This window comes from Harpia harpyja, chromosome 13 (genome assembly GCF_026419915.1).
Source record: "Harpia harpyja isolate bHarHar1 chromosome 13, bHarHar1 primary haplotype, whole genome shotgun sequence".
NCBI classification, from domain to species: Eukaryota; Metazoa; Chordata; class Aves; order Accipitriformes; family Accipitridae; genus Harpia; species Harpia harpyja.
The window spans coordinates 34,647,371-34,935,728 of record NC_068952.1 but is presented as its reverse complement, the minus strand read 5'-3'; the positions used below and the strand labels follow the sequence as shown (position 1 = coordinate 34,935,728).

Below are 288,358 nucleotides of genomic sequence, written 5' to 3'. Positions count from 1 at the left end.
CCTTTTCTCAGCATTTCTTGCCAGCATCTACTTTACTGCTTGCTCAGCTTTCATGGTCTAGAAAGAAGTCAAATCATTGAATCTTACATTCACATCCTTAAAAGGTTTTGTCGACTTCTACATGCAGGATGTTCACCAGCTCCTGTGAAATGTAACACCACTCGTTCCGAGCTGCTGAATGACCATCCAGGACTGTGAGCATTTGCCCGTGGTTATCAGACATCAGGTTTCCCTAGCTCTCCCATACCGTGTCTTTAATCCTTCTCTAAAGTTTTGATTTCCAAACTAACCTTTCTTTTAAGATGACTGAGATCATCTCTGTGAGAACAGATCCTGGCTTTAATTTAACATGCATGTAGAGCTAATGGCAATCACATCTGCTACAGCTAATGTTTGCTACCAGCTAGCTGCTTGCGTTTTCCATCCGCCCTTTTAGTCAATATACTGTTTGATTTCCATGTCAGTTTTGTTCGCATTCAGAGTCTTCCCTCATTTTAAATTCCTTGTATGTATGCAGTTCTATTATATTGAAGTCACCCAGATGAGCTGCAGCTTCACTGCCTTTTTCTTGTTTGGCATTGACATTCACCTGTATTAAACTGGTTTTGTTTTGCTTTGTTTTGGCTTTTATGATTTCATTTGTCTGAATTTTATATGACAATTGTAATGTAAACCTCCTCTGACTTTACGGAATTGCTTGCATTTTCCCAGAAGGGTAGTCAGTGTTCTCTATTGGTTTCTAGAGGATGAATTTGAATGTCTCATGCTGGAGAAAACAGTATTAATCTTCAGTTCTGCAGAGACCTCTGCAAGTGATTCACTTACCAATTGTTTAAAATAACATGGCTTGGTAGATGAAATGTTTAAATAACATCTGAGATACACATTACTCCTAACTAAATTAACGTTTAAAGATTGATTCACGTACAGTTAAAAAAAACCCAAACAAACCAAAACCTAAAATGTTAAGTAAAAAGCTTCAGATGTCTATTATATATATTTATTCTAATCATAGACATTTTTCAAACATTTTGGGTGATAGCCTAGTAAATTTCCTTCATACATTGCAGTATCATCTGAGCTAAACCAGCTAAGAATTTGGTTCTCTATGTATCCATTAACAGAAGGTAGCAGGTTTTCAAAAGGAAGTAAAGATATTTACATGGTCAAATCCCCTGAAATTCCACGGGAATTAGTCACCTCAAAAAAAGGTTGCAGAATGGAAGCCCATGCAGAGGACTCTAAAAGTATTATCTCTTGGAATGCAAAAATGTTTTTGAAAGAAGGTAAGTCATGCTTCAACAAATATTTTCAGAGCCATTTGGAAAGTTTAGTGGTATCATGATTGAAAGAAACTCCCTTGGTGTCAAGAAAATTCCAGCTCTTTTTCTCTTGTGTTTAACTGTTGGCAGATTCAGTATTTTTCCTGTCCCTTATTGCTTATGTACTAACAGTACATAACCTTTGACTGTCCCCTAAATTTCAATGCCACCACGCAGTCATGCCTGTTAGTCCTCACAGTATCTCCAGAACCTTATTTCAGGGACATCTCCCCCATTCCAAAATCCCTGTTGTGCCTTTCACCTTGATGCCTTGCCTGTTCCAGCTTCTCCTCGTCACATAGTTCATGCCATCTCTAGAACTCAGCTTGCCCTACTTATCATTCAAAAAAATCTCCAAACACTTCTCAGACACCTTCACTGGCTTGTTCTCATCTTTGATATAAAACTGAAGCTCTGCCCAGTGTCTGCTGGGCTCTGTATGGTTTATCCCCTTCCTGCTTCCATGCACCTTAGCTTCCTACTCTGCGCCCATTTCTATGTAACTCTAACATCTATTCTCAAAAAAAAAAAAAAATCTGGAAATTGCTGTACATCTGTGTTTCCTTCCTTCATCTCAGTCTTACTCTTTCTGCCTGTGGGTAGCTGCATTGCTTAGAGTTCTTGTCCACAGGAACATGCCCGACATAGAATTTAAGACAGAAACCACCAGATCATGGTCTGACCTTCTCTACATTGTAGTCCTTACCATTTCATCTGCTTACTCCTGACTGCTGGTGTCAACACTATACTAATGATAATGCTGATCAAAATTTAATGGCATATGTAGTGAAGGAAACTCTTCAGGAAACATGGTCAAACCTTGCTAACCTAGAACACAACATAAGGGAAGCTCTGATATACCACGGGATGTGGTTTTCATTTTCTTATCCATAACTCTAACAAGACTCAGCAATAGAGTTATTGTATGTAAGAAAATCTGGTTTCTGATTCATAGCCATAATTCATAGCCATTGCTGTAGTCTTCTGAAACACCATTAACAGCCTTTTGATTGTTGCAGGTCTCTCATCTCTTACTGCTCCCGTAATGCTACTTTACAGCCCTCCAAACATTGTGCAGTTTTATTTGTAAAGTGGAATAGATGCATAGGGTTTCTTCAAAACAAGCTTCTAAGCAGTAGTTCAGGGTCCTTTAACAGAAAGCCAAGAACCCAAAAGCAAGGTACTTCACTACATTTCCTATATACCCATTTTTAATAATAAAATATTGGAGCAGATTCACTGTTCTCAAAACCTTTTATCAACAGGAAATTTGGTTCATTTTCAATGAGCAGCAGATTCGCTAACTCACTGCTTCCATGGTATTCATCACTGTTACACCACCACTTTTTAACTGCATCCTTTTTCCAAATTTTTAGCTGTTGATTAAATTCTGTCAAATTACACACATGCTGTGTGAATTTAGTTTGGGTTGATACAGTCAAGGGCTGCATCGAGGAAAGCACTAATTGCAATAGAGTCCTAACTGAAATTTGCTTTCCATTTTTCTGAAACCTTGTAGCAGTACAGGAGTCAGCCAAAGAAACATTCTTTGTCTGCTGCTGGCATCACATTTGTATGTCCAGAACAATGAGTCATGGGCAAACTTTGGTGTCAAGTTGGGGGCTAAGTTCCAGATGTTCCTCTGAAACTTTATTTGCTTCTTTTGAAGTCTTAAAATGGAACTGAAATTTTGTTTCCCTGCCTCTATGAGTTTTCTAACAAACCGAAGGGAAGACAAAAAATAATTTTCTAGAAAGCGCCTCTGGCTTCTTAAACACACACCAAACCTAGGCACAGGCAAGCTATTTGAGGAATGTTTACAGAAACCATTTGAGAAATATTTCTAAGCACTTTCCCATTCCACTTAACATCCCAAATAATTTCAGAACAGCATCCTTCACTGTATTTATTACTTCTACTTCTGATCTCAATAGGAAGAACTGTGAAGATAGGCATTTTGTTTTGGTTTGAGTTTAGCAACAGTGTAGATCCCAGCAGTCCTGCTTTTACTGGAGCCATCTCACACAGGCCTGCCAACAGCTCCACAACTGGAGTAAATACCAAAGTTATGGATCAGATATACAGCATAAAGCGGAGTCAAGCTGTACTGATGCAATACTAACAACAGGATTTTGCTCCTTGCACTCCAGGTCAAAGAAATTATGTCTTTCTGGAGCAGCCCCACTGGCCTTGCATTTTGACCTGCAGGACATTAAAATGCAAACAGACAAGAACGGGAAGGAGGGAGTAAGTTTTAGGGACGAGTCCCTCTTGGAGGGACCCTAGTTTCATTTGCTTCTCCCCTGGCTAACCTAAGCATCCCAGCTGGTCTCTCAATTACCTTCCTCATTGCACAAGGAAGAGTTTGTCTTTTAAGACAATCTGGATAAAAATTACTTACATATCAGAAATGACATCTTGGTTTGGATTCTTAAAATGAGTAGTAGCCCATTCCTGCATAAAACACTACAACTTGATGATCTTTTCTCTTTCTTTTCAGTTTGGCTGTTGTTCTGGTCAAAGAGTTAAAAACAAGCAGTACACACAGAAACACACACACCACCAAACACCCTTTGCCACCCCAATTAAAGACAACAGAGTAAAGCAAAAACAATGGAAAAAGCGGAGGAAAGCCCTGCCACTTGAAGTTTAGAAATTGCTATAAAGCCACCAATGGTGACAGGGATTACATGTTCTCTCTTTTTTCATCATCTTCCTGACAGCTGTTGGGGAACATCAATGAGACTTTCAGGCACATCTGCAGGGTAAGTGCAAAAATGTCAGTTGATGCAAATGAGTTGCTCAAATGCATCAGCTAGGAAACCTCCCGTCCCCAGTCCTGCAAGTGGTCAGGAAATCCTTCGGGTGCCATATCATCTATTATTACACTCCATTTTCCAAAAGCTGTCTTTGTGATTGTCCTTAGTTCCTATGTCTTAAGTAGGCAGCTGGTTCTGTCATTCAGTATCACACTTGTTACTCCCGAAAAGACCTAAACAGTTATGTCCATTTCTGCATGAAAGCTCCCCCTTGCCATTTACTGAGAGCAGGCCAGTTTCCTGCTCTTAGAAGAATCCTCTGCAACAGCTTTACCTCCTAGTGCTTCATTATCCCACATGCAATCACAGAACCAGCTATGAGGAAAAGGCCAAGCTACCACTTCTTCATGTACATGACCAAAAGGGAATAGACCTCCAAGGACACAGGCAGGCAGGGAAGCAGGGTACAACCCACGCCTGCAACTTTAATGGGCTTCAGTGATCATCCTCCCTTTCTGCCATGGATAGGCCTGCCCCGCTGCACTGAGCGAGCTCATGACACACACGTTTTCTAAGCCCAGCACAGTGAGCGTATTTCCCAGCTCAGAAGGTCCTGAGCAAGAGTTTGAGACGTATGAAGTGTGTTGATGCACATCCTCCCAGGATGTATCCTTTCTTGCCTTTCATAAACCTGTGATGGTCAGCAGATTTTCTCCATTTGTTTGTCCTCTTAACATCTCCTACTCTAACTTCCCAATTTGGGTACTCCATCCCACATCCTAGAAAGCAATTGCTTCAGGATAAGTGTTCCTTACGTTGCACATACTGATATGATGAGATAGTGTGAGATATGATGAGATAGTATGACTTGAATTACCTCCTTGATTGGATCACAGCTTTTACAATCTCGGAAATTCTGATTTTTTAATAAGGACCCACTAGTTTATTGTGATTAAAAAGCTGTTAGGGTCTTACTGATGATTTAGAAAACAAAATAATAACAAAAATTCCCAACTTTAAGAGTTCCCATGGAAGTTTATTACTTTACACTGTTTAATAAATACTGAAGCAATTCTTTTTACATTATTTAAACAATAAGGTATGTATATTAAAAATTTGCAAAGTACATGTAGCAATTGTCCCAGTAACATTAACACAAACAATGTCTGCTGCAATCCAGCACAGAATATGTGGCCATAACAATTAGAAACCATCTGGTGACCTGGCACTTGCTGGTACAGGAATGAAATTTCAATTAAGTTTTATTATCAGAAAATGTAAGTGACAGCTCCCACTTGAAACCCCAGAGCCAGTAAACTGTCCAAATAAAGAGAAGGATGTCACCCAGTTAATGGGTTGGATCACACTGCTTGATTACATACTTTGTAAGTAATGTGCTCCCTTCCCATGTTCTTGGGCACAAGTTGCTTATGCAGTTGGATTTTTAAAAAGAACTGGCCGTATGGCAGGTAAATTGGGAATCACACTGCAGCTTACCAAGAATGGGGCAATACAATAGATGAGTCAATCATTTCCCAGGTTTGACAAGCCAGGATTGCATCTTGTGCAAGATAAAAAGAAAAGCCCAACTGAAAAACTGTATTCTAACGATAAGGTTATGCTAGCTAGCACGGCAACTGTGTTCTGGTTCATCTGGAGCTGTGAAACAAAACTCAGAAGTGCAAGAAAACTTCTTTCCTACCCCAGTGCCCACCTTACTATCAGACCGTGATTCAGGTGGTGGTCTTCAGGGTGCCAGAAGAAAACCAGCCCATCAGCACTAGATGAACAAGCCCTAGATTTCTTGTCCTCTCTCGGCCATTGATAACTATTATTGCTATGATTGTTTTCTTTAATATTCAGTATATAACACTAAGGGTCTATCAAAAAAATATCAGTCACCTCATCAAAAAATGATTAATCTTTTCTACATTACAGTTGAGTTATAGTTCTAGTTCCATTAAAGAAATTGACTCTGCAGCTACTGACCCATGAAAGTTATTACAGATCTCAATTTTGTAGTCAAGAAACCAATTTGTGATACAATCACAGCACCTGGAGAAGGTCTGTTCTGCTTCAACCAATCTCCAGTTGTCTAAACCAGAATCAGAATTTACAAATAAGAAGATGAAATCCAGATTGTGACCCACTGCACTTTGAGTTCATTCAAGAACAATTCCACAGACCCACAATGCTGAAGAGAGTTACAGACTCAATCTCTGGAGAATTTCTCCAGTGTGCATTCACAAATATGTGGATACATTTGACTTTGCAACATTAACCATTAACCTTAAAGTATCCATCAGGTTAAGAAGGAAAGTAGAGGATTTCTATACATTCATTTTAAAGTTTCAGCAATTTTCCTCTTTTAGCAAAGGTGACTGTGCAGACAGAAATTGCTGCCATCCTCCACACAACCAAACCATCACAGCCTTTAGATTAGGCTTCATTGCACAAGTATAATATTGGTTATTGTTTATATTTATGCTTTTGGGGCACTTTGTATTAAGTAATGTATTTTTCACTCACAGAATTATTTCTCACAGGCCCTATGTTTAGTAAGGCAGCAAGCTTTGTACAAACAAAAACTATTCTCAATGTTGAAACACCCTAACATAAATTGACTCTACTCCTAAATTCAAGCAAACATCGGTAGCGTAATCCTGTTCTCAGAGTAAGCTCTGCTTGGAAACTAAATGGCCAAAGTGCTCCCAAGGGCAGCAATTAGTATTTTAGCCAGTGGAATCATCTGGGGAGACTCTTGTAAATTTAATGAATTCCCTAGTAGTCAATCCATCATAGTCACTAATATGCTGGCAATACTGCTGCTGATAATGTTGCCAATACATTATAAGGCCTCATTTATTGCCTTAAATTTTAATTCAATGAATTCTGCATGTGAACTCTTCTCAAATGGTGATACTTTGTGCTAATGCAATCATAGATGGGCCATTAGGGAGTATAACAAGACTGAACTCAGTACACTTGGCAGGACGTCACTGGGAAGGCAAGACATTTCTCACCCAAGCTTCTGTTCTTTATCTCTTACCTCCCTAATACTTGTGCCTCTAAACTAGAATGTAATTAGAACTACCCCTTCTGGGCTTCATTTTATGGATTAGAGAAAAGCACAGGGGAGAGGTCTGAGTGAAAACTCAGGCTCCCTATGTATTCATCCAGCTTTTAGACATGAATATGGAAGTGCTGAATTCAGCAGTGACATACAGAACTACAGATGATAGTGCTTGAAGGACTCAAGACTTCATCTAACCCATCCCCTTGCCCTTAGGCAAAAATCAACTTGTAACTACATCAGTCCTGACAGATTTTTGTCTAGCTCATTTTTTAAAAAACCCCGTAAGAGAGATTATGCACCTTCCCCAGGCAACATGTTCCAGTGCTTAATTATCCCGAATGTTAAAAGTTTTTCCCAGTGTTAAACCTCGGTGTCCCCTGATAAAATTTAAGTCCATTATTTCCCATCTTACACATGACAAAGAGAACAAATGATTCCCTTCCTCTTTAAGGGAGCTTTCTGTGTACTTAAGAGTTGCCTTTCCTCTTGGTTTTTCTCTGGACTAAGCAACAACAGCTCTTTCAGCCTTCCCTCACAGGCCACTGGTCATTGTTGTTGCTTTCCAATTACAGCTGTGCACTTGAAATACAGTACCCTGAGCTATACACAGTCACTCCAGTGGAAGTTTCCCTAGGACCTAGTAGATAGGAAGAACTACCTCACACACCTTTCAGTCTCTCCCTGTTTACTATTACCTGTGAGTATAATACACATCCTTCCTCTTCTATCACTTAGCTGTTAATGAAAATACTGAGTATGCCCAGAGTCATAACAGCCCTTTACAATGCCTCACTACTACTTATTCCTATTTGAACAGTGTCCCATGGAGAACTATGCACTGAGAACACAAAAGCAGCTACATGAGAAATTTGACATCCAGAGCATGTTCCCCAGCTTACCTGCAGGAATGTCAGAGCATCCTAATGTCAGGACTTGTGACATGTATTGATTCTCCCCTATCCAAACAGCCTGTTACATGGTCATAGAAAAAAATAGATTAGTGTGATACAATTTATTCTTGACAAATCCATGCTGGCTATTACTCATTTCCTTGTTAACCTCCAAGCACTTACAGGATGTTTATGCAGTTATTCGTTACAGCATTTTTCCTCTTGGATTTCAAAAGCAAAACAGTCAGGCAATGTGCAGGTAATCAGTTGTAAGGACAGTCTGTCCAGAAAAACAAATGATGAGTAAGGGAACACAACATAACTCGGTGGCTTATGTCTATAAGCGAGGAAAACTCTTAATAGATCAAAGTGCAGTTGAATAGCAAAAAAAAAAAAAGGCTTTAAATTGGGACTAAAGAAATCCTTTATGTTCCTTACTCATCTTTACTTAAGGTAGACCCACCAGAACACACAGAAACTTAATAATGATAGCATTAAGCCATAGCAGTATGATCAGACTCATTCAAATCCCTGAACAACTTTGCCTTAACAGGATAACTTAACTGTTACAAAACTACACTAATAAGACAAGCGGTTCAAGATGCTCCAAAGAGAAGGAAGTATTTACAAGAGTCAGAATAGAAATTGCTTTTCCACTAAGTAGAAAGTGCATGTCTATGTAGGCTGGAAATGACTTATGGTACAGATTTCTCACCATCAGTGCTTAGGAAGAAGTTTCCTTCTAGGTGTAATCAGGAAGAGGATTATAATCTGTGAAGCATTAGGCACCGGCTCTTGCTGGCAACAGAAGAACCCAAATCAGAAAGAAATTCAAATGCTTATGGGGACATAGTACTTGCGCTACATCAAAAATAATAAACTAAGGGGCAGAGCACAGACCTATGCCCTGGTAAATAAACAACCATGCTGTTTAACAGCCTGCACCTCACCAGCTGGGCTTTAGCTGTACCCAGCAGCCCTGTCCCACATGTGCAGGCTTGGTTTGGAGGACAGCATGGGCTGGGGGCAGCTCCCAGGAAACAGACCAGGTAAGACCATCCCTGTCTAGAAGAAAAAGAACGTGGTGATATTGAAACAATCACGACTCTGCCACTTGATGATGGGCTGGAATATAGACCTTGGCCTGCTGTCTTTACTATTATACATGCAGCCTTGAAGACCAGCCTGGAAGCAGAAAAGGTTTTCCAGAGTGGGGTAAAGAACCTTACTATGAATCTGCGACAAGCTCAGAGGATGTCTCTACCCAGTCCCCCAGTGCTATCTCGATATTGTATTTTTGGCTTAAGCTGGAAGCAGCTTGCTCTCTGCTCACCACATTGAGAGGCCAAGGCTAGGCATCCAATGGGTCATATGGAGAGGGCAGGGAAAAGGACCCAAATCCCTACAAGCCTTGCCCATGGATCCTAGTGCATGCGTCAGCAGAGGAGCACAGCGCCCTTTTTTCCCTATCCAAGATCTGCGTACCCCTTTTCAGCTTATGGCAGATCCCAGTCTGCAATCCAGGAGAGATAGGTATAAGCCCCTTTTCCCTAAGGAAGGGCATAATGTCAAAGTGATCTTTTTCTTCAAATGACAGGGCCCCTCCAAATCCCAGCTTTCATGGTAGAGAGTCTTGAATGTAGTTGGAAGGGTGGCGATATTGCAGGTCTTCACATAAACTTCAAAAATAAAGCAGAAGGTGAAGCCAAAATGTGCTTTCATGCCTCCACATCCCACTATCTCCAGTCTTTACCTCCTTTTTGGACCTGAGACCTCCAGACCTTCTCTTCACTCAACCCACTAGAACCAATTTACTTAATCATTGCTTTAAACCTCCCCTCCACTATTTCTTTCCACTCATGTACCCCTTCATGACATTTTACCTTCCTACCAACATTTAAGCATTTTCTTTTCAAATTTGTACAAGCTCTTTCTGAATTTTCACAGCTGGACTCAGTTTATATTTTCCCCCAGATAAAAAGCTGCAGCATCCTTTCCTCCTTTAATTTTTAATACTGTTTGGATTCAAGGCTGCACTGAGTCACACACTTCATGCAAAAGACAGAAGCTTTGCAAAACTTCTGAGTTTTCCATTCATTCACTTTGACCATTCAGTCAGCACTTTCATACCTAGAAAATCTTTTTTAAAGAAAACATATTTTCAGTTTATTGTTATCTGACAAACTGCTGTGTATTGAGCACCAGAATGAATAAAGCTGAGTGACAGACAACTTCATCAAAGGCAAAAGTTAAGCTTCATGGCTCAGCAAACGCTGGTGGAATCTATAAAATCTAAAAGAATAATCTTTGGAGTGCAAGGAGAGAGTATTTCAAGAAATGTTTTTTCAAATAATCCCAAATTTAAACAATAATATTGTTAAGAAAAGCATATGGCATATCACAGATGGACCACCATTTGCATTTCAGTAAAGAAAGAGAGAAACATAACTGGAGAATAGCTTCAAAAGTTATGAACATTCAAACCAGCAGCAGAATTTGCAAAGCCAGAACAGAGCTACAGCATGCCTACCTTCATTGCTTATGCATGACACCAGCTTTAGTGTGCTTAATAAATCATTCTGAACCTTGTATTCATACTGGATTTTTTAAAAGATCCATCAAACAGATAGTTCTTTAACTTCTGTATTTAGAATTAATTTTGCTTTAACCAACCAAAATGTATCCTTTAAATACACACTTAAACATGTAACTATCAGAGTAGGAACTGCTATTTTTAATTTTGAATTTGCCCCACAACTATATTAATCCATTCACAAGGGAAAAAGACAGTACCACCCATAAATGTACTTTGCATTTTCTGATTCAGTTTGATTTCACTCTTCATAGATAATCATTAGATGTGATGCAAGAGCTTAATATGGTTTTTCTTAACACTATCCCTATAGAAAGCTACTGCACAGCTACTGGGGTAGCACAGAATACGTTTGTGTGTTATGCTCTTTTTTGCATGGTCTGTGATAAGAAATTACGTTTTGACTCTAAACTTGTTTTCTATTCTCAAAAGGATAAAGTACAGTGAGCCAAATCTGAAGTGGATTTGCTCGGGTTGTTTGGGATTTCAGGAACAACTGCTTTAAGCATGGATACAGGGCTTTTAATACAGTTCCTGTTACATTATTTAAGCTTGAATCTATTATCGAAAATGTGAATTTGTAACTTGTAAACAAAAGAGAAAATATTTCTTTACTAAGTCAGATTTCCCAAGAGCTTGGACTGGAGGCTTCTTGGCAACAGCAAGAGCTTTGCCTTCTGTGTTACTCTCCCTTAGGCAAAAGAGATGAGTTGCATGCTTTTACAGGGTGGAGATATATTAATTTGATGTCAAATTTTAGCTGGAACCTATCAGATTTAATAACAGAGGCAACTTTGAATTCCAGGAGTAAATCCTTACATAGTGCAAGCAAGGAAGGAGAGGGGTGCAGATCTCAGTGTTACAGATTGGCAACAACATGGAGAATCTGTCATCTTACTAAACACATTTAATAAGCATATTTTTTGAGTCAGCTATTCTTAGATTAATTTTCTTTGGGTGCACCACATTTAAAGGTGTTAGCCCTCAGAGCATAAAAATTCAAGAGTAAGAAGTTGTAAATTATGGAACAGATCTCCTTTCAACAGAGGGCAAACTGGAGAGTTTATCACAGAGCCAAAGCACAATAAAGCCCTGTCTTTCAAAGATAAGCTGAAAAGACCTTTCCGTTGGGAACTAACCACTTAGTTGAATAATGATATGCCAAATTTTAAAAGCTGTTTTATCTAGGACTTTACAGAGTGGCTGTACCGGGTATAACTAAAAGTCCAGTAAAAAGTATAAGAAAAGGGCACATGTAGAGTAGCCCTTCCTCACTCTACTCCCAGCCTTTGCTGGATGCATTGTCCCAGTGATGCATCTTTGACAACATGGTGATGATCCCTGCAGTGCTAAAGTAATCATTTCAGTCAGCTGCATCCCAGGCACCCTTGCTCCATCCTTCTATCCTGTGGGAAGGCACACATGGGGTTCTCTCAGATCCTTCTGACTCTATTATTTTCCAAGGGCCTGTGGTGGAAACACAGCCTTTCTTCCAGAGGAGAGATGGAGAAAGCAAAGGATGATTCACAACACACACCTTAGTTACAATTTTAGAGAAGAAATCAGATCAGGCTAACTAGATTTGTAACACTGGAGATACTTTTAGGCTGACCCGATGGTCAAGATACCCCTGATCAACTAAGATGGATTATAAATTTAAATTAGGTTCTTTTAAGTGATAGTTACTGTTCTCAACAATCTACACATACTGTTAGTCAGTCTTTATTTCCAGTGCCACTGCAGTGAACTTTGGAGCTTGAGACCACAATATGGATGAATGTTGGATGAACACAAAGATAGGTTGGGAGCCCAAAATTAGCATCTTTTCTGCACCTCTTGGCTAATCAAGAACAGCACTCTGTCCAACTCTGGGGTGCCAAAAGCACTGGGCATAGAGTTAGAGTTATTTTTCTAAAAGATTGATTCTTTTCTTAGGTCCCTACACAGGCATTGGCAATGACATACAAGGCAAAAAGGACAATTGCTTCTCCACAAGCTCCACTGAACATACTCTCTTGAAAGCAAGAGGAGCTCATTTATATGGATAAGCCAAGCAAATGAAGAGCTGGAGTTACTGACAGCATGCTGTAAGAGTTCTGGTTTTAGAATGGCTGCTGGTAACAGGAAGGCTCAGTGATCAGGCATCTCCATCCCTATGTTCCCACAATGCCCCAACCTACCGTGAAGTTGTGAAAGGCTGTGAAACATTGCAGCATGAAGGGGAAAACAGATCACTAGCCCTTTAAAATGTCTTCACTTTTCTCTCTTGTTTAGCAGTGGTTCTACAAATAGGCGGAATATATAGTTTTATCAGGGTCTTTTAGCCCCCTGAGACCCCCTCAGGCATAAAAAGGAGGACATTTATTTTTCCCTTAGATACCTCAGAGTTCAGAAACAATACAGGTTATTCATCAGTGTCAAGTTTTGAGCTTCCTCCTCTTCACAATAGATTTTCAAATAATAAATATTCATATATTGACCTAGAAAATCTGACTTTTTGCAGTCTTTCTCACTCATGACAACAAAATTAAATACTGCATTTTCATCTGGATATTCTCCACCCTCAAATACCCATCCTCCTTTAAAAATGCTATGGGTAACAATAGTAATAACACAAAAGTAGTCCCCCAAATAATCCAAACCCTTGTGTAACCTGCAACAAATCAAGGCAGAAGGGTTATTGTGGGAAAGGAATTAGACCATGGGGGACCAAGAACAGGGCAATAGGATAAACTTCCCTTGGGCAAATGCCCCACACGGTTACTGAATCACGAGGGTTTCATACTTATTCTTAAATTATATTTGGAAAAACACAAAGCTTCATAGAGAATGTAGTTATCCAGGTAAGCAGAGTAGACAAAACCCAGACACTTTAATAACTTCTTTTCAAACCCAACCCAGCCAAGTAGCAGTGAGAGATCAACTCCAGCCTAACTCCCTTAAGCCTGCTCCAGTTCCCTCAATACATGGAAATACATAGCTTAAGACCTACAGAAGCATCCACTAACCCTCCACTCCAGAGGCCCATCGCTCTGCCTTCGCTCAAAGCCGTGACTTCTTCCTTGGGCTTCGGCTGTCACCACAGGGACAAGCCAGGACACAGGCCTGGCTCAAGAGGGCCATATAGAGCTGGAGACCAGCACTGCTGCAACATCACTAGAGCAGGGACGGACGGCCCCAAGGGCTGAAATGGGGCTCTGGGCCATGGGCACGGTGGTCCCAGGTAAGGCTTGTCAGGGCCATTAAGGCCTGTGGGTGCCCCTGGGGCCATGACACTCTTCCAAATACCTTTATCCAGTACAACACAGATCTTACCATTGCAGACACAGCTGGTGTCAAATTCAGAGCCAGCCTTTGGTGTAGGTCTTCCAAAGACCCACTGCCTTTCAAGATGAGATTGCCTAAGGGGTCTCAGGGCGGTATCCCCATCCACACAGCTCTCCTCAGCATGAGATGGCCTCAGCCATGGGATGGGGAGCAGCTGCAGATCCTTCTTCCCCATCCAAACCCACCTGTGGCTGCATTCACTTCTGGTCTTTCCTTGCCCGCTCTGGGGAACGGAGCCAACACACAAATCCCCCTTCACTCCTCCCCTGCAGCCCAGGCTGGGGTTTGATGTGGCACACCAACCCCAGGCACTGCTCAGAGATGCATTTGCAACGTAAATGTTGTTGGCTGCCACCTAGCATGAGCTCGGCTACAAAATCGGTACCAGAATACTGCAGCGCAACAGTGCTGACCCTTGTAATACCTGTATGCAGATTAACCCTCTCTGCTTCACCACCACAGCATTTGGCATACTATATTAAGCACTCATTTTTTCCATAGCTTCCCACAAACCCAAGCAGAGGAATGGCAGTGACAGTAGCCATTTGCCATCTAACGGCACAGGGGGGTTTCCTGCAAATACAGTTTACCTAAATGCCATCTGCTCTCCCACACAGTCAAGAATGTTTTTCTTGTGTAAGGAGTTATCCTGGATCTAGTTTATGTAACCCTCTGAGGCACATTAAGCCCAAAGCCTAATTGTTTTTGAGATGAAGACATATTGTTTAGACAATCAAGGTCTGAAATTATGTGTTTTGAAATCTAGTTGTGGTTAATTACCAAAAAAGAAAAAGGAGTAAAAAAAAAAAATAAATATTCCCTTCTTTTCTCCTGCCTTCACCTCTGTCTGAACTCCCCCAGTTTGTTTGTGCTAGCTCTCTTGTTTATAGCCAATGTGGGTCTCCCACTGGGTTGTCCCAAGATGCATTAATAATTTCAAAGCACTCTGTTCTTTTGTGTATTCCTCACCCTTGCTAGAAGAGCATCAGTAATCACCTAACAATCCTGTATGTCTCCAAACTGAAGAGCCTATCACTTCTTCCAGAAGCATCTTCCCAAAGCCTCGTGGGTGAGCCTGCCCATTCTCCCTGCGCCTTCCTCCGCTGACCCCAGAGTATGTACAAATTGTGCTGACTTTTTAAAAGAAATTACTGCAGGTGCCTAGCTCTTTGTTTATTCTGGCAAGGCTGAAAATAGCAACTGCTAACAAATATTTTGCCCTTCACTAGGCTTCTCACAGAGATGCAGCTGTTATCTCATCTAGTAAAAGTGCCAGCCCTAAGGGGAAAACAGACACTTAATTAGGTTAGGATAAGCTTCAAAAAGGTGACTATCTAAAATTAATACCCATAATGCTGTGTGAGCTCATATCCTTAAACTGAGTCCTTACTTGTGTGGTAGGGAACAATTACTTCAAGCTTTTTCTTTCCCATACTTGTCTCTTACAGACTGATGGCTCTGTTTAATCATCAAAAGCAAGCAGCATGTAAGAGGGAAAAGTATGGCTTTGTCGAGGTGGACAGATCTCTGGGACATAACGTTAAGCTTCTGGGGAATATATCACTCTCTGGATTCCTGAATTTACAAACCTGCCAAGGCAAAGTGCATCCACGGGGAGTCCACTGCAGGTTTTATAGTGAGACCAACGTGTTATGCAGAACTTTGGGATTTTCGTCTGCACCCTGTGAAAATCCACACAACAAATGGTGGAACCTGTGACACCTTTTCCCCAGTAAACTTCAGCACCCTAACACGAGAAGCTTCCTGTAATTAGGGACATAGCAGTTAGTGCCAAATTTGCAAGGAACAAATCTAGGTCAAATTCAATTATTAATACACAGTCCAAAACATATTGGGCTTTGGACAAATAGCCTCCAAAGTGAGGTAAGAAATTTTCTACTCTGAGTCTCTGCCATCCGTACCAAAAGGAAAAGTTGTTCAAGCACATTGCCATTTTCATGAAATAGCAACTAAAATAATACTAATACAGAACACAATTTGTTTTGGAAATTGAGCCACATATAAGAGCCTCACCAAGGAATTTCTATCTCACAGTTCATGACAACAGTGTCTACAGGAAAAGCTCCAACAGAGAGACTAAGCAAAAGGTCATACCAGAACATTTATAATGGCTTAGTCTGAAAGATCACAAAGCTCCAGGTACAATCCATTAATCCATTTTCGTAACACCCCATCATCCCTTTTTATAGATATTCAAGAGGAGAGACATAAATCATGAGCCTTCTGACTTCTTTTTTACATTACGTCTGTTCTGAAGCCTTGAAAGCTTGCCTCAAAAGTTTATGAGGACAACCAGGGCGGTCTGTCAAGACTATGTTTCCCTGCTCACGTATATGAAACTATATTTAAAATTATGGGGTACTACAGTCTGGTTAAGAGGCAAAAGGGATTAAGCCTGATTTAAAACACTTGAGGCTAAACAATGTTTGATATTTAAACAGAAATACCTTCCTGGGATTTCATATGGGGCATGTCAGTTATATCTGTAGTTTCACATAAGCACATAGACACACACTCAATAACTTACTGCAATTAAAAATAAATACGCCGAGTCCTTGCATCAATCCTTGAAAAAGCAGATGTAAAGGAGACTACAACCAAGAAGTTTTGGGTTGGTAAGATATTATTTTTAACAGTTTTGACTATTAATGCATAGGAAGAGAGAAGATTAGAAAGCCAAGAACCTGCATCAAATAAGAAAAGACACCTCAACGTTCAGCTCCCAGTTTTGACTGCCATCCTGTTTTTCTTCAAACTTGCAGACTTCTGTGCCCCACTGTTCCTCACGCAAATGCTTATTGTAATAAAGATGGAAATATTCCTTTGCCACTGCCCCACGCAGTGTAAGGAAATAAAAGAAATTGCCTTCTTTTCTCTGGATAGATTCCAGCCTCTGTACATTTTGATAGTTAAAACAACAATAAACATTTGGATCCATCAATAAAATGAATCATTAAAATCCCACAGTTTCTCCTCTCTCACCAGGGGAAGAAAATCAGTCTGAAAATAGGCATTGTTATGGAAGATCCCAGGGTAAGTATAGCAGCTTCTTATCCAGAGAATTTTTTGTATATGCCCTGGGCCATGCCTCTGCTTTTTCCGTGAAAAGCATGCAATAGAAAATGCGTGGATAAGCAGTCAGGATCTAGGGCCACATACTACAGAAGGTTAATGTGCATCACGGCTATCCCTTTTGTAACACTACAGCTCAGTCATCAGCAAGGAGAGCTGGAAAAGGCTGTGGCTCAGAGCTCCCTCGGGCCAAAAGCAACACCTGTGGGTTGCTCTGCAAACTTAGCTTGTGCTGGATGATAGCTCATGGATAGGAGTTGTCTAGCCCAGTTTCTCTTGCTGTTGCAGGTAGCAACCCACAAGTGTTTCAGTTGCTCCAGCTTATTCTCCACTTCACAATGTTGTGATTCATGACTGGATGGTATCCAGACTTCCCACTTGTAAGGCAGTACAAAATAATGAGCAAGGGCTGTTTCAGGGGTCCTGACTGGACTGTCTGCCAGGCACATCGAGCCTACCCTAACAGTTCTGTTTAAGAGCAACAACAAAGCTCCAAGCATGGTCCATGCTGAGCACGCATGGGGAAATAACCCCACTGCTTCATGAAACTCATACAGCTGCAAAGGCTTCTGTGCCCAAGGCCAGACGGGTCCTGATGTTATAACTCCTCAGAGAGGTAGGCAGGACACATCTGTTTCAGTTTTCAAGGATATACCTTGAAGAATTCACCACGTCACAGAATTTGAGAAATTCAATAGCAAATAGTAAGTCAAAAGCACTTATATTTACTTCTGCCAAGGGGTGGAAAATAAGTAAAGGGAGAGCCTTAAAACGTTATGCAAAAAAGTAATCACTGCTAGATCTTGTCTGTAAAATATACATTGCTGAGGCCAGCTGACGACCTCAGTCAGAAACTTTACTGAGCCTTTTCCCAAAACCATATCAAATTTCAGACTTTACAGTGAGACCAGCTGAACTTTGCCTGATTTCTAGTTTTTGGCACAACTATTAGAGAGCTTTAGTTATCAGATGCCAAATAATTATTCTTTCAAGATAAAGGTAACATGGCTCACAATCATTCATGTTGCAAAAGTACAGAAGTGGCTGGAGTTACACTGGGGAGCAGTCTGACCCACCATCTTCCAGCCTTAAATTAATTACGTGAGGAAATTCACCATTTTTATATTTTACTTTTACAGGTCATTAAATACCAATGTAATTGCTGCGCTGTTTCATTTCTAGAACATGAATTCTAATTAATAGCATTGCAGTAAGTTAATTTAATATGGTAATAGCTTCAGAATAGCTTAATTGTTGTCATTATAGAGCACCTGCAGATGTTCAGCCAATCAGCTCATTCATTATCTGACCACTCTCATATATCCATACATAGAGAAAACTTTGCCTGTAGGAAGGGTAATGAAATGTTTCTAGTGTTACTACTGGAAAAAGCTTTGCCTTTTCTAAGGGTGAAAGGTCTAAGGGGAAGGAGGTGGTTGTAGCTACACAGGAGAATTTTTTTTGACATCACTGACATTTTAGGAAATGGAACTATTGCTCAATGGCTGTAACCAGAATGTGCTGTCCTTCCACCTGCACAGCTATTATAATTGTTTAAATTCGGCCTCATGTTGCAAATGCCCACAAGCTCTGTATAAGTCAACACTGGGCCATTTCTACATCATTTCAAGCAAATTCTCATGTGGACATGATTGGGAATGATCAGATGGCACTATTCTTGCTCCACTTAATGGTGCTTATCTAGATGAAAAAACCATGTTGTTTCTGGAGACCTAGAAGGGGGGAAATTGACAAACATACTTTATAATTTCAATCCTTCTCATCAAGAAACCTTTTTTTTTAAGGTGTAACAGCAGTGTCAGAATATTTGAACTACTGGCCTGCATTTTTTTCAGTCTGCCTTCCTAACAACTGGCATTTTTTTTATTACTTGCATACCTCCAAGTGCACCCTTGGAACTGAAAGACACGATAAAAATGAAGGACAAAAGTTTCATGGAAGTAAAATGCTATTTCCAATATGAAGGTAAGGAAACAGAGGCAAACAGGGTGAAGTGACTTTCCACAGTCACTTTAGTTAAGAAATAACATATGTAACAACCTGGAATCAAAGAAAAATGGAGGTGGGTCTGGAGTTTGTCTCCTCCAACACCCCACTCCCTGCAGGGACACCTTCAGAGTGACAGCAGGTTGCTTAGGGCCTTGTCCAGTCAAACTCTGTATACTTCTAAGGATGGAGACCCTACACCTTCCCTGGGCAATGCGTCCCCGTGCTGCAACCCTCTGGTTGTGACATTTTTGTCCCTGTACTGAGCTGGTGTTTGTCTCGTTGCAGTGTGTGACTGATGACACTGTTTGCCTGTCACTGTGCACCTCTGGGAAGAGCCTGGCTCCATGTCCTCAGCCCTCCTAGCTGGAGGCAGCAATCAGACCTCCCTGAGTTTCCTCCAGGCTGAACAGACCAAGTCCCTCCATCTCACCATGCATGGAAATTGTTTCCATTCAGAAACAAGTGTGCTTTTATTCTTGGCTAGAGCTATACAGATTTGCCTGTCCTTGCTTCCACGTCAGGGTTGGTAGCTTTTCAGGACTGGCAAGCAAGACTGTACTTTGTGTTCCTAAATTAGAGACTCTGTGTGCTGGTAGGAAGCCAGCAGGAGATACTTTCTCTTCAGCGGGTAAGACAGTGCCAATCAGCCCACAAGTAGTACCAGGCCTCTGTGTGAACGAGTGGCTCCTGGCAAGTGTAGGTCCTGGGGCTCCTCTTGTTCCCAAATGCTGTCTTTCCCAAAATGCTGCAGGCCCCAACTCTTTCCTCTGCTTGGAAATCTGCCTGTAGTTAGTGCTGCCTGAGCTGTCTGGGTCATCATGACTCAAATAGATGTAACCTTGTTTCCAAAGCATGCTGCAGTTATGTAAAGCATGAGAGGACTGTTCATCTCTTTGTGAAAGGCAATGGGAGTTCTTTTGCAATTTATTCAGGTTCTTACTCTGCAAGTTAAAACTTACAACATTAATAGACGCTCTACCCTCACAGCTTTTAAAAAAGGAGGGAGGACAGATGACCTGTGTGGCATGCGTTGTAAGCTTCTGTAGCACAATAAAGATTATAGCAGCATTTTTAGGAAAGGAGACAAATTTCTGGCAAAGGAGCAAGACTGAGTAAAACGAGCTGAATTTGCCTTACAACCTTCTCTCCTCAGTAGCAGAGATCTGATTTTGCTCTTAGATTTGTTCAAATACAGTAAAGTAACACCAGAATTCAGTGAAGGATAGACTATTAATTCACAGCTAGGTAAATATGTCCTTTATTCTGCTTCAGTATAGATCATCCTATATATTTGACATTCAGGTTCACTAAGTCCAGGGACCATTGCCCCTGCAGCAGAACTATAAAAGAACATTCATTCTGATTTAGTTTTGTAATTAATCTGAGGTCCTTGGATCTAATTCAAGGCCATCTCAGTTTCTGAGCTTTTAGAAGAGTTGTTCCTATTTTATACCAGCATGTGTTAAAAAAAATATTGGCCTCTTTTCCTGGAGCTGGATTTGTGCAATGCTTACATGTAAAAATAATCCCACTGAGACCCCCATAGCTGCTTTGATTGCAAAAAGCCAAATGTTCCTATCTATTCCACAGTGAGGAAAGGAGCAAAGGGCTTTGCAAACTGGAAGAAAGGACAAGACAAAAGCACAGATGAGATGGGAGAGAGCTTTGCTCCATATTCCTGGTGAGTTTGCAGAATCTCTTCCGTATTAACATTGCAAAGTTTGATATCTGCAAAGTTCAGAGGAGCCAGCAAGCAGTCCCTGGAAAGGGCATAATCCTTAATGACCAGCACGTTTTTCAGTCAACGTTAATGCTGCTTGCAGCACACAGCAGCAGCAAAGCAGCTCTGGCAGGAGGGATTTTTAAGGGCAAGGCTACCACTTCGTGGGACAGTGAGCAAGAGCGAACCAGTGCCACTGCCACGATGGAAATACTGCCCTACTGAGTCTAGCTGGAACAGGGCCCTCAAGCCAAGGAGAGCCTGTGCCAGGCTACATGGCTGTGGGGAGGTGAAGGTAAAGTCTCCTGAGCAGTCACTGTGCACGCTGCGTACCTCAGCCTTTCATTTCTTGCTGCAGGGAAGTCTCAGATTTGCAGCATGCACAGGCTATTTGTGGAAGGCTTTCCGTATCTCTCATGCTATCACAAACCTCTTCCCTCTCCAGGAAGGTGCTTTGGGTTTATGCCAGTTTGCAGAGCTTTTCAGATAGTTTCTCCTTTCTACCAAAGGTAGAAAGGTAGGAGGCATTTTACCAAGATGAGCAGGAACTAGCACAGAAGCAGAGAAATGACTCCTCACAGTTTCACAGGTGCTGAAGTCTGACCAGCTTTTGGCTGACAACTAGGAAAAAAATGAGAGATGTGCTTTCTTTGCGTCCTTTTGCTCTCAGGAAAGATCTTGAAAGATCTAACTTCAAGGAGACTGGGAAATTGAAGAAAAGAGACAAGGTAGGTAGAAAAAGACGACCCCAAACTGACTGTTCACTCTCTCCTCTCTGATTCATTCCAACTCACCCACCTGACCTGCAGACAACCCCTTCCAGGAAGGGGGGGGGGAATCCCTTTAAGGGACATTCTTCTCTGAAAAGAGAATGCTCAGTCATCTACAGTTTCCTCCCTCACTGTGTGAGAGATTGCAGTCCCGAATGGAAACAGGAGGCCTGCCATGGCTGGGATGGTGAACAGGGTAAGTTATCTGCTACTGAAACAAACGGTGTCTCAAAGTGAAGAAGAAAAAGAGACACGCCAAAAAAAGGAGAGAATCTGCCAGATCAGACATGAGCACAAGAGTCATTACTCCTCTGAGAAGTGTCCTGTCTGCTATCTCAGTAATGTCTGAACTATCTCAAAGGGAAAGGAGTGTTAGCATACAAACAAGAAAAGGAGTAAGAACAAAATGGTGAAGCTTTGTGTAAGAGAAATCAGAAACTCAGAGACTTTTGTGCCAACACACAGTAGTGACAGTCCTTTGGATTGGCCCTGTTTGACATCAGTCCCTAGGTGTGGTCTGTCCTGTGTATGTTCACCACTAGCTAGGTGGCCATGAAAGGTGTCAGGCTGACAGCCAGACAGACGTACCTCCACTGTAGTGGCCTTTGGGGAGGTGTCTGGAGCTGGAAAGAAATGCATGGAAGTGGAAGTGCTTCTCCTTTTATTTCATAAAAAAACCAAAACAGGATGTGTTTCCCTTCCTCTCCTTTTCCTGGATCTGGGAGGAGAGAAAGGTAAATAAAATCTGGTTCAAAAGGATAACAAATTTTCAGCTCTAGTGAATTATCACTATCATAAATGTCATAGTTTTTACTTAATGATGCATCTCAAAGAAACTACTACATTTGCACATTAGTTTCTGTTAGTGCACATTAGTGCATGTTAGAAAGTAGAGAATAATCTAACCAGTCCTCCTTAAATGTAGAAGTTTTATATTTAGAAAACCTTGCAATAGTCTGAGCTTATACATGCAAGCTATAACATTTATTGTACTATACTGTATTTTGCTCCATCTTAACACAGTTCTGCAACAGTCAGCAGAGAGTCTATTCAGAGATCTTCCCAGTTACAAATTTTCCAAAGGAAATTCGTTTTCCAGGGTCATTTTAAAAATATATTATATTCCAAGCTGTTAGAGGACTTTTTTTTTTTTTAAACCAATTTCACTCTTTGTTCTCCAGCAGGCAGCCTTCTTGCAAAGAGTATTTCCAAGACTTGTTATTCACACATGAGATCCCAGCAAGACTGCAAAACCCACCATTGAAGATGCGTGATATTGAATCAGTTCCCCAGCAGACTGACCTAACTTCCATAAACATGTCATTAAAAGCTAAGTACTTCCATTCCCCATTTAGCAGTCTGCACATAGAGGGAACATTAACCTTGAAGCCTCTCCATTTTATTCTCTGGGAATATTTGAGCAATTCCAATTTGCAGCAACACTTAAGTGACTATGGAAAGATGTGAACATAGCTTAAGAAATCGCTGAAGTGCTAAGACTATTTTTTCCTCATTCTGCAGCCAATTCTCAGACCCCTTTAGCTGATGAAAATACAGTTGTCCCTTGGGATTTAGAATTATACCACATGCTGCAAATTCAGCTAAAAATGCCTTAGCTGTTGGACTACAATGTCATACAAAGCACATGCCAATTCCCTGAACCACTGCTCAACCCTTAGACAGGCCATTTCTTTTTCTAACCATGATAACTGACTGTGGGTAGTGAGTGATTCAAGTGGAGAGTAGCAAACACTGTGCCGTGGCAGCAAAGAAAGCTAAATCTGTTCCTCCCATGGCTGATTTTGCCCCTTTCTGCTATCACCCAAGGGCAACAGATGAAACATTGTGTTAACCTGATGTAATTAAAAGATAGACCTGGGGGGAGACAGTACAAGCGACAGCTGTCAAAACATAGTTCAGGCACGACATTTAAGCGTCTCTTATCAGTGTTTATTCATTCAAAGGTTGTACTAATAGAGAAGAGCTTGTGTACAGCTGCACACGCATGTCTGTACTTGGGAAGACAAGCAGCCCTCGCAGGCTTCTCACGGAGCTGTGCAACATTTTGATGCTGGTTGTTAGGATACCAGCTCAGTACTTTGTATGTAAGCCTACTTCTAGACAGTGTTTTACGTTTGCCGTGTTACGCATAACAGAAGTGGATCCTAGAGATTCCTTGCCCGGTAGCCCTGTTTCTCCATCCCAGTGATACCCAATGGGCTTGACTCCACAGAAATTGTCCCGTTGGATATCTTTTGCTTAGACAATTTCTGGCTTGACAGCACTGCCTTTACAGTTAAATACAAGTACTACAAATGAAGAGTGTTTGGCTATATTTTACTCTCTGTAGCAGGGATGGTCAGGGAAACCACGGCCCTGTCTTACAATGGTAGCTTGGCTGATTCCTTGGCAGCCTTCAATTGGCAGGATTCATCCCAGTTTCTTTGAGCACAGCTTCTTAAGGAGTACTGCAGGATTCAATCAAAATTGAAAATGAGTCTTCCACACTCAGTCTGAAGAAATAAATTATAGTGTCTGAGCCATTTATCTGGCTGTAGTCACAGGGAACACTTCCAGGTACCCTTTACAGCCTGATACAGGGAAGCTGTACATGATCCACTTGCAAACTGCACGTGGCTCAGCAACCACAGGTTTGCCATTCCTGTTACAGTACTACGCTGTCACAAAAAAGCCAAAGGTCATCCTTAGATGGATGAAGCTAAATGTCATACTAAGCTATATAAATAGATTAAAAGAAATTTATAAAAATTCTGCTCCATGAAGTGCTGGTAAGGCATGGTCTGGATTATTGCATCCAATTTTGGTAGTCCACTTCAAGGAAGGGATCTAGAGAAACTGTGCAGCAGTGTATGATCAAAGGGATAGGAGAGATTTAATCTGGAAAAGAGAAGGCAGAGGGGAAACTATAAGCTTCATGTACACAAAATGCTACTGCAAAGCAGGGAACTGACTCTTCCCAATGCCTGTTGCAATAGGATAGGATTAATGGCTTTGATTGCACAAGGGAGATGCAAATTTGACATTAGGAAAGCTTTCTAGTGGGAAGGTTAGTTGAGCACTCAAAGACTGCCTGGGGAGGATGTGGAGTCTCCATCAGTGAAAGTTTTTAGGAAGAGATTAGACAATCATCTGGTCAGAACAGTTAGGGGGAGTGGATTCAAGGAGCTCTTATAGTCTCTTTTGATCTTATTTTTACAGTCCTAGAAAAGATTTTTTTGGTTTGGTTTAGCTGCAACTGTCTGTTTCAGACTCCTGCTGGCAGGGATGACATTCAAGAAAAGTGATGGGTAAAACACCTCAAAACGGATGTTTCTACATTTGCTTTGCATACTACTGTGATCACTGAAACTCCCCAAACTTTAATGTGTTAATCCATCAAAACAGTGTTTTTTTGTTTCAAAACCTGTGAGTCTGTAGTGGAAGAAGGGATGGATGTTAGGCATAATGAAACCTTAATCCTAGAAGCTCCTGAGTAGTTTCCCTTTGATTTTGTGATCACAATAAGATTTAGACACACACACACACACACACACAAGTATGATGCAGAAGGATTTAATGATATGCTTTTATAGCATGAAAAGTTCATTTGAGCACACAGTATTCATGGTTTTCCTCACAAAGATCTCAGTTCCATAAGCCTCGCTCATGCAGGTAATCCCCTTAAAACTGAAGGTAGAGAACCCATGAAGGAAACAGCACAGCTCATCAGAACAGGAGTCAGGACTATGAGATCTGCAAGACCAAGGCACCAGTTCATACCAGTAAGCTACTACTCTTGCATGACATCCTTGTAACTACTGGCAGTTGGAAAAAGGAAGATGTTATCTGGAATGAAAATCAGAGATTAGGCAAAATTTATTTTCTTGCTGCCAATGAAAACACCAACGCAGGAGGCCAGATTTTAAAAAAGAACATGTGTCAATATGCGGATATGCATGTGTTATCTTTTAACACTGGGTGTTCCCCGCTGCTGTATGTAATTTAAAGATCTGTTGCCATCAATAACTTATGTATCCAGTCTTGCTTGCACTCCATTGTTACATGTTACTGTTCCTATTTTCAAGGACAATTTAACATTGATACATATTTTTTTAAGGGAAGCTCCTGCTGTACTTTTCCTCTAGTGTTTTATTTTCTTCTGAACTTTTGACCTAACTATAAACAGATTTTAGGTTATCATATTTAATACATGTATCAAGACAAAGTCTCATTTGAACCCTCCTCATCATCCCTTTCCCACACCTCTTCCCCAAGGCTTCACATTAGATTTCAGGATTTAATTTTTTGTACGTGACAATACAAAGTGAGTCACTCTTTGGAAACTCTTCCTGCAGTGGTATAGGAGTTTTAGTGGTAGTGTGATGTGCCTTCACAAAGCATGGACCAGGGGAATCTCTGTTTTATGATTCCCATTTGCCCATGCAGCACACATTTCAGTACACATTGCATGCTGAGCAAGGGATCCTGTGGTCTTAAAGTTTAATTCCCACTTATAGCTGTGGGCATTAAATGAAATTAGCAGGTGGCAAGAATTTCAAAGCAAACAAGAGATTCTTGATGATACAATAAGCGGTTAAGCTGCAAAATATCTTAGCACAGGAATACCTGTAAAAATGTATTTATGTTCAAAAAAGGGCAAATTCACAGTGAAAAATCTATTAATGACTCTTGAATCCAAAGATAGCGCCACTGTCTTAGGGAGTCCCTGGGCCAAAACCCCCTGGATCTTGGGAGAGTATTCTGGGGAGGGATCACTACAGGCTTGCTCTGCTCTTACACTCCTCTCCAGGCTTCCCCATTTGGCTATCACTGGTGACAGGATAGTGATTAGGTGAACCTTTCTTCTGACCTGGGGTGGCTCTTTGCATTTTCTTACATAGAATTGCCTGTAGGTGATATGGGATGGACTCTGCCCCATACTTTCTAGTTCCACACTGGCAGCTGACTCTCAGCTACAAAGTTGACAATATAATGCAGACCCCAGCAAATCTCAGGTACTGAGCACAGGACCTACTCTTTGCTGCGAGCCCAGCCTCTCACCTGCTTGCAGCACAGAGCCACATCTTGCTTGGAGACCCCCAGTTGCCAGCTGGGGTTAAACCATGACACTCACACAGTGTAACTGCAGACAGACAGGCAGACAGGTCTCTCCAGACCTGTTTAAAACACAGTGCAGAGAAAAATCTAGTCCTCTCAATTAGACAGCTGCCTACCCTGCTGGTGCTTGGTTTTTGCTCTCCTGCCTTCTCCTGTCTCTTAGGAGATGCTGTGGAACAGCACAATGAATGCTGTGGAACAAAAAGTGGAGCCAAAGCAAACATCAACTTAAACCAAGAGAACCAAGAGTTTGACATAGGAGAGTTGAAAGTGAGGCTCCCAAATTAACAAGCAAACACCTACCAGATTTTCAAAAGCACTGTTGGGATGACTGACAGAGTTACAAGCCCAGCCTTGAGATGAGAAACCTAGTCCCCATCACCGGGGGTACGCTGCATCACCTCCTCAGGAGATCAGCAGTGGAGAGTAGGCACCCACCTCATGAGCATCTGATTCTTATTAGAGAATATGTATGAGCCCCAACTTGTTAACTCCAGAGATGAAAGTCAGTGAGAACATTTAACGCAAGCCTCTATTCCGAAGTCCATGACATAAGTTGCCTTTATCACATTAGGGGAATTCATTAATCATATTATTCTGGGGATACAGTGTCAGGTTGTGTTCAGCCTCAGAGCCCTGAGCCTGAGTCAAAGTATGCTATTTGGAAAAGCCAATTTCAAACCATTTCCTAAAGAGCAAATGCTTATTTGTGCATATTTGCCCAAACCGACTTAAAATGAATTCCCAAGTCTTTGCAGCCTTCACACAATTCATCAATTTCTCATGATCAGTCTGGGGAGGCGCAGAGGAAGGCTCATGGTACTTTCATGTTTTCTCATTAAAAAACACCCATTGGTACATTAATAAGACAAGAGCATCTCAGCAGGACATACAGCTATGTGACATTTCTTTTGAAGAAAATGCACAGAAAGGAAGTGAACCTCAGCAGCTACAGCCAGAAAGAAAACAAGTAAATGAGCTTTTGTTGCAGAGAACAAAGGGGTAGGGAGCCAGAAAAGTGAAGATATGACAGAAAAGGGGAGATCGTTCTGCTTGGGAGCCTCATTAGTATCAACAGACTTGAAAGAATGAAAGTCTTCAGAGGTCAAACTGTTCTGATGTGTCCACCTCACTTAGGCTAGGATAAAAGACACCAAAAAACTACTGTCCCATTCTTTTCAGTGTATCACACCCTGTACTGAGCTCCATTCTGAAAGGGCTAAACAAACTGGTTACATTTATTGAGTGTACGTATTACACCCTATTTATTAAGTTTTTCCTTCAGAGTAGCCCTGCAGAGTAGGACAAAGATGGAGCAAACCATCTCTCATGATAAGACTCTAGAAACCAGTCCTCCTAAATTTAGTCACAGTAAACCCAACATATCTCAATTTTTTTGCAGACATGCCTCTCTATTTGGGCCTATCCGTCTTCATGTGATTATCCTTCCCTTCTTTCAAACAAACTTCATCTGAGACCACGCAAACTATGCCTTCATGGCTATCAGCAGTAAATCTCCCTCTTTGATGCTACTGCCATGTTGATCAGCACTTTTCCACTGGGAGCAGCCATTAAGCCCCACCAGACTGAGGGAGTGAAAAGCATCTGCAAATACTGGCTACAAGTCTAAACACTGACTCCCCTGCTCTGGAGCATGAGCAGCTGCTGGCAGCAAAAGCAAATAAATGCATGCTTTCCAGAAATATTTACTAGTAGTGCAAAATTGTTTTTAAAAAGTAGATTCAACTGTTCAAGATTGCCTTTCCACGAACCCCATAGTTTCAGAAATACAAGTTTAGTGTGTACCTGGCCTAATGCATTCCCCACCACACTGAACCTGCTTCACCTTTATTAGAAGGGTATCTCCCTTTAGCAAGAGGAAAGCATAAGCCTCTTATGTACTCACTTCAATAGTTTTCACTTATTCCTGTGTGCTTGACAGCCATCCAAGCAGCCTCCATGCTTTGTTAACATACTGAGTATATTAATCCATTTTACAGTTTGCTGAACTCTCCCTCTATCCCTTCACTTTGACCAAGAAATTCAACTTTCACAGTCAAAGGTAGAGAAACATCTTAACATCTTACATATTCCATCATATGTCCCCAGGCCTTTTAGATATATTTGCATATTTTTTGGCATATAACTATTTGGGGGAGTTCCCATAAAACACATCATATTCTTGCTTTTTTTTTTAAATCTTGGGGTTTTTTTCACAGTGTAGGAATAAAATACTCTCACAGAGATGCCACATAGCATAACTAAATCTTCCAATTTATTGTACTGGTTTGGAAATTTTCAGTCAGCAACCCCCCAGTATCTGTTTTAGCTGTCTTAGAAATGTTGAAGTCTATACATTTCCAAAACATTTTCCTCCTGATCTAAAAATATCCACATTTAGTCTCTAGCAAAAGGACAGGGTATTTTACTTGCATGACTTCATCAAATTGCCTTCAGTTTTTTAAAAAATGTTAAAAAAAATGCTTCAGTTAATGTTAAAGCATTGAAAAAATGCTTCAGTGCTATAATCTTATAAAACATACCTTAAGAAACAAACTTCAAGATATGTGGATACATTTTTTTCATACAAAGGAAATCAGAACTGAAGTTGCTTGAACCCACCATAAAAAAAAAAAAATTAAAGAAACTGCATTGGTAAAAGGTAAAAATACAGAACTTTTAATTAAAAGATCTGTTTTTCCCCTTAAAGAAAATCCCTACATAGTTTTGGGACTTGTGACCTTTTAGGGTTGTTTGTTTTTCATAAAAATCAAGCATTTTCATTTATCAAAATCTTTTCATGAGGAAAATAAGCAATTCCCTGACCAGTTCTTTGAAGCATCTTAGATTATCTATCCATATTTTCACATACAAGAAAAGAATAAAAAATATCCCACAGGTGGCTTCTTCCAAACTGACTCTAATATTAGTAGGCAGATGCAAATAATTAATTTATGAGCTGATATTTATTGTCATTTCAAGGTGATTAGGAATGTGTGTGTGAAGTAATGGAACTTACCTTAAGGTAAGCCTTAAGGAACCGTTTGGCACACCCAGCCCAAAGCACAGCACTCACGTGCAGAAACCCCAAAGACAACTAGCAGAAAAAGTACCATGAACAGGAGGCATTCTGAAATAGTATTCCTATATCAAAATTAAATTGGAGGAAAATAAATACTGGCTTTTAGTCCTGTATGACATTAAGAAACAAAGGGGATTTTTAATACTAAATGCTTCAAGTTGACCCTTTGGTATTAAACTGCAAATAAACTTTCAGTAAGAACTCCCACAAATCCAGTATTGTATTTCTAACACAACTGCTGACAGCCATCAGAGCAACAGTTTACAGTACATTAGGCTGGTAGACCAGAACTACAGATAATAAAGTAAGCATATTTCCAGCACAACTATAATCTGTAAGAAGAATTGTTTAGGTAATATCTAAGCTTGTTTTCCTCAGATGCACAATCAGAAAATACTATTTCCTGAGCTAATTCTTAGAGAAAAAGTATTCACATTTTTCTTCCTCAAAGTTACGCTAATAAGGGCATGTTATTATTAATAATGTTCCTCTAACAAGATTCTGATTTGCTGGATTGTCACCAGAAATTGTCCATAGATACCAAACATACCACTGGTTTTGATGAGTAATCAAACTAAAAAATTCACTGAATTATTTTCTTTCCATTAAAAAAGAAGTGACTTTTCATGGTAGCTCAAGGAAGCTAACAGTCCATCCTTACTCAACAGGTACAATATGAACAGCCTCCATACCTCTGGTTAATGGCAATAACCCTGGGAAGTGCTTCTGTTCCTATGCAGAGAGACCAAATGAAGAAACTTTTGGTAGTTTGGACATTTGAGCTAACACTTCCAAATTTTTTCCCATCTAGCACTAAATTCCCTGCATTATTTGGATAATAAATTGGAATCCAATCCACACCTATTGTCGATTAAGCTTTTTTTATGTTGCCCTTCAGATACTGAAAGCAGCCATCACTTCCTGCGAGAAGCCACACCAAATATCCATTATTCAAATACCCTTGATTTACCCTTGTGGCAATTTGAAACAGCTGCAGAGAAAGTCCACAGCAGAGATATAATGAAGTTGGTTAAAAACAAGGCAGGCAAACACTGCACAATACCACACAACCTGCTCTAGTGAGCAGCACCTCTGGGAGGAGCTCCATTATGTCGATGCTACAAGCTGAAATAGGAGTATGGTGCTGTTCCAGAGAGATAACACATCAAAGAGCAAGAAGAAAAATTGGGCACAAAAATATAATGGTCTCAACTGCTGTGTGCTGAGAGTACTGCCTCCCACTAAACTGCACTCTTCTGAAGAAATGTTTTAGGGTTATTTCCCTAACTTAATTCTTTGTTTTATTTTTTAACTTTTGACACACAGGAAGTCTGCACTATCCACTGCCAGTTTCGAGAGCCATCTAGTTTACATTTTGAGTCAGGCTTTCTATGTATATCTGTCTGTTCTCCACAGATCTTTTCAATGCCTTGGACAATTCAAACAAAATTTGACAGAGATGCTGATAAACAAAACAAAACAGGCCACTGGATAAGGGAAGAAGACCACCAAGAGTGTGATGACTGAGGGAAAGGAGGTAGGACGATCTCACATGTTAATGGACACCAAGGAAGGCACATGGGAAAGTGAGACATTCCTAGTGCTCCAACCATGGGAAAGTCTTAACTGCTGCAACTGCACTTCAATCACAAGAAACAAATCCAAAGGGCTCCTTTTGGAATAAGACCTCAGTTTATGGTCACTGGATCGTCACTGTGCCACTGAGGACACATAGCAGGGGCTTCCGCGTAAACACTCTCGCTGGGTCTCTTGGTATCTGCTTGAAGCCTGGAGACAACCTGCCAGTAGGACCAGCAGAAAGGGAGGGCTCAAGGTTATGCTTTTATCCCGGCCTCCCCCCTTCTATGCTCTCCCCCTCATGCCATTCCTGGGGAGTCTTTGGGAGGGTCTGTGCTGCCCAAGTTTTAAACCATACAGAGTTCCTTCTTCTCCCAGGTGTGACATTCCACAGTTGTACTACTGCTTTACTTAAATGGATGTACAATATTTTTAAAGTAAATATTCATATTAATATTAAATATTAAATATCTGGTCAGTCAGACTCCTTGCAGATAAAGATTTTAGTACATAGTGTTGGGTGTTGCTTCACAGTTCTCTGCTGTCCTGTTGCACTCACCAGTCTGTCAAGGTGGCAAATCCCTGTTAATGAGGGGACCCAGAATGGAAAATTGGATGGTCCCATCAGAGCAGAGGAACAGAGGAGCACCTTCACATCCTCTGAGGATGTGAGATGAAAAATCAAAACATCAGATGTGTCCTGTAGTCCCAAGATGAACAGAAATGCTTTTCTTCATTCTCAGAACCTCCATTAAAGGAAATTACTGCAATTGTCTCAATATAAACAAGCAGTTCCATGGGCAGCAAAGCTAGTCAAAGCTATTTTACTATGAGCTGGGTTTTGTGGTTGGATTTGCTGATATTTAATAGGATGGCAGAGCTGCTTATATCTTTTGCCATTAGGGCATTATACTGTTTTTCTCCTATGTGTACTCCCTGGTGTCTAAAATGGCACAAATCTGTACCGCAGTTGTTTTTTCTTGTGGTGACACTAATAAGTGCTCTCTCTCCGCTCCTCCTTGGCTTCCTCCTGAAGCTTGTGGGATTATAACACCTCTGAGATCAATGCCCTCCTGCCAATCTGCCTGAACCTGTTGGTCCACCTCAACAGTTGTTCATGGGGCAAGTGGGCATGATCCCCAAAACCTTCTTGACTTAAAAAAATGCTCTAAGAAGACAGGACAGCTGTGTTCATTTTTGCAGCTTCATTGAGAGGTAGAAAATGCTCTTGTGCCCCTTCGCACTGCAATGAGAGAGATGTAAAATAATCCTACAGAGTTCCCTTCACTAAACTTTCTCCTGAATGAAGAGGAAGGGAGAAAGTATAGGATAAAGGTACGCAGCACCAGAAACATTTTCAAAATTCATTCTGAGAAAACAGCATGACACAGGATTCATGTTCCCAGATGAGAAAATTCACTGTAGTTTTTTCTACAGCCACACCGTCAGTGGGATTTGTGGTTGTGTTTTGTGGCTGCTGAGATAGCAAAGAGCCAGAACTGGCAAACCAGCTCACGGAATCAAAAAAAAAACACCCCCCTGAAACCACTAGACTTTTACAGCAGGATTGAATTGTTACTTCTCAATTAATTGAGCAGGACTTGCAATTTCTGTCATTTGTCTGATTTCTTCCTTGCTATCTACAGGCACCCATCTTTGCTTTTACTTAAACAGTTCCTTCCCTGACTGAAGGGGCAGGAAGAACTTCTTTGTAGTCTACATCACCCTGTTCTTCAAAAGCTTGCTAGTGTAATAAAAATTGAACCCTAAATAGCCAGTATTGAATGGATTGGCCGAAGGTCTCTATAGTACAATACAGAAAATCAGTATTTACTGTGTGACAGATGCCCCAGAATTTTGGAAAACTCAAAAAGTATTGTATGAACTTTCTGACAGCTGTATGTGTAGCCAAGGACTTTTTGTCTACAGAGCTAGAAAAGCAAGATAAAAATCCACTTCCTTTACAGACTTAAGACTGTGAGAACCAGTTAATGTAAATCCTCTATACCAAAATAGGGAAGATAACAAGTCTTTTGAATTTTCACATCCTCACCTCGTAAGAAAAAGTGTGGAATATTTTGACTAGATTCATAGGTGTCTGTCAATAACATCTACTGGTTTGAGGACGGTCAGTCTCTACTAACAGGAATGAACTCACAACCAAGCAGAGCCGGCTGTGTGCAGTGCTCTGTGGTGTTGGCCTTTGAAGAGCCCTGATGAAAGGCAAGGGACTAACTGTTAAGCTATGGATGCCTCAAAGAGCGGGGGGTTACTCCTAAATGTTTTTGTTCTGAAGAGCTAATGATCTGATTTCTGAGTCCTGACAGGTCATGAGCAGGTTGCTTTAACTTGTGGTTTCTACCACAATATCACACCTCTCAAGGTAATCAGAGCACATGTCGACAACGCATGCTCGGAGCATGCTTAGATGCTTGTTGCAATACAAAGATTGTGCTGTTTCTCCCTTCCAGAGCTATAATCTGCACATGGACAAGCACAGAGCAGATAATACCAACTCATCCTCATGCCATACTCCACTGCAATTGTAGACATGCATCCTCTGAGAACTGCAGACAGGCTCAGCCTGGGATTGCACAGTGGAGAGAGAACAGCAGGACTATCCAGCAAGGTAGACATCCTCCTTAGGTTGCAGCTGGGACCACTGGGAAGTCAGAGATGCAGGTAACTTAGAAACTACATGTATCACTACACCCATGAAGGTGAATGGATGATTTCCTCCTCTACTGCATGATTGCTTCAGTCTTGAAATGTGATTAAAATGTGAACTGAACATAACACTGAACAGGACTGAATTAAAAAGAAAGTCAAGAGTCTCTTTGAGACCCCTTCTCTGAACCCACTCATTCAAAATGTTTAAATGGAAAAGATGACCTCTCTCTTGGTTTTTTTGTTTTGGGTTTTTTTTACTGTACCACTCTCGTGTCATTCTGGGCAGTCTGGGGAAGCTACTTACACAGCTTTCAGAAGTAATGCATTTCCCTGTGTTGGGGACTTTTTACCACAAACAATTTCCCCCAAACCAAACTGACCGAAAAAACACTGGTTTTATAACACCCAAACAAACAAAAACCTTGCTGTGATGAACCACCAGCAAGTTAGTCCAGAAACCACAGTATTAGAAGATTTATGCTACCAAAGTCACTCATAAAAGTAGGAGAGATCACTCTGTCAGGGAGTAAAGTGGTTAGCTAAAATTACAGCTAATAAAATCACTCCCTTCACAGATATTTTTCTGAGATGGAACAGACGCAACTAAACCTGCTACAATAATGGATGGATGCTTTGGTATCTTTAGATGACCAGTTCAGCCAAGGTCAGGCTCAGATCACTTCTGGATCCTACCAGAAGTTCTTCTCTGCCCAGTGAATTGATGGGGAGTTTTCTTGTGGATGGCATCTCTTCAGCACAGCAGGCAGGACTGAAGCAGATGTGCAGAGACTACAAGTAAAATAAAGGTGGGGGAAATGGCGGGGGGAGAAAACTGTAGGCACTATGAGACACATTCTCTCTTGCATAATTAAACAGGATTTTGATTGTCCTGGAGTTCCCTCTTGCACTGTTGAGATGTGAGACAAGTCACTCCTATCAAACACAAGCCTATCTATAGGAAGGACACCACAGGACGTATTGTACTCTCACATCACTACAATCCCATGCAAGTAACAAAGGTACCATAGTGTGGAAACGTGTCCCACAGACATCCATCTCTTTTGGGATGAAAGGCAATTTCATTACTTCCCCTCACAACTGCAAATTATACATGCTGAAGTAACTGCAGCACTTGCCTTCAGTTTGTTATAGCCAGCTTCAAAAGGAATATACTTTTACACTGAACAGAAGTGGATTGAAAGCTACAGTTACAGAAGATGGAGTTGAACAACCTCTCCTCAATTAGCAGCATCTAATCCTTCCACAGTTGTACATACAGTTTTAAGAGGTTTGGATTCAATTTCCCATTGTGTCACACCAAAAGTACCATGGCAGCATTCAGTGGAATTTACAGGACTCTCCACTAGGGCTAAGTGGTGTAACAGTGCCCGGAATCACTCTCACATGGCCAAGTGCTGATGAAAAATAGTAGCAAGAACGTAGTGATCTGCCAGGTCTCACTGGAGATCCAGTGAAGACATAGGTGATCAGGATGAGCAGAGACCACACTAAAAAAACTAGTGCTGCCTGAGAGAACAACTGCAATGAGGGACAGCATTTCCACTCCTGCCAACACAGGTTCCAGTGATCTGCAATTTTAAAGGCAGTTTGTACGTTCAGTGAAGTTGAACCTTGGAACTTTCTGCAGACCAGGACTGTATGTCAATTACAAGTTTAAAACAGAAAACACTCATCTAGCCAGAGCAGACAACCTCACCCAACAATTCCCAAGTCACTTTAATAAGCTGCAGTCAAAACTAATTGTATGGAGAAGTGCACAATCAGATTTAAGCTCTTGGAAGTGATGGAAAATCCATCACGACTGCTACGTCCCTAATTACCATCCCATTAGAAAATTTGGCACTCTATTTCCAATAAGAGTTGGTCCAATTCCCCTATTAGAGCTCATTAAAACTGCCCTCCTACAAATCTTCCTGTGTGTATTAAGAGTGATTAAGTCACCTCAAGTCACCTGAATGGGTGAATTTGAGAGCTTACCTTTTATTCTCGGAGACTTAATAAGTTTTCTACACGACTGTTCTCTCGTCTCTCCCTTCCTAAGTGTATTAACACCAGCACAGGTCAAGGAAGCCCAGTAACAGGCACAGTAATGCTGCATAATGGCAGAATGTGCTTCTCCATCCCTGCTCTGGATTCCCTCTGCTACACTGCCAAAGACTGTGCTAGCTACTCAGCCTCAGCGTAAAACCAGGAGTACACGTTCAACCAATTACCCCTCAACCCCTGGCCCTTCCCTGTCCTTTCTGAAGCTTTCTTTCTCAAGACACAGCCCCCACTGCATAAGTGGGATCCACATCTTTTTGCTTCTGAAACATGCAGCCTTTCATTTGTCATGCATAAATGCACCTAGTTCATAATGCAATATCAGCTGCTCTTCTTAAATGACCTACCTTGCTCATTTTTTTCATTCCACCAGTTTTTATCATCTGCAAACTTTCATGCAACAGCCTTGTATTTTCTTCATGCTACAGGCAAAAAATAATCCTCTAGATGAGGCATTAGTACTTTCTTAGCCTCAAAAAAATGCAAGCAAGACTTGTACCTTTCCTGTACAAAAGATGGCCAGCATCATAAAGGAAATCAGTGTTTCTATTAACACAGACCCGCCACAGTTCCACTAAGATATCAAACACACTCCAAAAGGCTGTTCCTCCGTTCACCCCTCATAGCCCATTTGAATTTTTTTTTTTTTAAAGAAACAACTCTAGCCTCACAGTTTTTTCTTTGACTGAGGACACTACCAAAGGTGATGTTTGGTGGCTACAACCTGCAATAAGCATACAAAATTCATAGCTGATTGTAATTCTAAAGAGTTTAAGTTTTGGAGCTATGCATTCTCTGGTATTTACTAGGACCATAAGATATCTACGAAAGAGGTAAGGGGAGAAAAATTACTATCATCTTTATTATGGACTATGTCCTGAAACAGCTTTTCTGTAAGTACAGACTTTTCAAAATCACATGAGCTTATAAAAAAGAGGCTTGTTACTATTTCTGTTGTGGTTTTGTTGTTGTTGGGTTTTGTTTGTTTGTTTGTTTTAATGCACACTTAGCAAATCCTTTTGGCAGAAAGTTCCACAGGAAAGTCAAAGTTGGTCTTCTACAATCTGTCTATTTTTATGATGGGAAAATGCAAACAAGTGTATAGAATTCATTGTCTGTCTGCCGTTATTTTAAGTGTATCTTGCCACCAGTTCTGTTTTTCAAACTATGTTCTGTGACACATGAAGAAGACTGGAGGAGTAGACTGAAATAGACTGATTATCCTTAACAAAAATTTCACAGATTTGCATTCCTCTCAATTTGAATGTTCCAAGCACATTATTTTTCTAAAGTCTGTTTTTCTCCAGATAATTATTTCCCTTACCTGCCTCTTAAATAATTCTTCTCCAATGTCAGGGACAACAGTGTCTTTTCTAGACAGTTCTAGATGTTTTGTTAGCAACTCAGCCACTCTGTTCTCAGGTTCCTTCAGAATTGGATCGATACTGTAGCTCCTGGTGACTCGTTGCTTTCCAGTTTTCCTGTGCACTCCAGTACATGTTCTTGTTCAACATATTCAAACACTGGTGCAGCTTCAATGCAGAGCAGGAGGCAGCACAACAGTTCAGTTGTCCCCTACTGCATGACCCTAAGTGCCCATTGTGTCAGACTGGTAATGGCAAGGAGAGACAGAAGATGGGATACAATCTTGTAGCTCCTCTGTCTGCCTAAATCTGTCCCTCCACCTCAAAGGACAAAATATACAGAAGAGAGGTTCTTCCAATTCTACATGAATAAAAGGCAGGGAATAGAAGAGGATGTTCTGCCATCCTGTCAGAACACAGTGAGCCAAACTTTCTGCTCGATTTCACTCTGGAGGCCACATTCTGCTTCTTTGGCTTTAGTGAGGCTGTAAAGTGTATAGGCTACTACCAGGCATAAGAGGAGGAAGCAATTTTTAATCTGACTCTGTGTGAAGGGAAGAAAAATTACACGAACACAAGCGTTTAAGTGTTTTTATAGACCAGAACCCCTGAAGACCTATCCCAGCAGAAGATTAAGGAGCAGAAACAAAGCTGAAAAGGAAATATGACACCAAAAATAGTTTGTGTGGTTGTTTTCATTTCAGAGTGCATCACTGCAAAGACAGAAAGAAGTCAAAGAAACCAACTTTTCACACACCACAATTCTTCTGGGATTCCACATACATCCAGTGCACCATAAACTGTAATTGTGGAATAAATGATAATTCATGGCTTTGTTCATTTCTAAGTACAGGAAGTTCGACTTGTACCCCCTCTCTTGTCCTGCTCCTGCTGTTGGCTGGGAGATCTAGTGGAGAAGCAATTGAACACAAGAAGCATCAAAGGAATAAGAAGTCAGAGTTCAGTGGCTCCTACAAGATAATCAGTGCATCACACTTGCTAGAGACTAAGATTAGAGGATAAAAAAACCCCAAAACCATAGTTTTGAAGTGGTAAGTAGTTCAGGGAAAGCCACTTTGCAGAGACTGAAAACTTTGGAAAAACTTCCCCCCATGGGTTTTATTGCATGTGTTTGGGTTCCGCATCTTACTGAGAATCCTTTATCATAAGAAGTCAATACCTACAACAAACGGTAAGATACATTTAAAACTTCAGCTACAAAATTAAAGATTGCACTTTCGAGTAAGGAAAATACAGCAATTCAGTAAGTTTTTACAGTGCAAGGGGTGAAAGACTGTTTACATTGTGGCATTGAGCTTGTGCACTATTTTTAACCTCTTTAATTGTTTAAGTATGTGCAATACTTAGGGATTATTCTGACAAAACAGCAAAAGCCTCACTAACACCTACAGATTTCTTTTTAATTCTTCTTGATGTCCATAAATCTAAATTCAATAATGAATGTTGTTCAGCACTCTGTGATCTGTGCTGGATTCAGTCCAATTTGTATGTCATTGAGAAATACTGACACACTGTAACACTAATTTTCTGTGTATGATAAAGATAAAACACAACTTGTAATTTGCTGACTCATTCTCAAAAAACAATCTTCTTAAATGCTGTCTGCTTTGGAGAAAAAGTGATGGAGGAAAGAGAATGTACATCGTGATGAGGTTATTCAAGTATTAATGCCCCCATTATGAAAAAATGTGGTCAAAATATATTGTCTAATGCACATATGTACATGAAAGCTGACATGCAGCTATGAAACTTGACAGGCTAGAGACACTGTCACAATGTTAAAAAAATCTATAAATTCAGGGAAATCAGAGCATTGCTGGCTCAGTCCTGTCCTGCAGACCACAGACTCTGTACACTGAATGTCTCAGCTGAAAAAATAAAACTCTGCATTAGAAAATGAACTTTCCTAATACTGACCTGGATAACCAAGAAAGGTTTAAAGCAACTTCTTATCCGAAGAGGAAGAAGGGACTGAATTCAATGCCTCTTCAGAGAGACAAATAGAAGAGTGGCCTATGGACAGGCCTATGGGCCTTATGTGCAGTTTGTTCATTGTTTTAAGGATTGGCACCGACATTGTTAACACTAGGAAGTGGGGTAGATGTAGGAGGATGCAAGATCTACAGGCTGAGGATTGCTGAGAATATGATGTATGGAGTGGAGAGCACTGAAGTTATTTCCATTTTATTTCACTTGATTTTATGATATGACTGTGTTCTTTCCCTTAAATATTAATTTTCCACTTCAGCAAAACCCTCTTGCATTCTCAACTGTAATACTCCTAAGTAGATTGTTATATTCAGCAAATTATGAAAGTTTTCTCCTACTGACAAGATAATCCTCATCAAAGCAAATTGCCCTTATGGATTCCACAAGCCAACTTAGATGTCACATTTAAGTCAGACTTCGTAAGGGGAAGAGAAACCTTTCAACCCACCAACATTTCCATCATGTATCATCATAGGAAAGCAATTTGAGACACACACCGCAAACAAGAGTTAAATTAATTTAGGAATTTACTTAAACTGGTAAAGAATTTTTTTTTAACTGTAAACAGTCATCTGTTTTGATACTGACAACCATTCATTAGCCCTGGTGTTTGCCAACTCAGTGCAGCAGATGTTATTTTCTTGTATATTTTCATAAGATGCGGTCATTGTTTAAGCTACATTCTAACAAGGACTCAGAATTAAATGGAACTAGTTAAATTAAAAACAGAATGTTATTCTCCAGTGTGAATTAATTACAATGACACACTGAAGTGAGAAGAAATAATTCGTGTTCTACAAATAGCTGCAAAATGGTTGCAATGTTAACCCTTGGCTGATCTTCATGCACAAATGGAAATAAGAGTATACTGGAAATGCTTGATATTGTGCCTCTAAGCATTCTTTTATAACATAGATGTGTGTATAAATAATATATATTTGACGGAAGCACATATATACATGTACATATAAACACAGACAGGTATTTAAATTCTGGATTTTTGTCCAAGCCAATGTATTTAGTGGGAAAGGACAAAATAACTTGAATAAACAGGAAATCTCTTATATTTCCTCAGTCTCTAAACTGAAATGCAGCCCAGTGTGTTCAAGAAAGCTCCCAAAGTTCAGATAGTTTACTTCCCATTTCCCTTCTGACACAAAAAATGGTGAGATGTAATGAAGAAAGTTGTCCTCACACTATTTCAGTTTAACAGCAAAGGATGGTAAACCTATATAAGATATCTCCCTAGATTTGACTGGTTCATATATGTATCTGCTAACAATCTGAAGTGTTGGATGCTCATTTGGACTGAATTTTAAATCCCTGAAGATTCACCCATCGCCAGCTTACTGTCTGCAGGAACAAGAACACTATTTACTTTGTATTTTGTTTTTCTTATCTTTCTTATTTTTCCAACTTTATTACTTGTGAAAGGTCCAAAATTACTGTAACTGGAGACTAGACTGTATAAAAAGATGTTCTCTTTATCACCAGAAAAACTGCCCTACCTTGTCCTCTCAACAAAACTTAAGTCTGAAACTTAAAACCAGCTGCCAGATTCTGACTACTAACGTGTCTTTCATCTTTGTGCATTTAACAGAAACTTTATGGCCCAGTTTGAAACTCCCTGTTCAGCATTCAAGGAACACAGAATATGTGAAGAATTCTACTAAGAACAAGACAAAGCTTGTAGGTCAATGTAACTTCTTTTATTAGCCCAACAGGTATAGCTTTTTGAAAAACTTGAAAAAGCTTTTGGACATGCAATCACTTCATCACTTCTTGGGGTATGAAATACATAATAGAAGCAGCCTACTTAAGGACTATGTAACAACAGAGAAAACTGAGAACTATGACAATTACAACAAAACACCACAAGACCATTGAAGACACTAAATTTTGCTATTCGAAATTGAGACTACACAAGATAAAGGCAGCAGCCAAGTTAAACATGACATCTCTTTCAAAAAAGATCATAGAGACACTGCTATTAGCCCGACAGTTAAAAGCACATGACTAAAAGCCAGTTCATGTCCCAGGCTGTGCAACTGTGCTATTCTGTTACTCTCTGTAAAACTGTAGTATCAACTTTCCACCTGTTCCACCAAAGCAGGTTCACACCAATTACACTAATCTGTGTAAATCGCATATAGAACTTCAAAGGAAAGAACTGTAAAGTACAAAGGATTGTATAATGAATAACAGTTGAAAGAAAAGCAGAAAGAACATGCAGTGTTAAGCCCAAAATATCCACAATTACCCGACCATCAGGTTTTGCCTCCAGCTAGAGTTCTGAACAAAACTTTGGAAGAAAACAGTGGAAGCAGAAATCATGGATGACATAACAGGAATGGACCTGAAGACCATTTCATTTATTGAGATCAGTGGCTCTTGCTGAAACTACAAGATCTGAGTCAGTGCAGGTGAGAAGGGGAGAGAGCACACTTCTGGTCTAAAGATCCCCTTCCCTCCCAAGGTCAGCAAGCATATCAGACTATTTGGAGGATGCAGGGGCTCAGACTTGCAAGGACAGGGGCAGCAGCAAGCCTGCTGTCTCTCACACTGATGGGGTGTAACTGCAATCACCCAGAGTTTCCAGCCCTTGAGGCAGGCAGCTTGAGTATGAGGTGAAGCCCATCTTTTGTTTTGATTCCAGTTGCCGGGAAGGAATGAGTTTCCAGCAGCTTTCGTTATGAGGCAGGAAGCAACAAAAAAACAGCAATAAAAATTAAAAAAAAAAAAAAGAAAAGCAGAAGAGGGCAATAGGAGTCAAGAAACAGCAAAACAAGTTAGTAGAAGGACAACATGCAGGATATATATGTATGTGTGTGTCTGTGCCTGTGCAGTACTAGCACTTCCCGTAAGACTTAGCTATATGCCAGAACTTGGCTTACTGTTGATCATAATTTGAGACATCAGTGACTGGTATTCTCCGAGGACATTTAGTACCATTGTTTGCTAGGCATGATGCCTAAATATCATTCCACCCTTGAGGAATTGTATGCCATACTTAAGAAGTAAAGTACTTTAAATAGTGGTCTATTCTTTGCATGTGTCTTTGATTGATACAGGTTTTATAACAGCTAATAGCACCTACTGGAAAGGCTCTGGGACCAGCTTGTGCTGAATAATGGTTAGCTGTGGGAGCCAGGATTCTCAGCTTATTCTCTTTAAATAAACCCCCCAAACATTAGGATTAAAGAAAAGCAGGAAAAGCACCAAAAAACTAGCACTACCAGCAAGGAAAGAGTGTCAGTAGTATATTTAAGACTCTCCAAGCAGCATTCAGGTTTTTATAACAGTCTTGATAATGATCTTACACTTACAGAGTATCTTTCATCCAGAAGGATTCATTTATGGGCTGTATGCATACCATGGGAATAACTGTCCTCCCTTCTGCCAACTTACACAGTGAAATGCTGTTTACACCTCTGGAAGAAAATGTTGTGCTACGCGAATTGCTACATCACAACCAAAATGGATTAGGACAGGCAGTGCCAAGTGCTACAACAGTCAAATACAAAACATAGTAGGGAATTCGAAAGAAACAGAACATAAATAATCAAAACCACATTCTGGTCAGGACACTGAGATTAACAGAGAAACTTCCAAAATGTATCATAGTATTAGTCATAGAACTTTTGCTTTTAAATCTCCTTTGGACTTTTTAGCTCTTACTTAGATTCTCTCAATGTATACTCATACAGGCTGCTTTCTAAAACATTAGCAACCAGCCAGCTGAGCCTGACAGAGCTGTTTCCAAAACTTTAAATAGTTATGTTACATATAATATATGGTAATTACTGGCTTTTTAATTGTACCCAATGTAAAACAAGATTTTAAATCAAATAACATGAACAAAAAGCAGTTATAGAATAACATTTATATTTTAAATGCATTAGGATAATTCTCACTAGGTCAAACTACCCTCTTTCATTCAATTTGTTTCTGACTTAGTCCCATCATCCTTACTTACTTAAGTTGTTTTTTCCCATAAAGGTGGAAAAGAACAGGACTGCCCATCAAGACAACAGAAGCAAACTCAGAACTCCTGCAACAGAAGAAAGATAACATGAAAATGGTACTGACTGCCACATTGTAATTAAGGCTGGTGTAAATTTGCACTTGTCAGGGTGCAGTGAGGCTTTGTGGGAACGGATATGGGCGGAGGCCAGGGCCCTGAGAGTGCATAAAGCACAGAATGAATTCCACGCTTTATCACAGGGCAACCAACTTCATGGCCTCCTTCAAGGAGGAGGCAAAGGCCCAAACCCAGTCTGAGCTCCTTTAACTCAGTTTCCAAGAGGGGAAAGTGTTCCACTTTCACTGAACAAGGGGGAAGCAAAGCCACAACAAAGTTTTTCTGGCCTTGGGTCCAAGCAACCCAAGGCTATATCCTTCCAACCAACCAACCAACCTAGCTACCTATAAAGGCCCTGCCCTCAGGTTATGAACTCAGGACAAAAGCACAGAAAGAACCATTCTTGCTGTTCTTTCAGCACAACACTAGTCTACAGCACAATCCAGGTAAATAATATAACCATTGATGTTTTCATTTAAAAGCGTGGGTCAGGAGACTTGTGACTGAGGGAAAAGACAGCATCTTCCTGAGCCTTAGCTGTTCCCCCCACCACTGTGTTTTCTTCCTTTCACTATTTCCCCAATCAAAAAAGGACTTTTGTCACATCATCTCCCATTAGCTTAACAAGTCAGAGCAGCCAGCTCTCCTTTTGAGACCACATTGCTCAGGTGATTTTTAGATGTCACTTTCCAAACCTTCCAACAATTAAACTTAATTCCAGGTTAACACAGCTTTAGATTTTTTCCCCCTATGGAATAGGAATAATACTAAATGGGGAAAAGTTTCCTAGTGCAAAAGTAGGTATTTCAGATGAAATCGGAAGGAAGGAGCCTTCCACTACCCCTAGGAACAGGCCATGATATTGCTGGACCTGTTATGACAACTAACAGTGGCAAGACTGAATACAAACCTAAGTGCTTGCAGGACGATGGCCAATGTCTGACACAAGGTCATAAGGCAGGGATCCATCCTTTATTAAATTTTAAATGTTAAACGTATTGCCTTGCTATGATATTTCTACCCACTTCGTGTTGATCCACTTGCTTCACTCATGAAGGATTTTTACTTGAAAAACACCTAAACTACAAATGGATCAAAATATCAGTCATGCAGACAAAGCACGTATTACAAACGAGTAAATAACAAGCTTTTCTTCTGGGAAGAAAACAAATCCTCAATTCCTGGCAAGGAGGCAAACCACTGTTCCTAGCAACCAAGACTTCAAAACAACGATCTAAACTGATGAATCAGAATTTGTAATGACAGAAACAGAATTATACACAGCCCTCTACAAGGGTTTATAGAAGAAATTAAACATAACTACATTACCAGTAACATGACAAATGCAGCTAAGCTAGAAAACACATGATAAAAAATGGTAACTAAAGCAAATAGTAACCATGAAGATGGTTTTATCATTTAAAAAATGAATTTCATCCATCTGAATGCTCAAATTACTTTTTTTTTTCCCCCAGTAATATTGAGCTGAATTGGCTATTCAGTAATTTCAATACCATTAACTGCTAATGCTGAAATAGGGTTTTGTTTTTCACATCAGGCAAGAAATAATTGACAGCCATGCCAGAGTTTGTATAGATTTTAGCACAGGAGAGACTGTTTGTTTACTCTCTGTGACTTTACTCATTGTGGCTGGGCAAAACCACAGGTGGCACTAAGAGGAATTTAGTTAGCAGGCAGAATTTCTTTCCTTTGTTCTTTTCTTGGTGGAAAAAGAAGGAATGGAAAAGTAACTACCAGTGACTAAATTTTCTTGGGAAAATGTGTTTGTTCTTATAACAAGAGCAGGGGTACAGGATCTCCCTTAAACTAACAACTAGGGTGAGAGGGAAGATGTAACAGGAGAAACATACAGGCATTTCTTTGATACTGACACAAATGTAAGCACACCTAGTATCAGATTAGTAGAACAGCATCCAGTTTCTTTAATTAAACAGACAAAGACATAACAAGATTCACTGGTTGAAAACCAAAACTAGAAAAATCTGAACAGGAAGAAAAATGCAAATTTTAAATGAAGGTAATTACCTACTGGAATATTTTATTGAAATGTGTTGGTAGATTCCTCAGCATCCCACTTGGATAGCTTTTTACAAGATAAACCCCCAAACAAACATAATGTATTAGGCTTCACACAGAATAAGCGGGTAATACTTCATGGCATCTGTTATAACACAGATAGAAGTAGATGTGCATAATGGTCTCTGCTGACCCTGAATGATCAAAAGCTTTAACCCAAACTGAATACACAAAAGAACAAGAAAACAATTTATGGATTCTTCTGCCAACTTCAATTATGCTGATGAATGTCTTACTGGATAATAAAATCTAACTGAAATCATTTCAAAGTGTCACTAATGTGAGTAAGGCTGGAAAAATCAGAAACTTCCTGTTTTATGGAAATTAGATTTGTAGTTATGCTGTCTCTCCGTTTCTTCAGACTTAATATCTTTTGAAACTAATAACTAATCTAAAAAACAAATGGGACACTAAGTGTCTGAGAAATTAAATTCTTGAAGCTGAGGGGCCAGGTATATAATTTTCTTTTCCTCATTGCCAGCAAGAATCAACCTATTGACATACCCATGTCTGAAGACTTACTACAAGAATATGGTGTCTGGTCCTGGCAAGAAACGAGTCATGTTTCGCACATCTCCCGGATTTTGTTGGAGCACATGGAAACAGATAATCCGAATGACAAAGTCCATTTGGGTTTCCAAAAGGCCTTTGAAAAGGCCATTCACCTAAGGTTTTTGAAGAGCCGAACTGCCATGGAATAACCTTATTACAGATAAATAATTGCGTAAAATACAAGAAAGAAAATGTAGGGCTAAATGGACATTTTTCACAGTGATGAAGTTCATCACCAGATGTCCATCTGGATCTACACTACAGTCTATTTTATTCAACTTCATCACAAAATATATAGAGAAGAGTGGACAGTAAAGTGACAAGGCTTGCTGCTGATGCTAAATTATTCAGGATAGAAGAAAACAAAAGCTGAATGGCAAGAGTTACAGAAGTACTTCATGATACAGACTGGCAAACAATAAAATGACAGATGTGGGGGAAAACAATGCAATTAATTTTAAATATGCAGTCACAGCAAACCAGGCTTGGTATAGTTTTGCAACCAAACCTGAATGACAGGCAGTGAAGAATTGTACTACCTGCAGATCCAGCCAGTAGGGGAGCACATTGGATCCTTTTGCCTATTTATGAAAGATTGAAGTCACTTTACCCAGCAAGAGGTGGGATGGACTGTATCGCCTCCTGAAATGCTTTGTGAAGGGTGAAAAAAAGCTTGTCTGCTCACCTCATCTGTTCAGTTGCGATTAAAGGCTTGTTTCCAGGCACACAAAGGAGCAGAGAGGAGCGGTGGCAGGCAGGGGAACCCAAATAACCTCATCAGAAGTACCTGCCTCAGCTTTTCCAGAGCCATCACAGGAAGGGGATCAGCCCCCAGCCAGGGTGTGGAGTCCCTCAAGATGAGTCAATGGAAAACCTCTCCAGAACACCCTACAGACTGAGGGAGGTTACTGCTAACAGAGGTATGGGACTCACTATCGGATGTAAGAGAAGAGCATTTTGGGATTGTACCAGACTTATCGGATGTCCAGGGGATGAACCAAAGGTAGGGAAAAGGATGGATCAAGGTGGTTTGGGGAGGAACAAGCATGGAAAAATAGAGGGATAAAAGGGGCCAGTTGCATGTGAATGGGTTGCTGGTCATCACTCTTATCTGTCTGTGCCCTGCACCTGATCAGCACAGTCTGTCCCATCTTCTTCCTAAGCTCCATTTTAAAGTATTTTCTTGGGTGAGGGGACCCTCTATTCTGTGTGCCATTGTGTGCCTAAGGTCTAAGTGCCAGCAACTGGAGTCAGACCACAGGTCATAGGAGCAACTGTAGAGACTGGAGGGAGTGAGGTGTCTAAGTGTCAGCAACTGCAGAGGGTACCAGGAGTCATAAGGGCCACTGTGTCTGGGTTGCCAGCAACAAGAGAGATCAGAGCATATGGAGGTCTAATTGCCAGCAACTGATGTGAGGACCACAGGTCATAGTGACCTGTGTGTCTGGGGTGCCAGCAACCACAGAGACCAGAGCGTGTGCATATTTTGTGGGTCCATGTGTCAGTGCATGATCATTAACTGAAGCTAGATTGCCATGCAAGTAGGATAAAGAGGCTTGGGAATCAGGTATCAAAGCAGCCACAAGTCTGGGCCAGATACTGCAAAGACCAGAGGGTCTGAAAATTGGCTGATGGAACAATCTGGCAGTCCAAGCCAGCTCCCAGAGAGACTGTGAAATCTGTGGGTCGACTGAGAGACTCATTTGCATTTGAGTGTCTGTGCACAAGGCAACTGGAGACAAGAGGACCTGGGGCCAGCTACTGTATAGACTGAATGTCTATGGCCAGCTCCTGGAGGATCCGTAGTGTACCTGTCTGTGTGTGCATGCGTGCATGCGTGTGTGTACATAAGAGGGTCTGAGTAACAGCAACTGAAGTGGGGCTGCAAGCCTCAGCGGCTTGTACATCCAGCTCCCAGCAACTGGGGAGAATAGGAAACCCAAGAGCCAGCTACTGGATAGACTGAGTGCCTAAGGCCAGCTTCTGGATGGATCCATATTGTATGCGTGTGTGTATATATACATATATAAGTATGTACATTTTCTATTAAAGGGCTTTCACCCTGATCAGCCAGAGAAGGGAACAGGATGAATCCATTGCTACTGTTTAGGCTGTGTTTTCTGTTGGTGTTGATCTGCATGGCCAATCATTTGTGTATGTATATACGTACACCGCATGTGGATGTGTGTCTATCGGGAATATGTGCTCAGTCTCTGGTTGAATGGGGGAATATGGAGCAGGAGCAGCCCTTCTTCTCTCAAGCTACCAGATTCAGCAACTCCTAACAGCCTACATGATGAATCCATATTTGCCCTCTTCTGTGTGGATGCCAAAGAGACATGAAGGCCTTCCTGAAACACCTTTACACTTGTCCACCAGTATACTGCAGGGCTTACCACTGCATCCTTTATGCATAAAAGTTGTTAATCAAAAAAGGAGCATCTCTGAGGAAAATAAATCTGAAAACTACATTTTCTAAATACATATATATCTACAGCTTGTCGGACTGGCTTAGCTTTTCTTTGTATTCTCTTAACTATTCACACCTGTTAACTTTGGATATTTTTTTCTATTGCATTTAAGAAGATTAGGCCCCAGTGGGAGATAATTTGCTTCACTTTCCTTGGATTTTTGTATTCACTTCATCCTATGGTTTCTCTGATTGAACTGTCTTACAGGAATTACTGCCTGATGCACTTGTTCCAGTATAGCAGCTTGTACCAAGCACTCTGCCAACTGTCACTCAAAGTAGTATAGAAATTCACTTATGTTCCTGCCTATGTAAACGAACAAGCACAAGAATGACATTTTCTTGACAAAATTGTTACACCTTAAAAATCGGCAATTGAAAAATTTAGCAATACCATCAAATTTATTCTCCATTGCAATGAAGTTCTTCCTCAGTTACATATTATTCCATTGACATCTAACACACAACAGAATTCAGTTGAAATTTGAAATTTGCAGGTGAGTATCTATGTCAAAATAACAGATTAATGTAGTAAATTTATATCATCCCATAACAACCCAAGCTGGATTTTTTTTTTTCCGGAGTGAATGCTTCTTGCTATTTCTACTAGAAATATAAGAATACCATACAAAATGTCATGCAGTTTCAAGGAGACTACTTTGTTTTTGAAGAAGTAGGAGGTGGGAGATTACTGAAAAGAGCAAACAAGCAAGCTGTTTTATCAAGAATGGAAACAATGAAACCTGGTTTCCTATGGATTTATGCTATGGGTTGAGCTCTATGTGGCTTCTCTCCTGCCTAATAAGGATTCTGTTTATGCTGCATAATTCCTCTCAGACCATTAAAAGGGTCTTCCTCTTATATACAGACATGTGTGTTTAAAAAAATGTGTAGCAACTTATTAGATTTTTTACTTTTTCCTCTCTGCCAAGCTGGCTGCAGTTGCCCAGGAGGTTCAACATGCTATGCTGGTAGAGACAGAGGACTACATTCTTTGAAGGGTGGTTGGTCTCTGTTTACAACAGTAAATTCAATTTCACAAATATTCTCCAACTTCCATATAGAGGGTATTTATAACATTTGATATAATTTATTTCTTATGTCTCTATTTTTAGGAAATACTTTCAGGAATTTCTTCTGTTCTGGGGAACACAACCATGGATGGAACATAAAGGATTTCTACTGCATGAACAACACACAAGAGATCCATAAATAAATCACTGATAGAGGGAGTACCAGTGCGGTGGGTTGACCCTGGCTGGATGCCAGGTGCCCACCAAAGCCACTCTATCACTCCCCTCCTCAGCTGGACAGGGGAGAGAAAATATAATGAAAAGCTCATGGGTCAAGATAAGGACGGGGAGAGATCACTCAGCTATACCGTCACGGGCAAAAGACACTTGACTTGGGGAAATTAGTTTAATTTATTACCAATCAAATCAGAGTAGGATAATGAGAAATAAAACCAATTCTTAAAACACCTTCCCTCTACCCTTCCCTTCTTCCTGGGCTTAACTTTACTCCTGATTTTCTCTACCTCCTCCCTGCCAGTGGCGCAGGGGGACAGGGAATGGGGTTGTGATCAGTTTGTCACATGTTGTCTCTGCTGCTCCTTCCTCCTCAGGGACAGGACTCCTCACTCTTCCCCTGCTCCAGTGTGGGATCTGTCCCATGGGAGACAGTCCTCAATGAACTTCTCCAACGTGGGTCCTTTCCACGGACTGCAGTTCCTCACAAACTGCTCCAGCATGGGTCCCTTCCACGGGGTGCAGTCCTTCAGGCACAGACTGCTCCAGCATGGGTCCCCTGCGGGGTCACAAGTCCTGCCGGAAAACCTGCTCCGTGGGCTCCTCTCTCCACAGATCCACAGGTCCTGCCAGGAGCCTGCTCCAGTGTGGGCTTCCCACGGGGTCACAGCCTCCTTGGGGCACCCACCTGCTCTGGTGTGGGGTCCTCCCCGGGCTGCAGGTGGATATCTGCTCCACCATGGACCTCCCTGGGCTGCAGGGGGACAGCCTGCCTCACCATGGTCTTCCCCACGGGCTGCAGGGGAATCTCTGCTCCAGCGCCTGGAGCACCTCCTTCCCCTCCTTCTTCACTGACCTTGGGGTCTGCAGGTTTGTTCCTCTCACATATTCTCACTCCTCTCTTTGGCTGCAGTTTTCATTGCACAGTTTTGGGGTTTTTTCCCCTTCTTAAATCTGTTATCCCAGAGGCACTACCACCATCGCTGATGGGCTTGGCCTTGGCCAGCGGTGGGTCTGTCTTGGAGCCGGCTGGCATTGGCTCTGTCAGACACAGGGGAAGCTTCTCACAGAAGCCACCCCTGTAACCTCCTCGCTACCAAAACCTTGCCACACAAACCCAATACACATAGTCTTCATCTAAAGGAGGCCCTGCATGTAGCTAATGGCTTATCTCTCTGGGAAGTTTAAGATTAAAGACTGGCAGGCTGTAGATGCTCAATGCTTATTCTCAGACACCTGTGGATGCCATGATTACTCCACAGGCAAAACAAAGTCAAGTCAGAAATACCATCAGTAATATCATTAGATGGCCAGTGGTATACAGCCAGGTCCACTATCTGTGAGCAGGAGCCTTCTCTGCAAGTGAGAACAAGGACAAAATAAGGAACTCTAAAATTAAATCTCCTAAAACCCAGAGTGTACTTCCCTATCCTGAAGTAAGCAAAACACTGTACAAACTTGAAGTACCATGAATCAAAAAGACAAGTTCTGTTGGAAAGCAAGGAAAAGGTTTCAACCTAACCATTCTCTCTCCCGTGAGGGGAAAAAAACCCCAAGCCTAAGACCAGATAAACCAAGGGCTAAAACTGTAACAATGTACTGAGCCTTCCTTGAGGCAGAGTGCTGAAATGTAAACTACTGCTCAGTTGAGGGTGCAGGTCAGAGATGGTAGATTACGCTCTCATTCCTTCCAGCTTCTACTCTAGGGAATACCATAAATATCATAAATGACCTCTTTTCTTAGCCACTGGTCTGGAAACTTGCAGTTAATTAACTTTACCCCATTCAACATAAAGGTCTAGGACTCCATCCAAGTTTTTTTAGTGAACATCCAGCAATAAATGCAGGCTTCCCCAGGCTTAGCTAACAGTTTCTAACAATGATTGGCAGCTCCTTCCAAGGTCTCCACAGATCACTCAGAATCACAACTTGCCCCTGGTACTCCAGAGGGGGTCTTTTCCAGGCACCAGACTTTTGTAAATACTTCTTTCATGGCCTTGCCCAACCATACAGTTCAATTCAGCATGAGTTGAATTTAACTGAACCTCACCTAGCAAAATCAGAGTCTAGATAGTTGGACAGGAAAATATTTTGAGCTGGCAACCTTTTAGGAATAAATGACTACTAATTAAGCTACCCTTCTTGGAAGAGGAAAAGCTGGGTTTTTCTCTCCTTATCCTAAAAGGAATAAAACCCAAGTTGCCTATTTTCTTTTAGAGTTATCTACACTGCTAAGGTATGTGCTGTTTCTACTTATTTCAGCTAACCACCTCCAGCCAAGAATGCAAAAATCCCATGATCAGGAGAGCACACAGGCTGACCCCAAAGACTACTGGTTAAAGCATACAGCTACAGAGAAGACAACTTGCACACTGCAGCTCGTCCTTCTTGAACAACCTGCATGTTCTATGTAGTCACTAGACTATAGAATAAATATATCAAAGAGAACAAACTTAAATAGCAAATCTTTGACAAAATATACAAAAAAATTCCAATTCGTTTCGCAAACATAGGGTCCTTTTTACAGCAAAACTACAGAAGCACAACTGGCAAAACTACTTCCTGTTTTTGGTGCACTTAAATGGCTTCAGCCTAGACGGAGCTTCCAGAAGGATAGAACATTTTATGGTACAAATTACAATGGAAATCAAAGTGGAATGCTAACTAATTTAAGCCCTGATGCTGCAACTACTTTACTCACACATTTGTTTGCAAGACCAAGGTCTTAGCCACACAGTAAACTAACTGTCAGAGTCCTCTATCTGAAAGCAGGATGAAAAGATTCTTAGAATATGGTACCAGAAATCAAGGGTTCTGTCAAACAGTAGTGATAGCCCTAAAATTCTCCACACGCACTTCTGAAAATGGAAGGTTGATTTATAAAACCTAGTAAAACTCTGTGTCGAACAAAACAACATTGTCTGGGTCTCTTTATGTGGCCTGCCTGGGCGACCAGCCAATAGACTGATATAATTTAATATTATATAGAAAACCTACCTGTAAAATCAATCACAGTAAGCTCTGGACAGGAAGTTCAGGGCAAGGGTGAAGTAGCCAGTTATAAAGCGTTGCTCTTGTGTTAATAGTCTAGTAAATACGCAGTTCTTCTCTGTGGTTCTTTCTTTAGATTAAAGATGCCTGACAAACACCTGCAGGAAGCCGTAAGTTAACATCACAATTTCATTGCTCCCGAAAGAAACACAAAACAAAGTACTGGAATGTAAACTACAAAAATGCAGTTTTCATTTTAGATGACCTGGGAAGCTATCTTTGTTACCTCTGTACCCTCCTACCCCCCAAGAGGTAGGCCAGAGTTGTCAAGTTTTTTAATTAAGTATTTAAGCATGAAACATGTTCCACAGTACTCATGTGAAATGAGGAATAGAAGTCTTTGTGTTTAAGAGAAAGATAAATTGACTAAATCTGGTCATTGGTGAAAACAGAGAACAGGCAAACAAGAATTCAGAGTTATGATCTCCTGCCTGAAATGACCTCTGGCCAGATCCAGTGAAGTAGTTAGGCCAAAGAAAGGTACAGATATCTAAAGTATGATACAAACAATCCCTGGTCTGCTCAGAAGCAACACTTAAATTTTGCTTCTGATGACTCCCCAAATTTTAGGTAAAACAGAAGTGTACTGATCACATGTAATATATCCAGTGAATTGACCATATGTAATACATCCAGTGACTGTACGATGCTGTTGAGGGCAGAAACTAGGTTTTCCCTCCTCTGCATTAACATCTTAACTGTGCTCTGTCTGGCCCAATCAGCTTGAATTTGTGGCTGTACTGTGTCTCAGCCTTAATAGGAAAAGCCTATGAATTTGGTCATAAGGATACTCTCATGGCAAATGGACAATATGGATTTCAACTCCCTTGAGGTTGCAGTTGAAGAGGATACATGTTTCCTACTACCTGACTAAATGGTAGCCTATTACATAAAGCAGAAGTGCTTCACCTGCAATTACAGAGCAGCTGTAAAAAGTTCTGGTTTATAAATCCCAGCTAAAGAGAAATACTCCTCTACCATCCCAAAATATTGCACCAGATTTAGGGGTAGGGAGTGTTTCTAAGCATCTTCCCCATGTTTCCTACTGGCAAGCTTCCTTTCCCTCCATCATGTCTGGGGATCCTAGGCATCAGCTCTGGTTCTGCATGCCACCCAAGGTACCAAATGTGTAATTTATTAACCCCACCTCTTAACACCTCTGTTGCAACTTCTCCTTCTGAAAGTGGTGATGGTAATTTCTACCTCACAAGATTGCTGACCCTTTACTGGCATGTAACTGGAGACTGAAAGAGACTTTTGCTTTCCTCAGAAGCCAGAAGCGTAGTGGTACAAGGTACTCTTATTATGCAGTGAAATCGCTGATTGCATCCCTCACACTTTCAGATGACCCACCGTTCTACACAGACCCCGATCCTAGCTGACCTGAAAGTATGTTATATTTAAAGATGCAGAATCACTAAATAGAGGGTTACTCTTCATTCTGCTAAGAATATAGAACAATACAAGGATGAGTGGCCATATGTGATGTACACATCAAAAATATTTTGTTTAATTTATGGAAATACCTGTCTATTGTGATGTACACTGTACCTGCTGATCTACACATTTCATCTGGCTGAAAAGGATACTCATTATCTTTGTGAAAATGATGAATAACCTTTAAATCCTTGGGAAATTACTGAAAATGAAAGCCAAAGATGTACTGAACCTGAAGAGATCCATTCTAGCTGAAGCAAGCAACAACCAGGATGTATCCCTTTCATAGCTCAGTATTTTGGGGTAACTATTTTAGTGCTTACAGCCAGGCAGGGATCAGTCTGTGGCAGGGCATCGCCTCACCCAGACTTCTGCCTGTGCACCGCAGCCCTCCACACAAAAATCCTTTTCCCTGCTCTCTTACAGCTCCCCATCACCCGAGCCTAAACAAATAAGGAGGCCACACGCATACGGCGTTTGGGGACGCAGATGTCTGTCAGTGTCTTTGTTAAACCTGCCAAACCTTTTCATTTGTGACCCAATTCGCTCAGCTTTGTAACAACTCCCTGGTTGTATATTAACCCCCTAGTAACATTTGCTGTCTGCATCGAGGTACCAGACAAGCCGTTTGTCTTTTAATTGACTGCTTGGCTGCATCCCGGAGCACGTTGTTTACCGAAATGGGTAAAAAGCTCTAAGGAGACCTTTCTTAACATATTCAGAAATTATATAGGTCAAGCTGACGGGATGAAGAAAAAGCTGACCCACATTTAGGAAATTAATTGTTTTTTCCCCTCTGCCCTAACCTTAAATAACGTCCATGTTCTGGGAAACACCACAGCAGCGGCCCACCTCGGGGCGGGAAGCCTGCCCGGGGCGGCTTTGGAGTAACCTCCGCCGGGGGGTCCCCACAGGAGAGGCCGGGCTCCCCTCAGCAGCTGCCAGGGCTCAGCGCGCCAACCCCTGCCTGGGCGCTGGAACCGCCCGACGCCCTTTCGGGACGCGCCTCGGCCGCTGCCATTCAAGGCCACACGAGCCGCCATGTCAGGCAGGGCCGGGGGGGCGGGCGCCTTCCTGGCGGGCGGTGGCGGCTGAGCTCCGTTCCGCGTTACCGCGGCCGCCCGCGAAGCACGGCCCCCGCTCAGCGCTTCCCCGCAGGCAGAAGGCGAAAGCCAGGGGCGGAGCGAAGGGGCGGTGCAGCGCGGCGATCCCGCCAGCCGGGCCGCGTCGAGTGGGGGAGAGGGAGAGGGAGAGGGAGAGGGAGAGGGAGAGGGAGGAGCGCGGGCTGCCGCTCCCCTCCGCCATGTCCAAGCACGTTTTCCTCACAGGACCCCCAGGTAACGGCAGCAGGAGGAGCCCGGGGAGCGGGGCGAGGGGAGGCGGCGCGGCCGCTGGGGCCCGGCCCAGCCAGCCGCCCTGCGCGGGGCTGTGAAGCGCTTAGAGCCGGGGGAAGGCAGCTGCTGGCGGGTCCCAGCACCGGCCCAGGCGTGTGGTGGAGCCCCGGGAGCGCCTCCTGCTCCAACCGGGCCCGGCAGCGGCCTGCGAGGTAACCCCGGCTGCCGGCCTGTGGGCCTGTAGCTGCTCCCCTCCCCGGGTGTCCCCTGTGGAGGTCAGGGCTGCTGCATTCATTAATTTGTTCCTAATGAAACTCCATTTTAGCTCTCTCCAGTCCCATGTCGTGTACATTTCCAGATGCTACTGCTTTGTCCCTGGCTCCTGCTCTGCAGTTCAGTGCTGAGAGGGAAAAAAACCCAAAACCAACACCCTGGACAGCTAATCCTGCTTTGGTTAAACTGCAGCCGTTAATAATCTCTGAGCATTCATCTCTTCTGTAATTTAAACATGATTTAGCGCTTCCAACCTCAGTAATGCTCAGTTACAAGGTAATAATTGGTATCCCAGACGGGCAGGCCTTGATTGAAGCGGTGGAGTATTTTATCATGGTAGGAGAGTCTGATTATTGTGGAGGTAGAATGGGATATACTATGAGGGTCGAACTATAAGGTTGATAAAGAAAGCAAGCAGTTACTGTGATTGCAAAGCTTTCTTTTGTGGTCTGGAAGTAAAGCAGTGGGCCTAGTTCTCCTTTTTGTGCACCTTTTGCAGATGCCCATCTTGTCTGGATTTAATTTAAAATGCTACTGCTAGTCTGAGCTTCTGTCTTTCCATCCACTCAAATAAAGGCAGCCTTCCAGGAGACACGGAGGTTAGGCCTGCTTAGGCCTTGTCTCTGTTCATTTAACTGAAATTGAATGTACTTTCTTGATTAGCTAAATGTATAACTTTAAGCTTTTTTAAACTTAGTTTGGATTGTTTTAGCTTTCTTTGGCAATTTACTGAATGAAGATAACCAAATTAGAGATAGCAAATCTGCTTAGCCAAATTAGTATAAATTCGTTTATAGAGACAAGGCCTCAGAAAGATGGTAGATACTGATGGTGCCACGTTTGTCATTTTATTGTTGTTCAAATGCCAGGAATCCCTTTGGCTTCAATTTTGGAAAGTTTGCTTAATAGTTTGACTAGGTGCCCTTGAAGCCACAGAATATTTTGCTGTTGATATTGACTGTTAAGAAAGTAGTTCCTAAATCTGCTTAAAATCTAAGGGAGGAATTTGGTATGTGCATGTTGAAATGATTTCTGCCAGCATCTTTAGGCACCTCACATTTGGTCTATATTCCTTGTCTTCGGGAATTTGAAGATTTATTCTGCAGGATGTTTTCCATCTCCTGATTTTTTTTTTTTACAGCACTGATTAAAAATGAAGTGATAACACTAAATTTTGTGAGAGATGATAAAGTTGAGTTTAGAGGGAGATTATCAAGGGATGTACTTGTACAATGGCAAAGGAGAAGAAATAGCTCCATTGTGGGAACTGAGAGGATGTCTGGAACATGGCCAGCGTTCACATTGTAGAAGGTACATCACACTGTGCTAGGAGACATCAGGTGGTGAGGGTTTTAAGGGTCTGTCTTAGGGTAAGAAAATGGATTATAGGACCACAGGATAATTCATGTGAGAAGGGACTTCAGGAGGTGTAAAGGAGGGTTAGCTATGAGGCCAGACCAGGTTGCTGAAGGCTTTATCCAGTCAGGTCTTGAAAACATCAAAGGGTGTGAAGACTGCCTAGCCTCTCTCTGGGCAACCCATTCAGGGTTTGATTGTCCTCACAATAAAAAAGCTTTTCCCTGCATCTAGTCAAAACCTCTATTGCTTCAATTACCATAATAAGCGTGTTTCTGTTGTTGGAAATACTTTTTGCCATGTAGGACCTGATATCTCAGGGGCACTGAGTGCTTCTGATTTCTAGGACATCAATAGAAGTAGTGCGTCCTTTGTGCCAGTTAGGCTCCTGGTAATAACAGTCAGCTTTGGCCTTATGATCTAAAAGGGGGATGAACTCAGCTTTGTTCTTAAAAAGTAGTGAATAGCAGTGGTAGAAAGGGAGATTCATCAGTCAGTATTCCAGCTAGCTTGGATATCAGTTGTGTAACAGTATGGCTTTCGTGTATTTACCTGCCTTGGGGCAAGCTTTGTGGCCTGCCTGCGCACTATCTAAACTAACAAGTTCAGTGGTAGCCTGGGATAGTTGTACCATTCTGTTGTGCCTTCACTGTAGACATACTTCTTAAAGGCTAGTAAGACATTACAGTGTCAGTACAGGATGAACTTCAAAAGGTGCTTCTATTCTTTCCTTTCCTACTGTTTAAGAAAACCAATTTGCAAACTTAAGAAGTAATCAATGTTCCTGCTGAACCGAATCATTACTGTGGTGTTTAAAAATGAAGTTTCAGTGCAGCAGACTAATCCTGTGTGCTTTTTATTTCTTCTTTATTTTTAGGTGTTGGAAAGACTACTTTGATCCAGAAAGTCACTCAAGCTCTAAAATCCTCAGGCATCTCCATTGATGGATTTTACACAGAGGAAGTTAGAGAAGGTGGCAGGAGAACAGGATTTGATGTTGTCACTTTGTCTGGAAAACGAGGACCTTTATCTAGAGTCAGGTACTGAGGTTTTAATAACTGTAAGTGGCTTACTGTTTTATGCCTCTGCTCCGGTTTGTCGGCATGTTAAACGGTCCACCAGAAGGTGATTTCCAGCACACGTACAACTCTCACGGTCAGGTTTTTTGTTCAGTTCTCGTGTTCTGGCTGATACCTGTATTGTGTATATAGGCAGTGTCTCTGTTGCATAGTGAAATATTGAAAATGTGCTAGGGAAGGGTGTTTTCTCTTACTGCCTATTTTACATCAGACAGAGAGGAAGCACTGCTGAGCCTTTTATTGTGAGGCCAAGTGTATTTGGGATACTGTAAGTAGCTTATTGTAGGTAGGAAGGAAGATTTTTTGTTTCTACCAGCTAATTTATGGAGACAGGAGTGGAAAATAAAAGGGAAATTGCATATAACATTGTTTTCAAGAGCCACTGACTGGCCCACAAAACCCACATGTGAATTTTAAGAAAAAGAGTGTTTCAGAGCCCCACTGAGAGGGGGGCCACTGAAGTGCAAAGGGGCTTGCAGTCTCTGACTTAGCTTTTCATGCTTTGTGCAAAATTTAGTCTAGGTCCAGGTGTGACAGTAGCACGTCATTTGGACATAGTTGATCTGACTAAATAATTTGCATACTGCTAAAAAAGGAGGTTCACCTGGGATAGTATGATGCAAGTGTGATTTTTCCAAGATCATTCAAGGGTTTTGCAGCCTATACTGAGGTTTGGGCTACTGCTGTGATGATGTCTGTAGTGTCACATTACCAAATTCAAAGATCTGAACTGCAGGCATGTATTTTAATTTTGGTGTAAATACACCTGCTGGCTTTTAGATCCCATTGTCCTTCCATACACTGTTCAAATTTGACCTTACATAGTTGTGAAGGTAGCTTATGCTATATTTATTATCTGAAAGTATGCTATCTGCAATGTGACTTAATGGATGATTTACGGAGTTTCTTTCCTTTTCTTAGAAGTACTAAAGGGATTTGATGTACTAGCATAACTTCTCATAAATCCACTTGAAATGACTGCAGTGTGTTCTCACTAAACTCATTACTTAGAAGGAATTGTGTATCTCTTTTTCAAATTCAGTTCTGATTCTTCTACTTCAAGACGTGAATATCGGGTTGGACAGTATGTTGTAGACCTTGTTTCATTCGAGCAGTTGGTTCTACCTATGCTGAGAAATGTGAGTATTCTATGAAAGCTGCTGAAAAATGGATACTTTACGATAATCATTGTTATTGGAAGGCCATTCTAGAGCACTAGTTTTTGATATTAATAAATGGCCTGTTTCTTGGGTATTGCTGATTCTGATTGACTTCCTGATCAGGAAGCTGGAGGGGCAAGTCTGGCTTGTTCTCTTGTGCTTATTGTGGCATTGGAGAGATTGCAATCCCCTCTCATTCTTGATCTGACATTGTCTTGTGAGCAGGACCTCCTTGGACTGAGATAGCCAAAAGGAAGTTTCTTCCTATGCCACTGTCTTGCATATTGGAAAGCAAACAAAAATGTACGAGTGGCTTACCATGCAGAACTGGGTGGAGTCAGTGGGTCCAAGAAAAAGGCTTTTGCTGCTGCTCATCTTCTTTACAGCCTTTTTTTCCCTCTTGCTCTGATTTCCATCTTCTTCCAGTAGAAGCATTTGTTTCTTGAATCCAGTGGTTATTTTTGATTACCACTGTGTAAATACCTGCAGACTGGTAGGTTTTAACTGATAATAGCAGCCTAATAATTCGGGATTTAGCCTGCTGCACAAGGAGTGCTTTGACTGTGACAAGACTTTCCCCACAGTCTTTTTCCTATCCTTCTCCTAACATTCTGTTACTGCCTTTTTCCTTCTCCTTGCTATCTCTCACCCCAACCTTTCCCCTCTCCAAAATTGAACAAGAACAGATCTGATTTTGGCAATAACATATCACAAACAGTGTGCAGCTGCTGCTGAACTGTACTACTGAAAAAATCCTATTGTGATTTTTCTACACTGCCAAAGCTCAAGGGGCCAAGGAAGAAGGGACTTCTTAATGAACTTCAAAAGAACAAAAAAACAAAGAGGTGCAAGGAGCAAAAATGAGATTGAGGATCTGATTCTTGCTTTTGTCAAGGAATATTAAAGTCTGAGAGTAGGGAAGCAAAGATGTTGGGGGCAAGGGAGAAAGGAAATATGAATAAAGTGGGGAAATTTTTATATGCTTAATTCACTGTAACTTGATTACTATGTTAGTAAGTAGAAGGATAGTTTAATAAAAAAGACTTCATTAAGCCAGTGCTATACTTGGAATCCTTTTACTGCTGCATTAATGTGAAGTCCAGGAGAGATCTTGCTAGAAGGGTGTTAGCAGTGTTGAATTTTTCTGGTTGTTATATAGCTTTCTGCAAGTACAAGAGAGTGAAGAGAAGAAGAAAAGGGGCCAGGAGGGTCGGACAGTGCATGACCCTGTTCTCATTGAAAGCGCTGTTAATCAGTTTTGTGGGAATCTGGTCATGCATGTAGGTGGCACAAAATGGGAGAGGAGGTGAGTGAGGAAGATCACAGAACTGAAACAAGAAGAGACAAATGGAGAATGAGGGCAGGAGAGTCATAGGTATGGTCTGGTTTGATCAGAGAGCAGCATGGAGTGGGCATGTGCCCATGTAGTCTTGAGGACAGCTTCAGTTCTTAAGGCTTGGATCTCATTCACTCCAGTGAGAACAGGGGTAGATCCTACAATGGATCATCTCTCTGGTTCTGGAAACTTCACCAGGCAGGACTGAGGATTTTTCTTTCACATTAAAATGCTCTGTTTCTCAATGTGTGACCTAGTGACTAGTATTGGCTTTTTAGCTCACTGATCTATGAAAGGAATTTAGATAAAACAGCTACTCAGCAGGGACTTAGCTTGAAAAGATATTAGGATGCATGTTATACAGTTCTTCCACTTTCCCAGAAGCAAATACTCTGCCTTCACAAGGGAAAACTTTTCTATTTTTTTTTTTTTTCCATTTTTTTTAGGTTCTGTATAATATGGCTGGTATTGGTATATATCCATGGATCTACAGTGATGTTTTGACTTGAGTTTATTATTTCCTCCTCACTTCTATAAATAATGGAGTACAGTTCTCGGTTACTTTTACCAAGAGAGGGTAGGCAGTGCACTTCCTTTTGTATTGAATAGTTCCTCCACTTTCCAAGTTGCCTTTCCCAGAGTGGCAATCACCCATGTTCTCTCCTAGACTTCCCTGCTGCTCACAGAAGTCTGCAGCACGTTACTGTTTGGCACAGTATTCATTTCATGAAAAAAGCAAACAAGCCCCAAATGTGGTTAATCTTTAGTATGGTGCCTATCCCGTGATCCAGGGGGATGCCTAGGACTATAGAATAAGCTATATCTCAACAAAGAAATGGAGGATGACTGTTCTGATGTGAGAGGGGCTTGGAAATGGCTTGGTTGTTATTCACATAGCTTTGAAGAAAACTAGTTGTTCTGAGAGAAATGCTAGTTTTGACCGTCCTGTGACCCAGCCACAAGAGGATAAACTTCCAAATCTAGATTTAATGCGAGTCTTTTTTTTTAATACTTGTGATGTGTGGATATTAATGTATTCTAAATGCATAATTTGTTGGGAAGAGTGATGTTTTGAAAAATTGGTGTCCCTCAGATCGATTGAGTGCTGCTAGTAGGCAAAGTGCAGTTCTTAATTGTCAAATAGGTCATATGGGACCATTATGAGAATTCTGCTTTTAAGAAAAACTAATATTATGGATATTTCCTATTGCAGTTGGTATTTATGCTGTACATACATTTTCATCTTTCAAAAAATCTGTGCTGAAATAGAAATGATGGATTTATAAGTCTGTCAGTTACCAGCAGCAGCTCTGATTTCCACTTTCCCCAGTATTACAATTGAATTGATTTCTTTTGGAGGTATTTATTTTATTAGCATAGGAATTATTTCTGTTGCTTGTCCTGTGTTGTTTACAGTCTCTTGATGCACTTTTCCACAGGTAAACCATGGCAGTGATGCAGAGAAAAAAATCTGTGTCATAGATGAGATCGGTAAAATGGAACTCTTCAGCCAGCCTTTTATTCAAGCTGTTCGTCAAACACTGACTGGCTCAGGGACCGTGGTGCTTGGAACTATTCCAATACCTAAGGGGAAGCCACTGGATCTTGTTGAAGAAATAAGAAGTAGGAAAGATGTTAAAGTGTTCAACGTGAGTAATATTTAATATCCTTAAAGAGCCTTCTGTTCTGGGTTGCTGGTTTGTATTTGGCTCTGTTTAAAATCTAATTGTTACTACCAATTGATAGCTGTGGGTAGCTTGTATAAAATAAGTTTTTTAGTTTCCATTTTATTCTTAATGGGCAGGTGTTCACCTTATTAGAAAAAAAAAATCACATTTGGCGCTTACTGTAGCAGTCTCACACAGCTGGCTTTGCTTGTGAGGGGCTGTAGAAGTAATGATATAGTTGTTTTAAAAGGTTTTCTTGCTGTAGTATTATTGCCATATAAGTATTCATTACTCCTAAGAGTTAAATCTTTTAAAGTACAGTCAGATTTTTTTTTTTTTCCAGATTGGCTTCCAGAAGTATTACCACTAATCATACTCAATAAAAAAAAAAATTAAAAAAAAGGCAGCAGTGGAGTTTGCAGAAATGATTTCTAGAAGAAAGACACTTGTAAACGGAGTGTACTTTCTCTGGAGTCAGTGAACCAATTTTGGAAATCATTATGTTATTTTTACAGACATAATTTTCAGAATATTAGGGCCTCAAAGTGCATTTCTGAGCAGTTACAGGGAGGTTCTCAAAAACTTACTACAACAAAACATAGCCCGTTCACAGGAATACATGTGTGAGGTTTTCTTAACGTCTGTAAGTGTCCTGGATGCTTCACAAAAACAAGCTAAACGCAACCCCACCTCCTTTGATTTATTTTTCTGCTCAGTCTGTACTGTTTGTAGTAGAGAATAAAGCTGTGTATCTCTATAAATTCAGTAAGTGGGATTTACACATCCTGGCTTACTAACAGGGGTAATATGCTGTAGAGCAGTATACTGTTGCAGCCTATTCTTTATCAGATGCACGTCACAGTGAGAATGATTACTTTGTTTTCATCTAAGTGAATGAGGAAGGAAAAAACACTATCTCAACAACTTCATACTGAATGATCTTAATTACTGCAGAGAAAGCAAAGCCTCCATCTTCTTTTTTCCTCTTCAAAGTGAGATTAATAAAACTGCAGTGCTCAGAAGAGTTCCTCAGCTTTCTTTTAGTTGGTGGTCCCATCATCATCTTCAATTTCTGGTTTTTAAATTAAATGCCTGTTTAATTAAGTGCTAAAGCAATCCTAGGAGCAAAGATGAGAGAAGATCGTTTCCTCACATAAGAATTCAACTCCTACCATTCCTTTCAGAGATAAAACCCCAGGTTTCCCACTGACAAGCTGATGTGTGTGTTGTCAGGCTACTGAACAGGGATGCATGTGAATGTGAATTTTATATGACTTGCTTTACAGTGGTATGACTGGGAAAGAGGGGATGGAGAATGCCTCACTGAAAGTAACAGTCATTCGGTGCTTAGGCTGCAGTCATGGCAAGGCAATAGTGTGTGTTTGGTCCTCTCAAGGGAGGAAACAGAGTGCTAGAAAACAGCATTTGGCTTTTCAAGGAAGCATTTGAGGCTTCTGCTGCCTCTTTTTATCAGGTAATGTTCTGAGGGTATGTGCCACTCAGCCCCTGCTTGTTAGCTGTATCAGTCTGTTGATACATCTTTCCCTCAAGTACTGACTACAGCCAGCAAAAGTCTTCCTGTAAATTTCATTGGAGCAATGTTTTCTCTAGCTAAAAAAAACTTTACTAAAAAAATGAGCCATCCTGTTTATGCTGCTGAGATTAGGATGTGCAGGTTTCTTTTGTTTAAATAGTTCTCTGGTGAATCCGTTAGCCAAAAGCATGAGTGTGAAATGTGTGACAAACTGCAATAGTTCCCAGGTGGCAGAGACCTACTATGCTAATCTTATGCAGGGGAGCATCTGTCTCGCTTGCTCCAGTGACACACTACATGCTCTTTCCCAGCTAGTTAAAACATGTCCATGAGCAGGAGCAGAACCTGTCCGTGGGGAGTCAGAGGTGTTACTAGCTGAAGTAAATACTGGATCACCAGCTATGTGATCTCACCAGCTTCTTCAAGGGCTGTGGCATGGGGAGAACCTGGAGTGCCCAAATAGCTCACGGTCAGCAATTTCTTACTAACTTTTATGGTGCCTGGAAGTGTGCAGAAGTAGGAGGCTACCCTTCAAAAAAGTTCTGCCTGCGTTGTCACTTAATGTGGAGTTAGGCTGCATTCAGGTAACTCAGTAGAGTTTTCTCATCCTTCTCTCGGTGTCACAAGGATAGTCCTGATGTTTGATTCTAAGAGCATAGAGACAGATGTTTGGGGTTTTACAGTCCCTTCTGTCTTGAAAGCGTATTCAGTTGGTGTAAATGGGCCCAGATGCCCTAAAGGCAGTTGAGGATTTGGTCCCAAATGTTTAATTTAGTATGTTTAGAGCACTTAATGATAGGAACTCTGATATTTAACACATTTCTTTCCATTGTTGCTCAATTCCATTTTGCTGAGAACTAAACTTTCCAGTGAAACTACAGAGGCTCTTTTTGCACCACCTGGGTCTGTGTAGTTTTGCAGACACGGTGTCATAAATAGGATCACATTATCCTTAGTAGCTGGCACATACTCATTTTCTCCCATTTTCCCATCTATTAAATTTGCTTCCATGAAACCCATGAAAGTGAAGTTTGGTTGCATATGCCTTTTAAGAAAGAAAATAAATAGTTAAATGCATCAGAAGAAGAAAAGGTTCCATTTGAACAGACTGTACAAGAGGGGTTTCCTTGACAGTACTTCAACAGTTAGGGGAAGAAAGCTTTTGTCCTCTACTATCGCCTGCTTAGAGTCTAGGTGGTAGTTTCCTCCAAATTACCTAAGTGCTTAGTATAAGCAGCATCTACTCTTAGTTATTTTAAACTCCCTGTCTAAAAATCTGTGCATCTGTTTGAACATTCAGTACAGATACTGGGAGATTTGTTCTTTCTGGGAAAGCTGCCTGCACAGAAAGTCTCGAGATCTTAAGAAGAGACTTATATCTATCGAGCAGCCTTTGTAAAACAGTTGTGAAAGTTTCCCAGCACTTGGCATTTTCTCGCTGCTGCTCTCAGCGGACTTCTGGCATGTAGGTATGGAAAAGGGATAGATAAAATGTAGTACTGTTTTTGTTGGCTGTGAGGCAGTGAGAAGGGCTATTAAATGTTCAGAAGGTCCTTTGAAAGTCAGGATATCAGGACACTTGCTGTGAGATTTAGAGTTTGGCTGATCTATGCTCTGATGCTCTGTGCCTTGTTTACCTTAGGGTCTCTCAATAGCCTTACTGAAGAGCAATTCCATTCTTTGTTGTCTCGCTCTCTTTGTTATTGTGGGGTTTTCTGTTTATTTTATAATGTGCTTGGAATGATACTCAATAAAACCAGCAGCATTTTCAGGCAGATCTTCCCTTTCATTCCCTTCTTTATTTTTTTTTTTCCTTTTTTTTAATGTCACTTTTTCTTCTTCCCATGTTGATCTGCTCTCTTGAATTCAAGCGGTGTAGGTAAGACCACCATCTCTAGGCTTTACACTCTTGGTCTCCAGCATTTGGATAGGTTGTCTGTGACTAAATAGCAGTAGGCTCCTAGGGCCAAATTCTTCAGGTAGTACTGTCATCTATTTAAAAATTATAATAATAATACTACTACTTTCTCCTGTTTGGTATTGACTGTAGTACTGGAAGGGACACAAGCCCTTGTGCTCAGATCTTAAATGCAGCTACAGGGAATGCCGTGAAGCCTTGCTGGTAGAGAGTTTTATGCCATGCATAGTGTGGTGTCTCTCCTTCCTTGTCAAACAGCATTTCCCAAACTTTGTTAAAAATATGAAAGCCCTTAATTTTTTTTGGCTCATCTGTCTTTGATTTCTTCCTTCCCTCTCTGCAGGGATCTGAACAGTGGGGAAAATTTCTTAGGCTTTTTAAAATGAGGCTTTTGGTGACAGTTCACAATTGCTTTTTAACTCTTTCACCACCCCAGCTATCTCCACAGATTTGGTGGAGTTAGTAATGCATGACACTGTGGGTCGGTGGGCTCTGTCTCAGGACCAGGTCTATCAAGAAGGAGTAATTTACACACACACACAGATGCACCTCGCCCCCCTCCAGCTCTGTGTTCTGTCATTGCTGCACCTGGGACCTGAGCTTACTAGCAAGTGCTAGCATTTGCTTGGCAGTTTACAGTAATCTGCATGTGCTGCAATGCAGATGGGGCCAGCAAAAGACAGGACACTGAACTATATGGATTTTCACATGTACTGGTCTTAAAGCCCAACATTTCCACGGATTGGTCAACCAAAGGCGTACCTCAGTGTGCTACAAAAGCCCCCCAGCTTTCTCAAGTAGTCGTCTGTCTTTTTCAAGGTGTTTCTGTCCTGTAATGCCAAGGTTTCACAGAACACAGAGTTGCGCCGCTAAGCCTGTTTTAATTTTTTTTGTTGCAGATGTTTTTTACTAGATCTGTCATCCTAATAAATACAACTCTTTCAAGTACTGAAGGCATAAGAACTCTGCTTTATAGTAGGAAAATTATATTTGGTAATTGAAAAGGATTTCTAGTAATGACAAAAGTAGATGCTGGTTCTTCGAGTGATTCTTGGTAGTTATTCAAGCCCTGAATAATACTGCAAAATACCATGGGTAATTAAATCAAAAAGATGACTGAATATTCAATTACATATGCAGGTTTGTGGGTTTAGCTTATTGTGTTCTCAGTAGCAGAAGAAAGCAGGTGTTTGACACTCCACATTCCTCCACTGAGAAATGCATTTGAATTTCTGCTTTGTATGTTTTTGAAGTAAACACTGGTACAGAGGTTATTCATCAAATTACATCAGTTTTAATTTCTCTTTCTCTAGGTTAGTAAGGAAAACAGAAACAGCATTTTGCAAGACATCTTGGCAGCTGTAGAATCCTGCAGAAAATGAAGACCTTTTCTTGCCTGTAAATGCTAAAGCTTTTATTTTAACAAAACATTACAACATTTTGTGAGTGTTTTAGAGTCTGTCCTTCCTGCTTTAGCCGCTGGAGGCTTTACTGGAGCCTTCAGGGTAAGCAAGGTAAAGCTGGTAATACTCTAAAATGTGACAATGAGATAGCAGTTTTCTTGTTTATTCAGTTCACAAGCTGATCCATTCAAAATAATTGAACAGATGTGTAGTTAACATCCAGTTCTAATCTGGGTGTTAGAAGTTAGGTGGTCTGACTCTGATCCTAGTTACACCATATAAAAGAAATTAACTGTCAAATCTGTTTGAGATCTTAGTCTTTCAGAGTGTAGTGTGGACTGTTCTGCCTAGAGAGCAATTCAGTATCTGAAACTGGTGTAAGAGAACAGAACCCTGCCCAAAATATATGTGTGCTCTGCCTGATTTATGTAGAAATATCTTTGCTGTTGGTGACCCAGCTTAGGTGTGTCCAAGTGTGTTTCAGCATGGGTGCTGACAATTCATGAGGTAGAAGGAGCAAGCAGATGCTTTCCCCTTAAGCCCAGACACCCCTCTCTCCAGTTGCAGTGTAAGAAGGGTTATCTAGAATTTCAAGGAAATTTCCTGTAGTCCCAAGTGACTTTTACAGAATGCCACTTCAGGAGGAAAAATAACCAACTCTGCCCGCTCCTAAGTGGCCCAGACAGTAGTTGATAAGAGGGCTGCATTTTGGGTTTATTTTAATGTTTCTGATGGCAATCCTGCCTCGCAGCCCCTTAAAAAAAAATTATATATATAAATCTTCAAGTCCATGAAATTCAGTCAAATCTTGACTTGTGTTTTGCATGCAGAATTTATTAAGTCAGGATTGACTTAATACTGCATTTGTCTGTATGGGTTTTACAATCTCTTATGTTTATTGATGCTTTTTGTTTGGTTGGCTTTTTTTTCCTTATTCAATTCTGTACATGCTTAATGGTTAATGGTGAAATAAGAAGTGTTGAGAGTATTACACAATGTGTTTCCCTACGAGGTGTGCAAATGTGTTCAGGAAAAGTGCTACCACTTAATCAGTTTTGCATGTTGTGAAAACAGAATTCCCTCTCAGGTGCACACTTGTTCATTGTATGATTTATAGTCATCTCTGGCTGTAAAAAGTTGTTAAGAATTCACTTGTTTCTTAACTTTTTTCTGTTCTGTTCAGCAACTGTTAAAATGAGCAAACTGTTTCAAGGCACTTTCAAATATCATTTTAGTTATTTATTTCTGTAAAAGTGACACCCAAAGTTGTCAGGGTCTGGATGGGGACAGGCATTTTTACAGGTGCCCTCAAAACAGCTGGGAGCATGGAGGGAATGTCCTTTCTCTTTCCTGTATTCAGAACGAGGGTCTGGTACAAACATTGCTCCTCCACAGATGGTAGGAGGTACATGCCATGGCCTTGTTCCCCGACTGCCCTGTTACACTATCATTCTGCCTAAATCCGTATGGATGGTAGTATCGTCATCCGTTTGGATGGTAGTATCGTCTCCATCATATTTAGGAAAAAGAGAATTCCTCTTAGGGTCCCACTCCTTTGAGAATGTACAGCTCCTGGCTGCTTTTTGCAAAATGAGGCTGTGCCCTGAAGGTATCACTAGTCCCTTAATTACTTCAGGCATCTTACTCAGACAAGATGCCTTGTTAGAGGTGAAGGACTTGGGACCAAAGTAATCTTTTTCAGGGCTATGTGCCATAGACTTTCAAACAGAAACTTCTCTGCACTTTAGTGTTGGATGTCCTACTGTTCCAATGTTAAGTCTCTTAACCTGTAAAATACGCTGCAAAATAATAGTTCTTTCAAAGATTAAATAATTATCTAAAGTCTGGAAAGGTTTTAGAGGGACTGCAGTTGAGTCTTAAATGAGGACCGACCTTTAAAGCTAAATAAAATGGAGATATTTGACACTTCTCTGTAGATGCTGGGTGGGGGAGTTCCTTCAGGAGTGATGGCAGAGTTCAGTTTTCCAAATTCCAGTTCAGCCAGTATTGCTGTGAGTTCATCACTTAAAGTGGTATTTGTTCCTCATAAAAGTAGATACATTGCTCTGCATATAGTGCCATGATGCCTACTGTAGTCTCATGATTTAATAGACTGGAAAAAAAGGAAAAAGAATCATAACAACAAGTTTGGGGAACTTTTGACCGGTGTGCTTATAGTAGTTTTAGGCCATTGTCTCATGGTGCAAGGAAGACCTTTTGTAGTGAGGGTAGTTAGTCACTGGAAAAACCTCCAAAATGGAGGTGGATTTTTCCTTCACTGGAACTGTGAGTGAAGTATCGGCCCTTTTAAATCAAAGGGTGTTTTTGCTACTGACAGCAGTGGCTCTTGCTTTCTGCTACCTATCTCAAGATTGCTGAGAGTCTTTAATTTGTTGTTGTTCTTTTTTTAAGCACATCTTCTCTCTGAGCTAGAGTGCTTTTCAAGAGAAATAAAGAGAAATTTTGTGGCCTGTGTTCAGCAGGAGATCCTAGATGACCTTAACAGTCATGTCTGGCCTTTAAATCTGAGACAATCCTGAAAAAATGATTCGCCTGTTTCAAATATACATTGAGTGAGTGAGAAAGTAATATTTCCAACTGAACTTAGTTTTTATGACACCCTGTGTTTACTTTAGAGGTAAAAATTTATTGTCTGGTCTTGCACTAGTAAAATACTTGGAAGGCCTTGAGAGCACTGTAACAACAAACAGAGCATTCACAATTCCCCTGATGGGCTGATTTTACTAATAGCACACATTTGGTGAAAATAACCTCTGATGTACCAGCAAGATTCCAGATGACAATATTAGTGCACCTGCAGGTTTTAATTGGTGCAAGAAAGGGGAGAATATGAGGTACCAATTACTCTCGAAGCCTGAGAATCAAGGATGTTTTTGGCAAGGAGGCTTGTAATTCCAACATAAAATTGCGCACAGCATGGAATAAACAGGGCCTGCATTATTTATCATGCATTAGACAATTTTTGACTTGTAAAACTCTTGAGAAGGCTGAATGAGAGAGGTGAATCTTTAACACTGGACCTACTGCAAAGTTAATTGTAAGTAGTATGTCTGCGTTGCAGATTTAAGGATGTACAAGCACTAGTGAAACATTGTAATTAAATACCAGCTCCCAATCCAAGGAGTAATCTAAATATGGCAATAATTGGGTGGTTAAAAAATATGCATTGATGAGAAGATGATTATTACATGGTGGAGAATTTCACTGGTAATTCTAATCTTCTAAAGTGAGCTGCACAAAATTCAGCTAATCGTTAACTTAAATTCCCCAGCAAGAGAAGAGCAGTCAGTTGGTGGGTTGGAGCCAAATGCAGATGACATTTCTCGCTTTATTCTAATAAACAGCTTTTTTTAAAAGCTGTGAATGACAGCGCAGAGACTCCTAAGAACTTAATAGCTTCAGAATGTCATTCATAGATACTGAGATGAGAGTATCTGGCCATCTTGTTGAGGGAAGAAGACTCACACTGGTAAGTCCTTTTTGTTAACATTTGTCTCAAATGCAATGAATGCCAAGATTTTCTGTCTTCTGGGAATGAGGTGAGACTTTTCAATGAGAACTCCCATTCCTCACATATAAAAAGTTTGTATGACACTTCAAAATGGAGGGAACAGCAGGACCTCCAGCATTTGTATTTTTTGATGAACGGAAATTAACTTTGCATCTTGCGCCCATCGCTGTTTCCTCCTTGCTTGCTGTGGTAGGAAACAGCTGGGCTGAAGGCCAGGCTTGCCAGCGTACCTGGTGGATGTGAGCAGTTCAGCAGCCTGTGGTTGGCTTTGGTAAAATGTTACTAAAAGTCCTTTTACCAGATCTTCGTGCCATGTGTCACCCTTAGGAGTGTAGCACCTGGCTTTTACTGTATGATGTAAACAGGAGCCTATTAGTGAAAGGAAAGTTTAGGAAAAAAACAAAATGGGAGGGGGGGTAGGTATCCCACATTTAATGCAAGGGCTGAAGTACTCTGTGTGTGCTTGTTTTACCATATACTCATTATCCTCCTTCCTGTAGCCTGCTATACTGTATGTGTTCCTCTCTGGCTGTGAGGGCCCTGCTGAGCCAGGGTGGATAAAATCACTCCCTGTTTCTTTTCAGCAATGGTCATGTTATCTGGGGTTAAGCTGGGGGGAAGCAGGTAGGGCCTCCATCTCTTTGTCCCTTCTGACATTCCTGTGAAAGAACCGCATGCACCAAATGCTCTTGTGGATTGAGTGCCCGATTTCCACAAAGGATGCTGTCGTGGTTTAACCCCAGCCAGCAACTAAACACCACGCAGCCGCTCACTCACTCCCCCCCCCCCAGTGGGATGGGGGAGAAAATCGGGAAAAGAAGCAAAACCCGTGGGTTGAGATAAGAACGGTTTAATAGAACAGAAAAGCAGCAGCTAATAATGATAATGATAACACTAATAAAATGACAACAGCAATAATGAAAGGATTGGAATGTACAAATGATACGCAGTGCAATTGCTCACCACCCGCCGACCGACACCCAGCCAGTCCCCTGAGCGGCGAATCCCTGCCCCCCACTTCCCCGTTTCTGTACTGGATGGGACGTCACATGGTATGGAATACACCGTTGGCCAGTTTGGGTCAGGTGCCCTGGCTGTGTCGTGTGCCAACTTCTTGTGCCCCTCCAGCTTTCTCACTGGCTGGGCATGAGAAGCTGAAAAATCCTTGACATTAGTCTAAACACTACTGAGCAACAACTGAAAACATCAGTGTTATCAACATTCTTCGCTCTGAACTCAAAACATAGCACTGTACCAGCTACTAGGAAGACAGTTAACTCTATCCCAGCTGAAACCAGGACAGATGCATTCAGCTTGCTAGTGAGACGGGAGTGTCACTGCTTTCAGGTTGTAGAAACAAGAAGGTTCTGGGCTGGCTGAACGAGCATCCGGCAGGCTTCTGCCTTCAGCCCCTGCTGAGTAAGTGGCCTCTGCAGCTCTGGAAAAATTCAAGCATAGCACCTGAATCTTCAAAACTGACACAAAATGGAACTGCATATGAAAGGTACTTATGTGTTGGTGGTGGCCATCCTTCCTGCATCACAGTTCTGGTAAGAGATCAGACAGGTAAGGCAGGCAAACTGTTCAGCCTGAGCAACTTCAGGGCCAAGCTTCAACAATAGCATTAAGCATTGTGAAACCTATTATCAGTGCTGCAGCTGACTTAAAAGCAGTGAAAGTTGCCTTTGCTTTTCATTCAGAGCCCAAAACTGCCCAACAAGTGGGGTTCCTGAGGTGTCACAGGTACCTCCATCTTGCAACTCTGAAGTACTCCCTTGTGTGTGAGCTTTAGTATCAAGCTGCTTAGGTCTTTCAGGAATGGAAAGTACGGCTTAAAGCCTTTGTGTATCTATAGACACTGGTGCTGAGAATAGCATTCCTACAGACGCAGGTGACTTTTTGTACGACGCAGAGCTGTTCTGAGCAGCTTACTGTTGAAATTAGGCCTGTTAGATTAGGTACCTATTTGTTAGCTTTGTGTGCATCAGAGCCTTAAATGCATCTTCTGTCATGTACAGAATAATCAGGTCTATCTCTACCTCATGCAAACATGGGGGGGAGGTCCAAGATGCATTTAATGAATACAGCCTCATACCTAGTTGCAGGTTTTATTTCTCACCACCATGTCTGACTATTCTGTAGGATTGGCCCATATTTAAAAACACTGCATATAGCAAGTGTCTTATTAATAATAGCAGACTCTCTCCAAAATTATGGAGAAATGTAATGTGGGAGAGTTTGTGCTGTCATCTTGGATTTATTTTTTTGTCTTTGTTACTGTTGTTAATGGTCACTCTTGGTTTTTTTCAACCCACTATGCTACAGTAACAACTTCAAGGCAAAATAAAAATTCTGTCATACATGGCTACCAAAAGAAAGTAATTTTTGGATCTTGCACGCTGTGCCTCAACAAAGGAGTTAGGATGTGCCTTTTCTGGCAACCGCCCTGTGCAGGAGGAGGCTGGACTTCATGGCACACTACTGTCCCCAAGGAGTTATGCTCCAGGGGTTGGTGGCTTGAACTAAGTCAGGAACTGTGAGGCAGCTGCATTATCTTAGGGTGAAGTACCAGCAGCCGTGGAGATGTGTCTCTTACAGAAGATGTGGTGCTGGGCCTTGGTCTGTGCCAAGCAGATAAAACAGCTTGCCACTGGAAGGATTTTTCCACCTGTTTCCTGATCTGGTTTAGTATGCTTGAGTTGGATACATAGAATAATTTAGGTTGACTGGGACTACTGGAGTGACTTATTTTTGATGGAAATGAATTCAAACCTAAGTTAAAGATGTGAAAACTGGAGGCCTAAGTGAGGCTAACTGAACATGGGAAAGTTTTTAGTGCTTTCTACAGCTGCCTGTTTGCCCTGCTTCCATGCAAGGCAGGGTTTAGGAAGACAAAGCAGTGATGGTTTATCTTAGTAGACTTCCATGCAAAGGCTCCCACCCAAGGCAGAAATGGGGCTGGTGGCTCTTAAGAGCCCTCCAACTGACCTGTATAACCTCCATCCTTCATTTGTAATGAAGCATTTCATGAGCAGGGTGGTAGGAGGAGAGGCATGATCTTCCAGAAATGGTCAGAAGGGAGCAGCTGAATTCAATTTCCTGTTCTGCATCACACCTGGATGCTGGAGGGGACACAGTAGGGCCTAAACTGCACTGATGACCATGTGTCTCAGGGCTGTACATGAATACTCTGCTTTTGCCCTTGCAAACACAAGCAGAATTTTGCCTAGGTTGTGCTGATCTTTATAAATAATCAATTCATCAAGATCTGAAGTGAAAGAAAAACAATAGATTTCTCAATTCCATAAGACAGAAAGCAAGCGAAAACAATTCAAAATAAAAAAGAAAAACCCAAAAACTGCTGCCACACAAAACATACTTGGATCATTTTATTTTCACTAGGTGTTACTTAGTTCAACTACTTATAATATTGTGTGGCACAGTAGGAAGCTCAGAATGCAACTGTGTATCTCCTAACAGTAATGAGACTTAGCTACAGCATCTCTTGTTAAATCTTTCTTGTTAATTGGGACAAGAAAGCCTGGCTGCACATCATTGTGTTGAGAATTAGAAACAATCTATGGTAGTTACAGTAAAGAGGAACAGCAAGACACTGATAGCTGCAATTTTTTTAATTAAAAAAAAAAAAAAGAATGAGGGGAACAGGCGCATGTGTGTTTAGATGCTATAGTAGAGGAAGGATTTGTTGTAGCCTTTTGGCTTCCAAAGTAGTCATGCATTCCTGTAAATCAGTGTTTCTCAAACTTTGTGAAAGCGTGGCCTCCCTTTTTGCATCATCTGTCTTTATGCAACTATTAAATTGGCAGCAGCTCAGTTTCTTTGGGGGAGGGAAATCAGAATGCTCTGTAATTACTGGCTACAAGTGTTTATGGACACTGAGCTGTGTCCAGCAATTAAAGGCATTTAGCTGTTCCCTTCCTAATACAAAGACTTCCAGACTATAATTCCAGCCTGCTTTGCACTTTCCTGTCCTTGAGGAGGATTCCTCTGGGCCCTTTTGCAACTCCTAAGGGGGCTGTTGCCTGGTATTTGAGAAACACTGCTGTAAACCAAACAGGAGCATGAGATAATACCTAGGAGCAGCTGGTTTTGCAAAGCTGCTTTCTTTGCAAATAAGGTGCATCATATGCTTCGAAGGCTTTCCATGCGCTGGATACTTTCTTTTCTCACATTTGACTTTTGTTAATCTGTGTAGCATGGCTCGTTCACACAATATTTCAATATGGCTGCATGCAGTATATCAATCTGTGATGCTATGTTGCTATTCAGAATTACCACCTGCATAACATGTTAAACAAAAAATAAGGAGATTTGCTGTTGGAAAAAAAAAATCAGATTTAGCTCTAATGTTGCAGTACGTGTTGTACTGTCCTTTTACGTATTCATTGCTTCTGTTCAAAGTTGCCTTTTGCTATATGTTATATATCAAATGCCAATTAGTTTGCATGCAATCAGCAGTTTAGTTATGGCAGGAAAGAGATGTCTTGTGTGCTTTTCACTGAGTTGTATTAATATTTCCCACTGTATTCATTCGTGATTCCAACCATTCTGGGGAAGGAACGTTAAATAGGTTGTATTCATTGTTCTACGATTTACAAGAACCTGAGATGAAGTGGCACGGTGTGTTTTTTAGGACATCTTCCAACCCTACCTATGCCAACGCCTTTAGCTGAAGAACATCCGTCCCATAGTATTCTTGTGTAGAAGTTAAAAAAATAAACATTTGGAGGTTGCTTGTTACATTTGAAAGAACCTAAACCCACGTGCAGCTCCCTGACCTAACTCTTGTCGTTATTTAATTCTAAGAAGTGCGTGGCCCTTGTGCTAGGAGTACTCCTTACTGCTCCTCAGACAGGCTTTGCTGAGAAGCGGTGTCTTCCAGGGCCATATCTTCTTGGCTGGCCCTCCGGCACTCCAGGAATATGGCGTGGGCCGGATCTGCCGCCCGCTGTGGTCTGGGTTCTGTGGCATCGGTTGCTTCACAGGTCTCGGTGAGTTGCTGGAAAGAAGGAAAGAAAGAAAAAGTCAACTAGTTCAGGAAATTTCTAAGTAACACTTCAGCTATTTTTTGAAGTGGCAGGTGAAAAAAGTTAAAAATCGATTTAGGAATGTCATTCTGTGAAACTGCATGGGATTCTTAACATGCATTATTCACAAGGGACTTCTGAAGAGGTACTTGTCACTCTTTCTGTAATGCATAAATTTGGAAAGAAAAGCAGACCAGGAGCTAGAGGTTTAGTACCACAGATGTACATGTATAGAGAGCTGTAAAATCATTTGGATTGAAAAGGACTTCTGGAGGTCATCCAGTCCAAACCTCTGCTCCAAGCAGGGCTGACTGCTAAGAAGTTAAATCGGGTTGCTCTGGGGCTTGCTTTATACACCAAATTTTAACTCCAACTTACAAAGAAACCTTTTCATCAAAACTGGAATGCAATTATCAGTCTGAAAATGTTATGCGCAGCGTCACCCCATTGTAAGGAGTCCATTAGTATAAAAGCTTTCCAGAACTGCTGTGTTAACGTTTAAATAAAACACTTCCTCCTTATCACTTTCAATCAGATAGGCACCTGGACTCTGAGCAGTTACTTTGGCCAGGACTCGCCTCATCTAAATTTAACCATGTAGTCTTAGTGTATCATCTAGGCTGTCAATGGTTGGCAGAGAGATACGAGTGTCCCAGGGGAAGATTTCTTCCTGACAGCTGTAAGGATGAAGTGGATCGTCCTCTCCACTGAACGCAGAGGCCACACCAACAATCTACTGAGACTTCATGCCCAAATTTTAGATGGCTTAAAGTTAGACGAGGTGAATCCTACCATTAGTACTCAGTATTGCAGACTGGCCGAGTTCCTGTGAATTAGGCTATAAACTCTTGAGAGTTGGAATTCTTCCTTGTCATTTGATATGTTCAGCTGTACATGTAGAAATATTATTAATGCTCATTAGAGAAATGAAGCAGGATTGGACCCAGATGAGTAATGTTCCGTCAACTCCTGTTGAAGTTCATGGCAAAACTCCAGGGAACTATACCAGACAAGGTATTTTTGGGTTGAGAGCAAAATACACACAGGCTAAGAAGCTTTTTTCACTTGAGGTTTGGAGAATTCTTTGAAAATTAGGGAAGTTATACACAGTTCGGAATGATAGTAGCAGAAAAGTGTTTTGGACTTTCCCTACCCACAGTCTTCCCCTGTTGCCAATTTGGTTTCCATTTTGATAGGCCAAATGTGAAAGTCTGTCTTAATTATGTTGTCACTCAACCTCTACTTGCAGTTGCCCTTTATCTCTAGTCCATCTTCTCATGTTACTGCTCTGTAGTGCTGAGGTAAAAGTTTCAAACTTCAGGAAAGCAACTGATGGCAACCCAAGTTAAATAAATATACTTAAGTAGACAATAAAACAACAACACTAGTATGTGCATTGAATTTTCCAGGAAAGATGGGAATAGAACTGGGAGGGGGGCTGGAAGTTCTTTGTGTGTACTGTTTTGCTGTTAGGAAATGCTGAATCACAGGGCATGCAGGTTTCCTTTGGGAAATACTTCCTTTGACTAACCCTTTCAGCAACAAGGTTTTCAGGTCCTGGATTGAATTTCTGGTCAGAGCGCGGGACAGAGCAAGTGCACTGTTCAGTGGGGACCATTCCTCTGTACAAATAATTAAGTCCAGCCTAAGCAAGCAAGGAAGGAGCTATTTAGTCTGCTTTTGATGGTACTCATCACCTGGGCTGCAGAAAGTGGAGACTTAAGTCCCTGGTCTGAGTGAAAGGAAGAGGGTGTTTGCCCCAGTTTGTAATTTCACATACATGCTTAACAGCCAGTCTGTCAATTACTTACAAATACATCACTCTCATATAGACACTAACATTAGTCTCATTTTCATTGTGATGCAGCAAAATCCAAAACAAATACCAAAATCCTGACCTTGTTTTGGAAAAGACTATTTTCTGACCAGTGAGAAGGAAGAAACCAAACAGTGGTGAGGACAGTTCAAGAACCTGATAGGACAGCAGTACAGTAGCTCATGCTTCATACTGCTATTTTGGCTTCAGCCTTACCCGAGTTGCTTGGCTTGCTGCTCTAGCAGATGGACCCATGGCAATATTCATACTGCTGGATGACTGGGTGTCACTGGTGTTACCTCCATCTGCAGCTGAGAGCCCAGAAATCACCAAAGCACTTGAAAAACTTCTCTTGCCGAACAGAAGGCTGAGAGTTGAGCTGGTGGAAGAGGCCAGACTGGACCTGAGCATTGCCGCAGCTCGGTCCTGCACAGTCAGCTGGCCAGCAACAGGAACAGCAGGGGACTGGGAAAACACAGATGTTGCCGAGTTGTGGAACGACAGCTGACTACTAGAAAGCCTTTGGGCAATTTCGTGGGCAGATGTAGATGTTTGGATGAAAGGCTGGCGGCTTTCTACAATTGGTCCGGAGTGACTTGAAGCAGGGGGCCTTTGGTTTAAAGCAGTGTGTGCCTGGACGGACTGACTCCTGGGTTTTCTCCTGCCTTTAAAGGAAAGATTAATATATTTAAGTAAGTGGCATCCTGATGAACTCCATGCTATTGACAGTGTCCCATGTGTACATATTACTATTGGCATATTACTACTGGTTTTATCAGCATAAGAATCCCAAGAATAACAGAAATAACAAATGGCTAAACCTATGAACCTTGCTGTGTTTTCCATTACAGGGATTCTGGCTTTTGGTCAGAATAGCTCCCGTGGTTCTACACTGAGTCAAAAAAGAGGAAAATGAGAAGACACCCCAAGGAAGGTACTCTAATCACAGGCTCACACCTATTCTGCCACATACATTTTAACCTGCCCAGTGAATGACTGAGCATAGTGTTGCTGTAACTCCACTCCCCTTTGACAACCACACTAAAGTAGGGGATGTTGAATATCTACCTTAAATGGCTTGGTACAACTAAATGCAAAAATAAAACAAAAAACCTGAGAGTTAAAACAATGACACATTAAAATGAATTATTCTTGCGTACAGGGAAAGAGAATTTGAGAATTCAAACCACACTACAGCATTCACCACAAGACAGTTTTTAAGACTAATATTAAACTATATGTGAATTCCAAGAGTGATATTTGCAGTATATCACAGACTGAAAAGATGTGAACACCTCTAGTTAGGATAAGCTATTGGAGGTCTGAATGACACACACAAAAGGCTCTTGCCCCGTTCTGTGAAGCATCTCGATGTGGCCACTGCTGGATAGAGAGAGTAGATGAGCTAAGCTATTCTGACATGCCTAGACAACTTCTATCTTCCTTTACATATACACCTCCATTTTTAACATTCATATCAACACCTTATGTCATTCAAACAAGTAACTTCTGTATTTCTTATGCTTGCATATTTAAATAGACATAGAATGAAAAATAAATCAACTTACTGGCCAGTGAACCTACCAGATACTGCTTGCACCCAGGCACTCTGCAAATGGATGCAGCAGCAGGCTGGCACGCGCCACAGGCCCTGAAAGAGTTTACTGTTTCTGCAGACAGGCTGTAACCCAGGCTTACACAGCAAATACCCAGTCACACGAGTGCCTGCTTGACTTTTTTGCTTTCCAGGAAACTCCAAACATTAGCACAAGCTGGCATTTTAGTTTCCTAGCTGTAGCTGTGGGGTAGAGAGGGGATGCCAGAAAATCTGTTGAGAGCCATCAACACAGAAACAAGTTTTGCTGGCAGGCTTTTCCAGGTTGTTGGTAATTCTTTTTTGCTTTGTTTTTTCCCCAATACCCAAACTATGGAAGGGAGGGAGCACTGAAACTCCTCCAGATACTGAAATTTTTCAGGCATGAAGGAATATAAATCTCACACTATCTTCTAGAAACGTGACTGTTTGCTGAATTCATGAGTGTTCCAGTAATGCAGAATTTCATATCCGAACTATTTATATTACATAGCTGAAACAGTGTTTTACATCCACAGACCTGCTTTCCAGAGGCTGGTATCATTAGCCCCATTTTTCAGATGCTGAAGCAAAGAGAATTTAGGTAACTTGGCACAGAGTCAGATGGCAGAGCTGGGCCAAAACCTAACTGGAGCTCTTTAGCTGGACTAAAACCTAGTTGGTTTGGCAAGCACTGGACACTTTCGCACCCCACTTACAATGTATCTTTAGTTCTACTTTTATACTCCAAACAATAAAAAAATAATTTTCCTAAGATGGCATGCAAAACAGCATTCTCTGTAATAAGAGCCCCAAGATCTCTGCTTGAGAGCAAAGGGACGGATGCATGTGGCTCCTGCGTGCCATGTTCCCAGCGTCCTTCAGGCATGATCGATGGGGAGGGTGCACGCTGTGATGGGGGTCAGGCCTGGCTGCCACACTGGCAGCCGTGCGCACGTCTGGCCTCCACAGAGACTCAGGTTCTTCAAACTCTGGGGTTTTGTTTAAGTGCTTTGGTTTCTACATCTGATGGTTATTTTAATATGTTACTCTTTTTAAATAAAAAGAACGGACTGGAATTAAGAACAGAGGGGCTGTGGTGTGTTAGTTTGTGCAGGGGCTAACGTGGCCAAACATCTGTTTGTAATTTAAACTGCCAAGCTGACCCCTGTCCAAAAGTATTCTATATTCATCCCAAATGCAGTGGTTAAGAGCATTGGACAGGAGACCACCCGCGTCTACACATAAATAACTCTGTCCTTGAAAACACTTAAGAAACAAAGGCTGTTCTATAAACTGCGTCGTGAAATAAGGACACTTTGGGGGAGAACCCCACACATTTCCAATGCTCCCGATTTTGGTCACACTTTTGTATAGAGCTTTCATTGCATTTTGCAGACTCAGTGGCACCATGCTGCAAAATGAAGTATGAAATATGAAAACATTCAATGCATTTGATTCATAGATTATGAGTCTAGAAGGGATTGCTGTGATCATCTAGTCAGCTGTGCTATACAGCATGGGCCATAGAACTTCCTGGAATTAATTCCTGTATGGTATTACTAATTACTATGATTACTTTTAAGAAATGCATCCAATATCTCCAGTCATGGAGAATCTATCTTAACCCTTAGTCACTTGTTACACTGTTTATTTACTCTCACTGTTAAAAATGTGCACTTGATTTCAAATCTGAATTTGTTTAGCTTTGTTATATCCAAGTCTGCTCGAATCAACTGTCTTTGGTCACCTTTTGTTGCCCAGGTAAGTACTTACAGACTATGATCAAAGCATCTTGTACATTATAAATTGTTTGAAAGCTCTTAATCTTTCACTACAGGATGTATTTCCCAGATCGTTGATCATCTTTTGGCTCCTCTTTGAACTCCTTCCAAATTAAAAACGTTCTTCTTTAATTAGTGCACTACGACTGTGAGTGGTAGGCCAACAGTGTCCTGAACCAACGTCAGAGTGACAGACGTGCATTACCCAGGTCACCCTATTCATTCTGCTTTTTTAACAACAGGCATAGCATAAGTTCTTTCCCAGTCCTCTGGTATTGCCCTCAGTGTCCCGATACTTACTGAAGATCAAACAGAGCTTGCTTTTCAACCAGCTCTCTTAAAAACCTTGAATAAGAGTCATTTGGATTCACTCAATTAAAGATATAGCTTTGATAGCCACTCTTTCATGTTCTTTGTAGCTGTTAGGATGGAAGGAACTACTTCATGATCAGATCATAGAAATAGATCATTTCAGTTTTTCCCAATACAAACCAGACAATTCTTTTCTCATTTCTACATTATTGGCAACTCTGCCTTTCTATATAGTGATGGATCAAGACCACTGTTAGGATTTCTTTTGCTTCTAATACTCTTTAAAATTAAATAGCCACAAACCCACTTTCATCTTTTTGTCCCTAATGGTGCTAGCCAGAAACTTCTCCTTGTTTCATTCTCTTTCTCTTATCAGCAGTCTCTCAGGACTGAATACTGATTTGCATTTGCTATTTTCCACTTCCTTGCATTTGTTGTGCATTTCTTCATTTTACCTCAAAGCCAGGTTGCTTTTCTTAACTAAGTGTGACCTTCTCTCTTGATTGTGGTTTTCTGGGCACCCAATACGTTCTTTTAAACAACTCACAATTAACTTTCATTGTTGTATAGCATGCTCAGGATCATTATTTTACAATTAAGTTTGCCATTCTGATTACTGCAGTGTCAAGTTATGAGTATGCACATGGGGATTCCTCTAATGCTAGACTCAATTAAAATCAGCTGTTATTTTATTCTTACAACATGATTTATATTCAGGGCAAGATTTTCTCCAGTCCAGTCCATTATATTTAATGATAGGTCAAAATGATCTAACAGGAAACAAACAACTATCATACCCCTCTAGTTCTCTGCTGTAATTTATACAGTAATACCACAACTTGTTGAAAGGTTGAGTTAATTGGCTTTACATTACAAGTCCTGATCCCACAGTGATAGGTCTCACAGTGACCCACTGCCAAACTTAATGTATATTTCCAATGTGAAGGCCAGTAGTTCTACCTTGTGAATATGTCTGAAGTACTTTTGAATCCATAATTTAATCTGAGAAGGGCTCAGCTGTTAGTTGACAGCTGCCAAATGATTGGCAGCATTTAATTTTCTCCTGGTAACTGCTGTATAGACGTAAGAAGTTATTTCCTATTTGTTTGTTCTCCACATGCGCTGATGAACAGCCAAACCAGTTCCTCAAATAAATTGTCATGGTCCTTCCAAGATAATTAAGATATTTGCATACTTTCATTTCTGCTGTTTCCAGCCAACAGTAAGCGCAGGTTCACTGTGGTACGGGCTCCCTGCATCGCACAGGTAGCCTCCCTCCTATTTGCATTTCTCATTCTGGCATTGTTAGTGGCACCTCCTAGTCCAAAAGTTACACAGAAAGGAGTTCGACAGTGGAACCTTTGGTGAATCACATTTGTCTTATCCCTCCCAGTAAATACCTGGAACAATATCAGGAAGCCATCTCCTACATGTGCTTGGTTATTAGGAAGGACAAAGCCCTCTCTTTCTAAAATTAGTTTTCCACTGGATATGAGCATGCCCCGAAAGCATCTGCCTATGCAGCCCCTCAGGAGAAGACTACAGAAAAAGCCAAGTAAATTGTGCAAATACCTGCACGCTGGTGGACCTCTTGAGATGAAGCTTGCAACTGAGGGGTTCCATCTCTGGTGGGCTGCGAGCTACTGCTCTGACTTGAATTGCCTGTGGAATTGCTGCTAGATGAAGAGCCCCCCCCACTATCCACCTCTTCAACGTTACCTCTCTCATGGTGAGCTGCATGGCAGTCCTTCCGCATTCTGTGTAGGGGAACACATGCATGGTCAGCCATTTATTATGCACGAAAATTTGTGCCACCAATGTTAGGTGCCCTCAAAACGTGTAATTGTACTCTCTCATACCGCTGCAGGTCTTTTGACATCTTTTGAGATGACAAAGATGATGATGTGATAAGCTTACTTGGAACAAAATCATATACGACACAAACCAAATCTTTCCTTGTCTGTGTTAAGTGGCTTTGGAGCCCTGCAAGACCTTAGGACTCTTTATTGAATGCTACAGTGGTCTCTGAAGATCAACTTTTGCATGAGGTAATCAAGTAGCAAAGAAGAGGAATAGGCTGGAGGAAGCTCAGTGGGAATGAGCTGCATGGTAGGAAACGAGCATATTAAGCCACGAGATTTAATCATTTTAGCATAGGTCTTGGCGTGCAAGCTGGCTCCCATAGTCTCTCCATAGTCTCCTGTGTCTCCTCAGCCACAGTGGCGATAGGGCAGGTGGAGGGAACGAGGCAAGAGTGAGCTACTGCTGTATGAAAAGTGCATGTAGGAATGAGAGATGGAATGTGTCAGATACTGATTGTGCATACCTAGGGGAAGTCGGGCAGTTTTTGTGGATAGCGAGTACATTTTTAGATGTGTTTTGGTCAAGAACAATGACTTGGGGATGATCAACTATACTGCCAGAGCTTTGGAGCATAACCCACCATAACCCACCAACACATTTACTCATGTTATGACATGTCACTGAGTTACAGAAAAGACACCCTTATTTACAGGGCATAAACAGTAAAATTCCCTGGAATAAGGAACATGTCTGTAGTGCTAAGTGATTTGATAAAGAATCTTGTTGAACATGTAGAAAGCTTTGCTTAAAAGCCATGAATGAGTTAATGAATTTGGTTTCTGCTATGTCTGTAGGGCTATTTTGTTATATTCTGAGTCAGTTGCAATTTATTTTTTACTCATAGGTAACAGTATGGGATTACTCTATTTTAACAGGAAATACAGTAGAACCAAGACTGCACGGTCTCTATCTGCATAGCCAAAATTTAACACCTACCTTAACCATTTGGATCTGAACCACTTTTTAATGTTGTCCAAACTGACAGGTCCCCCCCAAATGTTCCTCAGTTGGCTGTGTGTCCCAAGGTACGAGGTGGTTAAAGGGGAAACATACATTGGATATCCCAGTGGCTGATCACATGAAGAATTAATTAAGTTCCGCAAGACCTGTTTATTGTTCTGGATGCTGCCTCTCTCTGGGTTACGATTGCGTAAGAAAATCAGTTCCTGCTGCTGCCCAGCCCAAAGTCCTCTGACGCACTCCTTGTTGACCTACAGGTAGGTTAAAAACATGTGGATCGTGAAAATGTTTGCTACTGAAGATGCAGAACTACACGATCCAGGTAGAACAGCAGTAGCTGTGTGTGCGAACACCTCATGTCTTTGCACCAACAGGTTTTATGAACTTTTGCAGCTACTCCCTGGCAAAGCCTGGAATGTTATTTCAGATACACAAACATACAGTTGCAAAATGGGAGTCAACTGAAGAGAGCTCTTTTAGACTCCAATCCCTACTCGATAACTACAATCAACCTCTCCTTTTGGCCGGATTACTCAGAAATAATATTAGTTACCACAGCCCTAAATTACTGCAATATTAGGAAGATGGTTTATGTACCTTGATAACCTTGAAGCTCAAGTAGCTTTTGTGGAGCATGATAACTTTATATTCATCTGCTCCTTCATCTACCACGTGTCTCAGGGTTAGCAGCTCCTCTCTGTTGGAGAGTACAGCGCTGCGCCAGGCTGGGTCCCCTTCATGACAAATCACAACCTTTTCTTCAAAGGATTGGATTGCTTCATACAAAACTGCTGGGTCCTCATACTCATCTGGGCAGGTGAACTGGTCCTGGTAGTACACGAAAAAGTATTGAAAAGATCAGGTATATTTGTGAAAACACAAACACTATGAACAATAAACAAAATCCTGTTTTTTGAACAGTTGCCCACTGACCCCGCCAAGTGACTTGCTGTTTGATACAGCGTGTCTTTGGGGAAGTAGAGAAATTAATTTAACAGTAATATAGAAAAGTACGATTTTTGTTTTCTGGTAACCTGTTCTGATCTCATGTCTCCACTGAACAGACACTCGGAGAATGCCAGCTTATCCACTTTCTTTTTATAAAGTGGGAAACCATGGGAGGCAGAGCTTTTGGGTAAGCTAGAGGGAGATCAGAATCACCTGGGGCATTCCACAGTTCTTGTGGAAATCCTTATTTTTATTCACGAAAAACCACCAACAAAAGCACAGACTGGGAATCCATCAGCAGATATCGCAATATTGCGTTACTACTTTAGCTGTCACGCAGCAACATGGCCAGTGATAACATTCATAAAATTACTGTGTCAAATTCTCAGATATTAATTCACAGCAGTTCCACTTCAGTTACATTCAGAGCAATTATAAATATCATGCATGATAAAAGCATATAATACTAAATCATAACGTGCCAGAGCAAGAACAAAATCAACTCCAAGCTATACAGGGGTTGACCTGAAGAAATTGGAGCAAGTTCAATGGAGGTGTGCCAGATTTTTACAACTGAAAACAGAACGGGGTCAGAAACAGCCTGACATAATCAAACAAACAGCCATGACACTAACCCTTCAAACCACTCTCCTCTCAGCTGTGTCTTTTAACATATGGAAGCGTTACATGTGTATTGCTGTTCACAAAAGGATTGATAAATTAGCAATGAAATTAGTCTAATCAAGGTATTTCTTTTCAATCTAGGAACCATCTTTATAGTATCCACGCATATAAAACACGACATGACCGTCAGTTTTGTTTTGGTGAAAAAAGCAGGGTCAAGCTCTGCAATATGAATGGTTTCAAATGGGCAGCTAGGGGGTACAGAAAAGGAGATCAAGTGAATGCAAAATAAATAAAGGCCAAGCTTTTCCATTTTGGTTAAGGAAGTTTCTCAGAATAAGGCAAGAAGTACTCCATTTCCCTCTTGTTTTTTTCCTTTGAACAGTTTCTAAGGTTTCCTGTGTTTCCCTAAGAAAACAGATGCAGTAGTAAAAGTTAAAAATTAAAAAAAGACTGTACCTGGTGTAGCTTCAGAGACATTCGGATTGCTGGGGCAACAACCTTGTGCAATAGATCCATGTCTGCAAAGACCCACTCATCTTTTGCTGCTATCCGAAAGTCTCCTTTGAACAGTGCATGGAGCCCATAAAGAAAAGAGTCCAAGCTGTAAGAGAAAGGCTGCAGTCACTCCCAGAAGTCATTCCTGTCTCACCGAGCCGTATGGACCCCCACCAGCTGCCGGCCACGTGCTGAGCTGCGCAGTGACCGGTGTCCCTCCGGCGCGGGGCGAGCTCCACGGTGGGTATAAAGCAGGGGTCACATCGCCTATTTCTAATGAGAAACCATTCCTCAGGGTAAGTGGTTTTCCTTCTGCTTGAATTGTAAACGACTGGCCACGAAACAAGTGTGGCACCTGGAACAAAGGATATCCTAAGGATGGGTGGCTGGGTCACGGGGTGCCTCAGGGTGCTGCTACTCTGTGGCTGTGCCAAAGAGACCGGGTCAAAGAGTGCCAGCTGCTCTGCAATCCCTGTGCAGGCAGCAGAAGCTGCCCCCTCATTTGAAAGTTTATTGATTGGCCCTGTTACTCTTAGCAGTTCTCCTTGCAAGGTAAAAATTAAAAAACCCAACCAAACAAAAAAACAGCTGTAAAAAATATTTTCAGCAAATCCGAGACTTTTGTCATGAAACTCAAACCCAGACGTGAACATTAAACCAGATGTACTAAGAAGAATACCAAGTTTCAGGAACTGTTCAGTAAACTGGGTGAGAGCATGAATCAAATGACAGGCATTTCACAGGGAAACAATGAGCCTTAAAGCAAATATGCACTGGGCTTCTTTTTTCTAATATAAGAAACTAGATGTAACCAGTTCTGCCTGACCTTGGATGATGGTTTGCCTGGACCTGAGATTTAAGCAAAAGGTAAAAGGTACAAAATTGAGTAGTTGTTAGAAAATGGTTGCACGAGGGCTTTGTGAAGGGAAACAACCAGCCTTCAGCTCCAATCTTCACCCCAAATCACGAGCTTCCCGCGACGACACCACAGCCACTTGTATAATACTTATATAGCAGGACTGCCATGCCAATGCTGCTCTGAAGAAGTAATCTCAAAATTGAGGAAAACAGAACCATCTGTTAAAAACAGGCATCTCTTGCAAACCCACAGGACATGGTTTCATCTACCTGCCAAGATTTTACTCACTCTTCCAACAGTTGATTTGTTCAGATTGTAAAGGCTCTGAGGAGAAGCTGCATTAAGATGTTGGTGGTTTTCATTACTGCTCAGGCTTTCTCCAGAGAACACACAATCTTTCCACGTAATTGAGCTTTCTTAATTATTTTAGGAAAGGAAAAAAAACTTTTAAATTTTTTCTCTTCTCTGAGAGAGGGAGAAGAGCGACTGGGAGACTGCTTGGCCTATCTTCAGCTCAGACACATTCTAATTTTGCCCTTGGTGGGTAGCATGATTTAGAAATTAAAATGGAAAGATACATATGTTGTTACCAGGAAAACAGCTGGATACCGATTTTCTCCACGAAAGCACCGTGTAATACAAATCAACTAATCGGTGGGACCCAGGCCAGTCAGGAAGGCAGGGCTGCTGTCGCTGCTGGGAACATGAAGAGTACGGGGAAGCTCTTGTGAATTCTTAACTGATTTGCATTTATTACTACTAAGTTACGTATTAAAACATGCCTATGTGAGACAGGCACACTCAGATCTTCAAAACTTTCAAGCACTGATTTCAATGGGAGTTATGTGTCTTCAAGGAATGGGTCCTGCTCTCCACTGACTTTCAATCAATCATCTCCACAGTTTAGAAAATGATAATATACCCAAATCCTGCTTAATAGCTTGGAAAGCCCTAGAATAAACCAGTTAGGGGAAAAAAAAATAGTGGGTGCAGCCAGTGTGGTGAAATATGTGACTATCGTCTCCTTTGAAAAGGCTAGAAATCAGGAAGGGTCCTTTCACTCACCCACCCACTAGACAATATCCAGCATACACAGCTGAATCCTTGCCTGGAAAAAATACCTCTATATCTAAATATTCTTCCCAGGATGAAACTGAAGAATCTACCCTGAACTACGCACTGAATGATCTGTAGTGTAGTTTTTCCCCACGTAACACCCCCTGAATTTGCTCTGAAAAGTTGGCTGGGATGAAGGGAGGAGTAGGCAGGAGACTGACCTGCTTTTTACATCATTAGAGGCTCTCGGAGCCAAATCTGAACACCAGAGCAGACAGAGTTTGCATTCGCATCAAAGTGTCTTACAGGCATCAGCACATGCTAAACAGGCTGCTGTTAACAGCAGTATCTGCCGAAAGCAAGGCCAGGACCAGGACAGCTATGCACACTGCAGCTGAGCATCAGCAGAGGGAGCGGAGGGAAGCACGTACAGCTCTCACTGTGCTTAGTTAGGGAAGACTCATCCATTTCTCATCCCTCTGCATAATAAGTTCTCTAACCAGCATTTTTAAGAACAAATATGACTGCTACAAGGAACAAAGCAGTGGTGGCAGTAGTTGTGAGAGGCTGAGAGTCAATTATTTTATATATCGTATTTTCCACCAGAGAGGTCTGGAGGAGATTGCTGTATTCACAAAACCATGGACATCTTTTATTCTCCTGCCAATCGTAATGAGGCTTTTGGGTACATTCTGCCTATAATGTGACACTATCTCGAGCCATTACGTCTGTAACACGAAGCCCTTAATCCACATAAGATACAGCTGTTGTTATTCTTCCCATTGTTATGCTCTCTGCTGAAGACTCTAATGAGATTATAAGGAAGCTGTAAAGCCAACAGCTTTGATCTCAGGCCTGACTCAAGGTTGTTGCTGCTTTCTTGGCCCAGTTTTACCATACCTCAGTTGGTAATCTGCTGTAGTTACAGGCTTGTTCAAAATATTTTAAAAACTAGTTAAGGTAAATTCACATGCCAAAGAAACGATGTTAATCAGGAAGAGACATAACTACTATTTCTGGCAACATTTCTAACCGTCTGAGCTAAGAACCCGAAAAGCTGCTGTCACAACTGTGAACTATTTTAGAACAAGACTAGTAAGTGTGTGGGAACCGTCGGCCCCTCGAATGTGCAGAAAGGAGGGGATTAAGTAGCACCACAAATACCAGAGGGAGGGCAACGGAGCCAAAGCAAATACTCCCTCCTACTGCACTCCTTGCGTTGCTCCAACAGCTGAAACTAAAACCATTTGATGCAAGCCTGAAAACAGTATGGATGAAGACCTATGAGCTGGTGAATGTCTCTGTATTTTGCACACCAAAACCCATCCTCTGTCTGCAGTTTATAGACCTTTCCCAATGTTAACTGTAAATTTATTTAAGCAATAAAGAAACATGCATGCCTGTGAGCTGGTAATGACCTGAATGTCGTAGCTCACCTGAATAAAGTATTTTCAATGGCAACCCTTCTAAATTTGATATTTTAGATGACAGTGGTGGTGAGCTAAGAGTCAAACTTTTCTCCCCTGCTTCTGCTCTGCTCAGCTCTGGCAGGCAAAGTTGCACTGTCTGCTTGAACTCCCACTAGCAATGCAGCATCACCTGCAGCATTGTGGTGCCATGTCCAGGCAGAGCCATTCCTTGGAGTGACCCTCTGTCCACGCTGAGGGATACCACCCAGAGGGAGCTGAGGGGACCCGAGCATCCAGGCTTGGTAGTGTTGGAAGTATCTGATGAGAGATGCTTTATTAAGGGATTTTTATATTTCTCCAAATTTGAAACGTATACTAAACATTTACTTATTAGTAGGTCTAGTGGCTGAATAGGATTGTTAAGTAATTTTTTACAAATGCACACCTAAACATATCACTCATTTGAATAAATGAATGGTAATGTCATGTCGTTCCTTAAATTGCATTTTGTGCAGGATGCCTCCTAATGACAGTTTAAAAGAGCATTTGATTTGCATAGCAATGTTCTGCCTTCTTAATGAATGCATTTATTGTGTAATCTAGTGTTAATGTTGGGTTTCTACTGACATTTACATGAACAGGTACACTGAATAATTATTTACATACATTATATAAGAGCATTTAAAATCTTGGTTTACACAGTGACATTCACTGATTAATAGATTAGACAAAATCATGTGTACATGAGTGCAAATTGATAGTTTACATACACAATGTAAACTTGAATCTCAGTTCTGTAGTGCACAGCTCAGTGTAACATCACCTTTGTATTACTGTTTCTGTGCAGCAGCTGGATGACTGTCACTCCTCACGACGCAGCAGGGGCTAGACTTAGTCCGGAAGAAGTTTCCTACTACCTGCACAGTGGCCCCAGAGAACAAAACATGGACCACAGAGCACAGGTTCTGGGCTAGTTTGCTCACACTGGACATATATGAAACTATTCATAGAAATAAGCGTGAGGAGAAGACTACAATGCCTATCTGGCCATTACATCGCAAACTGATCACGAAACTTCTAGGAATGTTGTACGCAAGATGCTTCACAGCCAGAATTAATAGCAAGTCCTGATATGAAGTTCAAGGTCATTTCTAAGTGCCTCTAAGTAGGCTCCAAAATGTCCCCAAAATATCATGACACCTTTTCAAGGGAAAGGACTGTGAAGCATCACCTAAGGAACCATTCCTCCAGCTTCTGAGGACCTTAAGTACTTCTCCCCCATCTGACTGAATGCAGAACTGGGGGCGAGGACCAGCAATAACGCTCTAAATCAAGCTCCATACGAGCTGCTGTATCTCCATCAAACACAGAGACAGGGGAGGGAGACCTGCCTTCGGCACCTAAAGTTAACCCTCAGGAACATCTCCTTCTAGCCTCAGCAGCATTGCATGCGTTGGATGAAGTCTCCTTCCCCCTGGCATGCTGTGTAATTGTATTCCTAGTGGAGACTCACTGACTTACTGCTTCTTTGTGTATACATAAGTTGTGAAAATCTGCATGAAGCAGTAAACACTGTAAGTACAGTAAGAACTGCCCTTTGTGCTGAAGTGAATGTATTTGGGGGATTTTTGTTGATAAAGATCTTGATGTCAGGGGATAGTTACCTTGCTTGTTAGTTAATAATTTCTACTAAATTGTTTTTGTCAATTAAAATAAATATATAAATTCCTTAAGACAAGAATAAACGTATTTCACAAGTTAAAGTCATGTTTTGTAGCTGTAGCAATGTATAACTTGAATTGTGCTACTCAGATTCCTTTTTTTCCCTCCAAATCTTTCTGACAGTTGAAATGTATTAAAGGTAATTTAACCAGGTGGGTAAGTGACACAGTTTTTCCACAGTGAAACTTTTCTAGGGAAAACTTTTGTGAAGTAGCACTGAAAAAGATACTGACAGAAGCTTCCACTTAATCCCTTTTATGTCACAAAATACATTTTAAAAATACAATGACTCAATACTGCCCTGGAGCACTTGCTCAATAAAAAGAAAACCAGGACTTTAATTAAAGATATAGAATTATATAGAATAGATTCAGAAAAACAGGGACAGAGCTGTGCACTGCATATGACTATCGCATTTTTTGCCTTTCTACAGACTTTTTCTCCTCAGGAAAAGTATTTTTAAGTATGGAGTGTCCACTCACCGAAAGAGAGGAACTAATTTGGTTCATTGGTAATTTTCCAGATTTCAAAAAGACATGGTATAGCTGACTCCTGCAATTATTATTAAAATCTTTACAGAAGACTTTGCAAATAATTATCCTCAACATTCATACTTTCCATGTTAAGCTTTAGGAAGTCTCTGATAATATTCTCTCTTTGCATTAGCTACTAACCATGTAAGCCAATATGAATAGGTGACATTATTATTGTATCTGTCCTAGTGCCAAAACTTTGTAATGAAGGTATTAAGATCCGGTGGAAAGTACACGCAACGTGATGACAGTTTTAAGAAGCTTTTGTGATATTTTTAGATGCATTTCTAATATTGCTGCGACATATCTATTGCAGGCCCAGATCAAAATCACTTTAATCTTTTCTCAAAAAAATTCATAAATGCACATCAACTTTTCTACCACATCCCCAAACTCTAAAATTTGGATCATCAAAAAAATAGGGCAATTTTAGAAATACCAGTGACTTACTAAACATCACACTAATTTGAGTGCATGAAAATGAAGGGAGAGGGAACTCAACCCAGAAGAAAACTACTACAGGAAGGGAATGTGCAAAGACTAGAAGAAAAGAGATGACGAAAGCCACTTTAGAAAGCAGAAAGAAGCAGCACATCAAGAAATAAGCCATGTGGGCCACAAACATTCTGCATGTCTGACTGAAAAGGAAAGACATAAAACCAAATGTTACAAACATCTCAACAGATAACAAAGCTAGAATGAATATTTAAAAGGACTGTTTTATCTTATAATACAAAATGCATTCAAAAATCACACATGCTGTCTTTGTTTGCTTGTTAGTAAGACAAATCCTCTCTAAGGAGCATGTTGATAGAGGGCTAGCTAGCTTTGCTCACAGTTTTGTGCCAATACAGCAAGGTCACTTAGATACTCTATTTACTCAACTTGTCTACTGGTACTAAACTCCTGTGAACATGGGGAGTTCAAATACGTCTAATAAAAATCTAAAATTAGGTAAGAAGTTAGACTTTATTAAAATAAAGATTATTTCATTAATAAAATGCCTGATCTATAGAACAGTGTACATGGTACTTTATAAAACCCAAACAACTCAGAACTCCTAGTGAAAATGGAAGAATCCCTAATGAAAATGTAAGGAGAAGAGCGTATTCAGAAACAATCTTAACCAAGCATATTTTAATTAACCAGACTTTCTAGGAAGAAGTGTTTTGAATGAATGAATGAATGAATGAGTAAGGTAGACAGAGAACAGACAAAGCTGTGGTTTCAAGAGATGCAAGGTTCTCTCTTCCTCAGTCACCAGAATGAAGTGGCACAATGAACGGGAATACAGCCCTGAGGAATACAGGACCCTTATGGATTTATTATGATCTAGCTAACTAGATGTCAGATGACTTGGCAGTTTCTTCCTCTTCTGGAGGAAGCCATCATTCCAGTAGCCAGGCCAGGCATGAGTGAACACAAGCAACAACGATCGGTACCCATTCTTTCAATGCAAAATACTGCTTTGCCCTATGAAATAAAGACTGGTATTAGTTATTTAGCTAACTACCAAAGAAAAAGATGTCCAGAAATGGCAGAAAACAAATTATTTTATGGAGGAAAGAGACTTTACCTTGATCTAATCCTCTGTTGAGATTCCACATTAAGCGAAAAAAGACAAACAGGTCTTTGCTTTAAGATGAGGAAAAAGGATTCCTAAAAACTACCTGATGGCCATATTGTGAGCTGCAGTTCCCAAAGCTCTTCGGCCCAGTATACACAAGGCAAAGGAAAGCGTCACTAGAGGAGAATCCTCATCGCTGTCCAGGTGCTACAAAGTTTTAAGAATAGCGTGTTATTCGAAATGCAAATACCATCTTTAAAAGCAATGCTATACTATAAATGGTAACATTCATAAAATTTGCATATACCTGGACCTACACACAAAAACATTCTTTGCAACTAAACAGAACAAGAAGGAAGACCATTACCATCAGAGGCTTTCTGCAAAATGCAAGCTTATTTTGCCTATTGGCTAGAAACAGAACATTTCAACCTTGGGTGGTGAGATCCCAAGGGAGGGGAGCTTTGTTGTGGGGGGATTGTAGGGGGTTTTTTTTGTGGGTTGGTTGGTCCCTCCCCCCCCCGATCTGACATTCTAAGACAGAGCAGATTCCTTATCGCTGAGAGACACTGCAACTGGAGGCAGCCAAACCCCTTTTGTTGGGACACAGTGCCTGTAAAACCCCACCACAGATTCCAGAAGAACAACCTATTTGGAAAAGTTTGGAGGAACATACCTTTAGTAAATAACAATATATATCTAAATTGTATACCATTGATGACACTGACCTCACATTTTAACAAGCAGTCAAAACATTTCATTTACACTTACCAGCTCAGGAGAGTTTCTTTACTGAAATTTTTGCAAAGAAAACTTTGCTATCAAGCAGGAGGAAAAAACTGAAACAACCCCTCACGAATGTGAATATTTAAGAGGATAGAGACTATTACTCGTGTCCATGCAATAAGTGATTTCTTATAGCTTGCTTTGACTCTAAAACTGAAGCCAATTACAATAGAGAATGTAGCTTCTTCTATAAAATACATTGATTCTCAGGGCTATGTGTACAGTGAAGCTTTTTTTAACATCTCATCTCCTTCATGAACTTTATATAGTCAGTGAATTACAAAAACAGGGGTAAAAGAAAAAGATGGAAAAAATATATACGTGTGTGTGTGCACTCTAGTGCAGGCATTCGTTTGCCCTTTTAAGTTCAACTGCTAAGTTTCAAGTCTGTTGGGCATCCCTAAATGTGTTCTACTTGAAAGTCTCAGCCACGTAACAAGTGAAAAAGCATCATTTAACAGCGGGTTTCCCTCCACCATACAATTCTTTGTGTGTCAGAACTTAGGAGCTGAGACATGGAGATGGGTAAGAAAAGAGATGAAATATTCCTAGTCAGAGGAGATGGTGGGGAAGGCTCAGACAATTCAATGAAAACAGTATCAATGTGATGATATGCAGAGGGACTGGTGGAATGGTATTCAGGGTTAGAGACATGAGAAGGAACTGAATCAGAGAAGAAACATTAAAATTCAGCAATGTTACGCCAGCTAAGGTCAGTGGTAGCAAATGGGATGTGCATTCAGTGATCCTGAGTGAAAAATGCACAAATAATAGCGCATGGTGGCCAGGAAAGATACACTTCTCATTTTTTGCCATTATCAGCAATAATCAGAAAATTAAATCAAGGGAATATGCTTGTTCGAAACTGTATTCTCCCTCTGGGCTATTTTGAGTATTCTACGGAAATACAGTAGTGCATTTCCGATAAATAATTGCTGACCATCAGTAATCTTAGTGGCTCAAAGCATGTGAATGTGTAGCTGTAAACCTGCCCTTGACCTTTAGAGCTGCGAGGTAATTTCACACGGTTTTGTGGCATGGTTCACATTTGAATTATGAGCTCTCAGAGGGGACCTATACTAGCAGTGAGTTTGTTATGCACTTCCCTACCATTTGAAGTCTGTACCCAAATATAGGCAAATTTTTGGAAAGGATACACAAATGTCACAAACATTTGGCAAATGTACCCAAACACTGGCAACACTGAAGGAACAGTAATGCTCTGGTGACATTCCCTGAATGGAGCCTGCTCTAGCAGTACTTCTGCGAGCTCTTGTTATATCCACGCTTTCTAGAGCTGATGAAATTAATTGTGTTGGAAGTGTGCACAATAAGGAATTGGTTCTGTATTAAAAGACCAACGCTCCTTAAAACTCTAGTTTTTGCACAAGAGTAGTCTCTAAAATATGTTTTTCCATTCCACAAAACATATATTTTATGTTAAATCTGACAGCTTAAATGAAATCAATTTTATTGTATTAATCCTGAGCAAGCAAAAGACTACCCATGCATCATTTAACTCCTATCCCAAGAATTAAAACAACTACTACTAAAAAAACCAATGCAAGCTTACCTCTACCCTTTTTCTAGCACAGAACTGAATCCAGTCCAGATAAACACTGCAGAAACTAGCTCTTGTTATTCCTTGGAGACAGGGAACATAATCTTCATCTATGTTAATGTTAAACATTGCAAGGTCACGTTCAATATAATGCCACTTTGCATAAGGCTGCAGTATCTTTTGGATGGATTCGTCTTTTATCCAGTCCAGGATTTTGGGAGAACTTGCTGTAAAGTATATTATACTCTGTTGACAAAATGTGCAAATGTTAGTCACTCTAGAGAATAAATCAAATAGGACCACATTAACTACCTATAACAGTACCTATTTTTCCTATTTTTTACTGCTTGGCATAATTGCTTCACAAAACTGTTCAAGTTAGAAAGATGATAATAACTGATATCTAAATAGCAGACAACAGAAAAAGAAGTCAGATTTTTAATATCCTTCTGCGTTACAGGAAAATTAATACAAACAACAGACTATGATAAGCATACAGGGTTCCAGCATTCAGACGTGTTAATTACTGAATATTTGTGCGGTTCTAGAGTCTATCATCAAGAAGGTGACATCGATAAAAGTTTAGGCGTATTTTGAAAAAACAGTAGTAGATGGTCACATGCTCAACACAGGACTCTCTTTCCTCCATGGACTTCCTGTTTTCTGGGGACGAAGCTTTCCTAATTCTGTAACAAAAACAGTTCCACCACAATTGAACCACAAAGGTGAGATTTGACAGCTGTGTACAACACAGGTCTGAAAACCCCTGTTTTAATTGCTGTTTTATTTCTGCATTTAGTAGCATCACTATTTTTGTTATTTGTCAATGAGGCCAGTAAAGAATAATGCATTTTTTCTTATATGTCAGATTAAGAAGCTGATAACTGATGTAACTGAGTTTGCTTTTAAAGCACTGAAGGAGGAACAGCATTCAGCAGGAGCTCTTTTACCAAATGAAGAAACATTAGAAAGCAGCAACACTCGTATCTCATATCCATGCCTGAGTTTCTAAGTTTAAGTTCTTTTAAGCGCTGTGTCTGGAGCCATGAAAGTAATAATAAATAAAATAAAATAAAATAATAATTAAAAAAAAAAATCTGAGCCAAATTTAAAGCTGATTTTCAAAAGAATATAAAACCTAAGGAGAAGTTCCAGTGCCGCAAAGAAAAGTGGCATCAGCTGGAAAGTCCCATTATAATGTTTTATTATTATAATTTTTGTTTTAATAAAAGATACTAATTTAGAATTGGATTCCAAAGCAAACAAGGGGCAAGTGAACGTGACTGAAGATGATGTAGTTCTACTTTACCCACGCAATGGAAATATTATTAGGCAAATAAATGTATAAAATGAAAATATGATGGATTAAAAAGGCAGAAGCACTACCAGCCCTTTTAAAAATCCCAGATGCCCTCCATAGTTTATCGTTCGAATCATACAAAAATACACAAGCAAGAGGACAATTAAGCTCCAGAGGAAAAAGACAAGTCAGACAGATACAGACTGAGGAAGGACCCTTACTTTCTTGGCATGTGGAGAACAACACACTCTTTTAAAAAGATTCATGCAGAAACAATAGGAGCTGAAAACACAGCACTCAGCAAATGCAGACTTCTTGAATACTAAAAGACATTTAAATAAGAACATATTGAGAAGAGATGGAGGAGGCACAAGGGAAAAATAACACAGTACTTGGGCAGGAAATTATTTCAAAATATATGCAGAAGAGCTACAGGAGCTGACCCACTTTACTTGTGGAGAATAAAAATTTTTTTATAAGAAGAAATACAGGCCTTTCTAGGCCGTCAGTGAAACTGCAAATGAAATAAATACATTAGGAATAAGACACTCAGTGCAACTCATTGTTTAAAAGACCAATATGGTAAGTATTCTTGAAGGATAGGAGAACTGAAACAAAGCATACGTTATCTTTGTTGATCTTCAAAATAGCGTTTGCTTTTTTTATATTCTCACCTGTGTTTACAAAGCAGCAGATTCAGCTGCGAAAAAAAAAAATCAGGGTCGCAATCAGACACAGAAATAGCAAAAAATTCTGCCACCTAATTAAATTCTGCTCTTAGTAGCTCTTCCTAGATACGTTTTGTGCACAAGTACTTCCTCAGCTGTATGGCAATTCAGAAATAATATGGTAAATATTTACAATATTGTAAGCTACAAAGAATAAACTAGAAGCACTCCAAATGCTCAGTGCAAAGGAAGTGCAGTTGCTGCTGAAACTCCAGCCTAAGTGTTTTCTGAGTTTGTGATTTATGTGACCTGAATACTGCATTAACTAGAGCAGTTCTTACAATTAGTTTCCTACACCGTTAAAAAGAAAGTGTCAGGGCTTTAAAATGTTCACAGTGAAATTGCGCAGGGTCTTTACTGCTCAAGATTCCCCCATATGAAAGAGCTGGGGAAGGAATGAATTCTCACCTCTGTTTCTGATATTGTTTATCTGGAGGTAAGTACTAAGTAAACAGGATAAAAACTAATCTGATACATAATATAATCTTCTCACCTTCCGAGGCTGTACTAAGGATTTTACCGCATCTTATCAAAGCTCCTGTTTATGGAAGAAACTAATAACTTGAAGAATAGGAGAAGAAAATCTCCATCTAGCTTTCTTTTGGAAAGTGTCATTCTAAGGAAGGGCTCTCCTGAGTGCGCTCTCCCTTCGCTGAAGGGACCCCCAGCCCAGGCTAGTATCCAAGCTGCCAACAGGTTATTACTATCTTCTCTTCATCGTTCCCTAAGAAGAGAAGTAGATTAAAGGACTGACACCTTTCTGAGAACGAGGATCTGTCAATGCAGTGTTATAGTACCAGCTCAACTAAATAAAGCCAAAAGAGATTCGATTTTCACGCCTTCAAAGCTGTAGGTGGTGGACATACCAAAATCTGCATACAGCAGAGATGGAGCCACAGCATACCTCAGTAGTGTGGGGATCATTTCACCCACCTCCCTTTTACTCAAAACAGGATCAATTAACCACCCCTGTATCATACGGGACAAAAGTTTGTCTAAGCGATCTTACCTATGTCAGCTGCTTCTCAGGTGTGTTCAGAAGCAGAAGCACCGAACTACCTTTAAGTTAAGTTTTACTTCCCATGTGATAAACCTCACACTTTCCACCAGTCCTCTACATATTAGGTGACTTAAAGGCACTAAAAGAGTTTATAAAGCACAATTCTTCACTGCTTTAAACTAATAAGCTGCTGATTTGATTGCAGCTTAGACCGGGATTTTTTTTTCAGTCTCGTTCGTCATCAAAAGCTGAGTCATATATCAGCTTGCATCAGTTTATGTTCAGGTGATTCAGGTTACCTTTTAAAGTAAAGCAAAGCAATTGTACCAATGTATTCACTTCAGTTTAAAGAAGGGGATTTTTTTCAGTTTAGACACATTGCTTAAAAACAATTTAATTTGTAGCCACAAAACCCACTTCTAAAATGAAAAAAACATGCTCACCTGCAGTTTTGTTTCTAATTAGTTAATTAAACAAAGCAGGTTGGTTACCAGGCTCTACTGCCTGTAAAATTATTTATGAAATCCCAGTCTGCATTTTACAAAGTAATCGACTGCATGATCAAAGCAGCTTTGTGAGGCAATGATCTTGTTTTTACTGCATCGGCTCACTTGCAAAAAAAAAAAAGGTGATTAATTTATTTACAACAGGTCTCTCTCTGAGGTTGACAGGATTTTTACAATTGCAGAGATGTAAGCAGGGAGGAGATGTCAGGGATGGTTGGGAGCTTTAGTAACTGGCTTCATGGCAGTACCAGTGGCACAGGAGGCAGCATTTGGCTCTTGTTGTTTCAGTAGAAGACAAGAAAACTCAGCAATTTCTTCATTTGCTGGACTGGAAACCATTTGGCAGAGGATGAAGACGACTTGCTAGACTATAAGGTTCAATTATTTTGACAAATTAATATCTGTGTGGTCATTGTGATCTTAATAACAGTGCAAATATAGAAGTGATGTAAATGAATTGCTGTTTAATCAATGGAATAAAACAACTTCAAAAGTATTGTGGTATATATGTAAAACAACAGGTAAGAAGGGTGTTTGCTCTACTAAAAAAGTACATTTGAGAAACAGCTCATCAGAGATTTCCCAAGAACTTTATGCTTGTTGATTTTTTTTTTTTTTTGCCAGAAAAAACAGTGGAAAGGCCAAGTCAAGAAGAAATAACAAACTGCCAGTGAAGTTTTGCCTTGTAAGAATGCTTCCTCTGACTTTATCGCTACAGGATGTTAACTCACCTTCTTAATTTCTGCTTAAGCATGCCTGTGATTTTCTGTACTAACTGTAGGTATAAGTGGTCTGAATCAAATGTAGCAAAGGGAGATATGAATTAATTATCCCTACCTAAGATCAAGTCAGTCTGACTGCCAGCAGTGCAAATGAATAAATATAAAGTCAAAAACTTCAAATGCTCTTTCTTCTATAGACTGCCAGTATTCTTTCTATTTGACAAACCTGGCAAGGAAGTACACTTTACCAAAGAGTTTACCTTTATATAGTATCTGATAAGTATTCTCCGCAGATCGAACACTTGCAGCATTGTTGCAGCGTTGTTATCAATGATGCTATATCCTTCCAGGATGTACTGGGTTCGTGTTATTTCCCATGTCAGCCATCGCAGGTTAAAGGCTGCATTACATGATAACAAGTGAGGCAAGTGCCCAGGCTTACAACAGCAGCAGCCTTCATTGTCTTCATCTCCTTCTGTAATAGCTTCCACTTCTCTCTGCTGGCAATATGTCCCTTGGCAGTGAGAAAAAGAGAGTATGCTGCCAGTTATTGGGGCAGGAGGAAACAAAGGACTTCTTCCAAGCTGAAAAAGTATGATTGAAGGCTCTAGGCACTTAGCAAAAATCTAATAGGAAGAGCTATGGCAACAAATTATATGAGCCAATTGATCCACGCACAGTAGCAAATAAAGAGCTGTACATTATTTATTTACTATCACCTATAAAAGCCAAAAGGGCCTGATCTAATGTTCTAGGCATTTGGTTCTGAGCTAAACTACAGACTACAGCTTCTGCCTTAATAAAAACTCACCAGGAAGCAACAATAAAGAGTCTCGCTCCATCAGGCACATTAAGCAAATTGATCCAAGTCTCAGTCTGCTTCTTCAAATAACATACAGGATGCAAAGAAATATTTTACAGTGTGTCGGAGCACTTGTAAAATCTGGGTTTACCAAACTATCTTGGAAAGCAAGTTCCAAAAATAACATCCACTGGGTTGTTCTCTCCCCCACCGGAGTAAATGCTACTCTGGATCAAACATCTCTAATGAATAGCACTAGTGGCACTATATCATGAGGACAGAACAGCTTTCTAATTAGCCCATTACACAGGCTTTAGATCAAAATAGAGTAAATCTTTCTGAAAAAGAGATGTTAACTCATAAAGAAGTCATGAGGCAGATGCAGAAACAATAATATATCTGCTCTGCAGACTGCATTTCTGGCCTGTGCTGTGCACACTAGATGGTCAAGCTGAGCCTTTCGGGATTTAAAATCTATGAATGTGGTTTCAACACCATGTAGGGCACTGCAAATCAAAACCGAGGTGGACGCCCATGTGCTCCCCCCACTGTTCTCAGAATACATGAGTTCTTGATGTATGGATCTTTTTAAAATTTACTCTCTGTGGGCTGTTGCAGAGCTTACTCTCCACTAAATTTGTACATAAACCATCTTTCAAGGCCATCTCCTATGATGCAAGTTACACCTATGGTGTAACATGGAAAGCATGGGCTTTCCACCAAAGGTTCAGTATCACCCCACGAGGGAGCTGGCTCCGTCAGCTTCCAAACGGTCTTGACAGGAGAGGAAGGTGCTAGACACTGTCCTGCAGTTCAACAGCTATGACCCCCCCCTCCCAGCCAGGACCAACAGACCTGTTCCATTGTGTCACTGTAAAAGGGAGAAGAATTTGGCCATGTTCGTCACCTGAACGTTGGACCAGGAAAGACTACAGCGTCAGCTCCAATCCCCTGCAGTTTGCCAGCAGCCCAAAAGAGAGCCTGGAGCAAGGCAGCATCCCAAAGGCCTTTCTGTGGTGTCATGACAGTCGCTGTACCCTCGACTGTCTATCCCGGTCCCATCACAACTGTCTGGTCAACAAGCTGTGGACTTTCATTTGTACCCATAGAAGTAGCACCCAGAATATTCCTTTCTCTGCACTAAGAAAAGCCTTTCAAAATATAACAAAATATGTTAAAGTATTGGTTATCACCTTCCCTCTTCTGCCTGGACACTTTCTAAAATACATCCAGCAAGCAAAAACATACAAGAAAAAAATAATTTCTTAGAAAGTTCTGAAGGAAATGTGTGAGGAAAAAACAGGATTGTAGATATGGGGGGGGGGGGAAGATCCAGTATATTCCGGTATTCTCTGTTCAGTTTTCTATGAGTGAAAATTTACATTGTGTACCCAGTGTTGTTCACACACTGATATGTATTCTTCCTTAGACTTCAGGCGTATACAATATGACAAATTATTAAATGCCTTCAAGTCACCCAAATATAAATATCTTTCCTTTCAACACTGCCGCAAAGTCCAAAACATGACCTATCAAGCTGACATTTCCAGTTGGACTGGGCATGAACTGGTCTGCTTCTGCTTTGTATTTCACAGATTTCTACATGAATTAACACTTATTGCTCAACAGCAACTCAGCAGCAACTGCTCTGGGTCAGTGGATGCTTTTCTGAAGTCATGTCAAAAGATATCGTACTCAAACTGAAGTAGGGAAAGGCATATTCTTTTATATATGGCTTGAAAAGAGTAAAATAACTACTCAATGCTGGTGCTGTTACTACTACTGCTTTGAAAGTTTAAAGGTCTCTCGGTATTAAACTGAATTCAAAAGAAGATACATCTTAATCCCAGGTGCTAAATTATTGCCAATGTTTATAACTGATGAAAAACACAAACCTAATAAACAACTGCCAGTGATCCCCTTACAACTAAGGGAATTAAAGATGGCTTTGCTCAGCCTATGTAACTCTTATCCTTGAATATTTTTTTTTGTTTTGGTATGGAAATATCACATTTCATTCCTATGGAATGCTGGCTGTTTCTATGTGCTCTCTGTATTATCTCTATTAATAAATACCAAATATTATTACTGCAGATTCTCTAATTACTAGTTTTCTTCAGCCATATATTATGGGGCCTAAAGAGGCTGGCAAGGCAAATAATAGGCAGATTTAAGAGACCCTCAATGTTTGAAGGAAGCTGTCATCACATGCATAACAAACAGAACAAGATGCCAGAACAATTATTTGCATTCTCAGGTAAATTCAACAGGTAAAAATGTCTCCAAGTCATCTTCGCTAGGTAATTTTAATCAACAGAAGTTAAAATTGTACTACGGTGGGAGCAATCAACATTGAACTTGGGGAGTGAGAGACATTCTAACTGGGGCCGTGTTATTACAAAAGCTCTGGGAACCAACCAAAGGAGCTCATGTGGTCATTTTGCAGATTTATTCCAAAGAATGAAATCGGGGCTGTGCAATCCCACATCTGGCGAACATGCATTTGCTTAACAAAAGCTGTTTGATGGACTTGGGTACTACCACCTTGGGGATTTGGTGTCCTGACTGCCTGCAGAGCCTCTGGGGTATCCCTGTTAAGTTTAAAAGTGTAACCTGAGCCATGGCCAGTGCTCTGCCAAAACACCAAATCCCTATTCCTGCCATCATGCTGCTGATTAGTATTTCCAAACAACATCTAGTAAAAGGACTCAAGTCTGCAAAGATGAAATGCAGGCTTGATGCTCAAGTACATGTTGGTTCCCTCCCAATTCTTGCAGTCAGTTCTAGAAAGACTGCCAGTAATTTTCTCTCATCTTTAATTGAGCCTTACTTTAATCCATAATGCACTGGCTGGACTTCAATGCCACAGATTTGCATGTTACTAAGAAATTTCATTTTACCAGTGCCTACATCAATCTTTTTGGTTCATTACTCTAGACACTGGTACTGCAGAGACTTCAGAGCATGTGCTCAGCTTTATGCATTGAGCCAAAAGGGACAAGTCACTGTAAACGAAGTTAAGCATTTGTGTACATCTTTTACAGAAGGGTAACCTTAAACTTTTGTGTATATGTTATAAGCTGATGATTTAAATGACAATTTTTATATTGCTTCTCAAAAAATTATCAAGTTCAAGCAACTCTGAGAGAATTATTCATAAAACCAAAGAGCAGGGAGCAGAATGTGCACTTCAGTTCTGCAATATAATTAAGTGTAGTACCATTAAATATTAAAACACAGGAAGATGTTTTCACCGGTAATTAGTGATTTTAAAATCCGAGGGAAAACATTTTTTTTTTTACATTTCTTTCTGCAGTAGAAAGAAAATAAGCTCTCACACTTCACTCAAGCTTAGACATTCACTGTGACCTTTGCTAGCATAGATGAGACCGATTCATTTGTAAGATCTAACACTGGATGGTTGCCAAAAATCCATCAATGCAAAAACATGTGCCAGCTGAACAAAGCAAGGTCAATCTATGTGAGCTCAGGAGAAAACCAGGGTGAGAACTTGGAGCTCTTTCTATTTTCCTGACGCATCAGGATTTGAGGACTGACTTCTGCTCTGCCAGAATGATCTGACCTAAATGGAAATGAGAAAATTGAAACTGAAGACTGTAATCTCGCTTCGAGAGGACACATAAAATACACCTAAATTAATGACCACCCAGCCTTCTAGAATTTAAGGCTGAAATCAGAGTGCTTTTGAATTCAATTTTGAAAACTCAGTGAGTGAAAAGCATTTTTCTGTTCTGAAGGGCCAGAAAGAAAATCCCGTAACACAATCACATACTTTTAATTTCCATAAAACACTTCAGTTTAATAACACATCCAGAATGGGGACTAATTATTGTGGCTGAAGGTAGTGATAGCTTGAGCACTAAGGATTGCTGACCTATAATAAGCTAGGGTGCAAATGTACATAGAAAGGGCTTATAGGGCTCATGCACTAACCCCAACCCACAGACATTAAGATGATCATAAATCACTCTCCTGCACTAGGCACTTCAAGCTTTAAATTCTGTGACCCCAACAACCAGTTTGGGACCAGGGGATTTAACCGGGTGTTAAGTCTGAGAGATGGAGCTGGATATGGAGATGGGAGCCACGAAGATGGACTGAAGCCCAAGGTAACTCCTTTTGTAGGCCAGGTCTCGTCATCGACAACTCCACAAAAACGCCTGGTTGCTCACCATTCGTTTGGCAAAATCATGCACGTGAATATTTTACAAATATATGCATTACACTGGAACTATCTGACTCTGCTCCCCTGAGCTCTGCTGCAAATCTGAGTATTCCCAAATTCTGATGGATAAGGCTCAGGATAGCAGCTTAATAAGCAGCAAGTTATCACCCAATGGAAGCACAAAGAGCATAATTACAGCCATTGAAAGGCCATCCTCTCCTGAAAAAGCATCGTATGTAGCTCCAGAAACACAGAAAAACAAATACTTCAAAAGGGAGTGAACTGAGCTCCCAAACAAAAACTCATGAACCCCAGAACTGGACACATTCTGGAAACCAGCAACTGGTTTTGCTCCTTCCTGCTCTTTTCCTTGTGGAATTGCGATTAAGAACAGTAATTTACAGGCTCTGATAGTCTCAGGTTGTTTCAAAGAAAAATCTCAGGACTTAAAAAGACAGTATCAATTTCTCAAACATCAAAGCTATTAGTTATAAAACTGTGGTTTGGTTTTCAGCTGCTTCAGGTGCTTGTATGCCTGAAAAATAGTCTGGTTTTCAAACCAGATCAGTCGGTCTAATAATGGGCATCCCCTCTCCTCAGAAACCTTTCCTTTTCTTAGTCCACAGAGACACATTATGGAAGCCCATAAGGATGCTAGCTGTTAAACTTTCAGCTACCAAACACCACGAAACCCTCTCATTTCACCTCTTTTGGAGTGCAATGCAAGACGCAACATTTTGTTTCTGGCAAAGACATTTTCTCAATAAAAACGTTGTAGTGCACCTAACAACATTTTCCTTCCTTCCTTCCAGAAGTCCTCTCCAGTGCACCCATATATACACATAAAATTGTGGAAAGGAGGAAAGGGAAAAAAAGACATCAAATATTTATTCTAGTCTGTGTTACAGAAACTATTCTAAACCTATTTGAAATTCATAGATTGTTTCCACTGCTGAAGCATTATTGTACACCTAGAAAGACTTGTACATCACAGATTTCCTGCATTCAACATAAAGTATCATCTTCCCTGTTTCATGCCATTCTTCCCAATTAAATCACCAAGATTAAGGAAACCCCTTTGCATCCTTTCTGTTCATGCCTCCAATATTTCTGAGCATTGTGTCTCTCAGCTTTTGTTCTTTCCCACAAACAATGTAGTTTTGGTTTTTAACCTTTTCTCCAAAGAGATGTGTTAAAAATGGCTGCTTTTCTCTGAACTCCTCCTAATTTATCAATACCTTTAGATGGTCTGGTGCATATACTGAACATACTTCAAGTGTAGTCTCCGGAAAGACATGAAGGTGGGCACTTTTATTTCCCAACAGCAAGAAGCAATTTGTAAAAGCAAAAAGTGAAAGTTGCAATCACTCTTTAAATAAAGAATGATTCTTGCCAGTGCTACAGAGCCTTCAGACACAAAAATCAAACATCAATAAATATTCCTTACACTGGTAATGTACTTGCTACTGTAATAAAACTATACAGCATACACATACACTGCAGAAATGAGTAACTGTCCTTATTTCTTAGACATGATTACTGTGCCTAAAGCGTATACCCTAAACTAGCTGCGTTCATACACCATTTTGCGTGGGAAATAAGCTAGCTAACACAGAGAAAGCCCCACAGGCGATCCCATCCTGCTGTCACAGCTGCCTTCCACTACGTACAATTACATCTCTGTCTGCTCTGCGCTTCTTTCCTTGATTCATCTAATGAAGTTCCAAGTGAAGCATGAATATTGCACGTGCAACATGCAGTAACAAAAAATCACAGCAGAGATTTAGAAGTTAATCACATGATTGAAGAATACCGGACAGGAGTTAGAAAACAGCTCCTCAAGATTTCAGCATCACCATCCATAAGTAATTTCTGCACATGTAACGCCTAACTGGATATTCTCCAAAAGACATTTTGTAGAGGCACAGACTAAACAGGAAAATATTTTAAGTCTTCCTTGTTCTACAGGGAACTTGTGGGAGCTAGATATTTTGACATTCTTTCTGCTTGTTCCCCGATTGTGGGTTTTCCCCTGTCTGTTCCTTTCAAATTAAATGATACATTATGTATTTCTTCTGGCAGGCTGCTTTTAGCATACCACTGTGGTCTAACACAGTCAGTAGAGTTAAGTTACCGAAGGGCTTGATTCCCCCCACACCAACGTGCAGCTACCTGAAAGTTTTCATTACCACCCTCTCTTCGTTTTTGGTAAAGGAGGAGCTGGGCGTCTCCTCTCAATGCCTGGAGGTATTGAGCCTCCCCGCTTCTTTACACACAGGATGAATGACACGATGGAGGCACATCCCCTCTCTGTCCGGAGAAAGAGAGACTGAAGAACTAATTCATACAAGGCGCTTAATTTGAACAAGACTAAAAATGGATGAGAGGAATCCCAGCGTTGCTGACTCTCTTCTTCCAGTCCGCTCAGTCTGTATCTTCTTACCCAGCCTGCAGGGGTTTGGTTGGGTTTGGTTTTGTTTGGGTTTTTTTTTTTTTTCATTTAAAAGCTGAGCCAAATGCTTCTATTACATACAGTTAGAAAGGCATCTGAATCAGTGGTTTCTAATGCCAACTCTCAGTTAGGCTGGACTGCAAACTGGGGAGGCTGTACCTCCTGCCCCCAGTACACTTAAATCCAGAAGAGTCTGTGACCCCTTCTTCGGCAGTACTGCCAGCACCGCTCTTCAGCTACCACAATGAGAAACACCCGTAGGAAAATCCAGAGCTCCACAATGCAAATATTGCTTTTGGTTTACTCACAAAGAGAAAACAGTCACAGACACAGAGAACACTGTTGTGATTCACTCATTTCCAAAGCAAACATAGATTTCCTATTTAAAGAACAGCAGATTTTTAGGGCCCTCAATTAAAATTACTCGTTTGAAATTGAAGTCAAGCTGCCAAAGCTCAGAAATTACAGATTTCAAGTTCCTCCTCTAGCCCTTTTTCCCCTCCTTGTGGGAAACCATTCTGTACAGTGAAAGGACTCAGGGTCCTATGTGAAAAACAGTGCACGACCAGACAACTAAGAACAGGAATGTAAGATGCCCAAAGCAGAGGAAACGAGCCTAGTGCTTAACAACTGCCTCTTGACTTCATAAACCACCAGGTTCTTCTAGGGCAGTTGCACACACTCTTCCCGCTTAGGCAGAAAAAAATCATACTGTATTCAGTTGTACCCCCCACCCGCCATTTGCAAGGTTTGAAATGGGGAAGAACGTGCCTAGTCCGCGCAGGAGATGGCTCCTGGTGCGGCCTGGGGGCAGCCCGCTCTGACTCCCTGCCCCTGCAGGGAACCCGCTCAACGGAAGGGGCAAAGAAAACCTTCCAAGGAAGAGTTTCAGCTCGGTCTCAGCTTTCACAGAGTTTCCTCAGGACAGCGCTTGGCCTGTCCCCTTCCGCAGCTTCTGCCTTCAGGCCAGCCCTTCTGGCTCCTTTCACTGAGACAGCGTGCCCCTGTGTCCGGCAGGGCCTTGTTGACACGAGGACAAAACCTGTTACAGGAAGGGCACGGTACTGCAGCGTAGTTTACCTAAAGCACAGCAGCCCTCATGGGTGACCTGGAGAGACGAGCAACCCTCTGGGGTCAGCACACCGCCTCAGCAAGTCTCCCCTGGGCACACAGCAGACTATCTGCCCACGCTTTGGAGTCCATGAAGTCCATCCATCTTATCGGGCTTGTGCCTGGTCCCCCTCTGGGCTCCTCTGTTCCTCCTATTCCATCCGTAAGCAGGCTTGTAATTCATGTAGTTTCTCTGGCACCCATTCTGCATGGTCCAGTGAGGTTCAACGCTCACATGGCATGTCAAATCCTACATGTTTGAGCTGTTCTTTCCTCAGGGATGTTCTTTTATTCAATCCTACATGGCTTCTCTGTTCCAGGCTAAACAATGTAGTAACAATACTGACACACTCCTAATTTCTCCTCCCATAACATCTCTACCTGGAGAGAATATTCTGAAAGCTGGAGAAACCTTCCTTACATGCCATGTCTGTGAGGACACAAACTAACTACACATTTTCTCTTATTCTTGGAATAGCATCATCCGGTGGGTTCAGAGAAGAGAAGAGGGGGAGCCCATTTCCCTCCCATTTCCATCCTTTTCTTCTCCTTCCAGTATTGGGGAGTCTCTTCCCTCAGTAATACTCTGAGCAATTTTTGAGCTTTGCTCTCAGATCCAAATGCAAAATGGCACTTGCCTGCTAATGAACCATCCTGGCTCAAAGTCAAATAGAGTCTTCCCAAACCACTTTGCAACAAAGCTATCTGGTTGTTCACCATTCAACTTCCAGTTCACTAAGCCCCTCTGCTAGGCTCCTGATCTTTTTATCCAGCTAGCATGTGGTTTGAGGATCCTTTGAGATTTTTTCATCTCTGTTTCCAAGATTTACTTTTCTTGAACTGCCTGGGGATGGTGATGATGGAGAGGGACCCAGCAGTAGGTGGCAACTGCACAGAGGAAAAAAAACCACTCACAAAACTCATGTAATTTAAGCACGGAAGTGAGATTTCTTTCTTCTGTTTGTTTCAAATCCTACAGTGAACTATGTTAACACAAAAGGATGATCACCAAAGATAATTTTCTGAAATTAGAATGCAAGTTAATGGCAATGTACATGGTCTTGCTTACTCAAAATCCCAACAAATCTGAACTAAATGTCAATGTTATCCAAGATATGTCTCTTCTTTAACATACATAAATCCCTCCTGGAAGTCACTTTTCTTTTCAGATCTGCAGAAACGAATGAACTAGTTTTTGACTTCACAGAGTTTCCATGAAGAATTATAACTGTGAGCAACCTAAGAGGAACCAAATATGACAGGCTGACTAAAACTGTCTTAAAAAAAAAAAAAAAAAAAAAAAAGGCATTTATCTCAGAGATTTACCAGCCTGTGAAACCAGTGGTACTGTAACTAAGAGATTTGAACTGCCACAATATTTAACTGTTCTTGCAGAACAACATAAATCTGTATTTGTCTGGCCTGGATTTGAAAGAAGTAATAGCAAATTCCAAATCTACCCCAAAAAAAGCTCTCCACCCGTGGACTCTATAGGGTACTTAACCTCAGTCCCTATCCCTGACATAGAAGTACCACTGCTTACCTTGGGGGCAGACAAGGAGGAGATAATACTTGCACTGATGTCTTTGAAGTTGAAGAAAGCCACAGAGCCACACGTACATCATCATCATCATGAACAACAAGAAATTATAAGGCTGATAAACAAATTCTTTCTCTTCCTTTCCAGTTGCTTTTCCTTACAGTTTGCCTTTGTGCTGAATAGGTATCTCTTCAGGTACTACAATACCGAGCTGTTTCAGGTATTTACTGTTTTCTACATAACTTTTCTCAAGATACAAGAGCCTTATCTTTGTCCCCACCATACAGGAAGAAAAGTGAACATCAAGCATTTACCACAACCTGTTCAATATCCTACAGGCCATCTGTCACAGAGTCAAGACTTGAGCCCACACATGTTATTTCCTAGTCTAATCCTCCCACACCTAAGTGCATTCAAAGGGCCAGTCTGTCTCCTATTTTCTCATACTCAGCCTTGTTGAAAAGTTGCCTTGATCATACACTCCTCTACACATTGCCCATTAGATGCTCAGCCCTTGAGCCTGGGAAGCTGTTTGTTCTGGGATTTCAAAACTCCCATCACCTGCAATTGCAAAGTGGTATCTTTGAAAGGTTACAAACCCAAGCAGCCAATATGTGTAGCACGAGCAAAATTTAAAAGCTCTTTAAAAGTTTTGTGGTTTTACTTCCATTTTTCTTCCTACTCTAGGGACAACAACAGACAAAAGGACAGGAATGTGACACTAGGAGCAACTGGCCTCACAAAAGCCACACTACTGAGGAAGGGGATGCAATTGCCATTCCTTAAAGAGGAGTGTCCTGACAGAGGAATATACTGAACAGGATGAAAGTGAGGTCCCTCCTTCAAGTGAAGTCAGCACTTCCTAAATAAGAGAAATATGAAGCCCTGATTGACTTGCTTCTCCTCTCCTGTTCTACTATGACGGAGACCATCTCAGCACTGGCATCTTGCATGATCTGACACATGATATTTGGGTCTTATGATATTTGGGTTTTTTTCAAAGACAAGTTTGGGGGGTTGAACAATTTTAAGAACACCTTCAGTTTTCATGGTTATGGAGGGAAAGAAATAATCTGCAAACATAACTAAGTATAACCTAAAAGATCTGTGAACCAAGCAAATAACTTAACATGCCTTCTTTCTGAAAGTCTTACAGTACTGCAGAACATGACTTCAAATTTCTTAACATCTAGGTTCCAAACCATTGTCAATCAACTAATGATACAAAGAAGTACAGAGGTTTTAGACAGACAAATATCTGTAAAAAGAGAGAGAGAAAGGTCCTTAAACTCTATGTCCTACTATAGAGTTGTGATAGATTAAAAAGCCAGACAGGGTTTGTTGCTGTTTTTGTTGTTATTTAAATCATCAGGGGTCCTTACCTCGAAATTCCAGCCCTCTGAGCTGAAAGGTGACAAGGCCATTTCCAATTTCGATCAAGTGCACAAAGGCATTTAAATAATCCGATGCCAGAATAAAACAGTCTCCTGTGTTGTAGTTTCCCCAGCGGCCCAGAATCAAATCTCCACAAAGAGACTCCTGCAGAGATCTTGTCAAATGCTCATAAAAAATGGAGTTGAGATTATTGTCATCATTTCCTACAACCAGAGCAGCACACATTTGTAAAGAATAAAATTTATAATACACTAAGCCATTCTGCATAAAATCCCATGTTCTTTTTTATTCCTGCATAAAGCTTCTTCCTCTAGTTGGATGATATCTTCCTGATACTTTATACAATCTACATTTCCTAGGTGGTTTTTAGCCTTTCAGAGAATCAGGCCTGAAACTTTTGTTTAATATCAACAATGTTGTAAATAGAATATAAAATCAGTGATAACATGTATTTCAGACTGAATCAAATCACCTTCATGTTTTACAACAGCAAGAATTTTTTGGCTCCACTGAAAGTCTCTGCAGTGCTAAGTTAATGTCTACATATTGTTCTTAAGAAACAAGAAATCATGATTATTTCAGTACATAAGCTTAAATCTAAGTATTATTTCTGAGATTTTTAAAGAATTCGGTCACACAGCTTCCAGTAATTTTGGGGGGATTTTTTTCTTTTAGTCCTCCAGGAATTTTTCAAGGCTTTGTCCATGAAGTATCTGTTGGTACTTAAAATGAGGATATAGTATATTGAGAAAGAATGAAACAAGGTTCATTCACCACTAGAATTGCTACCACTTCTTTAAAAATAACAGCTGTCTAATTACATGTTGGTTGGACCAATTGTCCAGGTGAAAAACACCCAATCACAGTCTAGAAGTGTCATCTCATAAAGGCCTATGGCATTTAACTGGATTAAAAGTAGCACTTTATGATGGTGATTATAAAGTGAAAGGGAATGAACCTCTCACAAATGCTAACACAGTGCCACATAATCCAATGTGGTGTTTTGTGCTTGTACTCTTTTACATAATATATGCTTGACATGAGAACTGCTTTTCTTTTCTATAATGGGTCAGTGTCTCACCTTCCAATACTTTTAAAACGCTGGTGCATGAATAGATACACATGTACAAACCAACATCTTGTAGGTGTATTTGTATACATGAGAGTGTATCTGGATACGTATGTACAGGTATGTATGCATATTTATGTATGTGCATATTTAGAAGCAGATCTAACATGGAGAAAAAAATCCAGAGGATGACAGGCTATAGCTTCCCCTGCAAATTGCTCCTCAATACAAGAAGAGGAGTGGGCGTGTTACTACGATGATTCTCATCACCATGGCCATTATGCATCCAGCCCTGGTATGTATGTACGTGCAGGTGTGTATGCACATACAGACATACTCAGCTATACACCTTCTAGAATATAGTTGGTCAAAATCTACATGAGTCATAAAATGAATCTTGTAAGCACACACACAAAAGGAATGTTTTGCTTGAGCTATGGGGTTTAAAACATAATTAACTTATTAGCATATATAATAATGCTAAATGTTATTGCTATCAGATGACAGAATGGCCTTGGGAAACATCTTAACTCCCTACCTTGAAACGATAAATAATGAAGGAACACTATATATGCCTCAAACTGCTAATACCTCTCTCACCTTCTTGGACACCCTGGATTACACCCATTTCTGCTTGAAGATGTGTATTCATGCTACTGATGTAATGGATAAGGATAAAGCTGGGGGGGGAATAAAAATATAACAGCAATAATTACAATGTAAACTTATAGCTCCACAATACAAGCCCTGACACCTCAGTGGCAAAATAAAATCAGGCGCAGAACACAAGCAGAAGAAACCCATCTATGAAGCGCTGGCCTCTCCCACTGGGTCTGGGATTTGGCATGAAACACTGGTATCGGTTTCCCCTGGAAAGGGCTCCGTCCTGCCAGGTGCTGAAGAGCATCAGCGGAGGTACCACACACTCTCCACATCCACTGACTTGCCAAAAAATGCTCTCATTTCCCAGTCTCACGGGAACCACTCGGTGCAGCCGAGGAAGGTGCTTTACATTGCCAAGGTCGGAGCTCATTTAATGCACCAATACCCAGAGGACAAACCCACCATCTTTCCTACTTCTTTCTTTTACCCCCTCCTGCAAGTTTTCCAATTTCCCTTTCCTCCCTCTCCAAAAAGATTTCTCTCCAGGGAAGAGGAGCTACCTGTCAGCCCAAACTGCTCAGCAGTATGGGCACCGTTAACCTGCTGCTTTTTTCCAAGACCTTTCCCTGCTCACAGCTGACCTTAGAGTCTAGCTAGGGTGTCTGCTGCGTACTCTGCACAAACAGCAATGTCATGATTAACCAAGCAATTCACAGCCCAGCAGCTATCTGATCAGCTACACATAACTGAAGAGCTAATTTACTTATCAAGTCCGGTGCTCTGCTACATTTAAAATGCTCTGGTTTGTTCACACAACATTTAAACTCTTTGCATCTCTTCAGCTTCCCAGGCAAAGCCTCGATGGTGTAAATACATCACATTTTGCAAATCAAGCAAACACCCAAACTCCCAGGCCATACCTGCATCCTTTTCGATCTGAATTGCCAGTCTGGTGTTGGAATGGTCCGATCTTTTGGTGCTGGAAATAAAGACATGTTGTACAGCCAATTCTTTTTTTTTTTTTTAAATAAGATTCTCCCAAACCCACATTTTTATTTTCTTTTTAATGTATCTTCTCACTCTGTGTTTATATCATTATGCAGTTCACACTATAATCCGTTCACTGGTTTACTCCAAGTAGGCATATATAGTTATTTCAGTTCGGTATTGCTATTGATATTGTAGCTTATCAGCACACAAAACAAAAGTGTCTGTGTCCCCTCCTCCTTTTCCTCAAACTCTTTCTTCCTCATTTTCCTTCTTGTGGGGTAGAGTCCATTCAGAATTTGGCATCTGTGATAACACACAACACTACGTACTTAAATAATTGAACTGGCTCCAGAAGCACATCAGCCAGGTGCCACCAAAACACTGAATAGAAAGCATATTAAATCAGTCTCTCTTCCCGTTTAAGCCTTAAGGGAAATAGCTGGACTCAAGGGGTTTTCTTTGTGCAAAAACATTTCTGTGGGTGTATAACATCTCTGGAAAAGCAACAACAACAAGAATCACTTTATGTAGTTTTATATTCAGCTAGACAGCGACGAGAGAGTCCCTGGTCATTCTTATCACTTGAAAAAGAGTAAATTACAGGGTCTTATTTCATACAGACAGTTGTTGTGGTGACTAGGGATAATCAACACTAAAAGTCCAAAGCACCTCCCAAGTGTCCATCTCCCAAGCCTTCAGGGTACAAGTGAAAGCCTGGCTAACAGAAATGCTACAGTAAATATAAATTTCCCTGAAATACTGCTCTGGCAGTGGTGCTTTATGATATCAGGACACTTCATTAAGAATACTGTCTTGAGTTTTGCCCTCAATCACTAGCCTTAGCAGAAGGCCTATCAACCAGATACATAAATGTTATCATTCTTTGGTAAATGGGGTTAAAACAGAAAATGGGGAAAGACAAAGCTGTTTGCCCTAAACCACAGTCAGTGTAAGGTTACATGTGACAGTGGTGAGAGTCTCATCTGTTCACCGGCCTGCAAACAAAAGGGAAATGTGCCAAGGCACCATCTCTCCTGGCACGGGACCCAAGGAAGAGACCCAGACACAGTCCTCATCATGTCCTTTGTCAAACTGTGATGAGGATGGCATGGCCAGGTGGGACTGGCTGGGGTCTGGCTCATTAGGGTGGAGCACAGTGGAGATTTTTGAACGGGTTGGCTGGTCAACTTAGCCCAAATTTAGCTACTCGCTCTGAGAACTTAGACATGGCCCGAGGAAGACTGTGGCAAAGAGGGTGTAAGTTATATGGGAGGCTTTCAAACAGCTTAAATAATGCTGAAAAAGGATGGTGTAAACCCAGGGTAATGTTCTCTTTGAAGCACAACAGAGAGTCTCTGGGAGCCTGTATGTCCTCATCACAGTATTGGCTCCCAGGATTTTGTGTGTCAATATACAAGTTATTTAAAACGTTGGAAGTTTCTGAGCTGAAGCTATAAGCTCATGCTGAAGCCAACTGGGAGAGGGATGCCATTGATGTCCCCAATGTTAGAAAGCCTCTTCATCCACTCTCTACAGCCTCCCCTAAAAAGCTGTGGAAAACCGACCAACAGAAAAATTGCACACAGCCTTCCATAGAGGAACAGAATTGCTTTACTTCTACTCCCTACCAGCAACTGATTTCTGCTTTAAAAAGGCATGTTCTTTACTTTACAAGAAATACAGTTGGAGAGAATATGAGTCTTAATTAGAATTATTTGTAATTAACAATTATCTACAGAGATTACCATTTTATTTGATGTATTATTTATCTTCCTGCCTCTGGTTGGCTCAGCTTATTGTAATTGCAATTTCTATTTCCTATGCAACAGAAAATGGCAACAGGGGGAGGGCCTTCTAAGCAGTTCAGAACAGAAAGAATGATTTTACTTCAAAAAGGCTGTCAGAATTCTTCTACCCTGATATACATCCACCTGCAAGTGCAACATATGCAAGAGTAAGCATAAAGATTAGGTTATGGAATTCAATCAATTTTCTATTCTCAGCAGAGAAACGCTGCTGATTTCCAAGTGCATATGTTTTAAGATTATGAGACTCCTTATTAACTTTCAGTCCCTCTGAAATCAGTGTGGCAGTATGAGGTACAAGTCAATACTATTCTTTACCCCAATTTTTTACCAACCTATAAAGCATTTCTGTTCTTGAGAAATATTGAGACCCATACAAATCAAGCAATACTTCAGAAAATTCTAATCTATAGTAAGTAGGAATCCTTTTGCCCAGCATGCAGCTCTGGCTTCATTTCTCCCCCCCCCTTTTTTTTTTCCTTTGAGAGAAAGATGCATGAAACCATCAGGGAAAATCACAAGTGCTTCAGGACACTCGGAGACGGATAACGCAGCCTGACTGGGAAGAAGGGAAGGGAACAGAACAGCTCTCACAAACAAAACAAAACCGGGCTCCACTGCAGTTCTATCCTCTATTCCAAGCACAGTAACAATTGCTTAAGCAGCTGAAACACGGGCCTCAGGACATGAGACAAGAAAGGATTTACCTTTTCAGACACTACCAGAAAAACTCAAAGCTTTATACAGATATTTTGAAGCATAATTTTAATTTTTTTTAAGACCGAGGGTAATATAGACAGTTTGTAAAGCAAACTTCCCTCCTGAAATTCAGTTCAGTTGAATAAATTCAGTCAGGTAATCCATTTTGGACTTTAAAAATCTTCCACAATTATTAGTAACCAAAGCTATGTTTGTACCTCTTGAAGGCAATGGGAATTTGCATAGCATTAAGCTATAATACACTGTGCCTTAACAATCAAACCAGCGACACCTTTACTCCTGGGCTTTTCACTGTCGACGAGGACCTCTCAAAGTGAACTTTTGGGACTAGTGGATGATTTGGGCTTTCCTCCAGTGGCCTCTTGCTTTAAATTTGGTTGTTACCACTCATCCAAGGTGATAATTAGCTCAGTAATTGGATTTCTTCCTGAATTGCATTATTCTATGCAAACCAAGTGCAGGTCCTTGGGCACTTGCCCTAAAGAGCAAGTGATTGTGTTTGAATGTCTTCAGCTAAGTCTTCAGCAATTTTAAAGTCAACAACCTGCTTAGTTCCTGAAATACCTATCTCACGCTCTTTTAATCCAGCATTTACATGGGCACTGAGACAATCCACTGGTTTGCATAGCACTGTTCATGTCATTATAACTATCACTTCCCATTGCAAAAGGATGAAGTCACTTCCTATGCTTCCCTTGTCCAAAAATACTGCCTCGTTCTTCAACCTGGAAAGACTTTCTTCTCCCACTTTACTCTCCCAATTTCCTTAGAAAGGTAGAAAAAAGACCGAGGGGGATTCAGGCAGCCTGGGGAACATACAGCGGATGCTGAGAACCGGGCAAATTGAGGGCAAGAAAAAAAAAAAAATTCATTGCTGTTCTTATTTCCCGAAGATGAAAATAAAATTGCAGCTGTTCTATGTGCCTTGCTGTTGATGGGTTTTTCCCCAAAACACAAATTCAAGATTTCCAGGATTCCTGCTGTGAAGAAGGGGATCTCTACTTTGAAAGAGAACAAAACAAAGAAAAGCAGTTCCCCTCTGAGGGATGGAAGAGATGCCTTTCTAGGGTAGATCCAAAATTTTTCTTTGTCTGTGTCCAATGAATTTTAATCTATCTTTCCATGACATCTAACAGGCAAATCTAACAGAGAGAAACTTTACTATGTTGCAGCCCTATGATTATTCATGAAAGTCTGGAAAAAATAATCCTCAACGTTTCCATGTGAATATCTTACACTGCTGGCACTATGAACGGAAGGTTTAGCATTAAAAACACAGTAGTAGTAGGCTACAACAGCAAGGCAGGAAGGAGAATGAGGAGATGGCAGAATAAGCAGGCATCTATGATTATCTGAAGGACACAAGAGGCAAAAACGATGGTACTAATTGGAAGTGTAAGGGTGCCCAAGTAGTTTTAAATCAATTTCATCTAAAACGCAGAATGATTTCAGTGCGATTATAACAGCAAAGACTGACAGCTCCTTCGTGCATAACCATGGCCAGGTTTTCTGGACAGCTGCATGGAAGATATGCCTTAGGTTTAACTCACATTAATAAAGAAAGATATCTTAAAAATGAAAGCAACTTCTTCCTGATCACTCGCTCTGATTTTTATTTTCCATGCTTTCTTCCTCCTCTCCTTCCTTGACTGCTCCAGTGTTTCATCTAAAAATAATAAAAAGTGGCTTTGATTGCACACTAGGAAACTGGGGGAGGGCACTAAGATATATAAAAAGTACCAGTTGTTAAAGACAGCGCTGTTGAAGGATCCTTTTAAAACATAGGAAGATCTTATTATCAATAATGTTTCCTGCTCTTAGGGTTTCTTTACTTTCTTAAAAAGGTTTCTATAATTCCTTCTGAGAGCTTCCTGGGTTTGGGTTTTGGGTTTTTTGTGGTTTGTTTGGTGGGGTTTTTTTGTTTGGTTTGGGTTTTTTAAAAGTAGCTGTAAAAATCAGACTTGTGGTCATTTGCTGAGATACTACTGAGCATGTTTATATGGCATATTCTGAAGCCTTTCCTGAAGATGTGGTTTCTGTGCTCCTGCAGCAAAAGGGATGCAAGAGAAGTGTGAGTGCCCAAACATGGATTGAACAGCCCACCTAAGTGCTCTGCCATTCAAAGGTTTAGCTGGGGAATTCACCTCTTATTTGTAAGCCAGGTCATTTAAGCATCTGTGTACTTGAAAAATATTCACTAATACTTTACCAAAATGTCATCAATATCCCCGCTTTTGTCTTGCCTACCTTGCTACTTAATTTCTTTCCCCTTGTCTGAGTATGCTTTTTCTTTTAAAAGACATTTAGTCATGATCTCCAGATATTTTATACTAAGCAATACAAGAAGCTTTGCAAGTGGAAGGATTATGCCAACTGCACAGAGACATTTGTGTTCACTCTTGTGTCAGTGAAAAAGGGCTGGGACCCTGACATTCCTGTAAGGATGGGGCTTAGCGCAGGACCCTACATCACAGCTATACTCACTGTCTGCAATTCATAGAAGTACTTTTAATTCAAAAAGCAAATGTCTTAATTACACACAAAAACATGCATCTGAAATAGTGCAGGTCAGTGGTTTTTTTCTGGTTTTCCCATTGTGAGCCAGCACAAACATTATAGGAAAGGTACTACGCTGTACCCAGAGCTCTGCAGGACTAATTCACTCGGGCTCTGCACTGGCTGATGGGCCCATGAATGAAGTGGCAAAAGCCTGAGAAACTGTAAGGACGTGGAGAGTAGAAAGCAGGTGATGAGAAAAGTTCTGGTGAAGTCTTCACCAGAAAAAGAGAGCAAGATCAGAGAGCAAAAAAAATGACCAAAATGTTGGGAGCTGCTTCAGCAAATAAGACCAAGATGCTTACCTCCTTTACTCCACACAGAGAGATGCACGTACCCTTGCACATCAGGAAACATCCAGGACTTGAGCAAGCTGTAGCATGAATTATTCCCTGCTGCTATCTGTACACAACTTACGTATCACCTCAGTTAAAACAGTTACACTTGCTGAACGTCTCCTCTGTGATCTCAGCTTTTCCCCTGTCTTCACATCTTGACAAAAGTTGCTTAAGTAAGCACCTTCTTGAATGGAAGGTTTGAGTTTAGTGCTCGGAACCTCAGCTTGCCCCTAAATGTTTGATTCAGTTAAATCTAAAAACAGGAGATGATCTACATTATCCAAGTGAATGGGATGAACACTTGATGAGAACACTTATTCTTACGGAAATTCAATCAATCCATTTCAACAGGTTTCCAATACTCGACATGACAGAAATTTCATGAATTTACTTGATCTCATTAGATCTACGTAATTTGGAAGCTAAGCATTAGATGAGCAGCTTACAAAATTTTAGTGCCACTGTATATCCACACAAGCCCTTAAAGTATTACATGCTTCCTATTTCTGATTTATGAGTCCATTCTCATCTTTCTCTTATGCCCTGTTGCTGCCTTCCTTTCCGAATATCTTTAAAAGTCCTCTTCTATCATGCTCATGATTTCTTTTCCTCTATAGGTCTAAGTTCCTGCTTATCAATGACTGTTGCATTATCCTCTCAGATTTTTCACTGCACGCCTTTTCCTTTTTTGCCTGTCCCTTTCCCTTTTCATTTATCCCGCTTGTGGTTTTGATCTCTGCTTGTGTTCCTGCCTGGCCTCAGCATGCATTCTCTCTCTGATGCCTCCCTTCTGTCTTTATTCTGTCCTCTTAGAATGATTCAGTGAATAGGAGATGTGAATGCATCTTTAACTCGGCAGGGAACTACAGAGCACTGAATCAGAATGCACTCCCAATTAATTATCACACATATGGCTCCTATTCAATTAGCCTCAATTTGTTTTATTGACTGCCAGGGGCAAAATTTGAGAAGAGATGTTACCAGTTAAAGAGATACTGCCAAACAGTTAAAATACAATTTTGAATTTTGTATAGCCTCCCTTGAGTGGCAACTCAGAAAACATTTTAATACCAGATCTATTTGGTTAAAGGTGCTTGCTTTTCCTCGCCCATCCTTTCCCAGACAGCCCTCATGTTTTCCCAGTTTGGTGTGACTCCACACATGGAGTCAAGTAATGAGGTAAGGGCAGGGTTGGACAGGAGATGTACACACCTCCATGCTACAGCCAGCAGCCAAAGGGGCACACGCGCACACAGGGTCACTCACTCCGGGGGAGATCACAGTTCAAGATGCTGAGGGGAACGTAATTTCTAGTAGGGCTTCTTTTAGCCTGGGGCTTTACCTGAAGCAACACCTCCCACACCTGAATGCTGTGGCTTTGTCACTCCTCAAAGCCCTACACACCTGCTGAAAGGGAATAAAGACTCCTAAAGCAGGCAAGTGTTGCAGGTACAAGTCCGTGGGCAGTACTGGTGGTGCGCAATGTGAAGATGTATAGCAGATAGGCTTTACAGCAGGGAGGATACAGGGACGGGTCTTGAGAAGACAGTCAGATGAGTAAGTAATGAAAAACATGTAACTTCAGAGGGCTCATGATGAACTAGGGCTGAAGTACGGACAAAGAAGTTCCTTGTTCTTCAAACGTTTTTGTTTTCTCTGTTCTCTCCCCCAGTGCCAGAACCATGGCCACACATGCACCTGGAGAACAGGGTGCAACTTCTCAACGACTAGTTTATACTCATTGTTTCAACAGAGGAGCATTTTTTTTCCCCAAAAATCATCTTTATTGGGAAATCTGCCAGTTAGAAGAGTAACGAAGGAAAAATAGCAGTAACTTGCTAAAGTTTCAGCTTTTGCATCACTGCCAGCCAGGGAGTGCCACTATAGTCAGCAGGAATGCTATACCCAAGAGCACCCAAGCCAGGCCTAAGCATCCCTCAGTACTAGTCTAGGCTGGATGCTCAAGGATCTAAATCCCTTTGATGTCTCCAGAAAGACTCTCTCCAAATTCCACATGCTTTGTGAACAGGACCAGGCAGCCCTTCTGATTTGAAGACAACACACCAAAAATTCAGACTAAAAACTGTTCATTCGTTGGTCCTATTTGCTTTGACTTGTAAGTCCCAGGCACTAATAAGTACCTATTTTGGTTTTATCTACACGCTGATACTTATTTATACTATTTTGCTGAGTTCTAAATTAACTTAACACTCAATAAAAGCCTGGAGGAGCCCCAAGGCCAACTCAGTGAAGGCCTCTCTTAAAAGAGCCACAGTCATCAAAGGGGCTAGCATTCATAAAAATGAGTAATAGCTGATAACAAAGGAATTAGAACCTCAGTACACTCTAAAGTCATGCAACTGGAATACAGTGCTTCTTTCTGGTCAGTTCATAAAAAACAGTATAGAAACAGAAGCCATCAGAGAGAAACACAAAAATTAGCAGAGAAAGAGAAACAGTTCAGAAGAAACTAAAACAATGGCAATGAACAGTAAAACTCAGGGCTGCAATGTGGCTTTCATGTCACAGGTGGCTGGAAGCATTCAGAAAAGTTTGTACCCTAAGTAAGGAGAACAGCCAGTGACAGTAGTCAGAGCATAATATTTCTGAACTGCTATTTGAGGAAAAAAGGCAAACACTAACTCCTGTCGATTATAGGAAAAAAGGATCTCCTATGCTTAGGTTATGCTATAACTGTTGACTTCAGAGGTTAATGTACCTTTCTTTAAAGTATTAATTATAAATCAATGTCCAAGATACTACTGAACTATAAACATCTGCTGCAGTTGTTCCTCTGTAAACACCACCACTACGGAGGTCAAAGAACACGTGAAAAATCAAACAACATAGCAAGAAAAGACTAAAAGAAGAAATCCAGCCCTGAAAAGGAGAACTTGAAAGGTCTGAACATGCAGCTCCCAAACAAGGCCCATGGACAGAATGACATTTTGTGTTAGGAGCAGGGGTTTTAGCAGCTGTAACAGATGAGCGGGCTCACAAGGAAACCAGATCCACTAGGGTGTGTTAAAAATAAGCATTTGGAAGTGGAAGGCCTGTTATTTTATGGGAAAAAGGGAGGGAGCAGTCAGGTACTTTTCACAACTCCTTTTCCCACACACGTGCATAATTGTGAGGTCAACCTGAACTACGTTTACACTGGGAAAACTCTTCCTGTTCCACCTGCAAGCTGTCCACGATGGGCAGGTTAAGTGAGCTGGTAGGAAAAAAGAAAACACCAGCTGCACTAGATTTGAGGCCAGGCAGCTTTTCCTCGCCCTCCGTTCCCAGCTGTATTAAAAACTTACAGGTGGCTGTTTTCCAGACCACAATGACTGGAACAATAACACAGTGTTACACTTTTTAAAAAGATGGAGAAAAGAAAGGCTTGTTCACATATTCTCAAACACAGAGAGGTATCCTGTGATGCCATTCTGAGATAACTGGCAATTTAATCACAGCCTCTTTAGAGACACCTAACTAATTCAGTTACACCACATTGTAATTCACCCAAGACCCTTCAAAGAAAATGCAAGCTGTGCCTTACCCAAAAATAGGCACTGAACCAGATGACCGAGAAAGAATAGAAACAGGAAGGAGCAGGAGAGATGAGCGGCTTGTAGGCAGCGAAATCTCCAGATTCCTGGTGGCAGTTTGCTGTTTGCAGGGACGAGCCACAGCTGCAGCAAAGAACAGGCTGCTCAACGTGATCCAGCAGTTAGACCCACTGGGGAAGGAAAGTAAACTTCCTACACTTTTCTGTCCATTGCCATATCCAAGATACAAAGCAAGATAAGAGGGAGGGAGGAGAGGGACAGATTGAGGCCGCAGCGTGACAAAGTATTTAAGAAAAAAAGCAAAGCAGAGGAATGGAACAACAGCGTTTGAACAAACACTTTATGCTTTAAAGTGCCTATACATTAAACAAGATTTACTGCTATTTCCTTTTCTCTCTCTGACATCTACAGCCTAATCATTCCAACAGCTGTGAAAATAAAGACTAAAACAAGACTTTTCAAACTGGGAAGCAGGACCCAGGCTAATGGCAGGACAAAGCCAGTGTTGCATCAAACTTAAAAAAAAAAAAAAAAGAAAAAAAAAGAAAAGAAAAAGAAAATTTCTCATAGTTGAACTCCCATGAGGCAACCAGCTCATGAGCAGCAGGCCAGCTTTCTGATTTTACACGCCTCTCTTTTCAACAATGGCAGCAAAAGCTGTAAAAAAGTGGTTGCATGAGAAGTTGTTTTCTTACCTTCCTTATTGCCCTATTTTTCTTCTTCTTAAAGTCACTCTTCCCTTTCGCCCCTGAAAGATCCCTGACCTCAGTGATGTATTGGTGTACTAGACTCTGCATGCAGTGACTACCAAAGCGCACACTATAAACAAACAGCATCTGCTGATTGCGGGGAAGAACACCCATGCTCTGTGCACACACTGCAAGAGCACAAACAGGCACAGTATGATTCCCAAATTTTGAAGAGCTTGCTAGGAATTTCACAGTTTGCTTACTGTCAAAATGAATCTTTTTTTTTTTTTTTTAAACCCACTTGAGTTCCTCCACTGCCTTGAAAAAACAAACAAGCCATCATTTTAATTCTCTAAGACTCTCAGCTCCAGCTCACATCATCTAGAGTGGCAGATGCCCAGTCAGAAACCTGAGGAATCAAACTCCTCTTTAGCCAGCAGAAAAAGTGGGACTAAAAGAAACACCAGAAATGCAAGATGTGTTAGTGTGCACCTAGAAAACACCAGGTAGAGACAACCAAACCACCGCTTTAAGGAACAGATGGAGCAGTTGCTCACCACTTCGGCTACTGGCCTAATAGCCCAGCTCTATTAATGAACATGGCACTCTCTACTTGCTAACATCCGAAGCTTCGACTTTGGATTCACTTTACAGAAAATGAACTGGATGGTTTTTCCTTATCTAATTTCACACTGTGTGCCCAAGTGAGATGCAAAAATTAAGTTTTCCTTAAGTGAAACAAAGAAAAAATGAAGTTTGCTTGACAGCAGCAATGTGTGCATATACTGATGAACAGATATGACAGTCTAAGAAAGCAATCTAATTTATTACTTGGAAGAAAAACAAAACCATGATATTTTGCTATCTAGACTGCTTATCAAAACTGATTTCAGTTAGTCCAATTAAGAAGTTAAATTATAAAAAATATAACCATGGAATTGACTACCTCTATCTTCATATAAACGTAAATGAGGTTTTGTGTAGCTAATACAAATGTGATAATTTAATGTAGCCATCAATACAGCAAGGAAGTGTTTGAAAATGAGTATGCAAAGCAGGCAAACCAAAAAAAAAGCTATATAAAGCACACTGAAGGTAGCTTTCCCCTGGGCAAAATTTCCTGTCAACAGGCAATGAGCATGGAAATAGCAAAAAAATCTGCCAGAGCTTCTGCTTCGTACGAGCGTTACCTCAGACTGCACTGTAGTGAACCTGTGACTTTCCGTGAATACCCTGAGCTGAACTTGGCAAAACTAACTGTCAATGCACTCCAAAAAGGAAATCTATACACCACCTTCCCCATCTGTTTGTTCTGTTTTGACTTACAGCACCTGAAAACTCAATGCGCATCTGGCTGTAGGCCACTGCAGCCCAAAGACTGGTCAGTGCAGGAGCCAGAACAACTTTCCACTCCAGCTCAAGTTCCTGATCCTATTTAACTCCACAGCTCTGAAGGAAAGCAATTATGCCATCCCTTTGAATTTTTAGATGTTGAAGGTCAAGATTTAAAGCAGTAAGACAAGGCCCATCTCAATTCAATTATTTTAAGTATTTTGTAGAAAATTTCCCTAATCTTAATACAAAATTACTCCCTTTCCTTGCCTTTTTCTGTCTTTTCACTGTGTCCCTTTAATGAACCAGGAGTTTTTCAGTCCAACGCTCACTCGCTCTGGTCAGTTCTTCATGTGAGCAATGAAATACTGAAATGGAAACGAGGCAAAGGAGAATCAGAAGTGCTAGAGACAAAACAAATACAAATTTAGGAGGAGTCATTACATTTGCGTATGTAGGATGCCACAGGTTCAGGCAAACATTTATTTCACTTGATGACTATCTGAATCTTCTACAAGGCTGTTTTCTACTTCTGAAAGGTTTTTGAGGGGCAAGGTTGTGGGTTTTATGTTTTAAGTGAGAAGATCATGAAAGATACACTAGAATTTCTAACAAACAGCAAAGCACGATTTTTTTACAGAGTCTAATTTAACATTCATGTTGAAGACAAATTTGTAATAACTGCTTATTTTGAAAGGACAAGTAGTGGTGGTTTAAAGTATTAAAAGGATTCCGGGTTTTGCACTTGGGGTTTTACAGTTTATGGGTAAAATAATTAGCTTTGCTTTCAAAAATTTTTAGCACCAACTTATTCCCTTAGTGGGAGTCACAGATGGTCAGTACTGATGAAAACAAGACACACACCCCCTTATTTAAGTATCAAGCATCAACCATCTTTTGAAATTGCCTTTTAATATCTTCTGTTCACCTCGTCCCAAAAGCCTCAGTCAAACCAAAAGCAAGTGAAAACGGTCCCCTCTCTTTCCATCTACAATAACACAGATTCTACACTAACCTAGCTATATAGAAGTGATGTGCCTACAGCTGAGTTTGATTCTCTAACTGGTACCTAGAGAAGAAGCCACATGCCTTCAAAATGCTCTGGTTAAAGTAAAATGTAGCAGATGTTAAAATCTCTACTTCCTACTCAATATCGTTCCAATAACATAAAGCTGTCTGTAGGATTAGTAGTAGCTTCCTGCCTTTCCATGACTCCCCTCAACTTCATTCCTATGAAATAATAAATGTGTTGACCCCGAAAAAAAGATGTGTGAGAGAATTTTGTTAAGATCTGGCCCCAGTGTACAAAACTCAGCTCCCCTCAGAAGGTTTCCACAAATCTCATCATATTCAGAAACAAATACAAAGCCTCTACACAACTTGGCTTTGTCCGAGTAATTTCTTTATAGATAAGTACATATTCACTCACTGATACAAGTCAAAATCAAACAAAATAAAACTCTTCAAACTAATCCAACCCTTTCCCCTAAAAGATGGAAAAATCAATCACTGTAATTTTCAGTTTTGAATTCTCTTGAGGTGCTCAGATACATCAGTGGCACTGATACAAGAAGCGTGGTAAGTGTACAGCACTTTTCACTGGTCCGGCCAAGTCCTGATTTGGCCAATACAATTTTAACTTTGTGCCTCAAACCACTGTTCTGCAGCTGCAATAAATTACTCCGAGCCTCGTTACATGTTACTAGGGGGTGAAGAGCTCATGCACTGCCCAGAGCACAGGACTCAAAGGGCCCACCTTAATCACTGAATCCAGCTCCTAACGTTGCAGACCGCTCATTCACCCCTTGCAAAAACTACCTCCATCTGCAAAGGGAAGTGTTTCCCTGTCTCTAGTACTCTTTTGGGAGCCCATTAGATCCCAGTTACCAAGAGCTTTCAAATCCTACTGGGTAGGAGCAGAAGCTCTTTGGTCAATCTTTTCAATGTTCTGTGTTTATGTCCTTGTCAAACTGAATGAGTGGCAGCTAAAATATGACACAAGCAACCAATTCGTAAACCCCAAGATCAGATGTAGCAAGTAATGACAATGCACGCTCATCATCACTTCACTATGAGAGTTACCTGCCACATCCCAAATGGTAACATTTAATCAGGCTAGTATAAAATATATTAATGCACCCTGACTTCTAGTGCCAAAGCCTTCACAGATTTAGTTGCTAACACTAGCTAGCAAGACAAAAAGGCTGACAACTGGGAGTTTTACTGTTTTGGTTTTTTTTTCACAGTTTCGTTACTGTATGTCTGTACAACAAATGCAACATGACACCTCATCTGTAACGTACCAATAATTGTTTAAATACGTTTTCAGAAATAACCAAATAACCATGAAATAGTAAAACACCAGAATCAAGATTCAAAGATTAACTTCTCATGCCCTACAACAATTTAAGGATTATCTTCAGAAAGAAAAATACCTCCAGAAATGAAACTAATGAGAGCAAAACCTTTACAAATAACAAGTGTAGAAAATTTTTGAATAGTCTTACTTGTAGTTTTTCTCCCAGAACTTGATCGGTCTTGCATATGATGCGATAAAGATGACGCTACCAAGAAACGGACTCAGTGGTGTAGAAAAGACTGAAGTGGCCAGAGTTTGAAAAAAAAGCATAGCAGAGTCTGAAAATTGCAAGTTAAGGTAACACAAATGATTTCATTATACTTTTAAACCATTGTTGAAGCAGCTCTTTGAACTACTTATTTTCACTTTCTTGTTGTTATTTATTTTACCAAAGAGGTGGTAAGGAAAGGAAAAGGCGGCAGGCAGTGCCAAATTGCCCATTACCAGCATGTAATCGGTGGTTCTTCAATGCTACACAGTTGTAATGGAGGTGACGTGTTTGAACAGAGTACGTTATTAGCAGGGTGACCCTGTCTAATCTCTGCCTGAGGACAGATCCTGAGCATAGGCAGAGCAGTAAGTGCCCTCTTCCAGCTACCTAGTGTACCTTCTATAACAAAAAGTGCCCCTCCAGAGTCTGACACAGAGTTTAAAACATAAACCCCTCAAAAATATCACTTTCTTGCAAATTCTTTGTTCTCTGCACTGGCGTCTTGCTCCCAATGTGTCTGGTATTCTATTATCTGCTTATTTTGGAATGACCTAGTATGTGGAGAAACAGCTATGCCTCTATAATCCAGCCTGCTGACTTAAAATCATGCTTTCATGTTAATTCTTACTGACAACTTAATAGTCCATGCTGACCAAAAGGTAAAAAATGTTCAGCATTTCATACTTTTTGAAAAATACATTAAATGAGAAGGTGAGGACAGAGGAATACTAAATATCACACTTAAACATCATAATGAATGCCTGAATCCATAACTTATTTAAATGTAAAGTCATATTTGACATTGCCGGAAAGCAAGTTAGGAGATGCATAAGGATACTGAAAAAGATGCAAGTTATAAGGAACGTGATTAAAAAAACCCAAGTGAATGAAATGTAAGGCTTTAATTCTTCATTAATTCATACCACATCCATGAAATCTCAGGAAAAAGGTTTCCAATTTGGTGTAAGAGACCAGTTGTCCTTCCTTACACCTCTCTTGGGAGGAAGGTGCTAAGTAAGGAAGCCATGAACTAAGGAGGCACTATCAAAATAGAGCAATCAAGTGCAGCTCAAACTAAAAATTAAGGTCAAATCACCCAATAACCACAGTCTTTTAGCTTACCCTCTCATAGTAATATCCTGCATGTGTGTCCCACAGTCTCTGAGACTTCACAAAAACCATTTTAACACACGTAGCATCATTTGTGGCACAGTATTTCCACAAAAAGGCTAGCTAGCCATGATTTCAAAGCAATTTGCAAAATCTACAAACAAATATTTGCCAAAAGATATCTTTCAAATCCCTCAAACTTATTAAAAGAGAGTTGTCTGGAACAGTGTCTTTGTGCATTAGAGAGATTGGAAAATGAGCTGCCCTGAGAGTCTACAGTTCAAAAAGCAACACAGAGCACAGAGCAGGAGGCAAGTGCATCAAAAAAGTTAAACTGTCACATTACACTGCAGTCATAACCAGCCTTGGCTGTGAAAGATGAACAAGTATTTACAAGTGTCAGATAAAGGAAGGAGGCATGAGAGCTGAAAAGACAAAAAGAGAACAAGAAGGACAGATAAGGACAGCAAATCAAGTTTTCTAAAGACAGTTCTAATGTCATGATTGATTTAAAAATTGCCACCATCATGAATGAAGACATTTAGGACTCCACTGTGAACTGTTTGTGTCTAAGACATAATCAGTAGCAACAGTTTTATTTTTGCTAAAAGACATAGTGCTCTACCAAATGTAGGTAGGAAGACATTTCCCATTTGACTTGTGAAGAATAATTTTAACTGTTTCATATATGTAAGCATTTCATGAAAGCAAGTAACAGCACCTGAATACCTTACATATAGTTGATGTGTACAGTGGGCAATTATCTGTCAGCAAGGGTTTTTTATTTGTTGGTATCCAATTTGCTTTTATTAGGTCTTTTTTTTTATATACCAATGCTTTAATTATGTCTAAGTAAAAAATCTAAAAGTAGTACCAAAAACTTACAGGCATACTTTCTTATGCTAAGTCCCAAGCCCTGTTTCCTGTGTACCATCTTTGTTAGGTTATACTGTGTAGAAGCAGAAGTTGTTTCTTTGTGAATAATGGATTTTCTTTTTAAGATGGCCAAAATCAAATTTTGAGAAAAAACAACTAAAAACTTTTCAACATGAAATAAAACATTGTATCTGAGAATTAATTCTTTTCATTTAAAATCTGTTTAAATTCAAATCAGCTTCAAAAAAAGTAACTGAAAGACTGACATTTTAAAAATCTTCCATCCCCTTCTTTTAACACAAAACTATGCAGTAAGGCCAGCCCAAATCCTCTGTTTCTCAAAACCTACATTTTAAAATTGCAATTACTATAGGCCAAACATGTTTGGTCACTTCCAGGTACATGATCACCTAGAGGATGGGAAAACTGAGTGTCACAGGGCTTCCTTTTCTGATGTTAGAGCTGTAACCCTGAAAGAACCAAAGCAGAAACTCTCATAAACAGCATAATCTGAACTACAAAATCCTTTCTTCCCAAATCTCACTATTCATTTATTAGATAAAATCCTCCTTTGACTACAAACTACACTGACTTTCTCACTGTGCTGATAATTAAACACGTAAACTCCTCTTACCCCTTTAAACACTGGGAAGTGAAGTCACAGATCTCCTCCCCCCAGAAGACCATTCCCGTTCCTGGTCTTTCAGGATTAGGAAGGACTTTGAGGAGTCACGTAGTCCATCTAGCAGTCACAAGGCAGGATCAGCTAAACCTATATGACTCCTGACAGACGTTCGTCTAAATTCCTGAAGATCTCTAATGGGGGAAGCTCCACAACCTCCACCAGGCAAAGCTCCACATGTGTTACCCTTCATGCCCTGCATGCTGGAATCAAATGCGTTAAAGCATCCAGAACTACTCATATCACTGAGCTCTATGGCAAAAGTTCACCCAGGCACTTCAAAATTTAAAAATTTATGTCCCATTTGCAGATGTGATTTAGGCAATTAAGAGCCACAGATAATTAACTCTGCAAAGAAATGGCAAGCTTAGTACATCTGCAAACTGCAACGTGCATTCATCATTACTATTTGCAGGGTTATGGTAACAACAAATAAAAATACCATGCAAAAAGACAGAGTTGTTGTTGTTGTTGTGGGAATAGTAATTTGGGCGTTTAACCAGTATCTTAATTGCAACATTGCCTTAAAGATAGATTTCCATTTACAAAACACACTATAAATATAAATAATAGAAAGCTAGTCTAGATCGCTTTAGCAATAACTGTGTAAACAGACTAAACCCCGCTTAGTTAACTACTTTCCATTTTGCAAAGTTTAATTGGCACTTTTATCAAGAGTAAAGTTATCACTGCACGAAATATTTGTGACCAAAGGGAAACTCACTGAAATATAATCATAGTTCTTAAATGTTTTGCTAAATAACATTATGCACATTTCTCCGGCAATTCACACCTACAACAGAGATGAAAATAATTTTTTGTTGTGAAATTCTGGAAGAATTTGCTACAAATCACTCAAAATGCTCAGACAGATCACTGTTTTTATAATACTTTCCTTTCATAAATAGACAATCTAAAGCTTTCCCTCTGGGAGTTATTCTGTCTGCATTTCCCTCTGTCCAAGACTCCCATTTATTCTTCCTATCTAGAAGCATAAGCATTGTTAATCAATGTTGCATATGATTCAATATATCACAGCAAAAAGCAGAGGGAAGAAATCACTCAAGGGGGGGGAAAAACACTGTGGGATGAAAGGGACAATGACTTAAGTGTGTATATCTAATAAACAGTACAAAGTAAACTCTTTGGTAGGTCTGAACTAAAACCACTTCATCAACTCTTCTTCCACAACTTTGGTTGGGAGGGAAGGAAGAAATGAAAAGTTAGTCTCTGAAAATGCTTTAGATGTCAGTGAAGTTAAATTTGTTCAGTTAAAGTGTTTTATTTCATTTTTTTATCTTTTTCCTGTATTAAATCAAGTTTGTAACTGAATTAGACTTTAAGCTGAAAATTTTTGTTCCAAAAATCCAATATATATTTTTTAACCCTACAGACATTTGGAGGTCATTGAACTGTGTGTTTTACTCTCCATATCCACAAAACTAACATTCACAGGCATGGAACAGGCACTGAAACAGACTGTTTCTAAAAGACTGCTTTGCTGTTGATGAATTTATGTTGTTACTCATAAAACAGAGCAGAAATGTTAAAAAGGAGAGTGTTTCTCAGGACCACAATGAAAAATGTACATTAAAAAGTTAAAATCCAGCTGCTTCTGAAATGGGGGGGGGGGGGAAATCAGGACAGTTGCAACAGAAATTGGCTCATTGAAATGAATTTGTATCTGAGATACCAACTAGAAGCAACTGAGAACATAACCTATATTTTAGAGCTCAGTCAGCCATACACCCAGCACTTTACAAAACTAGTTTCTGCATACATAAAAGTCCACTCAAGTTGGAGCTAAGATGTCAGTCAGAATGTTTCTTTCTGGATGCATCAAAAGTCAGTGCTGAGGACTGTGGAAGTGATCTGCAGAATGTGGCTGGGTAGGAAGTGAGCAGGCATAAACAGACCAGTTTGAGTCAGAGTTCAGTTTCCCAGTTTCAGATCCCATGCAGCCAAGACAGACAGAAAACTGTATTTCTCAGGAGATGCTCCAAGCATTTTCACATTTGAAAATAAGTTACCTAGGAATTTTGCACCTTCTTCAAACACTGTAAATAAATTACATACATGAAGAGGAATTTAAGAATAAACAAAACCAATATATATGTATAAAGGATATGAGGTATTGCAAAGAGCTGAGCAAAAACATGGAACGATGATCCCCAGGCAATCTGCCAGGGAGCAATGTATGTCATGATGAACTGCAACTTCTGCAGTAGATCCCACAGCTGAAAAAAAGAAAGGAAAAAGAAAAACATGGTGACTTTTTAGGCACTGAGATAGTTCCAATACTAATATCTGAAAGTGACACTTTTTAGACCTGTGCCCTAGAACGAATGTGAGATAAATTATATTGTTTTATTAGCTTTCATGGCCATTAAGGCCTTACTTTAGTAAGGCACAAAAGTATATTCTTCATTTGAAATTCAAACTTGCAATGAGGTATGTTTTTAACCACCATACTGAGGTACCTCCCAGATTACCTTTCGTCAAAAGTATGTCTGCTTTAATTAGAAAGTGGAAAAACAGGTTCTGATATTCACTGCATATATCACACCACCAGTCAGATGGTTACAGGGGAAAAGACTCCAGGAGAACGTGGATATAGAGAACAGAGGAGGCTCTATGTGCGACACATGTGGCTCTGCACATGGAAGTCAGACTTAGTACTCAAGAACAGAACACTTTCATTTGTTGAATCAATGGGAGAAGCTATTACTATGTAAGCATATGCTTGGCATAAACCATGAATAGTAGCTGCATTCTCAAGGTCAAACCATCCTACCATAAAAATGTTGCATTAATATGAATTTTTATTGTTGTGTGGTACAAACTGAAAAACACAATTTACTTTTGCTTCCTGTAAAATATGCTTGGTGCTGCAACTAGCAGTTTCTGGTTCAAGAATGATGTGTACTTATTCCCTAGGATACTTTTTTTTTCCTGCCAGCTCTCTTGGCAACAGGCCAAACCAGATCTTATGTCTCATCTGCATTGGGCCATCAGATTCATATTGCAGAGTAGGTTCCTGACAAACTGTCAGGAAAGATTTGGCCATCAATAGACATTAGTGCTCAAAACACACACAAGCTGACAGTGAAACAGGACTATATGCACTATTTCATGCTCAAATAGCAAATATACATTGCATTTCCTATAGTAAATTTTTTATTTGAGTTAATGAAAAACAAGACTTTGCCAATATCTTGAAAGACATTGAGGCTATATCAGTACTTGAATATTAAATGATTCCAAGGAATGTTCCCAGGCACTGGTATTGTGTACGTTGTTAAATTGTTAGAAAGGTCCCTGTGAAGATTTTGGTCTGGCCCAGCTAGCACTCTTCCAAGCAACCTCCAGGCATCCTTTCAAATGAAAACTCTCCACAGTCCACTTCCAGGTGGCAGTTCCCTACCTTCACCCTGCGTACAGACTGGGAGAGTTTATTAGCACGGACTCAAGCCTTCCCATGAGAGCTAGCCTCAGGGACAGAGCATAGTCCTAAGGCGCACTTTCATTTACAGTATGTTGACAGAGAGGATGCACCTTCACTGGCTAACTCATTTCATCTGTCCTTAAGTTACCACCCCCAAAGTAACACTTGGCCATCTGTATCCCCATCGGCAATGCACTTACAAGATGTTTCATTGAGCTTCTCTATGAATTGTTTTAAGTAATTGCATATGAATTGGGAGGGAGGTAAGAATGACTAATAGCATTAATGTGTTTTGGTCTTTGTGCTACCAAGAACCACAGAAGCAGCCACTAACTCCAGTAACAACTGATAAACCTTCCAGCTGAGATGCAAGCAGTGCTTCACATGCTTTCTGTGCTTTGGCATGACTCAAGTTAGGAGCAATATGCAAAATACAGATTATGTTAACTTTGCACAGGCATACTATTTAAAACCAGCAAAGCCCTGAGAAAAACAAGCTGTTACCATCTCTTCAAGGCACAGCCTGGTTAACCCTACTCAGTTTAAGTATGAGAAATTCCTATCTTGCCAACTTTGTTTTCTCTCAAAAGCACCACCTGTGACTTGAAAACTACAACATTAGATAAAGTAGGCAAGTAAAACTGAACAGAAAATAGAACTGACTTTTATTTGTTTGAACCCCGTTTAGCAGGTTGTGGGGTTGCTTTGTTTTCCTTAATTTTTATTTATCTGATATGTCTGAATGTACAGCTGGGAGAAAAATTGTATCTGCTAAAAGATTTACAGTGAAGGGCTGAAAAAGCTAATGACTCACATCTGAAACCTCAAAAATTCAAAACTGCAGGACAACCCAGCAAAGTTCTGCCTGTTACAGACTGAAATCACAAAGCCATAAATCACCCCAGCTGTGCTCAAAGCTCAGGGTTCATCAGAAGGTTTTCAAACCTCAAATAAAATTCAGGTTTTGCATTTGCTAGGAAACCAAACCCAGGAGGAGACCCTTCTGGCTTCTCGTTCCATTACATTGTTTTAATCATTCGTTAATATTTACACATTCTTGCAAAACAGGCCATAGACCCCAAGTCCCTGTTGCTTCTAACAAGTCCTCCTACTTCTACATTACCACTGCTTGATCTTGCTGTTGTTTCTTTCAACGCTTGCCTCTCGGCTAATGTTTCTACAAGACAGGCAATGGAGCTCATTTCCATTCGCAAAAACATGAATGCAAGAAGAATGCTGTAGTGAACCTCTTGGTTTTTGAGAGCCTTATGAGACTGCACCTAAAGGCCTGCAAATGTGTGATTTTCAAGCTACTGCTTTCATTAAGAGTTGTCAAGTGCCTCTATTACCTCTTAAATTACTGCTTCCAGGGCATGTTCTGCAAAACACCTTAAAGGTAACATGCCATTAGCATTTTACATATCTAACTGTAATTGCTAAAGGTGATGTCACCTAGCAACTATAATACAGAGAATTAGGAAGGGGGGACTTGACTTTACATTTTCTCTTTTTCATTTTGCTAGAACCATCTGAAAAAATATTTCTCTTTATCAGTTCTACCCAATTTACAAAATGCTTTCTCCTACATGTGGTATAGGAACTCCAAGGCTTCACAAAGTGCTATTGCTTTTCCCGCAGAAAGAAACTGAAGCTGCTAAAAAATTGCCTTCATAAATAGGAGGACTCTGATCCTCAGAAACAGTCATTCTGTTATTTCAACTACAACTAACTGCATTTCAGTCTTCAATAATCATAAGACACTAGCTAAAGAGGAAAACCTTCAACATCTTTTTTAAATTGTCAGAAACAATATAGGATTAGAAAGGGTTAGGAAAGCCAAAGTCCGACTGGAGTTGAATCCGGTGAGGAAATTAAAAAGCAACAGAATGATTTCTACAGGTCTATCGGCAGCAAAAGACAGACTGGGGAAAAAAAACATGGACCCGCTGCTGAATGGGGCAGGGGACCTGGTGACCAAGGGCATGGAGAAGGCTGAGGTACTCAATGCCTTCTTGGCCTTGGTCTTCACTGGTAAGCCTTCAGGAATCACAGGCACCCAAGACCTGTGGGAAAGCATGGAGAAATGAAGACACCCAAAGTAGTGAAGGATTAATGAAGGGTATATTTAAACAAACTAGAGAAAAACACCTCCATGGGACCTGATGGGACACCTCAGCCCTTCTGTGATTCTGTGAAATACGCAGTGTATCCTCAGTAAAGTTTTGTTTGAATGAGGGTAATAACTTGCTCCTGAGGGTGTGAGGAATATTTTTTTAGCAGTGCTAGATACAAAGGGGGAAGCTTCCTATCTAAAGTGAAAGTGTAACAAAACAAGCGAACAAACAAACAATTCTGTGCTGAGTTTTCACCCTCTGTTTATAACAATTTCCTTAAACGTGTAAAAGATTAATTTTTCATGAAGACTTCTGCATCCCAGTTTAGGATCATTTATAAAAGAATATTTTTATTAAGTCTTCTTAGATCTTCAATGTTTTCTACAGTTCACTAAGCAGAAAAATGATATATTATTTCGGGGACATAAAGTTCAAATATTCCTAGATATCTTTACTCATGTGACAGTTTTGCACAGTAAACAGTTTTTAAGCCTTTGATAAAGAGTTCAAATTATCAGTATATTCAGTGAATTTCATCTAGCACATTCCCACTACTGTTAAGTGAAAGTTCAGAACATTCACCCATCTTTCATATTTATTTTATGTGGACACACATTTTATCATCTTAATCATCCTTAAGTCTTCTATGAGTTCTGAAGCCTCTACAGACCTCTGGCGCATAAGCTAGTATCCTATACCTCTATAAACAAAGCAAAGGCAAAGACTTATCTGAAATAGGATTTCTTTTAAATCTGGTTATTCTTACTTAGCCAAATTTAAGTAACATTACAAACTAGAAGTTAATGAAAATTAGTTAACATACATTTAAAAAAAAAAAAAGAGAGATTTTGGAAGTCTGAATCATCACTAAAATGTGATCTTTTCTCACTTTGGTAGATTTCAATAAACTAGGCAGAGATTAACACCTGAATTTAAATGACACTGAATGTGAGATGGAGACTATGCAATGCTTTCAGCTTTTGGCAGCCTTTCTATCTGTTTAGCATCTGTTGGGACTCTGTGTGGGCAGACTCCTTGGCAATACTGGGACTAAATAATGCATAAACATTAACATTTTCTTGCTAAGCTTGAATTTTCCTGTGTTTTAAAAAAGTGTATGTACAAACTGGTTTTAAACAAAAATAACTGTCATATACATATGGCTATATGCTCTACGTGCAAAACAAAATTGAGAGATTAAAAAAGTTAAATGCAGAAAGCAATTATTTCCTGCTTTGAACAGGTATTTCTTTATATTCCTGTTTAGATCCTGAGAACTTGAAACAGATTTGAACTCAGGCTCTGAGATGCTAGGGGGGTATTTAGTTTCTCCTGTTAAGCTAATTCTGGTCAACTGGTAGGTCCAAGTCTTGGACTTAAATTCTAATACCTACTGGTAATTTTATTTTTTTTTGGTATGTCAATAAAAATTAAGATACATTAAGAAGGAAAAGTTGTGAGCATGTATGTGTTTATGGATATGAAATTAAACTTAGATGGAATTATTTTATTCTAGTTCATGGCTTTGTTTTGCAAATCATTGACTTTGTTTTTTATTTAATGCCATTTAAAACAAACTTCACCTATGAAATCCTACAAAACAAGATTTACTGGAAATATTAATGGTCTTTAATGTTTATGTCTTAAGTCATTGTGACATTCTATTGGTGTATTTGAACAGCACTATGTTTGAATCTACAACAAATACTTTCCAGGCTGTCTTCATTTGCATCTGCTTACAGACATTTGAAGCCTTTATATTGTGGGATTTGAAGATCATTGTCTAATGCAACATATGTAAGAGGATCAAAATATAATCAGTCCAAGGCTCTGATATCAAACCTCGGAGGAATATATTCCTGAAACACAGTGTTCAGCACTTAACATTAACAGTGTACAAAACAGGCATGTTTTAAACAGTTTGAGTAACAAGCCTTGGAAGCCTTACATTTGAAGTTAAATGTTAACCATCAGGCAGAAGCAAGTATGATGAGGATTATGACAATAAGATGATGATAAAACCTAACAGCCCTAGATCTGCTCATGGCAGATGCTGCTTCTTCCTACACTGCCAGCTGACAGCAAGAGCCCAGGGAAGGAGCGTGTGGTACTGTCAGAAACCAACTCCCCTATCTCTGGAGGTGGGCAAAAAGGACAAGATCAGAGCTAATCAGCTTAATTTGCAGAAGGCCAGACAAGTGAAATAAATCAGCTGGGAGCTGCACTGATCCAGCCTCTTCTGCAAAGCCTTCATAGGCATGGCTCCCACCAGGACTGTATCCTCCCAGAAAACTCCTTTACTAAAAGCGGACATAAAAAACGCCCAGAGTAAGTTGTGTGCTGAAGCGCCAGATAGCCAAGATTTCTCTTTCAGTGCCTGCATCAACAGATCCAGAACACACCTCTATCAGCATGGATGTACATGAATAGTCCTCAGTGCGCAGTGAGCCAGACTGAGCTGGGGAGCGGGTGTATGTCACCCTGCACCCCTGAGTACATCGGTCCCATTCTAAAGGAAAAAAAAAAAAACCAAAAAGAGAGAGAAAATGCAATTTGGGAATAGCATCAGGAATGAAGTCTGACAAAGAGGTCAGTGACAGAAGGCTGAATGAAAAATCAATTAAACCATTTCTCCAATATTAAAAGGAAACACGAACTGTACAGTGCTCAAGAGAGTTAAGGAGTCTATGGAAAATACCATTGGGATATTCCTGTCAAATATCAGATGTAGCCTTGGGTATTTTACTCAGCAGAAAGTGTCTTAACAAGGTTTATATGCCAGATATCAAAAGTTGAGGAAACAGCTGTGAGTCAAGAGGGTGCAGCTGATTAAGACATTGGATTTCAGTATGCACGAATGGCAAGAAATGGATTAAAATATGAATTAACAACTTAGTGCCAGAAGCTTTGAAGTGAAACATCAGATTTAGAGAGGGATGAAAAATCAGAAGGGGAAAGGAAAAAGACTGAGGCTCTTGACTTATAAGTAGCACCTAAATCAATCAATGGGCCATGCCAACTAACAAAGAGTTTTATTGCCACAAAGGCAATAAAAAGATCCAATAGGTTAATTACTTGACTTCAACAAAGCACCAAGAAGGTCAATGCACTTGGTAACACTTTCTCATAAAATGAAGGAAATAAGATGACATGCATAATTTCTTGTCTGTCCAAGGGATTGTGTTGTGGATGTTGAAAGTTAAGCCTGATCAGCACAGGTGTGGCAGGTTGTTACAAACTGGCTGTCTTAGCTGGAGTTACTTTGACATAAAGATCATCTTTCATAAATGTGTGACATTGGATACTATGGGCAGAAAGAAGTATACAGAAAGAGAAAAATTCTTAAAAAAAAAAATAAAAATGTGGATTCCTTATTAGCTGGAAAATGTATTCTGGGAAAGAAGAAAAAATATCAGACAGGGAAATTGTATTCTTAAGTGAGCTCAGCAGGGGTAAGAGTACTTAGGCAAATGAATTCAGTGTTAATGAAGGCAAATTTAACAAGCTCTGGTTCTTTGATTATTTTGCCTTATGCATGAAGACAAATTCAGAACCCTCAGAGGACTTGACTATAAGAAAATATAAGGTGATTTCATATTTTAGTATTGCTAATTAGTTCATCCACACACACAAATTAAGAGGCCATTAAACTTCCTGCCAGTAACATACAAGACACTGAAAGAGATAGGAAGTTGTAGTCCTATGCATTAGAGAGTTAATGACACTGGGTCTTATCATTCCCATCTGGATCTGTGTAGTAGATGAGTGTGTAAGCTAGGGATGGCTCTTTCTTTAGGGCTTAAAGGAAGCTACACTGATTTGTCAAGAACACATATTCCAAAGTACAGGTATCATTTCTCAGTTGTGCTCTACAGATGAAAGAGTTGCTGGTAAAAGAGCCAGTTTACCACAGTTTGGCATACAGGAATCTCCAACACGCTGCTGGTTGCTCCCAGTACTGAACAGACTGGCAAAAAAACCCCACCAGTTTTTTCTAGTAGCCAAGAGCACACTACAGCCAGAAGCATCCACATTTGAACTACCAAGTTTTTTTGCTGTCTTTGCTCCTTCAGCTCAACATCAGGTCCACTTGAGGTTCCAAAAGCAGTTCGGGGAGACACTATGATCCCTCTCCACCAGCAAGATTTACAGGATGCCCATGGCACTGGATGAAATGGAAAGCTGCATCATTAAGAGAACACAGCAAAAGAGCTGGGACAAGCCTTGCCCTCAGCATCTTTGTTAACACTCAGCCAGTTCCAAACCAGTATCCTTGCTGTTTTAATGATTTGCATTGGTTTCTACTTCACACTTAATAATGCCTGTTCATTCTTGACTCGAACAGTTGTTACTCCAGACATCCTTTAAAAGGAGCTCACACATCTGCCAAGGAGGGCAGTGCTGGGCACATAGCTTTTTCCCTTATTTTTGATCACACTGAAGAAAGATGGACTAGATGAGCTATAACATGCACTTAACTGTCCATGTGCTCTCCCTCTCATGTGTGTTGCGTGTGTTCAGAGTTTTTGCTTGGTTATGTCAGTAGACATCAGAAGGGTGGAAGAAAGGCCCATCTTTTCATCATTCCCAAATAGTTTATTCAAACTGGTTAATATTCCCACATTTTTTACCCTATTACAGAAAAAGTCTCGGAGTTTCTCCTACTGTTAAAAGTCTAGAAAGAAATCTCCTAAGTCCTGTTACATATTCCATCTTTGCTATGCCTATGAAGAATATATTCTCAGTTATTTGTGGTATTCCATTTTCAACTAATATGAACATTCTTATTCTTATTAACCTTTGCACTGACATCATCTTCTAAAAAGTCCAGGGAGAACAACTGGCTCATTTGAAAAGTTTACACAGAGTCATGTAGACCAAGAAGACTGTCTTGATTATCCAGTTTGAATTCCTGTAGAGCATACATCAGAGCATTACACCCACAATTTTTGAATAGCAACCATGTATTTTTAAGAAGCCATTCAGCTCTGATTTAAAGAATATAGACAATAAGAGTTTTAGACAGAAGAATCCCAGGCTGTAGCCAAGGACACAAACTGGGCTGGCTACAGCAAAAGTCTTACCATAAGAAAGATGGAGAACTCCTGTTCCACTTGAACTGAAAGCTGCAATCATTCTTAAAAATAAATAAGGAAGTCTGTCCTAAACATTTATCTTGGTCCCTTCCCAAGGCAATTTGAAAGACAAAACAGAACACTCTGCATATGCCTAATCAACTTTTAGCATTAAGTTTTCACATTCTGCAACTTGTCAAAATGTAAACAGCTAATGATTTTTAAAAAAGTGAATTAACTGTGTCACATTAATAAGTCCTACAATGTTAAAAGGACCAAAAAATCCAGCTTGATTAAAAAAATCCTCAGGGATAGAACTGAATAGACTCTTTTGTTCTCTGTGTTACCCCAGTGTGGGTGGCTTGGCTATTTGCAAACAGAGATAAAAATCTGTGAGCAGCAATTCGGACTTCCATGCCTCAACTTGTTTAGGGAGCCACATGCTCATTTGGAGCTTCTTATTTGACTAAATTACATTAAATCAACAGCACAATGGGGAAAACGAGGGAAGTACAATCAGTGAGATATTCAGAAATATTCCACCCAACATTATTAGCAAAGTTTTATTTAACATAATCTGCTTCACTGCACACTAGTGCAGTTGTGAATGTCTGTTGAATTTAGATGCCTTCTTCCCCAGTGCCTGGCAGAAAAAAATAAATGCTTACTACCACAGTGCTTTGAGAGCATGCAAATATTTTTTGTGGGGTAACCATGCTTAAAAATTACCATCACTATGACTAAGGCACAGCACTTCTAGTGTTCCCGAATTCAGAGGGTGGCAAGTTTACATTTTCAATGAGTAAGCAGAAATCAGCCACGACTGTGTAATAAGTTCTGCATAGCCAAAGGTGATGGTAATAGAGACTATTTCAGTTTTGGTTTTCCTTTTTAAAAATAGTTGCAAACATAAACTTGACTGAACTACAGACCGACAGCATCTGTGAAGACCCATAATGCTTTTAGGAACTGAGGTGGATGCAGCTTGCTTAGGGCCTATAGTATGGAATAAACACACATCAACTTTATCCTCAAGTGACCATACCCTTTACTAAAGGTCCACAATATTGAGCTAATTAAAGCTCAGACCTTAATTAGGGTAAAGAAAACTTATGCCCTTTATGATTTGAAATTAATAGGGCTTTAATTGCTATCATCTGTAATGCTATTTTTCAGATTGGCTTTAATGATCATTGTGTAACTGCACATGTGCTTCTGTAATATAAATAATTCAACTGTTTCATTTCAATTTTTTAAAATGGAACAGGGACAAGTCCACTTGATGAACTAATGACCTGCAAAATTTCAGATATTATCAGATATGAAGAAGATGGCAGACCAATGCTAAAACTACATTTTCAAAACATGTCTGTAGTTTCAAAACAAGCTTTCAGTCTAGTAGAGTAGTAGTTATTCTAGCAAGTATCTCTGCTTAATTTGGTATGCATCCTTTGTTATCTCATTTGTACTGCTATCACTAGTCTTTCTACTGTAAACAGTAGCTTCAAACTACCCAAGCAACTCCCCCCCCAAAACCCACTGAAAAGCCTTTACATCTCTCTCTTCCAAAAACATGCAATAATCCACACCAGTATTTTGTGATATGCTCACAAGGTCAACATTTTCAAAAGAATTAATGAATTGCGAGATTTTCAATTCTGGGGTGCTAATTTTTTGATCCTGTAATGAGTTTTTGAAGAATGAGTTTCAGTACTAAATAAGCCATTATCCAGACATGGGATGTCCACTGATGCACATCACTGACAATCTTCTCTGGAGATAGAAATTCACCCCTTACTCTAGGGAACATGGTAATGCAACAAATACTGAAAACTGCCACAATGCTACCAACCTCTGCATCACTTTCACTGCTCATCTTTCACTCCAAGGTAAGAAGTTTAAAAAATTACTCTAACCCTATTTTAATTCCTCCCTTCTCCTCCTCCCTTACAGCAGCACAGAAATAAACCAGGAAAAGCATTTAATTTCTGCTTCACTCTTTGCCTGAATGACTGGGAACTCCCAACGTAACACCAATGAACTGGGCCTTTCCTTAGGAAGCCTGAAACTTTCCAGGGGAGCAAGGGCAGCGGTGTGAGCTGCCACTCTTTGTGTAGAAGGGCTAAACATCTCCACGTGCACTGTTGGGCATCTCCACAGCACATGCAGCAGTCAATAAGGAACCACGTCTTTCTCCTCTCAGAAATTAAGTGGTGCTAGCTGGGTCATACTCACACATATAATAGGAGTATTTTAGAAAAAGAAACCAAACCAACAAGCCTGACAAAAAAAACCCTGAACAACAACAAAACCAAACACCTCACCAGAGTTACCCCTAGACAAACTGTATCATATGTTATGGCAATTGGGGACCAACAAGTTTAAAAATAAAACAAAATACAAAAGGATTGGTAAAAGCTTTAGGCAAGTCTTCAATACTTTCCCATGTTTTATCAAGGTATCAGTTAAACCTGCTTTTTTTCAGTGAAACAGCATAGATAGCAAATCAAGACAGGTTCTGATCTGACTGATACAGAAAGGATTTTTTTTAAGGTAAATTTAACTAGAGCACACTCCAAGAGTTAACAATGTAAAAGAGAGGAAGGAGCTCCGAGGTTAAGGTTAAGGGCAGCATCACAAGGATAACAGACTGAAAATAGGAAAAGAAAAACATTAAGGCTGACATTAGGAAAACATTTATTATCATGAGGATGATTAGATAATGGAATAACTTCCCAAAGGAAGTTGTTGAGTCGAACACTAGAGGTATTCAAAGGAAACCTAGATAAAAACACCAGGTGACTGATCTGGAGGGCAGCCCTGCACTAATGACCCAAGAGGCTCTTTCCAACTCATTGAGGGTTCTCCTCTTGAAAATGACAATTCTGAACTTTCTGTAGCAACATGTGAACAAAAAATAAATGCAAAACATTGCAAAAAACAGAGAAGACATTTAACTGGAACCTTGTTTTCAGTTTACAGATTTTTTTCCTCTATAGGACCAATAATCTGTGTCTATATATGCATTGATTACTTCTAAAAAATCCTACCACATATTGATCAGCACAGTGACACTGAGAAGATAAATAAAGCTATGAAATGTATTTTCCAAAGAAATGACAGGAGCTATAAAACTTGCCTTGTGAAACACAATGGACATCATGAAGAAATCCAGCAAGAAATTTTCTGAAATGTCTCTATAGTCAAATCGGAAGAAGATTACAGTAAAGCTCAAAGTAACAAATTGATTAATAGGATTACAGAATGAGGAACGGAGGAGTTTCATCCCAGCAACTGTTATCAGGATAATATCACAGCTGTAAGAAAGGCAGAAAGAAAAACCTAATCAAGTCAAAGTCATAAATTATGAAGCTCTGAAATACAAATAGCTGTACCAGATGTATTTTAGATTGCTATGTATATCTAAATCTACGCATCTTATTGATTTCTGATATTAATCCTATGTTCTTTTAATAATCACATTTATTTTACCCATGTGCAACTTCATATTTTTCCCTTATCATTATCACACACTTGTAATCTGTAATAAAGAATGAACTCTGTACTAAAAACAGTAGTATTGACTGTTAAAAACCAAGAATCTAGAAAGGATATTTTTATATAGGTCTTAAAATAAAATTTCAGTTTCAGAAATATCTTGGCACTTCCATTAATACATTACTGTAATTTGAAAAAAATGTCTTGAACCCACTCCAGTTTTTTTACTACTACGAATTTCACTTGATGACACAGTTTATAATTATTCTGCTAATTTCATTACACACAATGCCAAAATTCTGGATAGAAACACCCATAGACATGAAATGCTTGAAATTCTTACCATTGTTCTTGATCAGAAGGTCATCTTTTCTATATAGTAATTATTTCATCAGATGAAAAGAAATTGTGTTGCATCTATGTGTTGTAAAATACAGGCAGTCTGCATTTTACTCTCCCTTATTATATTCTAGAGGGTGAACTTAAGCTGAGAACTCTAAATAGTAAGTGACCACACAGAGAATCAAGAAGTCCAATCTTTAAAAATTAAAGTGCTTGCTGCTATATCTCCAAGAAGACAACGTTCCTCTTTTAACTCTCCAGAAAACTACAGTTTTCTGTGTAAGAAAAGAAAATACAATCATATGAGAAGGAAAGATGGAGGTAATGTGTTGGCACCCCTTGAATTTAAAAAATCACTCCAGTCTCTGGATATCTATCTGAACTTACAGACTTGAGGTTGTTCACATTTTTAAATTTTGTTTATAAGATACTTTACATAATTAGAAAGATGATCTTGCTTGGACAGCAATTTTGATCTCTTGATAATACCGCCTATTCTAGGGGTTAGATCCTAGAAAGGTCTCAGACACATAAATTTTTAGATCACCTGGGTAGACAGGCACCCCCCTGAGATGAGACAGTACTGGGCTCCAGACCATGAACACTTGCATGGTTCTGTATTTTATCCAACAACCACTAAAAAACACAGGAACAGCATCAGGAGCAGGAATTGGAACACGATTCCCCACTCCCGTAAGAATTTCCTTACGACCAAAGCAGGAGGGATCAAGAGCAAACCTCCCATAGCCTTTACTTTCCTGGAAAGTGCTTAACAGTTGGACTCCTGTTAAACGAAAGGGGCAACACCACTTCTCCACCAAGGTTTTTAAAAGGAAGGAAATCAAAGCAGTATTTTGTGAACTCAATCCTGATCACATACTGGGGATGCTGCAAAAACAGCTCTCAGCTCAAAACCTTTGGGTTTCTGGGTTCTAGTCAGTATAAGATAAAAGTGATTTATTCAGAAAGCTCTGGCCATGTTCAGAAGTACATCTCAAGCCTCCTAATGAATCATCAAGTCAAATTCAGGAGTATTTAGTCATATCAGGCACCCTCAGGGTTTTCTGGCAGTTGACCAAGTATGTTTGGATTGCAGTTTTGCATGTCGATGTCCAAGAACCATACTGGATCTGTTCCTGAAAAGACAACCCAAACCTAACAGACATGTACAAGTAACACCCTGTTAATTGAGAGCCAGGTGACTTCTCTTAAGTAAATTAAGCACATTCACTTTTTCAGAGATGCATTGTTTTTTTGATGCTGGTGAAAATAGATGGGGACTTCAGTGGATAATGAGGGTCTTAAAGTAGGCCAGGTATTTGCAAAATACATGGAAGGTTCTCCTCCATCCTGCTGCAAACCAGGAGAATACCTGCTGCCATGACTGACACTTGTCAGGCCAGAAAGCTCTAAAGAGGTTTTCATCATTCTAGAAAGGCTCATAAGTCTGTACATTCCCAGGTTGATTTTATTTTATGTGGCATTTATTCATTATTGTGTATCTTCCTGTAAAGCAGATGCAACTTTATTTGAGTGCAGGTCATTCTAAAGGATCACCAGGACATCACTGTTGGAATGAAATGCCAAGCTGACCTTATTTCTCACCTTGTCAAAGCTGTTCTTTTCGATTTGCCCCAGATTTCTGAATAGAAAACCTAGTGACTAAGCTAGACAGATTCTGAAGCCACTAGAAGCCATCTCAGTGTATCCTGTATGAACCAGTTGGATCTCGCATTCTTCAGAAAGAAGAAAATTCTTGCAACATGGAGGAATTTTCACACGGAAAACTTCCAGATCATAGAGCAAAAGGGGGACTTTTTCCTCACTGGATCTGTTAACATGCAGAAAATTTCACCAAAAAATGACATTTTATAAAATAATGATCTCAGGTAACAAAATAATTTGCTCATTATCCCTCTTCTTTAAAGCTATTGCCACACAAGATGCTTTTCCTGGGGCCTTAACTCCCAGCAGAGAGAAAGCAAGAGAGAGAAGGGGGGCTTATTTCTGAAGCCTCTGTGGCAGGTAACACGGGGCAAGCTTTTCAGCTTGTCAGCATGGGTTCCATTAATAACCAGCACGTCAGGCTCTGGAAAGCTCAAGCAAACTCCTGACTGTGAAGGAGCTGTTCTGCTGCCTTCCTCAAGAAGGAAACCGCTTCAATCCTTTAAATCACAAAGCAAGATGAAGCTTCTTTGAAAAATACATTCAAAGTGAGAAAAACTCCAAAATCAAATGATGCAAAATGTATCATCTCACTTTCAGACACAGAGCAGGAAAGTGCCGCCTTCCCTTCTCTAAGGTACGATGCAGTCTGATCTTTGGGTGGTAAATAACTAAGGAATGTTCCGACAACAGAAAACGGGTATTTATGTATTAAAGCCGAGGAAGTACAACCCTCAGTAACACGGTATATGGAAGGAGCAAGGAGAATCCAGGATCCTTCATGGGCTTACAGAGTCGAAGAGAAAGAGGTAGGATCTGAGGACAAATGTTTTGTGTGTGGCATTTACATGGTAGCTGTAGGGGAAGCGTATTAAAGAGGAGTGCCAGAGAAGGAGGGATGCTGGGGGTGTTGTGGATAGACCTCAGTTACAAGCAAAAGGAGAAAACACAGGTTTTAAATCCAAGGTGATCACAGAGACACAAGGGGGATGGGGAAAGGACGAACTGTCATGGTATTCCCCTACAGGCCAAACAATCAGAGGCAGACAAATGTAATTACTTCCTTTAATCTCAAGATTTCTGGGGGACTGACTCACTACTTCTGAACACTTGAGGGAGGTGGTACTTTGAAGTGCAACCTAGCTTGGAGGAATGACTATGTAAAAATAGCACCTTCCTAACCCTACATATTTGCTCTGTGCATGTATTCAGTCACGTCTGCTAATGAGTGACAAATGACATTTTGATGACTTTCTAGTTCTCCCAGCCTTGCAGAACCAAATAGAGGGATGAGTGTGAACTCAGTTTCACCCTGGACAATACACCTAAACTCCTGAAGCACCTTGGCCTTAGCAACTCCCCAGTGCCTGGGGGAAAAAGGTCAATGGGGGACTACACAGGCTATCTCTGAGTGACCAGTGAGAGTCTCTCTGGAAAAGTAGTTGTCTGGGAGGAATATGCAGAAAATTTGACTAATGCCCTAGTCCTACTTTCAGCCCCTAAAAGCAGGGACCACCTTTTCCTTATAGTTGCGTAGTCCCTAAAACTGTATTGCTCTTGAAGAGAGAAGAATAATTAAAACAACATGCAATTTTTACATCAAAGTTCTTTTATCTAATATTTAAAGTTAAGAATCTACATCATTATTAATACTGAGTAACTCCCCCTCCTCCAGCAGTTTTTCCTGCTGTTGGAACCTTCCTTCCTGAACACAGGCTGTTTCTTTGTTTTTATGATCTGCATCACTGTCATTCTGATAAAAAGACTGCAGAAACTCTGCCCACTGGGGATACTGCAGTCACTAAGCCTGCTGAATATCTGCAGTAGGCAAGTCACTGAACAAAATATTTACCATAAAAGTCTGCCTGCAAGGATCATACTGTTTTTTCATGGATCAGCATCACCAGTTCTGCTTAATATCAGAGACATCAGACTTTGCAAAAAACTTATATTCCTACCTTTCTCAAACCGCTCTTAATGCGGGACTACCCACCATTCTACTCTGCTGAATATTTTATTCAGTCTTGCCTTAAAAGACTTGTGTGGTGAAGCTTCCGACAACTCCTTTGGGAGACTACGCCATAGTCTTAAAAATCCTCAGTTAGGAAATGTTTCCTGATATCCAGCCTAGATTTCTCATTTTCATATGATTAATTCTAGTTACCCCACTGTGTTTATGCCCATCAAACACCTGCAGCCTGGTATAGTGTGTCTTGCTTTTAATTGACATTTAGACATTCCATGTATATCTATATATAGCTCTTTAATCTTTTAATTTCTCTCTCACTGGAGTCATGTCTTAGCATGTGCTAAGGTAGTTTTGCTTTTTTCTTTCAGCAGAGCCAATGATTATTGTATACTGAACTAATAATGCACAAAAGAAAACTAACAAGCAAACAGACTTAAGATACAAATTTCATTTCTCAATCTTCAGTCTAAACCCAAATAGTGCACTAATCACATGCTTGGAGTTATAATCTACTTACTGTGTACCAAGCTTCTTATATTTACTAATTGAGAAAGCATCAATGGTGAGGGCATTCAGTATTATAGCTGGATACAAAATGTATTTCTCAAAGCACTGAAGCCACACATAGAGCCTTTCAAACCACATCAAATGAGCAGCATCTGAAATAGAAATTCAGATAACAGATCATTTCATCCAATTGTCAGCATTTTTTGCACTGCAATACCATAAAAGAAATGAGTTAGCTCACATTCATAATCAACCAACTAACTTATGAAACAATGGAATTCATAATTCATTGCAAGAGAGAAATCATTTTTGTTCTCTGAATTAGGTAGTATCTGTTTTGCTGCTTCTAACTGCACTCATGAGAAACACTCAGAAATGAAAAGAGATGGTACATGCTAAATGGTATTTTCTACATAATCCAATTACTAGTCACTATATTAAATAGCGCTTTTAGTGACATAATGACTCCAGAGAGGCCCTCTCCAGCACTGACCTAGGGGATGACCTAGGGAACCTCATTTGAACTCTGTGCCTCTCCTTCCCCATCTTATAGTGGTAAAACGCTGTTCCTTAGACTGCAAAGTATCATTGACCTCATTGATAAATGAAATACCCTTTGAGATTGTGATGGGTTGACCCTGGCTGGACACCAGCTGCCCACCAAAGCCGTTCTACCACTGCCCGCCCTCCCCTCCCTCAGCTGGACAGGGGAGAGAAAATATAACAAAGGGCTCATGAGTTGAGATAAAGACAGGGAGAGATCCCTCACCAATTACCATCATGGGCAAAACAGACTCAGCTTGGGGAAAATTAACTCAATTTATTACAAATTAACCAGAGTAGGGTAATGAGAAATAAAACCAAATCTTAAAACACCTTCCCTCCACCCCTCCCTTCTTCCCGGGCACAACTTCACTCCCGGATTCTCTACCTACCCCCCAGCGGCACAGGGGGACGGGGATGGGTTTACGGTCAGTTCATCACACGTTAACTCTGCCGCTTCATCCTCTTCAGGGACAGGACTCCTCATACACTTCCCCTGCTCCAGCGTGGAGTCCCTCCCACAGGAGACTCCTCCACGAACTTCTCCAACGTGGGTCCTTCCCACGGGCTGCAGTTCTTCATGAACTGTTCCAGCATGGGTCCTTTCCACGGCATGCAGTCCTTCGGGAACCCACCTGCTCCAGCGTGGGGTCCTCCCCGGGCTGCAGGTGGATATCTGCTCCACCATGGACCTCCCTGGGCTGCAGGGGGACAGCCTGCCTCACCATGGTCTTCCCCACGAGCTGCAGGGGAATCTCTGCTCCGGTGCCTGGAGCATCTCCTCCCCCTCCTTCTTCACTGACCTGGGGGTCCGCAGGGTTGTTTCTCTTACATGTTCTCACTCCGCTCTCCGGCTGCCGTTTCTGTGTGCCCTGCAACTTTTTTTCCCTTCTTAAATCTGTTTTCCCAGAGGTGCTATCACTATCGCTGATGGGCTTGGCCTTGGCCAGCGGCAGGTCCGTCTTAGAGCTGGCTGGCATTGGCTCTGTTGGACATAGGGGAAGCTTCTAGCAGCTTCTCACTGAAGCCACCCCTGTAACCCCCCCCCCGCTACCAAAACCTTGCCACACAAACCCAATACATTAACACTGGTGTGTTATCAACACCTTTCTAGCTACCAATGCAGAGCACAGCACTATGAGGGCTGCTATGGAGAGAATTAACTCCATCTCAGCCAGACCCAATACAGAGATCTAAAGACTGAAGAATTAACAGGAGCTAGAAACTGTCATAGATGCTTCTCAAAATACTTAAAAAGCCATTGTAAAAAGTATCTGCCAGGATCACATCATTCACCAGTAAAGAACACCTTTGTTTGCAGTAGACTTTTCTAACAACATCACAGTGCTTAATATGAGTATTAAACAAGAACTGAATGCTCTGTGCAATTCAACTGCTATGAGAACCTAGGTGAACTGCATTCAGAAACACTTGTGTGTAGACAAAAACAATGTCTTTATTCTCAACTGAGCTCAGCTAGACAAGGTTATTGGAAAAACAGTGAATGCAAAAAGGCAGAACTTAGTATTGACTCAAAAATAACAAGGCCAGCTACTGAAACTCCAGTACTCTTCCCAGCAGAAATTAAAACAGTTATATATACACATCCCACCCTCCCACACACACCTTTTCAATGGCAGGCAAAGAAGACATGCTGAATCAACAGATTTGTATGTTCTACAGGCACAGGTGTATGTTGTATAGGCTCAAAGAGAAAGAGCTAAAAGCAATCCTTCCAAATTAGCTTTAAGTCATGATTTGCCAGTATCTTAAGCTAAGGCAATGCTCTTGCAAAAGTCTGCCTTCAGAAAATATGATCAACTTTTGTTTCTTGTTATAACGTAAAAATATTTCCTTCACTTATTACCTAAAGACCACCTCCAAAAAGTTCATACACACAGCAAAATGTCCATTTTGGAACCTAGCTGTTATTCTCCATTCCTCTCTCCTCCTCCTGAACTGCAAATTGCTGTCAGAGATCCACTCAAGAACTTCATCCAGCTGCCCAAAGCTGAGCTTTGTGTAAGAACTCAAGCTTGAATAAACAGATGTGCATATCAAGTAGACCAAAAAGAAGGTAGCTGCAGGAGCAGAGAGAGATGTGTGCAGACAATGCAGACAGAAGAAAAAAAGAGCTCACATTCAGAGGGGGCCCAGGGAAAGATGTGGATGATTTGAAAATGGCCTACATGAATCTGTGGGCTATAAAAGCAGTAGTGGGGAGGGAGGAGAAAAAATAGTCTCTAGTGTTTCAGGGTTTCTTTCTCACTCAGTCCTGCACTACTTTCTACACATCTATTATACCATAAGCTCATACATCTTGACCTCAGACTTTCTTCCTGCAGTCAGGCAAAACAATGACAAGTAATAAATGAGTTATCTTATAGGGCCAACATGAGAACTGGTCTATAATTGCTATTCTGTGGAAGGCCTGAAAGTTTGAACAGCTCATCCAGAGTCTATGAAACAAAGCCAGGAATAAACTTGTGGAACTGTCATTACCAGCTGCTCATCTAATAGCAAGCAATCATTCGTCTCCCCATAGCACTACACTTGTCAAAAATTAGGAAGCTGAAAATGAAATTCAGTGCAGTAAAAACTCCTCACAGATATCTTGTTTTGTGTACTTGTCCCTTCATTGTCCACGCCTGACAACTACAGGATACTGTCATTTTCCAAGTTTCTCTTTCTATACAAACAGCAAACCTTTAAGTTCGGCTCCTACATTTTTCTTACAGGGTAAAAGAAAGAAGACAGCCTGTCCGACATATCTATCAAAGGGATTACACAACCTTTTCCTTAGCCTGTCTCATCTCAGAACATGATAAAACGCCTCTGCAGCTGCCTAAGGGCCTGAAATATATATTTATTTATTTATTTACTCTTGTTTTCTAACACACAACACCAGATACATTGCAATAATACTTAAGCCCCAAAGTGCAGAAATGGACCACATAGAGGACTGCAAAAGAAGGAAAAAAGCCTGTTGCCCACAGCAGGTAGCATGGCAAATGCAGCTGATCTCAAAGCAGAAGGAAACCCATCTGTGGAGATCAGTCTGGCAGATCTCTACCCTCAACCTTTTCCAAAGCTGAGTCATTGCATTTAGCAAAACAATGTTTTCTCACAAATGAAGACAGACTTAATCAGGACAATGGAAAGAAATCCTACAGTAGTCTTTTATGATTAAGTGATGTAACAAACAATAAAACTTGAGTATTCATCAGAATTACTGATTATCAGGGAGAGGAACCCCTGAACAATGTTTTCAGGTGGGCATGATCCTTAATAAGATTTATATTTCTACTACACTTTCCTTGGCGTATTGCAGTAAAAGTTAAAAGGCAACCTTCAAACAAGTCTCCTGGGTACTTTTTTCATACCCAAGCCTTGTTTGGAAAGTAATCGTTTTGAAAGACATGATTTTTTTAAAAAAGATTTAAATCCTTAATGCATGGTTTTGCAGAGAGTAATTTGAACTCTTTTGTTGTCTAGTCGAAGAACAGACTAAAGTCCCTCAGCAGACTGTGTTCTGACAGTGCTGTCTTCAAACACCTCAGGAACATATATTGAGAATGATTAAGGCACAGGATCCATCAAGAAATGACAAGCAAGCTTTTGGCTGGTAGCAAAGGCAAGATCAGAGCGGGGGGGGGGGGGGCAAAAAAAAAGGTGCACTTCTCAAAAGTACACTGGCTGCTTGCAGAATAACTGTATCAGAACAGGAAATCAGATCTCGACATAATAAAATATTTACTGATACTTGCATGTATCAGGGTACTACTCACTGAAGCCAGCAGACATTAGCAAGAACAAATCTTCAAGAACATTTCACAGTTTCTTTCAATTTTAATGTTTCTCTAAAAGTGTTATGATGGAAATTAGAACTCTAAGTTGCACTACCCTTGCTGTTCAAATGATATATATGTCAGAAAGCAGAAAAAATTCTGCCTCTCAATTTCATCAATCATTTAAGTTTTTAAATTATATAAAAAGCCAACGTATTAAGCATGAACTATAACATATCAAGCAACACAGCAAGTAACACTGCTGTAATGTAAAAGCAAAAAGCAGATCAGACGATGGCTCATGAAAGACCACTTAGGGCCAGTAAGATGATTAAGGGGCAAGAGAACTTGACATAGGAGGAAAGGCTGAGAGAGCTGGGATTGCCTAGCCTTCAGAAGAAAAGGCTCAGGGGGCATCTTATTCATGCCTGATTGGGGCCGGTTTTGGGGTATAAATACCTGATGGGGAGGGTAAAGTTGATGGAGCCAGACTGTTCTCAGTAATGCCCAGTGACAGGACAAAAGGAAATGGGGAAAAACAGAAATTCCATTTCAACAAAAGAAAAAAAAAAAACCAACCCCAAAACCAAAACAACCTTTCTTACTGTAAGGATGATCAAATGCTAGAACAGGTTGTCCAGGAAGGTTGTACAGTCTCCATGCCTGAAGATATTCAAAACTGGAAGCAGCCCTGAGCAATGTGCTCTAGCTGACCCTGCTTTGAGCAGGGGCGTTGAACTAGGCAATCTCCAGAGGTGCTTGCCCAGCCTCAGCCCTTCTGTGCAGTGGTCTCAGGAGACAACTTCTACAGGTTCACAAATTTGCTGGTGATCGGGGGGGGGGGGGGGGGGGGGGGGGATGAAAATGATGGGCTATGCATGCTATTCAAGAGGGAAATGTAAAGCATAATTTATTCTCACTTATCTGTTCCTTCTGGATTTTTTTTTTTTTTTTTAATCAAGACAAGCTGCAAGTCATTGCATCCATTGTTTAGAGAAGATTTTATTACAAACCTCTCACTTCCCGCTGCTGGTGCTCTTTGCTTTTAAGTATGGGGTGGGAGATCCACAGCCAGGGGTGATGCTTGCGAAGCTGAGGAAGTACATAATGTGTTACAAATCCCACAGTCCATGCTAAAGCAAACAGGACAATGCTGAGAAATGGCTGAGCCAAAAAAGAAAAAATGAAACATGGTTATAATTTACAAACAACATTTTTATAAAAAACTTTTTTTTAAACATTTTTTAACAGTTCCTATAATTGTATTTTCGTGCAGTTAATTTTTATTCCTATGTTCAAACTCTGACTCCACAAGTGGATGTGGATTTTGAAATATGTATTTTGCCCACTCAATTAACCAATTCTTCCTCCCTAATTGGATGAAAAAAGGCAAGTGATCAGCTTTATTCATTCTGTCCCCCAGGTTCCATATCATAAAAGAGCTGTCGATATGCAGAGGTTTAAGAGACACCAAATAAGTAACACTGAAATTAATACAAATATCCATAAACTAACTGCCTTGCACATAAAAAAATGTTATTGTGACCAGTAAACACATTTTCACTAACTTCTCTTCCCACAATCTCTATTCTTTCTCGTTAAAGCACCCTGTGGTTTTGCATAAAAGAAGTAATACCTTAGGGGAAAAAAAGAAAGAAGAAAAAAAAAAAAAGACAGATACATACCCTTAATGATAGAAACACAGTACTGGCACTGACAGCAAATGACAGAACAGCAGCCGCTGTGCAGACAATGAGATCTGATTTCAAGACTTCTTTCTGTGAAAATAATAATTTTATACAAAATTAGAAGCCAATACTATTTTAACCAAGGTAAACGACTCTTTTCTCGATTACTCACAGTCTGCATTGTGATAAGGTTAATCAGCACTCCCTAATACAAAAGTATTTTCTCCACTCTGCTTTGGGAAATTATTTCTTCACACTCTGGGTTTGTCAGAGTAATCACATTTAAATTCATCATGCCTAACTTTAAATTATATTTTTAAATAAGATAGTTTTAAGATTGGAGAAATGAAAGCAATACATTTTCATACCGAGTCTGATTCTGTTTAAGGAATATAACTCTTTTACATTACGACTTTTTTATTTTGGGGAATCAAAATTCTGGTTCCATTTCCTATTTGCAAGCATTAAGATACAAGTATTCAGATTCACTTTATCTTGCATTACTGAAATGACTTATGCTTTTCTGTAATGTCTTCAGAGACACAGAGTTAATACATTTATTATGTTCTAAAGTGACATGTCCCATTCTCTGATTTTCTGTATCGGAAGCCAAATTTTGGCAAGATTTTATGGATTTCAGACAAGGCCTTTTTCTAGTGTCACTGAATGATAATGAAAGGACACGTCTGCCTTTACATAAAAATCTATAACTAGGGTAGGAGTAATTTTGTTTCTAAAGATTGGAAAATATCACTGTCTTTCCAGCCCATTTTTCTTGTGATTAAAATGTCATTCTCAGTAAACAAATAAACAAGATAGCTTGCAATGCGTGCGATCTTCTGAATTGTAGTTCAGAGGTCACCCGAATGTCTTTGTGAGTAAATAAAAATCTTGTCTTAGATTTATGAGAGGGGCATTTAAGTTCAGCACTCAATACTACTCCTAAGTTATCAAAAGAGTAACTATTTGTAGCTGTTGGTTTAGAAGCTGACTGCTTTAATTCAAAGACTTCTAGAAACAAGTGAAATGCAACACTTTTGTTAGAATTAGAAGCTCATCCAGTTTCCTGGTGTTGCAGTCTTCACGTATCTCATCAGAGAAAAAGAAAGAAAACTAAAATAATGATAGGATAGCAAACCTGTGAATAAGGGAGATAAAAAGCAAGCAAGCAGAACAAGTGAACAACAGAAGGGTTGTGAATTACAGGGAAAGCTGGTAGCAACCACTATATTTAGGCTGCCTATCACTCCCTGTTATGAAAGATGCTTCTTAGTAAAAGGTCACAAGCATCAGCACTTCCACTTACTGCAGCAGGCCTTTGAAATTCAGCAGGACTAAAAAGCCTTCGGGCTCAAGAAGTACTTTTGCTTTCTCCCAGGAAACTCCAATCCAGTTTAGCTGAATTCTCAAGCCATCACCACTGTCCCTCCCTCTCCCAGGCTGCTCAGGAGCACGTACCTCCAAAAGAGCAGCACACCCTCCTCTCCAAGAGCTGTGCCCTCTCCAGACAGCCCTGTACTCCACAGGGTCCCAGGACTATAACTAGGAAGGTGTAGGAGCAGAGTTAGGTCCTCCTAAATCTTTCCGACCATCTTTTCAAACCATAGCCCTGCTGGCCTTACTCCTTGCTTCTTGGCCATCGTATGCAACAGGGGAACCGCAACATAAGGGACCCTCAGCGGAAAGGCTTTCTCTTCCCTGAACAAACCTTTGGTCCCTGCCTGTCCCCACAGGCCCTCTCTGTTTGGTTCAGACTTTCACTCACTAGCAAGTTGTGTATCCATCTCTAACTCAAGTGGTTTTAGTATGTGAAGCAGTACTGAAAAATCATGGTCAAAACCCTGATAAAGATGGATAAGGGAATTACTACCAATGCATGTAACGGAAATAATTTTCTTGTAACCTTTCCAAATTTTTTCAAAGACGTTGCATACAAAATCTATGCAAAGCAGCAGTATTTAGCTTGTAAAATTCAGTATCTGTGAAGGCTAAGCAGTGCCAGATTTATATGACACTATTTCAGCCCTTTTATGAATACATATTATGAAAAGTCTTGATCAAGTATTACTGTGCACAGCTGAATCCAACTACTCAATAATCTAAAACAAGCTTATAAGACCAACAAACACACTCCAATCACATTTTCAAGCTCTTCTGTACAACCAGAAAGGATTACTATTGAAATGGCTTATTTCTCTCACAACCAGGTGACTGAAGAAGCTGCCGTTTTAAGAACTACATCAAATATTAAGAATTTAGCTGTAAAATCAGCAGAGGTGATAATAATGGACGTTTTGGGGAGAGACGGCATCCTAACTTTCCATTCCATGCCAGGTCACCAAAGAGAATCTTTTCAAAAGATTACATTCAAAAGAGAATGTATTACTCAGATTATATTACACAGGACTGGTATTTCCCACCTTTCCCATCTTTGAGTTTGCAAGTGTTCTTTTTAGGGTGCCATCACCGCTTTTGACACATTAACAATCCCATATAGGAAAAGGCCTGTGTTTTTAAAGCAATGATTATTGTTCAGGTATTTAAACCCAAATTTGACAATTGCATTCCAACTCTGGCAACATCTAAAGTTTTTAAAGTATCATATATGCCCAGGCTTGCCCTTTTGCCCTTGCAAAATGTAAATGTACGGCTCAGCTGCTGACTTGCGCAACGGTCCCCACAGTAGCTCCTTCTTGATGTGGCAGACGCTTTCAAACTTCTCACAAAATTCAGGTTTTTTTCCTTCTGTAACAAAGCTGAGCAGCAGTTGCTTTTGTTTCATGTCATGGCATAGTGGTCAGGGCCCTCCAGGAAACAGCTGGCCCTGAGCAGTTATCTCTCTGGCTGAGGGGGATTCAGAGCAACCTTCCAGGAAAAAACCTTGGGCACCCACCTAAAGGCTGCTGTGGGTGGATCTGCTGCTTCCACCCTTGCTGCTGAAGGCAGCTAGCTCCTGCAAAGCGTGTGCCTACCTTGGATGCAACTCTCTTCCCCAACCTGCGTTTAGACCCAACTGTCTAAAGCAGGATTTTGGATTCCATTCCCAAGGCCAGGCACTTATGAATTGAATGCTGAACAGCCCTACAATGTGAAGCTTGAGTCCTTCACTGCAATTGGTCCAACGTGGAAAAGTTAAGCGCTGATCACAGTTAAAATCTCTGCAGTGAGAGATAATCACTGATACAGCTTGGGCTGAAAGCAGGTGTTCTTTTTTCTCCATTTTACACTCAAGGGGAAAAAGAAACCCCAAACCATCGCTACATTTGATGCCTCAGAGATTTTACAAGCAGAATACACTATAGTGGTGCTTTTTTTTAAAAAAATTATTATTTTCAATTATGCTTTTGGAGCTTTTTGTACAAATCCTTTTACTAGCTATCTAAATGTTTGTATTAAAGGCCAGGAAGGAAGCTGAGTTTGAATGTAACACATCAGCACCTTCAGGCCACTGGTTAATCTAGTAATCAGCCATGTGGATGCCTATAGAAATTAATTATAATGGTAGGAAGCTCCATTCTCAAAGTTGAATGGTCAATTATCCATCACAGCTGCTTTATAATTCAGGCTTCCAAAGCTGGCAATTCTTACATAGCTATTCAATCAAAGGAAAATCGTAAAGGTCATGTAACTAAACATTAGAGATGCTGTATTTATTATTCCTATCATCAATGCAAAGCCACTACAGAATGCAACACATTAATTTTCAATATTAACCTTGTTTGCTTTCAGCTCCTTGAGGAGGTGATTTAGTTCTGTACACCTCAGGATTTCTGATTAAAACGGGTCTTATTTAAATGGCATGTTATGTAGACCATATGTCTGTATATAGCCCAGGGCAAGGCTTGCTGTTGTGTTGCATCGTGCCATCTCTTGCCACTGACAGGGGGTTAGGAATACTCTCCCCGCAGAGGAGCGCTCCAAGAGGAAAAAATGAACTACCACCATGAAATCTCCTTCAAATACTGACATACTGTTTCACCCAGTTTCTGAACTGTTTGAAGATCCCCTTGCAGAAGTTCTGGAAGCTATTTAAAACTGTCAGCCAAGTGCTACATCCTAAACATGACTGCTGTTGCTGAAGCAAGTCAGCAGAGACTGTGGCTTGATTGTGCTCCTCAAACTTGAGACACATGCATTTTCTCCTGCCTCAATTCTTCCCTACTTGCACTATTAGCACTGCACTGTGAGATAGCAGCGGGAGTCTCCTGGCAAACTGGTTAGTGTTTAATTGAGACAGAGGTACCACATAACAGAGGGGTTAGACAAAGAGCCTGCATTAATCAGAAATTGCCCTCTCTTTCTTCAAGACATCTCCCAGTGTGGAAGAATTAGAACTGCTAATTGACATTGTAAGCAAACACATTTGCTTACAGTTTTTATACAGACTGAGGGATGCCCGGACAGAGAAAAAAAAAAATGAAGGCAAAGTACTGGCAAGTTCCAGCAACACAGAAGGAAAGCAGCCTCTGTCTAAAAGCAGCAGTAGCAGCATGGAGTATCAAATGTACAGAGCAGAAAAGTGTCAATCCCCCAAACCAGGTATATCCTGGAAAGCAAAAGGTGCAAGGAATCCCACTTAATTAAATGCAAAAAACCACTGGCAAAACATGACAGGAATGAATCATAGAATCATAGAATCATTTAGGTTGGAAAAGACCTTTAAGATCATCGAGTCCAACTGTCAACCATGCCCACTAAACCATGTCCTGAAGTGCCTTGTCTATGCATTTTTTGAATACCTCCAGGGATGGTGACTCAACCACTTCCCTGGGCAGCCTGTTCCAATGCCTGACAACCCTTTCAGTAAAGAAATTTTTCCTAGTATCCAATCTAAATCTCCCCTGGCGCAACTTGAGGCCATTTCCTCTCGTCCTATCTCCAGACACCTGACAGAAGAGACCAGCACCCACCTCACTACAACCCCCTTTCAGGTAGTTGTAGAGAGCAATAAGGTCTCCCCTCAGCCTCCTTTTCTCCAGACTAAACCATCCCAGTTCCCTCAGCCGCTCCTCATCAGACTTGTGCTCCAGGCCCTTCACCAGCTTTGTTGCCTTTCTCTGGACACGCTCCAGCACCTCAATGTCTTTCCTGTAGTGAGGGGCCCAAAACTGAGAGACATGGTGAAGAGAAGAACTGAAGTCCTATGTCTGGCCAGTCCCACCACAGTCCTCCCCGCACTTCTGCATCTGTCACCCCAGTGGCTCAAGAGCCCAAGTGCAGTTGAACCACATGGTAACTGTGTTAGTAAAAGACATCAGATCCCTGTCCATGTTATTGACACAAGAATAGGTTGAGAGTCTGCAGCATGACTCTGTTTTGAAAATATAGCCAGGATCTTAGATGAGAATTTGTTCATTCTTTTGTTTTCTGTTTTCAATATATTGAAGCCTTGCTTAAGGTTTCCCTCTGCACTGTGAAATGAAACCAGTTAAGTGGACAGCCGCAGTAAGTGCTTCAGTCCCCTGGCAAGGCTCCATCTGCAGAACAGATGAGATCAGACTCTGTACTGCTCCAAGAAGGGCACTATCAGCAAAAAATAAAGTGGGATACAAATACGGGGGAACAAGAAGCTTTCCATTACATCTGCCATACAGTGCCCATCTACAAGGATGGACTGACAGTGAACCGTGGCAATAACCTATACACCAGAAATACCACAGAATATAGCACAACTTTAAGATAAATATTTTTTACTCTGTTACTAACTGGACATTCATACTGCAGTGTGACCCTGTTGCAAACAGTTTAGTTTCCAAGAAACTGTAGCTCAATACAAGCAACAAGAAACAGACATATCACTTAAGATTAGGTGGGCCTTATTAGAGTAAGCAGTTTAAAATAACATTATGCGTGGTAGAAAATAACAATCTAAGCAGCAGCTTAGCAAAGAAAAGTAGAAAACATTGGTAGTGTGGGATCAGCTCACGTGCTGAATGTAGGCTGTGTAACACCTTATAAAATGCCCAACAAATGATTCAAGATGTACAGGAGAGATGCATCCCTTTGAAGGGACATCTGGAGGCCAGGTCAGCTACCACACTAGCAACCTGTAATACTATGCACTATGGACTCTCAGATCAGGGCTAAGGGTCAAAAAAAGGCAGTCTGTCTTCCAGGCACTCTCTGAACAACTCTCCTTGCTTCTGCAAGCTTTCAGGAGTTTAGGAATAATTGCCTAGGTTGCAAACGCTCAGATGCAGGCGTTAGGGATATGGTCTGGAGGAAGGGCTGTCTGACAGCCGGGAAGCAGGACAGTTCATGACTCTAAAAAAAGTCAAACACTCCTTAAAACTTCTGGAAACTTGACGATCTTCCCACATGAACTCTTTATAAGATCAACCTCCCCTGGGTAACAGTGAGGCGTTTTTATACAAAAAGACACAAAAAGGAAGATGGGTCACTTTGGATGTTTAAGCTGAAGCGGGAAATAAGCTGACACAAACTTAGAGCTACGTGCCAGACAGCAGGAAATAAACAGCCTGCCAAGCAAAGAAGAGACGATGAGACGGCAATGCTTGGCACCAGGCATGTACCTCCCTCTCTCATACTAGTCAAGTTTCACATGCTTCTTCCATCACTAGGTGCCAAGTCTGGTCTGTGCTCCACCTGGCTTGGCTGGGGTGAAGGGCATACAGTCAAGAGTACTCCCTGGCACAGAAAAAGGTATTCCTGAGAACCAGGTCAATTCCTAGCCCTAGAAAAAGAATGAATAAGGGCTGTTTTAAACACACTTAATTCTGAGGACCAAATCCTGTCCTCCTCCAGTGCAGTCAGGGAGTTCGGCAGGACTGCTCACCATTTTGAACATTTGTTGAACAAGCCAGCCTACCCTGTGCACACCAGATTGCCAGGCTGTAACTCTAAGCACAGAGCCTGCATTAGCCCTCTGAGTACCAGGATGAGATGTCCCATTCCCCAAGCACTACAAGTGCATTTCCCATCAACTATATTAAGGAATCAATGTTGCCGAGTCCTTCAAAGGAACCCTTCAGAAAGGAAAACTGCAATATCCCCCTCCTCCCTTCTGGCCTCGCTGGAAAGAAGATCTAGAAGAACTTATCTCAGTTTCCATCTGTGGATTTAAAGGAACAGGATATATATCCTCCCATTTTCTGTGCTTTTAGTAATTTAAATATTTAAATTACTAAATGAGAATATTTAAAAGGTTCCTCTGTGGGGAAAATGGATGGGAGAGAGCTTTGAACAGAAAGTAATGAAAGAAAAGCTCTTACCACTGATTCTCTCATCTTTTCTGGGAGTGGATCTACTGATGAATCTTCAAATTGTTGACGTAGATAGTGAGGGATATATTTGCATTGAATAAGGGACCTGTTAAAAAAAAAATATCCTAGTTAGGGTACTTGTGAACAAGCCTAACAGATATGAGTATTCCTGGGGGGCAGAGGAGGAGGAACAGCCTCAGTTTTCCTTCCTCATGTATGCAGTAGCTATCTTATCTCTGCATAGCTGGAGATTGACACAAACCAGCTCTACCACTGATCAGGGTAGAACTTCCTCATCAAAATGTTAAGGAGTCTCAGCAGTCCAATCAATGTGACTCAGTCATTTAGAGGAATGAGCAGAGAGGGTACTGTTGCATTCATGCCTTTTAGTAATGTTTCAGCTAAGCTGAAACCAATATGGGAGCTGTTTAGACCCACATTAGAAAGGCCAAAGAAGCTATTTCTGTATAAATTGTATATTAATCCTCAGTTCAAGATTTATGTGCTACCTCCTCCTCCATCTTGAAGTTTATGCCACAGGCCATTCCTTAAATACTGTTTCCAATCTCCTTAACTTCCTTTAATTAAGTTCAGAGCTGTTTAAAAAAAAAAAAAATCTTAAACCTCTTTTTTTAAGGATTATACATTTTTATCATGATTGCACAATAAACATTTGATGTCATTGTACACATATTCTTAGTCTTAAGACATTTAACAACCATTTCAGCTGCTGAAGATTTGATTAAGAATGTTATGAAATCAGTAGCTAGATTAAAAAGTTAAAATGGATTTAATGGTTTAAGATTACTTCCTTAAAACAAAAGTCTTAAGAAAAGACAAGTTTCTGTTTTATTAAAGAAGTTAATGAACTGGTGTGTCCTTCCTGGGGAGTGGGAGAGAAGAATACATTTAAATTACTTCAAAACTGAAAGAGCTCACACTTCCATGCTGATTTGCAATTTACCTGTGCATATCTTACTCCAAGGCTAAACTAATCTCCCTAAAACAGCACACAGCTTCACTTCCTTCCATATCTGAGTTCCATATTGTAATGGTTGATGAACTACCCACCACCTACACAAAGCCTGATCCAGGTCTAATTAACATCAGTGCCAGACACAGTAGGCTTTGGATAAAGTTAATGGCAATAGATATAAGCAGTTCTTGTTGCTTTGCCACATCAGGACCTAGTAATGTATAAATATCAGATTCCCTGAATCTTCTGGATGGTAAAGAAGGAATTTCTCAACTCTTCAGTGAGATTTACTAGGATGCCAATTTTCTACTAGTGCCCTATATCCTTTCCTCCCTCATCAGAATTCTTCTCCTTTTCCCTAGTTTCTCTCCTTAAATATAATCTTGAATGGCCTAAAAAGCCCTCCACTTCCCCTTCTCTCTCCTGCATTACAGAATTGTGTGTCCAACTGCCCTGACTTACCATATGCCTACTACAATCTTCATACACTAAAGAGCCTCACCTCAAGACACACAAAACACACCTCATGAATCAAAGGAGAGAACCCATGGGTTTCCTCACAGGCCCTCCGCACTGTTCTGAGATAAGACGGAGCTGCCCGTGAAGCAGAATCCCAGATGGCATGGTGATACCAGCTGCAAAAAACCCACTTGCTTGCTTAATCCCACAGCCATATACGTAGATGCCCAGCTACTTGTGGACTACCACAGCCCCCACGACACCCATATAGCACAGTTCCCACACAGGAAAACTCACGTCTGCCGCCCCTGAGCTATGGATCTACAGCCTCTCTCCCATCACCTCAACCTGCAGATCATGATGTTGGGACTTCTCCCCTGGATCTCCCTTGTTTGCAATGTCAGCTCTTAACACACACTACCTTTCCTCAGCTACCTCTAGCAGACTGTGTCAGAGCAGAAGAGGAAGGAGTTGATCTCAAGCAGAGGCATAGCCTACTGACAGTGACCCTCAGCAAGAACTGGAATTGAGTCATCTTCCCAGCACATCAAATGTCCTTTCTCCTTGCCACAGTGCTATCCAATGCACATTCTGCAACTCCAGTAGCCTGAGCACCCCCTCAACTAAATTGCTATCCTCCAACATGGCAGGCACACAATTTTCCAGAGGCTGAAATCTGCTTCAGAGAATTTGGATAGTGCTGTTTAAAGAGCACCAGCCTTACTGGCAATCTGACTGCAGCACTTCATTTATTTACAGGACCGATACCAACCAGGCAGACATGGCGAGGAATTTCCACCTCACCACAGTACTTTCACGGGACAGTCCCTGTGGTTCTGAAACCCAGGCATCACTCTGGTTGTATGCTGTACAGAGTAATCAATAAGTAACATTTGCAGGCAACTTACATCAGTACAGATGGGTCACTGCTTTGTCTGCTGAGGTGATAAGAAAGTGCAACTAGCAGACCACAGAAAGCAGAGAACAGCGCTGGAATGTGTTGTGCATCCCAGGGTTCCTGAACAGAAGGACAGAAAGCAAAATATTTGTAAGTTAGGAATGCATAACTTAAAAAAAAAAAAAAAAAAAATTAAGTAGGCTAAGGTATACATGCAGTGTTAAATGCACAGCATCTAAATTTGTACATCATCTACAAAGGACTGAAAATCCTTTTTCATATCAAAGTCTATGATTGTGAAAAAGACTGTGATTAGAGACATGTTTTGTGATCATATTATGTAATTCCTCTATAATCAGCAATTAGCTAGGAAACCACATGAAAGGCAGTTTTCTTTCCTCTTTAATGAAACATTATGGGCACATTCTCATTAAAATGAGATGCAAGCGAAATGAACTGTACTGTATTTGTCTATACTCTAAACTGATATGTAGTTACTTGACCTGTGGCCAGATTGCTTGCAACAAATCCCAATGTCACCTAGATCAGGCAGTGGGGTACAGTTCTAGCACCTCGCTCTGAAATCCTTCTGCTGCTTTGTACATTACATCCAGGCCCTGCCTGGATGACAACACAGTGGAGAGGGACAGCGCTTACCACTGTATGTGACATCCCCGAGTAGGGAAAGAAGAGACAATTTACACACTCTCCAGCACACTCCGGGTATAACCAAAATGAGAAACTGTCTCTGGGTGACTTAAACAGCTAAAATTGGCTAGAAATAATACAAGAAAGAACATGAAACCTAAGGAACACTTATCAAGACCAGCTTCATCTGTGGAGTCCTCAGCTACAAATTAGCTATCCTAAGACATACCTGTGAGTCCTGGCTGAAAAGGACACAAATTTTGGCTGTGAAGGACACAGAAACTTGGTGGATCAGATCGATAGCCATTTCACTTACTAGACTTGTTCAATGCCTCCACACAACTTCTACCTGATCAACTGAATGTGAGGTCACCAGATCCTGACATCAGAGTACTTTCTTGGTAGATTTTGAGAAACGATGCTTGTAGGATCTGTGAAACTGTAAGCTAGTAAAACCGAGGCATCTTCTGCACCATATCTTTTGCTTGAAAAACTTCACAGTTCATACAGGACCAATATTCTCACAGAATAAAGTAAGTTTATTGGTCTTATTTTGCACGGTGATATGTGTGATTTCTTAGCAAAGCTGACTCACATTAAGAAACACTCCACTTCTTTCAGGTACAATGAATACCTGAGCAAGACAAACTAATTTTCTTTTAAGGGACAAACATCCAACCCACTGCAACATGACATTTCTTTGGAATTGAACCCTGAAATTCTCGTTATCCTAAGAATAGTATCAGAGAAGTGAAATTTTAATTCTAAGAATCACCTTTCCCTCATCATGCTACTGAATATCACAAAAATGAAGAAGACAACCATCTAGTTCTATCAAACAATCCTACTCAAAACAGCGGTTACAAACAAAAGAGAGAGTTACATGGTATTACTGAAAGAATCCAGCACCATTTGTTTGACAAGTTAACCTTTGCCATCCAAATCCACTCCTCATTTCATTGCTCCCAGTTTTGGGGCCAAATACATTTTGGATTAGCTTTTCTATGCTTAGTCTTAGGTCAGAAATTCATATTCTTCAAAACACTGAAGAAAACTAACTTAAGCCAAAATGTTCTGAAAATAGCTCAATCACAGCCTATCCAAATATCCATTGTCCAGGGCAATACAACTGTGTAGAGATCCACCCAGCAGCTTCTAGTCCATGACTGCCCCTTCACCCTGCAACTTCTTTTGAAAGCAAAATACCGTAAAGAGCCCAGCAATATACCTGGTACTGAAATGTATCAGTAGCCAATTTGAGAAATCATGCTGCCCTCTTTCTACTGTAAAACTGCACGTAGCTGATTCCCCATATTAATGCCTTAGGAACTCTTTACTTTCATATTTTCTGTATATTACACACAGCTTCTGCATTTGGCTGGCCTGTGCTCCAGTTCCAAAGTGCCATTGTCCCTCAAAGCTCATCTGTCAGGGAGCCAGGAAGGCAGGCAGGATAGGCATCAACATTTGCTATGTGCCTAGAGACCAGGATTTTGCAGAATAATGCTACACAATGTTGTACAAAAGATGAGAGTGAACAAAGGTGTCATTTCTCCAACATCAGTGTGATGTACCCTGCTCCGTTTTGTCATTTTCCTTCCCCACTAATGATGCCTGGTAGAGCTTTAAATTAAAAAGATGAAGAAAAAAAGAAACAATATAGCTGATAATCAGACAATGATTCTTAGTGGGAAAACAGGAATGACAGGTTTTAGTCTTGGAAGCTGGTATTATCTGTAATACTAGACAGGGAGTTTGACTTCCTACTTTACCTCATTTGGTTGAGGTGACATATAGTGCTTTCATATACGGTTTTGACTTTGATGCAGACACTCACGTAGTCATTTTTAAAACAAGTGAAATGGACTTACAGGGTTAAGGATGAAAGTGATGAGTTACAACAGACCCAGTGGTGGTGGTGGGAGGGGTTCCATTCTAACCACAGAATCGACTAATCCCAAAACAATGCACTAAAAAGGAAGATAAAGGTGTCTTTGAACTTAGGAGCCTTTTACCACTGGTAGAGGTGGGGAGGCAAATGTATTTTTTAAAAGTGGCAGTAGCAGTTTTCTGTCCTACATAATTTATTCTTTTTGCTTCTTTCTTCCCTTAAAAAAAAAATGCATGTAGCACACTTATCTTTCAAAGATAGACTCAAATAAATCATATGTCCTACTCCAGAGACAAAAAGTGCTCTGAACAGAGAATCATTTGTGCTAAGTAGAAATTCTTGTTACTTTTTTTTTTTTTCTTTTTTTCAGATTATTCCTCTCAACTCAAAGACTTTGCAGACTACTGCAGCATTAGCGTTGTTGAAGGTGAATGTGTTTTTATAGTAGCTGGCTTTTTAAATATGGAGACACACTGCAGTTGTTCTTCACAAAGCACACCCACCTTCTGATTTTCCACTCTCTCATGATTTCATCATTATTCACAGAACCACAGAATGGTTTGGGTTGGAAGGGACCTTTAAAAGTAATCTAGTCCAACCTCCCTGCAACTCAACCAACCTTTCTTTGGTCTTTCTCCTTACCTCCACTCTCCAGCTTCATCATGGATCTATGTTATTGGTCATATCAAACAATACACAGGACAGCTGTTGACAGTCAGCCATTCCACATGTGTGATGGTAAATTGAAAGAAATACTAACATCCTATTTCTGAATGAGATTGTAAAAGGGAATCCTCCCCAGCCCCAAAGGTAAGAGAAAATGGTAATAACAACTTGTTCTCTACAAGGTTAACTATAAGCTTGACTATATTACCATGGATACACATTTTCAGTGAACACTAACAACCAGGAAATGTGAATTATTCATGAGCCTCATGTTACACTGGTTAGAGACAAATTCTATGGGGAGATGCCCACCAGCCTTATCTTCCCCTCATCCATGGAAAACAAAACATTACTTTCCCAGAAGAGCTCAAAAAACTTGACAAGTGATAAGCTACCAGAATACAGATACTACCGCCCACTCTAAACAATGTTGTCCCTGTTTCTCTGCACTCCCAGCTACTATCTGTGACCATATTTTCATTGCTGAAATTTAAAATCCATAAGGATGGGACTGATGCAGGGGTGTACGCACACCACCTTACACAACAGGGTCCCACTCTGTGACTAGGATTCCTCGGCTGGAGAGTAAGATGAGCAACAACCCCAGGCAGGAGGCGTGGATACTCACGTTTCACATAATTGTGAGTTTATCCTAAAGAAGTGCAGATTTCTACATTCCTATATAGTGACATACATCACTAAGAATAACCCTGGGCCATATTGGATTCTGCAGGCATAATTTACTTTTTCTGTTATATCTGGACAATAAGTTCTTATTATACACAGAAAACTAAGAGCATAACTATTGAAGTTATGTCTAAAGCGCATCTGACTATGGCTGCAAACATCGCTCACTGAAATGCGTGATATCTGACGATTCTCTCCAAAATTAACACTCCTAACAGCTCTTGCTTGAACCTTAGGGATCTCTAAATTGCAAAGTACATAAAATTGATGAGCCTTGTCTTGAAAACCTCCAACAGGGCTGAAAGTATTTTATGTGGTAGAAACAAAGCTGTCTAATAATCCTATACTTCTATTTTTGGTCACTTACACATCTGGGAATTCTGTCTATACACATGGGCCCATTCAGTGCTGTTTAGAAATTTGTTTGGGCAGTCTTAGAAGACTGAGGGAGACGTATGCTTGCAATTCTTTCCCATTATAAAACCCTAAGACAAATATTTCAAAATTATTAGTACACAGATGAAGCCTGCGTCGTTGAAAACAGGAATCAAGAAGTATTGTTATTCTGAGTAATGAGTTTAAAACTCATTAAACAACAAACCAAACTACATAATGTGAGCTGAGAATGGTTTAAAATACACACAGGATTTTTAGTAACTGTCCGCTGAAGCAATAAATAAGTTACCAGAACTTCTTCAGGTATAAGGTAATGGAAACTACATAACTTTCATTTAAAAAAATACGTACTTCCACAGAGCTGGAAAAGGCAGCTGCGCCACATATGAACATATTCACATCGGTTTAATTTTCTGACCCAAGTCCAAAATCTGAAATTTTTCCAGGCTGATTAAGATAAACCACAAGTTCCTTAAGCAGTTTAAAAACCAAAACCAAAACCAAAAACCCAACAAAAAAGCTGGATGACAAATAATTAACTGGTTCTGGATAAGTTTCAAATCCAAACCAGCTGATTGGAACAGAAGGCAGAAGAGAAGGACTGACTGATTCCAGAAACCTTTGAGGATGTGCTCTTCCGCCCCACAGCAAAACACTGATGTGCTGGAATGCTAAAGACTGATATCGAGACGGCTAAATTCCAGACTGAATATTTGTGGAAAAAGTAGGAGGGCACACCTGACTTTTTTTTTAAATATCTGTTAAATATTTGGGCACAGACCACCAAACAGATGGAGCGGGAGACGAAAATCAGTACATCAGGCACTTCTAGTCAAGTGAAAAAGATGGCACAGAAGTTCCTGTGTCTCCAATCTGATGGATGTAATATCTGAAAATAAAAACACCTCCTCCAGGAAAAAGAGATAACCCTTTCATATATCAAAGCTAAGGTAGCTATTAGAGCTGTCAATTTCTGTTCAAGATTACAGCACTGAAGCTGAGATCAGAAATAAAGCCAGGCTGAAGTGAATGCAGATAATTTTAAACTGAAGTCAGTTACCCAATAGCTTCAAAAAAGTAGCGAACTGAAAAATAGCTGCTGTTAGATGTAACAATCCAAGGAATGACCAAAAGACATGACAAAACCATGTTTAGGATTTAGAGCTTTTTATTAAAACAAAAGTAAATGCAAGTTCATAGAGGACCTGGAAAGAACTGGAATAAGGAGGGATTATATCATTAAACAGAGGCCTGGGAGATAAAGAAAATCTCAAAGCAAGCTGGAGAAACTCAGGTCTCTGCACTTCAGGAGCTACAACATTTATCTTCTGTCTTGTCTGAAAACAAGTTCACAGTATTGTTCTCTGTAAGGCTGGATAAGCAGCTGGTGTCATATCACTCATGACAGGGATGTGTCATGGGAAAAGATGTATGAAGAGATGCTTTACAGCACCTGAAAGCTGTAGCCAAACTACCTTTGCATCACTGGGATAACATGACTGTAAACCAAAAATCTGTCCAGGTGACTTCGCATCATCACCAGAGGGAACAACTGCTGTTCACCAGCTATGTCAGGCAGCGACTGGAAAACCTGCTCCACTCACAATACACTCCTCTGACTGACAAAAGTGATGAACAGTGTTCTGTCCATCAGTCCTCAGGGCCTCAAACACATGGATGGAGACCTGGAATTCCAGCTATTTCGTGTTTTGGGGTTTTCTGGAGAAATTATCAGTTCCAATTTTAGAAGCAATACTCTGTACTTCCTACTGTGAACAATTTGTGATTTTCTTTTTTCTTTTTTAATTTGACAGCTTTAAACAAAAAGAAAACTGATCAGTCCAGCAGTAGCACCACTAAAGGAGGTCCTGACAAACTGCAAACCCACAGTTCCTCCACACAAACGTCAAGCAAGGGCAAAGCTGCCGAGGAGCACTCTGAGGAGGGGAGCCGATCGCTTGGCCACAGCAGGTGGGACCCCTTTGCTTCTCAGTCAGCTCCGAACAACACATCCCTTTTTTTCCACCAAGTATCTGAGTCACACAACTCAAACACAGGTCTCCTCATTGCACGACGAGTTTGCGCCTGGCCTTGTAACGGACCACCGCTTATTTTAGTTGTGTGGAAAGTGCGTGTTTGGTCACATAACACCCTGCGCCCACCAGGTAAGCAGTACGCAGCCACTCCCCAAAACACATCTCATACGGTTCTGATCAAGTCCTGCCACAAGATCAAGCAAGCCTGCCACACGATCCAACCTGCACATCCGCTGTTAGCACAAGGCTAGAGATCTGTCCACCCTCTTTTAGGCAATATGTGCATTTTAGCCATGAGAAGTGAAACATTTCTGGTCATGTGATGGCAAAGATGCTGCAAGGTCATTAAGAAAGAATGGCAGGGCCAGATTAACTCAAAATCTGGGCACACCAAATTTTGTCTGCAGATCACAGGATGAACTCTCAGCTGAGAATAGTGTATAATAATTTTCCTCAGGCAACTCATCTGAACAAAAATCAATGACAATTATTAAGTTAAACTAATGATACATCTATACTGCAGCTGCTTTTTCACAGAGACTCTCAGTTGGTTTTGTACCACATAATTCAACAGCAAAATCAGTCTGGACAAGGCACAGGATTTCAGCACAGGCCTATTTGTCTCAATTCTCAGAGCTTATATTCACATGTTTTAAAGTTAACTTGAGCACTTACACTGTTTTGTTGACACAGCCAAAAAAATTTCTCAATTCTTACTTTTTATTTTTTCTAAAATTGGAGTTCTAGAGCAAAGAATTAATTGCTGTGGATTTGCTATTCTAAAATAATTTCAAAATTTGACCACAACTAAATCAAACTATTGTACGTATGTATATACAGTTTCTGTTCTAAAAATGAACAAGAAAAACTCATTTATGAACACAGATCTATTATAAAATGAACATTATTTATTTTAATAAAAAAGAAAATCATGTGGTAAATTAATTATTCTTCTAATTAACTTCTTCAGGGATAATATATTTCCTTTTGGAATAATTAACGTCCACAGAGAAATGAGGCTAGACTATTTCACCCTGCAAGATAGTAATTAGAACACAAGAACCACTTAAGGAATGAGAGGCTCAAGCCTGATACTGCTGGAATGGGTCTTCAGCCTGGGCATTTGATGTGAGCAATTGTTCACCAGTACAAAGCACACAACCACTTAGAGATCCATTCTCCTCTGCAATTTATTTCAGGAAATAGAAGTCTGCTAGTTACACCTGCTGAGATATAAGATGTTCTGCCAATAAAGACAGTTTACATTTGAGGATGCTACATTTCAGCCAAGAAATAAGCTTTGCAACCCAGAAATCCCATGCCAGCGAGAGTCTATCATGCTTCCCTGCCCTGAATCTTTTTGATTGTGATGATTTTCTGACCTCCATAAATACTGAAAATTTCGCTCTGTTGGTTTTGCCAAATTGACTAAAAGTGAAAAGAGTAAAATAAAAATGAAAAATAAAGAATAGCTGTAAAGTGCAAGTGTGGAAGAGATGCCATTTCTATCTTAAAGAAAACCATGTACTTATCACCATTGTGCAAACCCCTCTGAAACAGATTATAGCATTTGCTCAGTTTTGAGTTAAAACTCTGCAATTTCTCGTGCACCAAAAATCCAAACCTTCATTTGATTAGGGTCAGAAGTTGTTTCTCACTACATATCAGAAGAGTTCTAGTTTCTTACAGGGGTATTAGACCTCCTGTCACAGTGGTCCCTATTCAGGATCAGATTCTTCTCTTACATTTAAGCCAATTCCTACTCCTCCTCCACCAACCAAAGAATCATTCTCTTGCAATGTTACAGACAACAGTCCAAAAGGAAAAAAATCTCTGGACCTGACTGAAGAACAGGGAGAGTTAACACAAGTGCATATTTTATAATTTCTAGAAGAAAAAATGTATGAAATTTCAAGCACCCCAGTAGACCGAGATGATGAGCTGAAGCAAGTGGAATCATCTTTACATGCTTTAAATTAACCTCCTCAGAACTGCCTTCACAAGAACAGTGCCATAAAAATTCAAATTAACTGTAATTTCTGTGTGAACAGAAAGTCTGCACTTAATATTGGTAATTTACAACAGATATCTTGTAAATCTTTCACAGCACTCTACAACTTCAGGGTAGCATTAAAAGCATATTTCTAAGCAGTTTGAAGTCTAATCCATGAGGAGATTGCTTATCTACAAAGCCACCTGCATGCTGTAATTTGAAGTATTATGCTCAGAAAGGAGTCTGTAGAATATTTTAAGAGGCTTTTCTTTAATACTGTTTACCAAACTATTTTTTAAAGCATCCATCACACAACTTCCCTGCCCTCAACTAGTGAATCGCCCTCTGCTAACCTTAGGGGAAAAAAAAAAAAAAATTATCATTTCCCCAGCTATTTGCCTGTTGAACAGTGGTTTAACTCAATTCCTTCTTTCCATATAGCTCTTTCCATTTTTCTCATTGTTTCTCCCCACTGTTATAGATTTTTCTCACTCTGTTCATTCTTACAGAGAGCCACCTTCTCCATCCCAGCTGCCAGATTCGGAATCATTAATATAGCCAGAAAATGGTAGTAGGAATGCTAGCTACTTTAGGAAACTCCATAAGAAGCAGTTAAGCTTTCTAGCATCACACAGCTGGGTCAGGTCAAACCAGTATAACTGCTATACCGGGTGAGCCTGGCGACAGGATATTCCCTGGGAGTACACCACATGTTCAAAGACATTTAATTTAAAGTGTCTTAATGCAGCACTGCTCAGCAGCTGAGTTGCCATAATTTATTGCGTATGGACTCAAGCCACCCAGGGGCAAGACAAAATGGTGGCTTAACACATTTTACCTTACTATCGGGAGTGGTTAAGAACACATGCACAGGCAGCTCTGATCATCTCTGATAGACCATTAAGGCATTATAGTTGACCTTTTTTGATTTAAGGGTCCTATTCAAAATTTTAAGTGGAAAATTGTTAAAAGCCATTATAGAAATGCTTATGTTCCTTAAAGAACTCCTTTAAAGAAACATCTGACTGCCCCTCTCATCTGTGTAAATCACTAGCCTGGGTGTTGACATGATACATCCTTGGCTGTTGTAGAACCTTATATTGGGATCTCTGTGTGTGCTATGCATGTGTAGCACCACAAAGCATCCTCTCACGTACACCCACAAGATGTCAAGAGCAGCTTGTAAATCACTGCACATCCTGGTGCACCCCTGCATGGGCACTGACAGCGTTTAGCCTGTAATGAAACACTGTCAAAAGATTGTCCCTTAAAGGATAAATTTTATCACAAGTCTAAGAGGAAAATTCTGGTCTTGCTGGGAATTTTACAGCAGATTTGAAGGCAGCCAACATTTCATTACTATTTTTTAAATAAAACAAAAAATGCAGAGGGGACATACATTAACTAGAAAAAAAAAAAAGCTTTAGATTGAATATGGCTCAAAATGCAGCATCTGCCAAAAACAACATTGGGCATCACTGGGAAGTGTTCTGAGAAGAAGGCAGCCAGTCATTTTGCCAGCATATAGAGCCGAGGCACACCCACATCCTGAGCACCATACGCTACTCACTCTCTACATCTGAAGGTCACAACAGAGTAAGAGAAGGCACAGAGTAGGATGACTAACTTAGCTACTCCTGAGAGAGCAGCTGCTTTACAAGGAGATGCTAGAAAGGCTGAGACTCTTCAGTTTAAAGAGAAGATAGGGGGAGGATATGACTGATGCCTACAAAACTGCAAAGGCAGTGGATATGGTGAATGCAGAACAGTTCTTCCACAAATCCTGCAATAGTAGGCATAGGGAAGACTTGGTGAAATTAGCAGATCAATTTAAAACCAATGAAGGACAGCACTGCTTTGCACAGAGCGCAGTGAACACCTGGAATTTGTTGGCACAAACTTGTGGAGACAGACATGACCAGTGCATTCAGGAAGGGACTTGGCAAATTCATAGACAACAAGTCTACAGATACCAAATGAAAGAAGCAGGGACACACTCTCTAACATCCCTAATCCAACACTTGTGGATACTGGTGGAATATTAGGGAGAAGAGTGACAATCTATCATCTGGCTGGCATTAAACTCCTAAATTGCATTTCTTTGTGGATGCAAACACATTACTGGGTTAGATGGTCCACTGATCTGCCCAAGCTGGACATTTAAGTTCTTAGGCATACTGTTATGAAGCAACAACAATTTTTTTTTTTTTTTTCCTTCAGAAGTATGGACCTTATTAGAAATTTTGACCAAATTCAGCTTGGCTTATACGGGTCAATAAGAGTTGCAGCTTTTTAAGCCAAGGCTGCTGTTAGTCTTCGTAGGGGAAATTCAATGGATCATTTCAGACTGATACATGTAAGAGGCAAAAAGTCACAGGTATTAGACACACGTTTACTCCAGTATTTCTACTACAGTTTCAATCCATTTCAGTGTAGCTAACAGGCAGAACCTGAAGCATGGCTTGTAAAGCGTATCTTGATAAACAACGACAACACAGCACCAAACAATCCTGGTCTCCCTGGATTATATGAATTTTGAGCTTGAAATTTTGAATTTTTGCAGCGTTGTTTTTCTGGCTTACCTTCACTGCACTGAAGCAGAAAGCATATAGGACAATCAGAACCACAAAGCTTCGGGAAATGCTGTAGAGTGCAGATACAAACCCAGCAGCAGCTGAAATACAGACATCACATATTAGTTAATTTCTTCCTAAATGAGGATGTGCAATCAAAAGAAAAAAATTAAACAGCTCTTGCATCACGAGAGGTACAGAGATAAAAATCAGATATCACAAAGCTGGTTGTTGAGGGAACACCTTCAGTGCCCCAAATAAGCTTACAAAACTGTTTACAGCTAAGACTGAAAGCCTGATGCCACTGTACTCCATGTGTTTTCCATTGACCTGAGGTCCCATGCTATTGTTTTTTGTACTGAACATTCTTTTGCCAAAATATCGGTATGCCTCTTCATGTTGCTACCAAGGTGGAATGAAGTGATCTACAAAATTAGCAATTTTCTAGGCAAACTCCACATGGAGTTTTCCTCCTTTGCTTTGCTCCTGAGACACAGGAGACACCAGGTACCATCCAAAAGCATCCTAACTTGCTCAGTCAACCATGATTTGCACCATATTGAGATATATGAACGAACTTAAAGGGAGAGAGAAGGATGCCAGCTGATCTCTTGCTATACCTCCTTTGAGATCTTCCAGAAGAAGGGTAGGAAAAGCTGTGAGAATTAGTTCAGCAGTCTCAACAATGGAGATATAGTGACTGCAAAACCATGCTCTAATTAGGATTCAACCTACACCAGAATCATCATTATTGATAGGATGAGGACTTTATCCAACATGTTATTTCCTCCAGGTCTGCTATGGTATTTATGAGACAAAAAGCAAAGAATACCTGTATCATCTGTACTAGTTTTAACCACTTGCCAAAGGCTATGTCTACAGTAGCAAGCAGAATGATGCAGTAAACATGGATCTGTGGAATGAAAAGTTCTGAGGATGTCATATCCATGTTATTCATGTTTGAGATGCCTTACTGCAGACTATCTCTAGTCTGGTCCCACAGACTGTATGCTCATTAGTGTTTGGAGCGCAATAGTTGCACCCTTACAGTGCACCTTTCTTTTAAGCTTCATCTAAATGGAATCCAGTTTGCATACTCTGACACCATTCCGTGATGCAAAACAACATATGTTAAGTGGGAACAAGGAGGAAGTTTGTTTCTGATCAAACTAAGATGACAGTGTAGACGCATCCCAATCTTCTCTGTTGCTTAAGGTATAATGAAAAACAAAACCCACCACTACCAACAAAAAAACCAATGCATCATCTCTTATGGGCCTTGTTTAATCTCTGACTGAAATAACACCAAAACCATCACATATCCAATATCTTGTGAACAGGCCTTACTATGGAACAATGCAAACATTTTTTTATTTTTATTTTTTAAATGGAGTTTTAACAGAAATTATTTTTTTTAAGTTTTTCTTTTTTATAAATGTAGTAAAGATCCACATCAGACATGCCAGGAAAGAGCTCTTTGATGTCAACCACATTCTGCAGCCTACAGCACAACTTGCATACAACTTTTCAAAAGAAAAAAGAAATCTAATCAAGGGGGTCTTATTAGTATTTGCCCACTGTTAAATGAATACCATTAGCTGTTTGAGCTTTAACATGCACTGTGCTTTAAAACATGCAATAATATACTCTAATCTAAGGTTATAAGCCCAGAAAGGGATAGCTCAGGCTGCAACTGGCTACTTACCAGAACCACCAAAAAGCAACATGTCTATTTGCTCCAAAAGATATATACAGAAGGTGTTGATTTGAGGGAAAAGACCAAGAAGAGAAATTGCAGGAAAACAATATAAAAACACTAAAGAAAAAAAGAAGATGTATGTTAGAACACAGTCATACATCACAATGTATGGAGAACAGACAAACATGCATCATACCAGAATAAGAAACTGTTGCAATAAATTCTGAAGATTACTCAAGTGAGCATACCTTAACCTTAGCAGCAACGATTACACTTTCCTTCTCATGTATTCAAAATAAATTATGCTATTTTACATGTAAGAAACTAAAGCTCAGAGGTTAACTTTAAGCTTTATTTTGGATAAAAGCAGCAGCATAAAAAAATAGCTTTACGTAGCCTCCTTACTGCTTCTCAAATACTTTCAAACTTATATTTGTTCTATTTAAAGTACAGAAATTTTAATTTGCAGACTCCAGAACCTTCTCCTTGAATCTGAGATGGTTCAAGCACAGGTATAACAACTCAATATAAACAAACAAAAGATATTTTAATGGCTAAGATCCTAAGTATCTTGGCTATCACAATATTCTGCCTCTGCCAGCAATCAACAGCAGACACTTAAAGCAACATGTAAAAATGGGACAAACCTATAGCAAAACTTCCCCAGAATATTTCCCCAGCTTCCAGCAGGATGGACCTTGACTTTGCAGTAGTGAAAGTACATTAAAAACAGTAAAGAAACTCAGGGGTAAAACCCAGTCTGACATCTTTACATAGTCTCTTTCTAAATAGAAATGCTAATTACAGTCAAGGAAAAGCAGAAGTCGTAATTCAGGTAACTGTGCTGCTAGCCTTATGTTCTGTTCACTTCCAGCCACTCCTCCTTCCCATCCATTTACTCTTAGCTCCACCCTAGAAAATGCTAAGCACAGCTGTCTAGCAAAGCATCTAAACACACACTTGACCCAAGTCTCCGATACTGTCAACTTTCAAGGATACATGCACATGTTTAATCATGTTCTTACTGCTTCGTTGTACTAGTACCAGAATGTTCTGCATGATGAAGAAGAGAGATGTGTGTCAGCCACTCTTCATTGTAAACAAGTATGTATTTGTCAGTTTACATGCTAGGAAGACTGCAGTTTCCTCCTATTCATTCTCATAAAAAGCAAATTAAACAACTCACTAGTACAACTTATTCCTCTTTCCACCCCACTCAAACTTTAAGAAGGTAACAATAGGATTTGTGTTCTTTGTTGAATGCTAATTTCACATTTTACTCCCAGCTCCTCTTACTGATGCATCTTGTGCTAAAATAAAACAATACACCAAGTTTGATCTGACAGCTTTTATCTTCATATTATACATTACTGCTATCTAATATTGTAAATCTTTCTGAGAAAGTCAAACACAGGAGAAAAAATGACATACTCAAGTGTTAAACACAGACAGGGTTCACTTAAGTATACTTGCATTCACAATGCACCCTTCATCACGACTTCCTGCCGCTGGCACAAATTATACATACGTAAGAACATAAGGAAACACTGTCTTCTCGATCTTTTACATGCAAAATGCCATTATTAATCTCCTCTTCCTTTACTAGTCTGCTATTTTTTTTAGATATTCCACCAAGCCATACCAAGCCAAGCAAGAACCACTCTTGAAGACAGACAATAGCATGACAGCAAAATGCCCAGCAGGCCACATGGACTCGCCGTGGGATCACCTATCCCCAAAACTCACTGCTGAAACTCATAGGAGATCTTGTTCCTCGGGCAAAGGACTTGCAGAACTGCCAGAACTCGTCTTAGACTACTGACTTACAGTCCAAATAACTGCCTTTGCTGTAGTAACCTCAGAAAAAGCTGAATAAGAGCACGGGAAGGAAGGACAAGACCAGAGACATTATCCTGTCTGTACACCAAAATATACAGGGATGAATGTAAACAAGGAGGGAAAAGCTGGTTGACTACAGCAATGTCCTCACCTCCCCCTCTCTCTATTAATACCTTGAATAATCCTAACAACTCCTTTAGCTAAGGTAGCTTTGTTTATCTCACCCTGCACAAAGGAGCATACCAGAGAGGAAAATGGAACAGTTGTCACTTACAAAAGGATTGAATTTAGGAGCAGAGGTTTCCCTTGTGGGAGGCAGACAATAAAAGTAACTGATTAATCACTTGGAATTGCATTACAAATTCCAGAGAGAATTTGTTTAAGCATCACACATTTCCATACAGAACAACACCTTTAAGAGCTGGACCACTAAGATGCTTATGTGAGCTGCTGGCATTTAACACTGCAGTTTGAAGGTTTCCTTTACATGAGTAGCTACCAGATAAGTGTAGGAGGGGAACACAAATTTTGACTTTGGAAACTCTGGGTCTTTTGAGAAATGTAGAATGGTAACTCAGTGGCAATGTCACTGCAAACATTTTAGAAGTTTAGAAAATTATTATTTTAAAAAAATGATGTATCTGAGTACTAGTCCATTTGATGTATAATAATACATACTTTTCCAAAGGGAAAAAAAAACCCAATGTATTATTTCAGTGAGAAATTGTCTTTTTGTTCTCCCCCTCCTGAACATAGCAGAGGATAACATTCACAGAGGCTTTCTTCCCTGACAGAAGCTCAGTCATTGCTGAAAGTAGCAGGCAGAGGACTTGCTATCACAAAATTTTGCCACCACCTGATAGTTACTCTTCTGAGATGTCTGCCAAATAATTTCACTCACCTGTCTAACGTTTAAATGGTTTCATCACAAAAACTATCATACATTAAGTGCATAACTACTTTTGTCACTAGCCATACCTGTAGCACCTAGTGACTGAGGTTGGCTCTGTCTGTGCCCTTCACTTGCACTACATATGTTAATCTAGCAAAAAGGTCAACTGAAATAAGGAATTCAAGATGAAAACCATAGTTAGAATGAATTAAAGCCACGATCCCCCAACTAATATAAATCAACAGCAGAACCACCATCAATTTAAAATAAAACAGAATCAGATCCTAAATAGATTGCTTGAAAAAAGATGGACCTGTTAAAAACTGCATTTCTAAGTAATTAGGTTACACATCTAACAAATTTCCACTGATTTTCTTTTATAATCTTGTTTCAAGACTTTTATCATAGTATGCTATGCAGCATCACACTAGTTCCTCGGTAAGTCCTTTCTGTGATTTCCATCGCTTTAGCTTCTTACCGTAGTAAACACCTGAAAGAGAAGACTTTTCCTTTCCTCGGTATCTGTAATGTAGAGTCAAAAATCCCTTGATTTCCCAACATATCAACTCTGAATACTACAATAAATTATGAGTAAAATACAAATTTAAAAGTTACCATATGATGACAAACCAATAAAGAAATATCAAAAATACATAGCAAATAGGCAAAAATGCAAAATGATAGCAACATTTCATTGGTATTCAGCGGGGCCTACTTCCCTCCTCTTTTTATTGCCAAAATCAAATACTTCTATACCTTTAGTGCCTGAGGGAATCTATACTCAAAGTGCAGCAAGATGCTGGAGGATGCCAGACTGCCATGGCTTACAGAAGTAGCTGCACTGTGAAAACTTGCAAGGATTCATGGCAGCCAGAAGTTGGGACTCCCATAAGAGACAAAACAAGGAATAGCCAAACCGCGGCACCAAACATCACTTGAACAAATACACCTTGGCAAAATAAGAATAGGGGACAAGCAAAGGGAAATGGTTTCTTCTTCTTCTCTCGTTAAACTGAGCCCGTATTTCCTCTCTCCCCCACCTCCTCCAGGCTGTTTCAAGAACCAGCTCTACCACCTCTTTTGAGGCCAGCCAAAATTAGCACATTCATAACCACACTTTGTTTTCTTATTCTGGTTGCTATAGTTTTTCATTTATCTCTATCCCAAGTGTCATTTAAGATTCTCATTGAATTATTTATCAGCATTTTTACTGTTCACCTTTGACAGGCAGAGAAAATAAGATGTAAGAAGAAACTTTAATGAGACCAAAGGAAAGTAATGAAAGAAACTAATGAAAATAAGTGAGATGCAGGTCTTCATTATTCCCTGTTTCTGGTGAGAAGGATTGGGAGTCAATGAACCCATATAAAGGACCAGAAGGCTTTCCTAAAAATAGTATGCCTCTCAGGCAGTAATAGCCTGACTTGAGTATAGCAACAAGCAAGTACAACAGGCACAGGTGAACAAAGACCTCAAAGGTCATACACTCTATATCACAAAGATTTTTCCTCTACTATGGAAGGTTTTCCTGGTTCTAAATTCACAAACCAACGGGTCATCTTTGGTACACCATGACACAGCTCTTGGGAAGTTTTCAAAACTTGTACAGTAAACTTTAACTTTTCTACTTCATACCTAACAGTGTTGCACTACTTGACCCAAGTGCAGTTCAGCACTCTTATCTGTGGCACAACTAGAGCAGCATCACAGTGACAGACTGCAAGTGCCAACGGATGGGGCAATATCTGAATGTCCTCAGCCACCTCAGAACATGATTCCAGAAGGAAACAGGTTGGAAGAGCTACTGTGGAGTGGCCGCTCCACACTAACTCATCACGTGAACAGCAAGATGAAACTAAACCAAGAAAAAACGTGTTCTTCATGAGCAGAATGTCCATCTGAGGACTTGGCACAGATAAGCTTCCAGGCATTACATTTAAAACTCAGCTTATTCTGCAGTAACTGCTCTGCACAGACAAGCCCTTACAAAGATTAACTGCATTTCACAGATGATGTCTTTTGCTAATAACATCAGTGACTGTTAGTTTTCTATAGAGACTTTTCTATGAGCCTCATTTCATTAAGAACTCCTTTTACGTGAGGGAAGGTTGCCAGCTGCCCCCGGCCCCCCTACACTCATCTTAAGTCATTCCAAATGTTTCTATCAATTTGACTTAGAGTTGTGCCTCCATAACATGCGTTTGATTGCCAACATGGGAAAACACAGGCTTCCCTGGCTAACGCTTAATTCATTTTTACAGTCCTAGGAAAAATATTGACTCACCTATTACATGGTCTCTGGCTGACTGGAGAGATCTAGGCGAAAAGAGCTTCAAGCCATACATTGTATAAACTGGAGGATTTGTGTCTTTAGATCCAGCATCTAGCAGCAAAATAAGGCCACACAATATACAAAAATATACAGGTCTGCTGTAGGTTATGATTTTATTGTGCCCCTGGAAGGAAAAAAAAAAAAAAGTGTTTGAATTTTGTATTCATCCTCTTACTGCGTGCACTGCATTAACCTGGAGAGAGGGTCAGGAGTCAGACAAAATATTTTAATGACTTATACATACTAATTAATAATAAAAATGTTACAAGGTATTTTATCTTCTCCAGAGGAGACTTTCAAAAGGTACAAAAAGCAGTTAAGACTAACTCCAGCAATCATTTATGCTTTTCAAAATCCAACCTTCTGGACCTTTCAAAACACACTAATTGCAGAAGTCGTCATTTTCTGTGGAGAAAAAAAGCCTCAATCTGTCTGAACCTTTCTTTTCAATAGAAAAGGAATTTTTCTCTATATTACTTTAATGAATGTCTGCTTCAGGTAGCTTGGCTTTTTTTTTTTTTTTTTACTTTATGAAATATAAAATTAATTTTTAATTGCATCCTGGGAAGTAAAAAAAATAGTAAGGCACCTCTTAGGTGCAGTGTGAGGCATGGAGATTGATTTTTTGCACCAATACAATTCAATTTTTTTTGTTGATTTGAACTGCCTGACAGCAAATCAGTGTCCCTCCTGGAGGGGGTGACACTCATCAGCAGTTTCTGGTCTCTCTCTCATGCAGCACTTTGAAAGGATGATCCAAATTAATTAATATGTGGAAGGATCCTTATCTTACATCTTTCATACACATCTCACACAATTGATTCGCACTAATCCTACAAAACACTGCTGTGGGGCTGTGGGCCAGGGAGAATAACAGACGCTTAAGAAAAATCTTAATAGTTCTCCTGGTAGGAAGCTTAAGGGTAAGAAAGACATTTTAAACACTGGTGAGTCAAAAGATTCCTTGAGTGTGAAAAGCCAGGAGCAAAGCGACAAGGATTCCAGTTTGCCTTGCATAAAGCTGCTGTGAAACTGTTCTTATTTGTAAAACATGACTTAAGTGAGTATAGTAAAAGATCATTTCTTTTTTGAGTCTACTTACTGATTTGAAACAGCGGCTGTATTTGTTTGGCTGCCAGCCAAGCTCATATGTTAGCATTGCTATTAACTGATCTGTACTCTCTTTTGGGATCAATCAGTTAACAAGGTGGCAGATTGCAGGGAACTGGCGGGCTTATATTGCACCTCACATCCATGGAATATGAATCAAGTTGGACTGACAAATCCTAGCTGTTTAATCAGAGTTTCAATTTTACTAATGCTTTAAAAAAAAAAAAAAGGACACATGTCCATGAAGTAATCAAAGGAGAATTAGAAAGATGAAAATCTGACTTTAAAAAAATTCACTTAAAATACTACTTTCTAGCTATTTTTAAACTTCAGTGCATTTATCTTAAATACGAGCTGTGCCTTAGGAAAAGAAACCAGTAAATATTACATCTAAACAATTGCTTAATGATTTATATCCTGATGTGCACTCCAGACCAAAGTCTATTTTATCGTGATGTTACATGCTTGTCTTATCCCTTGAATTACAGAACCCAGGTTTTATCTTTGCATGGTAATTATTTGAAGGCAGTTGGGCAAGACGGATGACTAGAAGTCCAGAGGTTTAGCTCCCCACACCTTTCAGTTCCAAGCAGAACGCTGACATACTCAATTAGGTTTACAGTGTATATTTAACTCTTACTTCTGAAGTAGTTCATGGTGTACTGGGTGAAGAACTGGCTGGATGACAGGGCTCAAAGAGTTGTAGTGAATGGGGCTGCATCTGGCTGGCGACTGGTCACCAGCAGTGTTCCTCAGGGCTCAATTCTAGGGCCAGTTCTGTTCAATGTATTTATCAACTATCTGGATGCAGGAGCTGAATGCACCATTAGCAAGTTTGCTGATGATACCAAACTGGGAGGTGCTGTTGACACAGGAGGCCTTGCAGAGGGATCCAGATAGATTGGAGCATTGGCTTATGATTAATGGGATGAAATTTAACAAGTCAACATGCTGGATTCTGCACCTACGATAGAGTAACGCCGCGCACAAGTATAAATGGGGAGGGGAGCGGCTGGAGAGCAACCCTGCAGAAAGGGATCTGGGGGTGCTGCCGACAGCAGACTCAATATGAGTCAGCAGTGTGCCCTGGCAGCCAAGAGGGCAAACCCCATCCTGGGGGCACCAAACACAGCATGACCCGTCAAAAGAGGTGATGATCCTGCTGTATTCAGTGTTGATGCAGCCTCACCTTGAATGCTGTGTGCAGTTCTGGGCACCACAATTTAAGAAGGATGTGAAGGTCCTCGAACACATCCAGAGGAGGGCTACAAAGCTAGTGATGGGGCTGGAAGGCATGTCCTATGAGGAGGGCTAAGGACTTTGAGCTTGTCTAGTTTGGAGAAAAGGAGGCTGAGGGGTGACCTCATGGTTCTCTACAGCTTCCTGAGGAGGGGACATGGAGAGGGAGGTACTGAGCTCTTCTCCCTGGGATCCAGCGATAGGACGCGTGGGAATGGTTCAAAGCTGCGCCAAGGGAGGTTCAGACTGGACATTAGGAAGCATTTCTTTACCAAGAGGGTAGTCAAACACTGGAACAGGCTTCCTAGAGAGGCGGTCAATGCCCCAAGCCTGTCAGTGTTTAAGAGGCATTTGGACAATGCTCTTAACAACATGCTTTAACTTGGTGAGCCGTGAACTGGTCAGGCAGCTGGACTAGATGATCATTGCAGGTCCCTTCCAACTGAAATAGTGCAACTATTACAACTCCATTCTAAATAAATCACTCTTACCATGCTAACAACAATAATGCTAGTTAGGATTGAGGAGGCAGCTTTCCAAGGCTGTCTGAACAGCCTGCAAAATGTGAACAGATACTACCTTCCCTATCTTCCAGGTGGCGGTGGAGAATGAGACAGAATCCTGAAAAGGAAATCTTGCCTACTATTGGATTAACAGGAGCAAAGCAATGGAGCAGCAATGCACTCAGAAGGACGCTGGCGGCACAGCTGTCACACTGCTTGGGATGCACTCGAGCTGAATGAGCTTCCCAGAGCACAACAAATACTCCGGTCCCCACAGCTGGGGAACAGGCAACACAAGAAAGAGGAACTGCTTTGAGTGTTAGTGCTGTATTTCACTGTCATTTACATCCTTTGTGTGAGGGGGATTATTCAGGACAGGATTGGTTTGAGGCCAACAGCCGACACCTTCTAGGAGAGAGAGGATCGCTGGGATGGTGCATCACCTTCTGAAAGCCACAGCCAGGGGATGGACAGTACATTTCCTCTTTTCCAGGTTTTAGAAACAAAAAAATAAGGCAGAAGCCCTATTGTGCCTGCCACTGACAGGCCAAGCTAGGCAGCCCCTCACCAAAATAGGTATGTGGCAGTGCAACTTATCAACAAGGTATTTTAGATATTAAGGGCTCATTGTGTTCTACTCGACAAACTCATCAAATTATGACATGCAAAACTGATTTCATCTTGTAAAACTACTCCACTCTGCGTTCTCCTTCAGAAGAATTTAAATAATGAAGCAGGATTCCTTTTATATTTTACATCTGATTTGTTGAACAATCTTTTTTTTCTCTGCTGATAAAAATTTCAGTGAAAACTCTTCCTTTCCCTAAGTCTGCCAAAAAATGTCACTGACTTTTTCAGGTCCATGTTTCTCATGAATATGTTTCAGAAACATATTCACATCCTAGCACTGGTGCATCTCGTATTTTGATAAAAATATTAAGATTTTCAACAAAGCTAGAATAATTTCACAAACACTTCCATTTAATAAAATAGCACTTTTGACTGCAAAGCATTTTGATGGGGAAATTTCAGAAAGATCTAACCATTTTTTTGTTTGTGGGTGCACACATGCAAGAGGAAAAAGACGGAAGGCTTTTTATATAAAGAAAAGCGTGTGTGCTCAGTTCTACAGAAATGCTTACAGGGACAAATTAAAAATACTTTTTAAGTGCCTTATGGGATTTATGAAACTGCCTATGGTAGCTACTCAACTGAGTAGCTATCTGCTTTAGTAAGTAATGGAACTGAGACAATGAAGTTATGCAAGTGATTCTGTAAATCTTATTAAGAGCATGACTGCAATCTTTCAAAGCTCAAATGCCTTTGTAAACCTGAGCTAGAGCCTGAGCTATACAGGTGTCTTATGAGGGACTTACAGACAAGCTCTCACGGTCCTTCTGTATAGCCATTTACCACAGACACAGCCTTTATTGCCCAATCTGCTGCTGCCTCTAACCAATAACAAAAGTAACTCTGCAGTCAAAGCCACTTGTCTAAAACCTTGAAATGCACATGACAAGGATCTCTTGGATCTCCAAATTTAACACCCTGCAGACACTGGCACCCCCCTTATATTCTGCTGTTAATAAACTGATACACCTCACACTTGGGATGGACTTTATTTTCTTCTCCCACCACTCCAGGGAGGAGGCTGTTCCTGAATTTCACCATCCCAGAACCACATACCCCTGTGTGAACAGCAACTAAAGGCCACCAGCTCCCAATGGACCAGAACTGGAAGGCTAAAGCACAGGCTGACAGGAAAATTAGGCTTTCATCTTGTAGCAGGCAACAGTACTAAACCTGCAGCTACAATAAATGTCAGTAGCCAGCATGAGCTGTAGAACCTGGGAATTTCCAACTTCAACACCAAAGCTAATCAAACCAGAATTATTATCACAATTCAATGAGTATAAATAAATACAAAACTCAAAAACACTAGCTGAGTTAGATAGGTTCTTCTATATACTGAAACTCATCCCTTACCACAGTGACAGTATACAGCAATACACAGTGTTCAACTCAGAGACCTTAGCTGTCACAGCATGGTATGGGGGGCAAAAAATAATCTTATCTCCAGTAGAATTGTACCAGACTACCAGACTTCATACAGTTTAATCAGCCAGCTCATCCTCAACACCAGGAAGTGAATACACTGGTGCTCGGAAGGAGTTCAGAACAAAAGCTTATGCATCCCTAGGCACTGTGTTTTCTGAATTCACTGGTTGGTATTTTAAAGCGGAGTCTTTCAAAATGGTATAGGCTAGAGATGACAAAGTCACATCAAACAGTAACAAAGTCTGCATGTGAGAGATAGGGAAGAAGTTTGGAACCTCCTTGGCAGGCAGGGATAACATAAGGCATTAGCGGCTACTCATGGATCCAAGAATAGAAATTAATTCTGTGTACAAATCTGTGGCTTGCAATGGTTTGTTTCACATTAAAAAATCTCATCTGCATTTTCATTCATGGACATGGTACTGATCATTCTTTAATCCCTCTGCTGTTCTGCATCCTTACATTAACATCAAGAGATGTTACTCTCTTTTAATTTTAATGTAGTCACATGAATTATGAAACAGTAGATGGAGTATCTTTTCTCGCCTTCTTGTCTTATTTTTGTGGTGCTTACTAGCTTAAGCAAGCTTTTACAAATATCTATTGTGTTAAAAAGATATAATGTAGAAACAGCTAATCTTCTATTCTAACTTGATCTATAATACCTCCCACCTTTAAAACCCTCTGTGGAAAAACTCTCTAAATTTTATTTCCATTGGAGTTCCTATGGTGCACCAAAAGGTTTGCAAGAAAACATCCCTGATAAAGTTTTAGGAAAGCATATGTAAGATGGGAATACACCTATTGTTACTTTGCTACACTGCTGCATGACTTTCAGAATACAGTATGGTGAATAATACTTGTAACAGTATTGTGGCAGTCTGAAATGCAAACCCGGATTCTACACAGAAAATGTTCTGTTTAAACTTCATTAGCTACTTTGTCTTTAATACTATAAAAAAATATGGGCTAGATAGGTTTATAACGAAGTTTTGATTAAACTGTTTGCCACCCACTTCAAACAAATGTACACATTACTGATGTCTGAATAAGTACAAACTATTTGATTACAGTTCACATTATTATGTCTATACACATGCTAGCTGAACTGAAAAATAACATTATTTCAGTCCCCCAAACTCCCAACTTTTCACGGAGGTAGGAATATTTCTTTAATGTACTGAAAATATTACCCTTCAATGTGTAAGCTGCTGTTTATTAACCTTCCCTACTTTTATGCAGACAGCTATTTCCTGTGAATGCATTACAACCAACAATACCGTAAGTTTGCCCATAATAACTGGCATGGAAAAGAAACTAAGAATCTTCTGAAATCCATGTCAGTGAAATGTGTAGCATACACTTCTAAATAACCTCAATTTCAAGTTCAGCCTGCATTTCTAGCCTCTAAATTAACAAAAATAATTGCTCCCTGCCAAAGGGTAATGATCCAGCAGACCTGCAGTTTTCAACGTGCTGGTTTTGAACCCTGATGGAAGAGAGGGGGTCCTCAAAAACATTCAAAGAGCTAAATAAGAAATGTGAGCAACTAAGCAGCTGGTGTAAAAGCAAGCAAGGGACCTTGTGACCACTGAAATGTCTTCCAAGATCCGCAAATCAAAAACGCTATGACACTGTGACAGGTGGAGGGGTCAGGTTGCAGTTGTAGGATGATGCTCCTAAACCAGTCCTATTATGAGGACAGACTTGGGTAAGGAACTGGTCCTTTGCAAGGTGGTTGTCACCACCAGAGTTCAATTTCCCAGATATACTCAACAGACAAATAGCAACCAGCAAAGACCCTTACAGCCTGCATTCACCCACATATTTGGCCATTTCTTCAGGACACAAGCACAGAAACTGTGACCATATTATAACAAAGGGAAAGCATCTGTGCTATTTGACAAGTTAATAATACTATTGAGAAATACATCTGCAATAACAGATTTAAAAAAAAAAATAAAATATTTAAAGACCCAACTGACCAACGACTGAGCTGCTAATCTGGAACTTCTGCTGTTTTCAGCCACTGCTTCTAGAGGAAAGCAAAGAAAAAAGCTTGTCTGATGCCACAGGATTGAATTTCAGCAAACTAGTCCAGGTCCAGATGCATTTGTTTTTACTGCACATTTTAGCTTAAAGAAAAAGCATTTTGCTAATAGCAGTGATAAATTGAAATAGCTTAAAATTAATTAAACGTAGTACAAAGTCTCAAAACTACAGACATCATCTTGCTCATTTTCATAGATCGCCTAGAACAGCAAACTACTTATACCGGTTTCACTGAACAGCCAACTGTTTCACAGTACACATGGGATAATAAAGGAGAAAGACTTGTTCTACTGGCCGAGACTTACATGTATTGGTGAAGCAGGATCAGGCTGAACGCTCTAAAAACAAAACAGAAGAAAAAAGTTTGCTTATAGGATTTTGCCTTCAAAGAAGTTAAAAGAGAATTCAGCAATTGGGTATGAACTTGTATCCTACCTTTAGGAGAGAATACTGGCAGCTGGCCATCACGAGACAGAACAACAGAACCCAAATGTCTTTACAGAAGCCTTGATTCAGAGTCAGGAATCCAAGAAGTGAAACGAGAACCACTAGAAGGACAGCAAACACATTCTCCTTTATATCTTCTGTCCTATGTGAATAAAAGTGTTAAGAGAAGTACAAATATTTATATATTCACTAGAGCAAGGCAGGTCTATTTGCAGCTAGTATGAACTGTCAGTGTTGGAGCTATCAGAATTTACAGGATCTGAGGTTTCGTTCTCGAAACTACATTTCCATGTTCAATGTATTTCACCCCTGTGCCAAAGACCTTATCCACTAGGATAGCTAAAATGTATAGAAAAAAAGGCATAGGCAATGAAGTCCAGCACCCTCCAATCTCAATTCCCAAACAGAATTCCACAGTGAAGCTGATTTGGATGTAGGCAAGTGTATGTTTACTTAAAAAAAAAAAATAAAAACAAAAACAAAAGACCCACAAAAATCCCCAACACCCAAACACTTTTAAATGAGGAAATAAGGCATTCATTTAATGAAAAACATACGTCTGACAACAAAGAATTAGATGAAAGACCAAATTTGTCATCCAATGTTTTATTCGTTTTATCTGTTCTATTAGAACATGGAAGCTGAGATAAAAAACAATGTTAATATTCAGGCTATAACAAAAGAGTTTATCAGCAGACGCTTTCCATGCAATTGAAACACAGAGATAAGACACTACAATCAAGTAAGTATCTGCTCTGGACCCAAGCTCCCTGACTATATAGCCTGATTTCTGCAGCATGTAAGACTGTCATCTGAAATTTCTGCTGTGGAGCCCATATTAACATATATGGCATAGCACCCACCCAAAAGCAGAGATAGGAGAGCCAGCAGCCATTAGGTATGGAGGCTAACATGTTTGAAGGTCCTAATAGTCCGGCAGATTACCATGTGAGGTCTAATAGCAAAGAGTACTGCGTGAAGGGTCAATGCCAAATGCAACTGAGGGACTAGAAAAAGGAGAGATGCCAAGACAAGAAATTTTTTCTAAACAAATAAACCTGAACTGAAACAGAGGGAGCAGCTGAAAGATCTCCTGAATATCACTTTTTTTTTTTTTTTTTTTTTTTTTTTTTTTAAGATTGAAGTACTTGGTTTACAATACCCTGGGACCCTTCCACTTCTGTATTTTTGCACCAAAACCTGATTGTCTCATCAGAAACAGCTGAGAGTCAAATTAAAGACTAGTCTACAGGCCTGGTTCTCACATGAATCAAAGTCTCTGCTGGAAGACGAAGGGTAGCAAGAACCACCAAAACCAACTCTGAAGAAATACATTTTCTTCAGCTTAAAGCAAACAAGCATTTATCTACTCAACCTGAATATAAGACACTAATACAACGCTCGCTTTTCCCTTCTCTAGTGGTCTGCATTGCTCTATGGACATGTGGAGCCACCCACTGTAACACTACATAGAGTTGCATTAAAAAAAAAGCTTACCTGTCCAACAATGCCAACAAGGTCAGACGATCATACCAGACTTTAATCCATTTGCCAGGGAATATAATAAATCTGTAAAATTGCCTGTTCAGTTTCCGTTGTGCTGAAGAACATGAAGAATCCTCAGGGTCCTGGCTGGGTTGCTTTAAAAACAAACAAACCAGAAATACACAAAACTCTTTCACATTGACATATGGCTGCCAGCAAAACAGGTGTTTAAAAGGCCAAGTTTACATGAAGTTTCAGATATTTTTTTTTCTAAAAGGGATAGTGGGAGCATATTTATTTTCTTCGTTTTAAATTAGAAACAAAAATATTGCACCAGATTAATTATTGCAGATGGACAGAAGCTATATCAATTGTGGAGCTCAACAGTGATAATATGCTTTAAACATAAACATTAAATATTCATTTAAAAAATAATTATTTTTTGGTCCCGATCCACTGCTTGTCTAAAGTTTCTTTTTGAAGATTTTTCCATGCGTCAGGCTAATTGCAGCATGACACAGAACCCCACATGATAGAACAAATCCTTTTTTTTCTTAAAAGAAAAAAATCAAGTAGGCTTTAAGGCCTAGAGGCATGACTTCTCAACTCTCCTTCCAGAACACAGCTTTGTTTATCTTTCCTGAGATGCTTCTAATACCACATCAGGGGTGCATCCTCAAGAACAGCAAGAGGAGGAAAAAAAAAAATTGCAAACAAGCACAAACAGCATAAACATCACTAGTTTAAGAGCCTCTAATCTTACCATCACAATTATAAATCCACCCCTTTGAATACTGCTTTTGTCAGATTCTAAGGCCTTTTCTTCTTGTCTGTTTGAACTACAGCATTTCAGATATCCTCCAACTCTACACCTGCACTCCTTCACCAACACTTGTGGGGAGGGAGGCTTATCTACAGACCATCAGCCAAGCCTGCAAAGCTACACAACAGAACAAAAAAACCTCTGCAAAGTAGTGGTTTCTTTCCAAGATACACCAATAATTGATTTCATGGGGGGTGGGAGGGAAAAAAAAAAAAACCAAAAAAAACCCCCTTATTTTTCTTTCCAAGAAGAATTTGAGATTTCTAATCACTATAAAGTCTAGCGGCTTTCTAGCTCCTTCTAGCCCCCGCCTTGTTAAAGATAATTAATCAACATTAGATAACAAATATACCTATTACGGAACTCTAGGCAACGCTTACATTAGAATCATTTGTGTTATATTAACTTTCCCAGTCAGAGAAGGGGATTTCTGTGTGAAGTAATTGATCATCATCTTGAATTGCAACTGTTAGCAAAACACAGGTTTTTAAACAACCTGTCCACCTGCACAAAGGAATTGTTAAATTCTCTCTCAGATTATTGGAATAATTTCTGATCTTCACTTTCCAGGAAAAGGAATTTTACACATAATTTACATAGGACTTAATGTATTGCTGCATGTAAGCTGGGAACCAACTCACTGATATCCTCAGTCTGCTAGCAAACATGAGGTAAAACAGGCTGGCTTAAGCTTCGGAGAAAGAAATTCAAGTTTATGCATTTCATCTCATGCCTCCAGTTGATGAAAAGCATACAACCACGCAGTCCTGGGTAGCTCAGCCGCTATCAGCACAGGACAGTAACTCAGTCATGTTTCCGAGCATTCAGACATGCAAGCGGGTGCTGGGCTGTTCAGCATTCTTTAATTTATTAACAATTCCAAGTAACTTAAAAGCTGTGAGACTGATTGCAATCTTTTCACTACACTGATTTTAAAATCTAAAAGTAGTTTAGGAACTCCAAATTCTAATATTTCTATTACCACTTTAAAAAGTCTCTTAATTATGGAGTTGGGGTATTTTTAAAGAAAAACTGTATTTTAAAATATTACAGTTGCTAATACTGGCACAGTTTTGCTTCTCTTGTGTCCTATTTCCCAACAGAAAGTAATGTGAAACTCAATCAACTGCGATCATTAACTTCACTCATCTAATCTAGATTGCTCACTATAACTGAATAAAAAAATCAAAATGGTGGCAAAGAGTCCATTAAAAACACCTGAGGATCTGATTGTTCTGTCCTCAGAACAGCTTAACACATATTTAACTGAGTGCATAAGCGAACATTTTGGCTCCCAAGGAACTGTAACGTTTGGATGAAGTCCATTACATGAGGCTCGCAGTACTTGGGCTGGAATCAGATTTTGGAGCTGCATTTGGGAAACTCTATGACTAGCCCTGAGCAAGTCACTAAGTCTAATTGTGCCTCCTATCAAAAAAGGGCTTATAAAAATTCACTTCATAAATTTGTATGGTGTCAGAGGCAGCCTGAAACCCTAGCTTCATTGAAATCAATGACAAAACTTTTCCTGACTTACATAGGCTCAGAATTTCATGTTTAATAAAAAAAAATTCAGAATCCAGGAAGTTCTGAAATTACTGCCTGGCCCTGTTACAAACTTGCTATGTGATCTTGAGCAATATGTCTTACTTCCTAATGGTGCAGTTTTCCCAAAAGAGGTAAAAAAAAAAACAAACCAAAAAGACATGATAATTGTTCTCTAATTTACAGGCAGTTTACAAGATTATAAATCTCTGGAAAACATCTGAGCCTTTAGATGGAAGTCTCTGTCCAAATCTGAAATACACAATTCAGGACCATTTCCTGATTTTTAATTTAAAAGAGTTCCTTTATACAAGTTGCTTCTAGCTTTAAGTTCCTGTGCAAAATCTAAGATGAAAGATAATTAACTGGCATTCTAAGGTTATTCATAAATATCAAACTAGAATTTGCCATGGAAGAAAAGAGAAGGTTAAAGTTATTATAAAAGGAACTGTAAAAACAGATTACAGCCCTTAAGCCATTGGTCACAGACCCCCAACACTGTAAAGTTCAAGTATGTCCACATACTACCATACAAACTGAACTCTGAGGGCCTTTTTCTTTTACCAGCTACATTAAGAAGGTGGCTTTGACATTCCACAACAGACATCCAGAAGTCTGGTTGCCTGGTTCAGAAAAGTGAAAACAGACATGAGGTTTTAGGATAGTAATGAATCTGGAATAAACACTTCATCCTATTAAAATCTGGTGGTGTGTCTAAAATCCTAACAGCTGTGTCCTCTTTCTTTCAAATGAAATAAGACCAAAGAGAGAAGATCAACTTCTTAGGTGATGGTGTCTTTAAGTACTCCCTTAGAACACTACTCAGCATCAGTAGAAAGCAGCTGAATTGCATCCATCAACATAAAATACATCTTCTCCCACATGAACAATAACAGGCAAAGTAGTATAGAAAATCAACAAAACTGTCTACGGAACAAGCCTGCAGTATTTGTTTATAAAGCAATTTATCAAAGTGCTAGAAACTGAGATATTACAATGTACCCGTGGGCTTTCTGAAAGGGTCCTTCGCGCCACCATCAGTAGGAGCTGCTGCTGAAGCGCACTCGCTGCTTGATCCCCGGAAGAGGGTTCTTGGCTCTCTGAAGTGGTAGTACTAGAGGAGCTGAACTGTATTTCACTGTACACAAAGGGGAAAAAGGAAAGAGACTGTTTTAAGAAGCAGTAGTTTCCTAGTATTTCTGAAACATTACAGGAGGAAGCCTGTAATCACATTACTGGTTGGCTCTCAGGACATGGAACCTTCCACTTCCATTCCTGAAATTTAGCCCAGGCCCACAAAGCAGTTAACACCCAAATTTAGATACACACGGTCTACTACATCCACCACAGAGAAACAGATACTTTGCTATCATAATTTTTCTCATCCCGAGATGAACACCTCCAATGACTCACACTTCAGAAGTGCCGCCTTCTGTCCACTGACAATAACTCAGGTCAAGAGCTGCATATCTACAGAGCCAAACTGCAGGGTAGCTACTGTAGAGGTCCTGGATTAGCTTTCAAACAAGCTCACTTAAGTACCAAGCTACTCTGGCCTCATCTGCACCAAATTCGGTGAGTACTAATTTACCCTACTGAGAATTCAGGTTACAGGAACATCCTTCTGCCATAGCAAGATGACAACAACACATGAGCTAATTCACATACAGCTAGCTCAGATATCCCCCATACTGAGCATAAACTCACCCTGGGAGGGCCCTGAGCAAGATGCTATTTTTTTTTTCCCCGCCGTGTTTACTGCTTTATGTTGGAGATACAGCACTCAAACAGTTTACTTGAGGAAATCTTCTGCACTTACAGCAGCGATACCTGTTGGGTTGCAGAAATGGTGTGCCACCATGACATGACTGACTGGGTCTCAGCAAGAACTATACTGAAATGAAATAATTGTTACTTGGGGAAAAGTGGTATTTTGAATACTTCTTGCTTATTCTCTTCCAAATGGGGTTTATACGTCAGGCACCCTGCTCTGAGCTCATTAACCCCCTGCCTCTGGATGCCTGCCTTGGGCTGTTATTACTTTCCTATCTGCATGAGGTGAAACCACCTCGGTGCTCATGCAAGGTAGTCAACACCTATTGTTCCTATTTTCCATAAAGAAAAGACAAGCAGGAAGAACTGCAGCTATCTGCCTACAGTCAGCCAGGAAGCCTATGGCAGGGCAAAGATTAAAACTGTCATCTTGCATACCCTATGCTTGCCCCCAAGCCACCTTATTAATTTTAGTTAACTCAACCTTCCATGCCTTTGGGCACCAGTTCCCAAAGCCTGTCACATAACCCTTGTTAAGCTCAACAAAAGGGGCTTTAAAATTGTGGCTGTCCTGCACATAACTGGCTGTTAACTTAAGCTGCAGTGGCTAGCGCTGTGCTGGGATAAGGTTCAATGTCTGGATTACTTAGAAGCAGGGCTGAAGAGTCACACCAACAGCTTGAAATGTGCACACTCTCTCCTTCTCCCCTCCAGGACTTGCTAGCTCTGCCTGGACCAACAGGAACACCAGCAGCCTCGGGATGTCACCAGAGGATCCATCCCGCCTCTGGTCTCTGAGCCAGGTAGTTTAGGTTTTTTCAAAGCCTTGATTGCTATCAGGCTTGGATCCCAGACTTGATAGTCACCATCTGCCACTCCAGCAGAGCTATCGGCTGAGTAGAAATGAGAGCACCCCATGTTTCTGACCCTAATGGCCTCCCCTGCACTCCCCACTCCTCCTGCTACAGGCAGAAGCATGATCTGCTCCACAGAGTCAGGACAGCTGTCATGTTCCCTTTGGACAGTACTAGGAAATGAGGACTTGGTCCAACACAATCCACTTGATGTCCCAGCCACGAGGTGACCCTCCGTAAGAACGCATCTCCTTTGTGGGTCTTCTTTAGTACCTTGTCAGCAGTCAATAACAGAAGACTACAGAAGGGATAGGAACAGATCCAAGATCCTGGATCTCAAGCAACAGATTTAGGCAGGCAGAAAGGGCAGGAAGGCTAGAGGCATGCCTCCCAGGAGGAAGATTCCCACAGATAAGGACTACAGAGGACAGCCATGCCTTTTGCATATTCTGACATGACCTACTCAAGGGTGACCTTGCCCAGCTTGAAGGAAGGCAATGGATTTGTTTGTTTGTTTGTTTCCTCAGGATGAGCTGTCCTGTTTCTTGTCATTGTGGGTGTAACCCTGGGACTCCCTGTTCAAGTGTAGCCCACGGTATGCAGGAACACTACCCTGGGAATTTCTGCCCCAAAAGCGACCCAACAAAACAGAAAGGGAATAGAACAGTGGCTGCTTATGCCTTCCTAAATGAAGAGTTAATCTCCAATAACTTCCTGTTTCTTTTGCTGTCTTTCTACAAAAGACAAGTGGAGTCAAGAGTACTTCTAGATTGGACCATGTCTTTTATCCCACATTTACCAAGAATGGAAATGGCAGAAGGACAGACAGATAGGCCAAGTGTCCTGGTTTCAGCTGGGATAGAGTTAACTGTCTTCCTAGTAGCTGGTACAGTGCTATGTTTTGAGTTCAGTATGCGAAGAATGTTGATAACACTGATGTTTTCAGTTGTTGCTCAGTAGTGTTTAGACTAATGTCAAGGATTTTTCAGCTTCTCATGCCCAGCCAGTGAGAAAGCTGGAGGGGCACAAGAAGTTGGCACAGGACACAGCCAGGGCACCTGACCCAAACTGGCCAACGGTGTATTCCATACCATGTGACGTCCCATCCAGTACAGAAACGGGGAAGTGGGGGGCAGGGATTGGCCGCTCGGGGGACTGGCTGGGTGTCGGTCGGCGGGTGGTGAGCAATTGCACTGCGTATCATTTGTACATTCCAATCCTTTCATTATTGCTGTTGTCATTTTATTAGTGTTATCATTATCATTATTAGTTTCTTCTTTTCTGTTCTATTAAACCGTTCTTATCTCAACCCACGGGTTTTGCTTCTTCTCCCGATTTTCTCCCCCATCCCACTGGGTGGGGGGGAGTGAGTGAGCGGCTGCGTGGTGTTTAGTTGCTGGCTGGGGTTAAACCACGACAGTCCTTTTTGGCGCCCAACGTGGGGCACGAAGGGTTGAGATAACGACAAACCTGACCAGAGCTTGTTAAAACAAATTTGTTATAAGCATTCATTATATCGGTCTAATAGTTGCTGGTCATTATGTTGATTTATGTGTTCTTAGAGTTGTTGCTCTGGTTTTTAAAGTTCTGTTATGTATCACCTCGCTTGCTGTATGTAGTCCCTCTTCTGCTGCTTATCATCCGTGGGAGGTGGATTAAGGTTTTCGCTTTGATGTATTGTATAACACTGGTTTATGGTATGATAAAGTCGTCGGCTGTGGGATTAATCCGGTACTTGCACCCAGCATTGTCACCTTTATACTGTGGAAGCCATCTGTGGGAAACTATTAATAATTATACCATTTACCTTTCCTCCTTGGAAAACCAGTCTATGGGTGGGATACCTTTCTTCCCCTCTCCTTTCTCCTTCAGTCCAGTTACAATGGTGTTTGAGAATTTTGAAAAATTTGAATACTCTTGGGATGTTGGGACCAGCATGGTCCTAGCCCTACTGCTAGGAATTAGCATGCTTCTGAATGTGGTTCAGCTCTCATTTAAGGTTAAACAACTATTTAAGAAAATCACCCAGAGATCTGCCCCAAGGCTGGATAATTATGAGTGGCAGGGTGTGTGGGGTAGTATGGGCAAGTACCTAGAAAAGTGGGCACCTCCAGTGTTTTGGAAATTCACCCCTGAACAAGTGCAGAATCCAGAAGAACTAGTAAAATATTTGGAAAAGGTATGCTGTCACCCCGGCAGCTCCAGAGAGATACAAATTACTGCAACGTGCTGGGGCCTGGCCCATGCCTATCGAGCCCTGTTCGACACCACTCAGTACCCTCAAGGGGAAGAGAAGGTCTCTGGACCTAACAACAAAACGATGAGCACTGTGGCTATCCAAACCTCAGCGACAGGCACTGCAGCCCCTCCAGCCTCGGCAATGAGCACGGCAGCTACCCAAACCTCGGCAACGGGCACTGAGGTCCCTCCAGCCCCAGCAACGAGCACAGCAGCTACCCAAACCTTGGCAACAGACACTGCGGTTATCCAAGACCCGGCGAGCGGTACTGCAACTGAACCAGTGGACCAACCTGCACCAGTATCAGTTGCCCCCGTACAGAAAAAGAAATATACAAAAAAATCAGTTCGCTTAGCGAAGGATGAAGGCGAACCAGGGTCATCACGGGAACAGGAGGAAGAGGCAGAACCAGAGGTAATAACCCGGTCCCTATCCTTGAGTGAGCTGCGGGATATGCGAAAAGATTTTGGCCGCCGTATAGGTGAGCATATTATCACCTGGCTCCTCCGATGCTGGGACAATGGGGCTAATAGCTTGGAATTAGAAGGTAGGGAAGCCAAGCAGCTGGGATCGCTTGCCAGGGAAGGTGGCATTGACAAGGCAATTGGAAAAGGGACACAAGCCATCAGCCTCTGGAGGCGACTCCTGTCAAGTGTGAAGGAAAGGTACCCCTTTAAGGAAGATGTTATATGTCAATCAAGCAAGTGGACAACCATGGAAAAAGGTATCCAATATCTGAGGGAATTAGCTGTGCTAGAGACAATTCATCATGATCCGGACAACCCACAATTACCCAAAGATCCAGACGAAGTCCAATGCACACGACCCATGTGGCGGAAGTTTGTACGGAGCGCACCATCGTCCTATGCCAACTCACTGGCAATAATGACCTGGAAAGACGAAGAGGCACCGACAGTGGATGAAGTGGCTCGCCAACTCCGTCAATACGAAGAGAATCTCTCCTCCTCCCTACAAGCCTGCATTTCGGCTGTGGAGAAGCTGTCCGAGGATTTCCAGCAATTCAAAGAGGAGATGTCCTGTTGCCCACCTGTAAGGACCAATGTCTCAGCTATTAGGAGTGAGCGCTCCTCTGCCCAAGAGAAAGAATATAGAAGGTACACACCGCGAGGTGCCCTGTGGTTTTACTTATGTGATCATGGAGAGGACATGAGGAAATGGGATGGAAAACCTACCTCGGTCCTAAATGCACGGGTACGTGAGCTGCGAGGAAAAAACACCACAAAAGGGGATTCTACCAGGAAAAATGCCGCTCCGGTTTCCAAACAGAGTAGAAGGGCTGATCTTATTTCTGATCCTCTTGAAGGGACTTCTGAGCCAATTTTACGAGAAGTGAATACTGGATACTCTGACCAGAATTAGAGGGGCCCTGCCTCCAGCCAGGTGGAGGAAAGGGATAACCGGGTCTATTGGACTGTGTGGATTCGATGGCCTGGCACGTTAGACCCACAGGAGTATAAGGCTCTAGTAGACACCGGCGCACAGTGTACTTTAATGCCATCAAGTTATGAAGGGGCAGAACCCATTTCTATTTCTGGTGTGACAGGGGGATCCCAAGAGTTAACTGTATTGGAAGCTGAAGTAAGCCTAACTGGGAATGAATGGCAGAAACACCCCATTGTGACTGGTCCAGAGGCTCCGTGCATCCTTGGCATAGACTATCTCAGGAGAGGGTATTTTAAGGACCCAAAGGGGTATCGATGGGCTTTTGGTATAGCTGCCTTGGAGACGGAGGGCACGGAACAGCTGTCTACCCTGCCTGGTCTCTCTCAAGACCCTTCGATTGTGGGGTTGCTGAGGGTTGAAGAACAACAAGTACCAATTGCTACCACGACGGTGCACCGGCGGCAATATCGCACCAACCGAGACTCTCTGATTCCCATCCACAAGTTGATTCGCCAACTGGAGAGCCAAGGAGTGATCAGCAAAACTCGCTCACCTTTTAATAGTCCCATATGGCCCGTGCGAAAGTCTAATGGGGAGTGGAGACTAACAGTTGACTATCGCGGCCTGAATGAAGTTACGCCACCGCTGAGTGCTGCCGTTCCAGATATGCTAGAACTTCAATACGAACTAGAGTCAAAGGCAGCCAAGTGGTATGCTACAATTGACATTGCTAATGCGTTTTTCTCAATCCCTCTGGCAGCAGAGTGTCGTCCACAATTTGCCTTTACTTGGAGGGGTGTCCAGTACACTTGGAATCGACTGCCCCAGGGGTGGAAACACAGCCCCACCATTTGCCATGGACTAATCCAGACTGCACTGGAAAAAGGTGAAGCTCCGGAACACCTGCAATACATTGATGACATCATTGTATGGGGCAACACGGCAGAAGAAGTCTTTGAGAAAGGGAAGAAAATAATCCAAATCCTTCTGAAAGCCGGTTTTGCCATAAAAGAAGGTAAGGTCAAGGGACCTGCACGGGAGATCCAGTTTTTAGGAATAAAATGGCAAGATGGGCGTCGTCAGATCCCAATGGATGTGATTAACAAAATAGCAGCTATGTCTCCACCAACTAATAAAAAGGAAACACAGGCCTTCTTAGGTGTCGTGGGGTTTTGGAGAATGCATATTCCAAATTACAGTCTGATTGTAAGCCCTCTCTATCAAGTGACCCGAAAGAAGAATGATTTTCAATGGGGCCCTGAGCAACAACAAGCCTTTGAACAAATTAAGAGGGAGATTGTTCACGCAGTAGCCCTTGGACCAGTCCGGACAGGACAAGATGTTAAAAATGTGCTCTATACTGCAGCTGGGGAGAATGGCCCTACCTGGAGCCTCTGGCAGAAAGCACCTGGGGAGACCCGAGGCCGACCCCTGGGGTTTTGGAGTCGGGGATACAGAGGATCCGAGGCTCGCTATACTCCAACTGAAAAGGAGATATTGGCAGCATATGAAGGAGTTCAAGCTGCCTCAGAAGTTGTTGGTACTGAAACACAGCTCCTCTTAGCACCCCGACTGCCAGTGCTGGGCTGGATGTTCAAAGGGAGGGTCTCCTCTACACATCACGCGACTGATGCCACGTGGAGTAAGTGGATTGCACTGATCACACAACGGGCTCGCATAGGAAACCCCAGTCGCCCAGGAATTTTGGAAGTGATCACGGACTGGCCAGAAGGCAAAGATTTTGGAATGTCGCCAGAGGAGGAGGTGGCACGTGCTGAAGAGGCCCCGCTGTATAATAAACTGCCAGAAAATGAGAGGCAATATGCCCTGTTCACTGACGGATCCTGTCGCATCGTGGGAAAGCATCGGAGGTGGAAAGCTGCCGTATGGAGTCCTACACGACAAGTTGCAGAAACTGCTGAAGGAGAAGGTGAATCGAGTCAGTTTGCAGAGGTGAAAGCCATCCAGCTAGCATTAGATATTGCTGAAAGAGAAAAGTGGCCAGTGCTCTATCTCTATACTGACTCATGGATGGTGGCAAATGCCCTGTGGGGCTGGCTACAGCAATGGAAGCAGAGCAACTGGCAGCGCAGAGGTAAACCCATCTGGGCTGCCGCACTGTGGCAAGATATTGCATCCCGGCTAGAGAATCTGGTTGTAAAAGTACGTCACGTAGATGCTCACATACCCAAGAGTCGGGCCACTGAAGAACATCAAAACAACCAACAGGTGGATCAGGCTGCCAAGATTGAAGTGGCTCAGGTGGACCTGGACTGGCAACATAAGGGTGAGCTATTTATGGCTCGGTGGGCCCATGATGCTTCAGGCCATCAGGGAAGAGATGCAACATATAGATGGGCTCGTGACCGAGGGGTGGACTTGACCATGGACACTATTGCACAGGTTATCCATGAATGTGAAACATGTGCTGCAATTAAGCAAGCCAAGCGGTTAAAGCCCCTGTGGTATGGAGGGCGATGGCTGAAATATAAATATGGAGAAGCCTGGCAGATTGACTATATCACACTCCCACAAACTCGCCAAGGCAAGCGCTATGTGCTCACGATGGTGGAAGCAACCACTGGATGGCTGGAAACATATTCTGTGCCCCATGCCACCGCCCGGAACACTATCCTGGGCCTAGAAAAGCAAGTCTTGTGGCGACATGGCACCCCAGAACGAATTGAGTCAGACAACGGGACTCATTTCCGAAACAACCTCATAGACACCTGGGCCAAAGAGCATGGCATTGAGTGGGTGTATCATATCCCCTATCATGCACCAGCCTCTGGGAAAATTGAGCGATACAATGGACTGTTAAAGACTACATTGAGAGCAATGGGGGGTGGAACTTTCAAACATTGGGATACACATTTAGCAAAAGCCACCTGGTTAGTCAACACCAGAGGATCTGCCAATCGGGGTGGCCCTGCCCAGTCGGAATTTTTACATACTGTAGAAGGGGATAAAGTCCCTGTAGTGCACATAAAAAATATGTTAGGGAAGACAGTCTGGGTTACTCCTGCCTCAGGCAAAGGTAAACCCATTCGTGGGATTGCTTTTGCTCAAGGGCCTGGGTGCACTTGGTGGGTGATGCGAAAAGATGGGGAAGTCCGATGTGTGCCTCAAGGGGATTTAATTTTAGGTGAGAACAGCCAGAATTAAACTGTATATTAGTTGCTATATAACCCTGCTACTGTATATTATCCTTACTATAATTATGTGCTATATCCATAGTACTATAGTAAGAATCACTTAGATCAAGCAAGAAAAGAACTGTGATAAAACTGAGCAAAGCGCAGTAGTGATGGAACCAGAACTGACTCCAGCATGCAACAATCCAACGGTGCACACCATCCTCCTGCTGCGCCAAATGTCACCTGCTTGTCACACTGCACTGAAGCCCAATTCTGCTCTACCGACTGAGAGGACTTTGCACCATCCCTCCTGCCCAGAAAGACTGGTATGACAGATGGAGCCCAGAGTCGGAAACTAAATGAACTCAATGAACATTTTATGAACATGACCCATGAACTAAAGGAATGATATCTCTGTGTGTGTATACATATATATATATATCATTGCTCATATGTCTTAAAGGGATGGAAAAGTGATGATTGATCAGGATGTAACTAAAGGTATGGGAACTGTGCATGACGTCAATGGTATAGAATAAGGGGTGGATACTGTCCTGGTTTCAGCTGGGATAGAGTTAACTGTCTTCCTAGTAGCTGGTACAGTGCTATGTTTTGAGTTCAGTATGCGAAGAATGTTGATAACACTGATGTTTTCAGTTGTTGCTCAGTAGTGTTTAGACTAATGTCAAGGATTTTTCAGCTTCTCATGCCCAGCCAGTGAGAAAGCTGGAGGGGCACAAGAAGTTGGCACAGGACACAGCCAGGGCACCTGACCCAAACTGGCCAACGGTGTATTCCATACCATGTGACGTCCCATCCAGTACAGAAACGGGGAAGTGGGGGGCAGGGATTGGCCGCTCGGGGGACTGGCTGGGTGTCGGTCGGCGGGTGGTGAGCAATTGCACTGCGTATCATTTGTACATTCCAATCCTTTCATTATTGCTGTTGTCATTTTATTAGTGTTATCATTATCATTATTAGTTTCTTCTTTTCTGTTCTATTAAACCGTTCTTATCTCAACCCACGGGTTTTGCTTCTTCTCCCGATTTTCTCCCCCATCCCACTGGGTGGGGGGGAGTGAGTGAGCGGCTGCGTGGTGTTTAGTTGCTGGCTGGGGTTAAACCACGACACCAAGATATTCCCCTGGTACTCTGCTCTATCAGTTCTCAGAAATCAAAATTCTTTTACTCATAAGACTTCTTCCAAGAATAAACTTAAGAGATCAAATCATCTGCCACCAGACTTCAAGATAACTGAAGAGCCAAGAGAGCCCATAATCTGGTTTCTGTTTACAGAAAAAATTCATAGCTCTACGTATCAGCAACCAGCAGAAGAGTCTGCAAGCAGCTGGGACACTGACTGTGGGAAAAAGTTGAAAACTTCATAGGCCTGAAAAGGCAATCAGGGCAGAGAATTTGGGAAGGCAGAGCTAGCAAAGCAACAATTCCAAAATCAGAAACCATCATCTGGCCTTCATCTGCCTCCTACGCCTTTTATTCATCAGCTTCATCTCTCTGTATTTTCTTACTCTTCCCTCATCTTCCGTTCCCCTCAACTCCTGTTTGCAGTTTTTTTCTTCCTTATCCCTATTTTCCACACAACCTCCTTCTGACACTCACTTGCTACCCCCCTGATGATGAATCGCTTGCACAGCTACTCAGAAGCTGTATGTTTCATCTGATGACATCGTTATCACACCGACAGCAAATACTAGTAAGAAATGCAATGGTGGTGTTTGTGTTTTTGTAAGCCCATAAACTAGATTCCATAAATTTATTACCATATATAAATAGAAGCAAACACTCTCTAATCATAAAATCATTATAACAGAGCTGATCACAGTATAACGTGGAATCTTGCTAAACAGAAAATCTGTTCATTTGCAGAATCAAATTAATGTTATCAAGATCTACCACAGTAAACTGCACCGCTAATGTAAGCAAAGGTATAATTGAACTAAATTTTGAATAATAAATTATTAACTAAAAATATCTTTGATAAACATACAACCTATGCAGATCAAATGCAAAAGATACATAGCACCCTCTACTGATAACTGGTTATAAAGTCAGGAATTTTTTTCTGACTCATAATTCCGTTTTGTAAGAACACTGAGTAAACATAAGCTAGTTGAGCAATCATACAACACTGAGAATGTTTTAGTATAACCACACAGTGCGAGAAAAATCTTCCTTCTCCCTCTCTGATTAGTCTGTGACAGTTGCCTTACACCACTGACAATTTGGCCCAAGCCATTCAAATATAACGCAGCCTAAGTCATCCCCTTTGTTAAGGATTAGCTAGCCTTGAGTCTGAACACCTCTCAAGGTAAGCTCATTATACAGGCAAGCCAGAAAGAATTGCCCTTTTATAAAATTGTTTTTCAGGTGTTGGCTAAATTTCATTTTAACCTGCATATAGGAGAAAGGACAAGGAACCTTGTAACCAACGTCACAACAGTCACTATAACAAAGCACCTTCCTCTTGGTCCTTATGCTTAAAACCAGAAAGATCCCACTAGACTGCTGTCTGGGTCACTACAAAGCTTAACAATGTGCAACAAATATCCACAGCGATAATAAATAATATAGCTGAAAGCTATTTGTAATACTCAATAAAACACCACTCTTAAGTCAAAGCAGCTATGGCTGTGACATTTGAAGAAGAGCCAGAGTGAAGCTCAGAGTTGGGAATCGCCCCTTCTGCACACCCAACAAGCAATCACTTCTGAAGTATCGGTCGGAGGTGCACTCAAAGTACTTGCTGAACTGAGACCTGAGCGATCCGGTTGTACTAGAGTCAGCTAGTGCTAATGACATAGCAGGAACTCCAAATGCCCTTACTTTTGTGTCCTTTTCAAAACGGTCACTTTGTGGTACAAACGTAGGTGTCCGAACTGACATTGGAAGTATTGGATCAACAGCAGCCCACAGCTTGCCGATGGTGCCTCTGTTACTCAATGCCGTTGCTGATGTCTTCCTACCATCAACTCAGCAGCTTTGCTCCTTCTCACCTAAAATGGCCTCCCTGCCATTTCACGTCCCAATCACGTCCCAATCACTTTTACACCTCATCACACAGGCCTCTTGCTATGTCTCTACTCATTGCTCATCAGGTCTCCACTACAAAGCTGCCAGCATTAATCTGACCACAGTATTGCACAATTCAGGACCGAGATTAAATCCACTAGTTGCGGATATTGCCTTTTTAAGCAGCAGATGATTTACAGTTCCCAACTGTACTACTAAATAACAAGACTTACAAAACTAAAAAGCAACTTAAAGTATATAAGAAAACTGAAACATGCAAAAGTGAGAGCAGCATTAAGATTGGATAATGATGTAACAAACCCAATCATAGCAAACATGGAAAAAACATGAAGAGGAGGGAATTTTCACTTTTTTTGGTAAGAAATTAATAGTTTCAAAAAGAAAACAATTAATTCAGAATGCATACTTGAACTTTCCTTAGTGGTTACTGCTGAAGGGAGCTCAAGCTAACGATGAAATCTCTCCTAAATCTTGTTCACATTTTGCTATTCATACAACAGGATTTGGGGAAGATTTTTGGCATCTGTTTTAACTAGCAATAATAACACCCCTAATGATAATAAGATAGAATACCTGAGTTTACAGAATGGGAAAGCTGGATGTACAGATTTACTGACATAATAGACAGAAAAGGATATAAGATCGCTGTTACAAGTTTTGCAATGGACTACAAAATGAGCAGTGGTACATACTACGTTCATTAAGTCAGATACTACTGATGGATAGAAAAGCCTTGCAGAGCATGTTACCAGTAGTGTTGCAGGCGGTATGAAGGCAAGAAGTTATGCGTGCCTTCTTACTTATGTGTTGTAAGAATGGGATCCACTTGGTACACCCTTACTTGTCTGTACTTGGATTATTATTTTTTTTTAATAACAAGCAGGTAAATTGTTAATTTGTAAGCCTATTACATCTCAGAGCAAAGATAAATGTACTAACAACTTCAAAACCAAACACCATTTACTAGCTAATAAACTAGAGGATGCGTTTTGAGAAGATGCAGCTTTACTGGAATTAATGTATTAACAGCACCCATGCTTCCATTATCTCCATAGTCTTTTAAAACATCCCTTTTAGCTCTCCTTATGAAAGGGTGGGGGGAGGGAAGAGAAGCCAGTCGCAAAAGCTAAAGGACTATCCAAACTCCTAGTCCTGAGTAGGATTTTGCTGCCATCATGTGGCACCTCATTCTGTTGAGAACACTCACTCCCCTGCTCTGCGTTCACAGAGTGAGAGGGGCTAAAAACCCCTACAAATACAGGAAAGGATTTTAACTAGCCAAGCTAACACAAGGGTTTCCTCCTGTCCCTAGCAAGCCAGGAGGAAAATTCTACTGAGTTTTATAAAGAGTACTTTTCAGAAAAATCAATGGCTTTATTATAATTCAAACGTTACCATTTTCAGCACACACATGCACATACCACGCTTATTTATGTGTTCAAGCAGCACTACACTCAGGTGAACAGCTCATCTGAAATCGCTGAATCCCAAAAGGAACTATATAATACTTGTTGCATCCATTTCAAAATGTGCTCAGCTGCAGAACTGCACAACCTGCCAAGCAGCTTTAAGCAAGAGTCAGCAGCCTATTACTAGAGCAGTGGGTGATCTTTGTTATTTGGATCACCTTGCTGAGAAATATAAAGATGTTTTAGTCATTCTAAAAAGGCATTTTGAAACACTAAAAAGAAATTAAAAAAAACCCCTACTTATAAGTCTACTTTCTCCTATGAGGAATAAACCTCAAAGGTTCAGGGAATTTTCCAGTGGTGAACATACTAAAGTATTAATGGATTTATACAGGAGACATACAGTACCGCTAAGGCATTCAGATAGATACTTTCATATAGTATAATGCACTCAAGCAGCTTATTCAGGGATGTGAATGTAAATCCACTAAGTTAGCTCATTGATTTGAAGTTCTCTCTTTTGCCCAGGGCCAGAAACACTAGCACTCCGCAGCTATACTAGCGGGTAACTTAAATTATTTTCTTAGTACTTGTTCGTCACTATTTTGCTGCAACTCCTTCTTTTTAACCTATTAGCCCTGCTGTTGCCTCCCCCCCCCCCAAATACTCTCAAAACAAACAAAAAAATTTAAGCAGAATTTTTTTTTCTTAATAGAGTTCTCTATCTGTATTGTGAAGCATTTTAGACTCAAACTACAACATAGCTTCTTAGAAGCCTGGTTTTAGTGTAAGAGCCTCATCTAAAAAGTGATGAGTTTAGAGGACCAATTGCTCAGACAGAACATGCAAAGTGCAATATGAATGCATGAATAGTACTGGTATGGATGAACCACATATAATAATAAAACATATATAAATACAATTATATACATATATAAAATTAGACTATTTTAATAATTATATACATAAATTTAAAAAGATACATTACCAAGAAAGCAGGAGAAGGCTCAAACTAGAATAATTATTTTCTTTTTAAAGGTATACAGCAAGTTAGGTGTATATATATGTGCTGGTTTTGGCTGGGTTAGAGTTAGTTTTCTTCATAGTAGCCAGTATGGGGCTATGTTTTGGATTTGTGCTGGGAACAGTGTTGATAACACAGGGATGTTTTCATTACTGCTGAGCAGTGCTCACACAGAGCCAAGGCCTTTTCTGCTTCTCAGCCCACCCCACCAGCGAGGAGGCTGGGGGGGCACAAGAAGTTCGGAGGGGACACAGCCGGGACAGCTGACCCCAACTGACCCAAGGGATATTCCAGACCATATGACATCATGCTCAGCATATAAAGCTGGGGGAAGGAGGAGGAAGGGGACGACCTCCGGAGTGATGGCGTTTGTCTTCCCAAATCACCGTTACGCATGATGGAGCCCTGCTCTCCTGGAGATGGCTGAACACCTGCCTGCCCATGGGAAGTGGTGAACGAATTCCTTGGTTTGCTTTGCTTGCATGTGCAGCTTTTGCTTTACCTATTAAACTGTCTTTATCTCAACCCACGAGTTTTCTCACTTTTACTCTTCTGATTCTCTCCCCCATCCCAGCGGGAGGGAGTAAGCAAGCAGCTGCGCGGGGCTTAGTTGCCGGCTGGGGTTAAACCATGACAATATACAATCGATTTCAAGTGAAAGCCCAAGTGTAAGTGTCACTTTGGCAGGAAGAAGAATCTACAGCTAAGATAGACAGACTTTTTTTTTTTTTCTCAGGGCTGGGCAATCATTCTTTCTGCCCCCATTCTCAAATATTTCAGCTGCGTGCCATACATTCATTTCTGTGGCCTATCTTATGTATTTATTTTAAACTCATATATGCAGCACAGCAGCCTTTTGATGCAATTCATCACTACTGCTGACTGTTGCCAGACACATGAAGTGATAAACTGCAACAAGAGGTCCAGCACTTAAACCTATATATGCATTTGAATGAATCAAATGCTTTTGCGTTACAAAGTTGAATCACTGCCGGTAAAAACTTGGATTGTTCTGAATAGACACCAACTCTATCCCTTTAAAATCCACGCATGTGCATAATGATATCATCTTGCACAGAACTGGGAGTTTCGATATGGTTTCCTTCTCAGAAGTTTAACACAGGAAAGAAGGAAATGGGCTCAAGAATACAAGCAGTATTCTTAGAAATGGCATTCTCTAAACCCCAGAGAATTTCTTGAAAGGAATATAAAGCTTCCACAGCTTGTGTGGGCACAACTCCAATTGGCTTTAGAAGATCTAATACTTCATAGAAACTATCAAAATAGTAAAGTGTCTTATATTAGTGCCCTGAAGTTTATTGTAAGCTTACTTTTTTCTATCTTTCGCAACATAAGTGAAAGAAGCAGATACGGAGAGAGTTCTGAGCTCCATCACTGAATTATAAAATGACCATCTCACTTATTCAGCATCAAAAAGAGTGATCAAATATTCAAATTTTGTAGGCTATACATTCAGGCGATATATTATTTTAGTACTTGATACTTGGGAAAAGAAACTACAACAGTTTACATTAGTTGAACAGAGTTTTTCATAGATGTGAAACCAGGAAGGATAACGTGCCTATAGATCAACCTCTTATATTCAAGTCATTTAGAAAGACATGGCAGTATTTCAAACACGTTCATGAAAGCTACATTACTGACAGGTATCAAATACTGACACATTTTTCTTCAATAGGTATGTACACACACACAGAGGTGGCTTGACCTTCTAAACAAGAACCCCAGTATGCAAAGAAAGCACATTTAGAAAAGTAGTTAAACATGTTTAAAACTATATTAGCCTGGTACAGCAAGTATGCATGGAATATATGATTGCTGTTAAATTTATATATTGGCATTGATATATACCTTATGGCCCTATTAGCCTCTCTACTGAGGACAGATCACACACATCATGCAAAAATCATTAATCCTTTTATTACAATTATTGTAATTTTAGGGGTTTACGCTTTCACTGATATTTATGAGTCACTTCACATGTAATACCTAGATAACATGATAGCTCACATTTATCTTTTTGACTGCTTATCAAAACTGGCTCAGTTATTTAATTACAAGAGACATTCAAGGGTAATTAAAGAAATTCCTAAGAAACATCTGCTTTCTGTCACAGTGGCAGACAGAAAAGGTGTGTCAGAGTGACACCTCCTTATTTGTAAGACATTAACTCCAACTTGTTTCATGTACCCCAGAAAACAGCTATATACCTCTAATGATGCTTTAACTTGTACATTCTTTCACCTCATATTTTTAAGGATGTGTTATTGCTAATGGTTGTGGGGTTTACTTTGTATCGCCAATCTAATGGAAAGAATATTAACTTGAAATCGTAACTGCTCTAAACAGGTAAAAAGTTAAACATAGTGACTATTTGGTGAAAAGTCAAACTAACCATGCAAAAAGGTGGTCCATGCTTATACTTGGCATCCATTTTACAAAAATGTGAACTTTCTCATCCTTCTCTGCCTTCTCAGAAGCCAATCACATACCCAAACCACACAGCACAGAAACATTAAGGATTCATTGTAAGAGAGACAAAGGCTAGTAAAGAACTTAATGTAATGGGGCAGAAGAATGTTTTTCAGGATGAGAAAGCCATTTCCAATTTCTCACTCCAAAACAGATTCAAATGGTCTTTCTGTAACTAGTTTCTAATGTAATCCATGAGCTGAGAATACAGTTTACACTTTGTCTTGTCAAAGCCTGTCACAAAGCAATTTATGGCTAGAGGTGAAGCTGGCAAGGTAATGGGAGCATCAAATTTAGAGGCAATTAGCTCAGCAGGGAACCCATTCCACAGGGACTGCTGGCAAGAGGTGTTGCTGGAAAGATAACAGACAAAAATGGGGTCAGGGTAATTACATGGACAATAATTGGGGAATTGATTAGCTATCTGCCAACTCAGTAACAAGAATCACCTGCCAAAGTGAGGGTTAAGATGGAGAAGGAATTATCTTTTTTTGGTGATCATTACAACATAAGAACCTCCTTTAAATTTAACTTGGCTAACTTACGTTTTTAAACACTTTAGAAGCTGGACTGGTGAGAGACAAATATGGAGACAATTTGAAACAATTCTAATTCTCAGCAACCTTTGGTATAATTTTAGAAATTATTATTAAGAGACTGTTTATGCTACATTGAATAAGCTCTGAAAATATCCAGGACAAGGACTGCAGGTACAGGTAATATCTTTCATTAGGACAACTACTATAGTTGAAAATGCAAACAATAAAACTAAAAAAAAAAAAAAAAAAAAAAGAAAAGATGAAAAATTAGAATCTGGTGGAATATATATTAACATTGATAAACCAGAGAATACTCCAAAGATCAGCTCATAACAGTGCAGAGCCAAAATGAGGTGATGGACCGCTGATATTTGACAAGACAAATTGTAATTCCCTCAAACAGTATTGCTTCCAATGTCAAGGAACCTCTGAAGGAATAAAGCACAGACTGCTTCAAACTTGGACATCTGCCTTCTCTCTGTACATTGTAATCCATTGTTGTCCACCTAGCCCTTTACACGCAAAGGAAGAGCAGGAAGCATGTGAAAGCTAAGAACAAACAACAACAAAAAAAACCCACCAAAAACCATAACACAGCATCACTTCTGTGACACAGCAGCATTGCTAAGATTCTGCATTATTTGTGAGAAATGGATTTCAGAATCCATGCCAAGAAGATAAGATAAGATGTTTACAGGCCATAGAAATACTACTTTGATTTCAGTTCCTAATAATTTGTTGTGAAATGCCAGACTGGTTAAGACTTTACTAATGGAGCAGACAATAGTAGACTCAATAGACAGAAATAGCATGTTATGATTTGAATTTAAGATCGTTAAACATTAGTTAGTCCGCCTCAAGGCTTTCTTTAATGGCTTCTTTTGAGTAATATTTAAATACCTTCTCCAGTTTTGCATAACTTAGTTAAAAGGTATTTACCTATGGCCAATTCATAAGGCAGTTACATTATTTTTGACAAACCAGCCAGAGTTCATATCCTCCCCAGCCAAAATTCCTCCCCACCCCACCAGCTGCAGTGTTACCCAGAAGTGCCACCGCTCCTAGCATGCCAGCGCCTCTGACCTGCTGCTTCTCCCAACAACAGCCCCAAAGCAAGAGGCCTCTTCCTACCACCTGGCCTGGGCCAATTCTCCTCCTCGTCAAGGAGTACATCAGGGCACAGTCCATGCACATCCACGTAGTTACTCCGCTGGCTCAACACAGTTTGACATTTTCCCTTTAGGAACAGCTTAATCTTAACACTATAAAGCAAGCATGATTGGTGAAAAGTGTTTTTAAGAGCTTATACGTATCTGCTGCAGACCTATCTATTGTTCTCCATAAGCTTATTCTAGATCCTGAAATCTAGGCTCCTGAGATCAAAACCCTATCCCTCCTACCCAAGGAGGATGCCACCTCTTTTGTCCAGGCATTAATACCCTCCTGCATCCTTTGACCTCACAAAGTCTAATTTGGATGGCTCATTAACAGATTCAGACACCAAGCCTAAAGCTGTTGTTTCTGCACCATCTCCAGTACTCATGAAGAAGTACTGTCAGAGTCATTGTCTTCTCCTTAGTTAACTTTCTGATGGGCTGGGAGATAAGCCAAGGACATCTCAGAGGTGCTTTTCATGTCTCTTTTCTAATATCCTTTCATAACAGCAGCATCTCCTATTGGTACGGACTACTCACACAATGAACATCTCCACCAGAGGAGGGCCCACCCTCAAGAGAATAATTTCTGTCAAGAGCTCTCCACAGACACTCAGAAGAGACTGTAACTCAAGCGATCGTTGATTGTGCCTTGTGCTTTCTTTTATTCTATTTGCCTTTTTCTTTCAGTAATAAAAAGAACATTAGTTAATAACTGCGATTATTTGGCTTGTCTTTTAATGATGGATAAGAAACTAACCTGACATAAGCGATGTGGTGGGGATAGGGGAAAGGAAAGATGCCTCACTCCTGAACTGTCTTTAAAGCAGATTTGCCCCTCTATTTTCTACATGCTGTAAGTCTTCCATATTGTCTAAATACAAAATTACTTGATGGTGAACACCTGAAGAAAAAACAAAACCCCCTACCTTCCTGTGCTACACACAGATGGTAGGAACTGCCCATTGAACAAACAGCTCTCACTAATCTCTCTGGCCTAAACGTATTACAAACTGCCCCTTGCAAAAACCAACTTGAGCACGCTTCATGCTTCCTTGTCCTCTTTCCTTGTTTTTAATGTGAACTTCTGCTTTGTACTTTCCTTCACGCTGCTGCGTTCTTGGAAAAGCTCTTGTTTTCTGTCTTCCCAATGACTCCCATACAGAAACAGTCCTGGGAACCCACTCATCTTTGCTGATTTGTTCTGTTTCCCAGTCTGAATTGTCACTCTACTCTGAGATTTCCAGCAAAGGTGCTGATCTTTAGAAATTAAATGCATGTAAATGGCTGCAAAGAATATCTGAACTTGCTTTTGTTAATGTTTAGCAGAGCCCTTAAAAATAATTCACATCCCTAGAGGTCTGCAAACCACAAACTAAAAAACATAGTACAGGAAGACAGAGATGTCACATAAGCATCTAGCAAAGACAGATTCAGAAGGACTTCTCATAGAAGGAGAAGAAAGATTGTTCTTTTGATAAAAAACAGATTAACTGATAAACGTCAGGGGACAGTAAACTATTTCCGAATTTAGGACAGATTCAAGTTCATTGTTACATGATGTGGGAGGAGGGGAGTATTCCATGCAAGGTGAAACAAAGACAAGTTGCAAGAGTTAAATAGCCCCAAAGTAAAATGTTTGATTTTAGGTCAAAACTGAACTCTACCACTTTGGGTTTTTTTATTTTGCTAGAGACAGACAGAATATTTCTACTGTAGATTAACTCAAATTATTATTTTTTTTAAATCTTTGCCCACTGACTATTAAAAGCATTATTCTCATGTGTCTCGTAATAGCATTCTATCTAAAATGCTAACACTGTTCTTAACATGATCCCAAGCTTTTCAAAAGCCTCCACTGAAAGGCAAACACTTGAAGAACAATATTTACTGTTAACAACAACCCTTCTCACCCCCTCACTCAACTTTTCCAAATGCTGTATAACAGTATAAAAACCATAAAATTATTTAATAAAAATACTTATGAACAGTTAAAATTCTTCTTACAGATATGTAAACAACAGATCACACAGGAAAGTGTGGAAACCATACTAAAGAATATGGGATTTATGTGGATCACTCTGAAAAGACCTTTGAAAAAAGGAAATTGTTCAGATACCTTTTCAGAGTGGCAAACTATCATTAGAGATTTCATGGAAGGTGAAAGGCTCTGCTGCTAGAATCCACAGGAAGCAGTGTCACTGGCTGATACTGACACAGCACTAAAAATCTACAAAGGACCCAACAGGCACGGGAAGCGAGCAAGAAACAAGGTTAAGAGAACAGCTGGTAACAGTCCCACTTACTTTGTTTTATTCACAATCTTATTTATAATCGTCACACTTGACTTTGGCTATTCCCAGAAAGTAGTGAAAGCACACTGGATAGTTCTGGTTTTCACTTATCAATATTCTTGCAAAGCAGTCACCGTTTTAGCACAAAACAAAAAATGCATGCTTTGACGTCTCTAGAAGAGGTTAGCACATTTATTCTCCAGTACTCCTCTTCACATGCATCTTTCACAGCTTCAATCAGTTTCATAGCTTCTAGCAATGAAAACTTTTAATATGTCTAAAAATAAGGGCTTACTTACTGAGCATTTGAAATACATTCACAATTTGATAGCTGATGTCGAAAATTTCCTTCCTTCTGACAGCCAGCTTTTAAATAACAGGATCTAATTTCCCCTTTAGAAAGCACAGAGGAAAAAAAACAGTTCAGTGATATGATCTTTGTTTTACACACAAAGTTTAGAAAAAGTACATTTTGGGTCAGGCACATTTATAAATATAGTTTTCAGTCTGTGCACTAGGCTTATTTTAGACTTCAGAAAGCAAATATTTGAACAACTGAAAGCCTGAGACAAATCGAAACACAGAAGTTACAGTGAAAATTTAAAAGGTATGTAAAGTAAATGCAAAGCCCATCTATCAATATAAGTTCACTGTAAAATGTGAAATCATCAGATTTTTTTCTTTCAGTTCACAAAGGTGAGGTCAGGAGATACAAAGCAGGGAAAAACTCTGCTGAAAGTATAGCCACTGCTACTCTCTCTTTGCATATGCATCAAGAAGGGTCAGCGCTCACTGACCCAGAGGTCATGCCATCTGCCCGACTGGCAGCTGCTGCTCTTAGCCCCACAGCACGCCAGGAGGAATTGGCAGAAAACCAAATCATCACTGGGGTCACAAACCCAGCTACCATGAGCACTCATTCCATACTGGTTTTGAAGGCAGCTTTAAGGGAAACACGACTTTTGGGACAGCCGCCTTTCAGAGGTATGGGCCAGTACCTCACAGGGCACTACGTGGAGTTCAAACAAACCACCACCAAGTATATGACAGCTTCAGCCTCCAGGAATAGCTGCAGAGCAGCAGCATACCAAGCACAGGCATGGGGCAAAACTAGGTCACTCATTAATTCTCTTGAAAGGGGCAGCAGACCACAACTCTGAACAAGAGCAACCACCATGTTATCAGAGAGAGTTCAGGCTGAACCAGCTGAAGAACAAAACAGTAAAAAGGAAGAACATTTTGCCCAGCCAGGCCAGTGCAAAACCCCTCACCAGGCAGAAAGCGCTCAGGGTTCTTCTGCCAAGACAGAAGTAGTCTTCTGGCCTAGCCAGCATTTTTTGAGGATGATGTTTGGAAGATAAACTTCATGTGTAAGCCTCAGGTCTGTGATGGTTGCTGGTGGATTTTGAAAACTCTGGTTATTGCTGATCTGAATTTAAATTGCTAAGCCCTTTTCCTTCACGCACACAGAAAAACATGCAGTCCGTAACAGATAAGAGAAATATCCTTCCGGGGCATCTAAAGTTTCTTTAGAAATTTCCTCACACATTGTAATTATTCCAACTACAGAAACTCACCATTTTCATCAATGAACACGTGCATTGCATCCACAGATAGCTCATCTTGCACAGACGCCTCAGGTCCACTTATTACTTGCAAGACAGAACTGTCTTGCTGAGAAGTTACCCGGTAGATTATCTGCCTTTGCCTGTTGCCCTGGTAACTTGACACAAAAATGTTTCAAAACTACTATGAGGAACTTTTTTCTTGTTCTCAATAAAACAAAAAGAAAGAGAGGTTAATTAAAAGTTTATGTCATTTCTACTCAGTGAAAGAAAACAGCTTACATCATATCTTTGAAGTACAAAATTGTAAAGTAAACTGGCCTTACAGTGCTGTAAATTTGGCAGACTCTGGTAGCACCGGACTAGTACTAGCACGATCTTGGCTTTGTACATCTGATCTTTCCTGTTTAGGAAGTTGCTCACAGTGCTTTTCTGTTCCCACCACTTCTTCTTTTCTCTCCGTCATCTGGCTATCTGGAAAACAGGGCAGTGAAGTGGAGCCACTCTCCGCAGATGACTGTCAAGAGTTTTGTTCATTAACTACTGAACAAAAGCATCTAAAAAGAAAAGCTAAAACACTGCAGTAATTACTAGTTTTATGGAAAATGTTAAAATTATTTAAAACAATACAATCACAGAAATCTGGATGAGGAGGTACTCTGACTCAAGGAGGCTGCATGAATGGGTTGTTTCAAGAACAGGCTGTGTGAAGCAAAGGGCAAACGAGACAGAATTTCTGCTTTGCTTCTCCTGTTGTTTCAGAAGGAAGCAATCTGTCCCTAACCTAGAATGGTAAGAGGCTGCTTCCTGGGGGCCATAATTTGTTCCCAAGCTGTGTATACTGGCAGCAGAAAAGCAGAAGCACTGGCCCATTCCCCTTTTACAAAAGGGAAAGCAGCACCTTCAAAGGAAATAGAGCTCTTGGACAGGAAAGCAGGTAACTGCCTAATCCCTCTTCCCTACCAGCCACACACCTGATGCAGGACAAATTGGCTAAACAATTTCCCAGTAGATTTTCCTATGCTTAGAAAATACAGAACTATAGATTTTAAAATATACATGATGGACTTGTCCAATTTCTACTGCTTTGAATACCAGCTTGAATACCAATTATATTTATATTACATCTCTACACATGTATGCCATTTACTTAGATATATGTGCACAACTTTCAAGCAGTAGTCTCTTTTAGTTACTAACATTCATGTTGAATAGAGAAACATTTTGCAATTGTGCTTTGACTGTAAACTAAAAAAATTATCTGTTAGGATTTTAAAGTGCAACTAAGACAGTGGTTTCATCACCACCATGTGCAATTGCCCAATTAAATGCTTTAAAAAAAAAAAAAAGTTTTTGTGGTGCTTGTTGGAGATGCTTCAGTGAGTCCTGTAGCTTCTTGCACTAAGCAAGGTGTATTGAAACGTACTTACCAGACTTCTTGTAATACTTGCTGTTTAAACACTTTAGAAACTTAATCATCAAGAAAAAAACCACAGAAATTCCCCCCACAAAAAATTCCATTTGTTAAACCATATTTCCTACCAATACAATTACCATCCTAACCTGCAAGAGTCACCAGTCAAGAAATAGTGGTGTCATAGCTAAGATGGTCTAAGGATAAAACAGATTCAAAGCTTGTAGAGAGACGTAATATCTTTTTATTAGGCCAACTGATATAATTGAAAAAAGCAAACAAACTTTTGGATACGCGGACCTTTCAGATCATCTGTCTCGTTTTCCTCCAACCATATCGGCTGATCTAATAACACATTACTTCTACAAACCAACCTACCTTCAGGAGTTAAGACATCTCTACACCAGTTCCAATTCACAGGACACACCCCTCTAACACCCTAAAGCCTCAGACACTCGCACATAACCACTTTTCACTGCAGACACTTCACACTTACTTTTTTGGGGGGGGGTAGGGCGGGGGCGGGCAGATCCAGAAGTGTAAGAACAACTTTAGTTGTACCACCACATCTTGTCCCAGCAGGTCTCAGCCCTTAATGTGAAGCACAACAAGCAGCACCAAGCCTGAAGAGTCTCACTGGGGCCCCAGACACTCACCAGCCAGAGTACCAGAAGCAAGAGGGAATAGGCAGTAAAGATAAAGACATTGTGTAACTCTTGCTTGGAACAGCAGCGTTCCTTCAGCTTCCACAAGGAGGAAAAAAAAGAATCTCACTACAACACTGCCAATGTTTTGAGTCTCCTGCTCTCTTTCTGTAGCACACGACAACCAAGGATCCTGACTTCTTGTGCAATAAATACAATGAGTGTAAGTTTGGTTAAGGGAAATCTTTTGTATCTGTTGTGTATGGAGACAAAATTCAATAGGTCTTCCAGACCTACCTTCTTCTATTTAGGGGAGGAAAAAAGAAAGAAAAAGCGGGGGGGGGGGGGGAGCAGACAACACTTTTTTCCTTTCTTAATTAAAGATTTTAAACTCCATTTGAAGCAGAAACTGTGCCTTTTTTAACTGTGGCATTACTGAAGCATCCCCTTAATGATGTAACTGTACCTGAGGGAGGTGACGGAGCCACAGACACCTAATCGAAATCACCTTCCTAAAGGCTTGGGCTATTCAAGCTGTAAGAATAATTGATAGAGATCAGAAACTGTGGTTTAAAAATCTAATTGGTCCCATATTGCCCAAAACTAGCTCTAGGGCTGGAACAATTAAAAAGATTTTTTAACTTGATTATCTAGTGGTTTTAGAAAACGCTGCTCTCCTTTCCATTCCAAACCACAAGCCTTGCAGACTTCTTTTCCCTGCAGTGGTAAAGAGTCATAATAACAAAAATATAAACGTGCTGCTTCTTTATATGCCAATCAGACAACACCATGGTGATGAGTACTTCTAGCACTGGAAAGGTGGGCCATGATGGGTTTGTGACTGGTTTTCATGATTATTACTCATTTTCTTCCGAGTGACTTACACCTTCAGTATTTAAATGGAGATAGAGGTGTCTAGACTAGGAGTGTTCTGCCAGGGTACGTAATCGGCTCTACGTCACCAAACGCTCCTTGCATGGAAATTGTGTTGGCAAAGCCCAAGTTACTAGGAAAAACTCTCTCCAAGAACAAGAGGAGAGTAAAAAGCACAACATGGCAGTGTACCTGCACCTTCCCTGTGGCCTCCTACCAGAGCCATTTACCCCAAGCCACTGCTCCACACGTCTCTGGTGTACACACGGCTGAGCTTGCAGAAGCCCCAAGCTCCGACACTGGCTCTGCAAGTAACTTCATAATTTATCTGGAAATTACATGCCACATGACTCAGATATGTGAGGTGTAACTATCAGGATTCATGGCTAAGTCAGGCTTGGGGAAGGGTGATTCAGAAGCACAACCAACCACGTTTTGGTCTGTACACCATTTTCGTATTTTGATTGAGCACAAGATACATCCTTTAGTTAGTTACCCTGGTAAAATCCTTATCAAGATAAACATTTCTTGTATGTCCCATGTGGGTACAAGATACTTCCTGTAAACATTTTTATCTACACTAAAGAGTTGTAACAGCATAGCAACATTACTTAAAAATGTAACATCCCACCACTGACAAATGAGTTCCTAATTTAAATGCAGTTACACTACCAAAATTTCCTTTGCTATGTAACTTTTTCATTTGTGGAACAGATTTTAGGTATCCCAAATCATCTTTGTAGACAAGCCTTTGGTCCACACCGGGAGGAGGCTGAAAACAGCTTTTAAGTTGAAATAGAGCAGCCTTTGTACATATAGTAATTGTGATAACCAACTGTCAGTGTATCTCAACTTTAAAGTGGCCTTATTATTAGGTAATTGGAATGAAATTTTATTTCTCTGTAACTTTTCTCCAAAATATTTTTACTATTTCGTGCCCTCTCTCCAGAGTCTCCCAGACATTTTTCCTTACCTTTTACTTGTATATCCCTATCCCAATCTCTACAACTCACTCCAGGAAGTTAAAATGCCACTGTTGTCATAATTTCAAATGCCATCTGGTTTGAAATCTGGTCAAGCAGAATTAAGCTAATTAAGCCTGAGTCTCTTCTGTTCATTAATTGCTCTGCTACAGAATCTACTTCCTTCCACAACACTAAGCTCCAAAATAGACAGTTTCACTTTAAAATATATTTGTTGCCCATTTGGCTGCAGAGATAATTTATTTCAAATTGCTCTATGCTCTTGTTAGTACCAGCATGAAACAAAAGCTCTACAAGTTGTGAACCGTCCCACTCATATCTCTGGAGAATATATCCTAAGGACATTCCCAACCCTTTCTTCACTGACTGCTTTAGCAGAAACATCTAGCTTATGTACTTTATTCTCCACCCAAATTTGCCTATTATGCCACAAATACATTAAAAGAAAAATCTGACATTACAGCTGGTCACCCACCAAACAACAGGAGTGCCCGGGGAACCAGACACAGTCCAAGAACTGCTATGAAAGTTCAACATGGGCACTGAAGAAGCTCATGGGATTATCCATTAATCAGGATTACCACATTAATCCTGAAGCGATAGGAAAAACTAGCAATACTCACTCACAGGACAGGGAGACTTAAGCACAGAAGTAACGCGTTCAAAACTATCTCCTAGGCCAGCAGCAAAACTGGGAATAAAATCAAGGGTTTTGAGGTCTCAGGTAAGTAGTCTAACCATTATACCTAACAATTATGTCAGGATACAGACCTCTGAATTAACCTCATAGTTTCTTTAGAGGTGTCAGCCTTTTGTCATCAAACATACTATTACCTCTTTGATTTAAAGACTGAAATTTTAAAATCTTGACCCACCAAGCCTTACACATCGAGCATTGGATTTAGAGAACTGAGTTCTGCACCCCATTTCCTCCGCATCCAAAGAGGGGCATCAAATGCCACATGGTCCCTCCTCCCTATTTTGAGAGTCAGGGATGGCACACAGCTGCTCCAAGAGAAGAGCTAGCACCTGGCAGGGCTTTGGGTCCTCGGTGCTACCTGCCTGCCAACCTCCCCTGCTGTCACCTCCCACCACGGCTATCATCTGGGCTGGTGACTCAATGCGCAAGATCCCTCTTCCCTGTGATTATAAGGCAGGCGACAGCCCTCTTTCTCACATGCGGGGAAAAAACTGAGGAGTCTAAAAATATCCACAGGAGTATGTTTTAGGTTTTTTTTATAGGAGAAGGGTAATTGCTTGGGATCCAGAAGAACTCACTCGAGGTTGTGGTTTGTGCACTGCCCAGAATGATGAGTACCTTTTCTAAAAAGAGCCTGCAAAACATCTAAATGTAGGCCACACAGTCCTGGTTTAGGTCCTCCTGCGCCGGTCCCCACCACTCCGATGGCAGACTTTGCTCTCCAGGTGATAACATTGCCTGTCCTAGATTACAAGCCAGCGGTGCCAGAGGGGACATTCGTGAGTTTTTACCCTGCATAAGTCTGATGCACAGCCGCATTTACTCACCTCCAGACTTGTCAGAGGGACCCAAAGCAGCCAATAAACCCAGCTTTCCTTAGGCTTCTCAAAGACTGAAGAAAATTTGCAGTTGCCCTTCGCAGGCTTTCATTAGGTGGGTGGTGCAAGTTTGATTCAAAACTGAAAGGACACTGGCCTGAAAGTAATTTTTAGCAACAATGTCAGTGGTACTTTCTCACGATTTAGAAGAGGTGGGGTGGCAACAGTACAGCTCTTAAGACAGCTTTTTTACGTCCTGTATTTTAACGCATTAAATCTGGCATCTGTGGTAGCATAAAGCAAGGCTTTAATTTTCTTGTACTGCATTTTACTGAGCTGTCTACTGGCAAAGGCTTATGCGGTCAGGATGGTAACTCTTCTGTTTCCACAGAACTCAAGTTCTGTGAGGGAGCACCCGTAACAGAGACCCATCCATGACATTCCCTCACTTGCAAGACTGTTCTGATGAGGACACGTCCCCGCCTTCTCCAAATTACGCAAAATGTCAGCTTTCTTACACACAGCTCTGAATTTCCAGCTTTCCAGGAATTTGCCAAGTTTCTCACATCGCCTAATAAACACCTTTGTGGGGTGCGTTTCATGCTCATTTGGACCAGGCATCTATTATTAGCTTTTGCCAATTAGGCAGCTTGCAAGGCTAAAAGAACAAAAAACAAACACAACCAACCTCCTCCCTCAAAACAACTGGCGCATAGCTTGACTTGCTCTGTATTCCCACACACACACGCCTTTTTTTTTTTTTTTTTGAACAACCACTTTAATGTGGGAATTAGGTTTATTCAGATCTGTTCTAAGATGCTGTTTTGTTAAAGCATATTTGTAATTGCAAGGCTGTAAACAAATTAGAGGCTTTCTCATTGCTAAAATCCAGTCTTACTGTGGGGAAACTGCCAGTAATGACAGTAATTTATTTTGGCAAACAGCACATTCTGACTCGGCTAGAAAACAAAGCCTACTTGCTCTTAAAAATAACTGCCTTTGAACTACCTCTCCCTAGCTTGAAGAGTTCAGACTGAATCTCCTTTTTCCCACAGCGCTGGTCCGAGGTGCAGGAGACACCTCGCAGCAACAGGAGCCATGGCCGCCATCCCCGCTCCTGCGGGGCAGCCCTCTTCCCGGGCCTGCTCCCTTCTCAGGGTGACACGTGCTGGGCCCACGCCGGAAACGAGCACGGCCGCTTAATTATACGCGCATGCAGCGCAACTTCACCCTCAGACGGGCTTAAGAAAATAGGAAAGTAGGAAATTCAGTTCAGGTCGCTTTAAGTAACAGCTTGGTCTGAGGGAAGAGCAGAATCCTTCTGTTTCTTCCTCAGGATCCAAAGGATTTCAGTAAGAAGAATCTCATTTGCCAGATCTAAAGCACAATAACTACACACACATTAATAAAGTTTTGGGGTTGGGGTTTTTTTTGGTCACTGTGGAATCTGAGTCTGATTTATTCTAATCACCCACTGCTTGCTTTTATGCAGCAATCTTCCCCATTCATATTACCTCAGGGTACTTGTCTGAAAGCCCTTTCTAGATTAGCTGCACTCTTTCCTTTTTTTTTATTTAAACTTACCTCTGAAATTTTTATCATTTCTCTTTTCCAGCTAAGTCACATCACACCGAAGTCAAATTATTGTGTAAATACTCCTTTTTATGGTTGATGAGTAGCAAAAAAAAAAAAAAAAAAAACAAAAAACCCCCAAAATATCGCAATCTGCTTGCTGCGACCCTCGGTTTCTTGCATGCTGGTGCACAGGGAGGCGACCCCCCCCCCGCACCCGACCCCCCGCACCCCAGGGACCTGGCCGGGCTCTCTGTGCTCAGCAATGGATGAGCTGAGCAGGCTCCGGTGAAAAGCAGGGCTTGCTCAGCACACGTACATCTTGGGCAACCACCGAGCACAGACTGGAGCCAGCCAGGCAGGCTGATAAACTCGATAGAGCAGGACAGAAACTGCTCTGCGCAACAGTCTGAGAAGGCAGGATAGATGGGTAAGACAGACCTGAAGAGAAGCACCAGGCCTAGGAGGAGCAAAATTAGGGAGGGAATGCACAGAGCTAGAAATATAAAGTGGAAAAAAAGTGGACATAAGTGAAAGACACAATGAGCTAAAGGTCTTAATGCACCAGATAGGACAGATAGGAGGAAAGACTTAGGAAAGGCAGAGTGAAAGGTAAATGGAATCCACAGGAAAACAACACATCAAGAGGATAAATCTACTTAATTTTTTTAAACAATGTAAAAGTACAAATTTCACATTTGTTTTTAAAAAAGCTGACAAACTTTGAAATCAGCTGCGTGTTTTTCATGTAATGGAAGGTTCTTGCGGCAACGAGCCCGGAGAGCAGAGACTTCCTAGAGCCTGTCTACGGACAGCGCCAAGCTGTTCTGCTGAGCGCCATTTTCCTACCTTCCATGCAAAATAGGTATTGAGATTACACCCTCTTAGCCTGTCTTAGAACAGCTTATTATAGGATCTAAGGTAAACTAAACATTTTGGAGAAGCGGAAGATATGGGTTGTCTTTCACTTTGGGCCCGATCTTCTAAACTGATTGCATGGATCACTTGGCAAGTACCCTGAGATTGCACCTGCCTTCACTGCACCGTATCTCGCATCCTCACGAAACAGTCCGGCTAGTTTTGCCTAGAGAGCTACTAAAGACACTGCAAACAATATTCCTTCCTAAGAGAAAGGGGTCACAGAGTTAGTTGACAGATATTTCTATCTAAGAGCTATAAATTGGATTGCATATAGGTTTTTAAATTAGCTGACAAGATTTTTTTTGTTGTTTTAAATAAAGCCCCTTTGATTAAATGGGAACTTGCATGGGAAGATAGCATTTTTCATTAAAATACTGGGGGCTTTCATTGAAAACAACCACCAAACTTTCCTCCTTAAACCCCAAATATTTTAGTTTTAAGCAACTAAAAATCAAAACTCTTACCTACTGAGAATAAATACATGATTTTTTTCTTTTTTTTTTTTTTTTTTAATTATAAACCAACCCACATCTGTGCAGGAAGTTTAGGAATGCATGTGTGTACACACATACCTGTTAGCTAAAAGTTGAACCATCACCAATGACAATTCCAGCTTCCTGCATACCTACAGGCACACACAGATAACTCTTCAACACGCACCTGATAAGATGGGCAACGGCAGGTGTAATGCTATAGCAATACACATTTTTGCAAGATATTTTTTGTATTCCAACAATCCAGCCCTGCCAAATGCATGCTATTCTAGTACAAAATACTAGATACATACCAGACACCTAATGAGGTTAGCATTAGGTTTTCCAAAGGAAAATCTTTAAGAAAATAAAAATATTAAAAAGAACTGCAGCTGACACTATCACACTTTCACTAAATCACCTTGGCCCACCAAGCCCAGCCCTTCCCTGGCCCTATTAGCAAAACCAGTTTTCCTCTGGGAATTTGCCCTACTGCAGATCTCAGGATAAGCTGCTATAAATAATGTAACTAGTCACAACTACTTTATTCCAAAAGAGTTGTAAACCATGCATCATACCTCCAACAAGCCCATTTTCCTTTGTCGTCTCCATTTTGACAGTGGATTGATTAGATGCCTTCAACTTTGAGGTATTAATGGATTCCAGGAGGGAGACAAACTCTAGAAAGTTAGATTCATTGGGCACCTGTCCTTCTTTAGCTTCTAGATCCGATTTAGAAGTTGGTAAGGTCTTTTCTTTGTCAGATACCTCCATGAAATTCTTACTTAATAGCACATCTGTCCCACTGTCTACACTCAGCACCCGCATGTGCCTCTTTTCATGAGCAGTTCTACAGGACTGTGGGTCTAGCTTCTGCAGGTCTTCCTTAGAAGTTAAATCCATGGTCTGGACATTTTCAGAAGCATTCTCCCGATTTGGGTCTGAACAAGTGTTAGTTTCTAAAGGAGTATTTGCTGGGTTGCTGTGTTCCTTTACCGCATCACCCGATTCATAGCCAGAGCATTGGTTGGATGACAGCTCTGCATTTAAAATTTCTGGAGTTCTTTCACCTTCACTAACTTCTGGGCAAGCCTTACCTTTACTGTCATCAGACAGGTCAAAAGTGATAACGGGGATTCTGAGCTGTTCACTAGTTTTCTGACTTGGCCAACCTGCTGTAACTATACCAGACTCGAGGGCTGAGCTCGTTCTCTCAGTTCCCAGAGCCTTTAGGTGGACAGAGCCCGCTAGGTCACTGAGGGTGGTGTTTGGTGTAGTACTCATTGTGATGACAATTTTAATGGGCTCACATAGCTGGTCTCCAGGAAGAGAGTTGTCCACAACTGCAACAGCGGTCTCACTGTCCGAGCAATCAAGGTCTTCATGGGTATTACCGGCATTGCAAGAACTTTCCACGTGCTTGGGACCTTTGGTTGCAATGGCATTGCACTGTGGGCAGTTACTAGTAAAGCCTGTCTGTGGTGATCCATCTGGCAATTTCTCTCTTTTGTAGCTTTTAGGATAACTCAAATGGTCTGAAATAATTGAATTTTCACTGTCCCATGGCTCTGAAGAAACTCCAGTCCTTAAAATATCACCTTGCGATGAAGAAATATTGGAGAAGTTTTTAGCTACATCTCTGTCCACAACAATATCTTGGGTTCCATGCTGTCCATATGGCTGTCCGTTCCCTCCTTCTTGATTTACTCCATTACCGGAAAGTGTTTCCATAGCAGCTGGTTTTGTCACTATTGCTGAGGTGGTGGCACCCGAAGTGGAGGTTGTAGAAACAGGTAATAAATCTGCTTTGATACAGGGTGAGGTAGATGAAACTGGTGGTGCAGCCTGGTCTTCTAATACCATAACACCTAAGGAAAAAACATATGGGAGTTAGGTCTCACAAACATGAACACTGTGCATTATTGAAGTATGACCTTTAGCTAGCAAAATCTGATCCAGAACAAAGGAAGCACAGATGATATAGCTGATTAAAACAGTTCCTAAGCAAGGATCTTTTTTGTTAGCTACATGTGAAATACTACAAAAGCAAGCTGGAATCCTTCCAGGTCAGGACAGGTGTAGCAGCATGTCTATTTAATGTAAATGATCAAAATAGCTCAAGAAACAGCTGAAATAAAAACTAAAACATTTTACAGAATTATCCCCACTTAAGGAGAGATGAAAGAAAGAATAAGCCAGCATGGCAGAAGTTTGTTACATCACTTTGTGCAATTCCTAAATGGTCCCGTAGGATATGGTGATCAACCTTAACATAAAGGAGGTAAACTAAAATATATTGAGACATCTCAAGCACTGGAACTGTAGGCAAAGCAAGGTGTGCTGGAGTATACGCTACAGAGCTAAAGGTCAATAATTGTAACAGGAGTCTACAGTCGGAAGATGTTTAAGAGCTTTAAGATGCGATCTGAGCATTGGCTTCCTGGTTTAATGCTTTACAGAGGCACAGAGCTTCCCAAGAACGTGGGGGAGAGGCTCTTTCATCTCCCCGTGTCAAAATGGGGGGAGCTACTTGCATGCTCACCAAAAGGCTGCATCCCAAACAGCTTGGCTGACAGCTGAGAAAGCTTAGTCTGTTAAAATTCCCTTGAGATTTTGTTCTCTCGAGCTTTTCCATTCAGCTGCTAACATGAGGCACAACAGAACCTGCCATGGGGATCCTCTGTGCCTTTTTTTTTTTTGTGGCAAGCAATGATTAAACAAAGGTTTAAGGGGATTTATAAAGCCTTTAAGATACCTCTGAGATCTTCAATAGTTTCCCGTGTTGGCAGCTCCTAAAAATAAAAAGAAACACACAAAATTAGCATGGGCATTTATTAAATTCTTTTGGAAAATGCAATAGCTATCTAATCAAAGGTTAATTACAGCATTGGTAAGTTGCTAACATCACTGAAATTTGGACATGTACCTTGCACAAAATGCAAGGAGTGGGTGAGGGGGATGGTTATAGAACAGTCATGCTCCAAATTGCATCATTGCAATTGTGTGTGATGTTTGGGGAGGGGAAAAAAAAACTAAGATTTTTTTTAAAAACGTTTTGCAGTGCCTAATCCAGATACTTTTTTTTTTTTTTTTTTAATCATTACGGAATAGAATGTGCTCATCTGGTCCACTTTTCCAGCTATGCATTTCCAAAGCAGTAAAATGAAAAGTTTAGTCTCCAGTACTTGGTAACAATTTCTCAATGGAAAACTAGTTGGACATAGCCATTAAATTATCATAGAATCATTTAGATGGCAAGGAAGTTTTGGAGGCCATTTGGTCCAAATCCCCTCCGCCATACACACACACTCAAAGCAGGTAGTTAGAGAAGGTTGCTCAGGGCCATCTCCAGCAGAGCTTTGAATATCTCCAAAGATGGAGATTTCACCACCTCTCTGGACAACCTCTTCGGACAACCTCTTCCAGTATTTGACCACCCTCTTGGTAGGGGAAAAAAAAAACCCAACCACACACAAAAACTATTACATCTAATTGATCTAATTGTAGCTTTCCATGGCTGCAAGTTGCAGCCACTGTCTCTTATCCTGTCACTGGGTACCTCTGAAAAGAGAGTGCTCAGTCTCCGCTGTATCTTACCATTAGGAAGCTGAAGACAGCCGTAAGCTCTTCTTCTAGTCTTACAAAAGGTTTTAGCCTTACAAAGGCTAAAACATCCCATCTGCCTGTCCTCATACATCGTGTACCTCACTCCTCAGTCACCTTAGTGGCCTCTGCTGGATTCTCATCAGCAGGTCCATGTCTGTAGGAACCCACTGGGGAGCTCAAAACTAAACACAATACTCCACAGGAATACTTCGGGAGTCTAAATTCAACAGCCTAAGTGCATAACTAGAAAAAAAGCTAATGGGAAAAATTAATGTGGCTCTTTTCTGGCTGACAGACACCAAAACGAAAAGGAAATAATTATTATTATACCCTAAAATTTCATGGTGGTATCCTGGCAGCAAGAACAGGAGACTAGGTTTGACAAGACTCAACCTATGTGTTTAGCAGTAGGAGACTTGGTCGAGATCCCAAGAAGAAATGGGTTTGCAGAATGGACAAATACCAGAATACTGGGGACTAGGACAGAAACAAGGTGAAAAATATTTTACCTCATAAAAGAAAACTATTAATGTCTGTGAATCATACAGATGCTACAAAAAGGTAAAAACACTCCGGGAAGTGAGGAAATAGTTCTCATTCAGCTCAGGATTTGAACAGTTTGCAGTAAATAGGGACACGGGGTGGGGGTGGAGGGATATGAAGACAGAATGAAGTATCACATAGCTACTTATTCAGAGATCACTAACCATCCTCTGCACTGAGACAGGAGTCCTGTAGAAAAAATAGCATGGGATCACATAATTAAAGATTTTATCACCATACACATGGGGAGTAGCTTAAGATTACACAGCATTATTCTGTTCCTTGATTTTTTGAATAGTTAACTCTTCAACCTTCGCATGGGTGTTTCCTATTTTTTCTTTAATAACATCTACATACATCCCCTTCATCACTTCATACACTATTGATTTAGAAAGCATGGCTAATGGCATGGAATGCACATACGTCTATTTTTAACCTCATGTAGACATCTCCTAGATTTACATAATGTTTTTTATGCTTTGTTTAAATACTCAAGAGATGTGTTGGGTTTGTTTTATAACCATAAGTCTAGTTACAAAACCAAATTATTAACGCTCCAGGAGCAGATCCCTTCTGAGGCAATGAGAGGCTGCTCTGATTGCATTAGCCTCTCCTTTCTCTCAAAGCAGCCAAGAAAACTAGTTGCTCTTGGCAAGATGTACAAAGGCCATTTGGTATCTATAGAGCAGACAGACCCCTCTTAAGAAGTGCAGAATTACATATACCAGTTTCAGCTTTGCAAACCCAAACCTTTAGGACAAGGCTGACCGACAGCAGTGGTATACCTAGTAGATCCACGGAACGACCCTTCCTCCTCAGGGCAGACCTACGCTTCAAGTGATCAGTACCTGGCAATACAAAACTCCGTGTGGTAAGCTGTGGACTGCATGAAGTGAAGACATTATTACAGAAAACAGCATACTAACCATCGCTCCAGGTGAGTTCGGCGAGTGCAGAGCCTGTACTCTTGAACTGTCATGAATTGTTTGGGTAGAGTCATTTTGGTTGTTCTCACCAATGACGCCATTATCCCCTGTGTTATTGCTGAAAAGGAAGCAAACGAAGACGAAAGCAATGCTTCTTACCACAGAGGATCACAGTAAGTTTTGGGAAGAAACTGAGGAATAATAACAGAATAGGAAGAAGTAGCACAGCACAAGGAAGTGACAGCAGGTTTTTCCTCTCCAATGCTAAAAGCACAGAGCTGAAAAATACTGTAACCCCTTTTTGCACCTCCTTCCTCACCAAGGCAACTTGCCAAAAATAAATAATTTAAAACCCCACAGTATAAAATGATTCTGGTGTTTCAGGAAGTAGAGCATTGCTATGAGAAATGCAATGACATCTCTTCAAACTCCCTATGTGTATATAATGTCATTTAGCCTGCCTGACACGCACACGGATTTATTGGCACAAAAGGCTGTTTGGGGCTTCTCATTAGACATACAACAGTCAAACACTACTCCTTTCACAATTTTTGCTTTTCACATCCTTTGACTGTACCCTTGTGTACATATTGCTTATCTAACTGCCTGTTTATTTACCATCCTCCCATCAAACAACTATTTGAAATGCAATACATAATGTGTATTAATATAACCATTAGACCACAAAATAAAGTTGTTCCTCTGGTTTTAGCCAAGGCAAACATATGTCCATTACTAATTTCATATGTTATAAGACAACTTGTTGATCACTTCCTTTGTGGATGCATTCAACTACCCACTAACTCTTTTTACACATATTTTCTCCTAGCTTTTCCATGGATATAAGCAAGAATTTTTGGACAAGGTTTACTAATGAGAACTAACACATGTTCTCTTTCTTGGCTATAACACAACAAAAATTCAGTCGGAAAAAAAATCAACACTATAGTGAAATGTCAAAAAGCGTGGGTTTGGACTTTTTTGTTTGTTTGTAAAGTTGTTGTTTTCAAAAAAACCACCTTATTTTAAAACCCTACAGCTCTATATAAACTATAAAATTATTCACCTGGGGGTCTCAGCCACCTTTCCACAATTTTTTTTTTTGTAGTTCACTGGCTTTAAAAACTTGTTCAACCAACCTGTCAACTACCAGGGCCTGTTTAAGAACTTCTGTCATCCATCTAGTCAAAATACTAAGTTCTTTATTTTCTGATCAAGTACTAAATAATGGACTGTTGCACCTAGGACCTCCTAGGAAGAATAGTTACATGATTTAACACACAAGTTTTAAGTGATTCTACCTCTACTTCTTAGACCAAACAAAGGCAAGATAATGAAAGTTTGCATTCATCTCATCAGCCAGTGGGCTGTCGAGAACTAAAGAGGAATAGAGCTTGAAAGGCATCACCCAATCTAAAATAAAAACCTTGTATGGTTAGTGACACACATAAGAGGCATCAGAAGAGTCTCGATGCAGGCAGACCTCGACACTCCCAGCAACGTCACTGTCAGGAGCATAGCACAGACGTGCATGTGTAAAGACACAGACGAGCAGTAGCATAGAGGTACACAAACAATCTTGATACTACTTAGCTTCCACAGAGCTAGCAGTAGCAACTGCAAATGCACCAAAAAATACCCAAAGTTCTTTTATACAGAGCTCTCTGTTGAAGCTTGACTGGTAGTTATAACAAACCTACTCAGTTTAAGCTTTGTTTGGACATTTCTATGCTGCCGTCACTGTTGGATGTACCTTATTTCACCATTTTTCACATCTGTCATAACACTTGGGAACACTGGAAGCCTCTTGCCAGCTTCATTTGTTTGTATGACTCAAGCTTGAAAAACCAGCAAGAGAGGTCTACATTTATTCCAAAAAGTGTACGGTGGAATATTCTACCTATACAGAAATCTGGAAAATGTCAGTACTAGTCTTTAGTCCAATACTGGTTTTACCTTTAATACCATCTCAACCTGGAAGCAGCCTTACTGACTTTGTTTATTTGCAGCAAAGTCATAGTGGTTGACTCCTCAGTAGAAAGGCTGCAAATACCTGACAAATGCCCCTGAGAAATAAAAGCGGTTCTAGCTTTCCTCATGAACAGGACCACAGAAGCAGTCACAATAAAACGTAAAGGGGAAAAGTGACTTACGCATCTAGGTTTGATCCGAGAGGAAAGTTACTACAAGCACACAAAGGCAACATGAGCTCAGGCCTTCAAAGCCGTGATATTAAAGCATTTTCTTTGCCAACAGGTGCGTGCCACTTCTCCTCCTCTTCCCAGCAGGTAAGCACAGCAGGAAGAAGAAAGAGCAAGCATTTAAGGCTTCCCCAGAAAACTTCTCCCAGGTTTTCTCCAGGATCTTTTAGCACCTCCCAGACAGGTCTCTTCCTACTGCCTTCACCATGCCCAGCTGCTGCCTCACCCTCTGAATCAGGTGCAGCTCTACCTGCTTCACCACAAGCATGCTGCAGCCACCGAAAATAAAAGCACTAAGCAGGTTTTTGTTCCCCACACAACTGTGAGGCATTTTCCTGCAGTCAACAGGCATTTCTGCTATGCAGGACCATGGTGCAAACTCATCCGTTTTATAGAATGTACCAGCAATGGGCGATGAAAGCCTTACCTACGATTTGAGGGCTGAACTGTGTTTCCTTTTGGAACTTCTGTGTCTTTACAATGCCTTCCATTTTTTCTTGAGAGCTTTGGTTGAATTACTTCACCTTTATCGAACATGAGATGCAGACGGTAACTGATCACCTTTATTACTGTGAAGAACACTGTCACCGAGCTGCAGTACACAAAAACCGTAACCGCATTTGCTGGAAAAGCCTACAGAAAGAAATAATAAAGACATAATCATAACAGTTTATTTTGAGAAGATGCTATTAAGATTTTTAAAGTAATTTTCAAACTCTTTATTCTTTATTGTCTATTATTTGTACCTCTACTGAGTTCTGCAACCACAAGAAGTAGCGCATCTTCATACAGCATGCTTGAGTTCCACTCACAAAATAGGTCTAAGGATTTGTTCAAATTTGAAACCATTTTACGAGATTTATTATTCTTTTGATTAGCTGTGGATATTATTTATTTCTTAACAAAATCAGTAAAATCTCACAATCGACAAACATTGTAAAACCTCCTAAGATACTGCATTCCCAGGATAATGCAGCTGCAGCCTTTCCTAAACTATGAACTTATAAAAATACAGACACAACATGAAACATTAGTTATCTACAAACAGGAAACCCCTTTTGAATAATTCTGTCATCCTACCCTGCTTCTCAGTTATGATTTAACAGTTAAATGCTGTAGTTTGATCTCCTTTTTCTAACACTTCTCATGTTCCGAACTATCTTTACCACCAAAGAATTTTAAATAATTAATCAGGATTAGTCAAAACAAATGAATAAAATTCATGTGGAGAGGCAGCCTCTTTGGATTCTTTTTCTAAGGTTCATAATTGTCAATTTGCAGCTGTGTGATCTATTTACTGATCTGTGATGAGCACTGTATTTCTCAGTCATTAAAATTAATTACAGTTCAACTATAGTCTGGAAAGTTCTTTCACAGACATTACATACAACAGTTTTGTATGTAAATACTTCCTTACAGTGAAGGGCAAATCACAGCAATGGACACTTGCAGTTATAATTGAAGGGCCAAAGCCGTTATCATTATAGTCATGGAATGCCCTTATGTATTGTTGTCAAGCAGCTGCCGGCTCACAATGAGTTTAATCTTTTCCCAGGTTTTTGGTTTTTAAACAGAGCATTACTATATCCCTGCACAATTTGTAGCGGGGCGGGGTGGGGGAGGAAGATTTTTCAATGCTCGGGATTTGCTAAAAGCCTACTGAAGTTAATTTTTAAGAATGGTCTTTACTTTGGGCCTAAATCTATAATTTTAAGTATCAGCATTGCAGGTCAAGGAGCATTTGGATGTAAAAGACTAGAATTCTTTTCAGATTCATAAATAAACCACACTGACCACACGGGTGAAGGGAACAAGGCACACTTACTTCATCTCTAGAACAAGTCACCACATTTATCTTGATGTTGAAATGAATATGTTGAATCATTTCTGTGTTATTACAAGCAAGTGGGTTGCTATACTGCTGCTACTTTTGGCTTAGTGAGACTTCATACCTTCAAGATGTACATGTGAAAATTTTCAGGCAAATCCTTTTTTATTACTATTCTGATTCATATACAAAGAATCTATTGCACAAAAGTGGAGTAGCTATTTAGCATGTAGGTACTACTAATGATCCCTGATAAGACAAACATTACTTTCTACAAGTTGAGGCTTAGTCTGTTAAGAGTACTTTGTGGTACTATGTATATACCGAAACGAAGCATACCCTTCAGTTATTTAGCAAATCTGGGCCAGAAAGAGGATCAGTTTGCAAGGCCATGCTCTCGGGGTATAAGGTTTGGTGGATGAGGTTGAAGAACTTGTGTTTTATGTCTAATGTATTTGCAAAACACAAGTTAAAAATTGCTTGGTTTCACAACGAATGATAGCCAAGTATCTGTAATGATTTGTTTTAAAGAGAGATTTGTTCACTTTCCAAAGAATCTCTTCAACTATACACTAAAAAGCATAGGCCGACCACTCATTATTAAGTAACAGCTCAGAATGAGCCACTAGAAAAGAAATGCTCTATAGGCAACGTTCATAAAGCTTAATAAATATTATATGAATAATGTCAAGAGGACACAACAAAAATAGACTTCCAGTAATGCAGTCTATGGCTGCATAGAGCACGCTATGAGAGAACCAAAGGAAGCTCCTAGACTTCCAAGTGGAAAAGAGGGCCAGTTTTAGCAAATGCTGAGGGCTGCATGTCCTCATCCCTGCCTTGTGACCAGACCTACCAGAGATGCGCCCTGAGCCTGCCAGCCAACTCCCTGCCCATCTGCCCAAGATATACAGCACTTCCCCACGTACGTGCCATGCATGCTCACAAGCCTGCCTATGTATAATAAGGCCAGTGCATCCTTAATATTCTAAATCTTGGGGCGAGCTAAGTAGTACAAGCCAGCAGCTTGCTCCCTGCCCACAGGAGGAATTAGGAGAAAGATGAAGGTGAGAATGGAAAGCCCTCGATTTTCTGAACCAGGCCTCTTGCATAAGGGTACAAGTGTCATATGACTGCAGTTCGTGTTCCCAGGTACAGATAGGTGAAAGCTATCAAGTCTGCTTGAGCTAAGGAGGAATTAAGTTATAGACCACTGAGGAATTATATGATAGATTCACTTTTGATGCAGTATAGTTATAATTAGCCTGGTTTCCTATGGAAACGAGGTTTTATAATCACACCATGTGCCTGTGTATTCATCATCTCTCTCCGTCCCCTCTCCTGAATAACTTCCTAATTCTTTAGCTACTTTCAACTAACTTTGAGAGAATACACCCCACTGGGACAAGGTCACAGCAGCACACCTCCTGTGTTAACGAGAGGAACCCACACAGCTCTCTGACCTTTTGAATGCCACCCCAGTGACAGGAAAAGCTTCAACTGAGCTGACAACTTATTAGAAGCTAGAAAAAAAACCATCCACAAATACAAATTCGTTAGAAAGCAGGCTTCATGACATCCCACAGGTTTCTGTGGAAGCTGTAGCTCTAGCTTTCTTTGCTCTTGCCCAATTAAAAACTCTACCATAATGTACTTTTTGTTTTCCAGTAGCTTCCGTTGTTATACCCCACACCAGAACAGCGTGGGGTCACAGGCAGAAGCGCAGGCTGGCGCGTTCCAAATGTGGCCTTACTACTGCAAATGCAACAGAGTTGACCTGCCCATGCAGGGAGAGCTGTTGCTTGGGGCTTCTGCCCACCCAGAGTTTGCTCCCAGAGGAATGGTCAAATTCTTCTCCACGTCTACTAACATTATTTGAGTAGCACAAAGGCAGAGGTGACCGAGGTATATGCTTCCTAATATAAAGGTGTGTAACCTTTGAACAAAACACCACACCTTGTAAATTGGACTGAATGATTAGAGTCAATTAAACCCAGATGTATCCCACCTGATGCTTGAGCACTTGCAGCATCAAAACCAAGACGGTGCTGCACCTGGGCCTCACTGTCTTGGTGTGCTACAGAACACAAACAAGGGAACTACCAAATAAATATGCAGTCAGCCGCTACCATCAGGCTTGCAGAGGTATGAGTGGGAGATATAATATTGGAGCCAAAGGTAAATATTTTTATGTTCATTTAGCTGAACTGGTAACCAAGAGATGTCTATCACACAGTACAAAACATGGGAAAACAGGTAGCAAATAAAATCGCAAGGGCAGTTTTAAGTACGCACCCTACCACACAATAAATACAGTAAGTACAGTGTAGCTTACCTCTCTTTTGTGGAGGTATATGTATCCTTACTTTCACAGAGAGATAAAGTGGGGTAAAGCGTGGCCAAATGGGACCAGAAGCAGCTGACACACTGCAAGTTTTATTACAACTTACCACTAATTTATGTGCCCACACCCTTATACTGCCATGTTGTACTTCTCCTATCAGAGCATGATTTGAAGTAACAACCCTGTAAGTTCAAGGGCTTCCTGTCCAACAAAAGGAAGAAGAAACACTAAGCCCTTCTGGGGACCCACTGAAACATGGATGCGCATTCTCTTGTGGCTTGTAAAATAAGCTATAGTACAACCATTCCCAAAGCTGCATCTCCGAGTCACTGGTGTTTCACCGGGGCTGAATTCAGCCCAGTGGCTTTTTACAACAATTGCCACTATTTTCATGCACAAAACACCTGGGAACCCTGGATTGTTTGGTGGAATAAGATAACTTTAATTTTTAATCTATTATGAGTGTTGACATGGCTGAGTTAGAAGAGATCTCATTACAATTTTGAAAGTTGATTTTAACAGCAATGATGCTCCAAATAATACCCAAGGTACATTTTTAACTGTTTATTTACTACTACAAAGGATAAATGAGAAAGAAAAGGAAGAGATGGAAACACCGATCTGCATTTTCAGGGGTGGGGAAGCTAATAACAGAACCATTAGTACCAAAAGGAAGCTATGCTGACAAAGCTGGAGAATGAAATCCTCAATCCACATGACAGAAACAACTTGATACTATAAGCTGCCCGACACTACTGTCGACACGTCTCTGCCAAGCCAGTGTGAAAAATCTAAAAACTGCTGGATGAGTTTTGCCATTTCATTCAAATCAAACTGTTTCAGAGAGACTTTCTGACTTTGACAGAAGCGCAATTAAGATTATACCAACCAAAGGAAAATTTTAAAAAGTAGTACTCCAATTTGTTTTGACTTTGACATTTCAAGAAATATCAGTGACTGCTTTAAGCTGAATCCAAAACTACCGGTGTCAAGTGTGTAACATAAATACCACCCCAAACATTAGTGAATATAATATTATAAATAAAATTCCCCAAAGAAAACCTTTCGTTAAAAAGCAGGTTCAAGTTTCTAAGTGGCAAGACTATGTCTTGCACAAAGTTTACAAATCCCAACCACTTAAAAGCAAGAAAACAAATACTTAAGGACATCATTACTCTCAAGCAGCCAGCATAATAAATGCATTATTCTTATCAAGAATAAAGAATTCCCACAGCAATACATTAGCTCAAGAACACAAGTCCTGCATTTAACCGGATGATTCATCAGAAAGTCAGCCAGTCTGCAGAAAAAGCAAAAAGATAGGCAAAGATGAAGCCCGAGAGAGAGAGAGAGTTCAGTAGATAAGTTAGGTTTTCTCCCCTTCCCTTTAAATAATGCCTTTTTTTACCTTAGCTCTGACCTACAATCTTCATATCCAATGTTATTTTGTGCAACCCTGAATGCCTTCTTCCATGCTATTAGTTCAGAAGTTTCCCACAAGGAAATACATGTTCTTTCAGATACATACTTACATCAACGTACATCAACTGGAAAAAAGTTAACCTTTATTTTTTTTCCTTTTTAATCACACATAACACTTTGACAGTCCTACAATGCAAGACTCTTGCTGGTTTGCATAGGAAATAGACCTTATCAATCAGAAGAAGGCATATTATTATTTTGGTTCATTAACTCCATGAGCCATGCTTACAGGAATTCACTGCAATCCATTCCACAAAATACAGCGTACCAATTGATTTTTAAAAATACAAGATTTGCTTTTCGCTGGGATGGCAGAGGGATTCACGAATGCGCTTTCCTTTTGAAAATCAGGCCAATAGCTGACCACGTAGGGTGAAGAGACCTATTTAGAAATTTTATCCAACAAAAAAATATTCTACAGAACTTAGTTAAGAATTTAGTTGAGTCACTGTGAGAACCAGAAGGATGTAAATTGTTTCCAGTGGAAGCAATATTAAACTACAATCACTCAAGAACACACCAATGAATAGACGCCGTGATCCAGCAAGCTATACTTTCAAGCTTTTCTCACACAGTAGGAAAACACACAAAAATAGAGCAAAAGTTTCAGGTTTTCAAGGAAAATATTTCTAAAGTCTGGCAAACAAACTCTAGTGATTAAAATTATTTATTTCCAATGTTTAAATTTCAGCACAAAGGGAGCTGCATGTCACAAAAAGCCATGTGACTCACCAGTGACATTCAGCAAGGCATATTAATTACGTGCTATTTGGATTTTTCCATTTATTTACCCTTCTCAGCAGGTGAAGACTGGAGCAGAGTAGGAAAAAAAAATGTTTCTAAAAGAGATTTTTTTTTTTTTTTAAACAAACGTCCCCACGGTCATTCGGCATTTCCAGAGGCCAGCCCTGCACCCTTTCCCAAGTAACCCTACCCAACCGCTTCAGCCGGGCTCAGAGCTCCGGCCCCGGACTAACCCCCCCGCCCTCAACTTTTCGACCCAAACCCCACCAAGCCTATTTTTTAACCCTCCCCTAGCTTATTCCCCGTTGCGCTCACCCCCTTGCCGCCGCTGTCTGGGCTCCGCGGCAGCCGACCCCCCCCCCCCCCCCAGCTCCATCGCCCCCCTCCCCGCCCCGGGCCGGCTCTCACCAGGTGCAGGGCCATGGGCAGCGTCAGCAGGAAGAGCCACAGATAGAGGTGGCAGCTGTTGGTGAAGGCGCCCTGCTCCGGGTCGTGGTACCAGCCCCCGGTCAGCGCCGCCCACACGCCCTGACCCACCAGCCGCGCCGCCGGCGACACCATGGCGGCCGCCCGCCGCCGCCGCCACCGCCGCCCCTCAGCCGCCCGCCGCCGCCGCCGCCATGCCGGGCGCCCGCGGATTCTCCCATGGTGCCCCGCGACGCCGAGCATCCCGCCCGCCCCACCCCGAGCGCCGCCGCCGCCGCCGCCACCACGGGCCGGCCCCCCCCGCCTCCGGGGCACAGCGCCCCGCTCGTCCTCGCCGCGGGAGGAGCTGCTCCGCCGCCAGGCCCCGGCTACCGGTAGCGGGCGGCAGCGAACGGAGGCCGCAGGGCGGAGAGGGGCCGGGCCGAGCCGAGCCGGCGACACACACACACACACACGACAGTTCTGGCGCGGAGGCGTCCGTCACCGCGGCGTCCCGCCCCGGGCGGCCGCGAGGTTGGTGCGCTGGTGCAAAAACACGCGCGGCAAAGAGGCAGCACCGGCGTCAGCCAGCTGGGCTGCTCTCCTCATCGGTCACCCCCCCCCCCCCCCCGCCTTGTTTTCATTGCCAGTTATTCATTTTGCTTGATACATCACGAGTTTCTCAGCTCTGAGCGCTGCCCAACTCCAGTGTTGACATTTTTGTGTTGTTTTGAGCTGTGTTTTGGGCAGGCAGGTGTGGAAATTCGGTAAAAAACACTCGGTTTCTTTCAAGAATGAGTTTAGGGTAAAATATGGTCTGCCTTGCGTGAAAGAATTTCATGGCAGCTGATCTCAAATTAGGAGAGTGAAGAGGTAGGTGAGGGACGGGGGAAGCACAGGTGTGGGAAGGAGAGGGGAGCGGGGCTGAGATGGAGGATGGAGCCAAGTTTCCAGCGTGCTTTGTACAGATTTTTTAGACAAAAGTAAGAGACCAAAGATGCTATTAAACAACTGTATTTGTGAGCTAACACACCACATCCCGGCTTGCTTCGTGACACCGCAGGCGAATGCGGCCACGCTGGATGCTTGTGTTGGCTTGTTGGGAGGGATGATACAGCAGTAGGAACGAGCGGCTGGGAGCAAGGGGAGGAACGGCACCGTTCCCTTCAGCGGCGCTGGCACCCTCGGATGTCTGTTCTGTGGATCTATAGCCACGGGGCTTGAGTAATGGCTTGGTGCGTCCTTGGTAAGCAGCAAAGTCTCTTGATCTGTACAAGCGAGGCACAGCCCCAGCAGTGCCTTGTGCGCTGCTCCTCTGCGCCCATCTCGCCTAAACGTCTCTCTTGTTGCGTGGAAATTTTTTGTTTTACCCTTTGCAGATTCTTTTCAAAGATTACAAAGTTCGTTCATGCAAATGTAATGATTGAATCGAGTGCAATAGCCAGCCAAAATAATAATTTTGATGTGTGATAATTAAAAATGTTAATTTCTCTGAAACTACTGAAGTTGTTTTCCACATGCATGCTGGCAAATAAGATTATTTACATGCACAGCTCCAAAAAAGAAAGATGAGTAAACAAAGGCGGAAGTGGAAAGCTTCTTCAAAACCTCCTCTCTCCTGTTTTTTGAGACCTCCTCATGTAGGTTATTATTTTATCTGGAAGCCCCAGGTAATGCAGACTCCATTGGAGTTGATATAACATTGGGTCTTATTTGGGTGACTTGTCCGCCCATCACTCAAATCTTTCAACTCTTCCTCATCTTTGGATGATGTTGACACCAAATATTTTTGGGATAACGGTACTTGCAGGAACGAAGGGTTCCTCTAATTCCCAGCTCAGGATATGTGTTCTGGACACAACGTAGATGCACAGTACTATACCTACAGCTGCAGGAGTGCCAAAGATGAAAAATGCGACCGCTTTTATCTCGAGAGATGCCAATGACAGACCGAGCCAAGAGCTTCACCTTCTGTACGCCGTTCTTCTCAACGGTTAACTCTAGGTGGTGCCATCAGAAAAGTCACAGGCACTTCCCAGCGTTCTCTGCAACATTTCCATTATTAGAACTCCTAGGAACAGCAATTATATACCAGGATCCTAGAGCACTAGGTGCTGCAGAAACACTGAACAAAGAATAACCCGAGTGTAGCAATTGCTAGCGGATAATGGTACTTCAGAGAGCAAATTTTGGAATAAGAGCGCTAAATAAATATTTAAACTTTTCGCCGTACTGCAACCAATACCTTGTCTGACCCAAAACATTCCACACTTAATTAGTTCCTGCAGATTCTTTCAGATAACAGATAAAGTTCAAGGTGGAATTTGTGTGGCAGAATGCTTGTATTACAACATACTTTATGGCTTTTATAATAAGGCAAATACGCAGATAAGGAAAAGGTTTGTAATTATCTCTCTGAATAGCTGCAAGGCAATCTCTTATATTAAAGGAAATGGGAGAAGACTCGATAGACGTGCTGGTTCTGCATTCTTTCTTTTTGGTTAACGTGGTTCAGTAAGTCACTTTCTGCGTAATTTTATTTTTGCCTCGTGTGTACAACTATAGACACTGTGGGATAAACAAGAATTAATGATTTTTGGATACTGTAATTTTAGGGTTTTTTTAATTACTGTCTTTATGTTGGAATCTTAGTCCTGTGGTATCCAGCTGCAAATTTTGTGCGTATGTGGGGACATACAGTGCCCTGGATGTGGGGTTTTGTGCGAGAAGTTGAGAGGCGTTCATCACGCCGGGTTATTCTACCTGGCAGTGCGGTTTGACACCTTCCCCAAGCCTTTTCTATCCGCCTCGGGACTTCTGCTGGCAGCAGCCACCTCCAGAACCACAGGTGCAGCAGCATGAAGCGATCACCTCCGAGGAGGAAAAGGCATCTCCCCCCGCTCCGAACCATGCTTCCCACCCTGCCGAGGAGAAGAGAGCACGTCCCTAGCCCACACGCTTCCCTCTCACCTCCAACGGGACAGCTACTCTACTTTGAAAAGTGATACAATTTTTCCACGTAAAACCAGGAAAATCTTTATACAGAAATAGCATATATGCAGCACTTGCTATTTGCAGGCAGCCTCCTAAGGAAAGGGTTGTGTGATCGTGCCACGCAGAGCCGGGACCCGCTCAGTCCGGGGCAGAGAGCCGATGAGCGGTGGAGGCGGGTGGAAGAGGAAACACGAACGGAGGAAGCTTGCTTTCTTCAGAAACTGCTTGGGTTTCATTCTGGTGAAGTCCCAAGACCGCACAACGGAGGAGAGGGGAAGCTGCCGCCGGAGACACGAACCCTCGACCCCGAGGGACAAACCAGGCGGGGGCGGGCGCCTGAGGGCGGCCTGCACCGAGACGCCGCTGCCACCTCCCCGGGGCCCACGGGACTCCCCCCGGGGCCGGGCCCGGCGGTGCCGCTACGCCGTCCCTTCCCCTGGCCGGGCGGGACCCTCAGCCGCGCGCCCGCCAGCGCCCCGCCCCCCGCGGCGGCCGGAGCCTGCCAGTCTGGGCGCGTGGGAGGGCGGGCGCGGGCACCTACCTGCCTACACGCCCGCCGGCCCGCTCCCCACAACCTCCGCCTCCAGCCCTCGGCCCCACGTGACGGCCGGCAGCCAATCGCCGGGGGCAAGGGAGCGGAGGCGGGAGGGAGGTCGCGGAGGCGCGGCCAATCCCCTCCCCGCTTTCCCCGCGCGCGCTTGCGCCCTACCTGCCGGAGCCCGGCGGCGGCGGTGACCGGGCCGGGCGGGCCCCGCCCCTTCCCCGAGCCCCGCCCCTTCCCGGCGCTCCCGCCCCTCCCGCGGCTCCCGCTCGGCGGCGGCAGGTGAGGATGAGGCTGAGGCTGAGGCTGAGGCTGAGGCTGGGCGCGCGCCCCCGCGTCGGCGGCGCTGGCGGCCGCCGGGGCTGAGGTCGCTGCCATGGCTGTGCCCGGCGCCGGGGCGGCGGCCGCCGGTGGGGGTCCGTGCCCGCTGTGGACGGCGCTGTACGACTACGAGGCGAGCGGCGAGGACGAGCTGAGCCTGCGGCGGGGGGACGTGGTGGAGGTGCTGTCGCAGGACGCGGCCGTGTCCGGCGACGACGGCTGGTGGGCGGGGAAGATCCGCCACCGCCTCGGCATCTTCCCCGCCAACTACGTGACCCGCCAGCCCCGCGGCGCGGCGGCGGGGGGCGACGGCGGCGGCGGCGGCGGGCGGGGGGACCCCGCGGGGAGCCTGACGGAGATCGACTTCCAGCACCTGGAGCTGCAGGAGATCATCGGCGTGGGGGGCTTCGGGAAGGTGTACCGGGCTACCTGGCGGGGCCGCGAGGTGGCCGTGAAGGCGGCGCGGCAGGACCCCGACGAGGACATCACGGCCACGGCGGAGAGCGTGCGGCAGGAGGCCAAGCTCTTCTCCATGCTGAGGCACCCCAACATCATCGCCCTGCACGGGGTCTGCCTGCGGGAGCCCAACCTCTGCCTCGTCATGGAGTTCGCCCGCGGCGGCTCCCTCAACAGGGCCCTGGCCGCCGCCGCCGCCCCCGGGGCCGGGGCCGGGGCCGCCCGCGGGGGCCGCCGCATCCCCCCGCACATCCTGGTGAACTGGGCGGTGCAGATCGCCCGCGGCATGCTCTACCTGCACGACCAGGCCATCGTCCCCATCCTGCACCGGGACCTCAAGTCGAGCAACAGTGAGTCCTGACCGGGGCGGGGGGCGGGGGTGGGTGAGGAGGGGGCGGCGGGGGGTGAGGAGGGGGCGGCGGGGGGGTCCCCGTCCCTCTGCCGCGGCCGGGCTGCAGGCCGGCGCCCGCCTCAGGCTGCCCGCCGAGGGGCCGTTTGGGCCCGGCGGGCGTCCGGCTCTCTGAGGAAACGGGCGGCCAGGCCTGGACGGGCACGGTGGGTGCGGGAGTCCTGTTTCACCGGGAGATGGGTGTCGCAACTCGGGCACCCTCTGCCAGAAGCTCGGGCTGGCGGCAGGTTCGTTGCCGTGGCTGGTTACGGACTCGTTGAGGAAAGGTAGGGAGGGGAGGGTTTACCTGCAACGCACGCAGAGCAAAGTCCTGTCTTGTCCTCTCGGGCGGGAGCTCGCTTAAAAGCGAAGCGGGATAAAATCTTGCGCGCAGCCACAGTTGCGAATCCACAAGACTTCTTTTACTCTGAGGCGTTGTGTAGTCCTAGCTTTCAAAAGTTACAGTAAACAGAGCGACTTGTGAAGGAAAGGTTTAATAAGGGTATCGCTTCTGTTTCACTGCTGAGCAATCATAGGTGTTTCTGGTTTACGTTGCGTGCGTTTAGCATTGCTAAAATTCACCCACTTGGCAAACATCGAGCCAGAAAAGGCAGTAGCTTAAAAACAGTAGACACTCTTGTGCAGTTGCCAGATTTGCTTTCTGCCGTTGGCGTGGACAAAAGCACCTGAAAGAGTGAGGGAGTTGCTCAATTCATGCTTAGTGGATCCCTGGTCCATCTGTCAATGCAAGAGCATCTAAGATTTTGGCAGTTGTGGTGTTGGAAGGCTGGCTTACTAGAATAGAGGTGTTTATGACTTGCTGTTATAGTTGTGTTTTGAATTGGTGACCTGAAAGTGGAAATCCATGTGCTTCCATAACTGTCTGAAGCCATCTCGACTCTCTTTCCTTTTTGTTCTGTGTGCCAAATGTGTAGCAATATGTTACTCTTTTTTTTTTTTTTTTTTTTTTTCCAGTTAGGAGTCCTTAAATAGTCCAGCAGAAATAAAAAAGCTTCATTCAAGTTTGAAGCATTTTGTTTAAAAGGCCTTTGCAGCGTGTCTTGAAGGTCATCATGCATGGGTTGTTAAGACAAGGCTCAGTCATGGGACTGTTCCTGAGAACACTTTCACTATTTGATAAAGAAAGGACCTAGCTCAGCTACGTTTGTGGTTCTATTTGTAGCGCAAGACGATGAACTCTTGGAACGTACCTTTAGGGTCATGGCCAACACTTTAATTTCTAGCCAGTTGTCTGTAGGCAGCTTGTGCCCTCCTAGTTTGCTGCTGTGTTCAGAGTGAGCTGCTGTACCTTGAGTGTTTAGCGGCTTTCCTTAGACAAAGTGGGTTGCTGCATGCTAGCCTCCTAAGGTGACAATGGCAAAGTCTCTATCTGAAATGAATTCGTAACCCTGTGGTTTAGCATGGCACCTAGAGCTTAGCTGGTTACTGCCATGAACTGATTACCATTATCATCTCTGCATATGTGGATAATGGCAGAGCATTCTAAATATACGCTTTTGTTTATAACCTCAGCATATGTGCCTATTCACTGCTTTCATTACTAACTCCTGTTGCACATGCGCTTAACTTTAGCTGCTTAGTTTTCTCACCAATATTTCTTAATCTTAGTGAAGTTTGAAGACAGTATTGAATATGCTAAATAGAGTTATGTCTCTTAATCATTCAACTAAATGATAACATTGGGAGACAATGGTATGCTAGTGGTACACTATACTACAGTAATTAAGTTCAACAACATGAATTTAAAATGACTGCAAGTCATGACAGTATCCCCTGTTCTGTTAACTCATCCGTTCATTGAAGATTTCACTTCATTCTTTTACTATAGTCTTTTCTAGTCTTACACAGTGGGAGTGAAAAGGTGCCAGGGTTGACTGATTGACTTGCTTGGTGTGGATAGTAACAGTTCGGCAGCGGCTATAGCTGCAGACAGGGATCTGGCAGCACCCGTTCCTCCACTGCTCATCGCTGCTTTCCATGGACTGCTGCTAATGGTGGTGGTTCAGTGCTCTCCATTAAGCAACTCTAGGTAGTATATGAATGTATCCGTTTTGTGCTAGCTTAGTTATTTTCGTTAAGAAGGAATTTTTCTTCCTTGGAGAGCAAATTAGAAAAATGACTGCCCTTAACATGGTGTGGTAAGGAATGCTCCCCAAACTATTTCCCTAGCAAATAGGCAGGAATTAATTTTTCCAGCCAGGGGAAGGGAGCCCCTTCCACCAGTATATTTGATCCAGAAAGGATATGTGCCTGGGCTTGTGGTTGGCAGGCGATAGGCAAAGCAAGCATCTCAAAGGCAAGTGTGTTATTTCTCTCCAAGTGATCTTACGGAGTTGGGATCTACAGCGCAGCGTATCTAGTGCGCTTTCGCTGATGTCAAATTGACATGACCGGAGAGAAGGTGCCACAAGCAGAAAAGCCATGACAGCAGCAGGGTTTTATTAACAGCAATCACCATCTAGGTTTGTATGCACAAGTTTCTTTGGGCTCCTTTTGGGAGGTGGGGAAAGGTTTTTGTTACGGTCAAAGCAAGAAAAGGGGAATATAGATATGCAAATGTTTTCTATATTGGGAAGAAAAAATAACAGACTTGGTTGTGAGGTCTGAACAAGGAAGTAAGGGGTAACTTGAGTTTTGTTGGTAGCAGAGTTTCTTCAATTCTAGAGTCCATATAAAGTAAGCTTAATATTTAAAGGTTATTCTGAAGTAGACAAAACAGAGGTGTAAGGAACACTTTTAGCTTTAGATTTGTGTGATAAAATGAAACATAGTAACCATGGCCTCTAATGTTGATTTGCTAATTGTGGGTGCTTTGTAAAACCTTGTGCAGGTGACATGGTGAGAAGTTTCTCTGAAAAAGAACATGATCTATTTTGAGAATAATTTCCTCATAAGAAGTTCTTATGTTCTTAGATATACTTTATAGATTAAGGAGGTAATCTAAAATTAAGGATTAAGAGGTGCACTCTACCCATCTAAAATCTGAAGAAAAAAATTCAAAGAAAATTTGAAGTTTTTCAAACCATCATGGATAGTCACGGAATTCTGAATTAAATGATACTTTGACTGAAAAGCAGATCTCTTAAAAATTGTGAAAATACTTGAACATTCATTCTTAACTGTATCTCCTGGGTACAATCTTAGCCTTGATTAAGCATGCCAGCTGATGATGAAAAAGTTGAGTTTTACTGAAAATAAAAACCAAGACTTCATCTACAAGACTGGACACTAATAGGCACATGTGTCTTTTTAGCACATCTCAACTGTTTTGCTGACTCTTTGAAAGGGCAGCTTTTTTTCTCTGGGGGAATCAAATTGCTTTCTGCTGGGCAGGAACACCCCATTAGTTACAAGACCTGTGGTTGTTTAAGTGGTGCAGCCTTTCCTGATTCTTTTTTAGTAGTTTGAAGAAAGCTAGTAATATGTTCAGGTAGAGTATGCAAGGTTTTTACTCTCTGAAGTCTAGCATAGAGAAAGCAGAGTTTCATGTGCCTGGGATTGATTTCAGACTGTGCAGTACTTCTGCCTTAAAAAAAAAGAAAAAAAAAAAAAAGGCACTTTAGTGCAGCAGCTTTGCGTACTTGTTAGGAAACGTTACAAAAAGTTCTGAATATCTTGCTTATGGCATAGACCCATCCATGAATACAAAGTAAAGCACAAAGTTGATTGTGTGCAGATTATGTGTACTAACACAATACTGATAAAGTACTCTGTACTCATTTGTTGTAGGTGGGTATGCGAGTAGGGTTCAGTTTGCTATGGCTTTCACCAGGTCCTTGACACCCCAGGATCCTTTGCAGCCCTCTGCTCTCTGAACTGTGTTAAGTTTATATTACTTTTCGAAATCGTCAAGGTCAGCTGAAGTTTCAAGGATTGTTGGATAAGGCCATGGATGTGACAATGCTAATGAGAGCAATACTTGACATCTGAAGGAATCAAACATACAAGAGAACAGTGAAACTGCAATTGGACAATCCACTCTAATGTGACATTCTTCAAACTAGTCTCATGAAAAACAGTCAGAAAATAGAAATCATTTGGTTTTAAAACCTCAAAAGGAAGTGTGATGTGGTTTGACAGAACTGTTGAATCAGTTGCTCTTGATGAGGGAAGGTGTCCTGGAGTTTGAGAAAAGCAAGAACAAATTACCTCTGGTTCTTTGCTCTCACAGGTTATTTGCAGCAGAATTGCTCAAGTTAAGCTGTTAAACACCTTTACAATAAGGTGGATAGGTTTATAAAAACTATTTTCCCTCTAACTTTTCCACCTAGCAACTTTAGGCTAGCTGTTCACAGAGAGGAAGAGAAAAGCTTTACTCTAGTTTCTATTTGCCATTTCCTGAACTGATTTTGTTTATTCTGAAATCACTTGGGTGCATAATTTGTCTCTTGACACTGTTTTGAAGGGGGAAGACTTGCTCACATCACAAGTAGAGCTGTAAGGATTACTTATATGTTATTAAATGTTTGAAATTCAGGATCTTCCAATGTACAGTTACCAAGAAAATTCAAAATGAAATTCTATTACAGTCATCTCTGGTAGTTTTGAGGGAGAAGAGAGATGGCTTTTCAGCAGATTTGAGTTTCAACCTAACTTTGGAAATGAAGTTCGGAAATGTCCTCTAATGGCAGCAAAGCTTGGAGTTGTTTCTGTCAATTGCACTGTGCCAATTACTGCTCAGTTGTTATATTGTAACAAAACTAAAAAACCTGATTTTCTATGGGTATGTATTCTGCATCTCCCTCCCGTCCTCGGAGTGCTCTAATTCCTGGAACTTCTGCTCTTCTGTTCCCTTCCACATCTCCAGTGTCCCTGCTGGGCTAAGCCTGGCTGTCCCAGCATACCCACCTCCAGTACTGGGTGACTCCTGCACCTCCTATAGCTGTAATTGGTTTGAAACTGGTTGTATTGCCTGACTAGCTGCTAAGCTCCTACTGGCTGGCCTCTCTGAGGTCTGGAGAGGAATGAACTTCTTTTTCTGGCAGAACTATCTGAAGTTCCTCTTCTGTAAGGCAACTGACTTTCATGAAACCCATAGGAACCATATGTCTGAGAACGTGGTATCACTTTGGCTATTGTCAGTCAGATAAAATAGTGGGGCCAGAAGTTACTTAGCAGTTTAAAATTCTTACACTGTAGTTTCCATGCTGTGTTCATATGGGAAGTCGTGGTACTTAAATGCTTTGCACTATTCTTAATTACTTAAATTGCATAAAGCTAGAAACTGTTCCAGGTACACCAGCTTCTTATCCCATCTCTCTGAGTGGCAGTAACCCTGCCTTGTGCTTTGCTGTAAAGATAATGCTGCTGCATTACAACATAAGAACCGGTCATACATCCTGAAGCATCTGGAAGTGTATAGCAGGAAGGAGCTCTAGTTTTAATAACCTTGTCCACTTAGTATTCTTAAAAAACCCACCAAAAACCCAAAATCAAACCACCCTCATGCAAACTGTGGTAGGATTGCAGAATTTCCTCAATTTTGGAAACAGCATCTCTTTTGAAGGTTATGGTCTATTAAAAGTTAGCGTGCCATTGAATTCTAATAAGTTTTTCTTTTGAATATAGTTATGTCACATGAAAATGTTATCCTTTGTTTCATAAAACAGTAATTTGTTTCATTATTTGATGTGTGCTTAGACTTTGTAGATAGGGATTTAATTTTCTTAGAGACCCTGAAGGCTGGTTGGATTCTGTGGGAGCAGCAAATGCTTAGCAGCCTTGAGCTAGTGTATCTTTTTTCCAGTTCATCAAAGGAAATGTTTTGTGTTATGCCTGTTACTTGCTGGATATAAATATGTTGTATATTTTGTGTTCAGAAAGGGGTGGTGGAATTCAAGAAAGAACGATTTTGAGTAACTGCTGCGGTTGTCTCAATCTGCAGTAGATATAACTAGCACTAAAATGTCGTAGAGGCTAACTTCCAGCTGAAGGATGTGTTTCAGCATTTAAAATTAATATTCAGGAACTTAATGATTTGAATACAGTATCTGTCAAATGAAGTTTTGTGAACTACTACTCTGTAGCACAGTATTCGTTTGTACAGTTTGTAAGCTTCCAAAGGAGGAGTAACGTGCAGCGGTTATTTTATTTGCAGATGAAGACTTAACTGCAATAGCCATTTATTTGACCTCAATCTACTATCTTCTAAATTTGCTGCCATTTGATGTTTGTCTGTATCTCAAGTCTGAGCATTAACAGGTAGAAAAAAACCTGCTTGTTAATTTAGAACAAATTCCCTCAGACTTAACAAGGCTCCAGTATATTTACGTATAGTCCTTAATGCTGAAAACAAGATTGTAGGCTGAAACACTAGCTAAATGTAATATAATTAATTAAAAACCCACAAACTTTTAATACCCCTATTTATACCTAATTTTTAATACAGACTTTCATTTTAATGTTTCCCCAACTGTGTCCATCTGACAAGTGTAGAGTTGTTCTTTATTTGGTGTTGCGACTCTTTGCATCTTTAACAGGTAGGATTATTAATTCAAGAATAATGTTACTTTGATCTTTTTTTGGATCTTACTTGGTTCTTCATGTCTGTCTTCTCTCCCTGTCTTTGTTCTCTTTCTCATTGTAGGATACCAAGTGATCTGGTTTACAGCTGTTGGAAGTTTTTTTTCCTTTTTTTCCTGTTCCATGTTGGACTCTTTCCTAGCAGATTTCTACAAGAGGCTTGTTTGCACCAAGGTTTCTGGTGACCTCTTCATGCCCAACATATGGGGGGTTACATTCTAGTCTGTATGTCATATTTGCTGACAGTCTTTTCTGAAAAAGAGTTCTGTTTTGCGGTAGCACTATAAATTGAAGTGTAGGACTTTGGATTAGAGTTTTTGTAATATTTGTATATTAAAGAAGACTTCAAGCATTACTTGGCTCAATTTTTTTTATTTTTTTTTTAAAGTTGGTGCCCTGAGGATATAGTCACATACCTACCTGCCTCTGAAAATTGCACTGAGCAAGCAACCCATTTCCATAGAAGTCCATGGAAAAACAGGCAGCCAAACACCTCCTGTTAGCTGTTAAAATACTTATACAATTTTGTTCGTTCCTTTAAACAGTGAGAAATAAGTTTAACTGCTGACCATAACACTTGTGAAATGAGATATTGTACTTAAACAGAATGCAAAATGGGATTGGGATTTTGGCATTGATAGTGGTAGCCTAGTATTAGAAAAATTTCAGATATAACTGAGTTTTCAGATACAGATTATTTTGTTCCCACTATTGGGACTGCAAACACAGTGCATGCCTTTAGACCCTCTTACCAAATACTAAAAGTTCCATTAAAAAGTTGTGTTCTGTAACCTCAAGGGAGTAGAGAATTAACACATCATTGAGCTGTATTTGGATGTTGAATGCTGTTTTGTGGTTTCTTTGACCTTAGAAGAGAATGGCTTTTTGTTTGCAGCCTGTAAGTTTTCTTATCACTAAGTATAAACTTTCTTCTAGACATGCTTCACTGTTTCAAGTTCTCAAACACGATGGCCTTGTACAATGAACATGTGCAAGGAATGTTTGTGGCATGAGTGATTTCTGTCCTTGAATTTTTATTTCTGATGATCTCTTAAAATTTAAAACACTGAAATTCATCCCAATGACCTTCAGGAATAATGCTTCTAAAAAGTGCAGCAATTTTTTTTATTTTAGAGCTTTGGGTTTGGGTGGTTTGGGTTTTTTTGTTAGAGGCAAAATTATGGCACTGAAGTCAGCAAAAATGTAGATAATACCTATTGATAAAAATAGATAAAATATATTAAATACCAAATGACTTGCCTGGGTATAGTAGCAGTAACAAAATAACAACTGGTGTCATAAATTTACATTCCTGGATTGACAGTTTAAAACTAATTTCACCATTTTTTACCTTGCCTGACCATGTTACTGAGAGCTTACCTCAAACCAGTAACTGAAAGTAAGTGGATGTTTAAATTTTGGCCCACTTACTGCATCTTAAAGTCATGGGTTTTATATGGTAAGATGGAAAAGTTAGGTATTTGTATAATGTCACCACAGAAGTATTCTTCCTTCTTGGAGCTTCCTGCCAAGTTTAACCTTTTTTTGGGGGGGGGGGGGAGGGTCATAGCTCCAGTTAAATCAGACCTAGACATGCCAGTGTTGGCTATATAATCATGCTTTGTTCTCTTCATAGTGACTAAAATCTGTGTTTTGGCAGGTGTGCTATTAACTTGGAGCTGATAAGCCGGCCCTCCCTCTCAAAAATGCAAGAGTAACTGCTTCATTGCTGTGGTTCATTATGGGACAAATAAACCCTTGGAACTGATTATATTTTAGTTCTAAACGTTTAGGCAGTTTTGTGATTTCTGTTAGGATTAGATGCCACTGTTCTTCCTGAAACTACTTCTGTTTATTTCCTCCTGTGTTATGTAAAAAGGAAAAAAATGTACTTTTAAACTCGTTACTGAATGTTGTGCTAATTATTGAGTCAAAAGAGCAGGTTTTCCCTTCCATTTTCTCCTCCCAAGAGAAAGAGAGCACTGCCAAGTTTGCAGAGTTCTCATTTCAAAATAAGTGCTTTGCCTTTGCTATTAAAGAAGATTAGAGTTCTTGGAAATGCACAGTCCTCAGGGGCTTCAGCTACTGAAGAAACTGCAAGGATGGAATGCAGGAATCCTTCTACCCCTTAGAGTATATTAAAAAGTGTGATTGTTTTTTTCTTTTTGTATTCCTCCCAAGTTTTGTATTTTTTTAAAAAAGGGGGCTCAAAAATTCAGTCTGTTTTGGGTTGGTTTGGGTTTTTTTCCTACTTTGTTTTGGAACGGGTTGTTTGGCAAAAACTGTTTTAAAGCAATAAGGCTCTTTCAAAATTCTGTCTAAAAGAAACTGACAACCTAAGTCAGAATTCTTTCTGGAGTGTAACCTGTTAATAGGTTACATACATAGAAATGATAGTAAAGGAGTTTCATGTTAGCTGATGAGGTTCTAAGGGAGCTCAATGACTAAACTTCACGAAGCATCTACAACCAGAATTTGTTTGGATTCAGAGCAGTAGGCATATTCAAAGGGACAGAGATAATTTTTTTGTCTTCAGTTTATTCAACTGGTTCTTTTCAATAGTAAATTTCATCAAAGATGATTTTATAATGGAAAAAAGTAGCAAAGCTGGATTCTATCTTTACATCTCTGACTAAAACTAGATGTAAAAGGGCTACCTCTATTAATTCTGAAATGTTGCTTGACTTCTCACTTACTGCAGCAGGTGATGTGTGGCTTCATTTACAAGCTAGCTGCGTGATGTGGCTTCCCCACCCATCCCCAGGCACAGATTCTCCCCCCTCCCACATGTCAGCAGGATCTACTCATCTCTGCCTTGCATGGTCAGTAGGTCTGGGTTAAATCAGCTGAGGGACCCAGCAGAAAACTACTCTAAGCTGTTTTATTTGCAGGCTTAATTTTCTGCTGAGCTATCTGGCTAGTTGAGTCTCCCAAGACTACCCAGTTGCTAGACTTGGGGGGGGGGGGGAGCAGAAAAGCTGTGGGGATGAGGGGCTATAACTGGAGAGGAGGTTAAGATAAGTATTTTAGTGACAGCAGGCTCTTACAGCCTTGGTTGTGGCATCAGCCTACACCCTTGCACTTGAGTTCAGTTAGTAAGTCACCTTTAAAGGTAGAATGTGTTTTTAATTTTTTATGTATGTATCTATATATTTATATTAAGCTTTTTTAAACTTTCTTTAATTTTGAAGGGGGTTTTTTGTGCATTAAATATTCTAATTTCAACACATCAAATGCACCTTGATATGGATCAGAAAAAGTAAAGCAACAAGGAAGTACGTAATTGCCGAGTGTAATATGTTATGATCAGGAAAAGTATGCCAACTATGTAAATAGTTGTGTGTATTCAGAAGCCGTGTATTCTCCTGATTAGCTTGAAATATCAAATTGCATCAAGTCATATTCTATTTACTTCAAAAAAAGAACAAATTATAAATCCAAAACAAATTTGAATGAAATACTCTTGGCTTTTAAATTAAATCTTGAAAAAGTGATTTGACTAATGATAAGTAAGTTAATTTGTTAGTTCTGAAGGAAGGTAACCTCTGTCAACTCTTGCCCCTGGATGCCATTTTTGAGGTGATTAATACATTTTCTGAAAGTTTCTGTTGGAGGAAACTGTACCTGATGCATTATACATTGGCTAAGATTCCTTTTGCAGTTTGAATATAATGGCTTTAGTTTGCCTTGCATTTTGGTTTTTTAGGAATAGGAAGAAGTTCCTTAAAAAAAAATGAATTGCTATTTCATAACAAAGATGATGTTCTTTAAGGAATGAATACACAGCCACTTTGTTCTGTAGAGTTTGAAACTCGAAGAATATCTTAGTCAGGAATGGCTGATTCACCACCTAACTATTATTACTAGTTGTTCTTAGCATTTCTTTCTAATCTACCTGCATTTTGGTTACTGTTTTTATTGCATAGCTGTGTTTTAAAAACTAATAGCAAGCAAAGAAGAAAGAGCTTAAAAGAAAGTAACTGCTGTTTGAAATAAGTACGGAAGTTCCTGCTAGATGCTGCATAACTGAGTGTTTTGAGTTTTAAAGCTAAGTTTGTGTTGCCTGATTTCCATGTAATTGTAAAATTATGGAGGAATTGCTGCAATAAGGTAACTTTTCTTAAATGTAGTATTTAAATAGGAGAACTAAGCTTAATATTTTATTAAACAGAGAACTCGAGAATGTTTAGTGTACAGTCTGCTTTTGATTTTTTGTTGATGCAATATCCAAATCCTGCATTTTTCAGAGTTTACTAATGATTTACTGTTTAAATGATGATTATTTGAACGTCTAATTATAAATGCTTGCTACCTCTGATACTTCGGCACAACAGAAATTTCTGTTTTGCATTACAGAACTATCTGAATAGCAAGTGAAGCACAAATGGCAGGCAGTGAAGTAACTTGCAGCATCTGCAGCCTGTGCCAATAACTTGTTAAAACTGCTTCTTTCTCTCAAGTTTCCATTTGCCCAAAGTTGCTTTAATAATGGTTATTAAAGAAGTGAAGGGGAAGAAGAAAATGGTGATGCAAGGGTGTGTTGAAGCTTTTGAAATCTCTCATCCCTCTTTCTCTCTCTTTTCCCTTCATTTCCTCCGGATAATCAGGTGAATCCCTGTCATTCTCATGCTTTGGTCATTTTCTTGTGCCACATGTCCCGCTATGGGATGTGCTTTTCTTATGAGGTTGGTGTGTATTTGTCAACTTATGCTGTCAAGGACTTTTTGTGTCAAGTCTTGTCTTGTTTTGGCTTTCCAATTGGGAACACTTTGTCCAGGCTTTTTTTTAATATATGTTGGCTCCTATGAGGTAGGATTCTTTTTCTTTTTTTTTTCTTTTTTTTTTTTTTTAGTGCTAGATGTTTTTAGGCAAATACATTTAAGAACAAACTGTTGCTTTCAATTTAGTGTGAAAATTAAGAAATGGTTATATGCCTGCTGTAAAGGGACGTAGATGATAGAGGAGCACAGTATCCCTATAATAAAAAGCAGAGAAATGTCTCCTGCATATGTAAGCGGTGTTTAAAGAATGAAATTCTCTTGCTGATGGTGAGATCTAAACTTAATCTAGTGAGATAATCACAATCTGACAGATAGTGGCTATGGAGATAACAGTTGTTATCCCGAGAACCCGTAGGAGAAAAGCAAGGTATTTAAGCAGCGGTGCTGTGTAGGCAAATGTATCATCTCTTGCATGTATTGAACGTGTTCTGATCAGTTAATGTTTTCACTGTGATCGTTAATTTGTGGTTTAAACGCTTAATGTTTTCAGTGTGATAGTTAATTTGCAGTTTAAAAACTGGGCATGGCTTTTATAAGCAGTGTTGAAATTTTAATTTCTAATTACAATTGGAACAAAACAACAGCTCCAAATAATGGAGGTTGGTCTCTTAATATTGACAAGGTGTTGTGTTTCGTTAACTGTATATGCAACTTTTAATAAGGTTTTTTTTTCCTGCCTGTTAGTTCCCAGGTAAAGATACAAGGTTGCCCTGCTGGTTTTGTTCTGTGTTGATTTAGTGAATTAACAGGAACCAGATTCACTTGCAAACAGTTAGAGAGGGAACAGACTGGGTGCGGGGCAGGGGGGGTGGACAACAGTACCAGCATTGTCTGAACAATCTCTATTTGCAAGTAGAGGTATATAGTATAACATCTTTCTTTTCTTTCTGTTATTCTCTAAGAATGACTTTATCAGTGGTGGTAAATGTAGTAGGCATGTAGGCAGTCTTACCTATAGTTATAGTAACTTAAATAGCTATGCTGTTAGATAGCTTATATTTGTGAAAACCATGATAGTCAGCTATTTAGAAAACTGTAGATAAGGTAGCAAGAATCAGTTGGTGGCAAGTAACTTAGCTGAGAAAATATGGTTGCTTAACGTTTTATTTTTAGTAGCAGCAAAATAGAGAATATAAAGAGGGTAGAGTAGAAGGTATAAAGAGGATAGGAGGAATAGAAAGGACTTGAGTATTTCAGGATGATATTTTTAAATTTTAAGCAGTAAAAGATAGTTTGAATTCAGTACGTGTAAACTATTAAAAAGGTGTTCAATCCTTTGACTTGGCTTCTCTTAGAATACCGTGTTTACTCAATTGATTTAAATGGCTAATAACTGAAAATGCTGGAGTGCATTATGAAATAAAACTCATTTTAACTGCACAAAGTCTTTGGATTTCAAGAAACTTGTCAAATGAAATATTGTATTAAATGGGGACTTTGAGATAGATAAGGTTGGAGAAATATAATCTATATGTATTTAGTAACAAAAAGAAAACTAAGACTGTAGGAAATAACCTGCATTAAGAGAGTAGCACTGAAGAGCATAGTGCTAGGTGGAGGTTTCCTGGGTGTGCTGCCAACTCAAAGGTCTGTCCAGGCTTCCCTCAGGCTTGCTGTAAATGCTGTTTCTTAAGCTACATGAATTTTAAGAAATAAAAAGGAGAGAAGCTGAGGCAAGAATGTGAGCCTTTTATTTAAAATTATGCTTTAAACAAAATGCTTGCAATTTAAATTAATACTTTCAGTTCTTCTCTAGCTTAGTCCTGAAGGTAGCACTGGGGGTGTAGTTCTGGACCTGTCTGAATTTGGTAGAGCAGGCATGCAACCCGGGAATCTGATTTGTCTAAATGTGCTCTTTTCTATTATTTCTTGACCAGTTACAGCCTATCTGTCCATATCCAGGCTCTCACTTCATTTTTCTTTTCCCCAATAAAATTTCAACCCAAGCTCACAAGAAAAGGGAATGGAGTAGAGAAGGAAGCTCTTGTCCAAATCTGGCCAAACCTGGATTGCCACTTTATGCATCTCTAACCTGAGCTGCTGCAGTTGATGTCTTCTTACCTTTTGCTCTCAGTAGCTCAAAGCAAGTGTTACTGCCAGAGGGGAGAGTTTAGAGATGGAGTGGTGGGAAAGGAATGGCACAAGAAAAGGAGGGGGTTCCGGGAGCATTTGGGTGGGATTTTGCTGGGACTTCTGCCTCCTTTTCAAGCCTAAATTCTGTGCCTTTCCTGACTAAGAGCAGCTCGTATGGGAATAGTAGTGGTTCGGCAGGGAGATGTTGCTGGTTCTGTTTTAATTAGAGGAACGCAGACTTGGGAAGTACCAGCTGGATCAGCAGGTCCGGTTCCGTTGTAGTCTTGGGCAATTCTGTGATATATTATAGGTTTTGAAAGTGTGCAGAACATCTTATCTGCACACTGTTACACCATAAAATACTTGCAGTGTGCCATAAGATTAGTAGAAAAAGACTCCAGCTGTAACTATGATAATGCAGAAAGCAGGAAAGATTAATGGCATTGCTATTTTAGGAACCATTAGGTTTGACAGGAGTGTATGTTGGATCTTGTGACTTTTTTGAGGAGTAAACTGTACTTTAAACTGCAGAGGAGGGCCAAAAGGGGCCTTGAAATCTGATATGACTCCCCACCCTGGTAGCTCCCGATGTAGAACTGAGCTCAATCACAAGCATGCATGTAAAATGGGTCAGCCAGGGCACCTAGGAGAATATTTTATTGGCAAGAGCAGCGATGCTGTAGGTCTGTGTCCTGTTTCTAGATATGGCTAACTTCTGTTCTCATAACTTCTCTCAACCTGTGTTTAGCCTAGCAAAAAGGACAAGGTCTTCTGATTTTATCTAAATAAAAGACATTACAGGATCTTAACTATTCTACTTCTATTTTCTTCATCTGCTTCAGTTTAAGTTCCTGTTGTTGAACACATGTGCAGTTCTAGTCAACCAGTATTTCATATGAGATCTTGTGCTTTGTACAATTCTATTGATACTTCCCTGTTTCTACTAAAAAAATGCCTTTTTTAGAACCTTTTAGAATTGCATGAGGTACTTGCGCAACTATGTGTAGCTGCTGTTTTAGTTTTCCTTCTGTTAGCCAGAATAGCCAGCCTTTTTTTCTTCCTTCACCTCTGCTTTATAGCTGTAGCTTTTATCATTGATCCCTTCCAACTTTGCGTGTTTTCTAGTGTGATGATCTGGTCTTCCTCAGAGTGGGCAGTATCATCTGACTATGCTATCAGTTCTTGAAATGCACCTTGTATTTTGACTCTGATTGCGAATTGGCATGTGAAACAAGCCTTCTTCCTAATAAGAAAGGGATGAATCTTCTTTATCCTGATAATTTGTCTCCTAAGATTTTCCTTTATCCAACTGCTGTATGGAATTCTTTGATTAATCCTTATTCTGTCTGTATGATTAAACTTCCTGAAAAGTACTCGCATCTGCTCAGGTCTGCTACCTTATTGCTTTCTAAGAAACCATCTATCAGGACAAAATAGGATTGGTGTGACATGAGCTATTTGTCATGTAACTCTGCCACAATTTTACTGTTTTTATTTACACTTTTTACATCACTAGCCCTGCTCTGAGTAGGGGGATTGACATCTTGAGGTCTGTTCCAACATAAATTATTTCATAATTCTATGAGCTACTTCCTTCAGTGAATTAGGGTGAGTAATACTTGGATTTCCAAGTTCTTTTTAGTTACACTAGACAGCTGAAGAGTGTGAGGGGTTTTTTCGTTTTTATGGTTAAATAGCAGTATCTTTGTTACGGATGCTGTCAGAATCCTCATGTGCACTTGCTGCACTGTCAAAAGTGTCTTAAATTTTTAAGATATGCACAGTATCATCTCTACCAGTTTCAATACCACTTTACCACATAGGATTTCTATGTTTTCGTTTTTCTCTCCGACTTAAGGATTTTTTGGCTCTTATCTTCAACTTGCCGATTTGTATTTCATGGAATTATTGAAAATAACGTGCAATAACATCTCTTTGTTCCCCAGCTGTAAATGGTTCTGGGCATGCGCTGTCTCTTATATTCAAGCAGTGCCTGGTATATGGCACCCTAACCTCTGCTGCAGAAAGGTAGAGTCACAAAGGGAGGTGTGCTAAGCTCAGAATTGAGTTGAAAATGGTGTTACCAGTAGGAATCACATACGGCCTTAAAATATTTAATCAAATGTTTATTTCTGGCTGTAGTACATGCAATATTTGGGTAACAGTCCAAGGTGAAGTTTTATGTTAGTTTGATGCAAAGTAATCTTCTCACATCCAACTTAGTCTCCTTCTCTTCGATTTTGAATCATTCTGAAACAGTCATAGTCTCTGGTTTTGCTTATGTCAAAATAAATGAAGTGGACATAGGATTTTCCTGCACTTGTGCATTCCTAACCTAATTCCAGTTTTTTTGGTAGGTATGAATTTATTTTCAAATCGGCTTTGTACTTTTAAATATTTTGGGCTGTGTTTGCCAGAAGTAAAGCAGTAATGTACGTATGAACTTTACTCTTTGTGGAAAATAAAAAGTCTGAAAAATGTTAAAGTAAACCAAAAAGTGCTAAACTGGCTCTTACCCAACTTAACATTGCAGGTGTATTGGAGCCAATTTAAAGGATTTGAAAAAGAAATAAGTGGGGGCTGAGTGAACAGGGTAAGCACGAGATTGTAAAATGACTTCTCACAGGTTAGCAGCCAGCAAGGGCTGGGAAGCTGTGGAAGTGGCAGAAGGATGCTATAGTAAAGGTTGCTAGGCTACTGCAAGGGAAGCACTTACGGAGCACTCCTCAGCTATGCTGAGCATTTTTACTACCAAGCTGCTAAGTCATCTGTGTATAGTATTGCTGTTTTCCTGGCTTCTGTCTGGAAAGGGAAGTTTGAACTGCTAAGAAACGTCGTCCCTTTGTAGGATGAAACTTGGTCACGTGCCAGTTATTACCTTTTGCGAGACTGACTGTTTTTGGTTTCGGTCACATTGACTGACAAGGAATGTCAGGAATTCTGCTGAACATGTTTGAAATGGAATAGCAAACAATAGGTCTTTGATTCGAGTATAAAAGTATAAAAACTCTTGCATGAATTTAACTTGTTCTGGTGGTGCTGACTAGTGAGCTCTTGGTTTGTCTGTACCATTTTGGCCTACTCTGTGTTAAGAAGCTTACTGAAAATAGAATGTGGGTTCTCTTATTTTCATCTGGATTTGATGTCATTTTTGAAATATTTGTGAGAGTGTAATTAACCTGTACCAGTAAAAATGATTTCTTGCAATTGCAAATGCAAAGTCATCAGTTTTTCCTCAGTAAGGGAATGTAATTCTTCATTTGCTTTTTTATTAATGGATTCCCTGTACTGTGTTTTGCCATACGTATAATTGGAAAGCACATGTGTTTATGATTCTTCTTACTTGTAATTTAACCTTTGATCTTTGTCCCAGGAGATCATTTTAACAGAAAGTTAAAGCTAACAGTTACTACCACAGACAGGAACTGAATACGGAATTAAAATTTCGGTGTGTTAATAATGATTCCTTTGCATCTGTTGTCTTTCTCCTTGTGAGCTCTAACACAATAACCCAGTTCTCTTTTCTTTTAACACTATTTTGTGAAGGTGTATTACAACTCTGCCAATACTGTTGCGTTACAAACAAGTCAGACACTGAATACACACTGTAGGATGCAACAGCAAAAAAAGGTAATTTACTCTTTAACATCCGTGAAGGTGCAGTGGATATAACATAACATGGACTTGACCCAAGTCCAGTGTCCTGTTTCCAGTTGGGGACTCCCCCAAGGCAAGCTACCTCCCCTGGTATATAGTCTCCCAACTTGTACTGATTTGTGGCCCAGGGATTTCTTGAACTTACCCAATTTTTTTATAGAAATGCTCTTTATGAATGTCTTCTGTGAATTTGTGTAGGTGCTTTTTAAATCTATATAAAAAAAAATAGTATTCACATACTATGCCAAGAATTCCAAAGTTCACCTACCTGTGTGTTGTGTGAACAACTGCCACGTGTTTGATTCTTATCTGCTAATTTCGCTCAGTGATGTCCGTTTCTTGTGTTGAGAAACCGTGAACAATTGTTACCTATAGCTTTCTTCATTCCATAGGTGGTGTTACAGATTCTGTTCTCAGATTTTTTTAATTATTTTTTTTTTTCCTGGGGGAAGACTCCTTGTCTATTAACCATTCCTTGTAGCTGTGGATGTGCTATTTTGAGCACTCTGGTTGTGTCCTTCTCCGTGCCTCTTTCAGTTCTGTTATATACTTTTTGAGATGAGTAGGAGCCAGTATTGGGTGCAGTATTAAGGATGGATTTTATACAGTGACATAATGTGTTTGTTTTCTAAGTCTTTTATAAGAATTCTTAATATTTGTTTTTGTTTTAGTACTACTGCTATTTTTATTACTTCAGAATCTCGTTCCACAGTGAATACCTTTTTCACAGCCTGTCATCTGTGGGTTGTTAGGATTCTGGGCTTTCTTAAAGTTACATGCTTTACTTTACATCTCTCTACAGTGGATTTCTTGTGCTAGTTTAATATCTACTCACACAGTTGCATAAAGAACTCATGACACTGTAGGTATTTCTTGCTTTTATAGGTTAGAATAGCTTAGAATTATCAAAAACTTTTTTCATGTTTATAGAAATTGGAATAATATTTTTACATTTAAAGTATACATTTATTTGTGCAGTACAAGTTGTATGTGAAATTAATAACAGGACTGGATAGTTTGATTTGATTCCCATTGCATTAATTTACAAACTCAATCTTTTGCAGTTTTGTTGCTAGAGAAGATGGAACATGATGACATTTGTAATAAAACTCTGAAGATTACAGACTTTGGTCTGGCTCGAGAGTGGCACAGAACAACCAAAATGAGTGCAGCAGGAACTTACGCATGGATGGCTCCAGAAGTTATCAAGTCCTCCATGTTTTCTAAAGGAAGTGATATTTGGAGGTAAGAAGTTTGCCTGCTGAAGACCATGTTCAGTAGAACTATGTTGAGGTTTTTGAATGAATTTTTATTTAAACTTTTTTCATGGCTTCCTAGGTTATTGTCTTAATGTATGGCAAGTATAGCTGTTCTAAGAAACATACTCATTTCTCAGCATTTACTTCATTTGACCTACCTTTAGTTATTCATGACTTACAAACTGGGGGAGGGAGAGGAGAAGATAACAGAAAAACTTTTTTTTTTTTTTTTTTTTTTTTTTTTTTTAGAGAAAGCAAGGTCTCATTAAGAGAAGCCTTTAAAATATCTATTGGTTAAGATACCTAAGTATTTTATCTGGAGTCTTAATATAAACAGACATATGCTCTTGATACATTAACATATGATTGATCTTGTATTGGTATGTTTACTTTACATCAGATGTCTGAAAAGTCTCATTCTGCATAAAGAAACTGGACCAGCCAGTTATTACTGTATATGTCTGTTAAATAAAAATAAGCTGCAAACCAGAACTTCGCCAAATGTTAAATTAGTACTGGTTTTAGGAATCTAGAATGTGATCATGTGTAAAAGTGAACATCAGATCTAAGCTTTTACATTTATAGAGATTTTGCTTCCAGTAGCTGGAGTGAAGAGAGTGTATTCAGCACAAAATTGTTTTAACTTGCTCTCTAATTTTAAAGGTGGGGAACTCCCTATGTTAAATTTGTGCATTTCTTGTTAAAGACATTATTGTGTATCATATAAATAATATGGCTCACAATACTGATGCTATTTTTGAGTGGTGTAGTGTGGGATACATGTATTGTAGAAAGGTAATTTAAACTTTAGTTTTAATTTAGTTCTGTTTTGTGAGTGGGGAAAAGCAGTGATTGCACAATAGGCTCTAAAAGCTGCTGTGCCTCACCCTGAAAAGTCTACATTTCTTTTCTTTTTGAAATGTTTTCTCTCTGAAGGATCCAAGATAGCTATTTGGGGAAGGAGGGGAGGACTTCAGTCTGTTTTCTCATGCCTTCTTTATGCATGTTCTGTGTTGTATAATTCTTAAATAGGGTCCTATTTTGCTTAGATGCTTGATGTTCTACAGCATGAAGTAATACTTTTGGTATTCTCGGGATGATTCTATATCTATTTTGTGACACCCATTTGTCTTGTGTCTGGAACCGATTTTCAGCATTTTGTTTACATCACCTTGAGTTGATGCCCAGTTGAGAAACATCTTTGGCTTCATTCTTTTTTTCCATTCTTTCTTTCTTTTTTCTTTAATTTTTTTTTTTTCTTTTGCGGGGTGGAGGTTGGGTGTAGGCGTTTCCCTAATCAGCTGTATTCCATGCTTAATTACAGGTCCTGTCCAGTCTTGTTGCTGTGATTTTAGGTATCTGAGGGGGTATGCTTTGGTGCAATTATTTTATATTCTGCTGCAACATTAGTTTACATTTTTGGAACCTACAGTATTTCTCTTCTTCGCCTTCTCTCCTGCACGCCTCTCTTGTAAAAATGTAAGTATTTAGCTCAATGATGGACATCTACCAGGAGAGGTTTTTAAAGTAGAAAGGCTGTGTTGTACAGTATAGTTTAGACCTTCTTGGCTTCTCAGATTTTCTGCTTACTGCACCTTGATCTATTCTGTTGCTTATCTTTACTCTTTCTTTAAAAGAGAAGCAAATAAAGAATACCCTGATTATACACTGATTATAGGAGTGATTTTTTGTTTTAAAAAGCATTCAGGTTACAAATTTAAGTATGGGTCTCTCTAAGACAAGATCACAGTATATTTCAGGAAAGTTCTAAACTTCAGTTACACATACACTGAGTGCTGAGTCTCCAAAAGAAATCTGCAGACCTCTTATTGCGGGGTGGGGAGGAGAGCAGTTGAGGCTGCACAAGTATACACACACTTGCAGCTAGTCTTCCAGAATCAGCAAGTGCTCGGAAATGTTGTGGGAGTATTTTCATGCAGAGCCTTCCAGGCTGCATGTTCTCAGGTGTCATCCTAGATAGCAGAACTGGTGCTTTCCAGGCCCTACATGGGTATCCTTTTGCTTCCCAAACCAGAGTTATAACTACTGTATTTATTATTCTTTGGCATATGCTTCCAAATTCCCAAACAAGAATTCCACTCTTTCAGCCCTACCCTTCCATCGGTCATCACACATTTCTTAGTGGTATGTCAGTCTTGGTTTCGTGTATGGAGCCTGAAGTGCAAATATGCCCACAGAATTCCAAGTGCTGATGGTGTGCTTTAGCAGTGGTCTTTACAGTAACACATGCGTCCATTGTAAGAGCTCTTGGCAAGGCTGGGAAGCACTTACTGTACAGCAGAATTAGCAGCTGCTTTTGCCTGGCACATTCGTATAATTTTGAAGTGTAGCAATCTTGGTAACCTCTGCTTTAGAAGATGGATTGTAGAGTAAAATAAACTTTGAGAACTTTAATTACCTTCATTTTTATCAGCTTTTAAAATATGTAAAACCAGCGAGTTATTGCTGGAATGAGATATAGTAAGGCTTAAATCACATTTGACAGCAGGAGAGTCATTTAATAACGAAAATACTTAAAAGGACATCTTTTTAGAAGTGTATTAGTTTTTGTGATTTAAAAATGTGTAATTCAAGCATATTATACCTGTATTTTTGGCCTTTTGCTGAAGGTGGAAAAGGACATGGCTTGTGCTCTTTTAAGAAAAGCTCTTTCTTAGAAGCTCTGACTGTATACATAGGACAACTGTACATGGACTGGTGAAATTTAATACACAAAGTAGCTGCTTCTGTAGTTGAGAGAGTTAATAAGTAGTTGTTGTCCTAGATAATGATAGATTAGTACCTCCCCAAAACTCCAGCGTGGCAGCACTAGAATGTCTTTAGGGTTCCTCCCCACAGTTTTCCCCCCACAGTACTGGCTTTTGGTGCTTGATATTAAGAATGCTTACATTAAAAGAGATGCTTTCAGGCTATTACTGTGTTGGTCTGTTTAAAATTTTACAACCATCTTCTTGGCACTGTTGATCACTTAGGATTAAAGGCTTGAATTGTAAATATAACTAAAACTAATAGTGTGACACAACTTTTTAGAAAAGATTATTTCTTTTTAGTTAAATGTATTGTTCTGCTTAAACTTCAGAGTTCCTGCTAAAATATATATAGAATAGTCTGAACAAGGGAATTCCTTGAATTAAGAACAGTCTACACTTGCTGAGAGAGCATGACATTATTTTTGTGCTTTCTCTGGGCACACAGATGAGATGTAGTTCAGTAGCATTCCTCCGTCACACACAATATGTGTATCTACCACAGGAAGTGTTGTACTCATTGTCAGAAGTACCACTGATTTAAAGCAAAATTGGAATTCATTATTTTATCCTTCTTTGAGTATACAAGCAAGTGCAGAGATTAGACTGGAAAAAACTGGGAGGATATTATTAAGAAGTCCAAGACTTTCCTTTTTTTACTCTATTTTCTTTTGGGAGGGAATAGAATGTATTCCTCAGCTTTTGATTAACTGTTAGCGCTATAAATTCATTAGTTTTCTAAGATTTTATGATAGGCAAAACTTCTCGGATAAACAGAATGTAGATAAACAAAACACTGCTGATATTTGTGCTTGATACTGCGTAGTTTGCTGTTTTATTATTTATTAAAGTGATGTTGTAAGGTCTTGCATAATGCCGAATGACTTTTTTCTCATTAAGGAGAGAGTGATAGAAAAACTTAACTAGTGTGTGTTCTTCTCCCTGTCATATCCGCTGTAGTTCAGGTGGTATTTCTAGTACTAAGGGGTACTTAATAAGAGAAGGGATACATAATAAGGGAAGGGGTACATAGCCCTTACCCCCCCCCCCAGTGCTGTATGCATTTCTCCTCATGTAGGAGAGTTCACTCCAGTCCTGCAAAACTTGCAGGTAGTTTCTTCACACACCTGGAGAGAAAGGGGCAAGAGTAATACTTTGTATTCTGTTTTTTCCCGTTTGCCTGCTCACTTTACTATTCAAAAGCAGCAGTAGGTTGTCCGTTATGTCCTTGTTCTACAGACAGTGGTTCCCTGAGAGGAAGAGAAGGGGGGCAGGGAACAAACACAGTCATAAAGTCCACTTTAGGCTTATGTTCTAAAAGGAATAATTCCTGCTTCCACAAAAATGACTGTGGAAGCTATCCATTTCAGTGGTGGTGGAATAGGAGCTCTAGAGCAACAGCAGTGAGCATGCTGTCCCAGCCCTTTGTAGGCACTTGGATCGTTTGAGCAAGACAAGCATTGGGCATACAGACCCAAAGAAGGTAAAAGCAAAACCCAGCTCTTCTTCTAGAGTGGAGAGTATAGCACAAATTCTTATGGTTAATGTTGCTGCGATAGGAATTCATATGATTCTCGATTTCTGTACCTGATGCTGAGAAAAAAATCTCTTCGTACCACCATGTTTCACTGGAGACCATGTTGTTTTGTTTGGGGGTTTGTGGGTTTTTTTTTTTTTTTTTCTAGTATGGAGAAATCAGTTGTGTGTGCATAATCATTTCTCAATCTTGTTACATCTTCTGTGGGAAGTGAAAAGTTAACAGGCTTTTATATAACACAGAAGGGATTAGAAATGCAAACTTCCAAACAAAGCTGGGGCTTTTCTCATGTTTTTCATTACTATTATTTTTTTAAAAAATTAACATGTACATCTAGGTAAATTGTCGTGAAATGTTTGGAAAGGGTAATGGCCTGAATGCTCTGCTGAAGTTTTCTTTTTTTTGTTTTGTTTGTCTGGTTTTTGTCAGGGAGAAGGTTTCTTGTTTTCCTGCCATTCAGACTTCTGATCGTGAGACTTACGTGATACTAGCATTTCTACAAAAGTGACTTCAGGCTACATTTTGAATAGGAGTGCGAGCCAGTCGTAGAGTCGCATCCAGTTAGGTTAATCGCTGTTAGTGGAAAGGTGCAAGATGACTGAAGTAGAGCCGACTCTTAAAGGCATTCACCTTTCACATGGGAAATCCTCATGAATTTCAGTACATGGCTGGACAGATACTTGTTTGTTCTTGAGTAAACAATGTGTCAGTATTCAGAAAATAACTGTTAAAAAAATTACCTCTTGTAGTTATGGAGTGTTGCTGTGGGAACTGCTTACAGGAGAAGTTCCTTACCGTGGCATTGATGGGCTTGCTGTGGCCTACGGAGTTGCTGTCAATAAGCTTACTTTGCCCATTCCATCCACCTGTCCTGAACCATTTGCAAAATTAATGAAAGGTATCTATGTTGTTTCTTCCTATGTATTTAAATAGTTATGTTTTGGGAGTATGTATCCTTGCCTGTAATAGTCATGGGGTTGCAAAATAAACACCTCATTTCATAATGTGCTGTGTACAAAGTATTTTGTTTTTCTTTTCACAGCAATCTGGTGTTAGAGACAGTTGAATGTGTTTCTGAGGAAGTCATGCAGTATTACAGTGTACCGCATAAGTTCTTTGGTAGTGACGGAGTACATTTTTTTTTTTCCTCTGGTTTTACTGATCTCCTTTTACACTCAAATTGCACTAACTTTCATAAACTACAGGATATACTACAGATCAATACAAGATCAAGATTAAAATCCCAAGGGGAAGAATGGCAAATGCCATTTTTAACTCATTGTTTCTTCCTGAATGTCAAAAATGTTTTGGAAATACGTTAGAGAGAAGTAAACATTGCTTGCTAATGGCTATTTCCTTGTGTTTAATGAATTTCTTTACCTGTCATATGTATCCCTTCTGTGCAGTACTGCTAGTTTTGCTATTTCAGATCCTAAAGCTAGAGATGAATAAAAATTGGCTATTAATATGAAAACAGTCCTCTGAGTACAGGTAGGTAGATGTCACTTCTGTAAATGGAAAAGGGACTAGGGAAACCTTGCAGATAAGGGGAACGCATTAGAACTTGAAGTACAGTAGCAAGTAACTTGGAATTCATGTAGTTCTTCAAAAAGTTCTATGTATTATTAAAAACTGATGGGATTTTGATAAATTCTAGAATGCTGGGAGCAGGACCCTCATATCCGACCATCGTTTGCCTTAATTCTTGAACAGCTTACTGCCATTGAAGGGGCAGTTATGACTGAAATGCCTCAAGAATCTTTCCATTCCATGCAAGATGACTGGAAATTGGAAATTCAGCAGATATTCAATGAATTGAGGACCAAGGAAAAAGTAAGTTGATTTTTCCAATTGTATGGCGGTAAAGGAATGGTATGTGTGTATGTGCATTTATGTGATATAGCAGTTTTGAACTTTTGATTTGTGGCTTACCAATACAATACTAGAAACCTGATTTAGTAGTGGAGATACACCTGAGAGGGTAAACTACTTGGGAGAGAGGATTTACTCTCTCATTAAAACATTACTAATTTAAGTTGCCTATTCTTGTTGGTGGATGTACTATCCTTAAATTCCATTATTGTGTGTCGGGACAGTACTTTAAGATAACCCTGTAACTGTCTTGCAGCAAACTTACTTTAGAGAAAAGGTTTGAATACTAGTTTTCTCAAATTTCAGACAATGTTGCTTTTCCCCTTTCTTCCTTAACAAAATCAATAAATAGTTCTGTATGCTGAAACTATATCTAGAGGTATTTCAGTTGAAGTGAAAAGTTAAGTTTGACAGGAAGTGTAATGTTACGGTAGAAAGTGAGGGTTATCATATGAATGGCTCATTCAGGAAGTACAGGCAGTTAAAAGAGGAACATATGTACACCTGACTCCCCAAAGAAAACAGGTTGTAGATCTGTAAATGTGGCACATAGGCTCTTTTTAGAACGTGTTATTTTTTTCTTGGATAATTGAATGCATCACTTAACAAACAAACCAGAGTTTATTTACCCCTTAGCTAATCTTTATAACCACTGCAAATTTTCAGCTGCTGCTGAACATTCTCCTCAGCTGTGGGAATGAAAAGCTATTATATGAATGTTTCACATGGCTTCTTTTCCCAAAATGGAATAGTGCTTTTATCTCTCTTCTTCCCGAACAGATTGATAATATTGGTCTCTTTCAGTGTTGCAGTTTTGGAAATCTTCTTCCCAGATATTAATAAGATCGGTTTGGTCAAACTTGTACTCATGAATCAGCAAATCCAGTTTCTCTTGTTTATTATCCAGATTCCTGTCACTGATCTTCTTTCTGTATTCTCATATCATATGTCTGTGCTAAATGAGCACTCACTGATAATTCTCTTTGCCCTCTCTTGTAGTTCAACTGGTTTTTAATCACCCTGAGGTTTATATTTTCCTTTAGACAACTTGATAAAGGTAACAGTTGGAATAGGCCAGGTGTCCTCTTGAGTCCCTGTTAGAAATGCTTCTAGTAGAAACAGACTCCTCTTTTGCAGGTCTGTCTTGCAGTATAATTATTGCCCAGTATATACTTGTTGTTTTTCATGAAGTGGTAATAGATGAGGAAGAAGAGAATTGAGATGCAGTGACTTGTGAAGAAATCTTTATAAAAGATGTAGTTACTTAACTTTGATAAAAGCAAAAACTAAACTCTCATCTTGCAAGTCACTGTCAATAGCCTTTGTCCCTCACTTCTACCATCAAGTATCACAAATGGCTATTTGTGGACTATTGGCTGGTGATGGGTGTGACATTACAGCTCTACTGTAATATCGGCATATGTGGTATCAGAATTTATTGATCACCACTAGGATTGCAGTGTCGTCAGTAATAACCTTACATACTTCCTATCTGCCTTTTCTTCCACCCTCTGCTCTTCCCTCTTCCATTTCAGTTCACAGAACTGGGTAAGCGTTGTCTGTGTAGTCTCTGCCCTGCTTGCAGTGGGCATACAGGTTGCTGGAGCTGGGTTGTGTGCCTCTAGCTGTCATATCTCTTCCTTTCCAGGTGGTTATAGTTCCTCTACAGAGAGTAGAGACTTTTGCCGTGGGGTCACCAGACACTGCATTTACTTGCCACAGCCTGTCGTAGGGCATAACTCTCTTTTCTGCCCCTCCAGCAGCTGCTCAACCAACCATTTTCCACTTTTTACTCTGGGAGCAATTTTAACAGGCATTCCCATTCAGGTTTTTGTTTATTTTTTTAATTTTCTGGAAGCATTAGTCTAGTATGAGATTTCCTATTGAAGAAAAATCTGACTAACTCAAATAAGTCGGTGCAAAGCTTTGGGAGAAGAGTCATATTTTTGGTATAAAAGTGAGTTAAGCTTAATTAGGGAGGGGAAAAGATAAAATGAAATTTACTTCTCATATGCCAAAGTAAATGCATCTCCAAAGGCATCTGCCCTAATTAAGTAAACTTGTTTAAGAATGAAGGCATGTAACTTTGACTTAGACAAGGTTTTCATATTTGCAGGCTTATTTAATTTGGCACATTATCAATTTTACTGTCAGGTACTAGGGAGAAAGTAATGTCTATAAAGTATTTATATAATAATAATAATAATAATAATAAAACAAACAAAAAACCCTGCATGGAGTCTCATGCCCTGTTAAAGAGGAACTTCTTTAGCTGGAGGAATTTCCTCAAGGGCTTGCTCTAAATGAGTGATGGTGACGCCCACTCCAAGAGAAGATCACAATCTTCTTTTGACAAACATTCTTGAGCAACTTAAATATAGAATTCTTTCCTAGCTTCCTTACAATGGGTGTTTTAATTGTAGAGTGGTGTAGAAAGATTGCACAACTAATTGCAGTAAGTCTGTTTTTAATTAGTTTATTTGGAAAAGAGTAAATACTTAATCTGTCAGTGAGGAAACACTATTACTTTTTCTAGACTGTCTACCTTTTCAATAAGGGCCCTCAATTTTTGCCTAGTTACTGAGCTTTATGGAACCTGGATTTGAGGACAATGAGAGATGGATAACCAACAGTGTCTCCTAATACATCTTTATTACTGTATTAGTACAGTAATAAAGATTTTTCTATTTAAACTCTAAAGTACCTTTTGGTTTAGGTTATCCAGTTTTGACTGGACAGGAAGAGGAGGAAAGTGAGAATTTGCAGCAATCTCTAAATGAAGTGATTAAAGTCTTTTAAAAAACCCACAAACAAAAAACCAAACCAAAACAAAAACGCAAACCCAAAACCTTACTTGCTGGTGTGAAGACAGGCTCCTCTGAATTTCCCAGAGGCAGAATTGCCTTTTGTGAAACTCTGTATGTTAAATAGAGTGGATTTAAAAAAAAAAACCAAACACAACGTTTTTTCAAATATTGTGTTGAAACAAGCTCACTCAAAATTAGCAAACCATATAAAATTTGTCAATCATTTCAATTAAATTTGAAAATGATGATAAGCAGTGTGTATATGCTATAGTTATAAAGAAAAAAACAAGTATCTTTCTGAGGAACAGATACTTCTCACTGAACCAGTTTGCTTCAGTGCTAACCTGTCTTGACATCCAGAGTCTTTTTGGCAAGAACAGAGAGGTGTTTTTCCCCCTCATTTGAAAACACCAGAGTAGTATAGTTCAGGAACTTATTTGTTCAAGACAAAGCAGAAGTTAAAAAGAGCAGAAAATTTGGGTTTTTACTTTCACTGTATGCAATAAGGACTTGTGGTGGCATACAACGTTGCTGGATACCAGTGCGGCGCAGAAGTAGGCAGTCTGCTCAGAAAAAAAAAACCAAAACCAAATGACACCACAATTATAAGACTGTACAGTGACAAAATGAATTAATTTTAAATAGGAATAAGATTCTTATATATCCAGAACTTTTAGCATAGCTTAATTTCAAATGCTGGTTTTCTATTTTGAATTGAATTTCAATTTCTATCTAGGTAGAATTTACGCAATCATATGTAAAAATGAAAAAATGATGTAGTGAGTAACATACAGTATTAGTCACATCGTAGCTTCTCCTTTTCCTGTAGTCTCTTTTATTAGCAGTACTGACTACTGACTACTTCTGGGTAAGTCTGTTTCATGTATAATATGCCCCATACTATGAAGGGAGGTCTACTTAAATTTCAGATATATATTAACAGATTTTGGGAGCTGAAGATTAAGATAATTTTAAGATGGTAGGTTTACAGCTGTTTAGCCTTGGGGATTCATTTACTGTGAAAAATTAACTAACTTCCTTACTAAAGCTTTTCCTTCTCCAAAATAAAAAAGAATAAAGGGAGAAGAACAACTATTCTATGGCGTTGATGGTTGGAGAGTGTGTGGTGTAATTCAGCGGTTAGTAGCTGTTTGATGTTATATAGATACCTGCTAGATTTTAATTAAGAAACAGGTGTCTTCTGTCTTATGACTTGATTTATCCTATTACACTAATCCTCATTTGGTGTAATACTGATTGCTTTTCTAGATAGAAAAGTGCTACTTAATACATGGCTGAAAAACAGGAAAGGTTAGAAAATTTAAGATAAAGACATTCATTCGTGTATTCGTCAGGTCATTGACTTTATGTGAGTGCATAGCAGCTATCTAAGAGCAGCCCTCATGCTATGAAAGAGTCTCTGATGTGAAGTACTTGGAGCACATTTTCTGCTAGGTGTAAGCTGATAATCTTTGATTGAATGTGTTGTCCCCATTGCCAGTGCTTACCTGCCTTAAGTGACTCAAGTTAAATGGTTAAAAGGAAATCTGCATAATGCTTGATTGTGTCCGGATACAGAATCTTTGCTTATGCAGAATGGAGGACTGTCAGAAGGTCATATGTGCATGTTGCATGTATATAGTGCATCATGAAAATAGATGAGGAAATACAACCTACTGTGCACTTGATATATCCTTAATACAACCTTCATATTATTACTTAGTTTCACGCGCGTGTATCTTATCTTCAGGAGCTTCGATCACGAGAAGAGGAGTTGACAAGAGCAGCTCTTCAGCAGAAATCTCAAGAAGAATTACTTAAGCGCCGTGAGCAACAGTTAGCAGAACGTGAGATCGACGTACTGGAGCGTGAGCTGAATATCATGATATTCCAGTTAAATCAAGAGAAACCCAATGTAAAGAAGAGGAAAGGCAAATTTAAAAGGAGCCGGTTAAAACTAAAAGATGGACACAGGATTAGTTTGCCTTCAGGTTTGCAATCTTTTTAAAGTTCACAATATATGTTATGATCAAATATGTAAGCTTCAGTTCATGGTTAAAGTCTTCAGTATTGGCTATTATTTTAAATCATTGCCAGGTCCTTCTACCCTAATAGTGCAAAAGGGTGTGGTAAGAATTGTATAGCCCCCACACCCCCCCACACACCCCCGCCAAGGAAACAACTTGCACATATCATATTCTTGTGGAGTAGTCGTCATTTCAGCTGGAAGAATCTTTCATCTGATTCAGCTAGAAGTTTGTTGTATCTGGAGGGAAAGGTTACTAGCATGGGAGCCACATGATTTAAGACTGGTTTGAAGTTCAGATTTTTGCTATCGTTCTTTTTGTGCAGATAGAAAAGTACCTTTTTATCATATCCCAGAACTTTCTAACATGACCAAATATTAGTGCTGTTTGCCCTAAACTTGCAAATACCTAGCAGAAAAACTGCACTTCGCAAAGGGTGAAGGTACAGTTGTAGTAGGTCCAAATTGCATGCTTATTGCAGTTGCAAATACAACACAGCAGTTACAATCTTTGTTGCCTTACTTCTTGCAAGAAAACACTGTAATAGCAACAGAAGATATTATTTCAGAATACAAATATGGTATAATTTGTATGTTAGAGCATTTAATTCCACCCATGAATGCATTAAAATGCCCCCTTTGCAAAGGAGGCGTGTTCGTATAGAGCTGGGGTTTTTTAGTGTCAGGGTCTGGTTTAATGGTGCCTTTTCAATGTTGCCACGAGATGGCACTACAGAAACTCAAGGTTATGCCAATGGTTGGAAAGGCTTCAGCGGTGGCAACAGCATCCTGGTGTTGATAGGCTTCCTTCCAGTGGCATCCAGGTCAAGTCTGTCAGCTTGTTACTAATGCAGTAGGAACTTAATGCCACGCTAACACAGGTCTGACCAAATCATAGCTGTCTGGTAGTTGGAAAGAGACAAAGAGGACGGTAGTATTTAGAGTACTGTTTCAGTACTAGTGAAATAAGCTTATCTTTCCTTACTTTAATAATAAGGGTAAATAAAATAAAAATCACACTATAGCTTTCCAGTCAAGCATGTTAGATTGGTTTATGGTGGATCACAAGCTTAAACTAAAAATTTGGTCCTTTGTTTCCAGTTCTGCTCATGTTTAACTTGAAAAAGTGATAAACAGTTTTACTCAGTGTATCACTTAGCTTTTTGTTGTCAAGAATCATCCAGATGAACTTGTCCTTGAGACAACTCTGTTGTAAGACTAGCATGCAATCTAATTGCACTGATGATGGGGATTAGAGAGGGGCATATCGTCAAATTTTATTTCATAATTTTTTCCCTACTTGCCAATATTTGTTGTTCTTTTTTTACTACATTGCTATAAATATTTGTAATTCTGTAGTGTTGTGTCTTGTTTTTCTAATGTGTTGATAGATGTGACTTCTTTGCTAATGCTGCTTTTTATGTTGTATATGAATTACATGTTAATAAAAATCAGGCAAATCTAATTGCCATGAATATTGATTGATTTGAGATGAAATACTGAGATTTGTCTTTCCCTCTGTGACTACCAACAAGATTGAATAACAGCTTGTGATGTGGATGTATCTCAGTTTGGGTCCACTTGGACCTACCTGCTTTTGTTGATGATGCTGCAAACCTTTCATATAGTGTCTGTGAAGGTGTGAAATATTGCCTGTTTGAATTGTTACATTAAGAGTTACTTTGTCAGTGTTTTTAACATGAACATCTCTTACACTATCAAGTCTAATTAATGATATAGCTTTAATTTTTTTAAGTAAAACCATGTAATTACCTGAAGATTTTTTTTTATTTAGAACATTAAAACTGATTTGGTTTACTCTCTTACAGATTTCCAGCACAAAATAACAGTGCAGGCATCCCCCAATCTGGATAAGAGAAGGAGTTTAAACAGTAACAGCTCTAGTCCATCAAGTAGCCCCACAATAATTCCTCGTCTTCGAGCTATACAATGTAAGTCTCCACCATTTTTGTTTGTTCATTTGGTCAATACAGACTGTTCCATATGCTCACTGAAACACTGGTAGTCGTATCAGATTCCAGACAGATTTCTGTCTAATTTCCAGGTCCCTTAACTTGTTCTAACATTTGCAACTTGTTCTTTGATGGGAGGGATAATCTTGCTAAAATGCTAACTGATTTTCAGCAATTCAAAATGATTCTGAATGCTTTAAAACTTATATATTTCCTGAATAACTTCAGGAACTCATTTGTAAACTGACTGGGATAAAACAATGAAGAATCAAAATTTATAAAGGCAAAAGGCAAAGTGTCACATTTAGAACCCACATAAGATGGAAAACAAGTTTTTATTGGGTATTGGAGTTGATAAAGGAAATCAGTTATGGACTATCAAAAAAGAAAAAAGGAAAAAAAATTATTCAGAGAATAAGGGAGTCATGTAAGATAGAAAGGCTGAAGAATCAGCCAGCAACCCAGCTTGCTTATATCAAAAGAGAAGGAAGGTTTAAGCAAATACAAAACCAGAAGAAAATAAAGAAGAAAGCTTGCTTTAGGTTTTTTTGAAACCAAGAGAAAGAAACAAAAATAAAATTGTGGGTATGCTTGTAGGCCTACATTATTCCATGTATACTGATGACCGAGGGAAGGTGCCTTCATGCTCATGTAGTGGATGTACCATGAATATGGAAGAAAAGTGATCATATTGTTACAGCGAAGTCTGCATTTATATTTGGGAATGACATATGTAGAGATGGAAAAGAATTCCTAGAGGATTCACTGCTTGCATTTGTACTGTCTCATCTGTTGTGCAAAGCAGACTAATTATCCTTATTTAGCATGGAATGCTGTGAGATGAAAAAGCCTCAAGTTTCTCTCTCTCTATGAAATCAGTGGAACCTGTTCTAGCTGATTGCTTATGGATGGTGACTGTCATCTCTTCCAAGGGTAGTCACCTCTGAAGGAAATTACTTCAGAATCTGGCTTTATCAGATGTAAATAAGGAGGAGGGGAAATCAAAATGCATGGGGATTTTTTTTCTGCATACTGTTCTGTAGCTAGTTTAAAGATTGATTGATTGATTTTAACCAACCTGAAACTTAAAGTTTGGATAGAAACCAGATCTCTCATCTCCTTTGGAATACCTCTGCCTTGTGAAATCCTTTTCATTATTAATATTGAAAGGAGAAGTGGTGTCTTCTCTGGCAGTAACTTTATTATTTGTTTGAACTGTAACTAATATAGTTCCCTGGGTGAAGACCATTACTACCCATATGTTGTGGATAAAGGAGAGAGGTGGACAAACCCTGTCTTGCTTTTCTTAATGAATATATGAGATGGAAGGAAAATTACTTAAAGTCTTTTTCAGAAGTTAGCTGACACAGTATCTGTGTTGATAATGGTTTCCCAACCTCAAACCGTGTGGTGGGGTTTTTTTGATTGATTGGTTTTTTTACTGCAGAAAGGTAAGAAAGGTTTTTCTTGGTAAAATGAAATAATTACATATAATCAAGACTGTCTCGTTTTGTCTTTGATTTTCCTTGCTCTGTATGGAAATGCTTGGAAATGAAGCAAGTGTCAGGTATTGGCATGATTCTGAAAACTTGAGGGTTTTGGTTTTTTATTTCAAATGCATAGCCTTATGTAAGATATAGCAATGCCACTCCTTGCATGTGTGCTAAGTGCTACTGGGGGTTTTTCTTTTCTTTTTCCTTTTTTTTTTTTTTTTTTTTTTTATTTGAGCAGGCATTTGTATTTGTAGGACTAGAACATACAGGACAACATAAAGGCTCTCCTTTAAAAGAAGTACACTTCTGCTTCTGAGTTTGGATCCCTAGGCTTTACCTAAAAGCTTATCAGATCTCTCAGGAGTATCTAGCTGAAACAATTTAGCTTCCACACCCATCTGCACCTGTGCAAAATAAATTCTCTTTCCCACAATAATGTTTTATCTTGATTTAACTTCAAAGTGTCTTTGTTTCAAGAAGACTCGCTCAAATACAGATGATTTGAACAGGCGTATCTAACAATTGGTTACTTGATTGCTTCACTTTGTCACAAGCGAGTCTAGCTTCCAAATCTACAAGTTTTTTAAGTTAAAATAAAAATCTAGTTAATTGTAAATCTTGTTATTGAAACAAATTCAGCTGATTTTGAAAGGTGTTTTAAAGGAAGAAGGAAAACCAATAAGATATGTGTTCCACAAGGCCTGGAATGTGGTTGAAAATGGGAGCGTGAAGAAGGTAAATAGAGTGCCGTACTATAGGGGAAGCTGTGCTGGAGAGAAGGTGTGCAGTGCAGGAGTGGCAGAGCCACGGGCATGTAAATGCCACCTCACTTATCACGCTGTTATAACTGGCTAAGTTGTTTTTCTCTTAGGTCTCTCCATCATAGCTGTAAGCATGCTATCTTGATAGCAAGTTATTTTTCCAGTTAGTCGTATACAAAAATCTGCTTGCCTGGGTCTGGTCCTAGAAAGAGGATCCTCTAAACCCTACATTAAAAACCTGCTATCAAAAGATGCTTTGTGCCTTTATAGATCTGGGCTTTATGACCCAAAGATAAAAATATAAGGGCAACAGTTCTGCTTCTGAAGTCAACTTGACTAAGATCTCTACTACATTCTCTTAATTTTTCCTCAGTGATTCCCAAAACAGATACACACACAACTAATGGCCGAAGAAACAGTGTATATGTGTACCAGCAAGATGTAGATATCACAAGTGAATATGAACTTCCCAGTGGGGTTATGAAAAAAGGCAAGATTTCATTATGTTTCAAAGGTGCTGGTTCTGTTTAACAGTTGAGACAGTGAAAGACTAAGCATTTAATGAAGGTTAGACACTTTAAAAGCATAATTTGTTTTGGTGTAGCGAGAAGGAAAATGTTTAACCATTGTCGCAATTGGAATATTCTGTTTCGTTTGATACCAATTGTTCCACGGCATATATTTTCTTCATTGGAATTTAAGTGCTCAGTCTAACTCACTTGTCTGAATTCCCTAAATATAAGGTTCTCAGTTAAAGGAAGCATGAAAAATATGATTGGTTTGCTGCTTTATCTTTAATTTGGGTCTCTTGTCAGCTCATAAATTATTTTTCTTGCTTGCTCATCTTTGGGTCAGTGCAGTTTGCGTGGTGGTCTTTGTAAAAAAAAAAAAAAAAAAAAAAGTCAAATTTTTTGTAGTGCTCATTGTTTTACTGTGTCAAAATGGTTTTGCAGTGGAGAAAATAGTCTGTCAAAATATTTTTATTTTAGAAGTACTATTTATGTGTGAGGTTTTTTTGTTTGTGTTTTAAATCCAATCTCTAGTAACTTCAGATGAAAGCAACAGAACTTGGGGAAGGAGCACAACTTATCACCAAGAAGAGTTTGAAGATGTGAAAAGAAGTTTTAAAAAGAGAGGTTGTACATGGGGACCAAGTTCAGTTCAAACAAAGGATCGTGCAGATTGTAAGGACAAGTATGTCGTCTACACTTTGTTTGATAATACTAAGCATTCCTGTTGCGAGTGAGATGAGTTCTGCAGTCTCTAGTTACAGCTAAAATTCAGTCCTACCTTTTAATTAATTTAGGAATTACATCAATAATGAGTAGCTCCCCCACATAGACTTGAGGATTAAACATTTACTGTTTTAGTTTTAGTGGCTCTTATCTATTACCCTTTATCTCTGGTTTCTGAGACTTGGAACATACTGGGATGCTGAGCTACTAATGCATACCAGACATTCATGGCCTGTTTATCTTTCTTGCCCTTCCTCACATTGACTTGAGAAACTGCAAGCATGGCCCCCAGTGGGCACTTCCAGTGCAATTAAATAAGACTGACTGCCTTTGCGTACATGAAGCACAATTCAGGCCAGCAACATCATTTACACTGACAAACGTGGGGTGAAAGGGTTCTGAAAATCAGTTGGACACATTCACTTTCAGATTATTTTTTCTGATTGCTCAAAATTGGAGATTAGCAGTTTTACTGAAGGAAGAGACCCTTTTCCTTGTCTCTTCTAGTATTATATAATTACTTATAGTGGCTTTTTTTTTTTTTTTTTTTTTTTTTTTTTTTAGTTTGTAGAGACATCCACTCATTTACCTGTGGCAGTACGTGGTTCCAGACCATCTATTGAAACTGGCTTTATGATATTTTTGTTTGTTTTAAAGTCACTATGTTTAATAAATTTCCAATATTCACATCGTTTTTTGGCACAGTGAAACTGTTGTCCAGGTTTTCACCAACTTCTGTTCTTCAATAGGTAGTCAAGGCCCATTTGTCATTGGCTTTCTTTTTAGGCCTGAAATTTTCATCTTATAAGGAATACCTGATACAAAGCATTTACCAATTTATAATCATATGACTCTGTGCTATTATATACAATTGTTTTTTACCTTTGGAAAGCTTTACTGTTTTCAAGTTATGTACTACATGTTTATAGTTTAAAAAGAAAGATGTTTTAGTAATTTTCTGTCAAAGTGTATATGAGCATGGTATCCTCTGTAATATCGAAATAACTATTGTTATTTCAGAATAAGACCCCTTTCAGATGGCAGCAACCCTTGGTCAACTGTTTTAATGAAAAATCAGAAGGGTGTTCCCTTAGCTTCACTATTTGTGGACCAAGGTAAGAGCTATTTTTAAAAAAATGGAAGTTGCCATATAATGGCATTAAGTCTACCTCCAGTGTTATAAATTCAATTGCTGGAATTCCTCAAGGATTATGCAGATTATTAGAAAAGTAGTCATACTACCAATCATTTTCCTGTGCAAAAAATCTATCTATAAAAAAAATGCAAATGTTCACATCTTTACATTTCCATCATTAGCAGCTAAGAAATATACATAGTGTGTGAGCAGTACCACATAGAGATTTTTTTTTTTCCATGCTTTTGAGTTGCAGGCTGATCTGTGTATGAGATCTGCAGTCACCACTTTTTTAGCTTCTTTTAAAAAGAAATATCTAAATCAGTAATTGTCTTGACATTTAAGTGATCATTAATGACTTTTATTATTAGTGGGTTCTGCATAGTTGTTTAAAAAATGCATAGTAGTTTAAAAACCTGTAAGCCCTGATGTATTCCCAGATAATAGTTCCCTGTTTTTTAAGTGAGACTTATTCTCTACATTTTCAAGAAAAAATATGTAGATTTCACATCTTATAGTTGTTTAGGCAACATTTTGGAATTTACAGGTAAATCATAAGGAAAAACATACTTAATCCTGTTAGGATCAGGAACATAATAGCTGTATGTTGCTTTTTATGTTATTATATTTATATGCAACACATATATTACTATAATGTGTTGTGGCTATACAATATTCATAGTCATTTTCAAATTTGCACACACTTTCTATACTATAGATTCTCTTTTCTGAGAAAATTAAGTTACCAGTGTCAGGAAAAAAATATGTGTTATAACTTGGTGCCCATACCAGCAGCTAGATTTATGCCAGCTGGTAGAGGAAATGGTAAGCTGCTTGGACACTGCTTCCCCTGCCCCCTCCCACCCAAAAAAGGCATTTACGTCTTTGTCTGTATTGCTAGGGGTATAAAATCAAGGCTTCACAAATAGTAATTTTATAGATTTATTAGCTTACTACTAAACCCCTACATACAGAGAAGATTATACGAGTTTACATATTTGCATTTCAAATATTTTTGCGTTTATTCTGTAGCATTCAGTAGGTCATAGTAGAATAACACACGTAAGTCAAATTATACCTTCCATTTTATTTGTCATTAGGTGTGAGATGTCAAATTTACTTTTTACTCCAGACCACCATGGCGTAATGAATTAACTGGAAAAATTTCTAGTAACTCACTGGATTTTGGAACATGGCTTAATTGAAAGTGTTGTAAAGAATGTGTTCCAGATCTTATCTGGCAGTTTGTGTATAGTAAATTACCTCACTGTAGTCCATACAGAAATATTTTCCATGTTATTTGAAAAGCACTGCCAACATAACATGTTGCAAATCCTCAAATATCACAGAAAATGCAAAGACAGTATCTGCTTTTCAACTATGTTAAGTGCATAAAGTTTGGGAGATACGTTATGCCTCCCTTAAAATAAAGGTAAGTCTTTCAGATGTGGAAAATATAATTTGTTTACAGGTAACTTATATACTCAGGAAGATTGATCTGCAAGTTGCTTCTAACAGAGCTTGCTTTTAGGTTGCTAAAAAGAAATTGTAGCAAAATGGTACTTCTGCTATTTTAAAGATATCAAGAGAACATGAAGCGGTTTAGGCTTAGGTTGCATTTCTGAATCTTACAATGTGAGTCTCTGAGCTTCTGACTGCATCTAAAGGGGGTGTACAGTATACCTCAAGATTAATAGTTGTGCAGGTGGAAGGAAATAATGGTGTACATATGCAGACATGCAATAGCAAAATAGCTGAATTGCAATCTTAAAGTATACTGTAATGTTTTATAGGTGTCTGTACTGATAAGAAACTTCTCCCTGAAGGTTTGGACAGTAAAAGACCAAAGCCGATTAAGTTGCCGAATCAGGCCTATATTAATCTACCTCTTTGGAAAGATGATCAGGGAGAGAATACAGTAGAACATGAGAGCTTTGAAGAAGGAACCTCTGCTAGTTCTACAAATAGTACTCCTCAAATGACACCTACAAACAGTCTGAGCAGGACACTGCAGAAAAAGAAGACTGATTCAGTGCTGTATGGGTGTGCTGTCCTCCTTGCATCTGTTGCCCTGGGCTTAGATATCAGAGAGCTGAACAAATCGCAGGGTCCAGATGAACTCTTGCCTAAAGATGAGAAGAAGAAGCGTGATGGAATATTTCAGCGTGCTTCAAAATTTCGCAGGAGTGCCAGCCCTACACGACTGCAGTCTAAGAAAGAGGAAACAAGTATTCCATCCCTAAATCCAGCTGCAAATACTGTGAATCTTCTCTCTATGCCCTCCATTTCCACAAAATGCCTACTTCAATCTGACAGTGAAGATGCGTTTGTAAGCCCTGTGCTTGGTGATTGTGGTCCCTGTAGTTCCACTGATGACTTTTCATCTGAAACTTCCGAAAGTAAGAGAGAAGAGAGGATACAGCTGGCTCCTAACACAGTTTCTACACGATTAAAAAATCAGCCTTTTAATCTTTGTCTGAAACAAGAATCTCAAAATGTGCCAAATGATTCCTCGACAAAGTTAAGTGTGTTGGGTCACAAACGAACCTTATCAGATGGGAACAATTTTCAGACCACAGGTGGGTAATTAAGAACTTAAAATGTAGGGGATTTTTAAGTATAGAAACAGAAAATGTAGGGAAACTAACTATTCACTAATGAGTTGCTATGATTTTTGTTACACTGGTATGTGTCAGCTCAGCCACCATAACTGTATGTGGGTAAGCCCTCTGTGTCTGCACCCTGAATAAACTACCTACACTTAGAATAGTATCCTGTTAGCAGTGTGGGTATGGAGATTTAAGGGGAAGAGACGGTTTATTTTAAGCCAATATGTATTTTTCTCAGGTATTGCAAAAATAAGGTTTCCCTGGTCTTTTCATGTCGGCAAGAACCTGCTTTTTGTGAAGTGTACTATATCAGCATTATGACTGAAATAAATTGAGACTGTGTCAGGTGCATGCATTATGTAGTTGTGGACTTCCTGTAACTGAGAGTACACTTGTTTAATATAGTTTCGCAGACCATATAGGTGAGTGAGTGAGCATCGTTTTAGTACTGCACATTTATTAACTTAAAGGAAAAGAAGTCTGGTAAGTTTTGATTTGCTTGCTTGACCTAGAAGTTATGTTGTGTGTTCCACAAATCCTTACGTGAAGCTGTTGATAAAAATTTAAGCCGGAAAAAAGGTCTTTAAATCTGGTTTCCATGTAAATTGCTAAGTTCATGATTAATGAGTTTTTGAAAAGAAGTTCTAAATTTCAGTACTGGTGTTCTGTGGTGGCTTAAATGCAATATTCTTCATGGTACTTTATAGGTTTGTAATTACTCATAATAATGGTACAAATTTGTGGGTCTTTAATCCAATATTAACATTCATCCAGTTACTGGGTGGTTAATGCTTTCTCTATATCTCTTCTGCAGCAGTAAAAAATAAATTACGGCCTCTAGCAGAGTATATAGATGCAAAAATGTTATTTGAGCATTGCTAGTCCTCTCCTAGGAGATTCCCCACAAATGTACGAGCCTCTTAATTTTTTCTGGTGGAAGAAAGCCCGCTAGTGTTTGAGGCAACCCAGTTTTACAAATGGCAAAGAAATCAAGAAGTCACAGGGTTTAAATTGTCTTTTTTTGTTTGGCCTTTCCTTTCCCCTAGCTAATGGATTTGCTTCAATCCATGATGTCTCCACGTTACCAGTTCTATCAGCTACTGGAACTCTGCACTCTCCATCTGTTCAACAAAGAAGCAATCACAGCGGTGTTTCAACTGAAAAGCAAAGCGCTGTCAATATTATATCAAGGCCTCGACCTTCTTCTCTAAGAAGTAAAATTGATGCGTGGCAGATTATTCCACGTATTATTAAACCAAACTCTAAAGACTCTCAATACTTAGAGGGCAATGTAGATCCAGATGTTAACTTCTTGCCAGATATTGAGGAAAGAACTAACTGCCACATGCCCTCATTACTTGATATTGATGTGGAAGGTCAAAACAGAGACTGTACTGTGCCTTTATGTAGAATGAAGAGCAAAACTTGTCGGCCATCTATATATGAACTGGAGAGAGAGTTTCTGTCGTGAGTGCCTTTCATTTTTAAAATGTTTGCTTTTTAAAGGGGAACAAATACAAAATTCTTGTCCATCTAATGCTTTGTGCTGCTGTTTTCTGATGTACTGTGACAAATAGTACCAAAATTATTAAAATGGGCAGCTAATTAAGAAGTGTAGTAAGTGCCTTTTTCAAATGTTCCTTGGAATCCTAGCTAGTAATTCTAAAAGCACAATGCTGCAAAATAGTATTCTAGGTGAACCTTATATTTTCAATTACTAAAATAACACGCCCACCTCCCTCTGCAGTGTCACAGAAGTTTTTTTAGGTTTGAGGGGTTTTGCTAGAAATTTTAATTTTGCACATTGAAAAAATGAATTGCATACAGTAAGGTTGTATTCTATCAAGAAGACTTTCACCTAAGAAGTGGTTGTCTGGAGCTTGCCTGTGGCCTGTAGAAATAGGGAGTGGGGCAGGGGATTTAAGGTGCTGGTGCAGGAGGCTCTGTTCACTCCTCATTATGTAGCTGGTTACTTTTTGGTGTTTGAATCTGAAACTGGTTAAGGACCAGCAGCTGAATTTGCAGTCTTTGCCCTTGGTTTTTGTGAGGACTTTCAACTGTGTGCATTAGTTTCTCCAGAAAGTTACACTGCTTGTATAAACACTTAGGTTTCAGCCATGATATCGATTTGAGAGGGTAAACTTCAGTATTGCGATTGGATTAAAAGTATTTGACATACTTTATAATGTGAAACAACATTCCTTGTAGGTAAGGATACACTGGAACGTAAATATTTGTACTCTTAACCTTTTGAAGACTACAGTGATTGCACTGAAAACAATATTCTTGGTTTGGGATTTTTTGTTTGTGGTGGAGGGGGTTGCCCCCCTTCTTTTTTTAAACTCTGCTGCACCTTGTACTGAGGAAAGATGATGGGTTTTAAGGACAATTGGTTTGGGGTTTAAGTGAGCCAATGGTGCGTTTTACTGCACTCAAATTTTAAAACTGCGATAATTTAATATTAAATCTTTCGGTATAATCTGTGCAGCTTTTCTTCCTAAAGTTATTACTGAGTGCCCAGTTATTCAAATTTAGGAATTAAAGGACAGAAACAGATATGCTTGACTGGTTTTCAGTGATAAAAAGGTTCCAGAAAATTGCAAGTAGTTAATTTTGGAGGGAGGACATTTAACCTTGATAACACTGATAGTTTAATTTTTCACAGTATCACTAAGTGATTAAATAAAACCAAATGTACAGTATACTTTCCCTGATGAAAGCTTTTCTAGAATTAAAGGAACATCCCTCATATTCCAGTATTTGAAGTCTTAATTTTGCATATCATTTGACATTTAAATAGTCTTCATAAATAAAATTAGATAACGTTAGAATAAAACTACTATGTTCCCATCAGAACACTGTTTTGTTAAGACCTTTGTTTTAAATGTTTTCTTCTCCTTTGCTCTGGGGTCTGGGAGTTCAGTTGTTAAATAGAAAACACAATTGCTTAAAGCTTCAAAACCAAGGGGTTGAAAAAGAAGGTTTCTATTCCAAGACTGGTATGCAGTACAGTGGCCACCTTGGGGATGATGGATAATTATACATACAAAATAATATAGTCTTAATCACACAGAGCAGAACACAGAAAATGCAACTTCCCAGCTCTCAAAGTGAAAATAGAAAAGGATTTCCTTAAAGTATTAGTTTACCAAAAGTAAAGGCATAACCACTAGTTGTCTATAAAACTAAAGGCTTGCATAGCAGATTATTAAGTTATTACATTTTGTTCAAACCTGTTTCTATTTCAGTGTTCTTAGTTCTCTGTCAACATGATTCAAGTTGCATACTGTTCTTTGTCTTTTATTGCATCAGAACACTTTAATAGATGAAGTCTATTCCAGTTTTAATACAAAATGTTTTCATAAAATGATGTCAGTTAGATAATGCACATGGATCAAATTTTAAGTATAGCTTGATAGCAGATTTATCTTCAAGGCTTAATTAGAATTTTGGAGCATTAAATATATTTCAACTCTTGATCAATTATTCCTGTGTAATACTGAGAGAAAGAGAGTTGATTGTATTACATGTTTCTGAAGAAAGTATCTCTGTTTGGCTTTCTACAGGAAAATCTCAGGTGCTGAAGTATTTTGACTTGTAAACTTCTGTTAAGTTCTGTTCTGTACTTTTAAGGTTTATATAATTTTAAATGTTTAATTTTGCACCCTATGTTTTATAATCAATAGTATCAGCATAAAAAGCCCTTTGTGAGCTATATTGTTTTCACTTATCAGTGGCTTATCTCTCTTGTAATTAAACAAAGATTTCTATTCCTGTTCAGTGGATAATTTCCCATAAGAGTGGGACATATGATATGACCAGCCCAGTGCATTGTAACTAATTTGGGAGTTTGTATTCCACCTCTTATTCTGAGACAGTTTAGGTAAGCCATCTCAAATATTTCTCTTATGTGATGCAGGGTTTTTTTAAGGTATAGTCTATACTGCTTTATCATTGTTTTTATAGTTTAAAATTATAGGCCAGTCTTCACTGAAATTATAAAAAGAAAAAGAAAAAATTGCTGTAATCATGGTTTCACAGTCTGTATTTCACTTGTCCCCAAAGAAACTTCCTATAAAGGTATGGTAATCTGGTATGCATTAAGTGATCTGTCTTGGTTAAAAGTATATTTATTTCAGTGTAGGTTAATAGCCTGACCAAATAATAATTTATGTTGATTGTTTTAGCATAAAACTGAAGGTGCTTACACTACAAAGATTAAGATAAACACTTGACATGCTGTTTTACAAAACATGATGATTTAAATGTTTTTATTTAAAAATAAATGTTTTGTAGCTACTGTATTGCAAAGTGACCTGAATTTTCTTGAAAAAAATATTTTAATGCTTTCTTAACATGTACAAAGGAGTTCTCTGCTGAATAACCAGGAACTGTAGACTATGGCCAGCCTGTTCTTGAAACATTAGAATGTAATTGTTACTTTAAGATTAATTATCCAGTACAGTAATGTGAATATTCCTGTAATTTCTTGCAATTGATGTGGGCAGAAACATATGGTATCAGCTTGTTCTTTCTTTCATGTGACCATAATGTCTTTTGATGCTTTTACAATGTTGGCTGCATATCTTAGTGGAGGTAGAGCAGTGGATATAAATAAATTCTGCATCTGATTCAGCATCAAGAATACAGGTAAGGAATAACATATTTCTGTTGTGGGGGTTTTGGGGCAGAGGGTTTGTTGGTTTTGGGGGGGGTTGGTTCTTTGGGTTTTTTGTTTAGTTGGGGTTTTTTAGGCAAATGAAGCCAGTATTTTCCTTGTAATATTTTCTAACATCATCTTTTTGTGAACTTCCCTCTTCTCTTCCCCCATCATGCCGTTAGCCTGTCTTTCAGTAAGGAGAAGACGACGTATCCATTTGCACAGTGGCAACAGGCAAGATACAGCAAAGTCTCTAACAGTGCGGTGAAATTCAAAGCTGTAAGCCCAATCTTATAAAGACATGCCTGCGTAGAGCTTCCAGTGAGGCTGGCTAGGTAACAAGTATTTGCATGGCCTGTGAGCATCAGTGTTGAGCCCAGATTATAAACCAAGCTGCACAGGCAGTTTATTTTATACACAGTATTATCATGGTAATATTAAGGTCTGCATACAAGTGTGTGGTAATGGAAAAGATCCCGTTCTCCCTAGCCACCTCCCTTGTTAATACAGCTAGTCAGATCACTACAGTGCATGCATTATGAGGAGCTAATGAGACTCTTATCTAGTACATTTTTTGATGTAAGTTGGGGGTGCTTAAGATTGCAGTATTAGGTATTCTAAAGTAAGGCCAAAGTCCTTGCAAGTGTGTAATGGATTTCTCCCTGAACATAAGTGAAAATGAGCAAACCAAATATAAGTTAGTCATCTCAATACTGTTAGAAATCCAGTATCCTTAATGATCTAGCTAGTTTGATAAAACAGCTTTTTCTAACGAAAAGAAATGCTTTTTGTTCTAATATGCTGGAGAATAGATCTGCAGAGCTATGCAAGTAGGATGGATTTACTTTTCTGTTTCACAGAATTTAGGTTGGAAGAGACCTCTGGAGATGAAACAGTCCAACCCCCTTTGCTAGAGCAGGTTGCCCAAGACCAATGTCCAGTCAAGTTTTGAGTATCTCCACAGATGGAGACTCCACAGTTTCTCTGGGCATTTTGTGCCAGTGTTTTACCACCCTCACAGTAAAAACATTTTTCTCATGTTCAGATTGAATTTTCTCGGGTTTTAGTTTGTGCACATTGCATCTTGTCCTGTCACTGGACACTGCTGAGAAGAGTCTGGCTCCCTCTTCATTCCCCCTTATCAGGTATTTATGAGCGATGATAAGATCCTCCTGGAGCCATCTCTTCTCCAGGCTAAACAGTCCCAGTTCTCTCAGCCTTTCCACATATGAAAGATGCTCCAGTCCTTTAATTGTCTTTGTGGCCCTGCACTGGATTTGTTCTAGTAAGTCCCTATCTTTCTTGTACTGGGAAGCCCAGAACTGCACCTAGCATTTCAGGTGTGGCCTCACCAGCGCTGAGCAGCAGAGAAGGATCACCTCCCTCAACTTGCTGGCAACACTCCTAATGCAGGATACCGTTGGCC

General features: G+C 40.4%; 3 protein-coding genes and 3 long non-coding RNA genes across 11 annotated transcripts; 4 read left to right on the top strand and 2 right to left on the bottom strand.

Annotated features, from left to right (window-relative positions):
* The first annotated feature begins 55,646 nt into the window (after positions 1-55,646).
* NTPCR (nucleoside-triphosphatase, cancer-related) lies at positions 55,647-82,684 on the top strand. 4 transcript variants are annotated; one of them, XM_052805320.1, is made up of 5 exons: positions 55,647-55,718; positions 58,222-58,384; positions 59,466-59,562; positions 62,359-62,568; positions 78,689-82,684. In XM_052805320.1, the coding sequence occupies exons 1-5, from the start codon at positions 55,685-55,687 to the stop codon at positions 78,731-78,733; spliced, it is 549 nt and encodes a 182-aa protein (XP_052661280.1). In that variant the 5' UTR covers positions 55,647-55,684; the 3' UTR covers positions 78,734-82,684. The 4 variants fall into 4 exon arrangements, with proteins under 4 accessions (XP_052661280.1, XP_052661279.1, XP_052661278.1 ...); XM_052805319.1 differs by lacking the exon at positions 78,689-82,684 and adding an exon at positions 67,352-68,665; XM_052805318.1 differs by lacking the exon at positions 78,689-82,684 and adding an exon at positions 65,421-66,878.
* PCNX2 (pecanex 2) lies at positions 74,350-239,276 on the bottom strand. The gene is made up of 34 exons (XM_052805317.1): positions 239,047-239,276; positions 232,668-232,873; positions 230,040-230,157; positions 227,720-227,756; positions 225,543-226,832; positions 216,893-217,040; positions 216,579-216,724; positions 215,301-215,394; positions 194,634-194,769; positions 191,276-191,418; positions 189,767-189,920; positions 189,637-189,669; positions 182,322-182,493; positions 177,313-177,423; positions 175,617-175,708; positions 164,728-164,837; positions 162,394-162,490; positions 155,159-155,251; positions 154,487-154,637; positions 149,153-149,294; positions 144,301-144,478; positions 132,656-132,764; positions 127,797-127,926; positions 114,226-114,284; positions 111,621-111,836; positions 100,409-100,662; positions 95,905-96,138; positions 93,649-93,752; positions 86,361-86,505; positions 84,927-85,157; positions 84,306-84,580; positions 83,079-83,263; positions 78,054-78,502; positions 74,350-75,993 (listed from the first exon to the last, which is right to left on the bottom strand). Exons 1-34 carry the CDS (start codon positions 239,197-239,199, stop codon positions 75,832-75,834), a joined length of 6,357 nt encoding a protein of 2,118 aa, XP_052661277.1. The 5' UTR covers positions 239,200-239,276; the 3' UTR covers positions 74,350-75,831.
* LOC128149844 (uncharacterized) lies at positions 83,125-84,442 on the top strand. Its single transcript, XR_008237873.1, has 3 exons — positions 83,125-83,235; positions 83,374-83,554; positions 84,355-84,442. It is a non-coding gene; the product is annotated as an uncharacterized LOC128149844 (long non-coding RNA).
* LOC128149845 (uncharacterized) lies at positions 86,482-91,486 on the top strand. Its single transcript, XR_008237875.1, has 2 exons — positions 86,482-86,695; positions 90,571-91,486. It is a non-coding gene; the product is annotated as an uncharacterized LOC128149845 (long non-coding RNA).
* Positions 239,277-240,041: 765 nt separating the features above from the next.
* Positions 240,042-242,429, bottom strand: LOC128150247 (uncharacterized). Its single transcript, XR_008237998.1, has 2 exons — positions 242,014-242,429; positions 240,042-241,168 (listed from the first exon to the last, which is right to left on the bottom strand). It is a non-coding gene; the product is annotated as an uncharacterized LOC128150247 (long non-coding RNA).
* A 167-nt stretch (positions 242,430-242,596) lies between these two features.
* Positions 242,597-286,903, top strand: MAP3K21 (mitogen-activated protein kinase kinase kinase 21). Of its 3 annotated transcripts, none has more exons than XM_052806293.1 (11): positions 242,597-243,705; positions 261,862-262,042; positions 267,111-267,259; positions 268,019-268,194; positions 272,791-273,031; positions 274,896-275,018; positions 277,667-277,783; positions 278,337-278,487; positions 279,549-279,643; positions 281,490-282,242; positions 283,319-286,903. In XM_052806293.1, the coding sequence occupies exons 1-11, from the start codon at positions 242,955-242,957 to the stop codon at positions 283,741-283,743; spliced, it is 3,162 nt and encodes a 1,053-aa protein (XP_052662253.1). In that variant the 5' UTR covers positions 242,597-242,954; the 3' UTR covers positions 283,744-286,903. The 3 variants fall into 3 exon arrangements, with proteins under 3 accessions (XP_052662253.1, XP_052662251.1, XP_052662254.1); XM_052806291.1 differs by having other exon boundaries at positions 242,598-243,705; positions 281,457-282,242; XM_052806294.1 differs by lacking the exon at positions 277,667-277,783 and having other exon boundaries at positions 242,599-243,705; positions 281,457-282,242.
* Positions 286,904-288,358: the final 1,455 nt, after the last annotated feature.

Bases quoted from the DNA above. Each gene is read 5' to 3' on its own strand.
- NTPCR (XM_052805318.1), top strand. From the start codon at position 55,685: ATGTCCAAGCACGTTTTCCTCACAGGACCCCCAG. The intron at 55,719-58,221 runs GTAACGGCAGCA...CTTTATTTTTAG, and splicing joins TTTCCTCACAGGACCCCCAG to GTGTTGGAAAGACTACTTTG. The intron at 59,563-62,358 runs GTGAGTATTCTA...ACTTTTCCACAG, and splicing joins TTCTACCTATGCTGAGAAAT to GTAAACCATGGCAGTGATGC.
- PCNX2 (XM_052805317.1), bottom strand. From the start codon at position 239,199: ATGGTGTCGCCGGCGGCGCGGCTGGTGGGTCAGGGCGTGTGGGCGGCG. The intron at 226,833-227,719 runs GTATCTTAAAGG...TTTTTTCCTTAG, and splicing joins AACTATTGAAGATCTCAGAG to GTGTTATGGTATTAGAAGAC. The intron at 175,709-177,312 runs GTAAGTAGCCAG...TCTGTATTTCAG, and splicing joins GTTGCTTTTTGGTGGTTCTG to CTGCTGCTGGGTTTGTATCT.
- MAP3K21 (XM_052806291.1), top strand. From the start codon at position 242,955: ATGGCTGTGCCCGGCGCCGGGGCGGCGGCCGCCGGTGGGGGTCCGTGC. The intron at 243,706-261,861 runs GTGAGTCCTGAC...AATCTTTTGCAG, and splicing joins GGACCTCAAGTCGAGCAACA to TTTTGTTGCTAGAGAAGATG. The intron at 279,644-281,456 runs GTAAGAGCTATT...AATGTTTTATAG, and splicing joins TTCACTATTTGTGGACCAAG to GTGTCTGTACTGATAAGAAA.